The sequence below is a fragment of the Mauremys mutica genome, chromosome 1, assembly GCF_020497125.1.
Source record: "Mauremys mutica isolate MM-2020 ecotype Southern chromosome 1, ASM2049712v1, whole genome shotgun sequence".
NCBI classification, from domain to species: domain Eukaryota; kingdom Metazoa; phylum Chordata; order Testudines; family Geoemydidae; genus Mauremys; species Mauremys mutica.
In genome coordinates, this window is record NC_059072.1 from 93,817,608 (window position 1) to 94,102,815 (window position 285,208).

General features: G+C 49.1%; 7 protein-coding genes and 2 non-coding genes across 44 annotated transcripts; 3 read left to right on the forward strand and 6 right to left on the reverse strand.

The window, feature by feature from the left end:
* Positions 1–11,561: 11,561 nt before the first annotated feature.
* On the reverse strand, positions 11,562–15,138 carry ATF4 (activating transcription factor 4). Its single transcript, XM_044989961.1, has 3 exons — positions 14,951–15,138; positions 13,450–13,761; positions 11,562–12,496 (listed from the first exon to the last, which is right to left on the reverse strand). The coding sequence occupies exons 2-3, from the start codon at positions 13,664–13,666 to the stop codon at positions 11,649–11,651; spliced, it is 1,065 nt and encodes a 354-aa protein (XP_044845896.1). The 5' UTR covers positions 13,667–13,761; positions 14,951–15,138; the 3' UTR covers positions 11,562–11,648.
* A 17,432-nt stretch (positions 15,139–32,570) lies between these two features.
* On the reverse strand, positions 32,571–42,159 carry LOC123347301 (mitochondrial dynamics protein MID51). Its single transcript, XM_044984724.1, has 5 exons — positions 42,023–42,159; positions 38,267–38,415; positions 37,861–38,041; positions 36,440–36,702; positions 32,571–35,377 (listed from the first exon to the last, which is right to left on the reverse strand). Exons 2-5 carry the CDS (start codon positions 38,408–38,410, stop codon positions 34,571–34,573), a joined length of 1,395 nt encoding a protein of 464 aa, XP_044840659.1. The 5' UTR covers positions 38,411–38,415; positions 42,023–42,159; the 3' UTR covers positions 32,571–34,570.
* A 45-nt stretch (positions 42,160–42,204) lies between these two features.
* LOC123347312 (MIEF1 upstream open reading frame protein-like) lies at positions 42,205–43,224 on the reverse strand. Its single transcript, XM_044984734.1, has 2 exons — positions 42,970–43,224; positions 42,205–42,443 (listed from the first exon to the last, which is right to left on the reverse strand). The coding sequence occupies exon 2, from the start codon at positions 42,415–42,417 to the stop codon at positions 42,205–42,207; it is 213 nt and encodes a 70-aa protein (XP_044840669.1). The 5' UTR covers positions 42,418–42,443; positions 42,970–43,224.
* Positions 43,225–53,896: 10,672 nt separating this feature from the next.
* Positions 53,897–122,581, reverse strand: MGAT3 (beta-1,4-mannosyl-glycoprotein 4-beta-N-acetylglucosaminyltransferase). 31 transcript variants are annotated; one of them, XM_044984808.1, is made up of 5 exons: positions 92,679–92,863; positions 86,682–86,763; positions 62,682–62,746; positions 59,502–60,920; positions 53,897–54,209 (listed from the first exon to the last, which is right to left on the reverse strand). In XM_044984808.1, the coding sequence occupies exons 3-5, from the start codon at positions 62,720–62,722 to the stop codon at positions 54,053–54,055; spliced, it is 1,617 nt and encodes a 538-aa protein (XP_044840743.1). In that variant the 5' UTR covers positions 62,723–62,746; positions 86,682–86,763; positions 92,679–92,863; the 3' UTR covers positions 53,897–54,052. The 31 variants fall into 31 exon arrangements, with proteins under 31 accessions (XP_044840743.1, XP_044840721.1, XP_044840715.1 ...); XM_044984786.1 differs by lacking the exon at positions 92,679–92,863 and adding an exon at positions 90,831–90,846; XM_044984780.1 differs by lacking the exons at positions 86,682–86,763; positions 92,679–92,863 and adding exons at positions 72,315–72,448; positions 74,769–75,004.
* A 12,727-nt stretch (positions 122,582–135,308) lies between these two features.
* Positions 135,309–158,466, reverse strand: TAB1 (TGF-beta activated kinase 1 (MAP3K7) binding protein 1). 3 transcript variants are annotated; one of them, XM_044984903.1, is made up of 12 exons: positions 158,340–158,466; positions 149,725–149,861; positions 149,369–149,522; positions 146,973–147,059; positions 146,249–146,387; positions 145,611–145,724; positions 143,521–143,632; positions 143,252–143,396; positions 142,661–142,883; positions 142,173–142,329; positions 141,143–141,398; positions 135,309–137,836 (listed from the first exon to the last, which is right to left on the reverse strand). In XM_044984903.1, exons 1-11 carry the CDS (start codon positions 158,376–158,378, stop codon positions 141,191–141,193), a joined length of 1,515 nt encoding a protein of 504 aa, XP_044840838.1. In that variant the 5' UTR covers positions 158,379–158,466; the 3' UTR covers positions 135,309–137,836; positions 141,143–141,190. The 3 variants fall into 3 exon arrangements, with proteins under 3 accessions (XP_044840838.1, XP_044840836.1, XP_044840840.1); XM_044984901.1 differs by lacking the exon at positions 135,309–137,836 and having other exon boundaries at positions 140,748–141,398; XM_044984905.1 differs by lacking the exons at positions 135,309–137,836; positions 158,340–158,466 and adding an exon at positions 151,182–151,317 and having other exon boundaries at positions 140,748–141,398.
* Positions 158,467–158,574: 108 nt separating this feature from the next.
* Positions 158,575–198,045, reverse strand: SYNGR1 (synaptogyrin 1). Of its 3 annotated transcripts, XM_044984911.1 has the most exons (5): positions 197,721–198,045; positions 174,429–174,666; positions 171,744–171,889; positions 168,347–168,543; positions 158,575–158,700 (listed from the first exon to the last, which is right to left on the reverse strand). In XM_044984911.1, the coding sequence occupies exons 1-5, from the start codon at positions 197,817–197,819 to the stop codon at positions 158,664–158,666; spliced, it is 717 nt and encodes a 238-aa protein (XP_044840846.1). In that variant the 5' UTR covers positions 197,820–198,045; the 3' UTR covers positions 158,575–158,663. The 3 variants fall into 3 exon arrangements, with proteins under 3 accessions (XP_044840846.1, XP_044840842.1, XP_044840844.1); XM_044984907.1 differs by lacking the exon at positions 158,575–158,700 and having other exon boundaries at positions 165,758–168,543; positions 197,721–197,964; XM_044984909.1 differs by lacking the exon at positions 158,575–158,700 and having other exon boundaries at positions 168,405–169,874; positions 197,721–197,964.
* Positions 198,046–218,294: 20,249 nt separating this feature from the next.
* On the forward strand, positions 218,295–230,596 carry RPL3 (ribosomal protein L3). Of its 2 annotated transcripts, none has more exons than XM_044984917.1 (10): positions 218,295–218,433; positions 220,406–220,598; positions 221,313–221,481; positions 222,478–222,613; positions 224,039–224,225; positions 224,767–224,927; positions 227,258–227,359; positions 228,723–228,818; positions 229,424–229,543; positions 230,491–230,596. In XM_044984917.1, exons 1-10 carry the CDS (start codon positions 218,431–218,433, stop codon positions 230,533–230,535), a joined length of 1,212 nt encoding a protein of 403 aa, XP_044840852.1. In that variant the 5' UTR covers positions 218,295–218,430; the 3' UTR covers positions 230,536–230,596. The 2 variants fall into 2 exon arrangements, with proteins under 2 accessions (XP_044840852.1, XP_044840851.1); XM_044984916.1 differs by lacking the exon at positions 218,295–218,433 and adding an exon at positions 220,199–220,279.
* Positions 224,407–224,499, forward strand: LOC123362299. Its single transcript, XR_006576407.1, has one exon. It is a non-coding gene; the product is annotated as a small nucleolar RNA U83B (small nucleolar RNA).
* Positions 229,869–229,961, forward strand: LOC123362300. Its single transcript, XR_006576408.1, has one exon. It is a non-coding gene; the product is annotated as a small nucleolar RNA U83B (small nucleolar RNA).
* Positions 230,597–285,208: the final 54,612 nt, after the last annotated feature.

The following is a 285,208-nucleotide window of genomic DNA, read 5'->3' on the forward strand; positions in this document are numbered from 1 at the left end:
ACAGAATCTCACCCACCCACTCCTGTAACAAACCCCTAACCTATGTCTGAGTTAGTGAAGTCCTCAAATCATGGTTTAAAGACCTCAAGATGCAGAGAATCCTCCAGCAAGTGACCCGTGTCCCATGCTGCAGAGGAAGGTGGAAAACCTCCAGGGCCTTTGCCAATCTGCCCTGAAGGAAAATTCCTTCCCGACCCCAAATATGGCCATCAGTTAAACCCTGAGCATGTGGGCAAGACTCACCAGCCAGCAGCCAGGAAAGAATTCTCTGTAGTAACTCAGAGCCCACCCCATCTAACATCCCATCACAGACTATTGGGCATATTTACCTGCTAATAATCAAAGATCAATTAATTGCCAAAATTAGGCTATCCCATCATACCATCCCCTCCATAAACTTATCAAGTTTAGTCTTGAAGCCAGATATGTCTTTTGCCCCCACTACTCCCCTTGGAAGGCTGTTCCAGAACTTCACTCCTCTAATGGTTAGAAACCTTCGTCTAATTTCAAGTCTAAACTTCCTAGTGTCCAGTTTATATTCATTTGTTCTTGTGTCCACATTGGTACTAAGCTTAAATAATTCCTCTCCCTCCCTGATATTTATCCCTCTGATATATTTATAAAAAGCAATCATATCCCCCCTGAGCTTTCTTTTGGTTAGGCTAAAGAAGCCAAGCTCTTTGAGTCTCCTTTCATAAGACAGGTTTTCCATTCCTCGGATCATCCTAGTAGCCCTTCTCTGTACCTGTTCCAGTTTGAATTCATCCTTCTTAAACATGGGAGACAAGAACTGTACACAGTATTCCAGATGAGATCTCACCAGTGCCTTGTATAATGGTACTAACACCTCCTTATCTTTACTGGAAATACCTCGCCTGATGCATCCTAAAACTGCATTAGCTTTTTTAACGGCCATATCACATTGGCGGCTCATAGTCATCCTGTGATCAACCAATACTCCGAGGTCTTTCTCCTCCTCTGTTACTTCCAACTGATGCATCCCCAATTTATAACCAAAATTCTTGTTATTAATCCCTAAATGCATGACCTTGCTCTTTTCACCATTAAATTTCATCCTATTATTCCAGTTTACAAGGTCATCCAGATCTTCCTGTATGATATCCCAGTCCTTCTCTGTGTTAGCAATACCTCCCAGATTTGTGTTATCCGCAAACTTTATTAGCACATTCCCACTTTTTGTGCCAAGGTCAGTAATAAAAAGATTAAATAAGATTGGTCCCAAAACCGTTCCTTGAGGAATTCCACTAGTAACCTCCTTCCAGTCTGAAAGTTCACCTTTCAGTATGACCCGTTGTAGTCTCCCCTTTAACCAGTTCCTTATCCACCTTTCAATTTTCATATTGATCCCCATCTTTTCCAATTTAACTAATAATTCCCCATGTGGAACCGTATCAAATGCCTTACTGAAATCGAGGTAAATTAGATCCACTGTGTTTCCTTTGTTTAAAAAATCTGTTACCTTCTCAAAGAAGGAGATCAGGTCGGTTTGGCACGATCTACCATTTGTAAAACCATGTTGTATTTTGTCCCAATTACCATTGACCTCAATGTCCTTAACTACTTTTGCCTTCAAAAATTTTTCCAAGACCTTGCATACTACAGATGTCAAACTAACAAGCCTATAGTTACTCAGATCACTTTTTTCCCCTTTCTTAAAAATAAGAACTATGTTAGCAATTCTCCAGTCATACGGTACAACCCGAGTTTACTGATTCATTAAAAATTCTTGCTAATGGGCTTGCAATTTCATGTGCCAGTTCCTTTAATATTCTTGGATGAAGATTATCTGGGTCCTCTGATTTTGTCCCATTAAGCTGTTCAAGTTTGGCTTCTACCTCGGATGTGGTAATATCTACCTCCATATTCTCATTCCCATTTGTCATCCTACCATTATCCCTAAGCTCCTCATTAGCTTCATTAAAGACTGAGGCAAAGAATTTGTTTAGATATTGGGCCATGCCTAGATTATCCTTAACCTCCACTCCATCCTCAGTGTTTAGCGGTCCCACTTCTTTCCTTTTTTTTCTTCTTATTTATATGGCTATAGAACCTTTTACTATTGGTTTCAATTCCCTTTGCAAGATCCAACTCTACATGGCTTTTGGCCTCTCTCACTTTATCCCTACACGTTCTGACCTCAATAAGGTAGCTTTCCTTGCTAATCTCTCCCATCTTCCACTCCTTGTAGGCCTTCTGCTTTTTCTTAATCACCTCTCTGAGATGCTTGCTCATCCAGCTTGGTCTACAACTCCTGCCTATGATTTTTTTTCCCTTTCTTGGGATGCAGGCTTCTGATAGTTTCTGCAACTTTGACTTGAAGTAATTCCAGGCCTCCTCCACCTTTAGACCCACAAATTCTTCAGTCCAATCCACTTCCCTAATTTCCGTAAGTCTTTAAAGTTAGCCCTTTTGAAATAAAAAATCCTAGTCCCAGATCTATTTTTGTTTATCCTTCCATCTATTTTGAACTGAATTAGCTCATGATCACTCGAACCAAGGTTGTCCCCTACAACCATTTCTTTTATGAGGTCCTCACTACTCACCAAAACCAAATCTAAAATGTCATCCCCTCTTGTTGGATCTTCAACTACTTGGTGAAGGAATCCATCAGCTATCACATCCAGAAAAAATCTGAGCCCTATTATTATTACTAACACTTGTCCTCAAGTCTATATCTGGGAAGTTAAAGTCTCCTATGATCACACAATTCCCATTAGTGTTTACTTCATTAAAAACATTAAAGATGTCTCTATCCATATCCAAATCAGATCCCAGCAGTCTGTAGCACACCCCAAGCACTGTCTCAGGGGAGGCTCTAGTAGCTTTCTTTCCCAATGTGATTTTTGCCCAGACAGACTCTGTCTTATCTATTCCATCACTTCTTATTTCTTTATAGTTTACCTCATCACTGATATACAATGCTACTCCACCACCTTTGCCTTTATTTCTGTCTTTCCTAAATAGCACATAGCCTTCAATACCTGTCCTCTAGTCATGACTACTATTCCACCATGTTTCTGTTATCTCTATAATATCCAGTTTCACTTCCTCCACCAGTAGCTCTAGGTCCTCCATTTTGTTACCTAGGCTCCTCGCATTAGTGTACAAACATCTTAATTTTTGCTGTTTGGCTTCACTGACATTCTTTACCTGTTTAGGCACAGACATTCTACCACCAGTATCACCTATTAGACTGGTATCTACACTACCCTTCCTCCTTATGTCCATTCTCCTACCCATGGCTGTATCCTTTCTTACTTTTCTTCCCTCTCAATGTTAAATTCCGGCGTGGAGATTACCTGGATATCTCCCAACCATCTCCCCCAAATTCCTAGTTTAAAGCTCTCTTAATCAGTTGTGCCAGCCTCCATCCTATAAAAGTCTATTTCCCTCCTTACTCAGGTGAAGTCCATCCCGAGAGAACAGTCCTCTGTCCATGAATGCTTCCCAGTGGCCATACATCCCAAAGCCCTCCTTATAGCACCACTGCCTGAGCCATCTGTTGATCGCCATAATCTTGTCACACCTTTGTTGCCCTTTTCTAGGAACAGGCAGAATCCCACTGAAGATCACCTGAGCCTCCATTTCCTTAAGCGTCTTCCCCAGTCTAGCATAGTCACCCTTGATATGTTCCAGCCAGAATCTAGCCATATCATTTGTTCCCACATGAAGGACAATCAGCAAATTCTTTCCCGCTTCCATTAGGATCCTTTTCAGCCTCAGGTCCACATCCTGTATCTTAGCACCTGGCAGACAGCACACCCTTCTGTTCTCCAGATTAGCTCTAGTTACAGGCCTGTTTATTCTTCTCAGTAAGGAGTCCCCAATCACGTAGACCTGCCTTTTCCTGGTGACAGTGTGATTCTTCGGTCAATCCCCTGTTCCCTCTGGCCGCAAATCCTCTTGATTTCTATCGTTCCTTGCAATCCTCCGCAACCCATCCTGTATCCTCCTGGGGCTCATATTTGGTGTCATCTCCATTGACTCTTCCCCTCTTATAGATTCATAGTCTTAAGGTCAGAAAGGACCATTATGGTCATCTAGTCTGACCTCCTTCACAACACAGGCCATAGAATCTCACCCACCCACTCCTGTAACAAACCCCTTACCTATGTCTGAGTTATTGAAGTCCTCAAATCGTGGTTTAAAGACCTCAAGGTGCAGAGAATCCTCCAGCAAGTGACCTGTGCCCCATGCTGCAGAGGAAGGCGTAAAAACCTCCAGGGCCTCTTCCTATAGGACTAGCTGCTCTTCTCGTCTTCCTTGCCCTCTCACCTTCAGCGACCACCTGCTGTGCCCCTTCTTCATTTTCCAACTCTGCAAACCTGTTCCTGAGCTCTATTTCTCCTTCACTGGCCCATCTTTTCCTCTGCCTGGTTTTCTTAGTCACATGCTTCCACTGTCCACTTTCCTCACCCAGCAGTCTCCCCTCAGAATTCTTAGGTCCTGCTTCCATCTGCAAGTCTGAACTTTTCCCTTCAGCCTCATGTCTTTGCTCCATCATCCGCTTGAACCCCCTTCTAAACTCGACCAAAGTTTCCACCTGCCTCTCCAGTCCTTGGATCTTTTCTTTCAGCAGCTCTATCAGTCGGCACTTCACGCAGACGAAACTCTTTTCAGGTACCCCCTCCAGGATCATACACATGCCGCAGCTTCCACATCCAGTCATCCTCATTGTGTTTTTCACTGCTGCCTCTGTATTGGTCGTAGCCTTCCCACCTAAAACCTGTTAGTCCAGGAAACACAAACCGAAGCAAGCCACCACCAAGCAAAACAAACCCCCAACAGGCACCAGAACATTGGCAGACCACCACCCACTCCCTTCAGTAGCCTGTCAATTCCTCTGCCTAGGTCTCTGTCTCTGCCACAAACTCCCCTGTTTACAGCTCTGTTTGCTGGCTCCTGTGCCGCTGCAGCTGTCTATAACAATTCAATGGCTGGAAGTTGAAACTAGATGAATTCAGCCTGGAAATAAGGCATACATTTTTAACAGAGTTATTAAGGATTGGAATAATTTACTAAGGGTCATGGTAGATTCTCCATCACTGATAATTTGTAAATCAAGATTTACAAGATCTTCCCCAAAATAATTCCTAGAGAATATCTTTTAGAAGTTCTATGGCTTGTGTTATTCAAGAGATACTAGATAATATATTCCTGGGGGGAATACTGCCCCAAAAATTAAAAATTCTGCACACAATCTTTTAAAATTCTGCATGTTTTATTTGTCAGAAACACAATATAATCACAGCAGTTTCAATTATTTTGACAGATATTTTGAAATAAATTGCCAGCAAGTAGGTCTCACAATACAGCCAACAACAAAAATATCAGGAAATGTTTTTTTTTTACAAATAGATTCCTTACTAGACATATTAATACAGAACTTGATGTATCTTTGTTAACAGTTATCTTCTCTTTCAGTGAAATTAAATATTTAATTTAAACAAAGTTATTATACAAACTAACGACCTGGCCTAAGAAGGCACCAGCATCTGTAAGTACTGTTTTGTGTGTCTGTCATGTGTTGTCCAAGTTCAAGCTAGTGTGTGTACCGTAAGATTTTTGGATCATGCCACTAGCGGGAGTGGGGTTGGTGAGTTAGCGGTAGGTTAGCTGTAGGATAGTGGATGGTTAGCATGGGGGAAGGAAGACCTAGGGTAGAGTGTGTGTGTGTGGGTTGGGTCATGTACATGGTTCACCAGCCAACACCCTTTTGTCTCCAGAGGTGGTATGCACGCCCCTGTGCCAGGCGCAAATGGGAGCGCTGGGTATGTGTGCGCAAGCACGCACAGTGATAGGTGGGAGTGCTGGGGTGCATGTGCGCACGCACATGCGCAGTGATAGAAGCGCTGTGTGTGTGCACATGCGCAGTGATAGGTATGAGCACGGGGGTGCATGCACACGTGCAGAAGTAGATAGCGCTGGGGGTATGTGTGCACTGATAGATGGGAGCATGGGGTGCGTGTGTGTGCAGTGATAGGTGGGTGCGCGGGGGTGTGTGCGCACATGTGCATGCGCAGTGATAGGTGGGAGCGCTGGTGTGTGTGTGCACGCGCGCACAGTAGTAGGTGGGAGCGGAGAGGCATGGGTTCAGGCTGGCAGGGAATGTAAAGTGGGGGAGGTACCACTAGGGTCACGAGTCACAACCAGTTTAATTTAACAGTACACCATAAGGTTTTTACATTGAGCCTCACTGCTCATGCAGCAGAAGTGCTCATGTGTGTGCAAAGACACTATGTATATATGTAACTAATATTTGAAACAAGCAAAACTGGGAAAGGAAGCATTTTAGTGGAAATCTCAAAATCTGCATGATAAAATAAAATTCTGCAGGAAACATTAATTCTGCGCAAATTCTGCATTGTGCAGAGGTGCAGAATTCCAGCAGGAGTAAAAAGAGTCCCTTCTGGCCCTGGAATTTATGAAAATTACAATGGAAAAATAAGTTTCTAATCTACAGATACTGTTTAAAAGCATGACTAAATAACTAAGAATTATTTATTGAAAGTTTCATATGTAATTGAAATATGAGCCCATGAGGCAGCCATAGATGGCCTGTTTGATTGCAGCTCTGATCATCTTGTCTTCAGACACAGAAAGCATGAGGGTTCCCCCCCCCACACACACACACCTCTTTTACTTTAAGAGTAGTTTTCCTGAGGGAGGGGAGGGGAGGGGAGAGAATAGAAATTACTTTTAAAGAGTTGTGGAAGTGTTGTGCTGTTCCCTGTTTGTCTGCAGCTCTGATCTTCCTACCCCTGGATGATTGTATTTCAGTGGTAGGAGACTGGGATGTTTCTAGTCTATTTGGGTTCTTATATTACACTCATCCTTTTGTGTAAAACATCTAATTTTGCTCTACGAGAGCTGCTATGGGAAGATAGGAAGTTTATTCACTTGCCATGACAGAGTTTGACTCCCTCTCTTAGGTGGGTTTACTCTAAGGAAGATGAAACAAAAACATTTTACAGACCCACTTACCAGCTCATGTGTTTTCTGTGGCTCAGTTGAGACTGTGCAGACTCTGGATCGTCCCTTGCTCTGAGACAAGATGCTGACTAGTCAGCATCCAGGATTTTCCCACTCACTGAGGCTCCTTCTGCTTCTCCAGTTTGGGTCCTTATCTGAAGAAAACTTATTAGCCTGCTCTACCTCTCAGGAGGAGAGTCTCTCATCAAGACCTGCCAGGATGGGGATCTGTGTGGTCTCCATTGAGCCAGGGAAAGCAAATTAGAAGCGGGGAGTATGATTGGTCTTTCAGTGGCTGGGCTCTGTTTAGCTGTACACCCTATAGAAAGACACCCAAGGAAGGGAGATGAGAGAGTTGGCTGAATGAGAAGAGGGAGCCACTGGCTGATGGAGGAGGGAGAAAGAGAACCTGACCCCTTCTGAGTACAGAGCTTTTCAAATGGAAACCCTACTATAAGCAACTATACTCAAGGGCCGTGACTCTAGCCAACAGTGTCTAGTGAAAGAGTACAGGCAACACCAGGTGGCAGCTATGGACATTTCCCTGCTCTGGACTAGGAGATAACTCCAGTGTCATGGGCTCTAAGTCTCACTGGCAGGGAACTTTTGTGGCCTCATAAGCCTCCTGGTTACCAGACCTGATCCACTTGACCAGGATGTATCTGAACAGGATGAGGCCTCTTCCAGGGTTTGGGGAAAGATGGAAATAGGGGATCCATTTCACCTGAAGGCTTCTGATCTATCTAGTTACCTTGGAGGGCCATGCTGAAGCCCAAGGTGTGCCTGACATTTCCCTTCCTGGATTAGGACAAGAGATACTTAGATATATGGATCAGAGGAGAGGAGGATTGGACTTTTGGCAAAAACAGGGACACGTGCAAAGGACATCTTTGTTGTTAGGGAATATCAAATAGGGAAGACTACAGGCAGCTCTTCCATTCTGTTCTCCTCAGGGTTATTGTTACTCAGGAACTATCTTCAGGATGAGGGACTACAGAGCTATGAAGCAGAGAGGTTTGTATAACCTGAGAACAAGTATTTGACACTAGGCAACTAATTGAAGAGTAGACTTCAGTAATTATGATACCAGATAAGAGGTTCTCCTGACCCCCAAACAGACTCCTGAACACAGTGGCAAGAACCCTGAGCAAGGTCAGAGACAAGGCTTTTGATGGAAACCTTCAGGAAATGAAAGATGGCAGTCACTCTGGTCCATCTAGCTGGGGGGGCAGGGCACGCGGGGGACTCTTACCTGCATCATCTGGAACAGAACCATCCACACAATCAACTGCAAAATAAGTAATTTTTGCTGTTGGTACAGCAGTGTCTGAGCCACCCTATAAAAAAATGTACAACTCCTTTAAGAGTGTCTTATTGAAAACCAGGCCGAGAAATTTTGGTGTCAGGACCTGAATAAGTTACTGGGCCCTGCTGACAAAGGTCTTGGCATAGGAACATCAGACTGCTAATCCCTTGGAAAAGCATCAGCAGGTCCACGTAGCAAGGCTGCCAGCCTCAAGCAACTAGGATTAAGGGAGTCCCTACGACATGCAGTTTTCTTCAGAATCCTCCATGTGAGTGCTGAGAAGAGGGAAAGCACATGCCAAGACAAACATTCCAAGGAAAAGCAAACATGGACTAGTCTAGTATTGCTAGTCTGTGTACCCACTGCCAAAGAGAGAACATTTGTTGTTAAGAGGGCAGTTACTGCGATGATTCCCCATTTCTTAGAATGGGTAGATTAGTGGGGAATTTTGTAAAACACCTCACCAACCCGTGCCCAAAGGAGTGTTCCAAACTTTCTTGAGACTCTTCTAGTGGGATCTAGGGCTCAGCTCTTTAAGGGAGATTGCCTCTCCCATCTACTGAAATGCAGGCAACTGGAAAGTCACACAAACTTGAAGAATCACTAGCTAATCTGAGATCTTTTTACTAAGAAGGTTGTGCTTGGGACTTAAGTAAGTCTCTAGACCAGGATGGGCAAACTTTTTGGCCTGAGGGCCACATCTGGGAATAGAAATTGTATGGCAGGCCATGAATGCTCACAAAATTGGCGTTGGGGTCCAAGAGGGGGTGCGGGCTCTGGTTAGGGGTGCAGGCTCCAGGGTGGGGCCAAAAATGAGTTCAGGGTACAGGAGGGGGCTCCAGGCTAGCGTGTGGGAGGCTGAGGGCTTCAGCTGGGGGTGCAAATGAGAAGTTTGGGGTGTAGGAGGGTGCAACGGGCTGGGACTGAGGGCAGGAAGGGGATCAGGGCTGGGGATGAGGGGTGGCTCAGTGGTGCAGGCTCCAAGCAGCGCTTACCTCAAGCAGCTCCTGGAAGCAGTGGCATGTCTCTTCTCCAGCTCCTATGGGGAGGCATGGCCAGGCAGCTCTGTGTGCTGCCACGTCCGAGGGCATTGCCCCTGCAGCTCCCATAATTTTTGGCAGGCAGCTACCAACCTGGAATTTAGCCAGGACACTTTACTGCCATTGCTCTTGAAGAGTACCACAGGTTGTTTAAAATTAGCTCTGAGTTTAAATAAGTTTAAAAGTGTTTTAAAAAGGATCATTCAAGCTCAAAAGCTAATTCAGTATTCAAATATATCTTGATGCCAAAATTAGCAGGTAGTAAATGCCCATGACAAAAATGCTGTAAGCTAGTGGTTCCCTAATTTTTCAGTCCCATCTCTTGGCTGCCTCCCCCCCCCCCCCCGCCCAGGTGGGGCTGGACAGGGCTAAGGGGGGGCCAAGGCTGGGGACAGATCTGGGTCTGGGAGCAGAGTCACAGCTGAGCCTCGGACCAGAGCCAAGAGCAGAGCCCCAGCTATGGCTCAAGCAGAGTGGGGCTGGGTGGCACTCCCACTCTGCCCCCCATCAGGGCTGGCCCAGGCCTGAATGTTCCTCTGCTCCCCCTAGAGGGGCATGTCCCAGTTTGGGACCTCTGCTGCAGACAAGGTGTTCATCACAATAAGAAACAGGAAGTCCAACTGCCTCATGAATTAGGGAGCCAAAGCACTATCCTATTATTTTTGTTACACTCTGAAGTGGATACAACTGCTTCTATGGCCACAGTACAAAAATGGGTAAGGATCCAGGTGCCAACCTAGTAAAAGTTATACTGTAGAACCCAAGTTATGAACACCAGTTACAAACTGACCAGTTTGGAATCAGAAGTTCACAATCAGGCAGCTGCAGAGACCAAAAACATCAAATACAGTAGAATCCTGTGTTAAAAGTAAACTACTAAAAAAATTAAGGGGAAGTTTAAAAGGAAACTTTCAGTGCTTGTTTCATTTAAATTAAGATGTCTGAAAGCATTTTTCTTCTGCATAGTAAAGTTTCAAAGCTGTATTTAAGTCAATTTTCAATTGTAAACTTTTGCAAGAACCATAACATTTTGTTCAGTTACAGAGTTACAACTTCCATTCCCAAAGTATTTGTAACTGAGGTTCTACTGTACATCCAGTCAGACTCAAACCAATACTTGTTTTCCATTTTAGCCTTTCAGTCAAGTGGGACAGGATTCCTCATCTCCACACTCCTCCAAGCCTCTATCAGGTCTTGCTTTCCAGTTCAAGCAAACATCCCTCCTACCCCCAATATGTAGTTTGTATCCACAGCTATATGTCAATTTAACAGAAAAGTAGGTAACCACCATTACAGATACTGCCAACTATTAATGATCCCTCAAATGCCAGTAACAGAAAATATGCCACAGCTGTTCTGAATACAAGATTTGTGTTTTCAGTTGACTAGCATGATCAGAACAAACTGTTACATCAGTGACAGCCTGAGGACTATGTATAAATCAGCTCCCCTTCCAATCAAATTTAGCTTAAATTGGGGCTCTAGGGGTAGATTATCTAAAGCTATTCCAAGTAGTAACAGATCCCCCTAATGCCAAAAATAAACATCTATCAAGTTGTGATGCCTATTTTAAATGGCCAGCATCAACTTGGAAAATTACTTGTCTGCAAATTTTGTAGCTAGTATACCTCTAAACAGGAAGCTACTAAGTTGGGGGGAAACCGCAACATTTTGTATTTGAGTTATCTAGTCACTTTCTGTTGCTGCAAAAGCAAACATGTAAAGAAAAAGCTGCGCTAGTAGAAAGCATTTTCTTGAAACAAGTTCACATTGTTCCCTTTAAGGATCGATACCTAGTATTTTTCAGATACTTCAAGATTGCAGTTGTGTCCTAGCTCATGGGAGTCTTCCAGTAGGACTACTGTATCATGTGCACTGACTCAGGGCTGGCATAGGTCACAAGTAAATGAATCAATCAAGTAGATTAAGGGCCAACACCTGAAAACAGTGCCAAGCAGCAAGTGCATTTGGGAAGTGACAATATTCCAGGTCTTCCAAATTAGAAACCACTTGTCCTCCCCTCCAAACCCCTATCCCAGTTTGCTTGTATTCCCTGAATGCTACACCAGTAGCAGCTCTATACTGTATAGTATCTCCATTCCATTAGCTAGTGAGTCCAGGAGACTACCAAACTCTTGGTTATAAAGACAGCCAGGGACTGTAGTGAGAAAAATTGGTCTAGTCTTTCAAATGCACCCCCCCCAAAACACACAAAAGCCAACTACTATTAAATAATTTATTAGGCAGTAATACACAACTTTTAGCATCAAGCTCTTATGTACATGCACATAAAACTTCTACTGACTACCCTATTCAGGGACTTTAGCTCTTTTGCCCTTGGCCTTGCGGACCTCTTCAATCAAATCTTTCAAATACTGGATTTCTTTGCTCAGGGAATCTGCCTTCTCCTTCAGTGCCTCATTCTTCTGCTCTAGCTCTCGGCACTCCCCAGACAGTGCCTCCTGTTCTGCCCTCTTCTTCTGCCGATAACGTGTGGCAGCTGTCTTATTCTGCTCCATCTTCTTCAGTTTCTTATCAGCTCTTTTTTCTCCCTTTACCTTTGCTGACACGATCTTCTCGGCAGGATGATCATATGGTTTGGGCCGCACAGATTCACAAATGGGGTCTGTGGCAAACTGGCTGTCAGTGAGAGATTCTATAGAGGTGGTTGGACTGTGTTGGGGGGTCCCCAGATAAGACTCTGGGCTCATGCATATTCCACTATCATCTGAGTGGGCTTCCTCCTCTTTCTCCAACTTGGGGACCACCACCACAAATGTGGTGGCTTCTGGCTTTCTGTCTCCTTCCAGTACATCAACTTCACTGCCTAGCTCTAAACTAAAAGAATGGTCTGGAGTGGAAGTCAGGGACCCTGGGGAGAGGGGAAGAGACAGAAGGAGGGTGAGTGAGGCCACCTGATCTACTCCAATTGGAGATTCAGGGTGATGGATAATTGGGTCAGTTATCAGTGGAGGTTCCTTGGTGTCAATTTCCTGGGTAGGAGGGTCTAATAGATCACACGAGTCTTCCAACGTGGCCATGAGCTCGTCTGGAGAGACGGTGGCTTCCAAGTCATCCATTCCTAACAGGGCATCAAAGTCAAATTCCTTCAGATCCATCTTCTCCACCATCCAATCCATGCCTGAGAAGGCATCCTCTGCAACACAAGGAAACTTAATTACCATAAAGGTACAACAGTCTCACACACATAATCAACTCAAGCCTTCTGAAAAAACTCCAGATACAAAATGTTTTGCGTATTTTTCCCCCTCCATCCATTCCCTCATTGCTAAACTTTTTCATATGCTAATTTGACAAATCTAGTACTTGCAGCAGATTCTGCCGCCATCACTTTCACACGTTCTGCACAGAAGAGACCTGCTCAGGCCTAATTTTTAAGTCTGACCCAGACTGGACCCAAGCCTACTTAATCCTGAGAGGGTCAAATTATTTTCTAACCTAACCTCAATCCAGCACCACCACTGCTTCATGCCCAAGGGGTCAGCTCTCTTATCTGCCTCTTGTGGCATGAAGAGGCTGCATGCATCAGCAGCTTCGTGGCTCTAATCCTGCCACCCACTAGCATGTGAGAGACTCTGACATGCCACTCACTGTACTGTGGAATGAGGTTTCTGGCAGAACCAAGAAGCTGCACCAACCTGACTCCAAGAGGATTGGGTTGTTTTTCTACTTGATACTTGTCATTTGTCTGGGATGGGTTACAGGGCTCTACTACACAGGACAAAACCCTGAGAGTGACTTATGACATTCCATTTCTCTCTGGCTCCTCCAATCTCTACATTGGAATTGAAGTGTTTAAGGAGAGACTAAGAGATAAGTGAAAGCAAATGACAGCAACATTCCCACATCTTGTGGGATCCTTCCCCAAAGTATAGGTTTCTGAACCGTATGTGGAACATGGAGGAAGATGCTCTTGATTCTAAACAGACACAGCTGTTTCATCCACTTAAAGAGCTCACTGGTTAATTACAACAATGGCAGAACGTTAAGTGATATGCAAATACTTCCTGACAGGACACCTGATGTGAACACCTAATCTAAACTGATCCAAGCCAATATATTTCCTGTGTGAATAAAGTAATGCCTTACCCTGGCTGTTATCTGTGTTTTTGCCCAAACTATCCACAGCCAGCCAGTTGGAGGAGACTGCCTTAGCCTTGTCGCTGGAGAACCCATGCGAACAGAGGGGCTTGGCCACCTCCAGGTAGTCATCTAGAAGTCCTAGGCTTTCCTCAGCCACCAAAGACCACTGGTTGAAGGGGGTTAGGAAACCCCCCAACAGCATCTCGTTGTTCAAGAGGTTCATCTTGGTCAAGTTTTAACGCTTTTTTGTCAAAGAGTGTAGATGAGTAGGTGTCTTTGTCAATTACAGCAATGCTGCTGTGAGGTGCTTTGAAAAACCTGGAGCAGAGATAAAAGATCATTCATTATATAGCAGATGTAGCCATTTGTTTTTGATTTGACTTAAATACTGAATGTTCTCTACCAGTGTAAAAATGTTAATTTAAATACAAAAAAATCCACTAGCAAAACCATGTTATGGAACACTAAGCAGACTAGGGTTGTTCGCCTTTTCAGGATCTCACTTTTCCTGTCAGACACATTCTTTGCATTTTGACACCTTCCTGCCCGTCTCAGAATCCTATCCCCACAACAGTGCCACCTGGTAACTACTAAAATGGTGCTCATTAAATCTTAACAAAAGGGCCACTCAAGTTTCCTCAGGACCAAATATGGTCATCTCTACTGCTAGAGCCACACCCACCATTCCGCTGTGACTCATACATAGCAGGACTCATGCGCCTATGCCAAGCTGCAGCCATTTCATGTTCCTGCCCGCGTGCCTCTTCCCCACCCTATAAATAGGCAGCCATTTTGTGCATCCTGCCACGTTTCCACTGGGGCTACTCCCGACAGCAGCTGGCATCTAACAGATTCGAGCCTGCCCAGAATCCGCAGGGGCAGAGCGGCATTAAATAGCTTGGAGTCCCAGCCAGTGACCAGGGAAGGGGAACTCTTACTGCAAAGACACAAAGGGGACATTTAAGGATGACACGGGCTGTCGCCTGGAAACCCAGGCAGGGATAATAGTGGGGAACTTGGGTGAGAGGCTGAACGAGCCTCCTCTGCGATGGCAGCCGCAGGATTCCGCCCGAGAGCAGAGCCCTGGGGACCCGCGCGCCTCCAGGGGCTCGGGGTGGAGAGGAGGCGAGACAGAGCGCGAGGCTCCAGACTCACGTGCCGACACCCCCCTCCCCCATATCCAGGATGGACCGCTCCTGCCCTGCCTGTGAGGAATGGTTTCTCCCTGGGCTAAAAGGATCACAGGAATTCCCCTCCCCCCCCCCCCCACACACACACACGCAACTCGCTCTCCCCCCTAACAGGGGATGGAAACGCGCAACGGAACGTTCAGAACGTCTCGAGGGGACCGTACCATCCCCCCCCCCCCGCCTTCGCGAGAGGCTAACTCCCTCGCTACGGACTACACCATTCTCAGCCCCCACCCCCCGACCGGGCAGAAACCATTCGCCAACATGGGGGAGGCCTTCTCAGCTCCCTAGTCCCCTGCCCCCACCCCCGTACTCACGCCATGGTTGCAGACGCCGGGGATGGGCCGAGGACGCCGCTGCTGTTGCTGCGCCCGCTGCACTGGCCGATGCCGCTGCTGGCCCTGCCGCCCTTACGAAGCCATGGCAGCGGCGGCGGCGGCGTGGGTGGGTCCGAGCTGCGCCCACGCACACAACTTCACACAGCCCTAGACAGACAGACAATGAGAGGGCGCGGCCCGCGCTCCCCGCTTATATAGCGCCCGCCTTCTTGCGTCTAACAAAATGAGATCCGGTAACACTGTATCCTTCCGCTTGATTCACCGCGCGCTCAAAACTGCCTGTGCGACTGGAAAGGCTCTGGGCCCAGCTGACTTCCCCCGCCTGGCTAAAGACACCAAGTCTCTTGGTCTCGCACACGGCAGAGGTCGGGGCTAGCGAACACGCGGCAGAAGTAATACAGGGACTATATTATATGCCACACTGACACCATGCCGCATTGTCTCGAAGTGACGTCACGCAGAGACAGGGGCGGGGCCTCACCGCGCCTCCGACTGAGCCTGGCCAGAAACGGGCTCCGGGATCAGTACAGCACAGGGAATACCACGTGGGCTTGTAGAGCGCTGATTGGCTGATACCGCGCGTTCACGTGTGATGCGAGCTACCATTGGTTAGGGCGAGAGAAAGACGCAAATAGCGGGACCCGGAGATAGGGGAAGGAATGCGGGACTGGGCAGGGCCAGGAGGCCTGTGCGGAGAGCCGGGTGCTGCAACGTGCGCGGCCCTGCCCGCCTTGCCAGCCCCCCCACTGCCCCTCCCCCCCCAGTGCCAGCCCTGCCCCCCCACTGCCCCTCCTTCCCCTGCTGTGCCAGCCCTGCCCCCACTGCCCCTCCTTCCCCTGCTGTGCCAGCCCTGCCCCCACTGCCCCTCCTTCCCCTGCTGTGCCAGCTCTGCCCCCCCACTGCCCCTCCCCCTGCTGTGCCAGTTCTGCCCCCCACTGCCCCTCCTTCCCCTGCTGTGGCAGCCCTGCCCCCACTGCCCCTCCCCCTGCAGTGCCAGCTCTGCCCCCCCACTGCCCCTCCCCCTGCAGTGCCAGCTCTGCCCCCCCACTGCCCCTCCTTCCCCTACTGTGCCAGCCCTGCCCCCCTGCCCTTCTCCTCTGCTGTGCCAGCCCTGCCCCCACTGCCCCTCCTTCCCCTGCTGTGGCAGCCCTGCCCCCCCCACTGCCCCTCCCCCCGCAGTGCCAGCTCTGCCCCCCCACTGCCCCTCCCCCCGCAGTGCCAGCTCTGCCCCCCCCGCCCCTCCTCCTAGTGTGCCAGCCCTGCCCCCACGGCCCCTCGCCCCTGCTGTGGCAGCCCTGCCCCCCCACCCTTCTCTGCTGTGCCAGCCCTGCCCCCACTGCCCCTCCTTCCCCTGCTGTGCCAGCCCTGCCCCCCCACTGCCCCTCCTTCCCCTGCTGTGCCAGCCCTGCTGTGCCAGCCCTGCCCCCACTGCCCCTCTCCCCTGCTGTGCTAGCCCTGGCCCTCCTTCCCCTGCTGTGCCAGCCCTGCCTCCCATTGCCCCCTCCCCTGCTGTGCCAGCCCTGCCCCCACTGCCCCTCGCCCCTGCTGTGCCAGCCCCCCCATACCCCTCCCCCCGCAGTGCCAGCTCTGCCCCCCCACTGCCCCTCGCCTCTGCTGTGCCAGCCCTGCCCCCACTGCCCCTCCTTCCCCTGCTGTGCCAGCCCTGCCCCCACTGCCCCTCGACCCTGCTGTTCCAGCCCTGCCCCCACGGCCCCTCCTTCCCCTGCTGTGCCAGCCCTGCCCCCCACGGCCCCTCTCCCTGCTGTGCCAGCCCTGCCCCCCACTGCCCCTCTCCCTGCTGTGCCAGCCCTGCCCCCCACTGCCCCTCTCCCTGCTGTGCCATCAATGCCCCCTGCTCTCCTACTGTCCCTCTCCCCAGTTTCATCGCTACCCCCAGCACCCTCCACTGTGCCAGCCCAGCCCTCAGCACCACCCTACTTTCCCTTGATCCCTCTCCCTTCAATGCCAGCCCTCACTGTGCCAGCCCTGCCCCCCACCTTCCTTTGCTCCCCCTGCTGCACCAGCCTTGCCCCCGCTGCTCCTCTCTCACTTTGCCAGCCCTGCCCCCCAGTATCCTTGTTGCCCCTCTCCCCACTGTGCTGTCCTTCCCCCCCACTGCTTCTCGCTTCCCCTTCTCCTGCTGGGCCAGCCTTCCCCCCAGTGCACCCTTCCTCCCCCTGCCATGCTAGCTGTGCCCTCCTTTTGCTCCCCCATGGCCCCTTCCCCAGCTGTGGCAGCCCTGCCCCCCCTTCCCTTGCTCCCCCATGGGCCCTCTCCCCACTGTGCCAGCCCTGTCCCCCACTTTCCTTGCTGACTCAGGTGTATTCAGTTATAATAAGATGTTTTTGCATACCACCAACCTTAGAACCTCAGCCTGGGCTCTGGGAGTCAAGCTGGGTTTTTGGCTGCTCAGGCATCATCAGGATGAAAGATTTTGCAGGACAAACTTGTGCCCTCAGCCTACTTTTGGCAGCAGCTGTATTGTCTTCAAGTTATGGCCTTAGCAACACGGTGTTGAAGCCAATGGCCTTCATTGGGTTTGCACAGCTGTAACTCACTGGAACTTAGTAAACAATTTTACTGATAACCCACAAGGACAAATGCCTTAAGGCTCCCACACTCAGCCCTGCAGAGCCAGCACAAGAGCAAGCTAAGAGCAAGAAAGCAGTACAACCTTATCATCACTAAAGTCAGCATAAATTACTCTGAATGCTGAATGGAAAGGTACCATGTATACAAGGGATTTTTTTTGTCTTTTAAGAGCAAAATAACATTTTGAGTCACTGGAGGGGAGAAATGGCCTCCATCTCAGACATCACAATAGCAGTTCAGTGATCCATGACGACTGTTCTGAAAAATGCGTCAAGGACCGAACTGAGCTTCACTGCGGAGAACAGAGGGTAGGCAATGGCTTTCAAAGAAGCCAAACGGGGGATTGGATGGGTAGGTGGGTGGACATCCGTGCAGCATGGGGATTGGCTGAGGGGAAGACTTTCACATCCCCCAACCTCGACTGCCTCCCTCCCCCCTTAAGTGAAAATAAAAAGGTGATTGTAAAGCTGTCATTATAGCTAAATCAATGGAAAGTAAATACTCACCCTACCCTTCCTCTTGAAAAGATAATTATGGATTTCCATGAAAGGAGTCACTGTACATCTGAGCAAAAATCATATAAGCTGACATGAAATGTGCAACAAGGAACTTCACCCAGATTGGCCTGGTTTTTTATCTGCCTGATTTTCTTCTCTGTGCATGAAATTTGTACTGGTGAAAGGTTTCAGAGAGAAATCTTCCCTCTCTCCCCAGCAAAAAAAAAGAACAAAAACAAAAAAACCCAAACCCCAGTCCTTGGTTAACTTCAAGGTTATTTCCTAGATGACCATAATACACCATCATTTATTAGATACTTGTATAAATAAGATATCATACAGAGTTCCATGTTAATTGTTAAACCACCCATTTGCCTTTGCATAGAACTTGCTGAACATTTCTCCTTTGTGGAGATAATTCATATCAGACAAAAGATTTTTGTCCCCTTTAAATAAAAATCCTTTGGTTGTTTTTTTCATTCATGGGAGAATGAAAACAATGTTTTCTAAGCTGAGAAATGCGGGAGTCTTTTCTCACCATTAACTCAAAAACCTCAGAACAAATACTTCCTAGTAGGTATGTGGCTCGTATGCAGTGCAGTCAAGCCTGGTAAGTTTGGGAGAAATCATTTTTACGATAAGGTTTATACAATTATAAACAATTAAATAATTGATGTGCATGGTCAGTGAACACCTGCTAAAATGTAAACAGCTGGCTGCAGTGTTCTTGACTAAGGGTACCTTAGAAATGCAGAGGTAAAACATGCACCTACAATACATGAACCCCAAGAGGATTCACAAGGCCCAAGGGTCTACTCTTGTGGAATTCATTGCAGGACAGAGGCCAGGTGACCTCAGAGCAGGGAGAACTGCCCCACATTCTTTAGCAGCCTACCAGGATGAGGGGCTACTACATTCATGAGGGAAAATTGTATTGTTGAGACATGTTCACATGCACAGTCTTCCAGAAGCAAAGAAAATAAAAAACTGATGGGCACAAGAACTGCACATCCCATGATTTTAGGGTCTTTTTGCTATTTTACTAAAGCCCACAATTTTCTACAAATTCTACGTTAAAGTATTCGGTTTTTTATCTTTTCCCTATGGAAAGATTTGGGGCAGAGATTATCTTTTTGTTCTGTGTTTGCACAGCGCTCAGCACGTCCATGACTGGAGCTCCAAGATGCTACACTAATAATAATCATAATAAATAATGACAACAATGGGAAGTGATGTGCTGCCCCTTTGATAATAACACTGCAGAAAACTCTCTGGCCAAACAATAGCAGCAGCTGGGACCACCTCACTGCAAAGCCTGCAATGGCAATTTAAATAACATTACAAAAAGTGAAACAGTGATTTCTTTTTTCTTTAAACAAACACACACACAGTAAACATGCCAAACGCCATTCATGTCATTCATTTAAATATACAAACATTCAGGAAGTGAGAGTTAATGCTCCCATAGTAACCTTAACTCACACACACACAGTACAGGCTGTATATACATATAATGTCCGGGGTCTGCATGGGGTGAGGTGGTGGAAACTGGGTGTGCCACAAAGTAGAGTGGTGGGATGTACATCTTCCTTCCCCCAACCCCCAAGAAACAAAATTTATGTATCTAGCTCAAGACTTCCCTTTTCTGGAGCACTGTCCTAAGGGGCAGCTGCAGCGAGGGAGAATGGTTGGCAGTGCAGCTCTGTTGGTAGGGAGAAATGCATAGACGGGGCATGGAAGGAGGAAGTGGCAGAACCAATGTGGAGACTCAGGCCCAGATTTTCAAAGGGATTGAGACACCTACCTCTCAATTATTTCAGTGGGTGCTAGGCATCTAAATCCCTTTTAGAATTTGGGCCCCACAGCCCCCGTGCAGAGGGCTTTGTGTGACACTAAGAATCCCACAATGCCAACTGGCAAAGGGTTCACTGTCACGTAATAGCAACTGCTATCAAGCCTGATAAACGCACTACACGTAACACATTGCTGTTACAGTATTTATTGATAAAGAATGTAATGTAGGATGTCAAATGAAAGCTTATATCGGGGTGGTCATCATCAGGGCCACCCGGGGGGGGCAAGAGGGGCAATTTGCCCCAGGCCCCGCAGGGGCCCCCACGAGAGTTTTTCGGGGCCTCTGGAGCGGGGTCCTTCACTCACTCCAGGGGCCCCAGAAAACTCTCGCGGGGCCCAGGCCCCCGGAGCTTCTTCCGCTCCGGGTCTTCAGCGGCGGGAGGTCCTTCCGCCCCAGGAATTACTGCCAAAGACCTGGCACTTCGGCGGCGGGTCCCACTTCGGTGGTAATTCGGCGGCTGGGGGGCCCCGCCATGGGTCTTCTGGGCACTTCAGCGGTGGGTCCCGGAGCGGAAGGACCCCCCACCACCGAATTACTGCCAAAGCAGGGGCCCCCTGCCGCCAAAGACCCCAGGCCACCTGAATCCTCTGGGCGGCCCTGGTCATCATAAGCTTTGCAAGATGTATGTACAGGCATTATTCAAGAAGCTGTATGTATGTATTAAACTATGTAACTATGTTTAAACTGCGTAACCAGGTAGGGTAGATAAACAGGTTTTTCCCAGGACAAAGGAATGTTGATTTACCTGTCTGCCTACAGCACTGATGTAAATCCAGCATTGTGTAAATCAGCACAAAGCAAACTTCCCTTGCATACTAATTCAACAGGAAATACAAGTTAACAGGAGAATGAGAAAGACAATATGACCTCAACACACTAAAGAACAAATAGCAGGGGAGAAGAACTTCAAAGGTTGTCAAGTATCAGAGGGGTAGCCCTGTTAGTCTGGTTCTGTAGAAGCAGCAAAGAATCCTGTGGCACCTTATAGATTAACAGACGTTTTGCAGCATGAGCTTTCGTGGGTGAATACCCACTTCTTCGGATTCCGAAGAAGTGGGTATTCACCCACGAAAGCTCATGCTGCAAAACGTCTGTTAGTCTATAAGGTGCCACAGGATTCTTTGCTGCTTCAAAGGTTGTCTGGACTATAAGAAGGCGGAAAGGAAACCCCTTAGTGGTGCATCACTGAAGAAGCAAAAAGGACTGCTCTTTTCATATCCATGAAACCTGGATTCTGGCTATGTGGTTGGTGATGCTGGGAGAATGCCTTAGATGCTTTAATTTGGACACAGTTTTTAGCCTGCTAAAGTTATGTTCAGTGTCACAGAAACATGTTATACTTTTGTTTTATTTGTTACCATCTCTGTTTCTATTACCTTTACTCAGTATTCTCTATCTTTGTTCATAAACTTCTCTTTCTTTTATCGTAAGTGTGAATTAAGTAAGCTGGTGTGTACACTGTTTCTCTGGAGGCAGCTGACTTGGTAATTACTGCTAGTATCCAGTGAAAAGGGCTGGACACCATGGGCAGCCAAGCTCATCAAGGGGGCTCAGAGACCGGGGTGCACCAAGAGTTACCTGCAAGGCAAAGTAAAGGCTGGTAAATTCCTGAGAAGTTTGTCTGGGGTGGCTAACGGACTGGAGAGACAAGCTAGCCTGGGCAGAGGGGTAACAAGGTCACCCATAGTTCTGGGAGCCCCAAGAAAGTGTCATTGTGGTCTGCTGCAGATGCCCCAGTATTATTTTGGATCCATGCAGAATCTGCCATGTGTGTCTGGGGGCAGATCTGGCAGCATTTTTTGCTGGGAGAGGGCAAATCTTGCCCCCCAGGGCAAACTAGGGGGTATCCAGGAGGGGATCCCCCACCCTGAAGGAGAAAATAATGTGCTTAGCACTCCTTAGTCTAGGCCAGGGGTGGGCAAACATTTTGGCTCGAGGGCCACATTGGGGTTGCAAAACTGTATGGAGGGCCGGATAGGGAAGGCTGTGCCTCCCCAAACAGCCTGGCCCCTGCCCCCTATCCGACCCCTCCCACTTCCCACCCCCTGACTGTCCCCCTCAGAACCTCCGACCCATCCAACCTCCCCTGCTCCTTGTCCTTTAACCGCCCCCTCCCGAGACCCCCCGACCCTAACCGCCCCCCGGGACCCCACCCCCTATCCAACCCCCCTGCTCCCAGTCCCCTGACTGCTCTTACCCCTATCCACACCCCCGCCCCTTGACAGGCCCCCCGGGACTCCCCACCTATCCAACCCCCCCGTTCCCCATCCCCTGACCCTTATCCACACCCCTGCCCCCTGAAAGGCCCCCCAGGGACTCCCACGCTTATCCAACCCCCCCATCCGCCCCCCAGAACCTCTGCCCCCTCCAAGCACCCCCTGCTTCCTGTCCCCTGCCTGCCCCCCCAGGATTCCCCACCCCATCCAACCCCGACCCTGGTCCCCTTACCAAGCTACTCAGAGCAGCATGTCTGCCAGCTCTGCCACCCGGCCGGAGCCAGACACGTTCCCATGCTGCTCGGCAGGAGGTCGCAGCCCTTCCACCCAGAGTGCTGCCCATGCGGGGGCCTGGCTGTGGGGGAGGGGCCGGGAGCTAGCTTCCCCCGGCCGGGAGCTCAAGGGCCTGGCAGGATGGTCCCGCGGGCCGGATGTGGCCTGCGGGTCGTTGTTTGCCCACCTCTGGTCTAGGCAATGCCAACAGAAGTTCTGCCAGCGTAAGGCTTTGCTGAAAGGGGATCTGAAAGCACTTTTACACTGAACTTGAAGTTAGCTGGAAAACTCCTTCCCAATTTCTAGGGAAACTACCATAAAACAAAACAAGTCAAGCCAAATCCTCTTAATGCTCAGTTGTCATCAATTCCTTCTCTGACACGCAATATGAACATTCAGAGATATCAGATGTTATCTTTTTTTCTGAAATCTTAGTCAACCCTCATGGTTTGCTTTGCAGGTTCAGGACTTCTCAACTTATCATTAGATTGATTAGTAAATATATATAATTAAGGATCAAACCACATACATTATGATTTTGTCATCTACAAATAAATAAAAGTTAACCACAAGCTGCAACTATATAATTTTGGATTAATTCACCATATTTGCTATACCCACAAATTCTTTCATAAATCATCCATTGCTTAACCACCCACTCACTGCCCTACATTTCCCATTTCTGTTATGTAAATTTCATTTAAACATTAAAGTAAAAAAAGATTAAATTACATTTACAGATTAAAGTTTAATTCTTAGAAAGAGAGGGGAAATACTCCTGGTTGTCCATCTAAATTTTTCCATACTGAACTGATCTGGATTATCTGGACACGTTCATTGATAACCCACAATCTGTAAAACAGTTAGTTTTCCATATCAGCCATTTGGTAACCAACTGGCACAAGCAAAAAGTTGTGCCGGTTTCTTAGTGGGAAGGGTCTTTCAATGTTACACATCTTGCCCAAACATGAGTTTCCCTAGCAAAGCCACAGCTGGCAGCAAATAATGTTTAGCAAATGAGGGGGTTTCCCAGCCTTCAATTTCCTTTTTTTGGTGAAAACAAATGAAATGTTATTTACTTACAATGACTGAGAGGCCAAAATAACTCAAACATGTTGAGGAGGTGAAAAGGTACAACACACAAACCAACACCCTGTGAGCCTAAACAATGCAGTTCATAGATTACAAGGCCAAAAGGGACCATTGTAATCATCTTCTAGTCTGACCCCGAGTACAAAGCAGGCCATAGAACTTCCCTCAGGTAATTCCTTTTGAACTACAGCAGATCTTTTGGAACAAAATCCAATCTTTATTTTAAAATTGCCAGTGATGGAGAATCCACCATGACCCTTGGTAAATTGTTCCAGTGGTTAATTACCCTCACACCTTATTTCCAGTCGAAATATGTCTAGCTTCAACTTCCTGCCACTGGATCATACTATACCTTTGTCTGCTAGATTGAAGAGCCCACAATCAAATATTTGTTCCCCATGTGGGTTGTTACGGAGTTTGGGAGAGACAAGGCCCTGCACCCCCGGCTTTCTGCGATTTACCATGACTTTTAGCCAGCCAGTAAAACAGAGGGTTTATTTAGACGACAGGAACACAGTCCAAGACAGGTCTTGCAGGTCCAGACAACAGGACCCCCTCAGTTAGGTTCATTTGGGGGAGGGGGCAGGGAGGCCAGAGCCCCATCTGGGCTCCCCTCCATTTTCCCAGCCATCTCCAAACTGAAAAAAACCCTCCAGCCATCTCACCCAGCCTTCCCCCGGCTCCTCCCCCAGCCTTTGTCCAGTTTTCCAGACAAAGGTGTCACCTGGCTGCAACCTCCCTCCTGGCTCAGGTTACAGGCTCAGGTATTATCCCTCAAGTGAAGTCACCCAGTGCTATCCCACCCCCCAATGCAGATAGTCCCAGTAAAACTCCCCTGCAACATCCCCAGGTCAATCCTCCCCACTCCCTGCTCGGTCACATAGGTACTTACAGTCTGCAACCAAGTTACTCCTTAACCTTCTCTTTGTTAACCTAACAAGATTGAGCTCCTTGAGTCTATCACTACAAGGCATGTCTTCTAATCCTATAATCACTCTCATGGCACTTCTCTGAACTCTCTCCAATTTATCAGCATCCTTCTTGACTTGTGGGCACCAGAACTGGACACGGTATTCCCGCAGCAGTCACACCAGTGCCAAATAGAAGTGAAATAACCCCTCTGCTCCTACTCAAAATTCCCCTTTATGCATCCCAGGATCCCATTAGCCTTTTTGGCCACTGCGTCCTAGGAACTCATGTTCAGCTGATTATCCACCATGACCCCCAATTCTTTTTCAGGGTCCCACATCCCATAAGGATGGCCTACATTCTTTGTTCCTAGACGTATACATTTATATTTAGCTAAATTAAAATACATATTATTTGCTTGTGCCCAGCGATCCAGATTGCTCTGCATCAGTGACCTGTCCTCTTCTAAGTCATTGGTGAAAATATTAAATCTCTGGCTTGATGATGATTCCATTTACAATTACATTTTGCAACCTACCAGTTAGCCAGTTTTGAATCCATTTTACATGTGCTGTTAATTTTGTATCATGCTGTTTTTTTAACCAAAGTGTCATTTCGGTCCAAAAGTGTGGTTAAGCGGCATGCTGTATTGCTACAACTGCTGCTTGACTTACTGCTTTCACCTTGTCATATCACAGGGCCTCAGTTAGTCTTGATAAGGTAAACAATCAGGAGCCTAAAAAAAATAATAAATATGTAGTTCGGATAACATGAAAGTGGTTCCTGCATCTGAAGTAATAACTAGACCCTGGGTTAAATAAACTCAAGAGGTTGAAGACATTAATATAAGGCTAGGGTGCCATTACTACCAAACTGTGCTGCTTCTAATGGTCATCAGTCCCCTGTCATTTAAATGGAGTGGGGAGCAGGTGATTGAGCATTCCAAATCTTGAAGCAGTGTGCTCCTACAGAGTATCATGGGACACCCAGGGAATCAGGGTTGCTAATTTCTCATCTTTTTTCATGTGTCCTTGGTCTGTTTTTTTTTATTGTTTTTTTTAATCCACTGGAGTGGCAGTATTGCTGTTGCCAGTGTAGGTCCGGATCCTGCAAGGTGCTGAGCATCCTGGGTGTCAAGGGCACACAGCACCTTGTAGCACTGAACCCATTGCAATCAGGGGGCTAGCAGGAAGAGTACTACTCCCTAGTCACCCCTTCAGAGGGGTGAAGAATCTACCAGTGCAAGGGGATGTGAAGATTGATAGGTGGGGAATGAAGTGGCAGACAAGAGGGTAAAACTGGACTGAAGTCAACAGGGATTATGAACAAATAGCTACAGTTTTTAAAACCCATACTAATTCTGCCACTTTCAGCCCCAGCAATCTATTTATACTCTGAAGGCTGTTCATCAAGACCGTGGCTAGAATTTCTTTTTAAAAGGAAACTTAGATTAGCAATACTTCATTACGGGAGTCCGTGACATTGAACCAGTCAATCGGACTTTTGGGTTTTAGAGTCATTTTGTTAAAAAACGCCCTCTGCACTAGCATTTAGGAAGGATTAAGACACTGCTTAATTTGCGCCGGGGCTCGCCAGGGCTGAGCCCCAGCAGCGCTAGGCTTGGCAGTTCATAGCCCCAGCACCTCTGGGCTTGCCATATCAGTTATGAAAGTAAAAAAATTGCTTGAGTTCCAGCACCTGATTGCTTGAGCCCCAGCATCTCTTTTATTACAAATTAAGCACTAGATTAAGAGCATGAGAAGTTTAAATTTTCTAAACCAAGCCATTTTTTTCATTCTGGTTAGACACTTCATAAAGAAGAACCATTCCAAATGTTCACTGCCCTACAGCTCCGCTTCATCAACTTGTTTCAAATCTTTGAAATTTTTTAAAGATTATAATACTTGATGTTGTAGTATAAAGATTTTATTAGCACGGTTGGAATGTTCACCTAACTCACTTCTGGCTATGTCACTTGTGAGTAATGCAGATCATCTCAGATGAATGGCAATACAACCTTTACATCCTGCCAGCTTTGATTCCGCATATGCCATAGATGTTATAGAAAAACTATTCTAAGACAATTTAAAAACGTTGTTGGGATTGTTTCTTGTCTCCCTGTAGCTATAGAGTCAGGAGCCTTCATTATCATGAGCCCAGCTGAGCAGGGCTGAAAGACAGCTATTTCAATAAAAGTAAAACACCTCTAATATAATGTTTGGTTCCTAAAAAAGCCTTTAAGGGCCCTTTCAGAGCTACAAATGAGAGCTGGGGTCCATGGGAAAGAGCGCAAATCTTCCACCTGTAGATCTTTACAACCAGGAAATATTAGTTGTAACATCTTGACATTGTAAGATCTTGAAAATATTTTCCTGGCCCATCCTGAGATTCTTGAATCTTGCCCATCACCACAGGCCAGGATAATTTTGGGAGGGAAATTGCCCATTTGAGAGAGGAAGGATTGTTCAGCGGTTAGAGCACTGGCCTAGGATGTGGGTTCAATTCCCAGCTCTGCCATGACCTTGGGTAAGTCATTTAGCCTCTTTAGGTACATCTACTCTGCAATAAAAAAAATCTGTGGCACCGAGTCTGAGCCTGGGTTAACTGACAGGCTCGCAGGACTCAAGGCTACAGGGCTCAAAACTGCAGCATAGGCACTCAGACTGGAGCCCGGACTCTCAAACCTACCCACCTCGCGGGGTTTCAGAGACCAGGTTCCAGCCTGAGCCCGAACATCTACATTGCAATTTTTAGCCCCAGGAACCTGAGTCAGCTAACCTGCACTAGCCATGTCCGTGCTGCAGGTCTTTTATTGCAGCGTTGACATACTATCTCTGCCTCAGTTCCCCCTCTGTAGAACAGGGATAATATTTCTTCCCTGCCTCACAGGGATGTTGTGAAAATGAATACATTAAAGAGTGTGAAGCACTTTGGAATCTACTGATGAAAAACACTGTCTAAGAAATAGGTATGATTATTATTTCAGGAGGAGGAAACACTGCTCCAATGGACTGATTTTTAAAAAAGGGAGCTCCCTTGGGATTGGAGAGGTGTGAGTAAATCCTGGAGAAAGATTAGTAGGCAGAGGGCAAATGAGGTGGTCAAATGTGTACGACACAAACATTTATCACATGGCTATCATCTCCATAGGTCAGGTATGTGTCTCCTCTGGTCTAAGACTAAGCTATAGAATGGTGAAGCCAAAATTAGTAGAAATTAAAAAAATAAGCTTGGTTCCATTTCACTGTGAGGCCATGGCGATGTGCCCATCATCTACTAGAATATGGACAGTTTCTCCCAAAATGGTCATTCCCACAACTGCCCAGCTGAGGCACCTAGGTTTTTCTGATGGGAGGAACCTCTCCTCTAAGGACGAGAGAGAAGTTCAGTCTTCATTGACTATTCAGTCCTTGGTCTCTCTCCTGAGACTGTCAGCAATGTCTGTTAGTGTCAATGAAGTGGTTTTTTTTAATGTGAGCAAAGATCCCCGCAGGAATGGGATTGAGATACCCAACAATTCATTTCACATAGATGCTCAAATGTTCCGATAGTAATGATCTTCCAGCACAACGGAGCTAGACTGGAATCTAAGACCTGAAGCTGAAATACGCCGTGTCCCATTCCTCCACTCCACATATCCTCCTAATTGATTTAGGGTATGTCTACACAGGGATTACAAAAACTTGTGGCTGGCCTGGGTCAGCTGACATGGGCTTGTGGGGCTCAGGCTCCGGATTGAAAAATTGCTGTGTGGACATTTGGAGGAGGGTCCCTGAGCTCAGGCTTCAGCCTGAGCCAGAACATTTACACAGCAATTTTTAGCCCTGCAGCCTGAGTCCCATGAGCCCAAGTCAGCTGCTCCAAGCAAGCCACAGCCATGCTCCAGGTCTTTTATCCCTGTATAGATGTTGAAAGCACAGTATGTACTACTTGCGTCTCTGCAATTCAAAAGCAAAAATAAAATCATTAAACAATTAAGCCACTTACACTCTCAAGACTATACTTCAGCATGTGGAATCTTGTACAAAAAATAGCTACTCACCTTTTAAAAAAGGCAGCCCAGCATGCTGAACCTAGCTCCTTTGCTCCATATTCTGCACTAGCAGCCTGTCTATTTTGGGGTGTGATTCAAGGTATTTATTATCTACAAAACTCACAGTGGCCCCCTCACTCTATGCCCCCCTGCAGCAGCAGCTACAGCCCACCAAGAGGTTGCAGGGCTGCCCAGAGGATTCGGGGGGCCTGGGGTCTTCGGCAGCGGGGGCCCCCCACCGCTGAAGACCCGGCACTTTGTGGGTTCCTGGGGGGAAGGACCCCTCACTGCAGGTCTTCGGGGCACTTCGGTGGTGGGTCCCGGAGCAGAAGGACCCCCCCACCGCCGAATTGCCACCGAAGACCCGGAGCACAAGAAGCTCCGGGGCCCCCAGAGCAAGTGAAGGACCCCGCTCCAGGGCCCCCGAAAAACTCTCGTGGGGGCCTCTGCGGGGCCTGGGGCGAATCGCCCCAGTTGCCCCCCCCCCCCCCCGGGCAGCCCTGAGAGGTTGTCTTCAACGCTGAACTCCAGGAGGCAAGCTGCAAGCCATTTCTGATGGAAGGCCCTTGGCTTTGGAGAGAGCATTTCGCTTTGAGCAGCTCACCTTTCTGGGGGCTGACTTACTGCTTGGGAAAGTGTGGAAGGCAATGTCTAACACTGCTTATGAAGCAAGTCCAGCACAGTGATGGGGGCAGGGACACAACTGCCTTTCCTGCACTCAGCAAGGAAACTGTTGCTGGGACACTGGATTGCACGAACTGATTCCATCTCTTATCCTTGCAACAGTGCAGCTAGCACATCTACATACACTTTACAACCCCTGAACCAGTGCATTCAGAGATTCTGAAAGCAATCCTCCTCCAGTGCCCAGTCCCACAGAAGCAGGGCTTGTCGGCACTTACCCATTACAAAGCACTGCATTGTGGGATGAGTTAGGAGGAAGGGGTCAATTGCTGTAACTATGATGCTTGTGACTTCCTGTCCAGGCTGGGAAGAAATCATTGTAGACTGCACCAGCTCAGCCAGACCTGAGCTAGAGACTTTCTCCCAGATATTGCTGCCAATTATTACAAGAAATGCTGGGACAGCTGTTATGCCTGGATGCCAGGTGTTAAATTCCAAAAATGTGGCAAGCTTCAGGCTTTCAGGGCCAGTGTGCTTGAGGGTCACATCGGAAGTAGACTTCATTGGGGCAGGCTGCACAAAAACTGCTTCTATAAAGGCACCAGTCACCCCAAATAAAGGCTTGATCTTGCTCATTCTCTTTCCTTCACTGAAACCAGGCTGCCAAAAAACCCAAATTGGGAAACCTTTACAATTGCAACACCCTTTTTAATATGTTTAAAAAAAATGTACTGACCATAAAAAAACTAATATTCCTTTCCCTCAAGTAAACTAAGCACTTAATCACAGGTGCCTCTCATGTGGTGTGAAGCTTATGGAGCAGTCTCTATACCTTGGTGCAGGGTCCCAGAATCAGGTTGATGGGAGATTGGTATAATCTGTCAAAAGATGGCATCTTTTCATGTCCAACACTCCCCGCATTCCCAGCAATGAACCAATCTTCACATGGGCCAGTGGCAAGAGGTCTTCCCTACTGTGCCACTGCCAGCATGACCCTTAGCTAGCAGTTGTATCTGGCAGGGGGAAGAATATGAGATAAATGGCATGTAGAGAGAAAGAAGTCAGTGAGGAATGGTGCAGGTCAGAACTGGAAAGTGAAGATCAAAAAAGAGAAACCCCTTGAAGCACGTGAAACCACATTAAACAGAAGCAGAGGTGCCCGCGAAGGGGCATGAGCTTTCACTGCCACTCAGAGAAACTGAAGGAGACACAACTCCCTAAGGAGTCCTTCTCATGTGACTCATGTATGCAGGCTGCCAGGGGCAATGGTGTCGCAATGCATTGATCATTGCTCTCTCATGGACAATTGAACATAAGAACGGCCATACTGGGTCAGACCAAAGGTCCATCTAGCCCAGTGTCCTGTCTTCCGAAAGTGGCCAATGCCAGGTACTTCAGAGGGAATGAACAGAACAGGCAATCATCAATGATCCATCCCCTGTTGCCCATTCCCAGCTTCTGGCAAACAAAGGCTAGGGACACCATCCCTGTCCATTAGCCATTGATGGAGCTATCCTCCATGAATTTATCTAGTTCTTTTTTGAACCCTGTTATAATCTTGGCCTTCACAATATCCTCTGGCAAGGAGTTTCACAGGTTGACTGTGTGTTGTGTGAAGAAATACTTCCTTTTGTTTTAAACCTGCTGCCTATTAATTTCATTTAGTGACCCCTAGTTCTTGTGTCATGAGGTGTTCTTGTGCTTGCAGATGGTTGATCGTCCTGAGATAGAAAGGGGGGGTGTGTGGAACTGCAAATCAATGAGGGACAAGTGAGCCTTATCTTAAGCACATTAGGCCCTTCAAGACAAGTGCTAGAGAAATGCTAGATTTTATAATTATGGTGCTTCGGGCAAGTCTTCTCTTGCCCTGGCACTGGGAATGAACAGAGACAGGAGGCAAGGCACTGTCTACACATGTATCAAAGAGAGCCAACATTCTGTGGAAAGTTATTTTATTTCAGTATCCACACACTCTGTCACAGATCATGCACTAGTCCTTCCCCCTTCCAGTCCACAATATCACAGCCTGGGAGAGATGAGGGCATCTCAACTGCTCACTTCATAACATGGGCACCCGGACTCCGTGACACCAGGGGCCACACCAGCAGCTTGCCAGAAGGCAAAGGGCAGCCTTTTTACATAATTGCTTTTAATTTTAAAAATCTTCATGTGACTTAAAAGGTTAAAGATTGAACTCAGTGGCAGTAAAAACCTACAGTTGAGCTAGCTGGTCCTCACTCTGAAGTTGCAGGGAACCCAAAGACAATCTTATACGAGTTGGGTGTGATTTAAGCAATAGCAGCACACACCAAGACATTCCCGGAGCCAAGAGTGCAAAACAACAGACTTGGGGCTCTGGGCCTGTTACAATCATTTGTCTCCATGGGCTGCCCTTCCTTCCCTGAACTGGGGAAGTGGCCACGAGCTGCAATTTTCATATTTTATTCTGGGCATCCTTGCTCTATTTTAATTTCATATAGAAAGTAGCCCATGAATGGGTAAGACACAGAAGCCCTCCTGGCTATTACTCTCCTCTCAATACAACTAGACTTGTAGTGAATTTTAACACTGATAGATGCCAGCTCGACAACTCTTACAAGTGGATGCAGATTAGTGTCAACTTCCAGCGCACTGGCCTCCCCCCCGCCTTCATGCCTCAGCCCTGACCTGATCTAACCACATTCTGTGGACACATGGTCAGCTCAATCTCTGTGACCCATTATATCTTTGGCCTATGCTGAGACTGCCAACAAGGGGGTGATTGTTGTCAGTTGTGGCAGCTGCCTGCGGTATGAGAGCACCTGGTTCCCTAGGAACCAGGCTGAGACCACATCCTTGTAGTTAGCTCAGCGGGGAAAAAAGTTTTACATTTCAGAATTGAACAGATGAAGTGATGAAAGTGACTGAAGTGAAGTGGAACAAAGTCTTGCTGAGAGAGGAAAAAAAAGACAAATTCAACTTTGAAGCAACAAGAAATGGTCATAAAAACATGAATCATTAGGTTGCCAGAAAGAAACAAAGGGTTCACTTACAGTGTCTGTATAAAGATAGGGATCTGACAAGAACAGGGAAGGCTTCTGAAGCCAAACCAGACACTGGCTTCCCCCTATTCTTGTCTCACCCTTTTTGTAGGGTTTTGATAATTCCTGACCATGCTATTACTCAGTTATGTCAAGGCCATTGTATTGGAGTCGGCACCAAGTGAGGGGGGTGAGAACACTGCAGAGATGAATGCACAGAGGGAATCCATCCATCCCCTGATATTGTACTAGCTTTGTTGACCTTCAAGTAGCTAGAGGGAGGGTGAGTTTCCCAGTCCCGCAAGAGACTCAAAGTCTCGCCTGTTTGTGTTTATGGCAGGAAGACTGATACTGGAAGTAAAGCAGAGAGCAAGAAAGGAAAAGGGTTAAACTCCAGGAACATGAGTAAGGAGCAACCAACACAGCACCCAGTACTGACTGCTGCAGAAGTTAAAAAATAAAATAATACAAAGTCAATTTGTTAACCCTTCGGAGACTACAGATTTTATATAACACACAGCTTTCCAAGCTTTTGGCTGGCAGCCTAGAAAATAGCAGCAGTCTAGGGGTTAAATAATTTAAAATGTAACATTTCATTATTACTGTGTACTGAATACTGTCAGACAAACTGGTTAGACTGGACTGACTGCCTGAGAAAACCTGGCCTAGGATAAATGCACATCCCTAGGATTCATCTTATCAGCACCACCTTTAATTAGAAAATATGGCCTAAATCTCTCTGCTGGGACTCCACCCCTGAGATTTACCTCACAAGCCCCTGCACCACCTTTAAGAGGGAAATAAAATAAGGTCTCAGATCTCTTCTCCTGAGTCTCCACAATTGCAATTCATCTCCTCAGCCTTTGTGTTGCTTTTAAATAGAAAGGTTGGGTGTTAAAAATGGGAAGAGGAGAAAACTCCAAAACTGCACGTACACATAATGGTAGTACTTGTCATTCAAGACAGAGCCCCACCATTGTCAGAGGGTGGCAGCAGGAAGGAAGCTGTGTAGTCCCGAGCAGATAGGTGCTCCATGCCTGCAATGCAGGAGATACCGCTGTGTGGCTGGCCACCCCCTCAAAGCTGTATAATCATCTGGAGGCAGGCAGGGAAGTACAGCAGAGAGAGAACAGCACAAAATGGCAGTGGAAGTTGAAATACTGCAGAAATCCAACAGGACCAAACAGAGGAAATGTGAATTATGTGCCCCACTGTCCCAATGACTTTACACTGCAAACAGTGCAAGTTTAACCTGTGGGAACAGAGAAGGGAAGATCTACCTCAGCTCTTCCCTTCCTTCCCCTCCTCCCAAAACAGAGATACATACCTTTCATCTCCTCTTCCCAGTAACTCATTCCAAGGTAGCTACTAGGCACTAATACTGCACTTAGTAAGTATGGGCCGGATCCTCAGCTGGTGTAATTCAGTGTGGCTTCATCAACTTCAGTGCAGCTTCACCAATTTACACCAGGTGACAATCTGACCCATGTGTGTCTATTGCAAACCCCTCTGTTGTATAAACCTGGTTCCACCTGTTACTGAGAGTAAAAACCATAATGGCATGAGAGAGCTGCTATATGAGAAACTGAGAAAACAGCCCCTGTATTCAGCCTCTTACTCTGCACATCTGAGGTCTCACCTTGACTATTTTTGATTTCCAAGGCAATTCCACCAGCAACACCCAATGGATCTTGCCAGGCAGGACCCCACTCTCTCCTCAGCCTCATGAGAACAGGATGTACATGCAGTTTCTTCACAGGTTCAGTGGGACCAGTGGTGGTGCACCTTTGACTGATTACATATACCCAACTTACCAAGGATGACACTGCTGTTGGACTCCACACTGGCAGAAACGTCAGCCATGTGCATACTGCTTCTGCAAGCCTTACACCCCTACATACTGCCTGTACAATCATCATGCAGAGTTCACTCGGTAATACAATCACTGCTATACACAGTCCTATCAAAAAATCCTAGTTGGGCTGCTATGCACTTCTGGGTTTGAGTGGGAAAGAGAGGAAAGGAAAACAACAAGGTAGGTGAAACAGAAGGAAACACATGAGGGAGGGGAAGTCAGACAGCAGGAGAAATACTAGATGTCAACAATAAGTTTGCTCAAATTGCCATTGGATTCACTGGCCCAGTTCCACCCACTCTAACATGGAAATAAAGGGGTTCACTCCTTCATAGGGAAAAGAGGGCACAGTGTTTTGGTAGAAGGTTGGAACACCTGCAGCAGGCCTTAAGAACAAACACTGCACAATGGTGCCTCCTCCCCACCCGCCACAGTCAACAGATAACAGCTGGGACAGAGAACAGTGGAACTGGACCAGTAGCACCAAGAAATCCAGCAGGAGCACCAACTTCACAGCAGGAAGTATGGGTGGCCTAAAGAAAAAAGTTGGGGGGAGAGGGGACAACAGTTAGTAAGAGTCAAAGTCCATCTTGGCCAGACAACCCCAGCATCATTCTCCCATGTAAAGTCCCATTACGTCTGCAGCAAGACCTGTGGCTCTGAGAGGGAGCTGTAGAGAGTGTAGCCCAACTCATCCACTTCTTCAGGGGTGAGCTCTGAAAACAAGTTCACCTTGGGATTCAGAGCACTGGGTAAGACACCAGCCTCCAAGTAGCCAATCAGTCCCTTCAGTGCCTGCAGGAAGCGGTCAGCTAGCACATCTTGGGACCAGTCAGACTCCGCTTGGGCCAGGTGCAGGATGACATTGGTGAGCTGGCTGGCAGTGAGGCGGCCCAGTGCTGGGTTTGACTTGCACACAGCTTTGAGAATCTTGAGGCACAAGCAACGGCAGCCAGAATCGCCTTGGTCCAGGGCCCGCAGGCGAGCTGTCTCTGCTGGCCGCAGGCTCAGTCGCCATAGATTGTCATACTGGGCCAATCGGTGGGGTTTGGCCACCAGGATGGTGTCACCCAGTGTCAGGGATGGTAGGAAGTCAATAAGAAGGTGTCGCTCTGGCTCATACTGGACTTCCAGTGTCAGGGTCTCTGGGGGTGCTGCCGGACGGATCACGTAGTCCAGGAGGGACCCAATGGCTGGCCAATTGATGGAGCCTGCCACTACTTTCTCAAAGGTGTCTGCCACAACCTTGGGGGAGAGGTAGCCCCCCACCACACAGCGGTCCCAGTAGCTGCTCCCACGGGGGAAGTACTCTGGGTTTTCCCGACGCACCAGGCAGAATCCAGGGATGTTCATGATGGTGTCCTCACCTGGAATGCATGACCACAGGTTCTGCTCCAAGACCAGAGGCACAATGAGCTGAATGTGATCAGCTGTCACTACCTGTCAGGAGAGGGGGAAAAGGGCGAGAGTTAACAGTTGAACCTGCTGGGATAAAGCCAACACATCTTCCTTCAAATGGGAATCCAAGAGGCTCTTTCTAAGTGGGAATCTCTGCCTTCCTTTCATCAGGAAACGTGCAGAGGGATCATTCTTCATAATCCAGGGAAAAACTGCAGGGCATAATGAAATCTGGTATTTATTCAGCATTTGCCTGAAAGATCTCTATGCACCTTATGAACTCAAATGGATACACCAACTACAACACGGATTGTTTCACCTACCACTAAATTGAATCCACCTCTTGGGTATGATGTGGCAGTTGTTTCAGCATACAGCAACATTACACAGCAGTTTGGGACACGAACTGGAGAATAACTGACAAACTGCAGGGAGAGCTTAAATTGTCAAATCTGAATCATCCCACAACAGAATCTGTCACAGGTGCTACAGTCAATGCCCCATTCTCTTGAGAAAGGTGTGCTGGGATCTTTAATGACCATATGTGATTAAAACATCAGATTTAAGTTGCATCCGATACGCAGCACTCCATCCAGGAGCATCGATTCAGTGCTGCCTCAGAAGTGACTCACTCACTATAGTCTGTAGCCATTTTTGCATCAAAGTGATCTACAGCAGAGCTTGCTCTCCAGTTAACAAAAACCAAACAAAAGGAGTAGGAAAGGCTTACAGAAATATAGAAGGGTTCTGAGGGAAGCCACACATTTGGACAAGGATGTGCAAGGTAAGTGCTGTGGGGAAGGATAGAGAAAAATGGAGATGTGGCAGAGGCAGAGCAGGAAAATCCAGAGGAGACAGAGAAAGAAGGAACTGAGACAAGCAGAAGGGAAAAAACGAAGGTAGTAAAGAGCAGATGTTCTACAGACACAGCCAGAGCTGCATGTCTGTTTTGCAAAAACCTCACACAGATGTATTCCCAGGAAGTGTGGCATCGGAAGGCTTTTTAAACAGGAATGCTGAAACAGCACACCCAGCAGGGAAGCCTGAAATACCTCTACCCAGTCACCTGCAGCATAATGGATACCACACACTCCGGTGAGTTACCTGCAGATCATCATAGAGGCTGCCACTGAGGTACATGTCACGCAGGGGCATGTCTGGCAGCTTGGCACGTAGGAAGCTACGCAGTTCAGCGCAGATATCTACAGCTGCCTGCTTGGCCCGGGCCTGCTCCTCTGCTGGGATAGCCACTTTCCTCCGGTAGTAGGCAAAGAGTTTTTCTTGCAGGGACAGACGGAGGTGCGACTTCTTCAATTCTACTTGGCTCCTCTTGGCAGATGGTTTGGGCTTTGCAGGTAGGAACGCATCTGTCAGGCAAGAGAGAGAATTCCCATAATCCCCAACATTTCATTGCTAAATGTTTGAAAGAGAGAACTTGGCAGCACTGAAATGCAGCCCCCTTCAGGGTGGATTTTAGCAGTCATTTTGCAGGCTTTATTGTGAGTATCATAGTAGGAGAAAGTTGTGAATTACTTCAACAATAACTACTAAAGGAATTAGGTGGGCAGACAGTAAGTTGCCAGAGTTGAAATTTAACATGGACAATGAGACTATCTTGCAAAATGAAATTATGTTGATGACTGTAAGTGGGCAGCACCTGTTAAATTTTATCCAAAAGACAGCAACCCTTGCAGCACAAGTGCCTCTAACATGATGCAGGAACAATGAGAGGACAGAGTACCCCTTCCTGATCACCAACACCCGAGATTTTCCTAAAGGGCTCCTACAATGTACTGACAAAGCCCAATGCAGTTTAGCTTGCGAGATCTGATGTGGTTACAGTAATTTAAGGTGGTATGTCTGTCGGGGCTGTATTACCGTCATAGATCAGGAGGCAGGCCAGAACAGGTGGGTAAGCAGGAAGAGCTAAGAGACACTGCAAGTCAAGCAGTTATAGGGCTTGCGTTGTTTTGGGGGAAAGGGAGAGGATTTCTCAAGGATCTCTCTCTCAAGCCTTCCATCTGACAGCTAGACCTGAACAGATACCTTCTCAGATCTCATTGATACAACACTTCTTCATACTGCAGCACTTCTCTCTGGTTGAAATATGAAGCAGGGGAAATCAAGTACTCCTTCCTCAGGCAGTATTCAAGGAGGTCATTTTAAGAGCTGCTGAAATGCCTTTATTCAGCTCCTAGAGGACTCCCCCACCTTTAGGGGATGACAGAGCCCATTTAATTACTTCAGATGACATAATTCAGCTCTTGACTTAGATGCGCTGGTCATTAAGCTTTTTGCTGCTCCCCCAGTAGCAATGCCAAAGCCATCCTGGAGTTGGCCTGCTTGCGGAAACAGAGATTTGGACACCAGGTAAAGTTCTGTGCCAGGTTATTATTTTGCAGATTCTACATTTAAAACTGGTGATCCTTAGAGGTTGGTTAAAGATCTCAATGTTACCTGGAAAGGGGGTAACAGGATTGAAATGGCAGCTGCTATAATGCTGAAGGTGTCACACTGCTTCTTACCTGCATCTAAAGCTGAAGGGTCAGTGGGGAGGGTCTGTAGGGAACGGCTCAGACTTGTCTTCATATCTTGGTTCAGTAACCGTGATGAGGACCCCAGCCAGTTTGGCTCCTCCCAGCTTCTCTTTCCTGACTGACTCAAGCGGGTGGGGCTGCTGGGAGCACTGATTGCCCTGTCATACATCTGAAATGGCATCACAGGGACACAAGAAGTTACATTTGTTAAGTGTTCCATCCATTAGGAAACAACCAGCCCATATCCCTTCATTGGGTCCTTCCCATCCCCACATTCCTCAGTGTTCATCTCTCTACCCCTCACCTTGTTACCTTCAGTAGCTCTGTTCTAATGTTCCATGCCCCTCCTCCACACAAGCACACTTTCCTTCCCCTCAGACTTCCTCACACTTACTCGTTTGACAGCCAGTGTGGCAATGCCCAGCATGGCAGCTCCGCCCACACCCAACACGAGCCGGGCATTGGAGAGCACAAAATCGATGGCTGTGCCAATGCCGTTGTCATCCTTCTTCCCCTTGCGCTCTCCAGCACCTGCCATCTCACCTTGAGAGGAGAGAACAGTTTTGTCAAAACGTTGTACCCCACCAATCTAAACCTCCATCTCCCCAGTCTGTTTCCCACTGTTCTTTGGAAGTTAGGATTTCCCACAATTAATTAGATTAATGGTCCATCAATTTCTGTATTTTGCCTCCTGCCACACTGGCTCAGACCACGTCTAGTCAGTTTTCTTGCCTCCAACAATGGCCAATGTCAGACTCTCCAGAGAAAGGAAATAAAACCCCTTTAAATGTTCCTAATTACATGGTATTATAGTCATGGGGAAAATTTATTTAACTCCAGCTCTCAGTTTATGACCTGAAGCATGATGATTAACAGCTCCTGACATTGTACCTGACCTAGGGTCACTGCGGAGGCTTTACACATAAACGTAGTAACCCTCACTCCGGTACTAGCACCTGCAATGCAGCAGCACAGAATGGTGTCCTGGGGAGACAGCAAATGAGAAGGCAGCAAGAGCTGGGGAAGGGGCTCAGAATCCACCAGAAGGGGTAGTTGTTGGGGGGGGGGGGTGAGGAAGCTGTTAGAGAAGGAGAAGACTCTAGATGCTGAGGTAGCAAGTGAACTGGAGTCTGGGTAGGAGGTGAGGTGATAAAATAAAAGAACTGGAGAATAAAAGTAGGGGACTGGGAAGTGAGGAGGGAAATAGGAAAGGTTTCAGGTCATAAGAAGCAGGAAAAATACACAGACCTGCGTACGTGAGCAGACACTATTAGAGAAGGGAAGTAGAAGGAAATAAAGCCTACAGACTTACCAGAGAAAGTGTATCTAGGGGGAAAAAACTGAAAGGAAATATAAGTGGTGAAAAATGGAATTGATCAAAAAGTTGTTTTAGATGAAAACAGATCCTGAAAACAGTAAACAAGACACCCACCCACAAAAGACCTAAAGTACATTAACAGAGACAATGACTGTTTGAGCATCTATTGAAGGAATACAGTTGAAAGGTGCCTAATGGATAAGTGAGAGCCCTCTAGGTCAGGGGTTCTCAAACTGGGCATCGGGACCCTTCAGGGGATTGTGAGGTTATTATGTGGGGGATCACAAGCTGTCAGCCTCCACCCCAAACCCTGCTTTGCCTCCAGCATTTATAATAGTGTTAAATATATAAAAAAGTGCTTTTAATTTATAAGGGGGGTTGCACTCAGAGACTTGCTTGTGAAAGGGGTCACCAGTACAAAAGTTTGAGAATCACTGCTCTAGGTGAAGAAACCCTGCTTGTGGATAAACTCGATGGAAAGAGGCACAGCCACAGGAACAACTAATTTAAGGAGTGCTCCAATGCAAGGGGAAGCAAGAACAGGACAGCAAGGGTGGAACTGGACCTACTGCCAAGGAGAGGAAAAGTTGATTCTTCCTTGAAGTGACACAGTATACTGTTAAATAATCTCTTGTTCTTCTTAATAAAAACATATTTGGTACTAACTGCATAGAGTAAGGAAGAATAACGTGTACAAGTTCCCAAAGGTTAATAAGTTGGTAACACAGTTTGTTATTAAAATTAGTCTTTGGTAACATTGTATATTATTTATGTTCCTGGTACAATTTTGGGATTCTCCCTTATAAAATTCTAAAAATTTAAAATAATTCCTTTTGTCTTGGTTTGCCTCTGCTTCTCCTCAGTTAGCACATTCTAGCTGGATCACCACATAACTATCTAATGCTTTTTAAAAATTTCACTAACATATTTGCCTCAGTTATGTCTTGCAATAGTGATTTTTACATGTTAATTATATGTTAAACCATATTACCTTTTATGTCTTTTCCCTTTAACCAGCTGAATACTGTACTAGGGGACTGGCCTCTATGCCATTTAATCTCCTTTCCAAACTAAAGAGTCCTAGTCCCTTTCTATAGGATCACATCTACTTGCAGAAACTACAATCTAGTTGTCCATGGGGGAGGAACCAAAGCAGAATTATTCAAGTGGTGTGCAAGAGCAAAGGAACTGCTGTACTAGATCACACCCAAGGCCCATCTACTCCAGCATCCCTTCTCTGACAGATACTTCAGAGGAAAACGCAAGAAGCCCCATAATGGGCAATTATGGATTAGTCTGTTCATAGAGGAAGTTTCTTCCTAATCTCTGGGAGTTTATGCCCTAAAGCATGAGGGTTTATCATTTATACAAAGATCATATGCAATGTAACTATAGATGTTCTCATTCAGGGATACTCAAACTTCATTCAGCCTGCCCGGGCCCACTCCTCCCAGGTGCCAGGTGGGGGGCAAAGCCAAAGCCCCACCCCCACCACCCTGGACCAAAGCCTTTGGGCTTTAACCCTTGGGCTTCAGCTCTGGCCCCAGGCAGTTGGCCTCGGGCCACAGCAAGTCTAAGCCACCCCTGGTGACCCCATTAAAATGGGGTCGCGACCCACTTTGGGGTCCTGACCCACAGTTCGAGAACCACTGTTCTCATTCATATACAAGTCTAATTTTGAATCCTACTAAATTATTGGCTTCAATAGTATATAATGGCAATGAATTCCACTGCTTAATTATGTGTATAAAAAGTATTTTCTATTTCTATTTTTCAGATTCATCAAAGATGTATTTGTACTAGGAAAATTTTCAAAACTACTTTAAAGCCAGTTCTGCTATACTGACTTTAGAACTGGCTAAAGGCACACTATTCATCAAGTTTTAGGCAGTTTAGAATGGCCACACTTGTTCTTCTGAACCAGTTCCCAAAATCACTTTAAACTCCAAGAACTCAAGAAGGATGGTCACTGAGCTGAGGAGTTTGCAACTGAATTACTTTTGATCACTATACAGAAGATGTAGCAGTTGTCCACAGCGGTACCACTAAAACAGTGTTTCTCAACTAGTAAATAGTCTGGGGATGAAGGCCCTGGGGCAGAGCTGTAACTAGACATTTTAGTGCCCAGGGCAAGCAAGCATATTTGCACTCCCTACCAGAGGTGATGTGGGAGTGGACCATGTGGGATCATGTTCCCCCAACTCCCAGATTTTTTGGTTGCGCCCCTCAACACAGACAAGCTGGGTGACCTGCTGAGGTGAGTCGGGATGGAGGTGGTGCACCCTCCCCGAGATCTGCTGTGTGGGGCTGACCCGAGCTGCCCTCACAGCTTTGTGCCATTGGCAGCTACCCCGCTCTTGCTACAGCCATACCATGGGGTGGTTTTGGTCATATCCTACCCCTGGGGGAGGCTGGATCCTGCCGAGCATTTACCCCACAGTGGTGGCTGCTTCTGTGGGGGTGTCTGGGCTTGACTCTCTGTTCTGGCCGTTGCAAACTCCAGGGTTGCAGCCCTGTTCAGGTTTAGCTCCGTGACCCCAGCTGTACCAAATGTGTATGAGTTGCGTTGTGACCTGGCTCATGTGATTGCAGTACAGTTCACTCAAATTTGGCCTGACCAGACTTCCGTCATGACAGCTGGGCCAAACCTGAGTGGCACTGGAATCCGAGGTTGCAATGCCTAGAGCAGGGAGGCGAGCCCAACCAGCCCTGTGGGATGGGAGCCACAGAAGCTGCCACATGACCCTTTGAAACATTCTAGCGACCCAATTTTGGGTCCCTACTCATGGGTTGAGAAACCCTGCAATAAAACAAACAAACAAAGGGACCTACCTAAGGCTTAATGCATCTGTGAGGGGAGCACTGCCTGTATGGATGGATAGCCAGGCACTTTCTGGACTTTCTTCTTCAAGTTCGTGGTGGGCAGAAGATATTAATCATCTGTCCAGGAAGATTAATGGTTTTGCAAGGAGAAAAAAAAGGAAGCAGGGTAAGAGCAGGGGGAGGCAAAGACTCTAAACCAACCCTCCCAGTCTATTGTGCAGGAAGGCCAGTCCCTTCTCCAGTTGTCTCTCTCTGTCTTCAAGCCGTTCCAGCTGCTGGTTCTTGCGGAACTCACGCCGGATTGAGGCGAGGTAGAAATCACGGTCGGTGTAGCGTAGACCACGGCCCTGGCGCAGCAGAGCGCGATAGAGGTTCAGCACTGCCTCACGGGACCACGCTGCCATGGGGGACAGATGCAGGAGAAGGCAAACTGAAGAAAAATGGATGAGTGAAAGTCAACATTTGTTTCCCAGTTGCAGTTTTGCTATCTCCCCCCTGCCAGTCTCCCTGAGACTTTCTTCACAAGCCACTGGGAAAGGGGAACCCAAGGGAATGGATTGCCACCAGAGAAGGAGAGAGAAACTTAGTGCAGAGGAAAAGATCCCTACGGGGGGGGGGGGGGCGCAGAGAACAACCTCACCCTATCTGCCAGCAAAGCAGAAAGAGGCAATAACACAAAACAGAGACACTGTAAACCCCCCCTAAGCATGACACTAACCCCCCCCGCACGGAGACTCCCTGGATCAGCTCCGCCAGCGCCAGTCTCCGCCCGGGCTTCCCCTGCCAGGCGCTGCAGGGAGGCGGGCTGAGGAGGGGCCCCGGGGAGCAGCGCAGGGCGGGATCCCTTGGGCGGACGAATCCGCTGGAAAAGGGTTTGGGGGGAGAAGGGGGCCGGGCTCGGAATCCCCGGCGCGGGGGGGGGGCCTGTCCCGGGACCCCGCTCCCCTCACACTCACCCGGAAGCGGAGCTGTTTCTCGGTCCCTCACTGTCGCCTGGTCCCGCTTCTGGGCGCCAGCACCCTAGCACCGCTTCCCCGGGGTCACCCAGCAACATGGCCGCTTCGCTTCCGGGGCGCGACCCCGGCGGCCAACCAGCGGGAGCGAGCGGGAGCATAGATTGTACGCGCGGGGAGGGCGAACTTCCGCTGGTCGCGGCGCGAGGTAGGGACGGGCGCTCAGGGCTGCCCCCATCAGACCGGCGGTGCTGTACGGAACGCGAGCGGGGACAGTTTGGAATCCCTCCTTAGTCCTTCCCTCCGGCGGTAGAACGTGGCAGAGCCCAGACCCGTCCTGAGTGGCGTCACACGTCACTGGCGCGTGGGCGAGCCCTAGCGGGAAACGAAGAGCGCGCGCCTGCCTGCAGATCTCACTGGGCTGAGCTGGTCTGCCAGGCTCGGGTGCAGGCCTTATTGTCACTTCCTATGTATTGGTTTCGTGTTTCCTACTCTACCCTGGAAGAGCGCCAGTCCAGTTCTCTGCCTGCCTGGATCATTTTTGTGACGTGCCTTGTATAATCAAACAGGCTCATTCGTTACCCTAAGATCAAATCAGATAGTACAACAAATTGATTAGCAAATTCTTAAGATTCAGATCCTTTATCATTTGGGGTTTGTTGAGGTGTGGGTGGAGTGCTGGTGGGGTGCCATAAATTTGCATCTGGATTTAGCTGTTGATCCTCTAATGCTTTGTGGTTAGGGAAGGGAGTGTTTGTTGCTTTGGTTAAGATGGCAGCAAAAGGTCAACATACAAAAAAAGAATGTTCCGTTCTGAAATTACTCTTGGGCAAGTCCCAATGTGCGCAATATGTGCTTTCAAAACTGCAGCTGAAGGATTGCTGTTGAAGTCTTGCTCTAGCTTGTGTTGAAAAAAGTGCAGTTCGGCTCTGAAAAGTGACTTTGTACAAATTGTGTGAGAGGGCTCCATGTTTATTGTCTCTCTTTGGGTCCAACATAAATATATGCTCAGTTTATAATATTTTTAATTGCCTTTGCCTTTTTCTCTTATTTTGAATATATAAAGATATTTAACTATATATATGATTATTTGCTTCCTTTTAATTTTTTTCTTGCTTTTTTAAATATTAGAAGTATCAGTAACTAAGTCAGGGTTGGTTTGTTTGTTTTCACGGGAGAACTTCTGGGGGTTCCCAGATATGCTTATTGTGAACTTTCAAACCTTAACTGAAAGGCTAGGAGTGTTGACACTTTTACAAAATAATCCTTTCAGCCAAATGTTTGTTAGGCATTAGAGGTAAATATGTGTAATTTTAAACAGTCTGACTTTAAAACCATCCCCCCTCTCAGCCTGTTATCTTTTGTCAGAACTTCACTAGTTCTCCAGGTACCTACGGCTGTCTACACCAGGGAAATTTTGCAAGCCATTCCTAACACTGACTCAGCTCCACCGGTGTTAGCAATGTTGAGAGCCCTACTGTCCACAAGCCAGTAGCTGCCGTTAGTGTTTTAGGCACTATGTTGATTAAACCTGCTCATCAAGTGAGAGTCACAATTAACAGCTCTTTCTGTAGTTCTGTCTAGAAACATACTTCCCATTTAAACCCTCCCATTGAACAAAACACTCAATATTTTTCTGGAAATGCTTCTAGGATATTCCTATACTTTATATATACAAATGCCAATACAGAAAATATGGCTTCACGTTCAACAGCAACCCTACATTGGCTACACCAAAATGCTGCTCTAGTGTAGTTGATGCTCTAGTGTAGATGAGGCTCCAGAGTTCATGTCCCAAATGGCTTTTTGTATTCCTTTCACACACATTGCTTCTGAAAGCAGAGCACTCTCTACCTCTGTACAGTAGGAGAAGGAAAAGTTAATCAAAAAATTTAGCAATAATCTTTTCCATCTCTCTAAATGCATGCAAATACCATTGCTGGTGATAGTCTCTAAATCTCTTATTAATTTCTAGAGCCCTGCGTGGATACAAAATCTGTATCCGTGTCTGATCAGCAATCTGCGGATATCCACGGATTTGCAGGGCTCTATTAATTTCTCCCTCTCTGTTCAATATGCTGTCTTCTATGTGAATGGCCAAGGTCAACAAAAATCTAATGACTCCCTGTGACGAAGTGGGACTGTTCTTAATGTTTCCTCTGAATACTGTGTGGGTGTCTCAGTTTCAGGCCGGCACTCTGTCTCCTGGCAACTAATGGCCCGGGCCCTTCCCCCCTGCAAGGGGATCTAAAGGTGTGGGAGAACAAAGAGGTCAGGTGACCTCCTGGTCCAGGAAAGGAACTCAGCAGAGAAGGAGGGGCTGGAGGGGGTTTCAGTTTGGAGCTGGCTGGGGACAGGAAGTGAGTGCAGACAGGGTTGTCTGGCTCGCTGAGCCCCAAAATGGATCCGGCTGAGGGGTCCCGTTCTCTGTACCTACAAGCTGTGTTTTAGACCGTGTTCCTGTCATCTAATAAACCTCTGTTTTGCTGGCTAAGAGTCACGTCTGATTGCGAAGTGGGGGTGCGTGCAGGACCCTCTGGCTTCCCCAGGACCCTGCCTGGGCAGACTCGCTGTGGGAAGCACATGGAGGGGCATATGCTGAATGCTCCAAGGTCAGACCCAGGAAGGTGAAGCCATGTGAGCTTCTTGCCCTGAAAACAGTCTGCTCCAAGGGAGAGGTGGCTCCCCAAAGTCCTGACTTTGTGGGGAGCAGTTCCAAAGCATTGCCCGCGAACTCCGTGACACTCCCCACATAATCTAGTTAACTCTTTTTCTTAAAGAGGTTTAAAATTTTTTGACCATTTATAACAAAAAAATAATTCCACTTTATTAATAAACATCTTACTAAGCTGTGCCCTTGTAAAAAAGCAAGGAGGTATACATTTGAAGAACCCAGGCTAATTGATTAATCTGTCCAGCTCTTTAAATAGTAGCATAACTTTATATTTAAAGTAAATTTTTTCAACAAGTCCTAATGTTCTAGCTAATATGTATGGCCCCAAATAAACAAACCGCTTACACATGTTTTTAACTTTAAGCAGATGAGTGATCCCATTGCTGTTCAGCAAAGCACTTAAGGACACTGATGGTATTTAAGAACATGCTTAAAGTTAGGCATGTGTTTGAGTGCTAGGGATGGGATTGCTTATGTGCTTTTAAATATGTGCATAAGGCTTTGATCAGCAAAGCACAGTAAGCATTTTCTTAAGTCTCATTGACTTCAGTAGGCCTTAGGCATGCATTTAAGTACTTGGCTGAAGTGGGACCTATATGCACCACTGCCCTCTACTGAATATAGATCTGGGCAAGTAAGTGAGAGTGTTCTCTGTGTGATTTCAGGTTGTTCTTTATTGGCTGGCTCACCATGGAGATGAGTCCTGAAAAGGTCATTCATGGAAAGTCTCTTCTAGCTCACAAGGTAGAGGCCTGTGCTTTTTGGAGCAGCAGGTCTTGAGTTGTATTTTAGGGATTGTTAAAACTCTGTTCTCTAACATAATAAAAAACATATAATTAAAAAATAAAAGTCGTATATACATCCACATAACGTTCTTAAAGTAATAAAACATAAAATGGCATAGGGTTATAATAAAATACCTTATACTAGAGGTAATAAAAATATACAAGAGAACTTTTGACCCAATCAAATCTAATTCGTCAAACTGTCATGCTAAATTTCCATTAGCCTAAAAAATTATACTGTACATTTGTCTCTTTTTCTTTTCCCCTGTTAAGGTGGGAAGATTGCTGGACCTCATGGTGATTGTTTACTTTAAGTTCAATCCATATTAAGATTTATAAGTAATGAGATAGAAGATAATGTTGAAAATTTAATCAATACTGTGGTTACTCTACCTCTGAATGGAGATGGCAGGAATAGAAAGTGTTCAGATATGGACAGTGAAAATGCTCAGATATATGGAAAGACTTCCACAGGAGGAGAAATTGAAAAATTGAGACTGCTTGTAGAGAAGAGACAAATAAGAGAGGAGATGACAGAGGTATGCAGAATGATTAATGGTATAAAGAAGGTAAATTATGTGCTCATAGTAATCCTCTCTCAACAAGGAGACGTCATTGAAACTGGAAAGCAACCTGATAAAAGGGAATACAGTTTTATAAAAGGCATAATTCTCTTATTTGGTTCTATTCAATGTCTTCATAAATGATTTGAATAATGGCATTGAGAGTACACTTAAAGTTTGTGGACAATACTAAGCTGGGACGGGTTGCAAGCACTTTGGAGGACAGGATTTGAATTCAAAATGATCTTGACAAACTGGAGAAATGGTCTGGAGTAAACAGGATTAAAATCAATAAGGACAAATGCAAAATACTACACTTAAGAAGGAATACTCAGTCATAGAATCATAGAAAATCAGGGTTGGAAGGGACCTCAGGAGGTCATCTAGTCCAACCCCCTGCTCAAAGCAGGACCAATTCCCAACTAAATCATCCCAGCCAGGGCTTTGTCAAGCCTGACCTTAAAAACCTCTAAGGAAGGAGATTCCACCACCTCCCTAGGTCAGGGGTCCCCAACCTTTTCAGGACCAGGGACTGGTCATGCCTGCGGAGGGAGCGCTCGTCCCGCGGCTCGGGTAGACCTCCCGCAGGCGTGCCTGCGGGAGGTCCACCGGCTCCGGTTGAGCTGCCGCAGGCATGACTGCGGACGGTTCGCTGGTCGCGCGGCTCAGCTGGACCGCCCGCAGGCATGCCTGCGGCAGCTCAACCAGAGCCGGTGGACCTCCCGCAGGCGTGCCTGCGGGCGGTCCAGCTGAGCCGCGCGACCAGCGAACCGTCCGTAGTCATGCCTGCGGCAGCTCAACTGGAGCCCCGGGAGCAGCGGACCTCCCGCAGGCATGACTGCAGAGGGAGCGCTCGTCCTGTGGCTCGGGTAGACCTCCCGCAGGCGTGCCTGCGGGAGGTCCACTGGGTCGGTTCGCGGCCCGGTTTGTAAGAGGCCGCGGACCGGTACCGGGCCGCGGACCGGGGGTTGGGGACCCCTGCCCTAGGTAACCCATTCCAGTGCTTCACCACCCTCCTAGTGAAAAAGATTTCCTAATATCCAACCTAAACCTCCCCCACTGCAACTTAAGACCATTACTCCTTGTTCTGTCATCGGGTACCACTGAGAACAGTCTAGATCCATCCTCTTTGGAACCCCCTTTCAGGTAGTTGAAAGCAGCTATCAAATCCCCCTCATTCTTCTCTTCTGCAGACTAAACAATCCCAGTTCCCTCGGCCTCACCTCATAAGTCATATGCTCCAGCCCAGTAATCATTTTTGTTGCCCTCTGCTGGACTCTTTCCAATTTTTCCACATCCTTCTTGTAGTGTGGGGCCCAAAACTGGACATAGTACTCCAGATGAGGCCTCACCAATGTCGAATACAGGGGAATAATCACATCCCTCGATCTGCTGGCAATGCCCTTACTTATACACCCCAAAATGCCATTAGCCTTCTTGGCAACAAGGGCACACTGTTGACTCATATCCAGCTTCTCGTCCACTGTAACCCCTAGGTCCTTTTCTGCAGAACTGCTTCCTAGCCATTCGGTCCCTAGTCTGTAACAGTGAATGAGATTCTTCCATCCTAAGTGCAGGACTCTGCACTTGTCCTTGTTGAACCTCATCAGGTTTCTTTTGGCCCAATCCTCTAAATTGTCTAGGTCCTTCTGTATCCTATCCCTACGCTCCAGCGTATCTACCACTCCTTCCAGTTTAGTGTCATCTGCAAACTTGCTGAGAGTGTGGTCCATGCCATCCTCCAGATCATTAATGAGGATATTGAACAAAACTGGCCCCAGGACTGACCCTTGGGACACTCCGCTTGAAACCGGCTGCCAACTAGACATGGAGCCGTTGATCACTACCCGTTGAGCCTGACGATCTAGCCAGCTTTCTATCCACCTTATAGTCCATTCATCCAGCCCATACTTCTTTAACTTGCTGGCAAGAATACTGTGGGAACCATATCAAAAGCTTTGCTAAAGTCAAGGAATAACACATCCACTGCTTTCCCCTCATCCACAGACCCAGTTATCTCCTCATAGAAGGCAATTAGGTTAGTCAGGCATGGTTTGCCCTTGGTGAATCCATGCTGACTGTTCCTGATCACTTTCCCCTCCTCTAAGTGGAAATGACAGCCTAGGAAGGAGTGCTGCAGAAAAGGATCTGGAGGTGATAGTGGACCACAAACTAAGTATGAATCAACAGTGTAATACTGTTGCCAAAAAAAAAGCAAACATCATTTTGGGATATATTAGCAGGAGTGTTGTAAGCAAGACACAAGAAATAATTCTTCCACTCTACTCAGCACGAATGAGGCCTCAGTTGGAATACTGTGTCCAGTTCCGGGCGCCACACTTCAGGAAAGTTGTGGACAAATTGGAGAAAGTCCAGAGGAGAGCAACAGAAATTATTAAAGGCCTAGAAAATGTGATCTACAAGGAAGGATAAAAAATTGGGTTTGTTTAGTCCGGAGGAAAAAAAACACAACGGCGAGTTGATAATCTTCAAGTACATCAAAGGCTGTTATAAAAAGGAGGGTGATAAATTGTGCTCCTTATCCACCGAGGACAGGACAAGAAGCAATGGGTTTAAATTGAAGCAAAGATTATTTAAGTTAGACATTAGGACTGTAACTGTAACTGTAAGGGTAGTTGAGCACTCTGGAACTAATTACCTTGGGAGATTGTGGAATCTCTGTCAGAGGTTTTTAAGAACAGCTAAGACAAACACCTATCAGGGATAGTCTAGATAATACTTAGTCCTGCCTTAGTGCAGGGGACCTATTGAGGTCCGTTCTAGTCCTACATTTCTATGATTCTATAATTAACCTGTGAAACTCACTGCCAAAAGATATGGATATGGCCAAGGGTTTAGTAGGATTCTAATTGGGATTGGACATTGATATTGGATAATGAGAACGTCCACAGTTACATTACACATGATAAAAAAATGTTGAGGGATATAAGCCCTTATACTTCTGGGAATAAGCTAACCACTGGCTGGTTCTTGCTGACAAGCTCAGGCGCTAACTGATCACATGGGTCGAGAAACAATTTCCCCCCCTGTGGAGTGGGGCCCATTTACACCAGTGATTAATTTGGCCACTGTGTCAATAGCATGATATATATTAGTTGAGAAGCACATAATCTGTCTGTAACTGTGCATGCAAATGACCAGAGATTCAAATAAGCTAGTGAAATCTTTACTTGCTTTACCAGAGTAATCACACATGGCTCAAGTCTGCAAGGTGGCAAGCACTCTTGTCCTGATCCACCAAAGCACTTAAGTCCATGCTTAACTTCAAGCATGTGGGTGGACCCACTGATCACCTTCCACTATCAATCCTTAGAAGAACTTGCTTAGTAGAAAATAGAGAGCTCCATTTGTCCATATAATGGAATTGTCACAGGGCAGAGGAAAACCTTATGATCAAGACCTGAATTGCATCTTATAAAGCTCCCCAGAGCTTTTGATCAGAAGCAGACCCTCCTATAACCAGCTAAACTATTTACTAACTTTAAGCATAAGAAACAATTCTTTACTCTTGAGAATGTATTTAATACTTATCTACAGACCTGGAGTTGAGGGAAATTCATATCCCCAAAGAAATGTCTAAAGGACCAAGATGAGGAATAGATCAGTAATATATTTATGGTAACAATTGATCAAAAAGAGAAGGGAAGAGGCAAGAAACAAGGAATAATAAATAATACTTTGTGCCTTCATAGCACTTTTTCCATCTACAGCTACGTTTATTGGCTTTACAGAGTTGGTGGCCTTTTAGAGATTCATTAATATCTTTTGTTCATTTAGCTTGTTTAAATCAAATAAACAACTTTGAAACCTCCAGATTATACATAGGCCAATCTTGTGTTCCTGTCTGTATTATCATCCTTGTCTTCCCCTTCCGCCTCTCTGTATTGTTCTACACTCACTTATACAATTTACTCTATTCAGATTGTTAAATCTTTGAGGCAGGTCTGTTCTGGTGGAGACCTGCTGCTGATATGGGCATGGATCAGGGAGAGATTTACTTCATCTCCAACTGCTGTTTAAGGACTGTGTAGAATTTGCCAGATACCACAAGAACCACACCGCTGTCCAAGGCTCAGGCACAGGGCAAGCCCATTCCAGCGCAACCTGTCCTTCATAATGAAAAGAGAACTTGGCTCTGCACAGCTTCTCCAGGATCGCTTGGGTTACTGTACTGGGCAGGTCTCATCCCCTGCCTCAGATAATCTGGACCAGGCTCCCTTTCTAAGGACAGCAGAGGTTGTCACCTGTCCCTTTGGAATGAGGCTCACCTATCCCAGAGTCAAAACACCCTGTTCAATTGCTGGGCAACTGGAACCTTTCCCATCTTTGGCCTTTGAAGTTCTCGTTTGAATATTTGCTACTGCCGCCAAGATCTGCAGTTGCAGGGGCTCTGTCTGGGCCCACACCTTAGGCTTCTGGACCCCAGGCGGTGGCCCTTCTACTCATCCAGCCATAGCCCCTGCCTCTTTCATTGTCAGCAACGGCCAGGTATGCGCCTGACACACAGCACCATCCATTTTTAGGGCTAGCTGATTTGGATTCCAATGGATGTCTAAGAACAGTGTACTTTTATCTATATCAACCAACAACTTCTCTGGGGGCTGATAAGCGTCAGCATTGCAGTAGTGCCAGCCATGGAGGAGTTTTGTTTTTTTTTAAATCATGTGTCCAGACCCCACCCCCCAGAAATCATGATTGTTCCCAAAATCATGAGATTTTTAAACAAAGATTCTATTGTGGTTTTGTTGGTCTCTTTTTTGATTTCTGAACTCTCTCCGCCCATTGTGCACACTTATGTGTGGCCCACTCTCTCTAGTGTATTAGAAGTGACTGGCCCCTGCTGCAGGAGCTCTTGCCCCCATATCTCCTCTGCCTAGCAATTAATTCTGCTCCCAACCTCCAAATCAGTCCTGTCCCCCACAGTCCACACATCAGTTCTACCCCCTCATCAGGTTTGCCCATCCCCCCCCCACCTACCCAGCTCCTCTCCATCATTTCTACCCACCCAGCCCCTATTCCCCATCAGTTCAGCCTCCCCAGCCTCACCTCTGCTCCTCCTGGGATTCCTCACCCCTACTCTCCCCGGCCTGGGGCAGAGGCAGTCTTGTCTCCAGCCAGACTAGGGTTGGGCAGCTTCAGGGTTCTTCATCCCCTCTGCCCCCTTCTCAGCGGGGATGTTGCAGGGAGGGAGGGGTGAGGCAGAGAGAAGCAGGAAGAAGAGGGAACAGAGCCACCCCCAGTTGCTGAGCTCTTTTTGCTTCCCCTCCTTTCCTGTGAAAATTGAGTCAGGTGGCTACGGGACGTGGGAGGAAGCTGTGCCTGCAATTGGCTGCTGTACCCTAGGAGGTGGGAAGGTGGAGCAGGCAGACAATGAGAGGGGTACGCCCCCAGCATAGCTGAAACCTGTCATCTCCAGACTGGCTCCTGCCCTGGATGAAAGCCTGTTGCTCACAGCAAAAGAGAGCGAGCAACGATGCCATAGGATGGATCGGCTCGATGCTTAATAGGTTACTCCTGGGGGAGTTCTGCACCACTGTGAAATGCAGAATTTTGCAGAAATTAATGTGTGCGCAGAATTTCCTTTCCCGCCACAGAAATTGGCTGTGGAGCTGCTAGCCATCACTAGGGGGTGCTGGAGCTGGCAGAGCCCAGCTTGCACAGCCCAGCTTGCACATAGGTGATACTGCTGGGGAGGGGCGGAGAGGGAACTAGAGGGTTCCTGGCAGCTGCAGTTGCCAGCATGCCCTGAGGGAAGAAGAGGGTGGTGGCACATAGGAAACTCCATGCAAGCCTGGGACTGAGCATCAGGCTGTTTCTCGCTCTGGCTTCCTGGGCTCTGGGGGGGAAGGCAAGCGGGTATCTGGGCAAGGGGGGCCCTGCAGCTGGGCTCGGGGGGGGGGGGGAGGGAAGCGGGTAGGGAATCAGGAACTGATGGTCATAGGGGTTTCTTTAACTCTCTACTCCTGGGGGAATTTTTGTATCTGTATTGTTACAGCCATACTTGCTGACAGGTATTTTGAAATAAATTACCAAACTAATTGAAACTGGAGTGATTATATAGTGTTATTTTGACAAAAAACATCTGCAGAATTTTAAAATATTGTGCGCAAAAGTTTTATTTTTTTGGTGCAGAATTCCCCCGAGTAAGAGGTCCCTCCAGTCACTGAACTGTGTGTTGGGGCCGGCGTGTCTATGCTACGGGGATGGAGTGGCTGCCATGCGCGCGCCACGACGTCTCCTTACTGGTTGGAAGACATCAGCCCTGAGCAAGTCACACTTTCTTACAGTGTAGCAGTTCCCACAGCTGGATGAGCTAGCGAAGCCGCTCTTTCGGGTACAGGCTATCCCGGGGTGAACAGGGGTTGGGGACCCACTGCCCTGGGTGAAGGAAATATATCAGATCTACCCTTTTACAGCCTGTCTCGCAAAGGGCTGCAAGGCCTGTTTAAGGGAGGAGGGGCTTCTAGCCCTATAGCTGTTTATGGCACCTTGGGCTATCACTACATAACATTCATTGCTTAAAAGGACACTGCTAGCCAACAATATTATTACAGATGTGACAGAAATCCTGGCTCACAACTGCCAGAAAACATCCATGTGGTTACGCCTATGCTGCACTGGGCTCTGTTGGGTGAAATCCATCAGACTTGCTCAGTGGGGTGCATGAGCACCCTCTGTTGGCTGAACTAGAGCGGTTGCTCTCTGAAGTCACTGGGTAGCATATTGCTTCTGCATTCGAAGGTTCTGGTATAAAGCCCCCAAGTGGTGCAGGGTTACTCAGGAATGGAAGAGATGTGCCACAGCTGGAGGCAGCACCTTCTTTGCCTCTTTTCCATGGGTTCCTGACTATGTGGGCTGAAATAAAGACAGCCGCAGACACCATCTGGTTTCCCTTCATACATTGTAAATTTTTTATTATTATTTTTATCATCTCCTTTTTAAGTATCCCTTTAAGGGTGAAATGAAATCCAACCATTTACAGAGAAAATGATTTCAGAATGTACATTTGATTAATCCTTACAAAAATTAATTATTACTGGTGTTTATAAATTACAGGGTTGGGGTTTTTTTTGGCAAGTCCACGCATTCCTTTGCCAAAAGAGGGCGCTCTGGGCAACACCACAAGTCAGTTCCCTAGGTAGCATCAGTCCCATGAGAATGCCAGTGCATTGCTCCATGGAGGATACTGCTTGATCGTTCCTGCAGGAATGAGAATGGACAGTGGTTTGAATTCTTGGTTTGGCTTTTGGCCTTGTATTCCTCTTTTCTATACCATTGGTTGCAGCTCTGATATTCCCAGTGTATCTATATTGCATTATACTCTCCCTTTTCTTGACATTTGGGGTTAAAACCCCTCCCATTTTTTCCCACCCCACATTTATACTCCTATATTTTCACATTAAGGGTGAGCTCCTCCAACTTCTCAGAGAGATTGAAGGGTGGTGTTTGTTTGTTTTTCTGAGCTCTGAACACAAAGATGAAAGGATTTGGGGTCCCTTCCCCTTCTGCCCTCTCCCCCCCATTTTAGAGGTCTAAATCCAGGCTGACCTTTCCCTTGCCCACTGCCTCCCTAACCAGTGTTTACTAACAGGACCAGGAATGACCAGCTCCAGGGTCCTCACAGTGCAGATCTGCAGCAGCCATGAAAGTCGATGAAGAAAGGGGGTGACAAAGGGACATGAGGTGGGGTAGTTACAGGGTGTGAGAAGCAGCTATGATCTTAGGAGGATACTTTGCTTGAGGATAACTGGGAAAAATGCTGCTCTGAGCTCAACCAGTCTTGCCACATTAATGGGATGAATCAGAGCCTCTCCATTTGCCCACCTTCAGCATATAAATGATATGTTGCGCTGTTCCCCCCGGTTGGAGGCAAACAGGAGTTCTAGGGAATACCTCAGCCCCAGGGACATACTGCAAATATTGGAGGAAAGAACACTAAGTAGAGAATTGTGATGTTTTCCTTTTCATAATAAACACAGAGCCGTAAAAACAATCCCAGGTCTCTCGTTCCCCTAGGGATATCACACTCAATCTGGCTCTGAACATCACCAAGGTTTACCATCAGCTCCACTGATGGGATAGGGAGAAGCCCCTTCAAGCCAATCTGTCCAGAAAGGGGGACCCACCTGCTCCAACACCATGTCCACACCTCACTTATAAATAACCCAGAAAGAGCCCGCCTCTCAGGACTTAATGTGGGGGGATGGGGTGAGAGAGCCTTGAAAACTACAAAGGAGCAGGGGACATTAATACAACAGACTGAAACAGACAAGCAGCAGAGTGTAAGCCCCAGAAATTGCAGAGGCTGCCTCATCCATGGTTCAAATTAAGAAGGGTAGTGAGGGGTTAAAGGTGAAAAGACATGAGTGAAGCAGCAGCTGTCTAAGAAGAGTCTGTGGGCAAAGGAAGAAGTGAGCTGTACTACTCAGTCTCAGTTATGATTGCTGCAACAAATAGCATATAACAGCTGTGATACCCTGTCCCAGCCCTTCCTTCTTGTCATTAAACACATCCCAGATACAGGTTTGAGTTTTTTAAGCTTTCCCTTCTAATCTCCATTGCAGCATCTTCAGTGCCAGATCAAGACACAATCAAAGAAGCCAGGCTGCTCATATCAATGGTTTGTGGGAATGAGGGCTCTGGACCAATCCTTATCACACCCATTTCTCCCTTGCCACAGTTTGAGACCCTGCACTTTTGTGTTGCTCCTTGTTCAAGCTTAATCTGTCTCTCTCCTATAGGCACCCATCCAGCTATCTGATCAAATTACATATGTAACCTCTGCTTCCCATTCCTTCAGGGCCTGGTTAGGGCAGATTGCTGGCCCTGAGAAATCAACCAGCAAGAGCCAGTTCCCAAAAGTCCCACCCGGCTGCTTTCAAGGGATGATGGAAGTGGAAGATGTTAAATCCAAAAGAGGTCAATTTCTCTAAACCCAATCAAGAGGATTAGCCATGCAAGTTAAATACCACAAATATAAACTGTTTTGGCTTTAAACTGAACAATTACAAAAATTACTCATATGAAGAGTAAAACTGAACACATTCCTCCTGAAAGTCCCTCAACACAGAAGCCAGTTAGAAATGAAATTTGAAACAAACTAGTGAGGAGGGGGTGGGGAGAGGGACTTTGGGATGGAGAGCCCTCTCAGAGTCCCCAGAGGAGTTCAATTCTTACCCAGTTACAATGGGATCTGTTCCTCATGCCTGGGGGAGTGTGGCTGATAGTGAGAAGAGGGAACTGAAAGAGAGAGAGGGAAGAGGGCCGGTGAGTAATTAAGGGAGGGAAGAGGAACAAGCAGGCTATATCTCTGTGCTGGATCAGGCCTAGCTACTGCAGCAATGGGTGCATTAGAAATTCACAACAGGCAACTGCAAAACCCTAGGCAAGGCAAGCACACCCTGCAGTGCAATGCAAACCTCAGATAGCCCATTGAGTGGAAGAGGGGAGGAGGCAAATGGGGAAAAGGTGCTGTGCCAGGGGAGGTGGCATAGTACTTTGGTTGTATTCTGATCTGCTTGGTCCCACATCGCTTCATATCTTGGAAGATTGCTGGCGTTAACCAGATGTTCTAAATCCACCCCAGACTAGTGGCTAGGACTGTGCTGCAAGGAAGGGACTCAAGTTCTAGCTATATGGTGCCTGCCATCAAGGCAGCTGACCACCTCCCAGCACTCTAGAGTTTCCAGACAAAGATATATAGTGTGTGTCTCTCTCTCCCCGCCAGTCAGCAGGGACTGGACTTTGGTTTGTTGTTTCTGTGGAAAGGTGGAGTCAAAGCAGAAAGTCTGAGGGCAGGTTCAGGGCTCTCACTCTTTCTCCAAGAATAAAAGAAAATGAGCAATGGCTGGGTCCCTCTGTACCTCTCTGCAATATCTTGCACCGGGCCCTTGGGCTGATGCATGGTGCTCTCCCTCAGCCTCCATCTGGGATTGTAGTACTGCCCAGCTGTGCTAATCCACTGCTGCAACGTCTTCTCCACTAACATATGCCCCTCCTTTTGCAATTACCCTCCAGTTCTTGTAAGTCATGGGGGTTCCTTCACCATAGTCATGAACTCTCTGTGGCAGATTGGCCTGTAGACCCCGCTCTGTGAGGTATGACCCCTCTGTCTGAAACATGCCTCCCTCACACCCTAGCTGATGGGTCATGCAGATGAAGCTCAGCTTGGGCAGCACAGCATCAGCTTTCTCCCATAGGTGAGGGTAGAAATCTCCCCTTCTCCCATTCCGTGGGCCAGCCTTCAATGATCTCAGGGAGCTGACAGTAGTGGGTGATGGTAGCAGTTGTGAATAAAGTGAAATGATGCTTAGCCTCTTTCGAGCACCTGTCATGGGACTAGGAGTGAGATAAGATTAAACATGGCTCAGATCAGTCAAAAACCAAGGGGTTCCAATCTTGGTGCTTTATGTTGTTCTATCTCAGTTGTACTTTGGACCCACAGCTGCTGGAAAAAGGAATTCAGTTAATTCAGAGTGCCAGGGGAATAGCTACCAAGATAAGCTAAGAACCTTAGAAATACTTATAGGATCAGGAGGAAGCTTGACCTTAGAACTGAGCTATAGGACCTGTCACTTTCCCCCAGACAGATGGAGGAGGGAGCACAAAGGTGGGGGGAAAGAGAGAAGCAGAAAAGGGAATCCAGGAAAAACACAAGGGTGGTGAGTCCTGATGGTCAGGGTGATTTACGCTCCCACTGGCAAAAAAAGCCCCCGCTCTTCAGCACAGCTGGCCTGGCTGGTGGGGGATGATCGCACCTTATAGGGAACATTCCCTTTTCTCCTCCATGCTTATTCCAAACAAGAGGGTGGGGAATCATGTTTCCATCATTTCTCTCTTCAGTGTACTCTCTCAGCTGGAAGAATAACATAGCTTCACCCTGCTACATGCTACGGATTGGACTCCATACACACTACGGAGCCATTTGCTCAAACTGGGGGCGGGGGAAGGTGGCTATCACCCCAAAGAACCAAGACAGCCGAGGAAAGAAACAAGCCCTGTCATTAAAAACCCGGTGGAGGGACAACAGGGATGGAGAGTTTAGCTTCCTGCTCTGATTGGTTCAGCTCTTAAATCCAGTTCTGTCACTTCCCCTCCTCGCTGCATGACTCTCCACCCAGTCTAGACAAGGAGTCTGGATCGCACATCCTCTCAGCCACAAGGCGGCAGCATTCCAGGAGTAATTCCCCAGCAGTCTGTATCCCACTGGCCCCAACACTTGGGCTAGGCTCTAGGGGGTTGGGATTTCCCCTTCCCCTCCCTTTTACTCCAGGGAGAAGAGGATTAACCAGCACTTGTATTGTATTGTTATATTGGGGAGGGAGGCTCCCTGCCACAGACATTGCCAGCAGCGCCTCCCTAAGGTTGTCCCCATTCTTACCCCATCCAGAGCTGGTTCTGAATAGGCCCATTCATGGAGCACTGGCACACAGAGCCTCCAGCTTCCCGGCCCTGCCCCCCATACCCAGTAGGCTTGTAGAGGGTTCCCTGAATATCCTTAACCCCTAAGTAGACAGCAGAGCTTCTGAATCCTGCCATGCTCCCACCTCTCTCTCACACACATGCACTCTGCCACACACCTGCCAAATCCATGCACATTAACACTCGGGCACACACTAATCCACACACCTGTGAACACAACACACAATCAACCTAGTGAAGACCCCTTCAGCTTGCTCCCCTGATGAAAGCAGGTTTCTGGGACACAGCCTGAGCCTTTGTGGGCAGAGCTAAGGTGTGCAGCGCGACAGTGAGGTGGGGGTAGAGGAGGAGTACAAGCACTTGTGTTCCACCCCACTTCCCTTTTCTGCAAGCTCCAAGACCGGCAGCACATTAGACAAAGAGTGGAGCCCATGAGAGATGCATTGACAGGAGGTTGGTAGAGGGAGGCTGTCTTTTAAAGAATACTGAGGTAAAAAAATAAAATGTCTATAGAGATGCTTTTGCACATGTACACACAAACTCACATGAACACGCGTGACACAAACATCCACTCACATGCACATGATCATACATTCGCCCGCTCACTCACATGCTCATTGACAAGTCCAGACTCACACGTGCATGCAACCTGTTCCGCGGTGGGGGCAGCTGCTCCCTCCGCCCACCCTCGTGTAGGAAAATCTGCCCCCTAGGTAAGATCTCTCCATCCTGCAGGCAAGGTTGAGGGGATGTGCCATAGTCTTTTTGCCTTCTGCAGGGCCAATTTCCATTTCCTCCCCTTCCCTCTGGCCCTCATTAGAGTGACTGGGAATCCCACCCCAAGTCTCACTCTTGGAAAGGCAGAGAATGCAGAGAAACTACGCACCTCAGCTGGAAACAAAATGAAGAAGGAAAATGAAAGACACACCTCACTCTTTCCCTTTGCTCTAATGTTCCCATTTCCCATGCAAGTCCCGCTCCCCTCACCCAGCCCCTTCCGCCCGCCGGTAGGGATTCTCCAGCAGGTAGTGGAACCGCTGGTAGTTCTTTAGCAGGTACTTTGGGGCATACATTTGTTCCTTGGGGTCAGCAGGAGGGTACTCCTGGGTGGTGCCATCGAACCAGCCACCAGTCCGGATCAGTTCCCGGATGTAGTTGAGGTCCCGCTTGTCCTCGTAGTCACCCCAGCGGGGAAAGTCCCCATTCTGGGCTGACACCAGTTTGAAGTAGATACCCTCTGGTGTGAAGCACCAGGAGCAGTGCCAGCCAGCAAAATGGAGGGGGCTGCCCAGCGACCACTGCACTAGAATGTGGCCCGTGCTGTTCTCGTACTGCCGGAAGCCGGGCATAGTGTAGTACTCTCTGCGGCGGAGGCGGATCCCATCCGTGGCGTAGACGGCACGCAGCATCCCCACTGTGCAGCCAGAAACCACCTCTAGGGTGCCTGGCTGCTTCCAGAAGAAGCCATAGAGGGACTTGCGCATGTGGAAAGCGAAAGGCTCTGTCCAGCCATCGTAGAGCTTGAGGAACAGCACGCCGTCGCGGGCCGGGATCTCGTCCGCATCATCAATGATGAAGACGTCATCTGGGCGCAGGTTGCGTAGGCGGGAGATGCCGTCCCGCGTCAGGAAGGTGCGCAGGTAGTCATCGGCGATCCAGCCGTCCTGGCGCCCACCAGGAGGGAAGTGGTCCAGGAAGATGTAGAGCACCTTGTGGCGGATGTAGTCGAAGGAGCCATTGAGGAGCATCTCACGGAACTTTAGTGGGCGCGCCTCGCCATAGGCCGTGAAGTTCGACTCGCAGACCACGAAGGCGTCCACTACATCACCCAGTTCATGGAATCGGGCTTCAAGGAGGTCGAACTCATGGTTGATGTTGATGGCATTGATGACCCGCCGGGGTACCTCACGTGGTGTCAGCCGATCCTTGGTGGGCAGGTTTGAGTACTGGACCACAGTGGGCACCCCACAGCTAGGGCCATGCCAGCCAGGCAGGCACACGCACTCCACCCACTTGCGCCGCTTTGTGCCGCTGGTGCTCAGCGGCTTGCGAGCTGGGTGCCCCGAAGCAGCACCATCTTCTCTCTCGTCTGTCCGGCCCGCTGGTGGCTTCTCCAACATCCTGGTGCCCGGCTTGAAGCAGACGCCGCCAGCTTTGGTATAGACAAAATATTTTGATGTGTCTTCCTGCAGTACAAACTCAGCTTTGTGCAGCTCCTCGCTGGCCCTGCTGGGCGGCAGGGGCTGGAGCAGGGGTGAATGGGAGTACAGTGGCGTGCGGAGAAACTCCGGCCCTCCTGGCTCAGGGCTGACCTGTGGCGTGACAGGTGCATTGTTCCAGAAGAAGCTGTAGACAAGGTTGGGACTAAGCGAAGCCAGCTCCCGGGGGAAGGTGACGTAAGAGAGGGCCTTGAGGAAGTGCAGGACGGAGATGAGGCAGAGACCACCCATGCACAGAGTCAGAAAGAGCTTGTGGCGTCTCATCTTCATCCTGAGGAAAAGCCAAAGAGAAAAGTAGCATTCACTTATTAGTTGGCTGCAAAAGGTCCCTGGACCACTGGGGAAAAGAGTGTTGTGTGGAGCCCAGGATATAACCAGAGTGAGGTCCAAACTCAGATAGAATAGGCTCCAGCTGGAATCTTTCCCTCAAATCTTGGGGAGGCTAATCCAATCCAATTCCCTCCCTCCCATTCTCAACAGGCCTGCCACCTTTGCTAAGTTCCCTCTGGAGTTCAGCAAATCTGACCTCCCCAGGCCTGGGCGCTGTCTTTAGACCGGATACATTCTAGAACATTCCATTAGTGTCCCGGCAAGGGGATGGGAAGCAGGGAATGCTGGGCACCTCTGATCCAGTGAAGTCTCCAAGATCTGCAGATTTAATTAGAGCAGATGGAAAGGTAAGGACAAAATACAGAGAGCTCGCTCATATGGTATATCACCAAAAGGTTAGGGGGCTGCTGGAGGAGAGGGCTAGAGAGTGGTCGGGATGAGGGGCAAGGAGAATAGAAGGTTGAGGCTGAAAAGAAGACATGATTGGAATGGAGTGTAGTGTGTGGGACAGGGATAGGCAAACTTTTTGGCATGAGGGCCACATTGGGTTTTGTAAATTGTATGGAGGGCCAGTTAGGGAGGGGGTTGTGGCCCGGCCCCCATCTCCTATCTGCTCCCCCCCAGGACTCCTGCCCATCCAACCCCCCCGGGACCCCTGCCCCATCCACCCCCCCCCCGCTCCCTGTCCCCTGACCACCCCTGGACCTCCGCTGCCCCATCCAACCCCTCCTCCTTTCTGACTGCCCCCCCAGGACCCCTGCCCCCATTCAACACCCTGTTCCCCCCCGACCGCCCTGACCCCTATCCACACCCCTGCTCCCTGACCACCACCCCAAACTCCCCTGCCCTCTAGCCAACCCCCCCTGCTCTCTGCCCCCTTACCACGCTGCCTAGAGGCACTACAGCTGCGCTGCCCGGCTGGAGCTGGGCCACGCCACTGCCACACAGCACAGATCAGGCCAGGCTCTGCAGCTGCGCTGCCCCAGGAGCTCACAGCCCCAACGCACAGAGCACTGTGCCAGCAGCGGAGCAAGCGAGCTGAGGCTGCGGGGGAAGGGAAACAGCAGGGGAGGGTTGGGGGCTAGCCTCCCAGGCCAGGAGCTCGGGGGCCGGGCAGGACGGTCCCGCAGGCTGGATGTAGGGTGACCAGACAGCAAATGTGAAAAATTGGGACGGGGGTGAGGGGGTAATAGGAGCCTATATAAGAAACAGACCCAAAAATCGGGACTGTCCCTATAAAATCGGGACATCTGGTCACCGTAGCCGGATGTGGCCCGCGGGCCATAGTTTGTCCACCTCTGATGTGGGAGAAGGGGCCTTAAAAACATTTAGCTAATAATCTCAATTTCTGGGGTATGGGAGATACCTGAATCCCCAAAACCATTTGGAGGGTCATCCACAACACATGTCCTAAAGAAATCCTCTCGCTCCAGGAAAAGCTACTCAATGCTGAGCAGGGAGAGAGTCTCAAAATTAATCTGGACTCATCTTTTCTCTCCCTTCCACCTAAAGTTCATTGGACTAGTGGACTGTTACTCAACTCCTTTGCCTTCCATCCCCTATGAGTTAGGGGCTGAACATGTTGCCTCTGGAGCAAGGCAGTGTAAAAATAAAAACAGCTGTCACAGCTAGAACCATCGTATCAAGGTGATGGGTCCAAGAGACTGAAAGACAGACCACAAAGGAATCTAGAAGTGCTCACCTCCTCTCTCCAGGCATTAGAAAATATGTTGGCCATCCCATTTATCCAGATGCTAATCTCCCCGTCTAAGAGTGGGACAGGAGAGCTGTTGTCAGTGGGAAAGTAGCAAGGAGCAAAATCCAGACAAAAGATATGAGCTCCCACCTCACCTCCCTGATCCCCCACCATTCCACACAGGAAAAGGCATTCACTCTTGCTAGGTGTGGAAGAGGAAGTATCCTCTCCCAAGGGTCAGCAGGTTGGTGGGGGGGAGATGGGCCAGGAGCAGATGACCTGCCATCATGATAAAGGGACTGGACCCCTCATTACAGCATGAAACTCTATGCAAAAGCACATTCAGGGCCGTCCTTAGCCATAGGCAGAACAGGCAGCCGCCTAGGGCACCACTAGGTCTTGGGGCACCACTCTGCTGTGAGCCCGGACAGATGGGAAGCAGTGGAGCATGTAAGAGCAGGGCTGCTGAGTCCTAAAGAGAGCCGAATGCAGCACAGTCTGAGGGAGAGGATTGGTTGCTGGGGTCTCTGGGAAGGAACTCATCTGTAGGGTGACCAGATGTCCTGATTTTATAGGGACAGTCCCGATTTTTGGGTCTTTTTCTTATATAGGCTCCTATTCCCCCCCACCACCGTCCCAATTTTTCACATTTGCTGTCTGGTCACCCTAGGTGGGGATAATTGGTACCTATATAAGAAAAAGCCCCAAATATTGGGACTGGCCCTATCAAATCAGGACATCTGGATCTGGCCACCCTAGCTGGGGAGTGCGTCTCTCCCCTGGGCTGGCAGCGATCCATCTCATCCAGGGGGAGCTGCACAGGGCAGGATGCGCTGCTGTGGCTCCATTGGTGCCCCGTCCCTGAGATCAGATGCTGTGCTAACCTCACCATGGTCATTGGGCTGGCGGTGGTGCCCATTGGCGTGTGATCGGAGATGAGGGTTTGCTGCTGCTGCCGCCACTCTGCACCCCAAGAGGTGGATTTTGGGATCCTGCAGTTTTCCACCTATCTCCTCCTCTACTGTAGCTGTTGGACCAGCAGGCTGGGGGGTGAGTCAAGCATGAAAGCAGTACTGAGTTGCCATTTAGATTGTCATTTAACAAATTTGTTTGCCAAAAGAGCTTGCTAACAATCCTGAATTCAATTTCAATATTTTTTTTTAAAAAAATCAATATCTTAGCCAAAACCAGAAAATTAAGTTGTTGGCAATTATTTGTGACAAGTTTGGTATGGGGAAGGGAGTGGGCCAATTTTCACCAGAGAAACAAAAAATGTTGACTGACCTTTCTATAGCCTTGTTACTGCTAAATAGAGCCCTCCAACAACTGTAATATGCTCATCTCCTTACTAATGTATAGAGCAGGGGTCAGCAACCTACGGCCCATGTGCCAAAGGTGGCACGCAAGCTGAATTTCGATGGCGGCTCAGCCCGCCGCTGCTCTGGGGTTCTGGCTACTGCCCCATTGCCACCCAGGGTCCCGGCCGCCGGCCCCACTCAGCACCCACTGCTGGCCTGGGGACCCCCAAGGAACCCCAGGCTGGCAGCGGGCTGAGCAGGCTCGCGGCTGATACCCTGGCTGAGCCACTCAACCCGCTGTCAGCCTGGGGTTCCATCAGGGCCGGCTCCAGACCCCAGCGCGGCAAGCACGCACGTGGGGTGGCAGTTGTCCTCAGGGGCGGCAGATTGGGCGGGCGGACCTGCCGCAGTCACGCCTGCGGGAGGTCCACCGGAGCCCCAGGACGACCGGATCTGCCGCAGGCATGACTGCGGAGGGGGCGCTCCTCCCGCGGCTCCAGTGGACCTGCCGCAGGCATGACTGTGGACGGTTCGGTGGTCGTGCGGCTCGGCTGGACCTCCCGCAGGCATGCCTGTGGCAGCTCAACCAGAGCCACCGGATCAGCCAACTGTCCGCAGCTGCGGGAGGTCCAGCCGAGCCACGCGACTAGCGGACCCTCACCAGTCAAGCCAGCGGAAGGTCCGCTGCTCCCGGGGCTCCGGGGCATCTCCCGCGCATGACTGCTTGGGGCGGCCGAATATGTAGAGCCGGCCCTGGGTTCCATTCACTTAGCTGGTAGCGGGCTGAGCAGGACTAAATTCAACGAAACAGGAAAACAAGAGCAACTAATGACAAAGTGCAAGAACCTAGAGCAGTGATCCCCAACCTTTTTTGTCTGGCGAGTGCCAGACGAAGGACCATGGCAGTGGACGAGCCTCCGCCGAAATTCGGTGGCATTTCAGCGGCGACGCCTCTGGATGACGCTGCTTATCGGCGGCAATTTGGCGGCATTTCGGCGGATGCTCGTCCGCCAGCCAGTACACAGGTGCAATGAGAGGCCCCTGGGGCACCATAGCACCCACAGGCACTGCGTTGTGGACCCCTGACCTTGAGAGCCTCCTGAAGCACGGCAATCATTTTGATTTAAATGGACTTGAACTGTATGAAGAATTGAGGACACTGTCATCAATGTTGCCGCATGCAAAATCGATAATGGACATTGTAGGGTTTACTCATACCAGCAAACTTGTTGACATATCCTAATGTGTACGTTGCCACTCGTATTCTACTGACAATTCCTGTAACAGGAGCATCAGGAGAATGGAGTTTCTCCAAACTAAAGCTCATTAAAAACTATCTCCGCTCTAGGAGTCAGGAACACTTGACTGGTCTTGCTATTCTTGCAGTCAAACAAGACATCACTTTGTCTTTGTCATACAATGACACTATTACTGATTTTGCAGCCAAAAAAGCCAGAAAGATTGCTTTTAATTAAAAACTAATCCTTGTTTCAATACCTCTTCATATAAATTTCCAATAAAATGTTGACAAATTTAAAAAATTATATTATTTGCATCATTCTGTCAAATCAGAATTTTTTCTATAGTGCTACTTCTTTAGTGCTAGTCCATCAGCACTATAGTGTGCTTAATTAAGTTAAACTGGTTTTAATAACATGCATGTGGCAAGTTTTCCAATAGTGTAAGCTTATGTTTGTGTTGCTAAGAGCAAGACAGGCACAGGGGCACCAGTTTAATAATCCTGCCTAGGGCACCATAAGTCCTAAGGACGGCCCTAAGCACATTCCCCACTAGATGAACACCAGGGTGGGGCTGGGGGTGGAGGAGGGATCGCCTCTACCTCTGAAACTCAGGCTCAAAGGAGAACGAAGCCAAACCATTTACAAAAACTTCAACTCACAAAAAGACGAACAGACAAGCTGGTGCATCATTGTAAACCGCCACAAGCATGTCATAGACTCATAGACTTTAAGGTCAGAAGGGACCATTATGATCATCTAGTCTGACCTCCTGCAAAACGCAGGCCACAGAATCTCACCCACCCACTCTTGTAACAAACCCCCTAACCTATGTCTGAGTTATTGAAGTCCTCAAATTGTGGTTTGAAGACCTCAAGCTGCAGAGAATCCTCCAGCAAGTGACCCATGCCCCACGCTGCAGCAGAAGGTGAAAAACTCCCCAGAGCCTCTGCGAATCTGCCCTGGAGGAAAATTCCTTCCTGACCCCAAATATGGCGACCAGATAAACCCTGAGCATGTGGGCAAGACTCACCAGCCAGCACCCAGGAAAGAATTCTCTGTAGTAAGAGAAGCAATAAACGCAGGGCCCAGCACAGACACCTGTCTCCAGACTAGATGAGACCAGGTTTGCAGCTGCTCCCTGCTGAGTCGCCCCGGGCGAGAGTGAGAATTCGATTCACGGTCGCGCCTGACCTATGGCTTCTTTGCCAAAACGTCATCTTGCTGCTCCACCGTTTACACTGGCTCCTCCTTGGAATACTGAGTCTGATTCGATCTCTTTGTCTACGCAGTGAAAGTCCTGCCTGCCACTGCCACCTGAGAGAGCACCTCTCCCTCTGCCATAGCTACATGGCCCTGTGAGACTCAGCCAATCAGGCAGGAGACTGCCCTAGACTACAGAAGGCAAGGTGCACTGATATTACCACAGTCAGGGCCAAATGCCAAGTCCAGAGTTCCACTACTACAGCAACGAGGAACACAAAATACGTAGATGGAAGCTGACGTTGAAGGAAGAAAGGAGGGGAGGGCATGCATCATGGTTGGAATAAAAGGTTTAGGTGGCTATTTCATTGAGTGTGTTATTTTATATGCCAGTGTTTAAAGGGATCTGGACCCTTTATGGTCCCTCAGAACACACAGCTGTCTCATTCCATACATTTAGGTTGATTCCCCCCCAGCCCCTACCCCTCAGAGCCTATATCAAGCAAGCCCTATGGGGTTTTCAGGAGCCCCCAAAGACTTCAAATCCCCCATTCCTAACTGTACTGCTTCAGTCTCCAAGAATGATCCTGGGATACTCCTTGAATATTCACACCTCAAACGGTTGTGACTGGCACCATGTTCGCTACCATTCTCAAAACTCACAGAGCAGTTCAGAATTTTCACCCAACCGTCCCACGTGTGCTGGGCAAGGCAGATAAAGAGCATGGTGTGTTTATTATGGGCCTCACAAGGCTGTGAAGCTGATATGGGCAGACACTGTGTCACTGCACAATAAAACCGTGCGATTGAGCGAAGACAAAAAGAAGTGCAGTTATTTTGCCTCACAGGACAAAGAGTAAGGTGGCATCTTGAAGCAGATACTAAGTCCCAGGGCTTGTCAGGGAAAGAGGGTGGGCCTGATCCAGTTGGTTAATGTTTGTGAAGCATTCAGTTGATCATTAACTTCAAAGATCTTTGAGGCGGAATGGTTTACAGTTAGGCACAAATATTACAGACACAGGAAGCTTGAGCAGGGGGAGGGTCTGCAGGATTAAGAACACTTCAGAAGACAGAAGCATTACGACAGAAAATATCATATCATATTGCCTCTATATAAATCCATGGTACACCCACATCTTGAATACTGCGTGCAGATGTGGTTGCCCCATCTCATGTGGAATTGGAAAAGGTTCAGAAAAGGGCAATGAAAATTATTAGGGGTATGGAACGGCTTCTGTATGCGGAGAGATTAATAAAACAGACTTTTCAGCTTGGAAAAGAGACGACTAAGGGGGAATATGAGAGAGGTCTATAAAATCATGACTGGTGTGGAGAAAGTAAATAAGGAAGTGTTATTTACTCCTTCTCATAACACAAGAATTAGGGGTCACCAAATGAAATTAATAGGCAGCGGGTTTAAAACAAACAAAAGGAAGTATTTTTTCACACAATGCACAGTCAACCTATGGAACTCCTTGCCAGAGGATTTTGTGAAGGCCAAGACTATAACAGGGTTCAAAAAAGAACTAGATAAATTCATGGAGGATAGGTCCATCAATGACTATTAGCCAGGATGGGCAGGGACGACGTCCCCAGCTTCTGTTTACTAGAAGCTGGAAATGGATGACAAGGAATGGATCACTGGATGATTACCTGTTCTGTTCATTCCTTCTGGGGCACCTGCCATTGGCCACTGCCAGAAGACAGGATATTGGGCTAGATAGACCTTTGGTCTCACCCAGTATGGCCGTTATGTTCTTAAGAGTTCCCAAATCTGACAAAACTGTCCTGATTCTGCTCTCGTTTGCACTGGTTTGACACCAGTAGAATTCCATTGGGCCAAATCCTCAGCTGGTGTAAATCAGCCTAGCTCAAGGAGTTTAACCCCATTAGCACCAGTGAAATTCCTCCTGCTGTATTGTCAACGCTTGTGATTTTATTGCGATTCTCCAATATTCGGTGTATTTCTTAGAGCTCCAGCTCCTGGAGCCCTGGAACCCACAACAATCTCATTTTTTAAAAAAAATAAAAGTAAAGTTTCTAGCCCTCATGTTTTTGGGGTTTTTTTTGTTTACTTGTTTGTTTTGGAAGAAACTGGGAAACCGGAACCCTAAAAGCTCAAAACCAGAAGAAATCCTCCCACTCTCAAATTATTATTTTTAATACCTCATGATTTTCTAGGCCTGACTCATGATTTATACGGCTCCTGGCTGATATTGGTGCAATGGCTGACAGGATCCCACATGAGAGGTTAAATATGCAGGGCTTGAAAAATGTACCCAACATCCTCTAACCCAGTGGTTTTCAACCTTTTTTTGTTTGCCGACCCCTAAAACATTTCCAATAATGGCATGGAAATCTTAGACATAGTCTGCAGGCTCCCAGGGGTCCACAGACCACAGGTTGAAAACCCATGACCTGGCCCAAGGACTTAGCCTGCTCCTCAGGCTCAAATGCACTGATTTCCCAAGACACAATCCCTCCTGTCCAATCTCCTACAGGCCAGGCAACTCCCACTGCCTGGGCCCAAAGAGCCCATTCTCCTGCTGGATGAACTGTATGTCACCAATTAATGGTAACACCGCACCCCCACACACAAATAAATCAATGCTGCGCCCATATGTTAGTGCTGGGACTCCCCAGCCCTCCACTCAAAAAAAATCCATTTACACTTGCCTCATGCACAGAGCTCTCTGCTGAGGTGGGGGTGGGTTGCCAAAAACGGAGGAGCGGATTAAGGAGCAGGGCGGCCCCAGCCTGCCTGAATACCTGTGCCTGCCAACTCAGCAGAGGGCCCCTGCTCACACCAGCACACCAAGCAGAAGGCACTGTGTGGGTGAGGCACACTTCTGACCTCTGCTGAAGGGGTGCTGGTAGGAATAGGCCCTGTCCCCACACAGAGCCCTCTGCTGGGGTGGTGGACATCTCCAGGGCCTAGGGTTGCCAGGCATCCGGTTTTCGACTGGAATGACTGCTTGAAAAGGGACCCTGGCGGCTCCAGTCAGCACCGCTGACCGGACTGAGTCGTTAAAAGTCCAGCTGGCAGCGCAGCGAGGCTAAGGCAGGCTCCCTGCTTGCCCTGGCTCTGACATGTCCCTGCAGCCCCTAGGCACAGGGGCCAGGGAGGCGCTGTGTGCTGGCTCCTTCCCGAGCACTGGCTCCACCGCTCCCATTGGCTGGGAACCACAGGGGCAGCGCCTACGGGTGAAGGCAGCGTGCTGGTCGCCTCTGCACCTAGGGGACCGCAGAGACATGCTGGTTGCTTCCGGAGCTGCCTGAGGTAAGTGCCACCCGGATCCTGCACCCCAACCTCCTTCCCCAGCCCTGAGCCCCCTCCCTGAACCTGCACCCCAAACCTCCTACCACACCTCAACCCCCTGCCCCAGCCCTGAGCCCCATCCTGCACCCAAACTCCCTCCCGGAGCCCACACCCCTCACCCCCTCTTGCACTCTGAACCCCTCGGCTCCAGCCCAGAGCTCCTGCCTGTACCTCAAACCCCTCATCCCTGGCCCCACCCTAGAGCCCACACCCCCAGCTGGAGCCCTTCTCCCCCTCCTACACCCCAATCTCTTGCCCTGGCCTGGTGAAAGTGAGTGAGGGTGGGGGAGAGTGAATGATGGGGGAGGGGATGGAGAGAGCGAGAGGCGGGGCTTCAGAGAAGGGGTGGGGCAGCGGCAGGGCCTTGGGGAAGAGGCGGGACAGGAGCGGGAAAAGGGTGTTTAGTTTTGTGCAATTAGAAAGTTGACAACCCTTCCAGGGTCCCCTGCTCTAGAGAGTGGCACCCCCATCAGGCCACTCTATGGCAAACATTCTCTCTCTCCTCCCATCAGTGGAAGCACTGGAGTGGTCTTGTAGGAAGCCATTCTGCTTCGTTTACATTTGGAAGATTTCCTTTAGGGCTAGATGTTTTTAAAATAAAAACATAGGTACTACAGCAGTGGATGGGACACAGCCAAGAAAGATACCTACTTGTCCTAGATGAGTAGATTTTTCAAGCCCTATAATTATGGAGTGACATGGTGATAGGATTATGCACGGAACTGAAGAGGGTTATTCAGAGCCTTTCATCTATAAGACACCAGTTAAACTCTGGCTCTAGGTCTGCGAGAAAAGTGAGCCTTTGGCTTCTAGGTTAGTCTAGCCCCAGGTCAGTAGGACCTACAGTTAGGAAGGAACTTCCCCTGCAGGTAGGGCAAACTACATAATAATGCAGTACTAGGAATTCTTGTGCTTCCACAGAGACATCTCCTCCTGGCGAGAGTATCAAAGGCAGAATACTGGATTAGAAGATGGACCCTCGGCATAATTCCTATGTTCTTATCCAGCTGCTGTTGGTTGGTCTGTGTGATGCTTGTTAGGAATTTCATTCCAGTTCCTACTGGGTAAATACTTCTATCACAGCTGGCCTGCCTGGTGGTAGGCTGACTAAACAGATGAAGGTTTGAATAGCTCATGGAAACTAGCTGACCTTTCTAGATAGGTCAGAAATTAAAGTGTATTTTGCTCCCTAAAATTGCATACTTGAATTTCCTCTCCAGCTCTCTTATGTCTGCAAGTCTCAGCCAATGTACTCCAATTTTGATGTGTAACACACACTGCTATTCCAGTCCTGAGATCCCCCATAGCTCTGCCAGGGCACACAGCCACTGTCAGCAGCTTTGGCAGCCCAATCTTAACCTGCAGTACCCTCTTCTCTTCCAGTCCTGACATTTCCTGCAAGACAATTTTTCCTGCTCATCTTTGCCTTTTGTTGGGACCCTGGCGCTGAGAACTGTCAAACTCATTTCCTGAAACATCCCTAAAGGAGGCAAATTGAGAAGTAGGGATGTGCCAGTCTGAAAGCCCCTCCCCCAAATCAACTCCATCCTCACATACCAGGGATTCCTCCGACTGGGAGTGGAGAAGCCTCTTTGCTCTTGGCAGGGCTGCCCAGAGGATTCAGGGGGCCTGGGGTCTTTGGCGGCGGGGGGCTCCCGCTTCAGTGGTAATTTGGCGGGGGGGGGGTCCTTCTGCTCTGGGACCCGCCGCCGAAGTGCCCCGAAGACCCGCGGCGGGGGCCCCCTGCTGCCGAATTACCACTGAAGACCCGGCACTTCGTCAGCAGGTCCCACTTCGGTGGTAATTCAGCGGCGGGGGGGTCCTTCCGCCCCCGGGCGGAAGGACCCCCCGCCGCCAAAGATGCTCTGGGGGCCCAGGCCCCACGAGAGTTTTCCAGGGCCCCCGGAGCGAGTGAAGGACCCCACTCCAGGGCCCCCGAAAAACTCTTGTGGGGGCCCCTGCGGGGCCCAGGGCAAATTGCCCCACTTGCCCCCCTCTTTGGGGGGCCCTGGCTCTTGGTGGGCTGAGACCAAAAATGTCTGTGCTCTTTTCCTTTCCCTTTCCTCAGATCAGCATTAAAGTGTGAGATAAATCTCGGAATTGCAGCTAAGGCCACAGGTCATCAGGTGAGGAGGACATTTCTCCCCACTCTCCCCATTCACATTGTGTATGGTGGAAATTTGAATGGGAAATACCTAATAATCTACTAGGGACAGAGCTCAGGTTCCTGCACAGAACCCCAGCTGCTCCTCACAAAGCAATGATCAGTTACCAGGGACACTGGAACACAGAGCCTCCTCTCCCCTGACAATTTCCGGGGAAAGAGTGAACTTGATCCAGTAGGACTGGCAATGGCACCCAGCAAACAAGAACACAGCTGGTTAAACCAGGTAGAAAGGTTACATTTGTTCTGCAAGGTAGGTGGGGAGAGAGGTCCGAGTAACTACTTGAGACATCACAGCAGCATCTCTCAGCCCATCCTCCCATCCCCAGCAGCAGAACCAGAGGTTTAGTTTGTTTTAAGAGGGGGGCCTCACAGATGTTTCTATGCCTGGGGTCCCAGGAATAAGCCTGTACTTACAGCCATCCTCCTGCACAGTAACTAGCAGCTGGGAGTGTGGTGCACCTGCAACATCCCCATTCGCTTGCTACACTGTACTATGCCCTGGGAAATATCAAATGATCCGTTGATTTATGCCATCCTGGAATCACATCCTGGATCACAAAAAAGAAAAATGCACAAAGTTTATGGGCTGGCAATTCACCAGATTCTGCTCTGGAGGTCACTGGGAGGAGGAGGCAGAGCATGCAGGCAGGTGTATGATACCCCTCATCTTGGCACCAACAGCCCAGGTACACATCCACTCACCCACACACCCACCTATTCGTCCCCCAGACACTTAAAACAGCAGCTCACAAACTGGAACAAGTTCAGAGGCTTCACCCAGAGTGTATTCCATGGGGCACAGAAATCCAATTCAGTATTTTCTCCCCCCTCCTGGGCAGGCTAAATGTTGAGTCCATTCCAGGTGGACACAAATCTAGAACAGGTTCTTCTCATCTCAGGCTCTGCACCCAGAGTCCATTCAGGTGACAAAGAGAGAATAATGGCATTTGCACAAAAAAGGTCTCAAAGAACTTTCAAACCTTGAATAAATTGTGCCCCAGAAAACACCTTTTTAAGTAGGCAGGGAATATAAAAGGGATCTCTTCAGAGCAACTGAAAGCAAGCCATCACTAGGGTGGACAACTACAGTTTGATAGGCCATGGCAGCACTACACACTATCAAGTTGACATTGCAGGGGAAAACGTGTAAGGAAACTGAATGTAATTGTCCCAGTGCGAATTTATTCAGGACACTATATTCAACACTCTTGCTCTTATGGAAAATGCCATGATATCTTTAATGACTGTGTGTGGCTAGGACCATAGCAAGGACATTCTGGTGGGATCATAGTACAAGGCTGCAGGTAGATTCTGATCAGGTTCCCCTTCGTTCAGGGACTGAATTCAAAGTCCATCCATGACTCGCCTGGTGGCAATCAACAAAGAGCAACTGTTTTCCACTGCTAATGGACACTATCAAAGCCTCCTTCAAGACAACAAAGCTCATGTCATTCATCCTCCCTGCAACTTTGACACCTCTGACCTCCAAGTGCAACTGACTCACTACCAACATGACAGACCTGGAGCAGACAGTGCAGCATTCAACTATCTGATTTTCCCTAGGTACAATGAACACAATCACGAGGATGTCACAAGAAATCAGCACCAGGATGAAAAACAACAGTCTTACATTGATCATAGGCAAGCCTGAGGTGATGTTGTCTGGAAGGGGAGAAACTTCAAAAATGCTGTCCTCCCCTTCTGCATTCTGTTCGTCAAAATAGTGAGAGCGTGGGGTTCTGTTCATCACCAAGCCTAGACAACCAAGTAGCCCCAGTGGTGACAAAATGCCTTCTTCCACCTGTATCTTACTAGGAAACTCCACCCCTCCCTCCTGGACAAGGATCTGACAACAGCGACATGTGTTGGTCTCCTCCAGACTAGATTACTGTATCTTGCTGTATATAGGGACCAAGATGATGGAGTCTCTGCATTGCATCCTTGAACACAATGTGTCTGCCCACCTTCCTCAATGAGATGGGCTTCTGTGAGCACATCACCTCTGTATTCCAGCCCCTCCACTGTCTCCCAGTTGGTTTCTATTGTCTTTTTAAAAAAGTCTTGGTCATGATCTTCAAAGTCATGAATGGGTCAGGAGTCAGCTACTTTAGCAACCACCTCCCCATCCAGGATCCAGAAAGATAACTGTATTATTCTGGGACAATGCAGCTCACAACACCCAGTACAAAACACATAAGAACTGGAGATAAAGCAGTCTTGGTAGAACTGGAGGTTGAGGGGCTGTGGAATGATCTTCTAGAGGTCATCAGTCTAACCCTAAGTGTGACCAACTTCAGGGCTCATTACAAGTCCCCTTCTTTTTGATAACACATTTCTACTATAACTAGGTTAAAACTAATAATAGTGATATTAGTATTATATAATTCTCCAAGCAGATCATCTTTTAAACCAGGGGCTGCAGAAGAGCACAAAACTCAATACAGATCCATTAGGGACCTTGCTATGCAGATTTAATTTACCTGGGAAGCATTTAGACACAACAGTGATACATTGATGGGTGCTATGGAAAACCTTAAAATGGATTTTTAAGCCCCACTGGAATCAAAGTAAGGTTCTTCTCTTTATTTGTCATGTACTAAGATAAGGAAAGGTCCCCTTTTGTGTTTCAAAGTAGCACAATGCCAGTTGGCCATAACTATTTCTCAGTTTTCATGCTCCCTTACTGCCAATATGAGACCTTCCCAATCTCTCAGACAAATCTCCCATCCACAGTTGCTTTCCCCTTACAGATAGGGGAAGTGTGGATTAGACACTTGGGTCTTAATTGGCAGAGAGAAGCATATAAGACACAGGTGTAAGCAGATTCCCTGTGCTCCTGTATAACTCCTCACCTCTCCCCAAACTAACCTTAGTTTCCTTGCTTGGTTCTCTCTGATCACCCAAGGGCAAGAAGCCAGTATTCTAATTCCATCTTCCCACCTTCTACCTCTCCCTCTACCAACCCCTGAAGTCCTGGAAAAAGAGTCTGAATGACCACCTGGAATGGGCTCCCTCAACCCAAGTCACTGTCTGCTCATGACATCCAGTTCCCATGAGGATGGTTATTATGCCACAGAAGATGACGACATCACGTGGGGAAAAAGCAAAGACACCCGGCCCTGGTTTCCAATTAAAAATTATTATTATAGTTACTTATTATGTGTCTTCCACAGTGGTTAAAGTAGATCAACAAAAGGAGAAGCATGCCACTTTGTTTTTATGTTGGGACAAGTGCTGGTAGCATGTAGTGAAGTACCACTGCATCCTAATGGGTGATGAGACAAGGTACAGAAAAGAATGGGGACAACTGAATAAAGGTAGCTGGAAGGAGTCCACAGCCCCAAACGGGCCCAAGGCAGCCCAAAGTGTGTGTGTGTGCATGCAGGTGTGCTGAACTGACGTGCTCCTAACCACCCTTGGGGGATTGTGCGGGAATGGGCAGGCCCATTTTGTTTCCCCTGGATTCTGGCTAGGGAAGGGAAGCGGCAGCATCTCCTTTTCTTCTCTCCAGGGGAGGGAGGGCTGAAGGTGGCAGACTTTCCCTCCCCGCCACTCCATCTGCAGGGAACAAGGAACCAGCAAGGAGAAGGATCATCCTGTGGAGGAGGAGTGAAGCAGATTGGTGACTCACATCTTGGATGACTCCCCTCCCATTGTGTGCTGGTGCTGCTCCACCTGCTGGTGGGAGGGCTCAGAGTCCCAGGCCATAAACCCAGCACCAGCTGCTCCCACTACAGATTCTTTCACCTGATGAGTTCTCATTTCCAGGGGTGCTAAAACAATTGTATAGTGGGGGTGCTGAGAGCCACTGAACTAAACTGCAGCCCTCTATATGATGGAAACCACTTCAAGCCAGGGAGTGTGACAGCACCCCTAGTTCTAGCCCCTATGCTCATTTCCCCAGCCAGTGAAGAGACAAGAGGAGGGGGAACTCACTGACTTCCCAGGACCTGTCCCTCTGCTTTTAGCAAAGGAAGGGGAGCAGCACTTCTACACACTCCCCCTGACTTTAACACCTGGTATTCTGGGACTATACACAGTGTGCTAGGCAGTGTTCAAACACACCTCTCGGAAGACCTTACTGTTGTGTATTTGGTTGTCATGGGTTTTGTTACTATGGCAACTGAGTTAGACTATTAAGGGATAGCTCAGCCGGTTTCAACCGGCTGAGTGAGCTCTCTGTTTCTGTAAATAAAATGGAGGTTTTGGTTAGCTGTCTGCTCTCTGGCCTCAAGTGATTGCTTCCTACACCGGCTGCCCCTAGGACATAACACTGGCGACGAGGGTGGGATTCTGGTGCTGCTCCAGTAACAGAAGGAAGTAGAAGTCAAGGTAAAGACCAAACAAAGAAAAAAAGCTGCTTGTTTGCACTGACTGTGAAAGTGAAACTAAAAATCATGGCTACTCTGACCAGGCCCCTGGAGCCTTTTGATGAGAATACAGAGCAGTGGCATGTGTATACTGAGCGTTTTGAGCTTTTTGGTATTGCAAATGACATTACAGAAGCGAAGAAGGTGCCAATATTCTTAACTGTTGTAGGGGCTAAAACCTACTCTCTGCTACGCAGCTTACTACACCCTGTTAAGCCTGAGACTAAATCTTACAGTGACATTGTGGAAATCCTGGGGTCTCATTTCTCCCCAAAACCACTGGTAATTGTTGAAAGATATAGGTTCCACAAAAGAGACCAAAAGGAAGATGAAACAGTTGTACAATTTGTAGCCATTTTAAAAAAGCTAGCAGAACACTGTGAATTTAAGGAGATGTTAAATGATGCCCTGCGTGACAGGTTTCTGTGTGGCCTCTGCAGTGAAGCTATACGGAAGCGCCTACTGACAGAGGCTCAGGTTACATTACAGAAGGCTGTTGACATTGCTGTCTCCATGGAACTGGCTACAAGGGAGGCACAATACATCGGTGCACCCCCTAGGGTGCAAAAAGTGTCACAAGAACTGACCCACAAAACGGTGCAGAGTCAAGAATGTTACCGCTGTGGTAAGCTGGGTCACCAGGCATCAGAATGCTGGTGTAAGGACCTGGTGTGTCGACACTGTGGCAAAAAGGGACACATTGAGTATGCCTGTAAACAAAAGAAAAAGAGGCCTGTGGTCTGGCCGACAAAAAGAGGAACCTTGCATACCCTAGAGCAGACCCAGGATGATCAAGGTGACACCTCCTCACAAGAGGAAGTGCCACTGCATGTTTTGTCTTTGGCAGCGGGCTCACATGAATACTGGGTAACCCCCTTATTGGAGGGCAAACCTATACGCATGGAACTAGACACCGGTGCAGCTGTCTCGCTGGTTCCTGAGACTGTGTATAAGGAAAAGCTACAGCATCTTCCGCTTAAGGCAACAAAAACTGTTCTGAAGACGTATACAGGTGAAGCTGTGCCCATGTTGGGCACTATTGATGTTAAGGTGGAGCTCAATGGACAGGCGGCTAAATTGCCACTGTTTGTGGTGAGAGGTGACTACCCAGCCTTAATGGGTAGGTCTTGGCTTGGGAAGATTCAGCTGAACTGGGCAGAAGTGCACCGGATGACTAAAGAAGAAACCAGTCTAACCCCTATACTAAGGAAACATGCTGCTGTTTTTGGAGATGATTTGGGAAGTATGAAGGGAATCACTGTGACATTGAACATTAAACCTGGCAGTCCACCAAAATATCTGAAAGCCCGAACTGTGCCATATGCCATCAGGCCAAAAGTTGAAGCAGACCTGGAGCGCCTGGTCACCAATGGAGTCCTAATACCAGTTACCCATAGCTCATGGGCCACTCCTATCGTTCCAATAGTGAAGAAAGATGGCTCTCTCCGGATTTGCGGTGATTTTAAAGTCACTGTCAACCCAGTGTTGTGTGCAGAGCAATACCCGCTTCCCCGCATCGATGACCTCTTCGCAGGCCTGGCTGGGGGACAAAAGTTCAGTAAGATTGATCTGAGTCAAGCATATTTACAGATGCACGTCGATGAAAAGTCCCAAGAGCTGTTGACTATTGTGACTCATAAGGGGCTTTATCGATACTGTCGCCTACCCTTCGGAATCACATCGGCTCCCGCCCTGTTCCAGAGGGCTATGGACCAGATCTTGTGTGGCTTGTCAGGAGTTCAGTGCTATCTGGATGATATCCTGGTCACTGGAAGAAATGAAGAGGATCACTTAAAGAATTTAGAGGCTACCCTACAAAGACTGGAAGAGTATGGCCTACGAGTTCGCAAAGACAAGTGTGAATTCTTCAAGCCCTCTGTTGAATATTTGGGACACATCATCGATTCTGCAGGTCTTCATAAGGCCCCTGCAAAAGTTAAAGCTATTGTGGAGGCTCCCCCACCTCGAAATGTAAGCCAGCTACGCTCATTTCCATAATAGTTCAGTAGTCCTAGAAAGTTCATCTCACAGTTAGCCACACTGCTAAAACCACTTCATGAGCTCCTTGGGCAGAACAAGGCCTGGAAGTGGACTGAAGCCTGTGATGTTGCATTTAACAAAGCTAAGGATGCATTGTTAAATTCTGAAGTTCTAACACACTTTGATCCATCCTTACCCCTGCAATTGGCCTGCGATGCTTCCCCTTATGGAGTGGGAGCGGTCGTGTCACACATTATGCCTTCGGGAGAAGAAAGACCTATTGCTTTTGCTTCACGCACTCTAAGCAAAGCAGAAACTAACTACGCCCAAATCGAACGTGAGGCATTAGGAATTGTTTTTGGAATTAGGAAGTTTCATCAGTACCTGTTTGGGCGAAAGTTTACTCTTCTTACAGACCATCGACCTCTGACATCAATTTTTGGACCCTACACAGGCATTCCCCCATTAGCTGCTAGTCGTATGCAACGTTGGGCATTGATACTTTCAGCAAACACATATGAAATCAAATATCGGAAATCCACTCTGCATGGCAATGCAGATGGCCTCTCAAGGTTGCCTTTACCGGTCAAACATCAAGATAGTGCCCAAAAGGAAATCTTCTACTTTGAACAGGTAGAGAATACACCCATCACTGCTACTCAGATAAAGAAGGCAACCCGCGTTGACCCAGTATTATCCCAAGTTATGGACCTGGTGATGCATGGAAAATCTCGACAAACCTCTCCGGTCTCACCCGACCTTGTTCCCTACAAGTCCAGGCGGACGGAGTTATCGGTCCAATCTGGTTGTTTGTTGTGGGGGAGGCGTGTCATTATTCCACCACCCCTGAGATCACAGATGTTAGAACAGCTACATTCCGGTCACTGTGGAATAGTGCGCATGAAGGAAATTGCACAAAGCTATTTTTGGTGGCCTAGATTGGACAGTGCTATTGAAGAGAAGGCAAAAGCTTGTATGTCATGTCAGAGTGTAAGAAATGCACCCCAGTGGGCACCCCTACACCCATGGGACTGGCCTGAAAACCCGTGGCAACGTATTCACGTTGACTTTGCTGGCCCCCTTGAAGGAAGCATGTTCTTGGTGGCAGTAGATGCCCATTCTAAATGGCCAGAAGTCTCTATAATGCAGTCCACTACTGCAGAGAGTACTATCCAAAAACTACGAGGACTCTTTAGTCGTTTTGGTCTGCCAGAACAACTTGTGAGCGACAACGGACCGCAGTTCGTCTCTCAGGAGTTTCAAAATTTTATGAAGGCAAATGGGATACACCACATCACGCCAGCACCGTATCATCCGTCCACCAACGGATTAGCTGAAAGATTTGTGCAGACAATGAAAAACGCTTTGAAATCAGCAAAGGGACAACACTCCATTCAAAAGCGTCTGGATACCTTCTTACTTTCCTATAGAAACACACCTCATGCTACGACCCAGGCTTCCCCAGCCTTTCTAATGATGGGACGACAGCTGCGCACTTGCTTTGATCTGCTGAAACCTTCTGAACCCAGACAAACTGTGCAACATCAGCAGCAATATCAAGTAATCAGACGGGCACCCAGAGCAAAAGACCGAACCTTTAGCCCAGGGCAGCCAGTTTTGGCTCGGAATTATACTTCCAGAGCTAAATGGGTCCCGGCCACAGTCATCACTCAAACAGGACCTGTTTCCTATACCGTCCGGACTGCAGAGAATCTTACCTGGCGGCGACATGTAGATCAGCTGTTGCCAGGTCATGCCAGTCTTCAGGACCCATCTGCAGTTGAGGGGTCTGACTTCACCCCTCCTGGTGAGACACCGAATCATGAGTCACCTGTTCCTGACTGTTCTCCTCCATTACTGCCGCCAGCTGAGATACCCCTTTGCCCAGCACGAGCTGATACCACCTTCTCACCTATTCGTGCTGCGGACCCTGAGCCCCTAGTACTTTCGGGTGCAACAACACCAGAAATTCGCCGTAATCCACCTAGAGACAGAAGGCCTCCTCATCGGCTGGATCTTTAGTTAGGGCGAACCCACGGTTATGGGGCAAAATAATCCCCAGGGTTTAGCCGGGAATGGAGGCAGTCTACCCTCCTTCTCTAGTTTAGTGTGTGTTTTATTTAGGGGATGTTCTTATTGGGGGGGAGGAATATGTTGTGTATTTGGTTGTCATGGGTTTTGTTACTATGGCAACTGAGTTAGACTATTAAGGGATAGCTCAGCCGGTTTCAACCGGCTGAGTGAGCTCTCTGTTTCTGTAAATAAAATGGAGGTTTTGGTTAGCTGTCTGCTCTCTGGCCTCAAGTGATTGCTTCCTACACCGGCTGCCCCTAGGACATAACACTTACAGTCTGACATGGCAAGCCACATACAAAGGGTGCAGGAGCAGGGCAAAATATACAGGGAGAAGAGATACCTCGTGTCTTTAAAACAAAGACAATGTGTTCAGAAATGGCTGCTGATTTGGGGTGCTTCTGTTTTGGGATGGCCAACTTGAGATACTGTGAAGGTATCAAGGATGCCATTCCCCTGGGGTCAGAGGACTGCAGCTGACTGATTAGCCACACCCACTGCACCTGAGGGAGAGATGGAACTTAATTAGCTGACCCTTTCCTCCAGAGACCTGAGGCACCTCATGGACCATTAGGACTAGAGCTACAGCAGAGAAGGATTGCTCCAGAAATCAAACAGGCAGGAGGGAGACTGTGTGAAGTCCTTGATTGCTGAGGCTCTGAGGAAAGAGCCAGGAAATTTTGGTTACTGATGTGAGGGACAGACTTGGGGAAGGGACTACTTGGTCTGCACAGACTCAGAGAAGAGCCTGCAATATTTTGATTGTCTTATTTAGAAGGCTTAAAATAAAACAACTAACCCTGCTGGAAACCACTTCCCTGCCTTCCATGAGAAAGCTCAGAGAGAACTAACCAAAGGGGTCAGCTGACTCAGCAAGAGAAAAACCTGGGTTTTGATAGTTCCCAATTCTTTTACAGCTACCTAGGGCCTGATTTTGAGAGGTGTTGAGCACCCACAACTCCAGTTGAGGTCCACGTGAGCTACGGGTGCTCTGAAAAATCAGCCTGAGGGATCACAAGTTGGACACCCGCTAACTGAGGTACTCAAAATCAGGGGCCATTTTTAAAGATTGTGGGCTAAATAAACATCACCAATTCTCAAATGACCCTGACGTTAGCTAGCTCACTTCCTGTGGGCATCCTGGAGGAAGTGGGTCTCAAGCTGGGATATGGAAGAGAAAAGGGCAGTGGCTTTACAGAGCAGTGGATGGCATTCCAGGCAGAAGGTGCTGCATGGAAGGCAAAACATTGATTCTGAGAGAAGCAGAGAAATGGACAGTCGAGAATGGTATAGCAGGCAGAGCAAAGGGGTTATTGGATGACTCAGTGAGAAACAAGAACGGCTATGTCATAAAGACTCTCAGTGCCGTAGAGTGTCCGAAAGGTACTGGTAATAATTTGGATCTACTGTAAATCTCCGGTACTTCTGGCGGCCTAGATGGATGGCTATTTGGAAGTATTCATCCTGTAAGAGTCAAGAGCCACAAACCAGTCCTGAGCCTGAAGCAATGGAATGATGGAGGCAACCCTGCCTCTAAGCTACTCTATGTATTTGTTCAGTCTCCTCTGGTCTAGGATAGGACAAAGGCCCCATGTCTCCTTTAGGATAAGGACATATCAGGAGCAGAAACCTCTTTCTTTGTTCTCCTGAGGAACCTCTTCCATAGCTCCTACCTGGAGCAACAAGGTCATTTTGTTTTATGATGGCTCTTGTGAGAACAATCCTTGAAGAGGGACAGGGAAGCGGGGAGGGGAGGAGGTAAGGAAAGGAATTGGATAGCGTAACCATAGGTGGTGATGTCTGTTATGTTCACGGCATACACACAGAGAAGTTAGATAAAAACACAAGTACTGTTGCTGGAAGGTTGTAGTGTAACACTACTTTATTACTACTTCCATTCTATGCATCTGATGAAGTGGGCTGTAGCTCACGAAAGCTCATGCTCAAATAAATTTGTTAGTCTCTAAGGTGCCACAAGTACTCCTGTTCTTTTTTGCGGATACAGACTAACACGGCTGCTACTCTGAAACCTGTCACTACTTTATTACTTAGAATTCAGAACAACACACAAGAACCCCGCTCCCTAAAGTAGAGAGGCACAACTCACCCCACCTCACTCTTGACTGACTCTCTGCAGACCCACTCCGATTGCACGTTTCCCTATAAAGCCCCATAGCCTGCGAGCAGGACCAGGAAAATCTTTTAAAGTGACAACTTGTAATTTTTACACAGTTTTCAATACGCCAGTGTCCGGCACCCATATGTCAATGTAATCGCTGACCATGCCCAGTGGAAGGGGCAAGGTGATTCCCAAAGGTAAGCCCTGAGATGTTTTAGCATTGCTCTCAACACCCCCATTAAATCTGCTGCCTCTGAGAGGGAGCCAGGGGTGGGATGGAGGAGGAGGAGGGTGACATGTACCTCCTGGTATAACATGGCTAGTTTCTGGATGGCTAGTCCAGTTGGCAACTGTGGGAATAAGATAGTTGTCTTTTGTCTTTGCAGGGACTAGTACCAGACGTGCTTGTGGTACAGCATTGGAGTGTAGATCCTTAAGGCGTTCTGTTCCCTGTCCATTCAGCTGCTGAAGAGCTCCATGTCCTCAAAGGGTAGGTCCTCTATTGTTGCCTGTACTTCTATTAGAATCACAGATGCCTGTAATCAGGAGGACCGGTGCATTGTGACTGCCATAGTCATGGATCGAGCAGTGATATCAGACTTTTCCATTGCTACTTGTAGCCCTGTTTTCACTTTCATCTGTGCCCCCCCTCCCCGTTTGATCCCATCTCTTAGGTCCTCTCTCCAGTCCTGGAAGAATCTTATAGGAAGGGGTCACCCTCTCCCACATCAAAAAACTGTGTTCCTCAAACAGGTCCTGCTTCTATGGTGCAGAATTGGAGGGAGGCCGGTGAGTAAGACTTTGAGCCAAAAAGGTCCAATGTTTTGGGATTATCATCTTTTGGAGTCCCCTTAGTAGCCCTGGTCTTTTCCTGGGCTGCAGATACCACGAGTGACAGCAGTGTCGGGTGCACATAAAAATATTAGAAGCCCTTGGGAGGACTTGATAGCACTGTTCTACTCACTTTGAAGCAGTCAGGAATGAGGCTGGGGTGTGCCATGGTCCAATATGCCTCATTGATCAGTAGGGCAATTCTTGTTAGCACTGAGGACATTGAGCTGCTTGTGCATATTTTTCTTGGCTCACTGCTGTCTCGCTGTCCAAGGTTTCAGCTATTCTTGAAAGCAGGTCTTGGAAGGCTCTGAAGTCATCGATGGCCAGTGTTGGGGCCAAGACAATGGCCTCATCCAGAAAGGAGAAGGAGCCTGTAGGTGGGGAGGGGAATTTCTGGAGTCACCTCCACTCCCTCACAAGGGGGCTCATCTGATTCTGGTGTGGGGGGATACTAGCCATTGATGCCAATGGTAATATAAACCTCCCTCCTTTCCCTGGCACCTCCAATGGGGCTCCACTCTGAGATCTGTAGGAAGGTGAGCCCAGTAGGTCCAGTAAGTCCACAATGGTAAATTATACAGGTATTGGCTAGACTGTGGTTGGCCCATCCACTGCCAGTCACACATAGGGCCCAGTACAGGGCACCTCCAGACCTCTCCTTACGTACCACTCTGGTCTAACAGAGAGGGTTCCCTGCTTGCAGTTGGGAAGAAGGACTGGCTTGGAGATAGCGAGGAGAAGTTCATCTCCAGGAACAGGGGTACCAATAGTTGTGGGTTTGGTGATGATTCTGCCAGTGCCAGTGTTGGTTCTGGTGCCGACAAGAGGGGTGAAAGCAGCTCCTCAAAGTTGTATCTTGGTATGAGGGAGGGGTTAATGGTTGGCACTGGTACCAGGGCTGGTCTTAGTATCAACATTGGTGCTGGTCCTGTGGTCTCCCAAGTCTTTTTTGCAGCCAGTGCCTTGCTCCTGTCCTTTGGCTATGAGGATTTGGAGGACTTGCCTTTGGAGAATTGCTTCAGGTTCTCCTTGTGGGGTATGGACACTGCACACTCTGAACCGTGTTCACACACAGGGGGGGTCTGTCCCTCAGTGCTTGGAGAGGATAGTGCATGTTCCAGGTCTCCTTGCTCCAGAGTCAGGCCAATGCACTCAGCACAGAGGCTGTCAGTACCAATAGTACCAGGGTGATCACCACCCAGGATCCTGGCACCAGTACCAGCAGCATTTCTTCCTCCTGCTGGAACTAGAGGTATGGTGGCCATTTACTGGGGAACATGCTGTAAATAGCCTCCTCGACTCCAGTTTGGAGGATGTCTTTTCTAGGATCAGACACAATCTTCATGGATTATTCTGAGATGTCATTTAAGCCATATTTCTCACAGTTTTGGGGTGTGAGATGAGAAGGAGCAGCAGACAGAGCAATTACTGGGGTTATGTCCTTCTACCAGGCAGAACAGACATCTACCGTGCCCATCAATTCCAGGCATAAGACTGTCACACAATGGATGGCATTTAAACCTTGTGGGTTTAGAGTCCGCCATGCCAGTGACTAGTGTGAAGTGCCTTGACCCTGCTGCGGAGGGTGGGTGGGGGAGACATACAGGCGGTGGGGGGATAAGGGGGCTCCTCTGCTCCATCCTTTTTTTTTTTTTTTTTTGGTGGAACATCCAAGGAAAAGTAGTGAATAACTTAATAATGAGAAATTGATGAGCGATTTCTTCAGAAAAAGGTTACGTTTGAAGCTCAAGGAACAGTAGCAGGTTGGACAGTCCAGGTTGCATCTCATTGCCACGGGCGCTAAGAGGTAATTGAGGGAGGGTTGCAGCTACTATGACCTTTAGGCCCTCACATGGGAGCAAGAGTAGGCATAGGGCTCCCAATGGACACTGCCATTCAAAACAACTCCGCTCTCATGCACAGGAGGCACAGTATGGAATCCATACTGACACATACTTGAAGCAGCAGTTCAGATACCAGGGTGATGGGCATAGAATGGAAACCTAGACAGAGAGAAGCAGGATTGTCTCCAGCTGCCATGGTTTTTTGGAGGAGCTGTCAGTTGCTTTTTTCATCTATGAGATAAAGGATCTCTAAGGAGGGAGATAATAAACCTCTATGGCTTTGGCTACACTTGCATTTCAAAGCGCTGCCGCGGCAGCGCTGCCGCGGCAGCGCTTTGAAGCGCTAAGTGTAATCAAAGCACCAGCGCTGGGAGAAAATTCTCCCAGCGCTGTCCGTACTCCACTTCCCTGTGGGGAATAACGGACAGCGCTGGGAGCGCGGCTCCCAGCGCTGGGGCTTTGACTACACTGGCACTTTGTAGCGCCGCAATTTGCAGCGCTGCAGAGGGTGTGTTTTCACACCCTGCTGCAGCGCTGCAAATTTGTAAGTGTAGCCAAGCCCTAAGACAATTCAAATACATACATACCTACATACAATCAAGAGAGGCCAGGAAATAAAAAGGAATACTGGTGGGATTAGAGCAGCCAAGGAAAGGAGAGGCTGGGCCTCCATCCCCAGTCCCTGTCCATCACTGCCCCACTTGAGACTTGGCAGCATGCTCACTTTCCCACAGTAGCCAATCTATTACTGCTTGGAATAAATTTCCCAGCTGCCTCCTCCTCCTTTCTCTCTCTCTCTCTCTCAGTCCTCAGGGGTCCTGTTTGGCAGCCTACAGATCCCCCTCCTCTGCTGTGAATATCTAGCAATCAGCCAATCTGATGCAAAAAGCATTACCCCCCTATTCACGGGAAAGAGAGAAACCTGACTCCATGCTGAGACATTTCCTCTAGGGTTCTGTCAGTCTCTCTCTCAAGCCCCCCTCTGCCCCTCTCTCTTTCTTTTTTCAGAAGCTACCTCCAGCACAGGGAGTGCTATTCCTTCCAAAAAGGGTTGTGTGTGTTCATGGGAATTTTACTTGGACCAAGAACAGGCCTTATTTATTTTTCCTTTCTTCCTTTGTTCTCCATTTCCCCTTTCAGGGTTTAAGCAAAACCCTGACAATGTAATCCCAGCCCCACTATTATGTAATTTCACTTATTACTTTTGGAAAGAAATACAGTAGGAAGAGCTCCTTGGTATCTTATCTTGAAATGTCCCAGGCTGGCACTAGAATAACAAATGAAGGCTAGGTCAGAGAGTGTCATGGGCTCTGCAGATCTAGTCTAGCTCTGGTTTACAGGCATTTCTTATTGACAAGGCCCCTGCTTACCAAGCCTTTGGGTTGCAGTGCCACACCCCTAGAAATAAGGTCCATATTGAGCAGATCTCCAGTAGCTGATCCACACTGGTGATAGGCATATGATATCCTGAAAAGGGGCAGTTTTCCAGTATAAGGAGTGCCCCATAAGCACTCCTCCAAATAAGCAGGATCCTGTTTTTTAGTTAGTGAAACCCACTCACCTCTACCAAGTTGACTGGTCCCAAAATCCAGACTGGAGAGGAATTCGTGCAATTGGTGTTACAACATCATGCTCCTTTTCTCCTAAAACCAAACCCGCATGTCACTAGCACCAGTGCTCCTGGAGAGGTGAGGGACATCCTGCTAAACTCTAAAGTCTGCTGTGCCAATGCGGGGTGAGAGACCAGCTTGAGGCCCCAGGACAATGCAACCGGAGTAAAGTTGCCCCTTTGCCCCACCCAAAAGCTCTTTCAGGGGAACTGGGAGCTTTAGAAACTATCTCTTCCTGAGCCAAGCATCAAAAGCCCGCTCAGTCTCCATACAGGGCTGGGCTTCGTTTCTCTTCTCCCTAAGCCTTGCTCCGGAAAACCCCTTGCTCCCCAAGGGATTTGTATCATGGACTTTCCCTGCATGGGATGAAACTCACTCTAGTCCATAATTCTGAATTTCTATACTGAGTCCTGGACCAGTGTGAAGAGGAAGGAAAAAGAGAGGCACTGCCAGACCAAAGGACCAGCAGAGTTTGTGTGATCTCTCACAAATCACCAAAGCTACAAACTAACCCAACGCAGCTGAAGAACATAGAGGCCAGCTTTCATCCTCAGTACTACATGTGTAGCTAGCCCTGATGGACTGGAGCTATCGGACCTTTACAATTCTATATTTCTGATGACCGGCTTGGTTCCTCCTTCTCCCCCCCGTCAGCTTTTAAATGCTACAAACAAGTTCATCTCTAACTCCAGCCATTTGTGAGATCTCAGCTACCGAAGACCTGGCAGAAATGAAGTGGAGGAAGAAGAAAACCAAACCCAGGAGGGTAATGAAGTGTGTGTGCGCACGCGAGTTTGTACGACTGCTGAATAACAACTGCTTGACATCCTTGGAAACTGAAGTCCCCTCTCGGTAGAGCACAAGCAGTGCAATCTCCATTCACATTGTCTAGCTCAGGGGCGGGCAAACTTTTTGGCCTGAGGGCCGCATCGGGTTTCGGAAATTGTATGGTGGGCCGGTTAGGGGAGGAGGGCGTGGCCCGGCCCTCACCTTCTATCCACCCCCCCTCCTTCTGGCCCCCTGATGGCCCCCCTGAACTCCTGGCGCATCTAAACCCCCCTCTTCCCTGATGGCCCCCCCAGGACCCCTGCCCAATCCAACCACCCCTTCTCCCTGTCCCCTGACTGCCCCCTGCCACCCCATCCAACCCCTCCTATCATTCCTGACTGCCCCCATTCAGGGGCAGCTCTAGACATTTCGCCGCCCCAAGCACGGCGGCATGCTGCAGGGGGTGCTCTGCTGGTCGCCGGTCCCGCGGCTCCACCGAAGCCGGGGGACCGGCGGACCCTCCGCAGGCATGCCGCTGAAGGCTACCTGCCTGCCGCCTTCCCGGTGACCAGCAGAGCGCCCCCCGCGGCATGCCGCCCCAAGCACGCGCTTGGCGTGCTGGGGCCTGGAGCCGCTCCTGCCCCATTCAACCCATTCCTCACCCTCTGACCACCCCGCCCCCTATCCACAGCCCCGCCCCCTGACCACCACCCTGAACTCTCCTGCCCTCTATCCAACCCCCCTACTTGCCCCCTTACCATGCTGCTTGGCGCACCGGTGGCTGGCGGCGCTACAGCCGCGCCACCAGGCTGGAGCCAACCACGCACTGCACAGCACAGAGCACCAGGTCAGGCCGGGCTCTGCAGCTGTGCTGCTCCAGGAGCTTGCTGCCCGGCCATCCAGAGCATTACACCATCGGCATAGTGAGCTGAGGCTTTAGGGGAGGGGGAACAGTGGGGGAGAGGCCAGGGGCTAGCCTCCCAGGCCAGGAGCTCAGGGGCCAGGCAGGAGGGTCCTGCGGGCTGGATGTGACCCACAGGCCGTAGTTTGCCCACCTCTGGCCTAGCTAGTGTGCCTTGTCCTATACTGGGGTGGCCACCTGCAGGGGTAAGAAGGTAATTCTGCTGCCATGGCCCATGAGTGGGTCCCCCGCCAAGTAGCTGAAATGGTGATATTTGTGATGTGGGCTCCTGTTCACTGGGAACATGACTGATATGTCCCCAAGTCATTTCATACTGGCCACTGAGCAACCCTGAACTTTCAGACGCTACCTGTGTGGTTTGCTGTGTTGGTCCCAGAATATTAGAGACACAAAGTGAGTGAGGTCCAGTAAAAGATATTATGTGTCACCAACTTAGGCCTGGTCTACACTGGGGGGGGGGGGGGGGGGGGTGTCGAACTAAGGTACGCAACTTCAGCTACGCGAATAGCGTAGCTAAAGTCGAACTACCTTAGTTCGAACTACTTACCCGTCCTCACGGCGTGGGATCGAAGTCCGCGGCTCCCCCGTCGACTCCACCACCGCCGTTCGCGGTGGTGGAGTTCCGGAGTTGACGGGAGTGGGTTCGGAGTTCGATATATCGCGTCTAGATGAGACGCGATATATCGAACTCCGAGAAGTCGATTGCTACCCGCCGATCCGGTGGGTAGTATGGACGTACCCTTAGATTCTATGAGAGAGAGAGAGAGAGAGAGAGAGACATGAATCTAAAGTCTGCTGTATCATGAAGGTAAACTGCCTAGGGAGGTTGTGGAACCTCCATCATTGTCTAACTTGCTCTTAAAAATCTCCAAACACCTGTCAGGGATGGTCTAGATAATACTTAGTCCTGCCACGAGTGCAGGGAACTGGACTAGAAGATCTCTGAAGGTCCTTTCCAGTCCTACGATTTTATGAACTGCCAAGGCAGGAAACACTCTGGTGGGCCAACAACTGCTTTCAGGATGGTGAACTTATTCATACCCTGGCCTTGGACTAGCAATCAGAATTTTTAAGATGGTCACTCTTGCTTCCCCCCACAATTGGACCCCAAATCTGGCCTAGGGCAACCTCCCTCTGCTAAGGGTAAGAAGGAATTTAGTCTCTCTATATCCTATCCCAAGCTTCATCCTGCTCTGCTATTACATACACACTGCTCCAACAATGGGGCCTCCCACCCCATCCCTTGTCCCCAGAATGCTTTGCAGCACAGCATGCCTGAGCTAGGATAGGAGTCCTGGATGTGCTCTGCTGGAGAGTTCTTTCAATGTTTTTGCTGTTGCAGTGACAGACAGGAATACATGCACAGTCAGAGAAAAAAGCCACGCGCTTCCTCATCATTGAGCGATAATTTCCTGTGCTGGATAGAAGCTATGTCCAGCACTTACAGGAAACTAGAAGACCGTTCCACAGCACAACTGCACTACCAATTATTCAGAAGGCTGTTAAATTATGCAAAAGCAATCCCATCATTCCCCGGGCCATGCTGAATGCAGGTGCGGTCACTCATAGCTCCAGAAACTGCTGTTAGACAAGGATTCAAGACCACACTTCTGCGTATGGATAGTATGTAGCTGAGCATGCACAGACAAATCTGCAGTCATGCATGCAGCAAATAACAAGAGGATGGCAGAGGTGGCAAGCTTCTTCCCATCCCCAAAATGCTCAGAGAATCTCAATATTAATGCCTGGGGTTTAGGGAGCAGATAGCGTCTCCTTGGAGCCAGGTGTGATGGCATCTCTTTTCCTTATCTGCAAACCTGCACTAAGCAGTAGGAGAGTTAGCAGGAAGTCCCAGTTTGTTTGGCCCTGGCGCAGGGAGGAGGCAATTGGAACATGAAGGGGTCAGCTGGGCATATTCAGACTGGAGGCAATGGAGTAGGGACCCAGAAGGAAATGGGGAGGCAGAGCAGCATGCAGAGAGAGAGAGAGACTGGGGAGGACTGTCTGAAGGCAGGAGGTGTGTCTTCTACTCCCCTCCCCGTAGCAAATCCCCACCTTACACAAATGCATACATCCTGGGGAAACGGTCTCTCAAGCAATAGGGTCATTAAATAACCAAGCATGATCCATAATGTTCTCTTCAAGGCACACAGGTATCAAGGCATATCCTAAAAGGGAAGGATTAGATGCCTGACACCCTCAATGTTTTCATTCTTTCCCACTGTGAGCTCCTTGAGAGCAGGATCTGGGTCTCCTCTTACTCTATGCAGCACCAAGCATGCTGTCATTACCACAAATACTATGCTCAGCCTCCCTCCAAAGAACTGCCCTTCCTGGAACCCAAACTCCCAGAGGATCCAAGATTTCTCCACCCCAAAATACTCAGTCTCTATGAACTACTTCCTCTCACCTGCTGCCCAGCTGGATGCCTCACTGTTGGTGGTGGTGGGAGAGAAACAAAAAGCACTGCCCTAACCCTCTCTTCTGCCTCTGAACTATGCAGCATACCTTCGGCTCCTCTCTCAAAGGGACCAGCATCCAAAGAAGGGTCTCCTTTTCATTCTTCTCTCTCAGGCCTGCTGTCTCTCATTTGCAGCTCAATTCCAATATCTTTAATGCCACAACAAGATATCAGAATGTGGCTAGAGTCAGCACAAGGTTTCACAGAAGCAAGAGGGTTTCTGAAGCATGTCTAATTTGCATCTGTGCAGCTCAAGTTTTCTTGCTGAGGTTTACAAAACTGGCATTATGAAAAGAAAGTCTAATGAAAGTTACACCGCAGCCCCAAATACATTCAGGGTTCTGATTCCAACCCTAGTCCTGGCCTAGCCTGTAGGGATTTACATACTTAGAAAGTATAGCACTGATGGGGAAGCCAATATGGGGGAACAGATCTGGTGACAGGTGAGGGCAGGCCATAGGGAGGGGAGGTGTATGGAATCTTGATCTGGCAAAACAGTTCAGAATCAACACAGCAGCAAATATCCTCTGGGCCACTGATGAAACCATTCATGAGGAAGCAATCAGGACCAGTGAGTTTTATTCCTCAGTCTGCTACCAACACTATGTGTGAGAGACTTTAGGCAAGTCACTAACTCTTTGTGCCTCAGTTTCCTCTGTTGTAAAATAGGGATAACAAAACTGTCTCACAGGACTTATTTACCTTAATTAATCAGAGGCAGGTGAGTATCTTAGTTATTGAGGCTAAATTAGTTAATGCGTGTACAGCCCTTTGAGATCATGAGGTGAAACTGGCCCTAGAAGTGCAAAGTATTGTGATGATTATTACAAAGGACACCTGGGTGCTTCCCCAATCACCTTTCCCTCCCGGACAGTCACTCCTCTCCACCCCCAACCAAAGCTAGTATGACAAGCGCTGTCCTTCCAGGCTAGGGGTGGGGGCTGCTGTAGAAAGAAGTAAGGTGCTCAGATACCACAGTGATGGGTATCACAGAAGATCCTATATAGACAGATACAGGGTGGAGTACCCCTTAGTCCAGAGCCAGCCAAGTAAGAAAGCAACTGGTTAATTGGGCTCCCCATGCTGCTGATCACAGAAGGTGAGTGTCTTTGTGTGCAGAGTCAGCTCCCTCAACATGAAGGCCTGCATCAGTGGCTGATCCCACCCTGGGGTGGGGTGGCTGTTTAGTACATTACCCAGATAAAACAAACCCCTCTCCACCCTCAGGTAAACTGATTCTCCTCATGCTGATTTCCTCTGCCTGCCCAAGGCTATATACTTCAATGGGGAGACATCAAAGGAAAAGCCAGGACTAGAGTGCTGTGCCTCCTGGGGGGGGGGGACTCAATTGGGCAAGTGTCTGGGCAAAATTGTCCCCTTTGCTTCAGGGTGGTAGGGGTGGGGGTTTCAGACAAAGAGGCACCTGTTGCTCTCAGGAAAGGCTTGTGGGAAACAAAGGGTTAGCACTGCAAAGTGGTATCAGGGAGTCTGATTAAATCTGTAGAGTAAAGGTCTGGCTTCCCGAGAGCTGTGGCCAGTCCAATGGGTGGGGGTGGGGGTGGGGGTGGGGGTCAGAATCCAGTTCTATTTTCTCAGGAGTGTATCACTACACCACAATTCAAACACAAACCCATCTCCTTCTGCCATAGGGAGGGAGCCCATCACAGCTCTGTTGACCACTGCTCTTCTGGTCCTGGGCCTCTACACACTCTGCCAATGCACCACAGTCCTGGCCTGCAACACCTTCTCCTACAGGCACTCTCATGCCGCTCTCTGTCAATGCGCCACAACCCTAACCTGGAACGCTGCCCATGAGTCCAGTGCAACCCCTCCATGCTGTTCTGTCAGGGTTCCTCAGCACTGCCTGCTGGTCCCATCTGTGGGGGACTCCTTTCCCACCCCACGCTGAATAGTTCTGTCAGTACCACCAGCCTCCAAAGTGAATGCTGGATGGAAAACATTTATCACACACCTGCATAGCTAGCTGCATTGAACACACCCCCTCCCCCATATTCCCTGACTTCAGATTAACCCTCTCATTGCTAAATGCACCCTGCTGAGCCCCCAACCATTTGGAGACTGCACCCTATCAGCAGGATGAATAGCGCCAGGGATGAGCTGAGGGGCTCACCTATCCCCCTCCCTCCCCCCCCACATGCAGTGACCTCAGGAAGCTTGAAATGTAGACAGGCCCTTTGAGGCACCTGGACTGATTCAGAGAAATTACCCAGGTTCCTGGGCCAGTTGGTAATTCACTATCTTCCCCTCCCCTTCCTGCCCTGGAGTTAATGTCAGCTGTACCAGTCTTCTTCAGCACTACCTCCTCCTCCTCCTCCTCCAGCCACATCCCTTTCTGATTGGGTCACTGATTCCAACAAAGTACAAAGGGCTCATTTCAGAACAAACAACCCCATCTCCAATCTAACCAGCCTTGGTGAATGCTGGCACGAGCTCCCTTGCCCTGCCCACCACCACCACACTCCCCTTCTCCTTCCCTCCCTCTGCTCTGATGGGGGAAGGGGGGGAGAAGACAGACATCATTTGAGGAGGGGAGGAAGGAAGGTGCATTTATCTTAAAGCTGCTATTCTCAGAATAGCAAGAAATCCAGGCACAGGGTGCGGAGAAGCCTACCCCGATGCAGAGTTTATTGCCTGGCTAACAAATTAATGCAGGAGTGGGGGAGAGAGAAAGAGAGAGTTGCGTGTACCAGTGTGTGCTTCACACACTGCTTATGCACAACTACACTTTTATACACAATTGTGAACACGTGCTGTATGCTCAGCCACACGGAGACACCACGTGGGCTTGCAGACTTAAACCATACATACCCATACCCTGAACATGAAAACACACAGTAAATGCATGCATTATTGGACACTCTCAGTCTTTTCCCAGACATACCTGCCCCAGGCACACAATACACACCCAGACATGCACAAAGGCACAATGCATGCACCCACTACACAAATAGGCACAAGTGCTCACAAAGACACAATTCCACACACATACAATGAACACAAACCTCACATGTACACTGTCTGCACAAGTGACCAGTCCAGTCACACTCACCCATGCACACCTGGCTAGTGATAGGTATCCACTGACTCTGCAGCCACAGGGAAGATTCAGTTCCACAGGGATCTTCAGCAGAAGTGCTACAAAGTTGGTGTAGTTTTCACAGTCCTGTGCAGGGCACAAGGGCCTCTATTTCAAAACTCCTGGCGGACCCCGAATGACTGTGGGCCTGCCCTGAACATACGCACACCCCGCTCCCCAGTTTAGACCAACTCTTCTTGATTGCATTGCTCAGAAAGTCACTTCATACAGCACAGGGAACTACTTCTTCTTCCAACCTTACTGACATTTGCTGCGAGGAAGAGGCCGTGGCTCAGCTTTGAAACTGCAGTCAAAATGGCTCAAAGTGCTCCGGACACCAGACTTGGGCAGGCTTCAAGAGCATCATGGACCAAAGGCACTGTGTGTCTCCAGACGCACCAGAGGCATCAGCTAGGTCACCACATTAGGATCCAGCCTTCAGGCATTCGCCTGCCCCCTCCCCCTGCCCCAGGTCAGGATCTCTCATCTCTATTGGTGATGGGCATTCTGTCTCCAGCAGGGTCTCTTGTACATCCAAAGAATTAACACCCAGCTATGCAGGTACAGCAGAGCATCCTTGCAGGAGGGAATCTCACACCTGCAGCTGATTTCCTGTCACTACTGCAAAACCATCTCAGGGTGGAGAGGCAGGACCAAAGATTGGAGCAGGAACTCTGTGATGCCCAGCTGTTAGACTCAAGGTTTCATTCCCTGTCTGTTGTTTATAAGGACAGGGATTACTTCAGTGCCTAAAGGATGTTTGTAAGGATGTAAAGGAGGGGAAAATCAGGGGATCCCCAGAAACAGACCCAGAGGACTGCTTTTGTTCAATCCTGGTTTAAAAACATGTCCCCACACTCACTATTTTCTGTTTCAGGAGTGGGGACTCCGGAGGTGTGCTCTTGAGTGAGGTTTCCATTGGCTTGAGCTCCCCTCACAGGATGTGGGTCTTAGCTGTCTTGAGCTCTGATTTTGGGTCCTAGGTTGCCTTGAGCTCTGTTCTTAGAAGCTGGTAGTGACTCAGGCTCCATCCACAGGGAATTACAAGTGATTTTTCTTGAGGGATGAGAGAGGTGTTCAGAGTTGACTCAAGCACCAGTTTTGAGGGAGGGACCCAGATAACACGAACTCTTGTGGGGGGGGGGAGCGGGGGGAGAGTGGAAGTTCCAGCTAAGGTGACTTCAGCTCCATTCCTGAGGATGGGGGTTTGTGATGACTCAAGCTCTGCAGTCCAGGGTGGGAGTCTGTGATGACTGGAGATCTGCTCACAGGACTGGGCGGTTCCTGATGATTCAAGCGGTGCTCCTAGCAGCAGTAGTGGTGGGTGTTTGGGGTGATCTGAATTCACGCTCTGGTGGTGGGGTTTGCTGGTGACTGGAGTGCCATTCTCTGAAGGGGAGTCTCAGTGACCAAAGCTTTGTCCTTTTTGGGGTCAGTTTTCCTAATGACCCAAGCTCCGCTCCCAAGGGTGAGATCCTGGTAACCTGAGTTCTGCTCTGGTAGATGTGGAAGGACTTTCTGGTGACCCAAGTTCTGCTCTCGAGCATTGTCACCAGAAACCCCTTGATAAAAACACAGGCTGACAGAGCTCAGTACTGTCTCCATCCCTCCTGCTTTGCCTCTCTTTCTGTCTCTCTCTCATCTCTGTGAGCTGTCTCAGCAGGTCTGCAGCTGCAGCACACACTCTGTCCCCCATCACCTTTGTCAAGCTTGTGTGGAGAAACAGATCTCGCGATGGCAAAATTGCACGCACATACACTGCTTTAGAACAAATATAGAGATATTTATAGCTAACAAATCCCCAGGCATTACCAGCAGCCCTATAGAATTGGGGAGGGACTCAGAGCCCACGTCCCTTTGTGCTCAGCTCTTGATGGGGGATTATATCAATCTGACATGGGGACTGAGGGGAGATGTTTGATTATCTATTTTTTTTATATTCCTTCCCATCCCTCCCGCATATACTCCTTTTCCTCCCTATAGCATGCTGCAGGGCTGGCACACATGCACAGTCAGTACCCTCCTGGCACAGAGAGCACGGGCAGCAGATGGGCCTTCTGCTGCAGTGCCTAGGCTGCAGGCTCCCCTCCTCACTTGGTGTGGCTGTGTTTTGTGGGGGTGGCAGAGAGATGGCTAAGGGAGTTGTGACATATTTTTCTGTCTCCCCAGCACTGACACTTTTTTGCGTGGGATGCTGGGCTTAGCAGGTGTTTGAAGGGGAAGCATCTCTCTCACTGGCAGCCTATATAAGACATTATCACTGTACATTTCTGCAGACACAGGTTGCTTTGCTTCTATGGATGCTGGCGGGGGGGGGGCGGGGGCTGCAATTTCCTCCTTCCCCTTGCAGAAGCTACAGCTGTTCTTGGGGTAGGGGCTGTAGGACACACACATAAAGGGAAAGAAAATGAAAGACTAAAAGCAGAGCAAGAGGGATTGTAAAGCCCTCACCTCCACCCCGGGATAGGTAGTGAGGAGGGAGCAGGGATGCTGGAACTAGGAGCTTTGGACACTTTGGACCGAGACTAGGCCAGTTGTAACCTCCCAGCCCCCATGTGAACAAACAACTTCCCAGCCCCTTTCCCCCTGCTCTAAATTGCTAATTTTTCAAGATCAGCCCTTTAAACTTCCCCCCACCTCCTGCCAACACATACACACAAAGGGGGGGGGGGAAGGGGCAGATTGGGGGTGGGAGCGGGGAGAGGAGAGGTCAGGAGGAGAGAGAGAGGGTGACAGGGAAAGGGTGAAAGAAGGGGTGAGAGGAGAGGGAGCAGGGAAGAGGGTACAGGAGGGAAGGGATGACAGAAGGGGAACGGGGGGAGGCGGGATGGGGAAGGAGAGGGATGTAGGAGAAGGTGATAGGGCAGATGAGGAGAGGGAAAGAGGGAGGACGGATGCTGAGGGGAGAGGAGAGGGCAGCTAGGAGGGGGGAGGATGGTGGGCATGGGAAGGAGAGGCGGTGGGATGCAGCGGGAGGCCGGGGGAGGTTAGGAGTGTTGTGGGGGGGGGAGTCGGGGGGCGTCTCTCACTCACCCATCGCCCCCCTTTGCTGGCTCTCAGCAGCGGCGGCGGCGGCTCTTCTGCTTCCTGGGCCCCCGGCGGGGAGATGCGGGGATCCTCGGCAGCCTCTCGCCCCATCCCTGGTTCCGGCAGCCGCCCCCCGGCATGGCTCAGCCCCGGCCTCCCTCCCTCGCTGCTCCGATCGCGGCGCCCCTGCAACCCGCCACCCCCAGCGCCAGCCGCAGCCGCTTCCCTGTGCAGGGGGCAGCCCGGGAAGAGCAGGAGGACGCGCGCGGGGGGGGGGGGTGCGCTGGTTGGGGCGGGGTGAAGCTGAGCGGGGATGGGAGAGCAGAGGGAGCCAGCAGCGGCCAGCCAAGGAAATAAAATGAATAATAATAACAACACCCTCCCCCCCCGGCCCCCGAATCAGTCCTGCGGCCAAAGGGAGGGACCCGAGCCCTGGCGCGCCGCAGCGATCAGCTTGGGGAGAGCGTCTCTCCTTCCCTCTGCTGGCAACATTTGGCAGGTCTGTGCGGTCTGCAGCAAGTCATGCAAAGCCTTGCGTGTGCGTGTGTGTGTCCCCATCAGCTCAGCACCCTGCCCACAGGGCTCCCGCTCCCCAAATCTAGCACCAAAACCATCATCCAGCCCGCCTCCCCACTCCTCTTCAAAGAGAAGCCCCCCACCCCCAAAGGGTGTGAAGACCAGATCGTGGTGCTGGAATGAAGTCACCCGGGCACGATCATCACCAGCACACGCAGCCCTTGAGCTGGAGGGGGCGGGGGGGGGGGGGCTGGAGATTAAAAACTACAGGTAGTGGCAGCTCCTTGTGGGGGTGGTTTTGCGTTTGAACAAAGCCCACCCACCCCCAGCAATCGGAGAGAGCTTTGCGCTGTCTCTGCTCCCTTCTCCCTCTGCAATGGACGGGAATACAAAGGAATGCCTTGTGTTTGGCACTGAGGGGTGGGGGGGGGGAGGGGAAAGAGGAGGGAGGGGTGGAAGGAGGAGACTGATGGGTGGGCTTTGGGGAGTGCCTTAAATGAGCAGCCATTAGTACAAGCCGAAAGAATACACCAAGCACAACCCCCAAGAAAAGGGATTGGGGCGATGGTGGCAGCAGCTGTCTCAGGGCACCTGCCTGCACCTGGAATATACTATAGGGAACCATCTGGTACTGACAGGGGGCGAGGAAGGAGTATGTAATGACCTAGTAGGGCTTCACCATCTCTAAATGCAGGCAAACGCCTTACTTGTTTTGCAGTAGCACCTACAAGGCCCAGGCAAGGATCAGGGTTGCACAGTGCTGGACATTATGCATATAAACAATGAAAAGAGTTGCTGACCTAAATAGAATCCATGAAACACAGATCATGCCAATAATTTTCCATGCAGTATAATAAAACTTCCTGCTTTTAAGGCATCCTCCTTTCATAGGCCCATAATGAATTAGGTCTCTCCCCAGGCTTGTAAGGAGGTTATCATCATCATATACTGTATTATTATTTCCATTTTACAGAGGGGTGAGATGAAACACAGATACAGGAACTGATTTGGCCCACTGTAAACAAGAAGTTGATGATAAATGTAACATGCTTTACTGACTTGCAGTCTTGTGATTTAAATACAAGATTCTGCTTCCTCTACTTTTTTCTCCCTTGTCATGATGACTTTTTTTTTTTGGCAACCCCCCCAAAAAAGGCAGAAATGTAAGACTGTAATGTAATCGTGCCTCTTGCAACTGAAAAATAGTTAAAGGTCAAGTGAAAGTGAACTTGGGAGAAAACAAGGGCACATTCTTCCTCTATGGTTTTACATTACTTTAGATAAACAGTACCTGAAAAACAAAACAAGGCACTCGTATCAAACACCCTGCTTATTGTTAAAGGGGTGGGATGGGGTGGGGGGGGGAGTGTTGAAAAAAGGAGACGGAGACGGAGGGAGGAGGCTGAATTTGGTGAATTACCTGCTCCTGTTTTCTTCAGAAGTTACTAAATAGCACACTGATAAATGCACATAGATAAAAGACCCATGAGCCAGTTTTGTTCTGATGATAAATAAGAGTCTTTTTATAGAACATCCTTCATATCCAGCATCACAAAATGCTTCCCAGAGAAATGCAGTTAGGAGCCAGAGATTTAAAGGCAAGATCTAGAGAGTCTTAGATTGCAGATAGATAAATGGACAATATAAGTGAAAGGGTGACAACTCCACCCACCCAACTGTGGTGATTACAGTAAACAGATGCAAAAGAAACTTAAATTTAAAAGGTGCCTTTAAAATTTTACAAAAGAGAAAAAGAAATAAATGTTACAAAAGAGAAAGGGAGAAAGTGAGCTCCAGGAATTAGAACTGCGTTTAGGTAATATTTATGATTATATATAAAATTATTTAGGTAAGACTGTGGCAGAATACGCCATATTGACACAAATCTTCCAGAATATTAAAACTCTTCATCACAAAGTGGATGAACTGAAAAACAAGGAGCCTTTGCTTAGAGGGAATACTTGAAGTGGGAGAGGCAAAAAACAAACAAAAAAAACCAATATACCATAAAAAACCCTCCATCTGGAAATATGCTGCTTCATGTTAAGTGAATTGGTGCTGCTGAAAGGTGCTGGATTGACGGGTCTTGTGGCTGGAATCTCTAGGTGAGACCCTGAAGCGATGGTGGTAAACTGAAGTTGTTCTATTGACTGAGGATTTGATCCTTCATGCACAGTCAGATATATCATGGGTAGCAGGAGTGCAAGCTTTCTACACACATGGATTTTGAGCTAAGAGCTTCAGCCTTTGGCTTGGAGGAATCACCTCTAGGAAGGCAGAGGGGAGTCAGTTTTCATGGTCCTTTAATTTAATCCTTGATTGCTCTTTTGCCAAAAAGTGATACCAGTTAGTCCTGCTCGTGTTGGTGATTTCAGCTATGCAAATATAAATCCCAGTAGGAATGGACAGAGAGCACAAATTCATTTCACATAGACCAGTGAATGCCCATCAGATGGTGGCATTCATGAGTTACTATTAACTTGGGGATAGACTGCAACAGATGACCTGCAGGTGTAAGGCTCCATGTCCCATCCCCAATCCACAGAGCCATCCAACCTCAAACTTTTCTATGATGGATGGCTATAATTGGTGGTGGGAAAAATTGATGGATACCATCAGAAGGACATAAATTAAGTGATGCCTTGACACTCATGCTCGCATGACAGCAGCATCAGGAAATGTTTTGGAGACTGTGCGCATGCAGAACCCTATCCTCTGACTGGCTGAAGAAGATCAACAATATACAGAACAAGACTACTTTCCAGACTATATTGCCACACTACTCATGAGATTACAAACTTTTATGGACATTAAAGCCAGCCACAACATTTGAGGCAGAAATATGTCCTGTGGGTGGGGTGTGTGGTTCAGGTGTTTGTTTAAAATTTCCTGAAGGGAGAAAAGACTGAGCCAGATTCCGTTACCTTTAACTCACATTCAGCAGGACCTTATTCAGAAATTCATGTGGTCCCAGGCTCCTAGTAATCATTCCCTCATAGTCACTAGACTATCTATCTGTGGCACTTATCTGGTCCCCATTACCAGACCATCTGAGTGCCTCACAATCTGCAATGCATTTATCCTCACAATACCCCTTTGCTACTATCCCTGTTTTACATATGGGGCACTACAGGCAGCAGAGGGAATCTACATGGCTTGTTGAAGGTTGTAGTAGGAAGAGAGCCTGAGACATAAGCCACAGAGGCCTGGTATAAGGCAGGACCCACTCTCAGAATCTGGAAAGAACAGGGCTGATATTGCAGAAATACACATTTCTAAGAAGTGCTAAACCCAGAGTACTCATGCAAACACATCCCGATATCAAGTGGTACCAGAACATCCCGATATTAAGGATGGTACAGAACATTCCCCAAGGATAACAGGAACACACTGACACGTTCTAAAAGATAAGGTCAGGATGACAGTACGTAATAGAGATGTTTTGATAGACACATACAAGGTGATGGGTGATAACTAGCCACGTCAGGGCAGTAACTAACTATGTCAGAGGCAGTACATAGCTTGTTTGTATCAGGGTATAAAGAGGTATCTCAGAGGGAGTCTCTCTGGCCAGCCGAGGGGGGGAATGGAAAATCCTGCCATTCACTGAGCTGCGCCCATTGTCACTGGCATACATGTCTTAGTAACCTCGTAGAGTCTGCCAGGTGCTATTACCGTGCTTCATTGTCAATAAACCTGGCCGGGCACCTTTGCACCTTAACAAATCTTGTGGTCATTGGACAGTTTACTTGAGGTCTGCTGTGCTGGCTGGTTGTGCAGAGCTGGGACAGCACACAGAGAGAACACACACACACACACAGAGCCAAACACCTAACTACACTGGTGACTCCCAGCTACTGATCTGGTAAGCAAGCAAGCTGTCCTCCGTAGGAAATGCGATCTAACATGACAGAAAACCATGAGCTAGGGAACCCCCTTAACTCCTCCCTGCAAATCCCCACAAAAAAACAAATTGGTAAAAAAAATTAGGTTACATAGTAACTACAGATCGGGTAAACAAATTCCCTGGTAATACCAGTCAGACTTTGGGGTCAGTTTGTGACAGATTCTGTGAGCAGGTGCTGCCTCATACCAGGCCTCTGGGGCTTTTGTCCCAGGCAATCTTCCTACTACAGTCAGGAAGTCTGTAGAAGAGGAGAAAATTGCAGCCAAGTCTCAGGCTAGTAATCTAATCACTGCCCCATCCTTTCTCGCAAGATTTCCTCCTGTGCTTTACAGACCTTAGTCACAGATATGGTCTTTTCATTTTGACTGAGTGCTCCAGATCAGATGTGTCTCTTAACCCATAAGGAGGACATATTGGGTCAGACCAAAGGTCCATCTAGCCCAATATCCTGTCTTCTGACAGTGGCCAATACCAGGTGCTTCAGAGGGAATGAACAGAACAGGTAATCATCAAGTGATCCATTCCTTGTCATCCATTTCCAGCTTCTAGTAAACATATAGAGTGCAACTTCACAGTAACATGTAAGATATCTATAAAAAGCTTGTGACTTATCAGACTCGTTATCACTGTGAGATGTATGGACGGGTAATATTTAAGGAATAATGTAACTATATGGAAAGTGTCTTTGTGGACTTGGAGTAGTCACCAGGAACTAATATGTCTCGATGATGGCTCCATAGTCTAGCCTTGCTCTTTCCCAAGACTTTCAATGGAAAATCAGAGACAATTGCAAAAAAAGGAACATTAAAGCAGACAGAGAATCACCCTGCCTAGGAATAAAGACAAAAGATTGTTTCAATATAACAGAGGGAGGAAAGAATCTGGATTCAGTCACTGAGGAAATATTTTGTGGAGCAGAGAGTGCTTTTTGTGAAAGTTTGGATCCTGGTGGCTCTGAAGCCAGCCAACTCTGCAACAATCTGAACTTTAAAGGGAAAACCTACTTTATGAGCTGGTGCTGGTGTGATACTGGGAAACTGGAGTGTCTAAGGGAATTGCTTGTGTGACTTATGGTTAGCCAGTGAGGTAAAACCAAAGTCCTCTGTGTTTGGCTGGTTTGGTTTTCCTGTAACTGCTCTGCCCTAAGCAATTAGTCCTGAATTGATACTCTCTGTTGTCCCCCAGCAGAGGCAGCATCATTACACTGGGGTACACTGTTTCTTGGGTAGCAGAGACTCTGCCAGTGTCAGGGGCTGGATAGGGCAGGGGAACGATTCACAGGGACTCAGGGGCTGGGGTGCATCTAGTGTTAAACTGCAAGGTGAAGGCAGGGCTGGCATAGCCCAGATTAGAGTGCTTGCGTGGCTAATAGGCTGATTGTATTAGGGAGCTAACACCCAGTTACCAAAAGCAAGGATCCCTCATCCTGGAGGCAGGGGGTAACAAGGTGACTCACAGAGAACCGTCACACCTCCCACTCCTCAAGGGTGCTGAGTGTGGTTTTGGCACACCCAAGGAGCTGGCCCCTAGATTTTATTTGCACAAAGCTCCTGCCTGTGCAGGTCTCTTAACTTGGGAAGTGGAATAATCCACCCTTCCCTGTAAAACAGCTATTGCACCACCTAACATAATACCAGCCCCTCGAAAAGGGGTGTCTAGCCAACCCTGGGTCCCCATGAGCTAGACTCTCGAAGTGGGATAACTCATTCATTGGGGGCCTCTGAGGTCCATTAAAATCCCAAAGCTGGACTTTCACCACTGACCTTGCTATTGATGCTCACCAAAAGGTCATCAGTTTTTCTTCTGGGATTTCAGCCATTTTAATGCCCTTTTGAGAGAGAATCTTGAAACAAAGCCTCTTTGAGCTAGGATTTCAAAATCTGATGCATTTATCCACTATGAACTGCTCATTACAGTTAAGAAAACAGCAACCAACTGACATCTCTCTCACCAGACTAACACCTTATGCAAACAATATTAATTTCTTCCGCATTGGATATGAGGCCTCACAGACGAAGAAATTAAGGTCACGGGAGATCACCAGTTCTATTTATCAGAAAACTGGAAGGTAAAGAAGTGCACCACAGGCGCTGATGTTAGCATTTAATAAAAGCCTCATAGACTTTAAGGTCAGCAGGGACCATCATGATCACCTAGTGCAGGGGTCTCAAACTCCCGGCCCCTCTGCGGACCGCAAGTCTCCCCCATGTGGCTTGCGGGGCTCCAGCAGTTTTGGGGCCGGGTCTCTGCCTTGGCCCCACCTGCCGCCCCCAGGTGCTCCCCCCTCAGAGGCCCCGGCAGCACAGCAGAGCTGAGTGGTGTCTGCCTGCTTGCTCCAGTGGCTGCCAGCCCAGGGGTGGGGCAGGGCTGTGCCTTCACATGCTGCCCCCACCCCAAGTGCCCCTGCGGCCAAAGGGATGCTGCAGGGGGCAGTGCCTGGGGGCAGAAGCGCGGCCAGCTAGCAGCTTGCTGGGATGGGGATCTCCTGGACCGCTTCTCTGCTCAAGTGCTGTGTAGAAATGGAGCAGGCCACATGGAATGTGGGGTTTAGAGGTCAAGCCAACGTCTATAAACTGCCAGGTGACTTCTAGTGCAGAAGAAGACAGTTGGTATAAGGGTAGAAAAATACAGTCCTGGGGAATTATGGGAAGGCTTTGGAGGACTAGCAGCACTTGAGTTGAGTAGCCTGCAGCCACAGTCCCCAATTTTCAGAGTTAAAGCCTGAGTTAAAGCAGAACCCAAGCTCTAACTTATAGTCTTAGCTGGATCAGCTAGTCCAGGTTTAGAGCACCGCCAAACCCCAGATGAGAGGGTTGTGTGTGCGGAGGGAGGTGAGGTAGAGGTAAAACAGGGCTAGGGTCCTGGGTTAACTTTGCAGTGAAGACATACACTTATAGGGTTAAAATGATCACCACCACATTGGGGAATGGAAAGAATTTTCCCTCAGGGCACATTTTCAGGGAGGGACCTTGGGCGTTTCCCACCTTCCTCTGAACCACTGAGCACACATTGCCTGTTAGGACCATGTGGATTTATCTCAGATGATTGATTGCCTGCAATGGCATGGGAAACAGGGAGGGTGACCAGACAGCAAATGTGAAAAATCAGGACAGGGGGTGGTGGGTAATAGGAGCCTATATAAGAAAAAGACCCCAAAATCAAGACTGTCCCCATAAAATTGGGACATCTGGTCACCCTAGAAACAGGGAGCATGCTGGGGGCCCTCCATCCTTGCACTCATAGGACTGCCATCAATGGAAGAGCCTTGTTAGATTATCTAGTGATCCCCCCTCTCTGGCCATTACAAAATTGTTCCCTTACAGCATGTTTTCCAATGCTTTGGTTTACATATCTGAAACAACTTCCACCACTTCCTTTAAGGGCCTATTGCAGAGTCTAGATCCTCCAGACAGGAAGGTTGTCCTGATACACTATTCAAAATTTCCCTTCCACAATATTAACCCTTACTCCTAGCTCTAGCACCTTGATCCATCCCAAACTCCTCCTCTCTCTCCTTGGTTACACCCTGAGGATACTTGCAGACAGTTGTTTAACTAAACTGTGTATCAGCAATAGGTTGAATCCATTTGTTTATTCTTTGGCCTGGTCCCCACACAAAGTGGCACCAGTTCAACTAAAAGGTTTTGAACTGGTTTAGCTAAACAGGTACCACTTTGTGTGCAGCCACACTTAAATTGATTTTAACCTGATATCAGTCATGCTTGCACCTGCAACAAACATAAGAGTGACAGGTTTCAGAGTGGTAGCCCTGTTAGTCTGTATCAGCAAAAAGAACAAGTACTTGTGGCACCTTAGAGACTAACAAATTTATTTGGGCATAATGTTTTCGTGGGCTAAAACCCACTTCATCGGATGCAAGCAGTGGAAAATACAGTAGGAAGATATATCTATATCTATATTATATACACACATACACACACAGAGAACATGAAACAATGTGTGTTGCCATACCAACTATAACGAGACTAATCAGTTAAGGTGCACTATTATCAGCAGGAATAAAAAAAACAAAACTTAGCCCACCTTAATTGATTAGTCTTGTTATAGTTGGTATGGTAACACCCATTGTTTCATGTTCTCTGTGTGTATATATATATCTTCCTACTGTATTTTCCACTGCATGCATCCGATGAAGTGGGTTTTAGCCCATGAAAGCTTATGCCCAAATAAATGTGTTAAACATAAGAGTGTCCACACATGGGCCTGCACAGGTGTAACTAAATCAGTTTTTAAGTCAATTTAAATTAAACCAGTGCAAGTTGTGTGTGTAGACAAACCCTTTGATAGCATCCCAGGGAATGGTTCTCAGGATTGGATAAGCAATCTTAATAGCCAAGGCTCTCCTGACTGAGATTTGGAGTCAACTAGCAGCTGGCGTAAATGAAGCATGAAACATCTTGGATGTATAGGAAACTGGGAAGAAACACAGCACCTGAGGCAAGACACTGGTGAGGGTGAGTGTGGGAGACCATCACAGACCTCTCCCATAAAAAAAAATGAAAATACAACAGAGCAAAAATAGCTTATGGGCTGCTTGATTCATACAATAATGTCTGCTACAAAGAGTTGATTGACCAGCGTGTTTCCTCACCTGGGTAGAAGAGAGGATGGCTGGAGGACCAGAAGCAAGGAGGGTATCCAAAAGAGCCTATGGTCCCAGAACAGCAGGAGCTGCAAGCCGAGTGATTGAGACAAGTGCCCCCCTGTACTTCCATCCAAAAGCCTCCAGAACACAGCAGTGCAAATGCAAACAGCTGAAGAGCTGGCTGACTTGTGCAGAGATGTCAAATATAGGCCACTGAAGTTAATAGAAAACTCCCATTGATTTCACTGGGCTTTGGATCAGGCCTTGGGAGGAGATGCAGGTGTTTTGCTTGACCTTTTAATACTTTTGCAGTCCCATTGACCAGGCTTCTCTGTTTTTCATTCCACCCTCCTCCAACCATCCACCTGGGTGGCTGACCTTGAAGCTTGTTATCTGTTCATCTTTGACAGAGCCAAATACTTTGTAAACTGCAGGTTTCAGAGTAGCAGCTGTGTTAGTCTGTATCCGCATGACATGGGCTGTAGCCCACGAAAGCTTATGCTCAAATTCATTTGTTAGTCTCCAAGGTGCCACAAGTACTCCTGTTCTTTTTATAAACTGCAGGAATCTTGAAGGGACTGCATCCAAATCAACAATTCATCCCATTCCTACTACAGTAGAACCTCAGAGTTATGAACACCCCTGGAATGGAGGTTGTTTGTAACTCTGAAATATTCATAATTCTGAACAAAACTTTATGGCTGTTCTCTCCAAAGTCTACAACTGAACATTGATTTAATATAGCTTTGAAACTTTACTATCAGAAGGAAAATGCTGCTTTCCCTTTATTTTTTTAGTAGCTTACATTTAGCACAGCACTATACTGTATTTGCTTTTTTCCTTTTTTGGTCTCTGCTGCTGCCTGATTGTAAAATTCCAGTTCCAAATGCAGTGTGTGATTGACTGGTCAGTTCGTAACTCTGGTGTTCTACTGTACATTTAGCTCTTTTAATCTGCCTCTTTTATCAGCCCCTTATTCTCCCTCGGACACAGAGCTCATGGACTCTCACTGGAAACATTCATTTGTATAGGCTTGAATAAGAAGGCTGTAGTGGGGACTGGGGACTAACTCGAGGGGCATAACTAGAGGAGAATGACAAAGCAGTAATGTGTTGAGCTGGGAGGGAAGGTATCTAGAGAGGGTGCCATCGGGACTGGTGCAAGGTCCCATGGTATTTACTATGTTAATTAATAATCTGGAAGTGGGAAGAAAGAGCTCATTAACGATAGTCACAAATTGGAAACACATAGAGAAGTAATACAAAAGGGACTGAAAGCAACCAGGAAAGGGGCAGGAGATTCAATCTGGAAAAAGGGGGAAATGATTTGTGTTTCAAAAGACATACGTAGATGAATAGGTACAGTAAGAAAGACACCTACAGGCAAATATACAAGCAGGTAGAACAAAGGCATATAAGAAAATATTGCAGATGAATTAAATACATTTAACAATTGTGTGTGTATTATGGTTACAGATAGTGGGCCCAACTGGGTTCAAGGTTGCATTGTGCTTGGTGCTGTACGTAGTAAGAGACAGTCCTTACCTCAAAGAGTTTACAGTCTGAATAGGCAAAGGATGGATGAGAGGAAGGATTATGCTTTACAGATGAGGCACTGACAAATGAAGTGACTTGCCTACGATCACACAGAAGTGGGGCTGGTGTCTCATCTGGGTGCAGCGCAGAGTAACTTTACCTCAGGGCCATTCCTATTTGTCTTTGCTTCTTGCACGTTATGAAATCGATATTAGCTGGAGCTCAGTGGTCTCCGAACTGGTCTTGGAACCATCTGAGTCCAATTGGGATTTGTTCCCTTGTTCATGTTTTTTCTTTAGCACTACAATTAAACTGTGTCTCTCTTTCATGAGCCATACATAATATGCTGGTGCATTTCCTTGCAGCTGTTAATACTCGAAGTGTTATCTGCTGTTGACCTGAGGATTAAGGAGAGCGTCTCCCACAATATAACAAGGCAGGGTTTCTAGCAGAATAACAGGTTTGAGAGCTCTCAGTATGTGCTAGCGGAATGTTTGGCTCTGTGCACAGGCCCAGAAATTGAGGTGCATTTACAATAGTTACATAAAGAGGCGTTACCCCAGCAAACAAACCTGTTTGTTTTAATCACACTTTTCCCTGCCTTTTGTCTCCAATGTCCCAGTTCCAAGCTGCAGCTTAACTGAGTTCATAGACTCACGGGCGGGGGAGAAGAGGGAAGAGCGAGAAGATGGCTGTATGCCAGCTTTGTGGCTGCTTGAATTTTGGTGGGATCTGTGGGGGCGGGGGAAATCAGTCCAGTCCCCACCCTGATCTACAGTAGCCCAGAGGCTACACTAATGTCCTTTCAGCTGCAACTAGTCACAAAGCACCAGCAGCCAAAACCAGAGGGAGTACCAAGGTGCACCAGTCCCCTGTCCTTCCCCTTACTGCCCTCCTGCATCAGGGCTGCCAGGGGTGCGGCAAATCACCATTCCTCAAGCTCTGGGTATCCTGAGGACCCCTCTTCTCTATGCTAGTGAGACTCCCAGATGGCTGGTTCTAAGGCCCCTTTGGGACAGCAGAGCCAACCGAAAGGGGCTGCAGCACAACCTAGAACTGAGGCAAAGTGCTTTTGATTTCTGGCCATTCAGGCTGCACCTAGGTACAATTAAGGAAGTGGGTGTTGCTCCAGACCCAAAAGATTTTGTCATTTTAAGTGTGTAAGTAGGGCCTCATTTGCCAGCTGATTGCTGGCTCTCGCTAAGGGCATGTTTCCAACAGGTTTTGGAAGTGAGTCCTGACTCGCCAACGTCAGGGCCCTGCTTCAGTCTGTCCTGGATGAACCCCCATGTCGCAGGTGACTCTGAGCGCTATTGTGTTTGCTTATTTGAATACAGTCATTTCAGTGGCATGCACCATTGCTGCACTGGATATTATTAGCAGTTTTGGTGTTTTTTTTAAATATATAAACAGAGCACTTGACAGAACCCACAGGAAGTCATAGCCCCGCCTCAAAGAATTTCCAGACTCGGGCCTGATGCCAAAAGACTACCAGGCACCGTCCTTGCTACCATGAATGGTCCAACTGTCTTCTGTGCAATTAGTCATTGTAAGAAACACTTAGCCTGATAATAAATGTCTGCAGGACCCTAATTTTAGACATGACAAGTAAATGCAACAACCAAAAGGCAGGGGAAGAGCCGAGATAATGCATTGATGAGGACTATATGAATATGTAGCGAGACGGGGTGAAGGCGGCAAAGTGCACAAAACCAATATCCTGTATTCACCCAACCCAAGTGCAGGGATATTGTGATGGTGCCATTAAAAGTGCTCCTATCCCACTGACTCCGTTTTTGTGGACATCATGGAAGAAGTGCATATTCAGGGGGAGTGTGAAGGGGACAGTGCTCCATCATCATCATCATCTGATTGGCTCTCACATTTGTCAGGCCTCCGTATGGGTATTTGCTGACTGAGGGCTGCTGGCGGAGACTTGAAAAGCATTCCAGTGCTAATTTAAATAAATGAATGACTCAAAGGTTTGCCTCGGAAAAGGGCATTTTAGCCAGCCATTGAAGCATCAAATACCTCAGGGAGTCTTAATTTGCACAGTTATTTTTCTTTTTTTAAACCTCTTTCCTTTGATGTAGCCAAAGATGTTCACAGGTACTGTAATGCAAGGTATAGGAGGTACATTTTGTGCATTTCCTCCAGTTTGAAGAGCTCTCAGGGACATGCATTTAAAAGGGTGTTTTCCGACATCTATTGCTGCCCATTTTGCTCATCAGCATGTAAAGGGACATTATGGTGATCTGACTTTTTTTTGTTCCCATTGGGATGACAAATCCTCTCTCTCCAAAGCACGCTCCAAGTAGCCAGGTCAGACCAGATGTGCTGGAGCAGAGAGAAAGAATCCTTCTTCTACCTCAAACAGCAGCTGCAGAGTTACTCCATGGAAGCTAGCTAATGTGCATCTTGGCAGCTGGTGTCATCTCTTCAGCCCCTTATATGGCCACCAGAGGATGGAGGCTCTTGCATGTGTCCAAAATACCATAGATGCCTTAAGGACAAAAGGAGCTCAGGCCTGCAGGAACTGCTTTTAAAGTCTCAGTGATCACAGATTGTATTGGGGTGGGGGAAGAATGGATAGAGGTACCACTCCTCATCTGCAGCCCCCCCTCTCCACTTCCTGTCACCTGCCTCCCCTCACACATAGTGCCAAAAACCTCAGCCATAGTAACTACGGGGCAGCAAAGTTCAAATGTTCCAGAGGGGCAGTGCTGCCCACTCTTGTCACACTTGATGTTTTTCTTAAAGCCCCAGTGCCTGGAGTCATGTGATTCAGAGACTCAGCTTTCATTTGTTTAAAAGTAGAAGTTTTTAGCCCTCATGGTTGCAGAGAAAAAGCTTGAAAACATGACCAGCGTGTACCCCTCCCCTCCCCAAAGGCTCAGAAATAAGAAAGCAATTACAAAATTAATTGTGTTTATTTTTAAGCCCACGATTTGTATGCTAGTCTCATGATTTTTGAGGCCTGAACACTTGGAGTTGATAATAGTGCAGTGAATGCCACAGTCTCTTAAAAAACACAGGAAAGTCCCTGGACACGGGCCTAGGAATGTCTGTTTTTCTGGGAAACGCTTAATCAAGGCATCGTGACGCAGCAGGTCACAAACTCAGAGCTTTCTTGATTTGAATAGAACTCACGTTAACTCTTTCCTTGTTCTACTTCCTTCCTATGTTTAGCCTTTCTGGCTCACGGCCTAGGTTTAAAATGTGTTAATTGTCAGAGCAGGGACCATGACTACATTTTAATCTCTGTGTAATAATAGCAAAAGATATAGTGCTATATACATAGTTAATAGCAAACATCCTCTGTGAGGCAGCAGAGTATCTACACAAGGTCCTAAAGACCTGGCCCAGAATGCACTAGATTTAGTGTAAAACCTAAGATGGATTCTCTGGGAGCAGTCTCTGTGGTTGGCGTATATCTAGTGATAGTAAATGCGTCTGTAACTTTTTATAAAATGTGCTTTTACATTAAAGGGAAGAAGTCTGTAGTATAAAGGACGTGGGTAGTATCCCTTTACATAACTCTGCTAGAGGGCTCACAGCTCACTCTGTTCTGCAGTTCAGAAACCAGACAGAGTAGTGGTGTTTAGATGTTTTGTAAACATGGTTTAGATCCTAATGGGCCCTGTGGTCCCTTCCTATTTCATATATGGCCTAAAAGGCAGAAGACACAGCAGTGGCTCCAAGTTCTCAGCAGAACAGTAGGGAATGTCATGAGGACCTCGGACATGCAAGTCAGTCTCTCTCCTAGACGCTCTCTCATTTATAGCGATCTCAGCAGTTATTAGTAACAATAGAAAATAAAATGTTTTAAGAGATGGTATTGTTAAGTTGACACAATATTTTTAATTGAGGACATTGAGGGAAATTTAAATCCTAGGAAAGAACGATGTTAAAGGTACTGGGCCTTTGAGGGGATGTCTGTGGTGCAACGAAAAGCCCACGGCTGGCCTGTGCCAGCTGACTTGGTTTGCGGTGCTCGAGCTAAGGGGCTGTTTAATTGGGGTGTAGATGTTCAGGCTCGAGCTGCAGCCCGGGCTCTAGGACCCTGCGAGGTTGGAGGGTCCCAGAGCTCAAACTGCAGGCTAAACCGTATCTACATGGCAATTAAACAGACCCTTAGCCAGAACCAGCTGGCATAGGCCAACCGTGAGTGTCTAGTTGCAGTGTAGACATACCGTGAGAGAACTTAAATGATGGTATGGGAGTAGTGTGTAGGAGATATAATGATGGTATGGAAGTAGTGTGTAGGAGATATAATGATGGTATGGGAGTAATGTGTAGGAGGTATACAGATGTGGATATATGATGTTAGTTAATACAAACACTTCTATTAGCACATGTTAATATGTAACATTGTTCATAGGTTTGTAGGACCAGTAAAGTTATCATTGTGCACTACAAATGGCTTCCTTATCACAAAGCTCTTACGAGGAAACTCTGGGAGCTTTAGCCTGGTCTACACTAGGCGTTTAAATCGGTTTTAGGAGCGTAAAACCGATTTAACGCCACACCCGTCCACACTAGGAGGCACCTTATATCGATTTTAATGGCTCTTTAAATCGGTTTCTGTACTCCTCCCCGACGAGAGGAGTAGCGCTAATATCGGGATTAACATATCGGAATAGGGTTAGTGTGGCCGCAAATCGACGGTATTGGCCTCCGGGCGGTATCCCACAGTGCACCACTGTGACCGCTCTGGACAGCATTCTGAACTTTGATGCACTGGCCAGGTAGACAGGAAAAGCCCCGCGAACTTTTGAAATTCATTTCCTGCTTCCCCAGCGTGGAGAGCTCATCAGCACAGGTGACCACGCACAGCTCATCTGCACAGGTAACAATGCAGTCTCCTGAGAATCGAAAAAGAGCCCCAGCATGGACTGCACGGGAGGTACTGGATCTGATCGCTATATGGGGAGAGGATTCAGTGCTAACAGAACTGCGTTCCAAAAGACAAAATGAAAAAGTATTTGAAAGAATTTCTAAGGCTATGACGGATAAAGGCCACAGCAGGGACTCAGTCCAGTGCAGAGTGAAAGTTAAGGAGCTCAGACAAGCCTACCAGAAAACCAAAGAAGCAAACGGAAGGTCCGGGGCAGGTCGAAAAACATGCCGCTTCTATGCTGAGCTGCATGCAATTTTAGGGGGCTGCGCCACAAGTACCCCACCCCTGACCGTGGATTCCGAGGTGGGGGTTGTAATCTCTGCCATGGCTGAGGATTATGCAGACGGGGAAGATGAAGATGAAGAAGAGGAGGACGACCTAGCAGAGAGCACACAGCACTCCGTGAGCCCCAGCAGCCAGGAGCTTTTTATCACCCTAACGGAATTACCCTCCTCCCAGCCCTCCCAAGCAACTATCCCAGACAATGACGCCATGGAAGGGACCTCTGGTGAGTGTACCTTTGCAAATAGCAAACATTTTTTTTAAGCAAGCGTTTTTTAATGATTGATTTGCCCTGAGGACTTGGGATGCATTCGCAGATAGTATAGTCACTTAGAAAAGTTTGTTAACATGTCCGGGGATTGAGAGGAAATCCTCCAGGGACATCTCGATGAAGTGCTCCTGTAGGTACTCCAGAAGCCTTTGCAGAAGGTTTCTGGGCAAGGCAGCCTTGTTCCGCCCACCATGGTAGGACACTTTACCACGCCATGCATGTAGCAAGTAATCAGGTATCATTGCGTGGCAAAGCATAGCAGCGTATGGTCCCGGTGATTGCTGGCATTCAAGAAGCATCCGTTCTTTATCTCGCTGTGTTATCCTCAGCAAAGTGATATCGTTCAGGATAACCTGGTTAAAAATCAGGAATTTAAGTAAGAGGGATGGCCATTTTCCTACTGGGTTCGTGGACTGCAGCAGCTTAAAAAAAAATCCTTTCCTGCACGTAGCCAAGCGGGGGGAGGGGAGGAGTGAAATGCCGATGATCTTTTTTGTGTTTGGTCAGCGGGGCTTCCCCAAGCTACCAGCCACGCAGTGGGTGGGGGCGGGGTGGGAAGGGTGTTGATTAGCAGGAAGCTAGTATTAGCCATGCGTTGTGGGGAGGGGTAAATCACTACAGAACCCGAAAGACAGTGGCTTACCATGGCCGCATGCAAGCTGAATTCTGATGCCCGGACCTGTGTCTGTGAAATCTGTAACTCCAGAGCTGCAGGCACTCAGTATTAAGATGAAAAATGCGACCTTGTAGGGAAATCACATGTGCTATGTAAGGTGAATAGTGCTGTTCACTGTGAAAGAGTATAACCATTGTTCTGTAAAATGTATCTTCTTAAATATTTCTCTCCCTCATGCAGCTGCAAATTTTTCAAGCGTCCCTCCTCCATCCCAAAGGCTAGCACAGATAAGGCGGAGGAAAAAGAAGACGCGAGATGAAATGTTCTCGGATATTATGGAAGTTACACGCAATGAAAGAGCTCATCTGAATGAGTGGAAGGACGTGGTATCAAATTACAGGAAAGAGGCCAGTGAACGTGAGGACAGGAGGGACACCCGAGATGAGAGGTGGCGGCAGGAAGACCGGCAGGAAAATCAGCGGTGGCGGGATGCAACTCTGGGGCTGCTGCGTGATCAAAGTGACATGCTCCGGCGTCTGGTGGAGCTTCAGGAATGGCAGCAGGATCACAGAGTGCCGCTGCAGCCCCTGTATCACCACCCTCAACCCTCACCATGTTCCACATCCTCCTCACCCAGACGTGTAAGAACGCGTGAGGGGAGGCTCCGTGCACCCGCCCACTCCACCCCCGTGGACAGCCCAACCAGAAGGCTGTCATTACTGTGAAATTTTTTTAATGGCCTTCTCCATCCCTCCTATCCTCCTCCCAAACCACACCCTTACTTCTCTCCCTCTTTTTATAATGAATTAATAAAGAATATATGATTTTTAAACGAGAGTGACTTTATTTGCATAAGTAAGCTGTACTCGAAGGGGGGGGGGAGTTGCTTACAGGGAATGAGTCAATCAAGGGGGGGTGGGTGTTCATCAACAAACACAGCAGTCACACTGTACCCTGGCCATTGATGAAGCTCGTTTTCAAAGCTTCTCTGATGCGCACCGCTTCCTGGTGTGCTCTTCTAATCTCCCTGGTGTCTGGCTGCGCGTAATCAGCAGCCAGGTGATTTGCCTCAGCCTCCCACCCCGCCATAAAGGTCTCCCCCTTACTCTCACAGAGATTGTGGAGAATACAGCAAGCAGCAATAACATAGGGGACATTGGTTTGGCTGAGGTCTGAGCGAGTCAGTAACGTGCGCCAGCGCGCCTTTAAACGGCCAAATGCACATTCCACCACCATTCTGCACTTGCTCAGCCTGTAATTGAACAGATCCTGACCACTGTCCAGGCTGCCTGTGTATGGCTTCATGAGCCATGGCATCAAGGGGTAGGCTGGGTCCCCCAGGATAATGACAGGCATTTCAACATCCCCAACTGTTATTTTCTGGTCTGGGAAGTAATTCCCTTGCTGCAGCCATTTAAACAGAGTAGTGCTTCTGAATACGCGAGCGTCATGAACCCTCCCTGGCCATCCCACGTGGATGTTTGTGAAACGTCCCTTGTGATCCACCAGTGCTTGCAGCACCATTGAAAAGTACCCCTTCCGGTTTACGTACTGGGTGCCCTGGTGCTGCGGTGCCAAGATAGGGATATGGGTTCCATCTATCACCCCACCACAGTTAGGGAATCCCAGTGCAGCAAAGCCATCCACTATGGCCTGCACGTTTCCCAGAGTCACAACCTTTCGTAGCAGCAGCTTAGTGATTGCTTTGGCTACTTGCATCACAGCAGCCCCCACAGTAGATTTTCCAACTCCAAATTGATTCCCGACTGACCGGTAGCTGTCTGGCGTTGCAAGCTTCCACAGGGCTATCGCCACTCGCTTCTCTACTGTGAGGGCTGCTCTCATCTTGGTATTATGGCGTTTCAGGGCAGGGGCAAGCAAGTCACAAAGTTCCATGAAAGTGCCCTTACGCATGCGAAAGTTTCGCAGCCACTGGGAATCGTCCCACACCTGCAACACAATGCGGTCCCACCAGTCAGTGCTTGTTTCCCGGGCCCAAAATCGGCGTTCAATGGATAGAATCTGCCCCATTACCATCAGGATCTCCAAAGCGCAGGGGCCCGTGGTTTGAGAGAATTCTGTGTCTACGTCCTCATCACTGTCATCGCCGCGCTGCCGTATCCGCCTCCTCCTCGCCTCGGTGTGAAGGTCCTGGTTCACCATATACTGCACGAGAGTGCGCGAGGTGTTTAAAACATCCACGATTGCGGTATTGAGCTGAGCAGGGTCCATGCTTGCTGTGCTATGGCGTCTGCACAGTTCACCAAGCAAAAAAGGCGCGAAACGCTTATCTGCTGCTTTCAGGGAGGGAGGGGTGAGGCTGTACCCAGAACCACCCGCGACAATGATTTTTGCCCCATCAGGCACTGGGATCTCAACCCGGAAATTCCAAGGGGCGGGGGAGGCTGCGGGAACTATGGGATAGCTATGGAATAGCTACCCACAGTGCAACGCTCCAGAAGTCGATGCTAGCCTTGGACCGTGGACGCACACCACCGATTTAATGTGTTTAGTGTGGCCGCGCGCACTCGATATTATACAATCTGTTTTACAAAACCGGTTTATGCAAATTCGGAATAGTCCTGTAGTGTAGACGTACCCTTTGATTACCATTCTCCAGAATACACTGGCCACCAAACTTGCCCCTCCAAGTGCCGTGACAGCATATCCTATTCCTTTGAAGGTGCTGGACGCAGCAAGACAAGCTGTTACTCTTGCTGCTCGGTTACACTGGAAGCTCTTAAGATGCTGACCCCCAGCCCTCTAAGCAGTGCTCCAGTCCTAAAAAAAGTAGTACTGGAATGCACTGCCGGTAAGTGAAAATACCGGGAGTACTCAAATGCCAAGACAGCTTCCCCAAGACACTGCTGGAATGGGGTTTTCCAGCATTCCCACAGACTCAAGCCCCATCCATAGGTTTTTTCTTTCACTGAATAGATGTGTGTTTCAGATTATTCCCCCCTGACATTCGTTAACTTTACAAAGCTGAATTCAATTTGTGGTTTCCTACTTATCTTTAGCACATCTCTGACTCCCAACTCCTTGCAGCTGTGGGGCCTATTCTAATTTCCATTGAAGACAATGGCAAAACTCCTATAGGAGCAGCTCCTCCATAGTAAAGAACAGTCAGCAGCTCAGACAGGCACTTAAGCTGTCGTGGAGCACAGGTGATACAACTTGTGGCTTTAAAATATTTTGTCACACACTGAGCAAACAACAAGTTTGTCTGCAATTAAATCCACCAAGGTGGGCAGGGGACAGGAAACGTGGGTGGTTTGAGAGTATTTGGATCTGCAGCTCAGTTTCCAGCAGTTCTTCACTGCTCTTACTCCAAACAGAGTAACCAAAAGGTGCAGTTTTTCCCTCCATTTCAGTATCCTTGTAAGTAACAAGGAGTCACCTACTCTCACATATGTGGTCAGAAGCACACCAGTGTGCAACTCAGCCATATAAAGCACCGGAGTTTGACTATCCTAATCCCAAACTAGTGTGCAAACAGCTCAAGGGGAACGCTCTGTTGAAATTTTGAGTCAGACTTCCTCCCACTCTAAAAGTGCCACCATACCTGCAGAACCACACAGCCACTTAACACGGTAAATAAAGACACCTTGTTAATACAGAAACAGGTAAGCAGCATGCTTAGTAGTAGAAGTAACTGGAAACTGGCATTTCCATTCTGCAGGAAATCCCAACATTTTAAAATTTTGGTTTTGTTCCAAATCAGAACAAAGAGTCACCATTTTTTGCAGAACAGAAATTGTTATTTGGAAACATCTTGTTGCAATCATACTGAGAAACGAGATATTAAATATTAGTCTAATATAAAAATCAAAACAAAATGAAAAACAAGAAAGTGGGCATGTTGTGTTTCGACAATATCAAAACAATAAAACTCACAACAATTCCTTTGACACTTTGTTGAAAATTCCTTCAAAATAGACATGTTCCCACAGAGTTTTGATTTTGATGAAAGTGCATTTTCTGATGGAAAAATTGTTCTATTGGAAACTTTTTGACCAGCTCTACTTAGCATACTTGCCTTGTGCTACCTTTTGGCCACTTCTGCACCTTGCAAGATTTAGCCCTTAATTGACATGCTACTTCATCATTAGTGTAGATATCAAGACAGACTAGATTGATATTAAATTTCTCTGACACTCCATAAGCTCCCCATCCACTCAATAACATGCAACGGTGTTTTCTTATTGCTCTCTTGGGTTCTTGAGGCAGTTTTCAATCCAGGCCAACTGTAATTTTTTTAAACCAATATTTTGGAGACAATCAAACGCTTTTTAAAAATATCACATCAAAACCTCTGCACTCCTTTGTTCAATAAATATCAGACAAAAAGGGCTCAAGTTTGTCTGTTGTGATATATTCTTTATAAACTCTTTCTGCCTGGAGCCCTACTGACTTGTAGGGGTGGGTCTAGGAATGCGCTTGAGTGGATCCATTTGCAGGATCTGGCCTCAAGATTTCAATAACTTGTCAGAAAACAACTGCCCAGCATTAGCAACCATGCACATCAGCTGATCTGCTAATTATTATATTTGTTCACTTTGGACAAGGTATTTCATCTTTTTGTTTTTTAAATCAAGTGCTGACTGTGGCTCTGACCCTGCAAACACCAAGTGCTTCTGTACTGGCAAATACTCCCATTGAGTTCAATGGGGATGCTCACATGCATAAATATGCCTAAAATATTTGCAGGGTCTGCACTTCTGTGCTTAAAGCTTCACTAGTCTCAAACGAAGACATTAGAGTTCGATGTCAGGCAAAAGCTATTTTAAACCTCAGTGACATCCTAATTATCCAAACACTTCTATATTGTGTCATTAAACACGTTTTAAGAAGTATTTCAGTAGCTCAAACATTTTGGAAACACAATTAACTTCACTTACTCATTTATAAGTGGGCTGTGGGCCTATTTTCCTTCTAATTTCTCCCCCCCCCCCGATATTTGTGAAAGACCTTTGATTCCCCAGCACTATTAGCTAGCAGCAAACCGTTCTGTGGTTTTCATTATACCTTCTCTTCCCTGCAAGCTTTTATTGGTTCTGCATGTTCTTTGCTCTCCCCATCTTTTCTATTTCGTATACAAGATCTATTTATTTACCACCTTCAGCTCTCTGAGAAGCCCCTTTTGTGAAGCACTTTGGATATTGTTCTGTGGGGCAACTGAGAACCCTTGAATGAGCTGGTGATGGAAACAGTAAGGAGAAACAGACTCGGTGAACAGGACGCATGGAAATTGGCTTTTTAAAGCAATCATTTAACTACCTGGTTCAAAAAATCCTTTCCCAAAGCCTCTTGCTGCTGATATGCTTGCTCCTGGTTTTATTTATCAGCTGCACTCCTATTTTAAGGATTAGAAGTATTTCTCTTCAATGGTAGGAAAGTATTTATCATTTCACCTGCAGCCAAATAGGACCGGGAAAAGAATGCTACAGCTGATGGGCAGGTCAGCTGAAGCCAGTTCTAAACTGGTTGCTCTGCCTCAGTGCTCAGCAGAGCACTTGCTGTGTCCTTTCAGAAATGGAGATTTTGCTTCTGGGCATATGTCTGATCGGCATAGTTCACTGCATTCTAGAGCGGCATTCGGTGATCATTCAGATAGAACAGACAAGGAGGAGCTCTGCCTAAAGCGATCCATTTATACAGGCCAACAGGATTCCACTGCAAACCGGGCCTCAACTTGATCCTGTCTTTTGGTAACAGACTCATTGAATGTTAATGTTAAGCACCCCCCAACCATGGCAATATCGGCTCACTGCGTTAGTGGTTTGGATCTCCACCAGAACATTTGTTTATATGTTTTTGTTATTGGTTTTAGTATCAAAATGTGTAGCCATGGAAATTAATGATTACCAGACACTAGGGTCCCATAGGTCGTCTCTTCTGTGAGTAAAGCTTTGGAATGAGTAGGAGGGGGTCTCTTCTGCCTGCTGTCCTGGCAGTGGAAGTGGCTTATGGGCACACTACACTAACCTAGAGATTTGGTGGCCTGGGAGGTCATATTGGAAAGCTGTTCCTCACTCAACTTGCGCAAGGGGCACATTAGTCAGGGACCTGGTTCTTGGTTACTGCTCTTAAAAGGAGACCCAGAAGCTGAAGTTCCTCTACAAGTTTCCCCATTGTACAAAACCATTGTGACCCAGCTCTGTACACTGGGCTATGTAGCCAACCAGTCCCCACCTTGTTTGTGCTCGGCTGTCTCACCTGCCCATCCCACTCCTTACAAGCAAGCTGGAGAAAGACAGAGCTGCCTGCTGGACCCTGCTCTTCATGGCACCTTCCCCTTGGTCTCCTCCTGAGAAAGCAGAATTACAGGACTCTCCCTTCTAAACAGTTCCCTTCTCTCTGCATTAGCTGAGTCTAGGCTAATTTGTACAGCTAAGGGATGGGGGGGGGCGGGAGAGAAAATGAGGGAGGCCCTAGTTGAATGGAAGGACTTATTTGCTTCTAGCCTAGTTCTAGCAGAGTCAACTTGTTGATATGCTGACCATAATGCAGTGCCTATTTAGTCACACCAGTTCCAATTCTCCACTGGCTTGTGTGATATGGCAGTGTTTAAACCCACTGTGTGCTCACTGTGAGGAGGATTACACAAGAGGCAGAGCAGTGAAGAATCAGGACCTCAGCCTTTTCCAGAGTGGAGTTTTGGGTCAGTTTTTGACACAGTAACTTCAGTTTCTGCTGTTTATGTTTTTAAATTGCTCAGGCACCATGAGAAATCCATGAGGTACAGCATGGTGCAGCAGATAGGGTAAATGCCTGCAATACCCTTGGAAGACCTTGTTGTATTCAGTTTATGTATTATTGTGGGCCAGGACCTATGTAACCTCTGTAGGGGGAGATGTGACAGATGTAGGACCGGGAAATTCAAGAGACTAGACTGAAAATTGTGCCAGTCAAGTATGGACTTTCGGGACAATAACTGTGAAGTGGATTTCCTAGGGAGAAATGAGAGCAAATACCTCAACTCCAGTTATGCAAAACCCTTGCCTTTTGAAGCTATGCCCTGAGGACTGAGCCATTGGCTGCTGATTACTTGTTGCAGAAGGCCCAGATCAAAGGCCCAAGCTAATTCTGGATTGAAAGATATATATACACACACTTGTAACCACAGGGAAAACCCAGTTATGGGATTTGAACACCAAAACTCCACAGAGCCTAAGGTTGGAGCTGAGGTGACATCTAGTAAGCTTTTTAGTGCATGGAGGTTCTTTATGGTTTTCATATGTTTTCACCTTAAGAATAGATGTGCTTGCCTAGAGTTTGTGGTAACTTATAACTGCTAGTAATGCACTGGTCATAGCCCTTGGAGAGAGGGCAAAGCACAGATGCTGGCCTTTTTGGGCAGTCTGGCTTGCTGGGGATATCACAGCGTAAGCAGAGAACTATGCAGCCTTAAAATCCCTGGTCAGGCAGGAGTAAAATGTGGGTTTTCATCCAAGGGAGGTGATGCGTGGGAGCCAGAAGCCTAAAATGGGTGCCCTTGGTGGATCACTGAGGGGGAAAATACAGTGCGGTTGCCCTGAAACTGTGACACATAGAACAATGTGAGACGGCCATCCCTTCTTGTGGTTTACCACTTTGAACTTCTCTAGGTGCTGGATGAAGCTTGGAGCTTCCCGTGACAAAGGTGGATTAAGGCCATAAACAGACTGGCTGGTTTGAGCCTTACGGTTTGAGAGGACCTCCAGATTTTGGCAAATACTTGTCTTCCCTCACCCACCAGGGTGGTCCATGTCATCTGAATCCAGATCTGTTTTGAGTTATACCCTGAATGGTAGGGAATGGCCAGACCATTTAGTTACTGGGCTCATTCCCATCTGATTCTATGACAGTTTCATACACTTACTCTGAGCTCTTGCGGAGGGGGGTTAACTGTAGAAAACTCTCACCAGTTGATGCACTCCCCTGTGGCAGGGCATGATGTCGCAGGACCTTCTCATAAGTCACCTCCACTGGACAGCCACTCAGGCCTGCTGATGGTCCAGTTCTTCTTGTGATCTGGGCCTCTGGCCAGGTCACATTCAGACTCATCCGAGGTAAACCAGGAATCCAACAAAGTGATAGTCCCCTGCCCTCACACTGGACCTTCAGCATGACTCAAGAGTCAGTAGTCTTCACCCCTTGTATCAGGGGTTTTTGCACCACTTTCCTCAGGAGGCCCTAGGGCAGTGGGTCTCAACCTATTTATCATTGTGGGCTGCATATGCAGCCCACAATGTGTTATGTGGGCCACATCCAATACTACCTGTATGGCCCTGATGGCACATGAGCTGCAGCTGTGTGCTGATTGGGCCACAAGCAGCCCAGGGGCCACAGGTTGAGAACCACTGCCTTAGGGGAACCCACACTCTCCCTCTATTCCAAGGTCCAGTCCAGGGACCCTCTCGCAAGCACACTAAGCTTGTCTACTCAGACGCCTTATTTTTAATCCCTGGACCGCTTCCTCCCTGGCCCTATCTCAGGGCCTCTCTCAGAGCCCTTGCTGGACTCAGCATGTCTGTTAGTCCCTCTGTTGGCCTCTTCTCTAGGCCTATTGCAAAGAGCTTCCAACACTTAACTACCATCTCTTTTGCTCTAGGCAAATTTTTCTACTCCACCTACGGGTAGGGTTACTACTGCTGAGCCATAAGAACAGCCATTGGCTATCATCCAAACACCAACAAAAGCCAGCCACTGGCCACCTAACAAAAAGCATCCACCTATAGCTAAAGTGGATGAGGGAAACATTTTACACACACACAGATTTAAAAAAGTGCATTTTGATATTTTGTCACTTTTCTTACCTGGGTTACAGGGGTGTGAAACGTAGAGCATTCTAACATGTCCCCACTGAAAAAAAGAAACTAACAAGGAAGCTAGTTGAAAACCAGCCACATAGCAACCCTATTCATAGGTCAACTCTCTGACACTGCAGATAGCTATAACAAAGTAGAGATCCCCAGGGCACACACCCTTCTCCTAGCATTCCTTCCTGTTTATAATGACCCAGCTCCTCTGCAGCTGGGCCTAATACTAAATTGGGCCTGGCCCACCCTTCAGGAACTAACTGGACTCTTAGGCACCTGTTAACCCTTTGTTTGCAGCATGAGGTCTATACACACCATCCCAGGAACCTTCACTTTGGATTTCCAGGCTAACAGTTGTTTTTTTGAGAAATTTGCAATAGTCTCTCTTATGGGTGTTTTAAATCATGGATATTTACAATCTTCAGGCCATATTCAGTGTTTTGCCTAGCTATTTCCTGTGGTACTCTGTACCTCAAAATAGCACTCTGGAACCCCCATATTCATCACTGTCATATAAGTATATGTTTTGTGCCTTGTGAGGTATCATTTTTAAAGTCTTGATCTGTTGAATATTAATACCCTGTTGGATTGTATGTGTTACCATTGTATGGGAAGTTATGATATTTTGCTATGTGTGTGTTACTGAAATATGTTGTGAGGTTGGGAACACTCACAACCAACCTTTTGGGTACAGTGAAGCAGCCAGATGCGCGGATGGCCCATTGAAGGGAATCCACTCTCCCAACATCTCATATACAATGGAGACTGGTTGACCCACATTATAGCAAAAGATCTTTCCAGCAAGCTGGAAGAAACTATAAAGAGGGGAAGTGACATCATGACTTGGTCTCACCTTCCCACAACTCAACACCTGGAAACATGTCTAGAGGACAAAGTCTTTGAACCAGGGGAGGGTGGTCCTGGGCTGGAAGGCAGTTCTAGCCTGTGCATTGAAGTTGTGTGACCAGTTTGTACCATCTGTCAGGGTGAGACACTGCTTGACTCAAATCCTGTTTAGTTTATAGAACTCAGACTGCAAATTTATTTTTGTTTCTTAGGTAACCAATTTTGATCTCTACGCTTGCTAATTATAAACACTTAAAAATCTATCTGTAGTTAATAAATCTGTTTTATATTTTACCTAAAACAGTGTGTTTTGGTTGAAGTACTTGGGAAATCTCAGCTCAGTTTACAAAGGACAGTGTGTGTTCTCTCCACATCGAGAGAGAGGTAAACTGGGTAATGAACTTACACTGGTCAGGGTTCTGATCAGGGGAAGACAGTACAGTTCTGGGGTGCCAGGCTGGGGAGAATTGGCTGGAGCCTCTCTATTGTTGGTTCATGAGTGTCTGGGGAAAACATTCATGCAGCTCAGTTGGGTGTGTCCCTGCCTGTGGATGTCTAAGTGCTGAACCTGCCAGAGGTTTGTAGCTTGCCAATAGCATCACAGGGTGAGATAGATACTTCTGGTTGTTGGGACAGAGGGCTTAGTGGTCCCACAATCCAGGTTGCACCCCAGGGACCCCATTACATTTCCTCAGGTGTTTCTAGACAGTTTTATGCACTATTGCGATAGCTGTGTTGGTCCCAGGATATTAGAATGATAAGATGGGTGAGGTAATATTTTTTATTAGACTAACTTCTGTTGGTGAGAGAGACAAGCTTTCGAGCTTACACTGAGCTCTTCTTCAGATCTGGGAAAGGTACTCAGAGTGTCACAACTAAATACAAGATTGAACAGATAGTTTATAGCATAAGTAGTTAGCACATATTCTGAGGGACCATTCAAGGTGAAGTGGCCCATGTGTTAAATTGTCATCTGTGGCTATGTGGAAGCTAAGGTGCAGATGGCACAGCTGCTCCAACATGGGCCTTAGGAAGGATACAGTGTGGGACTGTGAACATCCTAACCTAAAGCACACCTGGCAGAGTAGCTACAACTGAGGCCTTATGGTCCCATGCCAGATCACAGCAGTTCTGCCGGACTCCATATGCGTATGCGGAACGTGTGGGCATCCTGAAATGTTTATTGCCCCACTTTACTCAGGGACAGAGTCTGCCCCTTTTACTCATGCACAGTAGCACCCCTTTGTCTTACTTTGTGAGTAGTCTCTATGAAATCAATGGGACAACGTATTAAGTATCACACTCCACAGAAGCATATTGGAATCTGACCCTAAATCAGTAGCCTACTAAGATGCTGACAAGCTCTCCTCCTGGAGAAAGCCAGCACAGCAACACAAATGTGGCATTTCTAGGTCAAGCTGTTCTTGTGCAATTGGGTGGGCTGGGGGAAGGAGTGTTAGGAACCTCTTAAAGCATCTAGCACACTTGTGCACATGATCAAAATACTACCTCTCAGGCCTGGTCTACACTAGGCGTTTAAATCGGTTTTAGGAGCCTAAAACCGATTTAACGCCACAACCGTCCACACTAGGAGGCACCTTATATCGATTTTAATGGCTCTTTAAATCGGTTTCTGTACTCCTGCCCGACGAGAGGAGTAGCGCTAATATCGGTATTAACATATCGGAATAGGGTTAGTGTGGCCGCAATCGACGGTATTGGCCTCCGGGAGCTATCCCACAGTGCACCACTGACCGCTCTGGACAGCATTCTCAACTCGGATGCACTGGCCAGGTAGACAGGAAAAGCCCCGCGAACTTTTGAAATTCATTTCCTGCTTCCCCAGCGTGGAGAGCTCATCATCACAGGTGACCACGCACAGCTCATCAGCACAGTTAACAATGCAGTCTCCTGAGAATCGAAAAAGAGCCCCAGCATGGACCGCTCGGGAGGTAATGGATCTGATCGCTATATGGGGAGAGGATTCAGTGCTAACAGAACTGCGTTCCAAAAGACGAAATGAAAAAGTATTTGAAAGAATTTCTAAGTCTATGACGGATAAAGGCCACAGCAGGGACTCCGTGCAGTGCAGAGTGAAAGTTAAGGAGCTCAGACAAGCCTACCAGAAAACCAAAGAAGCAAACGGAAGGTCCGGGGCAGGTCGAAAAACATGCCGCTTCTATGCTGAGCTGCATGCAATTTTAGGGGGCTGCGCCACAAGTACCCCACCCCTGACCGTGGATTCCGAGGTGGGGGTTGTAATCTCTGCCATGTCAGACGGGGAAGATGAAGATGAAGAAGAGGAGGAAGACCTCGCAGAGAGCACACAGCACTCCGTGACCCCCAGCAGCCAGGAGCTTTTTATCACCCTGACGGAATTACCCTGCTCCCAGCCCTCACAAGCAACTATTCCAGAGAATGACGCCATGGAAGGGAGCTCTGGTGAGTGTACCTTTGCAAATAGCAAACAGTGTTTTTTAAGCAAGCCTTTTTTAATGATTGATTTGCCCTGAGGACTTGGGACGCATTCGCAGACAGTATAGTTACTTAGAAAAGTTTGTTAACATGTCCAGGGATTGAGAGGAAATCCTCCAGGGACATCTCGATGAAGCGCTCCTGTAGGTACTCCAGAAGCCTTTGCAGAAGGTTTCTGGGCAAAGCATCCTTGTTCCGCCCACCATGGTAGGACACTTTACCATGCCATGCATGTAGCAAGTAATCAGGTATCATTGCGTGGCAAAGCATAGCGGCGTATGGTCCCGGTGACTGCTGGCATTCAAGAAGCATGCGCTCTTTATCTTGTTCTGTTATCCTCAGCAAAGTGATATCGTTCAGGATAACCTGGTTAGAAATCAGGAATTTAAGTAAGGGGGGGTGGCCATTTTTCTACTGGGTTCGTGGAATGCAGCAGCTTAAAAAAAACACTTTCCTGCACGTAGCGAAGCGGGGGGAGGGGAGGAGTGAAATGCCGATGATCTTTTCTGTTTGGTCACCGGCGAGGCGATCTTCCCCAAGCTACCGGACAAGCAGTGGGTGGGGGGGAGGGGGAAGGTTGTTGATTAGCAGGGAGCTAGCGTGGTATTAGCCATGCGTTGGGGGGGGAGGGGTAAATCACTGAGACAGTGGCTTACCATGGCCGCATGCAAGCTGAATCCTGATGCCTGGACCTGTGTCTGAGATCTGTAACCCAAGAGTTGCAAGCAGGCACTATTAAGATGAAAAATGCGACCTTGTAGGGAAATCACATGTGCTATGTAAGGTGAATAGTGCTTTTCACTGTGAAAGAGTATAACCATTGTTCTGTAAAATGTATCTTTCTAAATATTTATCTCCCTCATGCAGCTGCAAATATTTCAAGCGTCCCTCCTCCATCCCAAAGGCTAGCACAGATAAGGCGGAGGAAAAAGAAGACGCGAGATGAGATGTTCTCGGATATTATGGAAGTTACACGCAATGAAAGAGCTCATCTGAATGAGTGGAAGGACGTGGTTTCAAATTACAGGAAAGAGGCCAGTGAACGTGAGGACAGGAGGGATGAACGTGAGGACAGGAGGGACAACCGAGATGAGAGGTGGCGGCAGGAAGACCGGCAGGAAAATCAGCGGTGGCGGCAGGAAGATCAGCGGTGGCGGGATGCAACTCTGGGGCTGCTGCGTGATCAAACTGACATGCTCCGGCGTCTTGTGGAGCTTCAGGAACGGCAGCAGGATCACAGAGTGCCGCTGCAGCCCCTGTATAACCACCCTCCCCCCTCACCATGTTCCTTAGCCTCCTCACCCAGACATGTAAGAACGCGTGGGGGGAGGCTCCGTGCACCCGCCCACTCCACCCCCGTGGACAGCCCAACCAGAAGGATGTCGTTACTCTGAATTTTATTTTTTTAATGGCCTTCTCCATCCCTCCTTTCCTCCTCCCAAAGCACACCCTTACTTCTCTCCCTCTTTTTATAATGAATCAATAAAGAATTCATGCTTTTTAAATGAGTGACTTTATTTGCATAAGTAAGCTGTACTCGAAGGGGGAGGGGGAGTTGCTTACAGGGACTGAGTCAATCAAGGGGGTTGGGTGTTCATCAACAAACACAGCAGTCACACTGTACCCTGGCCATTGATGAAGCTCGTTTTCAAAGCTTCTCTGATGCGCACCGCTTCCTGGTGTGCTCTTCTAATCTCCCTGGTGTCTGGCTGCGCGTAATCAGCGGCCAGGTGATTTGCCTCAGCCTCCCACCCCGCCATAAAGGTCTCCCCCTTACTCTCACAGAGATTGTGGAGAATACAGCAAGCAGCAATAACATAGGGGACATTGGTTTGGCTGAGGTCTGAGCGAGTCAGTAATGTGCGCCAGCGCGCCTTTAAACGGCCAAATGCACATTCCACCACCATTCTGCACTTGCTCAGCCTGTAATTGAACAGATCCTGACCACTGTCCAGGCTGCCTGTGTATGGCTTCATGAGCCATGGCATCAAGGGGTAGGCTGGGTCCCCCAGGATAACGACAGGCATTTCAACATCCCCAACTGTTATTTTCTGGTCTGGGAAGTAAGTCCCTTGTTGCAGCCGTTTAAACAGAGTAGTGCTTCTGAATACGCGAGCGTCATGAACCCTCCCTGGCCATCCCGCGTGGATGTTTGTGAAACGTCCCTTGTGATCCACCAGTGCTTGCAGCACCATTGAAAAGTACCCCTTCCGGTTTACGTACTGGGTGCCCTGGTGCTGCGGTGCCAAGATAGGGATATGGGTTCCATCTATCGCCCCCCCACAGTTAGGGAATCCCATTGCAGCAAAGCCATCCACTATGGCCTGCACGTTTCCCAGAGTCACAACCTTTCGTAGCAGCAGCTTAGTGATTGCTTTGGCTACTTGCATCACAGCAGCCCCCACAGTAGATTTTCCAACTCCAAATTGATTCCCGACTGACCGGTAGCTGTCTGGCGTTGCAAGCTTCCACAGGGCTATCGCCACTCGCTTCTCTACTGTGAGGGCTGCTCTCATCTTGGTATTATGGCGTTTCAGGGCAGGGGCAAGCAAGTCACAAAGTTCCATGAAAGTGCCCTTACGCATGCGAAAGTTTCGCAGCCACTGGGAATCGTCCCACACCTGCAACACAATGCGGTCCCACCAGTCAGTGCTTGTTTCCCGGGCCCAAAATCGGCGTTCAATGGATAGAATCTGCCCCATTACCATCAGGATCTCCAAAGCGCCGGGGCCCGCGGTTTGAGATAATTCTGTGTCCACGTCCTCATCACTGTCATCGCCGCGCTGCCGTATCCGCCTCTTACTCGCCTCGGTTCGAAGGTCCTGGTTCAGCATATACTGCACGAGAGTGCGCGAGGTGTTTAAAACATCCACGATTGCGGTATGGAGCTGAGCAGGGTCCATGCTTGCTGTGCTATGGCGTCTGCACGGTTCACCAAGCAAAAAAGGCGCGAAACGGTTGTCTGCCGCTGTCAGGGAGGGAGGGAGGGGTGAGGCTGTACCCAGAACCACCCGCGAAAATGATTTTTGCCCCATCAGGCACTGGGATCTCAACCCGGAAATGCCAAGGGGCGGGGGAGGCTGCGGGAACTATGGGATAGCTACGGGATAGCTACCCACAGTGCAACGCTCCAGAAATCGACGCTAGCCTCGGACCATGGACGCACACCACCGATTTAATGTGTTTAGTGTGGCCGCGCACACTCGATTTTATAAAATCTGTTTTACAAAACCGGTTTATGCAAATTCGGAATAGTCCCGTAGTGTAGACGTACCCTCACAGAAGTCAGAACTGTCTTCCAGTAGAATTTCCCATCTAATTTGCCTCAAGTTATGGAAAACTCCCTTAGTAGAGAATCTCACACACCAATATTTGTGTGTGTGTGTTGGCAGCCTGGCTAATTTGTGTGTGTGTGTGTTTTCCCAAATGGACATTATAGTGGAAAGGGAGAGTCACCCTTGATTAAGGCGTTAGTGCTATGCCACCATAACACTGTACCTGTCATAGCTTCTCTTGTTTCAAACAGAGTGAGTCCTAATCTTTTCCCTCCCATGGTCCACTGTGCTTTAAATCCTTCATGCAGAAAATTCCTTACGCTCTTTGCTCTTATTCCTTCAGGACATCTCTCGTCTCATCAATTCTGACTGTTCAGTAGCCTGAACTCAGTTGTTCTAGTCCCTCTCTTTTCAGTTATGTTCTCAGCTTCAGAAGATAAATATTAATAGCTTCCATGTATACTGTGCTTCTTTTGCAAAGAATCTCAAAGAGTTTTATGGTTCATATGTAAATAGGGACAACTTGAGTCACCAGTGAAACATAGCCAACTCTGGGATGGAATGTGGCAGCTGTTTAGCAACATACAGCAACAATACACAATGGTTTAAGACAAGAAGCAAAGACGATTATTATATTTATTTGAAACTCCAGTGGGGAGTCCAAGTTGGCAGAATGCCATTACTTGTTTTGGATGTTAGCCAGAATACTTAGAATAACACTCCTACTTTTGCAACAAGTACCATAGGATTTTGAAATACCTAACCTTTCTATACTGGCATATTTACAATGAACACATTATACAACTAATACATATTAGGATAGGTTAATATAAGTATGTGTTAGGATTCCAAATACAACCCTATTAATATTATGGATAATTATCCAGGTCACAGGCTATAGAGCAGAGGTGGGTGGCCTGTAGAAAGCGGTGGCCAGCACGTCCCTGCTGCCTGCGCCACTTCTCGCAGCTCCCATTGGCCTGAAACAGCGAACCGCAGCTACTGGGAGCTGTGGGCGGCTGTGCCTGCGGACGGTCAATGTAAACAAACTGTATCGTGGCCCACCAGTGGATTACCCTGATGGGCTGCAGGTTGCCCACCACTGCTATAGAGGGTTGATCTTAAGTCTTTTCTTAGAACTATATATAGATATAGAAGAAAAATGTGCCCATCTACAGGTAAGGGAACATTTCTTAGGAAGATCTTTTGAACAATGGGCTGCAATTTGGCATAGAGCTGTCTCCTCCCTGATTCCCTTTTGTCATCACATCAATCACTACATTTATTTCAATGGTGTATCAATCCCACCCACCTTCTTATAACCCTCTTGCCAGCCCCCAAAAACCCAACAACAGAAAACCTTACTCCACTACTTCAGATACATGATGGAGCGTGGAGCGAGCTAGACACATGCCTACATCTACAGAGGGTACATCCCAAAACGGATAGATTTGGGGGGGAGAAAGAGACGTGATATTGAAATAAGGCGATGAAGACAAGAATCTCAAGTTCTTGGTGGTACTGGTGGGTTTGTGCAGGGAAGAGAAACATCCAATTAACAATTCCAGATTTGCCAAAAAAAGAACAGGTGTGAAGTAAGATGCAAGAACAGCTCAAGTGGCTTCATCTGGAGTAGCAGATGCTCAGCACTACCTGAAAAATGAAGCCCACAGTGATTTGTCCAAGCTCACACATGAAGTCTGGGGTGGAGCTAGGAACTAAACCCAAATCTTGAGTTCCATCAGACCATTCTTCCTCTCACTAAAGCTTGTTTGATGTAAATGGATTTATTGTGCCATTTATATAGAATTTACAGTAAGAAGTCCTATGTGATCTTTAATAACCACAGGTAGTCAGGACCTGTTTTACATCTCACCTGTGTGAGGGAAAAGGCTGTCATAGAGAAGAGCCCCCTACAGTACCAAACCTGAGTAGGTGCCCAGCCACAACATACCGAGCCAGCAACTCTTAGGGTACGTCTACACTACGGGACTATTCCGAATTTGCATAAACCGGTTTTGTAAAACAGATTTTATAAAATCGAGTGCGCGCGGCCACACTAAACACATTAAATCGGTAGTGTGCGTCCATGGTCCGAGGCTAGCGTCGATTTCTGGAGCGTTGCGCTGTGGGTAGCTATCCCGTAGCTATCCCATAGTTCCCGCAGCCTCCTCCGCCCCTTGGCATTTCCGGGTTGAGATCCCAGTGCCCGATGGGGCAAAAATCATTGTCGCGTGTGGTTCTGGGTACAGCCTCACCCCTCCCTCCCTGAGCAGCAGACAACCGTTTCGCGCCTTTTTTTGCTTGGTGAACTGTGCAGACGCCATAACACAGCAAGCATGGACCCTGCTCAGCTCCATAACGCAATCGTGGATGTTTTAAACACCTCGCGCACTCTCGTGCAGTATATGCTGAACCAGGACCTTCAATCCGAGGTGAGGAGGAGGCGGATACGGCAGCGCGGCAATGACAGTGATGAGGACATGGACACAGAATTCTCTCAAACCGCGGGCCCCTGCGCTTTGGAGATCCTGATGGTAATGGGGCAGATTCTATCCATTGAACGCCGATTTTGGGCCCGGGAAACAAGCACTGACTGGTGGGACCGCATTGTGTTGCAGGTGTGGGACGATTCCCAGTGGCTGCGAAACTTTCGCATGCGTAAGGGCACTTTCATGGAACTTTGTGACTTGCTTGCCCCTGCCCTGAAACGCCATAATACCAAGATGAGAGCAGCCCTCACAGTAGAGAAGCGAGTGGCGATAGCCCTGTGGAAGCTTGCAACGCCAGACAGCTACCGGTCAGTCGGGAATCAATTTGGAGTTGGAAAATCTACTGTGGGGGCTGCTGTGATGCAAGTAGCCAAAGCAATCACTAAGCTGCTGCTACGAAAGATTGTGACTCTGGGAAATGTGCAGGCCATAGTGAATGGCTTTGCTGCACTGGGATTCCCTAACTGTGGGGGGGGGCGATAGATGGAACCCATATCCCTATCTTGGCACCGCAGCGCCAGGGCACCCAGTACGTAAACCGCAAGGGATACTTTTCAATGGTGCTGCAAGCACTGGTAGATCACAAGGGACGTTTCACAAACATCCACGTGGGATGGCCAGGGAGGGTTCATGACGCTCGCGTATTCAGAAGCACTACTCTGTTTAAATGGCTGCAGCAAGGGGATTACTTCCCAGACCAGAAAATAACAGTTGGGGATGTTGAAATGCCTGTCGTTATCCTGGGGGACCCAGCCTACCCCTTGATGCCATGGCTCATGAAGCCATACACAGGCAGCCTGGACAGTGGTCAGGATCTGTTCAATTACAGGCTGAGCAAGTGCAGAATGGTGGTGGAATGTGCATTTGGCCGTTTAAAGGCGCGCTGGCGGACATTACTGACTCGCTCAGACCTCAGCCAAACCAATGTCCCCTATGTTATTACTGCTTGCTGTATTCTCCACAACCTCTGTGAGAGTAAGGGGGAGACCTTTATGGCGGGGTGGGAGGCTGAGGCAAATCACCTGGCCGCTGATTACGCACAGCCAGACACCAGGGAGATTAGAAGAGCACACCAGGAAGCGGTGCGCATCAGAGAAGCTTTGAAAACGAGCTTCATCAATGGCCAGGGTACAGTGTGACTGCTGTGTTTGTTGATGAACACCCACCCCGCCTTGACTGACTCATTCCCTGTTAGCAACTCACCCTCCCCCTTCGAGTACAGCTTACTTATGCAAATAAAGTCACTCTCATTTAAAAAGCATGAATTCTTTATTGATTCATTATAAAAAGAGGGAGAGAAGTAAGGGTGTGGTTTGGGAGGAGGATAGGAGGGATGGAGAAGGCCATTAAAAAAAATTCACAGTAACGACATCCTTCTGGTTGGGCTGTCCACGGGGGTGGAGTGGGCGGGTGCACGGAGCCTCCCCCCACGCGTTCTTACACGTCTGGGTGAGGAGGATATGGAACATGGTGAGGGTTGAGGGTGGTTATACAGGGGCTGCAGCGGCACTCTGTGATCCTGCTGCCGTTCCTGAAGCTCCACAAGACGCAGGAGCATGTCAGTTTGATCACACAGCAGCCCCAGAGTTGCATCCCGCCACCGCTGATCTTCCTGCCGCCACCGCTGATTTTCCTGCCGGTCTTCCTGCCGCCACCTCTCATCTCGGTTGTCCCTCCTGTCCTCACGTTCACTGGCCTCTTTCCTGTAATTTGAAACCACGTCCTTCCACTCATTCAGATGAGCTCTTTCATTGCGTGTAACTTCCATAATATCCGAGAACATCTCATCTCGCGTCTTCTTTTTCCTCCGCCTTATCTGTGCTAGCCTTTGGGATGGAGGAGGGATGGTTGAAAAATTTGCAGCTGCATGAGGGAGATAAATATTTAGAAAGATACATTTTACAGAACAATGGTTATACTATTTCACAGTGAACAGCAGTATTCACCACCTAGCACATGTGATTTCCCTACAAGGTCGCATTTTTTCATCTTAATAGTGAGTGCCTGCAGCTCTGGAGTTACAGATCTCACAGACGCAGGTCCAGGCATCATAATTCAGCTTGCATGCGGCCATGGTAAGCCACTGTCTTTCGGCTTCTGTAGTGATTTAACCCTTCCCCCCCAACAACGCATGGCTAATACCACGCTAGCTCCCTGCTAATCAACAACCTTCCCCCCCCCCACCCACTGCGTGTCTGGTGCCTTGGGGAAGATCGCCGGTGACCAAACACAGAAAAGATCATCGGCATATCACTCCTCCCCTCCCCCCGCTTCGCTACGTGCAGGAAAGTTTTTTTTTAAGCTGATGCAGTCCACGAACCCAGTAGAAAAATGGCCACCCCCCCTTACTTAAATTCCTGATTTTTAACCAGGTTATCCTGAACGATATCACTTTGCTGAGGATAACAGAACAAGATAAAGAACGGATGCTTCTTGAATGCCAGCAGTCACCGGGACCATACGCTGCTATGCTTTGCCACCCAATTATACCTGATTACTTGCTACATGCATGGCGTGGTAAAGTGTCCTACCATGGTGGGCGGAACAAGGCTGCCTTGCCCAGAAACCTTCTGCAAAGGCTTCTGGAGTACCTACAGGAGCACTTCATCGAGATGTCCCTGGAGGATTTCCTCTCAATCCCTGGACATGTTAACAAACTTTTCTAAGTAACTATACTGTCTGCGAATGCATCCCAAGACCTCAGGGCAAATCAATCATTAAAAAAGGCTTGCTTAAAAAAAAATGTTTGATATTTGCAAAGGTACACTCACCAGAGGTCCCTTCCATGGCGTCATTGTCTGGGATAGTGGCTTGTGAGGGCTGGGAGGACGGTAATTCCGTCAGGGTGATAAAAAGCTCCTGGCTGCTGGGGCTCACGGAGTGCTGTGTGCTCTCTGCTAGGTCTTCCTCCTCTTCTTCATCTTCCTCTTCCCCGTCTGCATAATCCTCAGCCATGGCAGAGATTACAACCCCCACCTCGGAATCCACGATCGGGGTGGGGTACTTGTGGCGCAGCCCCCTAAAATTGCATGCAGCTCAGCATAGAAGCGGCATGTTTTTCGACCTGCCCCTGACCTTCCGTTTGCTTCTTTGGTTTTCTGGTAGCCTTGTCTGAGCTCCTTAACTTTCACTCTGCACTGCACTGAGTCCCTGCTGTGGCCTTTATCCGTCATAGCCTTAGAAATTCTTTCAAATACTTTTTCATTTCGTCTTTTGGAACGCAGTTCTGTTAGTACTGAATCTTCTCCCCAGATAGCGATCAGATCCAGTACCTCCCGTGTAGTCCATGCTGGGGCTCTTTTACGATTCTCAGGAGACTGCATTGTTAACGCTGATGAGCTGTGCGTGGTCACCTGTGCTGATGAGATGAGATCTCCACGCTGGGGAAGCAGGAAATGAATTTCAAAAGTTCGCAGGGCTTTTCCTGTCTACCTGGCCAGTGCATCCGAGTTCAGAATGATGTCCAGAGCGGTCACTGGTGCACTGTGGGATAGCTCCCGGAGGCCAATGCCGTCGATCAGCGTCCACACTAACCCTAATCCGATATGTTAATACCGATACTAGCGTTACTCCTCTCGTTAGGGAGGAGTACAGAAACCGGTTTAAAGAGCCATTAAAATCGATATAAGGTGCCTCCTAGTGTGGACGGTTGTGGCGTTAAATCGGTTTTATGCTCCTAAAACCGATTTAAACGCCTAGTGTAGACCAGGCCTTAGGGTCATTACAGCTAAAGTAGCCCAGAACGAGACTCCCAAAAGCAGCGGCCTTCGCAGCAGCAGGATCCCAGCTAAGGCCCCCTTTTACCCAAGATGGCCTGACTGAATGTGACCCTGGTAAGTTTTAAATGTAAGATCCAATTTTTTTAATAAGACCTTCTTCCCCCACCTCATGGTATCTCTCACAGCAAGGGCCAACCCACAAAGTAGGGGCAGAAGTAGAAGGAACAGCACAAATGGAAGGACGTGGCAACCTGGGACTTGGGAGAGCCAGGTTCAATTCCCTGCCCCATTAGACACTCTGTGTGACTGTGGGAAATCAGGAAATCGCTTTGTCTGTGCCTGAGCTCCCCACATCTGTAAATCAGGGATAGTAGCTCCCTGCCTCACAGGGCTGTTGTGAAGATAACTACATCATATATGGTGAGGGCCTACAATAATGGGGGCCATATTAAGTACTGAAGGGAAATAGGAACAGGACAAATAGTCTCCCCCATTCCAGCTGTGTGTATTAGAATATTCTTTCTGCCCACACCCATTATCTTTAACTGCTGCTCAGTACAGAGATACCTTACGTTTTTCTAAGATAGATTTTTAAAAGGTGTATTGCCCCTTTCATTAACATGTTAGTCTAAATTGAAAGACTTGGAGCACACACTGGCTGCTTCTTTGCTTGTTATATGTTCCTTTATTTTATCTGTAGCTTGCCCTCTAATGTAACCTCTCATTTTGAGGCTTAGCACACTGGGGAGGACGACAAACTGGTGGTAAGGAATAGTCTGAGGGGCAGATCTGGGCAATTCTCTCCCTTATACCGAGAAGCTTGCAAACATACTCCAATAAGGGAGGAATAACCATGCAAACCAATGGAGGCTTTGAGTGGTCTGAGCAGGAAGTATTTTCTTCAGCCTTATTAGCTAGAGGGGTCAGGAAATACCTCCCCGATATGTTTAGACACCCTGTCTGGGAGCAGACAATAACCCTGGGTTCCCAGAGTAGGAGATCAGCTGAAGATAAGACTCTGCCGACGTATGAGACAAATTACATTTCGCAAAGCGAAGGCATTGTTTCCATGTTTGCTTATATATTGATTTTGGCCTTAGATGGCTCGGTGCGAGTACTCAGATAAAACACCTCGTGTCTTTTCTTCATGTTTATTTAGGATTCCAGGCTTGCTCAAACAAGTCACTGGCTGCTACATGAGACTCTGACTCATGTTGGTGCCCTTCACAAGGGGTGTGACAGGCTAGAAGACAACAGAACAGACACCTCTCATGTTATGTTTGGAGCGTTAGTTCAGAACTGACATGAGTAAACCTGCCACCGACACTACTTTGTACTCTATGCAGGCACTTCCTTGGAAGTCTACTAGAATACAGGCCAAGCCTGACCCAACTTGGTTCTCTTCCCTGCAGCAGTATTTGCCTTAGATTGCATGTTTAGGGTTCTCTTTTTCTCTGATCCTTGTAACCCCTTTTCTTGCCCTTGTGATTCTATATTGGAGACTAGGTCTACAACTCTTATTTAAAGTCAAGTTTCAGGGCTATTTGCCATTACAGACCCCATTTACATGAGATTGCTCACAGAGAAGGGTATCAGCTTTCTTCATACCAGAATTGCACAATATATTCAACATTTCATTTGCTTGAGAGAAGCTAGCAGTCTCCTGCTGGGTAGCTGCACTGTTTCTTTGCTCTCCTCCTGCGTGGGACTTTACGCTTTCAGTGATATTGAATTTCATCACATTGCATGCAGGTCTCTGTGGGTTTCTCCAGATCATGCTGTAGAGTTTGGCTCTGTCCTCCTATGTCTGCTACTCAGCTGTTTTTTGGGGGGAGGGCGGCTGAGGGGGGAGCGCAGGCAGGAGAGAAGATATCACTTGGAATTTGGTCACTGCTTACTCTGTACCTTCTTGTAACTCACTAATGAATATATTAACTTCTGAGTTCTATTGTAGTCAACGTGGTACTATTCACACATCTTCCCCTTCCTTTGGAGTCTTTTCATTACTTAGACTTCTAACCCAGGCTGTAGTAATTTTCAGGAGGGTAAGCCTTTCTCCATGTTCTTATTTTGGGGCAGGGGTTCTCTAAACACACCTTAGCGCAATCCACATACTGCACTACGGCCACTTCGTTCCTTGTATTCACTAAATCACTAATTAGGTTGCAGGATATGTTTGTTTAGCATGTCCTGTTAAGTGAGTTGGTAATTCTTGAACTTTTCTCTCAAATAGTCACATGCTGGAATATTGCCATTAGAACTGATCTCAGACTAAATTAGCCAACAGCATAGATGGGGGTGCGAAGTAGGTTAGGAAAGCCTGTTTATACAGATATCAATATACAGGGCATGGAATTGAGGATGGGATTGGAACCTTTCACCGACTCCAATTCAGCCCATGTCAGTAGAGGCAGATCATTCTTGCTGGGTAGCTGTTCCATAGCCTATGGGGGCCAAAGTGAGGATCTCAGTTCTGATTCTAGGATGACAGATATCCCAGACACCTATGAGCACTCAGACACCAAGGACTGAATAGGCTGTGATTTCTTCTAGCTTGGGGAGCACACTGTAGAGGAAGCTTGCTGTTCTGCAGATAAGGAAAGGATTTACAGAATCATAGAATATCAGGGTTAGAAGGGACCTCAGGTGGTCATCTAGTCCAACCCCCTAGTCAAAGCAGGACCAATCCCTAGACAGATTTTTGCCCCAGATCCCTAAATGGCACCTCAAGGACTGAATTCACAACCCTGGGTTTTGCAGGCCAATGCTCAAACCACTGAGCTATCCCTCCCCCCAATCTGCAGGGCTCATCAAGCCAACAACAAACTGAACATCAGAGAGGCTTTTTGACATTGCACGCTATATGATTTTATAAAAATATGCTAATGAGTGAATACAATGTAACCGGAATATGCTTCATGCAAAAGGTCCCTTGTAAGGTATCATTACAAAGTTTATAATCTACTGAGTGTTGTCATCCTATTTGTATAAATGTATCATTCTTGTATCTGAAACTAGAAATATGAAATATAACTCAGGGCCTATTGTAATTATGCAAAGTGTGGGCCATTAATGGTGGTTTGGAACCTTGATGGCTCCCATCAACTAGGACAACTGACTGTGGACGGCTCTGTTTGCAGGCAAGCCTTCCTGTGAGTCAGGCTGGGAGGAATGAAGGCTTGGGGGTCTTACAGTGACATGTGATCATGTCACCTGAACTGGAATCCATCTTTAACCTGGTGCTTTTCTACTGGGGGGGAGGGGGGGCAACCCCAGAGGGACAAAGGATTCCTCCCTTATGCAAAATATATATAAATGGGTGGAACAAATCAAAAAGTGAGGAGCCATCATGAAGAATCCCCTAGCTAGCACCTGAGCTGGAACAAGCTGTACCAGGGGAAAGAATTGTGCCCAGGCCTGGAAGGTGTCCAGTCTGAGGAAAAAACTTACTGAAGCAGCCCTTAGGGTGAGATTATCTGTATTCAGTTTGATTAGACATCGATTTGAGTGTTTTATTTTGCTTGGTGACTTACTTTGTTCTGTCTGTTACTACTTGGAACCACTTAAATCCTACTTTCTGTATTTAATAAAAATCACTTTTTACTTATTAATTAACCCAGAGTATGTGTTAATATCTGGGTGGGCAAACAGCTGTGTATCTCTCTCTATCAGTGTTATAAAGGGCAAACAATTTATAAGTTTATCCTGTATAAGCTTTATACAGGGTAAGACGGATTTATTTCGGTTTAGATCCCATTGGGAGTTGGGCATCTGAGTGTTAAAGATAAGAACGCTTCTGTTAACAGCTGTAGGCTCACCTGAAAGCAGCTAGGGAATGTGATTCAGACCTGGGTCTAGGTTTGCAGCAGGCTAGCAGGTCTGGCTCAAACCACTGAAGTCCTAGGCTGATGGGGCAGGAAAGCAGGGGCACATCAGGTGGCAGCTCCCAAGGGGGGTTCTGTGATCCAACCCATCACAGGCTCATACTGCTCTCCTGTCTTAAAAGGGATCCCCTCCCTCAACCCCACATATGCTATTTTCGTGTCAGGTTTGAATGGGTTTGACAAGAGGCCCCTCTCCAGCACAGCCAGGTATACCCAGCACCCCTAACCTTCTGAGAAGTCCAAGAAGGGCAGAGAACTGAACTTTTCTATGATATTCTGGAAAGAAAAATTAGCAGCCAGTACCCACATAGCAAGTATGAATCAAAGTTGTGTTATGCAGAGCCAACAGCATCTGTATTTGGCACATATAGGGAGCCACTCACATGTGTGTTCGGGGCATTTCTTTTGTACTTTTCAGATCAAATGCAGCTTTCATGCTAGTCTGGTCCGGCCCACATATTTCTAATAAACTCTAATCTTGCCCTGCAGCACTCCCTACTCCCCCTCCACCCCCATGTTATTCCATTCCCGGTCACCACTTATCCTTCAAAACATACACATTATTAAGTAATGACATCCTCTTGCTCTTGCCAGCTCTGACTGTCCCACCCCACAGTCCATCCCGCTGTTTGTCTGTTCTGTCTAAACTTGCATTTGTAAGATCTTCAGTGCACAACTGCTAAGATAAAGTCTGCGCAATACCTCGCACGCTTTGGGTACTGTATAAAAATAATAATAAACTTTTAGGCTACCTCTTATGTAGCTTTTTGCATCAGCACTTTACAAAGCAGGTAGGTATCACATCCCTGTTTTGCAGATGGGGAAACGGAGGAACAGAGAGGTGAAGTGACATGGCCAGACTAGGAACAGAACTCCGGTCTCCTGAGGGTTAGTCCATTGCTCTATCCACTAGGCCACAGTGTCTCTCATATTGATAAGAAGATTCCTAGGAAGCTGACAGGCTCACATGTCCCTTTACTAAGAGACCAGCATCAAGATTTCATTTTCTAATTTATTGTGCTACAATCTGCCCTCTGTAACTAGGGTTCTCTGATTCCTGGAGTCTGCCAGAGGCAGACAGAAGCGCATGTGGGGAAATAAGGGAGCTTTACGAGAGCACTCGGTGGACCAGACCTCCTCTCTGAGGATCTGAAGTTACATTTTAACTTGAAGTCCCAAGCTGTGTGACTGGATGGGGCAGGGGATTATGAATGGGATAAAGAGCCTTTCCCTTTCAGGTTACCAGTTCCTGACAAGCTCAGGCCAGTAATTACCTCCAACTGCTGGTCAGTGATCCACTGGAAGTGAACTAGAAGTCTTATTTCCTATTGGGCAAGTCTCTGCATTACAGCTAAAACTATTCAAGCCCTGACCTTAGTCACAGCAGAAAGTCCAATAACTGCGGGAGCCAAGGAGACTAAAATCCCTGCGCTCTTGCTTAAGAAGGGCCCTTCCCAAAAAGGTCCAAGACACACATGCAGAGAGAAGCTGGCATGCTACTGACTGTCTCACCTGTTCTGAAGGTTTCAGTCTCTAGAGATGTTATCTCAACACCTTCCTTTCACCAGCACTAAAATTCACTCTAAAGAAAACACAGCAAGCCACGCAGGTGACAGTAGCTATAAGTTATTTATTCTGCAAAACAGAGGTATCTTCTATGGAGTTAAACACAGGTATCACAGCATAGAGTTTCTGCACTTCAATGTACAATGACTGCGTATATATACACACAACGTACAGCCACTGTACAGACATCTGCTCTTGCCCTCACCATAACAGAGCCCTCCCTGCTGACTTTGTCCATAATACTGGTGGTGAGGGATAAGTTTGTGACCCCTTCCCATATTTATGGGGTTTCCCAGAGAAGGTGAAATGCGACGGCCACACACACACACACACGTTGTTGAGACAGTTGCACCAGCACCCAAGTCCAGGGTTCATCACAGCCTGGATCCAGGTTACAACTCATGACAGAACTTGGCCACCATCTGGAGTTATTTCATTCTCACCTCAGTGCGAGCTCCTGGTGGTTGCAAGGCACACCTCTTCTCCCTACATCAGGACACTGTCAATATTCCCTGTTCACCATGGTCCATGTTCCAAAGCCGGTAGAACTCTGCAAAGTCCACATAGGGCTCAACGCGTCCATCCTCATCTGGCTGGAGTGAGTGGGAGGGGCGGGAGCGGAAGAGGCCCCCATCTGAGCTCGAGCTGCTGCTCTGAGTATGGGTGTTTGTGGACTGGAGAGTCACTGTTGGGCTCTGACTGCAGAAAAGGGGAGGGAGAGAACAGACATGTTCATTTTAATCTGTCCATGCCTAGTGCATATCAAATGCCTCTTAACCGTATCAAATTACCCTCCCCGCAGCTAACAGACGCACATAGCTGCGGTCCCTCACTCCTCCAGGAACAACAGAGAGATGTTCAGATCCACTCTGATATTCACAGGTGATAAGCAAGCTGCCTCATCATGACAGGCCTGACGCACAGAACATCTGAGCGGGGGAGGACAAAGTAAGAGAAAACTGAGGGGAAAAAAAAAGACTTCCTTCCTTGCCCCTACAGCAGGGTCTGGCAACAAGAAGCGCTTTTCACCGTGTGAACTGCAACGTGGATGTGGCAGATCTACTCTTCCTGGAACAACTGGAAGGTGGGAACCAAAAAGTTACTGGCACAGCAGGAGCTGTACGCCCCGCTCTATGGCAAAGGTGGCGCTGAAATCAAAGCCAACCGTGATCTTGCATGGTGGAGAAATGCCCCTTCCAAAAAAAAATGACGTAAATTCAACCCTTTTCTTTTCTCCTGCGTCCAATCCACCAGCCAGCCAGGTGACCTGCACAGCCACAGCCTCTCCATGGGCCAGCTGGCTGACCTGAGGCCCTTGATGGAGTGGGCAAGCCCAGGCTCCCCTACCACTGTCCAGGCGCCGACTACTAGACCACCCAGTCCACCAAGGATCCTATTTATTCCAACACCCAAATCGCACCGAGTGAGAAGCAGGGAGGGACAATTGGTACTGAAACAGCACACGGCATTTACTTAGTGAGCGTGGGTGTGGCTTCATCCAGGGTGGAGCTGCTGTGGGCACCGTTGACCATCTGGCCTTGGGAAGGCATGACAAGGGACAGCGTTACGCTGGTCTTGCTTGTGCTCTGGGCACTGGAGTATGGCACAGAGACAGGATAGATACGGCCTCCTGAGAAGGGGGGAAAAAGGAACATAACAGCTGTCATGAGACGTGGGAGAGTGCATGGAAACCCCCGTGTCTGTAGTTCCCCATAACTGCCAGAGGGGTGTCCTGGCCTACTGAGATCCCATACATCCCCAGTTGCGCTCTCCAGTGCCCTCCAGTCTCTGAAAGGACACCTTGGACACCTGGTATTGAAGTGACAATTCCCTTAAAGCAGAGGGGAACAAAATCTTCACAGAAGGCTTCTTCCCCTGGCATCAGGTCAGTGTTGGCAGGACAGAGGGGTACTAATCTCCACTCCACCCACCCTCTTTTTCCTGTTCTCCCCCTCCCATACCTTGTGTCGGGGTCAGCATGGGCTGGCTCATCTCGCCCAGTGGGTACCCAAAGTTCCTCACCAGCAGCGTCATGTCCTCATGCCAGGGGCAGAACTTGGATCGTTCCCCACCACTGGCAAAAGTGTCACAGTGGATCCGCTTAACCCGGTCCACCACAGCCTGCGCCACTGCATCCAGTGATGTTTGCTTAGCAAACTCTGTAGCAATCATGGCTGCGATCTCCTGACCATGGAGAGAGAAAAGGACTTTAGGGGAGGATTCTGGGGGAACCCTGACCCAGCATAAAAAGGTTCTTATGGTAACTGCCCAGTCAGATAGCTGGAGAGGCTTGAATGTCCCACCTTGAATTGACCGTTGTGGTCTGGAACCATCCCACTGCCCCAATGGACTGCTCCATTCCAAGGGGGGAAAGCAGCCGGGAAAAATCACTCCGCCAGAACAGCTCACTCACCCCACTGCAGACTGGGATGATGCACCCAACCATGCTGGTGCTAACAGGACATCAGTGCAAGGCAGCTTGCGTGAGTGGAGCTGGTACCGATGGGATGATTTAACACCTTTGGGAATGCCTCCAGCCAGGAAGCTCTCACCTGATTGGCCTGTCCGGGCCCGTGAGCCGCCTCCAGAGCTTTGTAGAGCCCTTCTGACATGAGTACCAGAAAGCCAGTCACCCCATCCAATGGCTGCCCTCCATGGATTTCAGGCTCTGCTATGATGGGCTTAGATTTAGCAGCACTGAGCGGAGAAAGGTGATTTAGTATTTAATAGAGTGACACAGCCAGGTGGAAGGGGGAACCTGCCTTCAAAAGGAAGCAGGGCTGGGGATAGAACAAGACCACCAAGCTGAACTTTTTCTAACCTGAGTAGTTCAATATCAGTGTAGCCATATTTGACCTTGTAATCCCCAATGCGCCGGGTGCTCTCTTGCCCACAGATAGTTCCAACTTGCTTTATTTTCCCTGCATCCAAACCTGACAGATAAAGAAAAAAAGTTCACTGATTCTTTGATATACTTGCTGAAGTTCCTGCACTTGTATCCTGAGGAAGGAGAAAGGAAACACCCATAGTTAAAGATACCACAAAGGGTAAACTAAGGGACATGAAGAGACATCAAGAAACCTCCAGGAACTCAACAGGGAAGGGAGGAAGAGTAGCTCATCCTGTCCCAGTTTTTGCAGGAGACAGCTTTCCCTCATCAGTTGCTCCAGGAACTTGAGAAGAGCAAGAGAGCACGAGCACACGTACACGTACACACAGTGAACTGGACAGTTGGCCCTGGGACAAAAAGCCCACGTCCAGTTCCAAAGCCACCGCTAGCTGCAGTGATGGGTGTACAGGATTTCCAGAAGCACAGTGGAACTTTATGAGAAGGTTGCCTGTAGACCCTGCAAAAGGGGAGAGAAGGGTGTCTTATGTGAAATAAGATGCAAGGGTCTCTGTCCAGCTGCCTCTCCATCTGCGACTGCCACCCCAGCCCCCAACCTCTGTATGATGGCTTCAGCCCCACTGCACCATCTTTGTAATCCAGGAGTTGAGTGAGTGAGGAGAACAAGCAAATTCAATGCCACTCACAGATTAGGTGCCTACATTAGCATCAGCTGCTTCCAAGGGTAAAAAACCCACTGATCAGCAGCAAGCAGACAGTTATATGGAAAAAAAGTTAGAAGGAATAGGAATATAAACCCTTATGCTTCAGGACATAAACCAATCACTAACTAGCAACGGTTAGGAAGGAACTTCACATCTGGGCAGGTTAGTTGTCCATTCTGGGGGTTCTAACACCTTCCATTGAATCATGGGGTCGTGACTACTATTAGAGACAGAATTCTGGACTAGGCAGGACTCTAGAGTCCGATCTGCACAGGCAATTCCCATGTTCCTAATTATGACCAGAAAACAGGCACAAAATAATTTTGGAAAAAATTAGTTCTACAGGGTGACTATCACCATCCCAAGCTGAACACAGGAGTCCAGGTCAGACTCCCATCTGATTCCAATCACATTCACTACATGGACGGTCCAACATCTACTCCCAATAGCAAGGCACAGCCCTGAAATCTGCTGCAGGCTGAGACTGACTCAGTCATTTAGTGTGGCTGACTTGCTGGCTCCTGGCATGGATGATTCTTGCGATTGACAGACCAGTACAAAGAGGCTCCTGGTCTGCCAACCAGTCAGTGTGTATGCTCCAGCCTTTACATATGCCTGTCAGTCTCAAGTGTTGCATAAAGGCTGCTAGGAGTTAGATATCAATTGCCAGTAAAACCAGAAGGCACAACCAAATAAGGGAGAACATCAGGAACAATGTTAAACTTCTGATACATCCACCTCTAGTATCAGTGGGCTGTAACTGCAGACAGAATCAAGTAGGATACACTGGCTGGCTAAGGGATTGGGTGTGCAGGCAGCAGAGTGCATAGCATGGAGCCATGGGGAAAAGGAGCCTTATGTGACTGTGTAGTCCATAAGCCTGGGGCTACCACTGGTTTTTGGGGGCGCTTGGCTGCATATATCACCACCCAGAATGCCCCTCCAGCTCATAGCTACTTCCCAGGTGCTTCTGGGGAACAAGATGTAAGGTGCTGGACTGACAGCCCTTGAGCAAAATCCTCTCTATCCCCACAACAGGTACAGCACAGGCGGCAGCAGCAGTGCAAGCTCCAATTCCATATTATTCCTCATTAATGTATGTAACCTAGCCCTGGAGGGACCTACTCTAGGGTGAGAAGGGAGTTCAGTCACCATGGCTCATTCATTCCTTGGCCTCTCTGCTTGACTGCCAGCAAAAGGCCAAAACAGTACCAAATGAGAAGGGGGTTTTGTGAGGCAGACACCAGTACGGATTGGAACTGGACCTAGCTCTGACCACTCTTTCATCATCCCGCAGAGGGCTGCCTATCTCTGGATCCACTGAGCACAGCTCCCCTCTTTCTGGGACTCATCACTTACCCAGCTGGGAGAAGCGGAAGAGCTCATCCTCATTCTCTGCGGTGTGGTCCACGTTCAGCTGTGTCACCTGCAACCCGTCCACCGTAGACTTGCACAGCAGTGCGCGGTTTGTACCTGTGGTGGGAGCAGCATGTGAGGACCTGGTGACTATAAAGAGGGGGTGGAGAGGTGGAAGAGAGGGAGAAAATCCGAAGGGATGATAGGAGGAAAGGGGAACAAGGGAGGAAAAGAGGGAAGGGAATGAAGAACACACAAACCTTCACTGCAATCTCCTACAAATAGCTCCTCAATAGCACACAAAACAATCTGGACCAACCCCTAATCCAGTCCTCAACCAGTGCCTGAAAACATAGACGGTTCCTTTCTTCCCTAGGGAACTGCACTACTGTACAGAAGCCCCTTTCCCATGTGTCTTTCGTCACAAACATTAGATCAGCCAACCTTTGGAGAGGTGCAGACCCAGCAACCAGCTTCTGGGCCATTTTGATTTCACTGCCATCCCCAATTAACTCGAGTGCATTTCTCACAATGTAAGAAGCAATCCAATTGTTCCCCAAGCTCAGGTTCCCCTCACTCTGCCAGAGCTGCAGCCACGCTCAGAAATATCAAGATCGAGCGAGTGAAGAAGAGGAACACACCTACATTGGCGATGTAGAGCTTGTTGTTGAGTATGACAGCCACAACAGCCATAGCTCCTCCAGAGATCTCCCGCTCTAAGGCCTTCAATCTCTCCAGGATCTTCTGGTACTGAGAAGGCAGCTGGTGGTGGGGTACTCCCTAGAACACAAGATAAGGGGGGAGCTTAAACCTACACAACCCATGGCATCGAAATCACAACCGGACACTGTAAGCTCTTCAGGGAAGGGACCATCTTTAATTTTGTGTCTTGTGCAGAGCTGAGCACACTGAGAAATAACAGTGCCATATCTGACATACCTTGGAGACAGAAGTCCTGTTTATTGGCAGAACAGACATTTCATAGGCACAGAGGGCATGCCCACTTCCCTGCCTGTATGCCTCAGCCTCGTCTTAGAAGGAACACATCTACAATGGTGATTGCAGAGTTTAGTCTCCATGACACATTCATTTCTTGGCCTCTCTGCTGAGACTAACAGTAAGAGGTCCAAGTAGTGCCAATGGTGATGGTGGATTAATGTGATGTGGGAATGCTGGGAATTGGATTGAGATCCCTAAATCATTTCACACAAGCAAACAAATGATCACCAGAGGGTAACTATTTTCAACTATTTACAGCCTCCCATGGGCCAGACCGTGGCCAGTGACCTAGAGGCAAGAGGCTTCAAATCCCATCCAGCAATTTGGAGGGGGCAGGGATGCATCGCTTCACTAAAGTCAGATTACCTCTGGCAGCTGGGACTGAAGGCTGGCCTTCTCTGCCAAAGCATCATCAATGGACTCCAAAAAACTTCTTTCTGCCACATCAAAAGCCTATGAGGGGACAGGAAATATTAATAGGAGACAAGTTAACAGCAGCTGTTTTGCAAACATAGCAATCTGATGTCTGCTTACCTTCCATCCTAACAAAAACAACCTACTCAACAACTTTACAAACTGATGTATAGACTTGTATATACACAGGGATCACTACACCCACCAGTGAAGTGCAACCACTTTGAAGTGGAATGGTGAAACTGGGTAACAGCACGTAGGAATATTCCGCAACAGTTAAGGGCAGGAAATGAAAAATTAAACTCACAAGGAGACCAGAGAGATCTACTGCTGCTTTAGGAAATGGTTTCACAATCCCATCTCCCCACATGCTAAAGTTTTCACTTCACTCACTATCAAACAAAAAATGTCAATGGTGACCAGATACTCAAAACAATTAATATTAACAATTAATATTAAGGGAAGGAACACAAGCCAAAATATGGAAAGAAAAGGTTAAAGAATATTTAGATAAATTAAATGTATTCAAGTCGGCAGGGCCTGATTACATTCATCCTAGGGTACTTAAGGAACTAGCTACGCAATCTCAGAAGCATTAGCAATTATTTTCAAGAACTCCCAGAGGAGGGATGAAGTCCCAGAGGACTGGAGAACAGCAAACATAGTACGTATCTTTAAAAGGGGGAATGAAGAGGACCCAGGGAATTATAGACCAGTCATCCTAATTTCAATACCTGGAGAGATACTGGAACAAATTATTAAATAATCAATTTGTAAGCACCTAGAGGATAAAAGGGTTATAAAGAATAGCCAGCATGGATTTGTCAAGAACAAATCATCCTAGTCCAAACTAATTTCCTTCTTTGACAGAATTACTGGCATAGTGGAAACAGTAGACGTGAGTGATGTATCTTGATTTTAGTAAGGCTTTTGACACAGCCCCACATGACATTCTCATAAGAAAAATGCAGTCTAGATTAAATCACTATAAGGTGGGTGCCCAACTGGTTGAAAAACTGTACTCAAAAGAGTAGTTATCAATTGTTTCTATTAAACTGGGATAATGTATCTAGCAGGGTCCCGCAGAGGTCAGTCCTGGGTCTGGTACTAGTCAATATTTTCATTAATGATTTGGATAATGGAGTGGAGAGTATGCTTGTAAAATGTGTGGATGACACCAGGCTGGGAGGGATTGAAAGGACACTGGAGGACAAGATTAGAATTCAAAAAGACCGTGACAAATTAGAGAACTGGTCTGAAATCAACAAGATGAAATTAAATAAAGACAAGTGCAAAGTACTTCACTTAGGAAGGAAAAAATCAAATGCACAACCACAAAATGGGGACTAACTGGCTAGGGGGTAACACCTGAAAAGGGCCTGGGCTATAGTGGATCACAAACTGAATATGAGCCAACAATGTGATGCAGTTGCAAAAAAAGCTAATATTCTGAGGTGTTTTAACAGGAGTGTTGTATGTAAGACATGACAGGTAACTGTCCTGCTCTACTCGACATTCTTGAGGCCTCAGCTGGAGTACTGGGTCCAATTCTGGGCACCACATTTTAAGAAAGATGAGGATGAATTGGAGAGAGTCCAGAGAGCAACAAAAGTGATAAAAGGTTTAGAAAACTTGACCTATGAGGAATGATTTAAAAAAAAATGAGCCCATTTAGTCTTGAGAAAAGAAGACTGAGGCAGGGATCTGATGACAGTCTTCAAATATAATAAGGGCTGTTACAAAGGATGGTGATCAATTGTTCTCCATGTCAGCAGAAGGTAGGACAAAAAGTAATGGGGCTTAATCAGCATCAATGGAGATTTAGATTAGATATTAGGAAAAACTTTCCAGAATTTAACTACCCTCTTAGTTAGAATCGACTTCCAAGAGAAGTTGTGGAATTCCCACTGTTGGATGTTTTTAAGAAACAGGATAGACAAAGAACTGTTAGGGATGGTCTAGGTTTATTTGGTCCTGTCTCAGAACAAGGGGCTGGATTTGATGATAGTTTGAGGTCCCTTCCATCTCTACAGTCACCTTGTTTCTCCTTATAATCCCCTTCTCAAACTGACCTGTTCCTATGTCCAAGAAAGGCTGAATGCAGCTTCCTGCAGAGTTGTCAACACTGCACTAAGGGAAGCAGAGTGATAGAGGAAGGCTAGGTGAAAGTGAAATGAATACTGTTGTTCCACATTCTCAAGCCAAGTGTGCTCCCAGCTCCTGCCAGATGTCCACAATCTTCTCCCCACCCTTTAAGAGCCAAGACATTGTTTACCCTGAGGCAAAAAGGGGAGTGGGGTGTTGATGCAGGGAGAGGCATGGAGTCTCCACAGCCAGAATTCCATTACCTGCAGCAGGACCCGGCGCACATCAGCATCACTGTGATCTGCACTTAGCTGGCCCAGCAACAGCTCCGCGGAGAGCCTCTGGCCCACGAAGTTGGTGACCCGGTTGCCATCGTAGCCATTGAAGACCCCATAGAGGTAGTAGTTGTTCTCACTCCTGCCAGAGAGGGTCAGGGTGGAGGGATTAAGGGCGGGTATGAGGCACAACGACAGGGACAGATAGCACCACTGTGAGCCTCTAACAAGTCTTGTACACTCTAGTTCTGCCCCATTTCTGACCCCTACTGTAAAAAGCCACACACCACTTCTGTCCTGCCTCTCCATCTGTGAGCTTCTATCTCCACCTGCAGCCCACTTACCTGAATTTCAGCCAGTTATCCTCCCAGGGGTGGTTTTCTGTCCCCTTACCATCTGCACTGTAGGAACGGTTTGGAGCTGAGCCCACCCCAGAAAGCTGGCAGAGGGGCAAGTCATCTGTCCAGCTTGGCTGCTGCTCCTGGGGAACAAAAACAGGAAAGAGCCCATGTAGAATCCCAACTGGTTCAGAACTAGGGACACTGGGTTCTGCACAGGATGGAGCACCATCCAGTATTTCATCACAGTCCTGAATGCAGCAACCCATCTAGTGACCTCTTATTCCTTGCTGCCCCAGTGAAATCACTTACCACCACTCTCCCCCTCTGAAACTGAGCAGCCTGCAGCACAAGCTGCACCTCCAGCCCTTGCTAACAAGGAAACAGGACTGGAATGCACACTCAATATAGCAGAGCATTAACTGCCCCGGATGAACCCTGGTGTAATCTTTCATGCTGCTAGGGCAGGAGTACGGGTGAATTTGGGGAACAGACTGATCACGTTTTGCGGTGCACACATCCAACTGCAGCCATCAAAGGAACATGAAACAATCTACTGTTGTGAAGGTAAATAGTGAGGAATTCTTGGAGGCATAATCATTCCACTCTGCCCAGAGCCAACTTTCCCCCCCCAAGAAAACATTTCCTCCAGACAGCTCCACAGTCACTTCTCAAACCCATCCCTTCAAAACACAGCGCACACCTCCCCCTTCCCAAATCAGCTTTCCCACATACGTGCCTCCTATGGACATCTGCTTCCCCGAAGAGAAAGACACTGCTTCTAGGTGCGCACACACCACACATCCCTGAGCATGCAGGCACCGCCCCCCACTCACTCCACTCATATACTGGGAGGGGTCTCACACCCCTCCCTACGACCCTCACGCAGTCATCCAGTGGGGAGTATAACCCCCTTCACCCACCGCCTTCCTGTGCCCCTCAGACACCCAACGGCCACCCCCCCCCCTCCACTCCTTCCCTGTGCTCTCTCCATACACACCCCCAGCGGGGAGAGGGGGTAGCCCCCACCTCCTGTCTCTGCCCCCCGTAGACACTCCTATCCTACAGCCCTGCCTGGGCCCCCCCATTACCTCCAACCCCCTGCCTGTGCCCCCCATAGACACTCCTACCCCCACCCCTGCCAGTGCCCCCCATAACCCCCACCCCTGCCTGTGCCCCCATAGACACTCCCACCCCACAGCCCTGCCTGTGCCCCCCATAACCCCCACAGCCCTGCCTGTGCCCCCCATAGACACTCCCAGCCCTGCCTGTGCCCCCCATAGACATTCCTACCCTACAGCCCTGCCTGTGCCCCCTATTACCTCCAACCCCCTGCCTGTGCCCCCCCCAGACACTCCTACCCCACTCCCGCCTGTGCCCCCCATAGACACCCCCTCAGCAGGGGAGTCACCTCCTCCCCACAGCGCCGCGGGGGGGGGGGAAGGAGGGGGGCTCTCGCTCACACTCTGCAGCAGGCTCCTCCTTTGCGCCGCCATTTTGCAGCAGCAGCAGCGACTCGCCGGTCCCAGCCCAGCAGAGCGCGGAGGCGCCGAGAGCGGCGACCGGGCCGGGCCGGCGCGTTTGGGGAGCGCGCAGCGCCGCCTGGCGGGCGGGCGGGCAGCGGGAGCGCAGCGGTGGGGGCGGATGCTGGTGGCCCAGCCGCAGCGGGGGGTTATTCCCGGCCCGGGCACCCGCCCGCCTGGCTGCCCCCCCATGCGCAGAGGCCCCCCCCCCTAGATCCCCGTGGTGGGGAGGGGCAGGATTAGGGTGACCAGCTGTCCTGAGTTTATAGGGACAGTCCCGATATTTGTTTTTTCTTTAACATGGGCTCCTATTACCCCCCACCCCTCCCGGTTATTCACACTTGCTGGCTGGTCACCCCGCTCAGGATGGGGATGAGGGTGGCCAATTTTCTAATCTCACAAAATGGAACAGCCTAGCCCCGCCCCTTCCACAAGGCCCCGCCCCCTGCTCATCCCTCCCTGGCTGGGGCAGGGGGTTGGGGTGCAGGAGGGGGCTCCAGGCTGGGGGTGGAGCTGAGGGATTTGGAATGCAGGAGGGGGCTGTATGTTGAGGCAGGGAGTTGGGGAACAGCAGGACTTATGGGCTCTGGGTGCAGGCTCTGGGCTGGGGCTGAGTGATGAGGGGTTTAGGGTGCAGGGGGGGCTCTGGGTTTGGGGGACTCAGGGCTGCGGCAGGGGGTTGGGGCACAGGCTTATGTCTGGCAGCTCCCAATCAGCGGTGCAGCGGGGGGGACTAAGGGTATGGCTACACTTACGGTTTGCAGCACTGGTCATCCAGCTGTGTAGGAGCAGCGCTGGTGTGTGGCCACACTCACAGCTACCAGCACTGGTGTGTAGCCACATTTGCAGCGCTGTTGGGAGTGCTGCACTATGGGCAGCTATCCCAGCATTCAAGTGCACCAACGTGCTTTTCAAAAGAGGGGGGTGGAGGGTGGTGTACTGTGACAGGGAGCGGGGAAGATAGAGAGAGTGGATTTTTGGAGCCAACACTGTGTGTTAGCTTCCTGGATTGGAAAAATCACAAAATGTTCATGAGCCCTTAGTCTTAACTCTAATTGCAAACAGCCTGCCTCCAACACGGACTCCCCCCTGTTTCACTCACTCCCTGTGGTGTACTGTGACAGGGAGCGGGGAAGAGAGAGATCGGAAAAATCACAAAATGTTTGCGAACCCTAACAGCCTGCATCCAACACTGTTTCCCCTGCCTCTCATTTGATCGTTCACAGCCAGGTACAGATAACTCCTGTTTGCTGTGATCAGTGTTTGTTTTTTTAGATAAGCAGTTCAACGGAGCGATCGTCTCTGTTTCATTCACTCTCCCTGCCTGCCTCTCATTTGATCGTTCACAGCCAGGTACAGATAGCTCCTGTTTGCTGTGATCAGTGTTTGTTTTTATAGATAAGCAGTTCAAACCGAGCTCCGATCGGCTCCGTTCTGTTTCATTCACTCTCCCTGCCTGCCTCTCATTTGATTGTTTACAGCCAGGTACAGAACGGAGCTCCGATCGGAGCTCGTTCACAACAAAACAAAGAGAGGCTGCATAACAAAACAAAGAGAGTAATTTATAAAAGCATTCTGGGATACACCTTATTCCCTGGAGGCCAATCACAGCGCTGGTGTGTGGCCACACTTGATGACCAGCGCTGCAGCACCAGCGCTGGAATCCTTATTCCCCATGCCGAGTGAGGTGTACGGCCAGCGCTGCAGCCAGGGAGTTGCAGCGCTGGAAGTGCCCTGCAGGTGTGGCCACTTACTAATTGCAGCGCTGGTGGAGGCTTTCCAGCGCTGCAAATCGCCAGTGTAGCCAAAGACAGGCTTCCTGCCTGTTCTGACTCCACGCTGTGCCCCAAAAGCAGCCAGCAGATCTGGCTCCTAGGCAGGGGGACCAGGCGGCTCTGTGTGCTGCTCTCGCCTGCGCAGGCACCGCCCCTGCAGCTCCCATTGGCCGTGGTTCCCTGTTTCTGGACAATTGGAGTGCGGAGCTGGTGCTTCGGGGCAGGGGCAGCGTGCAGAGCCCCGTGCTCCCCCACACCTAGGAGCCAGACCTGCTGGCCGCTTCCAGGGCACAGCGCAGAGTCAGGACAGGTAGGGACTAGTCTGCCTTAGACCCACAGCACCACTGACCAGACTTTTAATGGCTCGGTCTGTGGTTCTGACCGGAGCCGCCAGGGTCCCTTTTCCACCAGGCATTCCAGTCAAAAACCGGCACCTGGCAACCCTATGTGGCACTTGGCTCGGGCCCTGTGGCGTGGACTCTGCCCGGCTGCCCTGGGGATCAGCTCCCTATCTGCCCATGACCCACGTCCCTGCCTCAGCCCCTGACCCAGCCCCTGCCTTTCTCCAGTGGGCCTAGACTCTCCCCCTCTGCCACACACCACCTCCTTGCCCTCTCCCACCTCCTCTCACCCCAGTGCCCACTCTTCTCCTTCCTCACACCCTGAATGCTCCCCTCACTGGAGCCAGACATGGCTACGTCTGCAGTAGCTGGGTGGGCAATTCCCAGCCTGACCAGATGCACACGTTAGCTCTCCTCGAGCCAGTGTCTAAAAACAGTGGTGTGGCCATGCTGGCACAGGTGGTGGCAGCAGTTAGGGCCTTACTACAATCCTGCTTGAATCCTTGGGCCACGTACTCCCTGAGCCACTTCCTGTGCTGAGGTCAAAATACTGGTTTTGGCGCTAGCTCGAGCTGAGCTAGTATGTGTCCATCTATCCATGCTAGAAGCACCCTCCCACCCATACCTACAGTGTGATTGCTCATACTTCCCTCTTCATGCTTCAATCACACAGGGCTGGTTAAGGCACAGGCCTCTAGCTCCTGGAGTCATGTGATTACACCAGAACCTCAGCTTTCATTTTCACTTAGCCCTCATGGTTCAGAAGAAAAGCTTGAAAATGTGACCTGAAAATCTGCCTGAGCCTGAAACAATAGATTGGAGAGGTGTGATCTGCCCCAACCATCTCAATGGACAAGCCCCACTGCTCTGGGCACCCCCACAAACACCACCCAACAGAGGTCCATTTGTGCCAGCCAGGAAAAGAGTATAGCAGTCCCACCGCCTCAAGCAGACACTCCTGTCCTGTGGGGAAGTACTGAAGGGCCTCACTGCTGACATTCTGCCTTTTCTCCAAGGGAAAGAGGGCCCATTGCTTTTACTCTTCAGAGGGGAGAAGGGGACCTTGAGGAGAGGGGAAGGTGTCCCTCTGCTACCATCATTCTAAGAGGAGGGATGGATCGGGGGAAGAACCACGGTGGGCCCATGTCATGGTGTGCCTAGGGCATCTGAAATTGCCTTTATCTGACCCTCCACTCAAAAGCTTTTCTCCTCAGCCCCAGATCACAGCTGGTGCATCTGACAGGTCTTTAAAAAGGGTCAGTTCTGATTAAGTTCAAAACCTTAGGTCTCATGTCTCAGCTGTGTTCTTAGCCCCTTTATGCCACTGGAGTAGCTAGATCTCCTCCATTTAGACTGCCCCTGGTGTAGAGGCAGCATAAAGCGCTCTGCTGTCCTCCTTTGCAGCGCCCAGCATGGGGACATGGTGGGGCTGAGCCCTGGGGCAGTAGAGGGCAAGTCAGCAGCAGAAAGGGTGTGTGGAATGTCTGAATGCATAGATGGCTGTGAGTATCCACCATAAATTAGAACCACCCCTGAGGTGGCTCTAATTTACATCAGAAGTTCATCTGGCTCCTGAACCAGTTCAGAATTCAGACACCACAAAACTACCTTTACACAACCTCTTCCCCTACTACTGGGCTGTGCTTCCTGCTCAGAATTTGTGCTATAGTTGCCGAAGTCAGTGGAGTTACTCAGGAGTCTCTCATAACTGAGATCTTAATCTGGCCCTTGGTCAGGGCTAATCCTATCAAAGGAACCCAGTGAATGAATTTAGAGCAAGACAGCATAGTTTTTAAAAATTATATAATGATATACATGCACACGTACAGATAATTGGTTTTGGTCTTTCTCAAGACACTGTCTGCACCTTTCTAGGTGAGAGTAGCCTGTTTCAGGAATGATGGGTTTTGTTTAACATCTTTACAGGAACAGGAAGGGAGATGTAAGAATAATCCCATCACTTAAATGAGGAGTCAGATGAAGAGACCTCCACTTGTGTGAATGACACATTTTTTATGTGAATGATGGATGGCAGAATGGCTGCCATAGCACTGAAGTTTTCTGGGAACAGCACATTTCTCTGTGTGAATCAGTACCCAAGGGGTGTAAAAGTGATCAGATGTGAAATTCTGCTCTTGTGTGGCAATGTCATGCTGGCTAGGGTGGGAGTTATCAAGGTTGGACACTCTGTAGTCCCATAGTATTCTTTTGTTTTGTAGAAAATATATGAGGTTCAGACACATACAATTCTACTTTAAAAATAAACACCAATGAATTAACTCAGTGATTTTGAACTATGTTTATGAAATGTTGGGGGCCTGGCCAGCAGAGTCCAACCCCTCTTTGTCCACTCTTGTCTAATGCCTGATCACATCTGTTTCTTCCAAATATGTGGAGCGTTCCGATCCTTTTCCTTCAGACACAGTACATGATCCATTGGCTGGAAGTTGAAGCTAGACAAATTCAGACTGAAAATAAGGTGTAAATTTTTTAACAGAGAGGATAATTAGCCATTGGAACAATTTACCCAGGGCTGTGGTGGAGTCTCCACCACAGGCGATTTTAAAATTAAGATTGGATGCTTTTCTAAAAGATCAGCTCCCATTCAAACAGGAATTAATTAAAGGAAGGCCTATCAGCTATGTTATATGGGAGGTCAGACTGCAAGGTCACAGTGGTCCCTTCTATCTTTATAATCTATGTAGGACACAACAATGTTCAATAATCCAAATGGAAATAGATACTGTGTTAGAATGATTTCTTAGAAAAAAGGTTAATATAGGCCAGGTAAGAGAATATGCTAAACTGAAGGTCCCAGTCCTGCAAACAGGTACACAGAGGCTTAGCTTTATGCACAAGTTTAGTCCCATTGATGTTGGTAAGACCATGTGTAAAGATAAGCACATGTGTAAGCGTTTTCAGGATCGGGGCTTGCATGTGCACAGAAATGAAACAGGGAAAATTTTTAAAATAACATTTCTCTGAAACTTCAAAAACCCATGTAGAGCAGAATGTTTCTATTGGGTTTATATATTAAAAAGATGATGGGAGATATCTATTTTAAAACACAGCTGCATTGCAGCTATCACATTTTCTGGATTGCAGCAGCAGCAGCAGCAGCTGATTTGATGATGCCTAGGGTCGCAGTCCTATAATATGATGAGCATGGGTAGCTTCCTGTGTCTGCAGAGAGCTCCACTGAAATCTTTGAGGCTGTGTATGGGCACAGGGATCTGTCCATATGCATCACATTGCGGGATTCAGGAATTAGGATCAGGGACGCTCAGAGGATTTAGAGAGCCTGGGGTCTTTGGCGGCGGGGGGTGCCCACCGCCGAATTGCCTCTGAAGACCTGGCACTTCGGCAGCAGGTCCCGGAGCGGAAGGACCCCCCTGCCGCCGAATTGCCACCGAAGACCCGGAGCAGAAGAAGCTCCGGGGGCCTGGGCCTTGCAAGAGTTTTCCGGGGCCCCCGGAGCGAGTAAAGGACCCTGCTTCAGGGGCCCTGAAAAACTCTCATCGGGGACCCCACGGGGCCTGGGGCAAATTGCCCCAATTGCCCCCACCCTGGGCAGCCCTGATTAGGATTGCATTCTGCCTTATAACATGTACATGCAGCTCCCACTCAGGTTGATAGAAATTGTGTGTATATGTTACAGCAGAATTTAATCCCGAGAGAGAGAGAGAGAGAGAGAGAGCGCACTCTCTATAGGTTAAAGCAGACCTGCTTTAGTCTATGGCCAGAAGGGACCATTAGATGAACAAGCATGACCACCTGTATATCACGGGCCATTACATTCCACCCCTTTACACCCAGGATTGAGCACAACAGCAGTGCTGCTATGTTTTACTAAAACCAGGGCCGGCTCTAGGTTTTTTGCCGCCCCAAGCAAAAAATTTTTGGCTGCCCTCAATCCCAGCCCTGGGCTCCCCCCGCACCCCCCTGCTGCCCCACCCCTGGGCTCTCCCCCACCCATCCACCCACCCACACCCCCTGCCACCCCAGCGCTGGGCTTCCCCCTTCCCCCCCCCACCAGTGCCCCCCCCACACTTCCTGCCACCCCAGGGCTCTCCCTGCCCCCCCCCCGCCCCCTCCTTCCACCGCAGCCCTGGGTCACTGGTAACTCGCTCCCAAGGCAGGTCATTCAGCAGGAATTTTAGATGTGCACAGAACACACACGGGATTGGTTCCCATGTGGTTACAGAGCTGCAGTAAAGTGGAACAATTTTCAGCTTGTGTCATTGGAGGATATCTGGATGCATATTATAAGACTGTCCTCCGTAAATGAGGAAAAGTTGAGGTGCCTTTATTATTATTTTGTTCCACTCTTTCTTTCTATGGGGAATTTGCCAATGCAATATCACTGTGTAGGGGATCCGCTGTCGGGAGAGGGGGCTCTTCGTCCTCCGGGCGCCTGGGAACCAGGACGCCTCACTACGCCGAGCAAGCAGTTCAGTCTCTAAAGCCCAGGCCCTGGGTTTAGGGCAGGGCAACAAACACAGCAGGTCAAATAGGCTCAGACCTTTAGGCAGGGCTGAGCAGTAACTGTTCTGGGCCTGGCCCTTAGGTCAGGGCAGGCAGCGAACACAAGTCAAATAGGCTCAGGCCTTTAGGCAGGGCTGAGCAAATAGTTCAGTACTTTAGCCCAGGCCCTGGGGCAGGGCGGGGCAGCAAACAATAGCTCAGGGGCTCAGACCCGCAGGCAGGGGCTGAGCAACCAGTTCAGTATATTAAGCCCAGGCTCCTAGGCCTGAGTGTCAGGGCAAGGGGGAGACTGCCACCCGTGAGTGGGGTGGCAGGGGAGACGCAGGCCCACCAACTCCTCTGCGTCCCTGCCCGGGGCCCTACCACCAGCAGACAGCCTGCTGCTGTGTCAGTGGGGATCCTGGCCGCAACACACTGACATTGGCTCTGGCAGTGTTGCAGCCAGACTGGGGTCGGCTACCCCCGGGGCTACTTCCACTCTCCCCCTCACCGAGTACCTGAGTCGTCGTGATGTCAGCGTAGGGGTCAACCACCATCGGCTCCTCAAGGTGAGTGTCCACGGGCGGGTCCAGCGGGTCCTCGGGGTAGGTGGCGAAAGGTAGGTTCGGCTCCTCGTCGGGGTAGCTGGAGTGGGGCGGTTCCGGCCAGTCCTCCTCGGGATAGTGAGCGCGGGGCAGGCTCGGCTCTTCCTCCGGGCAGCTGGAGCGGGGCAGGCTCGGCCAGTCCTCCTCCGGGATAGGGAGCGAGGGGCAGGCTCAGCCAGGCCTCCCCGGGATAGGGAGCGAGGGGAAGGCCGGGAAGGCCGCTGCTTTCTGCTGCAGTCACAGATGTCCGGTCCCCCTGACAGGGGGTGGGGTCCTAGGGGGAAGTTGGGGACAAAGAGAAGGGAGGCTTAGACAGGGGGTGGGGTCCTGGGGGGCAGTTAGGGGCAGGGGTCCTGGGAGGGGGCAATCAGGGGACAGGGAGCGGGGGGGCAGGGTTGGATGGGTTGGGGTTTCTGTGGGGGGCAGTCGGCGGGAGTGGATGGTGGCAGGGTGGGACTTCCCTCCCCATGGAGTGTCCTGTTTTTTGAATGTTAAAATATGGTCTCCCTACCACGCACAGCACGCTGCCGCATGAGGTCCCCCTCCTTCCTTTCCAGTTGGTAGTGGCCAAGGGAATGCTGGGAAATGTAGTTCTTTCCCTGCTCCATGGCTGGCTCTATAGGCAGGGAGCTAACCAAAGAACTACAGCTCCCAGAGCCCCCTGTTGGTTCTCAGCTCCCATGCTTCCCTGCCGCCCCTGCAAATGGGCTGCCCCAAGCAGGTGCTTGCTTTGCTGGTGCCTAGAGCTGCCGCTGACTAAAACACATCTTTCAGAGAGGCATTCAGTCTTGCTTTGAAGACATCAAGGGATGGAGAATCCACCTCTGCCTTTGGGAGTTTGTTAATCACCCTCACTGTTAAAAATGTTTGCTTATTTCTAATTTGAATTTATCTGGCTTCAGCTTTCAGATATCAGTTCTTGTTATACCGTTATAAAGATTAAAGTCTTTAGTCCCTGTGAAGATACTTATACAGGGGATTCTATTCTTGGCTCCGGCAGAGTCACACTGTGTGACCTTGAGCAAGTCACTTAACAGCTGTGTACATCATTTTTCCCATCTGCAAATTGTGACTAGTAAGAATTACCTCACCGGGGTGTTTGCATAACACTTGAAGCGCCTCAGCTGGAGAGTGCTACAGATGTACAAAGTAGTGCATCATGACTAATTATTTAGCTAGACTGACAGCTTTACGCATCGTGGAACGCTGCGCCACACAGCTTTTGCTGATTTTGATTAACTCTATTTCCCTTTTCCTATATTTCCCCTTATTCTCTCTTCTTAACAGCAGAAATCACTGTGCTGTATGTCATAGCTAGAACCTACCTGAGAAAATAGGATATTGGTCAGTTAAGCTCCTCTGAGCCTCAATTGATAAATAAAATGATCCAGTGAGTCAAGCTAATAGTGGCATGAAAACAATCCCTCTCTCCCCATGTGTCATACTGCAATCCTTGTATCAGTTATGGCGCTCTTATTTGTATTTTCTCCATTGTTTCGCTATCCCTGGTAGGAACCAGATGTGCATGCAGTTGTTTCGGGTGAAGACTGGCATTATTGCCTCTCTAGTTCTAAAGGTGTTTTCTCCATAACAAGGGAAGTGCAGTGACTCTGTTGGGCCAATGGGTGGGAGATGGTTTCTGCAGATAGACACACTCCTGAGGAGTGCAGTGATGGCGAGATAAACATTCACAATGCTTATGTTGTGTGTGTGATGAGTCATGAGGCTGGCTTCAAATATATAATAGAGAGAAAAGGTAGGTGAGGTAATATCTATTATTGGACCAGCTTCTGTTCCTGAAAGAGACACGCTTTTGATCTTACACAGAGCTCTTCTTCAGGTCCTGTGTTAACTTGAAAGCTTGTCGCTGTCACACACAGAAGTTGGACCAATACAAAATATTACTTTACCCACCTTGTCTCTGTAATATCCTGGGACTGACATGGCTACAGCAACACTGCAAACAATCATCTAATAGTTCCAGCCTTGCCAATCTGTAGTCACAAGCAACATTTGGGGTGGGGGGGCAGCATTCTTCTTTGCTTGCAGATCATGAAGGCTGAGGTTGGAGGAGAAAGCTACAGTTTTCTGGGAAGGCTGCAGGTTGGGTGGTGGAAGAGAAATGCTGGTCCAGCATAGCTGGGCCTGCTGCACTCATGCTACTCCTGTCTTAATGCTGCAGAGCCATTCAGAACCTGCCCATTGAAGGAGCAGGACCAAAAGGTATAATGGAGACTCTCCCCTCACCTCTCCCTTTCTCCACATCTTCAGCCTTCTTCCTGTAGGCCCAGCTGCCACACGTTTGCCGCCCCCTCCTGGCACTGACCAGCTACTGTAATAGTGGCTGCAGCACCATGTGTCTGGTCTATGAAGTGAGTAATGAAGATGCTGCTGGGTAGTGCACTGGCACCAGAGTCAGCAGACAGCAGCTGGGCCTACAGGCATCCCCTTTCCATGCAGGCGAAAAGGAGGGAAAGGGAGAAGGAGAGGGAAGAGACAGAAGTGTGAGAAAGAACTGGAGAGAGAAAAGATGACAGCTCCCTTTCCTGAACACACCCCAGGGGTTTGAAAAGGCAAAATGGAATAGCTTCCCCCAGGAGAAAGGTGGCAGGGGGGACAGACCTGCCGCCACTCCATGTCTGTGTGTGCCCAAGAGAGACCAAACAGCAACAAAGGTGATGATCCCACGAGTGTTCAGCCAATCTGGATTTTTTGAGTGGGTAGGTTTCGGTGTTGTCAGTGACTGATTTTATTGAGAGGCTCATGATATTTATTTGTATTTATTTCACAGTCTCACGATAGCTTAAAGCCCCAGCTCCTGGAGTCCTTGTGAGCTCATGAAAATTTCAGCTTTCATTTTAAAATACAAGGAAGTTTCTAGCCTTCATGGCTACAGAGCAAAGCTTAAAAATGTGGCCCCTAAAGGTTAAAAAAACAGAAGGAAATGAAAAGATGCCAAAATGTCTAATTATCTGAAATCTCATGATTTTTAGGACAAGCTCACGGGCTCAAGTGGGGGCCAGGGGCTAATTATTTTTGAATGCTTGGGGTCAGCAACACCATAGTGGCTCATGGGTTATTGGTTGACAATGAGTTTTTAATGGGCTCCAAAGGACATTTCTGCAACCTACTAACATCTCAAAAGCTAGGAGAGTAGAAAGAAGCCTTACCCCAAATGTAGCCTCCCACTTCAATGGGTGCACTGTACTAAACTTTTTGGACATGATTTTGAGTTGTAATCAAGGGGGGCACAGATGACCCACAGCAGCACCCTAAGTCTGGCCCAGCACCACAACCCTAATCCTGGCCTGGTGTGGAGGGGAGGTGCTGTGGAGGGGAACTGGAGAGCAAGCCCACCCCACACTCACTCCACAGTGATGGTGCCTGTCCCTGGGGCTAGGCCCAGCTCCCCAGTCTGGTGCACGGGGTCACAGCACTACTCAGGTTTGGCCCAGCCACCCCTCTGTCATGACAAAGGGGTGTCCGTCTGGGTCAAATTTGAATGAGTGGCATTGCAACCTGGCTTATGGGTCACAGCGCCACTCAGGTTTGGCACCCTTGGTTTCAGTTCTGCAGGTGCAAGTGAACCCAGGCTAAAGCCCCAAACAAAAATGGATCAGAAGATGGCTCTGCGTTTCCTGGCTACTCGATACTGCCCTAACTAGGAGGGTGTTGCCGGGGAAGGAGGATGTCTCAGGGGATTGGGAAATGGAGTCTTTCACCACCAGGAACCCTGTGTTGATTGACCACAAGTTGGAGAGGGGGATGGGTAGGATACATAGGAGTCAGATACCATGATGATGGGCTCATTAGTGCAAGATAGAAAGATGTGAGGAAAGTGTCATCTAAGGCTAGGCAGGGGATGGTAATTTGAGTATTATGCTTCTCACATTGTGGCTATTGGAAATGAGATAGGTGTTTGTGGGAGGGTATCTATTGCTGAAGTCTACTGTAGCAGAGCCTGGTGGGTTTTTTTAATATTGAATTATATTTTTAAAATGTGTCTCCTTCTAGAAGCTAGAACAATGGGTAAATAATCTAGAAATACATCAAAGCAATAAACTGTAGTGTAAAATAACCCCCAAATCCCCAGGATATGAAAGGGAAGAAAACCCAAGACACCTTCATTATGGTTTGTTATTTTGAACATAATAACTTTATTGATAAGAGACACCAGTAGTTACCACCTTCACTTTGTTAACCACAAATATACAGGACGTAGTAAACACAGGTGCCAAGATGGCAGGGTTTATTGGAGTTGATTTTGGAAAAACATACTAGGTGGGGGAGGGCGTGGGGGGTCACTCAGTATTGGACAGACACCCGAGGAACCTGTGTGCAGCAGGCTGTTCTTTAGTCATCATATATATGTATTGCTTTATATTATACATCTTTTTATTTATATATAATATATATATACTATACACAGGCAGTAACGCTGCAGGGGAGGGGCAGGGAAACCCAACTGGAGTTATCAATACCACAGAGACAGTGAGATCATCTGGAGAAATGGTTTGTATGTTCTGCACAAGGCGACTGAGCTAACCTCTGGGCCTCATTGTCTCCTAGTCTCTCCAGAGGCTGGAGTTAAGATTCCTAAAAGGACCCACCCATCTGTCCTGCATTTCCAGGACCTCCCACATGCTTATAAGGGTACAGGGTGCTGGCAGTGTCAGGTGCAGAGACTTATTCCTAGGGAGCTCTCAGGAACAATGGGGGGTGTGTGAAATTAGTTGGGGAATAGCATGTGTGCATGGGAGGGGAGAAACTTTGTGCCTGGGACTTGTCAGGACACTGGAGCAATAACCCCCTCCGACACCCAGGGCTGGCTCCGGGGTTTTTGCCACCTCAAGCAGTGGAAAAAAAAGTCATGATTGGTGGCAGCTCCACCGCGCCGCTTTCGTCTTCGGTGGCAATTCAGCGGCAGGTCCTTCCCTCCAAGAGGGACTCAGGGACCCGCCGCTGAATTGCCACTGAACAGCCCGACGTGCTGCCCCTTCCCCTTGGCCGCCCCAAGCACCTGCTTGCTGGGCTGGTGCCGGCCCTGCCGACACCTCCTGTTGTGAAACGGCCTCTAACTCAGGGTCCCCACATGGTCTGTGTGCATGTGGGTGGGGGGCCAGAATTGTTCCCTCACTTCCAGTAGGGAACCTGCAACCCTGTTAAACAGCCACCAACACCACAGAGGGAAATGTCCCCTAATCGTTCTACTATTCAGAGACCCTTGTCCTCCTCTCTCTGTCTCCCCCAGTCCCTCATTCATCAGGGCTGAAGATGTTACATTGAAAAGAGTTCGCTGCTCCCACCAGGTAAAAGCAAAGCCAGGAACTGAGCCACCAGAGTGGGCGAACCCTCTAGGAACCACTGCAAGCTCCTGCTTGCCATGCAGGCATCTGTCGAGGGACAGAGAACAGGAGCAGAAGGACAGAGAGGTGGGGAATAACCTGAGACAGGAGCGGACTGGTTCTTCATCTGCCTGGGAGGTGCCTGCCCTGACAGGGGAGGTAATGAGCCTGGTCGAGTTCCACCTCAGAGCAGCTAGGGGGCTCCTCGGTGTTGTGAGGGTAGCAGGGTGTAAGGGGGAAAGGTCTCTTTACTGACCAGCTCTAGATGACTTTAGGGACCCTCCCAGCTGTGATGGGAGAGGGGACATTAAAATAGTCCCATGGTACAAACCAAAATAACCCCCCACCCACCCGGGCCAAACGCGCTCTGTTGAAGTGGGGAATGGCTGCTGGGTCTCAGAGGTTCATTCCAAAAGACATGCTGGGGTTTTACCCTGAGACACCAGTTGCTTATAACTCCTCTACCTCCCCACACAACCCTCCCCCACCCGTCATTCTCTCTTTCACTCCGGGAGGGGGAGACGACTTGGAGAAAGCTCTTTCTGACACGAATTACAAAGAACCCTCTTGATAAAGTCCCCCCTCTCCCCAAACCTAAATATTAGGCTACCCCAACAGAAGAGAAGCTTGGGAGATGGGAACCTTTCCCCACCAAACCTCCTATTTACAGTATTGCTTTTGCTCGGGACCACGGAGTGAGAGACTTGCCCAGCTCCTCTTTGTGCTTCAACTGTGACAGGGCCTATCATTTCCTTCCCCTCACCTCCACTAGCTGCTAGCCATGTGCCACGTACAGCGAATCACTGGGAGAGGCGCCAGTGGAGAGGCCTGTAGACAATATACACACACAGGCACATAGATCATGCAACAGCTGGAGTTAGGGTGACCAGACGTCCCAATTTTATCGGGACTGTCCCGATATTTGCTTGTTTGTCCCGCGTCCCGACCAATGTTAGGTCGGGACACTGGACAAACAAGCAAAGGCTCCGGAGCCCGAAGGGCTCGCGCCCTCCCCTGCCCCGACTCTGCCCCCTCCTTCCCCCATTGGATCCTTCCCCAAATCCTCGCCCCCATCCCCGCCCCCTCACTGCTCCATTGTCTCCCTCCCCAAATCCCCGCCTCTTTCCAAGCATGCCATGCCCAGGAGACTCAGGGGAGTGCGGGGCCGGGGTGAGTGTGAGTCTGGCCTGGCCCCGAGCAGGCAGGACTCGGGCGCGGTACCTGGAGGGAGAGTAGGGGGGCGGCCCGTGGGGCTAGGTGGCGGCTGTTCTCCCCACCTGGGCAGGGGACTCGGGAGCAGCCGCTGCTGCAGCTCCCACTGCTGCGGGGGGAGGAAGTGGCCAAGCACGTGGCGCTCGGCGGCTGCGGCTTTGGTGCCCGGGCCCGAACCCCCCGAGCCCGGGCCTGCTGCGGGGCAGCGCGCACACTGCGCTCAGCCCCTGGCCAGTCGCGTCTGGGCTGGCTGCCCAGCTGGTGCAATCCCGTGGCGGAGGCATCGGCAGCCCAGTCCCGTTCGTTCCCCTGCAGGACCCGAGCAGGATGCGGGGGGCTGGGGCCTGCTGCCCCCACTCCGAGGCCGCCCACAGGATTGCACCAGCTGGGCAGCCAGCCCAGACGCAAGTGGCCAGGGGCTGGGTATGCGCAGCGTGCGCGCTGGGTCCCCGCAGCAGGCCCGGGCTCGGGGGGTTCGTGGGCGCCAGAGCCGCAGCTGCCGAGCTTGGCCAGCGGCCGCTTCCTCCCCCCGCGGCAGTGGGAGCTGCAGCAGCGGCTGCTCCCGAGTCCTGCTGCCCAGGTGGGGAGAACAGCCGCTGCCTGGCCCCGCAGGCCACCCCGTACTCTCCCTCCAGATACCGCGCCTGAGTCCTGCCTACTCGGGGCCAGGCTGGACTCACACTCACCCCGGCCCTGTGCTCCCCTGAGTCTCCCGGGCCTCCCTCCAGCGCTTGCGGAGGGAGGAGGAATCGGGGGTGGGGGATTTTTTTTTTTTTGCTCTGCCGCCATTTTTCCCCCCTCTGCCCCCACCCCGCCCCCCGATATTTGACCTGGGTGATCTGGTCACCCTAGCTGGAGTCTCAGTTCCCTCCCATAACAGCTTTCAGTGCCCAAAGGTAGAAGTTCCATAGGCAGGTCTGAGAAACAGCCCTTTAAAGATGGACACTGCACATAAAAACATCTGTATAATTGTATACAAAGGAGGGGATTCCTCACTAGACAGTTCCTCCCCCCATTTTGGGGCAGCGTCTCCCTATTTCTCCTACCCCCGCATTTGGGGAGAGGTGTGTGGCAGGAGAGGAAGCTTGTAACCTAGATTAGTGGTTTTCAACCTTTTTTCATTTGCAGACCCCCTAAAAAAATTTTGAATGGAGGTGCAGACTTCTCTTGAAATCTTAGACATAGTCTGTGGACCCTCAGGGGTCTACGGACAACAGGTTGAAAACCACTGACATAGATCTTTTGTCCTGCCCTCCTGGCAACCCAAGTTCAATTCCCAAGCCTGGCAGGAACTAGGAGTCCTAACAGTAAGTGCTCTGCACTGCCACCTAGCACCCCTGTGTACTATCATCCTGCCCTGGTTCTGCTCCTGATCCCTCCATCCTAGGGGCTGCGGGCTCTGCCCAGCTCAAGCGTGGTAGCCTAAGAGTTAATATTCTGCACACCCATGAGATACCTAGCTTTGGTTCCTGGCCTCATTTTCTTAGGGCTTGTCTACACAGGGAAATTGCCCAGAATAGTTATTGTGGAATAGCTCCCCACTGTGGACACTCTATTCTGGAATAAAAATCACTTGTAGTCCAGAATAATTAGTGTACTTCCAAAGCCGAGTATGGATTCTGGGATTAAAAACACCATATTTTATTCCAGAACAGAGTGTCCACACAGGGAGCTATCCTGGAATAACTATTTTCGTCGATTTCCCAGTGTAGACAAGCCAGAAGCTAGGGGCTGAGGATGGAGCACTGACATCTCTGAAGAGCTGTAAGATACACAAAGACCATGTTTCAGTGGGAAGAGAGTGCAGCACAGCCCCTCCAGATTTTGCAAGGGCAGGGGGAGATGCTCCCCATTCATTTAGCAGAGCTGCTGTTTAAAGACCCCTCTTAGGTTCCCTGATCAGTCTCAGCCAGGATAACTTTGGGGCAAACACAAGAGCCCAGCTGCTGGGGCCCTTCTCATTGGTTACACCCACTCTTAAGAATGTCTAGACACCAGCTGGTAGAAAAGCAGCAGTATTTCTTTCCAGCAGGGCGAGAAGCTCCATTGGGAGTCCTGCCCTGTTTCTCTGGCCTCCAGGGAGCGTGGCACAGATGCCCAGGATGATCAGTCTAGGAGCACAGAGAGGGTGGAATCTCTCTAACTCCACCAGGGATGTGGATTCAACAAGACTATAAAAATGAAATTCACTCGTTTGTCCCTTTCGTCCTGCACCTTTATTCTGGGCAAAGGCCACAGGGCTCCCAGAGTTGGCTGACAAAGTTCCCCTTCAGCTGGTGTGAAGCTGGCTTTTCCCCAAATCAGCCCAGTGCCTTCCTCCTCATCCCGTGCTAAGCCAGTTGTGATCCCTAAGCAGAAGGAGCAAGGGACGAAGGGAGTTCTCAGGAGTTTCTCTCAAGACATCTTCCCCACCCTGAGGGTGCAGCTTGGTTCTGGTTCTCCCTCGTGGAACACAGTGTTAACCTCAGAAGGGTGCTTACATGGGGATGGGGAAAACACCTCCAATCCAATCGCCTGGGGGAAGAGGGATTCTCACCACATAGCCCATCCAGTCCAGTCCTGATTATTCTCTTGGTTTAAAATCTACCAATGTCTTTGTAGTTTTGATGGTGCCTGCAAAACTCCTCCCCTCACCCCATTTTCTCTCAACCCCCCATCCCCCACCCTCAATACCACTCCTCCCTACACCCCTGAAGATAAAGCACCAATAACTTCCCATACAGCCTTGTACTGCCGAGGGGGCAATACCCCATGAGGCAAAAGGGTTGTGATCTGCCCCGCTGCTTGCACATCCAGCCCCCCCACCCTTGTACGCCTGCATGCTTGCTCTGACCTCTCCCTCCCTCACACACTCCTCTGCCATCTCCAACTCCCCACACCGCCCCACAGACACACAATCTGCTCCAACACTGTAGGTGCCACCTTCTCCCTCCGCCCGCCAGAGCCGCTTGAGCGGTTCCCCCGTTATCTCCACCTCTTAGGCCTTTGCTTCCTGTGCTGGTGCCCTTGTCACCCTCCCCTGCCCACCAAAAGACTGAGCTGGATTCTTGCCCAAAGCTGCTGCTCACTCCCACGTTGCCAGGGGAGCTTTTGCCGGGACAGGGACAGACTTGGGAATACACAGTTTGGGTCTGGTGGACAATTCAGAGGGAGGGAGGAGCCGTTAGGGATTTTTTTTTCTTTTAGAAAAATAAAATAAAAACAAATGGCCCAGAAGGCTGCAGCATGGCCAAGGGCCACCTGTTGCGCTGGGACACACCTGTCTGTTTTGTGCCGCGGCCTCCCGCCGGCAGAGGGAAGGGGGCGGAGGGGAGGGGCATGGGAAGGGACACCAGTGTAGCTCAGTAGTTCTGCGTTTGGTACCCTTGCGTCTCAGCGTCAAAAGCGTCTACTGGAGGGGGCTGCTGGTACGTCCCCACCGTGTCTGTGGCATCGTCCTCGTTGGTGTAGGGGGCGTAAGGCAGGCCGGAGTCCTGGCTTGGGTCCGTGTAGTCCTGGGAGAAGAGGGCCGAGTCGGCACCAATCCGGTAGCGCTGGTACGCCAGAAACGCCTGGCCCACCTTTAAGGGAGGACAAGGGGAGACGGGAAGCAGAGAGAGAAAGAGGCAGGAGAAAGGGAAGGAAACACGCCGAGGAGGAGAGACAAACAAAAGCCGAGTTAGTAGTGGTTAAGGATTAGTGCACAAAGCATGACTGGAAATCACTGGTTAAACACACCCAAGTGCAAGAAGAGTTAGTGTGCCCCATGGAGAGTGCGAGCCCAGGACAAGAGAGAGAACGTGAGTGTGCCATCTGCTGCTTGCACTTGCTTTGCCCAGGCCCACAGCAGTCACTGGGGTATGCTGGGTCCATCCTGCCCGGCGACGGGGTTCACATTGTGCAGGCGTAGACGGCCTGCAGATACACATGTATAACGTCCCCTACCCCGCCAGGTAATCTGCTTCACGTCCACCTCAGTGTTCTCGCTCCTTTGGGCTGGATCTGTGGCACATTTCACCTTAGATCCCACTGGGGCTCCAGACTGACCCGCCAGAGGGAGGGGATGGACATGAGGCAGCGGCTGTTCCCATTAACCCTTTCACTGCCAGTCATCCACTGAGCGACCCGCTACGCTGCCAAGAAAAAAAATCACAGACCTTGCTGGGGAGGGGAGGGGAGGGGAGGCAGACGCCTTCCCTCCGGGAGAGCGGTTAGAATAGAGCCAGCCTTGTTCCTGCTCCCTGCCTCTGACATTGCTTTTGGAACGCTCTTTGGTGTGACAAGGTCATTGGGGCTGGGGCTTAGGGATGGTCAGGGACCAGAGGGCTGCCTTCCCCCTGCATCCCAGACATGTTTGAATGGTCCAGCCACCCAGGGATCATCCCAGCGTAGTGAGTGAAAGGGGCAGAGGAGTGAGAGGAAGTGGAGATGGGAAGTAGGGATTGTGGTGAGGGGAGCCCTGCCCGGCTAAAATATTAAGACTGAGCAGACTCCAATAGAAAGGGATAGAGGTGTTATTCAGCGTTAGTCAGGTGTGGGGAAGTGGAGGAGGAGAGGTGGGTCACTTCCTTCCAACTCCCCAAAGGACAATTAACGTCCCATCTCATTTCCAAGGCACATCGCTTCTCTCTCTCTCCCCACCACGTCAGCTGCACTGACATGGCAACGTGCATCTGTATTCTCAGCACCTGCCTCCCACCCCAATCCTAGGAGTTGGAATCATCTGCACTCTGACCACCTCCTCCCCTATGCACACCCCTTCCCCGCCAAGGCCCAGGGAGAATGGCGCTAAGCGCTCCCCTGGGGAAAGGCCCTAGGGCAGCGGTGCGGGGGGGCTAGGGAAGAGAGTGTTGTATTCTTCCTGAAAGCTAATGTGTCTGAATCTCCGGAAAGCCAGAAATGTCAGGAGGCCCTGTGAGGAGAGAGGGGGAGGGGATAGGGAGAAGAGTCAATGAGAGAGACGACCAAACAAAGTCACGTGACTGAAATAAAACCCCCAAGAGACACCATTAGATTCCCCTTCCTCCAGCCAAATAGGGAGAGCAGCTGGACCCACGCCTTCCTCCTCAGGCCTTTCATCTCATGGTCCTCTCTTCCTGTGGCTGAGGAACCCTGGTCTGTGCGGAGAGCCCGCAGTGCCACTCATTGGGTATGTCTGCACTGGAGCTGGAGGCATCATTTCCAGCTCCAGTGGATGTACACGCACTAGCTTTGATTGAGCTTGCATGCTAAAAACAGCCGTGTAGCCGTCGTGGTGCTGGCAGTGGGATGGACTAACACTCTGAGTATGATCCTGCCCTGGATCCTAGGTACTTACTCAGGTGGCTAGCCCATCTTGCCATGGCAACACTTCTATTTTTAACACCCTAGCTTGATCAAAACTAGCATGGGTATGTCTCCCTGAGCTGGAAACTACACCTCCCACTCCAGTGCGGACACACCCAGACAAAGTTCGGGAGGACGTGGCAGGTGTTGCTCTCCTTTGCCACATCTCTCAGGGGGTGAAGATGTTGCCTTGACAGCTCTTCCAGCCCCTGATTTCCCACCCCATCTGCACTAGAACTACAGAGAAACATCGAGTGAGAAGAGCAGATTCTGGTTGAGCGGGATGGCAGCTATGCCACTGGCATGATCTTATCATCTGCGTACCACACATTTTCATTCCTAGGAGTGTGCTGGCTGCTATTTTGTGCGGCAGGGGTGACACAGTATCCGCAAAAGACAGACACACTGTGCTCTCTTGTGCAGACTTTACTTATGTTCTTTCTTGTTTTGTTCTATCTCCTAATTTCAAATAAAAGACTGAAAGTACAAGGAGGCTGTTGGGTTTTTTCCATACACAAATAGGTTACATTGAAATGGAGCCCCAAAATATGGACAAGTAGAGAAATTCCCTGGTGTGGGTTGGGGGATAAAAAGGGAAGGGAAAGGAAGCTCTGGGAAGGGTCCAAACAAATTCTACCATTTCCTTCCTACCAAATGAATAAATGAACTAGGGATGCCAGCATGGGGGCAAATCAGATACAGAGAGGGGGAAGTTTCAGAGGGGTAGCCGTGTTAGTCTGGATCTGTAAAAGCAGCAAAGAGTCCTGTGGCACCTTATAGGCTAACAGACGTATTGGAGCATGAGACGAAGTGGGTATTCACCCACGAAAGCTCATGCTCCAATACGTCTGTTAGTCTATAAGGTGCCACAGGACTCTTTGCTGCTTTTAGAGAGGGGGAAGACCATATGCTGTGCTACAGGATGTTAACAGCCATGTCCTCCCCCAACACAGCTGCTGAAGCCCCTCCCGATGTCAGTAATGCTAGCAACACATCCTGGAAAGAGAAACAGACTCTTTGTATGGTTCTTATACAGCCCCCATTGCCACAGTATCTGAGCACCTCAGAGTCTCTGTTCTATTTACCCTCACAACACCTCGGTGAGGTAGGGCAGGGCTAGTATCTCCATTTTACAGATGGGGAGCTGAGGCACAGGGAGGTTAAGTGGCTTTCCCAAAGTCACACAGAAAGTCTGTGGCAGAACAGGGACTTGAACCCAGCTCTCCTGAGTCCTAGGCTAATGCCCTACCCACTGGACCATCCTCCATTTCTTCTACTGGGCCTCTCCCAGAAGCCACTTTAGCTTCTGTTCCATTGGAAATGCAGAAGGAGTCAGCCCTAACCAGGGTACCGTCCATCCACAGAGGGCTGGGCTAACCCTGAGTGGGGTGGGAACCTCTATGCAGGGGAGCCCTGATCCCAGGACTCTAATCAGGGTCCCAGCTGCTTTACTCACCCAGGTGAAGATGGAGAAGAAAGAGAAGGTGATGGCTGCTCGGGCTGCATCTGCCCCCTCATTCAGCGGGTTGTTCTCATGCTTTGAAACTTGCCACTGGTTGGCCAGGAAGCAGAAGCCAACAAACCAGAGGAATGCCCAAAAGGCTGGGAAAGGACAGCATTAAAACAAAACAGAGGGGGGGGTAAACAGTAAATATATTAAGGTTCTTCAGCAATTTCTATCCTGAAAGACCCCCAAGTGTTTTACAGAGTAGGTCAAATTCTGATTGTGCAGTCCCACTAAACTCAGTGGAGCGGCATGGCTGTAGCTGAGGACAGAGCTGTCACGCTGGGATGTGCAGCTGCAGAGAATACATTTAAGTATGGTGTGGTACCAAGGTTTTATCAGCATGAGCTTGCAGGGTTACATGATTCACGTGAGTGAGTTCTGCAGGGCCTCCTAAATGAGGAGAGATCACTCACTTCTGAAATGCAGCCCTTCTGAACCAGTTACGCTACACAATATGGTCCTGGAAGAACAAATGAAGAGCAGTTTCTCCAGAACAAGCTGCGAAGGAATTGTAGGCAGCCAGACTGAAATTACACAGTGATTGGAATCTGGGCAGGACACCAGGACTGATGCCTTTACACTTATACAAAGTGCCACGGGATCTATAATACAGCTACACGATGACAGACAGGCCCTCCGTTTTACATCTCTTCCAAAAGATGAGCCATACACACTGGTAATACACAGAATAACAGCGTTCCTGCTCGAGGGATTGGAGAATGAGAGGAGAGAGCAAGAGAGCAGCAGCATTTTGATGGAGGAAAACACTTGGATCACAGCTCCCTTGGGGAGGGATGATAAATGAGTAGGATCAGAGTTCTAAGGAGAGGGGAAAGGAGTGTGGATAATCCAGATCAGAGCATCAGGGTGTGGGAAAGGGGCTGGCCTGGAGTCCCTGGAGGGAACAGAAATTGATGCATTTACCCCCTTTCTGAGGTATGACCAGATAACTTGGGAGAAACAGGCAGGATGTTTGTTCTGCGGTACTGCACTCAGTTTCTCTAACGCACTCCCTTCCGCTTCTCTTCATCTCACTGTTTGTTATTTATATAGCACTATCACTGTTCCCTGGCTAGACAATGCGCAACGTTTGCTAAACAAGCAAAAAGACCCCTGAAGGGCTTGCACACTTAAAGGCCAAAAGAGGTACGTACAGAAGAGTGAACAGACATTGGGCCTGATCCTCTTTGCACAACAGTTTTCCAGTGGGGTAACTCCATTGGTGTCAGTGGAGATACTCCTGACGTGAGCTGATGGGAGTTCAGAATCAGGCCTGCAGAACGGGGGTGGACATCATGTTGGGAAGGCTCTGCAGAACAAGTGATTGTGTATTTTACTTTAAGGGCAAGAGGGAACAGTCTCAGAGCACATTCTTGGGAAGCTGTTCCGGGTGTCTTGGGGCTGCGAAAGAAGGGATGAAGTTGGGAGGGAATGAGCTGGACAAAGCGAATAGTGAGGAGCGAAATGTCAGCGTGAAGGAGAGCGTGTGTGGGGACGTCGGCGGAGACAAGGACAGATGAATGAGAGAGTAGAGGACAGGAGAACTTTGAAAGACAGATGAGGGAACTTGGTGCAGAAGATGATGCAAAGCAGGACAGAGATTCAGAGACATGGTGTGAAAGAAAACTTTCCTTGTGACACCCACCACTCACTGAAGCCTCCAGCTGAAGTACCAGGCACACAGGTGCTGCTCTGCAGCTTCAACAAACTAGGGACCATGGAAAGCAGAATGTAAGTTAGAACAGCCCTGGGTGCCAGGAGCTGGACAGGGGCCTGCAATGCCTCAGAACATGCACAGTACAAAGGGAATTTATAGTCAGACTATTTAAAATTCTATGGGTTTTTTTCGGGGGGTGGGGGAGTGGGGTGGGTTCTTATTTGATTCAAACATTTGGCACTGGAAAGAAAAACCTCAGTTACAAGATGTGTCACCCTCTACTCCTTCAAATAAGGGCCTAGAAAGATCCTACCCCAGTTTTCCGGTCTTCCAAGGAGACCTCCAGCAAAAAACAGGGAAAATGAGACTTGATATTTCTAAAGGAAAAAAATAAGGGCAAAATGGGATCCTTTCAGGCTGTTTTTATGCACCATACAGAATTAAAATAAAGGGGCATAAACTAGCTGTTTCTTTCCTTTGCAGGTCATTTTTAAGGCTTGCCATTTTTAGTCACAGGAATGCAATTTGCACATATGCTCACGTCTCCCACATTGTGTGAGGAATGCTTGAGCTGCCTGTGGTGTCATTATCCCACCATCAAATCATAAGGCTGCAGCAGAGACCAGAGACAGGGCAAAGAGAGACAGGGCAAAGAGGAAAACGATAAGAGGAGGGTGGGGAAAAAAAAGATGATGAGTTAAGAGGAAGGAGAGGATAGGGGATGAGAGGAGGAAGGAGAAGGAAAGAGACAGGGAGAGGAGAAGAGGAAAAAAGAGGAGTGGGTGTAAGAAGGGGGAAGAAGGTTGGAGGACAAAGAGGAAAAGAGGACAAGGTGAGTGGGGACAAGGAAGGAGACCAGTCAAAGAGCTCCTGTTCCAGGGATGTCTGGCCAGCTGGCTTATGAAATAAGACAGCTCCTTCCCTCAGCTCAGCTCCCTGAGGAAAGGGGTTCCATGCCAACCAGCCAGAAAGCTCACCAGAGACGCCGATGTCCGAGAGCACTGCCTTCTTGCGGTCCTTGACGCTGCTGATCTGTGGGAAATAGACGTCCAGAGCCAGGTAGAGAAGGCAGCTGAGGAAGGCGAGGACGCCCACGGTGATGCCATAGTTGCAGGCGTTATGGTTGCGGTTGAAGATACAGTGCTCCTCCACCTCAGTGGGGCTGTTCAGGTAACCTTCATTCACAATGGAGCCGAAGACAACAATGGAGAACACCTGAGGAGACGGAGGCAGGAGGAAGGTGAGGACCATGCCTGCCTCCAGAACACCAGGTGACTAGTGCAGTGGAGAATAGGTCTCCCAAGACTAGCTGGCCCTCATATTCCTTCTCTGGCTGAGCTGCGAGCCTACCTTGGTAGCTTGTTTGGACTACAGCTGGAAAAAACTGAGTCACTTAGAACCATAACTGATTTTTTGGGAGGTAGGGGGGTTCCTCAACAAAACAAAAAACCGAAAACATTTTGTTGGGTCAAATGCAATTTTGAACGTCAATATGAAACAATATTTGGAAACAAAGTGTCAATTCCAAACCAAATGGTTCATTTTGACATTTTCAAAATTTTTGTTTTCAGGTTTTTTTTGTTTAAAACTATTTGTTGAATTGGACATGAACTCAAATAGTTTTGGTGCCCCCCAAAATGCATTTTTCTGTGAATTTACTATTTGCTAAAAAAGTTTTTGCCCAGCTCTAGTTTGGGCAATAGTTGAGGGGAAGTTTACCTGAAAAATGTTATTTTATTTCTAAGAATTGCCTCATAATAGGATATTCTAAACTTATATTTTTATTTTTTTATTATTATTATTTTTACAAATTTAAGCTACATTGAAATAGGTCAATCTCCATCTGAAATCAGAGTGCCCACACACAGCCTAGCACCAGACTAAGGAAAAGGGTGAACTAGGACCGGTTTCATTTCTTCGGTTTTAGTTCTTGGGTAGACAAGCTCTGAGGGTTGGTCTACACTGAAAAGTTATATTGGCATAGCTACATCTCTCACGGGTGGAAAAATCCACACCCCTGAGCAAAGTAGTTACGCCAACCTAAATCCCCATGCAGACAGCACTAGGTTGATAGAAGAATTCTCCCATCAACCTAGCTGCTGCCTCCTAGGGAGGATTTACTACAGATGGCAGTGTCTTCACTGAACCATTACAGCGGTGGAGTTGCAGCAATACAGCTGCACCACTGCAGCATTGTAAGTGCAGACAAGCCCTAAATCCTCACAATCCCTTACTCTATAGGCAGCCATTCACCCTCCCACTCCATCCTCCACCCATCAGCTCTCTCCAGACGGCTTTCCTTTCTATTCATTGTTCCCTCCCCCCGTTTATTCACTTATTTTATCTGTCCAACTTTTTCTCCGGTTCTCTCTTCCCCATTCACCCTCTCATTATCCACTACTCTGCATTCTCTACTTATCTGTTCTCCTAACAATCCTTCTATCCACACCTCTTTATCCTTTCTATCCATCTACTCTGTTCACTACATCCTTCCCTCTATCCAACACATAACACTAGCCATCTGTCTACTAATATTCTCATTCTATCCATTCAGCCACTGACTGATACACTCTTTCCTTAGCTGTGGATTTTGCAGGCATTTTCGGGCTGGAGCACCGTGGCCCATGGAGAATCACATAGCCACGAAAGCTTATGCTCAAATAAATTTGTTAGTCTCTAAGGTGCCACAAGTACTCCTGCTGCTATTCTGAAACATAGCACATGCAATACATTCACCTCTGGTACCCCCAAAAGCACAGCCCAGCCTGTTTCATGCGTATCAGATCACTAACCCAGCAGCATTCTGCCCGTGTGCTCCTTTCGTTTGTCCTCCCTTCTCTCCATCCACCCAGAAAAGGTAAGTAAACAGGTGACTGAATGGACTATCTAACCCAGTATGGCCATTCTTATGTAAGCTGATGATCACTTTCCTCTCACTTTTTACACACCAGTATAAAAAGAGTAACTTCAGCGGGTTTCCCGTGGTGTAAAGGATCAGGTCCTCTGTGCCTGTAGTGCAAGATGGGCATAAATCTGGTTTAGAGGAGTCAATTTACATCCACACAGAGGGTGAACCAAAACAGAGATTCTGCAGTCAGTAGTGACCCATATAGTGTGCAACTCACTAACTGATAAGTCAGAATTCAGGTGGCTTGTTTCTTGGTGCGGTAGCATCAGGTGTGTCCATGTGAACAGTGTCCCCATCAACCACTAGTGCAGGGAGTGGAGGAGGCACACAACTGTCCCACTGATGTGCCAGCTCACAGGCTGGAGCAGAATACACAGGGCTGCAAGAACACATGAAAGACCCAATTCTGCTCTCAGTTACAGAAGTCTATCCTCACTGGCTCTAGTTTTCAAGTGAAAACCTGACTCACTGAAGGCAGTTTTACTCCCACTTTATATGACAGCTGTGCTGTTTAAATGATAAGTATTCAGAAGGGGAAAGCAGTGATTCCCTTTGCCTTCGCATGGGTCTATCCGGGGACAGAACCTGGTGGAATGAAAGCAGTGTACGAAGGAAATCACATAGGGAAATGTAGAGGGAAAGCACACACAGCTGGCACTCGGACAAAACAAGCTCACAGCCACCCACAGACATAACAGTGCCTGTGGCACTGATGGATCCATTTTAGATTAGAAGCCAGGGGAAGCTGTCAACCTGATTGCCTGTTCCCATAAGGCCCAGCTATATTCAAATTAAACAGCTGAACCGTCCAGTCAGGGATCCTGTTCCTGACCTAGAAACTGACATGGACTTGTAACCAAGTGGGCAAACCCATTTGTGGGGTTTGAAAAGACCAACACCTACCAAAGCCCTAAGTTGGAGAGGGGTGATCCCTAGTAAGCTTTTAGCACGAGTGTAAGTCATTTTATTCTTTTTAGATGTTTTCTCTGTAAAGCGTTTGCCCTAAGAAGAAAAGCAGTTTGCGTGTAAAGGCTGGTTGGTAACTGCTGTACCCTGTTCTAGCCCCTGGAGAGAGGTTACCCACAGGGGCTGGATGGGACCCTGTCAAACCTGCTGAGAAGCAGAGGGACTGTAAACCCCTGGTCTGGAGGGAGAGAGACGGGGCCTCTGACCGCGAGAGGTGACACTGGGAGCCGGAAAGCTTAAGAGGGTGCCCTCGAGGAAGACCAGGTGGTAGGTCACAGGTGCAGTTAACCCTGAAACTGCAAGAGGCACCAGTAAAAACCTTAAGAGAGACAGAAAGCTAGAATCATTCCCCACTCCCATGACTAAAACTGAGAGCAAAGAGATGTGACTATCAAGTTTCAGACAGTGAGCAAAGATAGCCAGGGGCCCGACTAACAGGAATCATTCAACTAAAACACCATCCATTCCCCTGTGTCACTTACAGGGTATAAGCACCATTTGAATTTTTGCTATCGCAATGGACCAAGAAATCTGAGACGCTATAGCGCTAGGGTGGGAATAAATTACTGGCCAGTTATTTCCAATCTGATACATAATTAGCCATCAGCAGGGTTGGAATTTGAGATCCAGAGCACAGGCCTCTGCTCCTTGACTGGAGTACCTGACAGCAATAGTAGGTTGTCATCTGCTGCGTGGACCAGGTCCAGCACTAGAGGGAGATGAGATGCGCACTCTGCCAGTGCATTTCACAAATGTTTGCTGACAGCAGAGGAATGGTGAGACTCTGGAAATCTATGGTTCCAAGTTCTGTAATGGACTGTGCTCTAGTAGGCACAGACCCTTCTGCCCCATTCCCCCCAGACCTGACCCCCTTTGCTCATATCCCCTCCAGCCTGTCCCTGTATCAGCCCTATCTCTCTCTCCACCTTAGCCCAGGCATCTTGTCTCTTCTTAGTGTAAGGGAACAGTTGCCCCCTTACTAACATTCAGTGGGGGTGTTTGGTTGCTAGCTCCCAGCACTAAAAAGGGAGGGGTCGATGGGAAATCAGGAGCCTGAGACTGACAGTCTCCAGGAACAATGTGGAGAGGCCAATGCTCCAGATCAGCCTGACTGACAGAGCGGGCAGCCTAATCAAGGAGTCAGGAGGCCAGGGGGGTCCCGTCCTCCGTGTGAGCTGGAATTGTCTGAGTCAGATGGAGTGGGGCCGAGCTAAGGAGAGAGCAGGGGCCCAAGCTAAGCTGCTGGGAGAAGAGCTGCAGCCCAAAAAGCCAGAGCACAGCCCAGGGAGAGCAGACCTGCCCTGAGAGCAGAGCTGCAGCAACCAGAGCCAGAGGGGTCAGACAAGCAGCCCAGGAAGCAAGTGAGAGCTGAGAGCAGGGTCACAGAAGCAGCCTGCAAAGCACACCTGCCCTGGGAGCAGGGCTGTAGCAACTGGAGCCAGAGAGGGCAGAGCAGCAGCCCAGGGAGCTGAAGGCAGAGCAGCAGCCGTGCTGAGGCAATGTGGAGCTGGGGCTGGAGCAGTCCGGAGCTGGGTGCGGTGAGTAGCTGGGGAGAGCGAGGGGGACCCTGGGCAGTGGGCCCAGCACAGGGAGACGCCTCAGCCAAGAGGCCCTGCAGGCCAGACTTGGAGGGGGATCGTAACCCTGACAGGGCGGGGGTGACACTGGGGAGAAGGGTCCTGCCATTCAGAGCCTGAGAGCATGTGGGCACTGCCAGAGCAAGTGTCCAACCCGCAGCGTCCCTGCAGCACAGCCAGGGCCTGAGAAGGAGGCCTGGAACCTACAAGGAACAGACTGTGAACTGCCCTGACATCCCCATTCCCAGAGACACTGTTTGTGATGTTCCCTGCCACAGAGCAGGGTGATGTGTTTTCCTTTAACCTTTCCCGTTTTTCCTTAATCCTTTTTAAAATTAATTGTTAATTAAATAACTTGTATTTGCTTTAAATTGTATGATGTGATCAGTGGGTCAGGGAGATGCGCAGTGCAAGGAGAGTACCCCGGAGTGGGGACACCCTAGCCCCTGTCCTGGGTGACCACAGCAGGGTTGGGGGTCGAGCCCCCCAGGAATCCTGGGCCCAGCCTTGTTGGGGTTACGAGGACTCTGCCACACAGGAAAGTGAAAGGGGAGTCCTCAAGGGCAGGGAGGCCTCTGGGTAAAGGAAGTGGGAGCGAGGACTCAGATCCTTTCGCTAGCCCACTTCACCGGGGTAGTACAGAAGCCAGGAAAGTTCCCCACAATAGCGGGACCATTCCCCCGCTTACATTAGTCTCTCTTCTTTCCTGGTCCCAGGCCAGGTCATCTTGCCCAGCCAGTCCCGGCCTCTTCCCCACAGCTCCTTATCTACTCTCTGTCCTCCCCTTCCTAACACATAAGCTCCCAGACTCTCACCCATCTGCCTGCCCATGTTCCCCACCAGCTCCTACTCCCAGTCTCCTTGCCCAGCCAGTCTGAGTTTTCCCCTCACCTCTTGTCTCCATCTTCCAGTCCCAGTCTCCTGTGAAGCTCCTTTTCCTAACCTACTCCTTCCATTGGCCCCTCCCCACAGGACAGGCTCTTGTGGCTCTGTACCAGGGCCGCCCAGAGGGGTGGGCAAGTGGGGCAATTTGCCCCAGGCCCCCATGAGAGTTTTTCGGGGTCCCTGGAGTGGGGTCCTTCACTCGCTCCGGGGGCCCCGGAAAACTGTCATGGGGCCCGGGCCCTCGGAGCTTCTTCTGCTCCGGGTTTTTGGCGGCAGGGGGGGCCTTCCGCTGCTGCCGAATTACCGCCAAAGATCCGGCACTTTGGCAGCGGGTCCCACTTCGGTGGTAATTCGGCGGCAGGGGGGCCCTGCTGCGGGTCTTTGGGGCACTTCAGCGGCGGGTCTCGGAGTGGAAGGACTCCCCCACTGCTGAAGACCCCAGGCCCCCTGAATCCTCTGGGCGGCCCTGCTCTGTACTCCATTCAGGTCCCTTCTCCCTCCTCATTGCCTGGACACCAGCAGGAGCCGCATTCAGTGTACAGGAGCCAGTCTCCCTGCTCTCCCTTCCTGTACCCCAGGGGTCGGCAACCTTTCAGAAGTGCTGTGCCGAGTCTTCATTTATTCACTCTCATTTAAGGTTTCGCGTGCCGGTAATACATTTTAACGTTTTTAGAAGGTCTCTTTCTATAAGTCTATAATATATAATTAAACTATTGTTGTATGTAAAGTAAATAAGGTTTCAAAATGTTTAATTTAAACTTAAATTAAAATGCAGAGCCCACTGGACCGGTGGCCAGGACCCAGACAGCGTGAGTGCCACAGAAAATCAGCTCGTGTGCCGCCTTCAGCACCTGTGCCATAGGTTGCCTACCCCGCTGTACCCAATGCCACAGTGAGCTGTAGCAGCCAAGAGAAGCAATTTCAGGGAAAGTCCTGCTCAGTTCCTCCAGCCTTGGACTGGTGCATGTTCAGTGCAAATGGAATCTTCACAGAATGTAGCTGCCAAACTCCAACAAGCCTCTACTGAGTATGCGCAAACTAAGATTTTTCCGTGAAAAAATAAGAATTTTATAATTTGGGCAGATAGCAAAAAGCACACCCTTAACAGCACCATGACCCCCTGCCAAATTTCAAATCCCTGCTCCACAGCATGGAGTCTCTCTAGCGTCACAACAAAATAGAAGAATATTTTTTAATACAGAAAAAAATATATATTTTTCCTTAACCTTGTTCTTGGAAACAGATGAGGCCTGAGGCAGATGCCCAGCATGGAAATTTTCAGCCCAAACACAGTTAAAGTTTGGGAAAGTTATAAGCAGCTAAAAACAGGCTCTTACAATGGGAAGTGTCAAGCAACTTTAACTAACGATAGTGCTACAAGCTCTGCCTATAATTAGGGCCCTACCTATTTCACGGCTATGAAAAACTTGTCACGGACCATGAAATCTGGTCTCCCCCCGTGAAATCTGGTCTTTTGTGTGCTTTTACCCTATACTATACAGATTTCACAAGGGAGACCAGCGTTTCTCAAATTGGGGGTTCTGACCCAAAAGGGAGTTGTAGGGGGGGTCACAAAGTTATTTTAGGAGGGTCATGGTATTTCCACCCTTACTTCTGCGCTGCCTTCAGAGCTGGGCGGCCAGAGAGCAGCGGCTGTTGGCCGGGTGCCCAGCTCTGAAGGCAGCACCCTGCCAGCAGTAGCGCAGATGTAAAGGTGGCAACACCGTACCATGCCACCCCTACTTCTGCGCTGCTGCCTTCAGAACTGGGTGGCCGGAGAGTGGCAACTGCTGACTGAAGGCCCAGCTCTGCAGGCAGCAGTGCAAAAGTAAGGGTAGCAATACCGCAACGCCCCCTACAATAACCTTGAAAACCTCTCCCCCCAACTCCTTTTTGGGTCAGGATCCCTACAATTACAACACTGTGAAATTTCAGGTTTAAATAGCTGAAATCATGACATTTACCATTTAAAAAATCCTATTACTATGAAATTGACCAAAATGGACCGTGAATTTGGTAGGGCCCTACTTATAATCATTTGCAGTAATTGTTACAACCCCTACCCTGATGGAAAGCTGGCAAACTTCTCAATGTGATATAAAAGCAAGAGGATGCAACCGGAGGTGACGCTGGCATCCGAGTTGCCTGACCTCCTTGGACTAGGTGATGAAATGTGTATACCTTATTTGCCACATAATCAGACAAGAGACATTTAGAAGACCAGAAATGCCATCCAGGTAAGCATAAACTAGAGCTCATCTTGGTTTTAGAGCTGGAGATGGGTATAATTTACATTCCCCCTGTTGTGATCAGATGTTCGCTTCCTTTAGGTAGCTTTTGGGGACTTATTTTCACTCCTGGACCTATTGCAAAACCCCCCACAGAGACTAAGGATTGCTGTGGAGTTCCATTCCTCACTAATGGACTACACTGTCCAGGCATTAGCACTTTGTTGATGGCCTAGCAGGACACTATACTCATCTGTCCTTCACAATGACACAAACACCTAGACATATTCTCACCCATTGTCCTTGCAGGTCACCTTGGCTTACAGATAGCCTGTGACATCTAGTTGTATAAGGTCCAGAGAGGGGGACAGGGTTTGTCTTTGTATCTGTTCTTTCTATTAGTATAGTCCAGGGGTCGGCAACCTTTCAGAAGCGGTGTGCCGAGTCTTCATTTATTCACTCTAATTTATGGTTTTGTGTGCTGGTAATACATTTTAATGTTTTTTAGAACATCTCTCTCTATAAGTCTATATATTATATAACTAAACTAGTGTTGTACTGTAAAATAAACAAGGTTTTCAAAATGTTTTAAAAGCTTCATTTAAAATGAAATTAAAATGTTGATCTTACGCTGCCAGCCTGCTGCTGGTCTGGGGTTCTGTTCACCTAGGCTGGCAGAGGGCTGAGCGAGGCCTGTGGCCGGGACCCCGGCTGGCAAGGGTCCGTCAGCCAGAACCCAAGACCAGCAGCAGGCTGTGCGGGGCCGGGACCCAGAGGGTTGGAGGCAGAGGGCTGGAGTCAGGGCTGGGGGCTGGATATGTGGGGGGGGGTGTAGGTGTCAGGGCAGAGGGGGGGCTGGGTATGGGTGGGGGTGCCGGTGTCAGGGCTAGGGTTGGGGGGGGTGAAGGAGTCAAGCAGAGGGCTGGGTGTGTATGAGGGAGGCCAGGGCTCAGGGTAGGGGCCTGGGGTGTGTGCGGGGCTCAGGGCAGAGGGCGTGGTGTGTGTGTGGAGGTCAGGACTCGGGAGAGGGCTGGGTGACTGCCCCCTTAAGAACTCCCAACCCTGCTGCTCCTTGTCCCCTGACTACCCCGTCCTGGGACCCCTGCCCTCAACTGCCCCCCAGGACCCCACCCCCTATCTAAGCCTCCCTGTTCCTTGTCCTCGGACTGGATCCTATCCCTTACCTGTCCCCTGACTGCCCTGACCCTTATCCACACCCCTGTCCCCAGCCAGACCCCCGGGACTCCCATGCCTATCCAACCACTCCCCGCCCCCTGACAGGACCCCCAGAACTCCCGACCAATCCAACCCCTCCGACTCCTGCCTGCGCCAACCCCTCTCCACACCCCTGCCTCCTGACAGGACCCCCAGAACTCCCAACTCATACAACCCCCCCAGCTCCTTGTCCCCTGACCACTCCCTCCAGAGACCCCCCCCATCCTAACTGCCCCCCCGGACCCTCCTTGCCCCCAGTCCCCTGACTGCCCTGACCTCTATCCACCCCCTGCTCCCTCACAAACCCCAGGACTCCCATGCCCTATCCACCCCCCCTTGCTCCCTGACTGCCCCCTCCAGAGTCCCCTGCCCCTAACCCCTCCCAGGACCCCACCTCCCCATCCAACCTACCCTGCTCCCTGTCCCCTGACTGCCCCCACCCCTTATCCAACCCTTCCAGCCCTGGGCCCTTTACCTTGAGGCTCCACGCAGAGCCAGACATGCTGCCCCGCTGGAGAGCACAGCCCCGGCCCTCAGAGCGCTGCACGTGGCGGTGGCAGAGCTCCAGTTCAGCAGGGAGTGTGTCTGCCTCCCCACGGAGCTGAACGCTGCCCCGCGGGAGCGCACAGCCCCAACCCCCAGAGCGCTGCACGCGGCAGCAGGGCTCCAGGGGAGGGGAGAAGGCGGGGGAGGGGCCGGCAGCTTGCTGCGCTTGGCCGGCGGCTTGCTGTGCTGGGAGAGTGGGGCCATTTGCCCACCCTGTGCGCAAGGCTATGCTTCTGCTCCCTGCTTCCGCGGGGGGAGCAGAGGGCAGAGGAGAGCGGGCGAGGCTGGGCAGGATTTTTAATGGCATGCTGGAGTCCGGGCAGGCTCCAGTGTGCCATTAAAAATTGCAGACAGCATTGGTGGCTCTAACCATACTTTTCCATCTGCGAGTGGCCAAGAAGTTGTAGCCTTTCCTCTCTGATATGGACCTTGTAAGGGTCATCCAGCCAAAGGCATGATTTACAGCAAAGCACCCTATTGAGGGCTACTCTTGTAGATGTCTCAAAAACTTGTTATTGCAGAATGCTGCTACTCCATCTCCTGAGTGGATCGAGCCCCTGAAAACATACACCACACGTGCTCTGCACTGGCTACCCAGCTCTTCCCAGTGCATCTCTAGGTGTTGGTTTTAATCTATAAAGTCCTATGTGATCGGGGACCTGGAAACCAGAGAGGCCATCTCCTTCCTTATATACCTTCCCCACAGTTGAGATCAGCGGAAGCATTCCTGCTGACAGCCCAGAGAAGGAGTGGAGAGCTCGTGGCAGGGTGGGACACTTCTCAGCTTTGAAACTGACTCTCACTCTCAGCCCACCACCACTCTGGTAGACTGATGGTGAGAGCATAGTGCAGTGAGACTCATCTATTTCCGTAAGCATTCAACTTGATAGGGGGCCAGAATGGGGTGATTTGAATGGATGGGTACACTTGGGCTGGCAACTGTTGTTGCCTACAATAGGCACCAGCCTTGGTGTTTTTCCAGTTATGTAAATATGCCCAGAGGCTCCAGGGCTGGGCGTGTAATAAATCATCATATAAATAAATAATGGCTTAGGAGAATCCACATTTGGCAGCCTTCAGAATGGAGGGTAGGGCCCACCTAACCCCTGGCAGTTAATCCTGCACATGAACAGTGAAGGTGGCTTATCAAGCAACCCATTGGGACAGGTCCTACATTTACCTGATTTCATGGTAAAGTAATTATATAAATGTTTATTTAGATCATTAATTATATAAAACTTCCCCCTCACCCCCCCAAAAATATCCCTGCATTAACTCAGCACTCAGGTTTCACAGCTAAAATGTCAGAAATGCCAAAAAGTTACAGGGATACCAACATAAAAAATATGACACTCTGGCTGATAGTATTGGGCCTGATTCACCATGGCTGCCAGCCATGTAAATCAGGAGTTACCACCCTGAAGTCAGTGGAGTTACATTGCAGTAAGCAAGAGGAGCTCTGGGCCCTTGGTACCTGTTACTAATAATGCCTAATGTTGCTATAACAAGACGTCTAGAGAAAAAATATTACATATTTTCAGCTTGCTTGCATCGTGCACTTTGGGTATAGCCACTTTCCCTGTGTAGTAGCATTATTTATTATTGGTGAGTTTAGGGGCCCCAACAGCGATCAGGACCCCATTGCTACAGGGGTGGCGTATACACATGGTAGTAGATAGCGCCTTTCCCAAAGAGTTTACAATCTCAACAGACAAGACAAAGGAAGGATTATCCCCATTTTACAGATGGAGAACTGAAGTGGCTTGCCTGTGGCCATACAGGGAGTCTGTGACAGGCCAAGGAATTAAATCCTGATCTCCCAAGTGCCAGCCCAGCACCTTAACCACAAGGCTATCCTTCCACTCTGCGTAGTTAGTTAGGCCCAATCCTGCAAACACATGTGCCTAACTTTATGCAGATGAGCCATCTCACTGACTTCAAATTGGACCATTCACGTGAACAAAATTACACACGTTGGTGTTTGCAGGATTTGGGTCCAGCTGGTTTCCACTGGTATTTATGAGAGTTTCTCATGCTGCAATTGAGAAAGAAAAAATATTTTAAACATACAAAAATATGATTGTAAAACTTCAAAAATTGGGGGTGGGGGTCTGAGAGGCAAGGGCAGTACCTAAACCTACTTTGAAATCCTTGTTGTAAACTGACTAGATTTCAAAGCAGATAGTATCCTTTTAAGAGTCCAAGAACAACCTTCCTTTGGCCATGTTGCACATCCTGTACTGTATGTTTTATGCAATACATTTTACAGCAGAAAACATAATATACCCATTCAACTAGAAAAACAGGGTTAGCAAATTAGCATTTCCATGTGATTTGGCTGAGTTAGCACTGCTGTCGGAACCCTAACTTCTATAGTTCTTGGATTCTTGTGGTTGTGAGCATGTAACCTTAAACACTGAATTAACACAGGTTTTTGCAATTACTTTTCTATTCTTATTTTTAAGAAGCAGGAAAAAATAAATAAAACGCCAGAGCTAGTCCTTTTGTAGTGCTAACAAGCTCTGCCAGGAAAACTTGTAGGCTTCTTGCTATGCAGCTGTTTGGCTTGCAGCACTTGCAAGGTACTGAACCAAAAAGCGCTCCCTTTGGGCTGCGTGGCGCCATTTAGGCCCAGCTCTAGGCACTGTCCGAGGGAGAACACTGAAGACGTTTTCCTCAGAGAGGCAAAGTTCCTCCTGTGGCTGCCCAGCACACAGAGGAGTGCACAAGCTGCTCCAGGTGCTGCATCGTTCCCACTGGATCAGGGACGGTGAGTTATATGGGCCCGTGGTGCCCTTGCTCCAGTAAATTCAGGGCCTGGGAGCCTGGCTGCACTAATGTTCGGGGCCGGGTCTCTTCCCCGGTCCTGCCTGCTGCCCAGTGTTCCTCCCCCGGAGTGTCCCTGTCTGCGCCCTGGGCGGCTGCCCTGACGCTCTGTGCCGCGCACCCTCGCCGGCCGCTGCTGGCTACAAAAGGGAGTGGCGCCGGCGGCAGGCTGAGGCAGGAGGTGCTCACAGTGATGGCGCCCCACCCCGCGCCTACATCCCAGGAGAAGTGAGGGGGCTTCCTGGATCTGAGAGAGGCCCAGCCCCTAGGAGCATGTGCAGTGATGGTGCCGGGGGAGTGTGCTGTTGGGGGGACTGTGGAGTCCTCCTCTCTGGCCCCAGCCCCTGGGGCAGCCTGTCTACATCCCAAACTCATCTCCAGCCCTGCCTCACCCCATACCCCTCACCCCACTATACCCCAACCCTCTGCCCCAGCCCTGAGCCCCCCCCACCCCCACCCCCAGGTCCAGCCAGAGCCCTCATCCCCCACACCCCAACCCTCTGCCCTAGCCTTGAGCCCTGTCCCACACTCCAAACCCCTCATCCCCAGACCCAGTCAGAGCCCTCATCCCCACACACCCCAACCCTCTGCCCTAGCCTTGAGCTCCCTCCCACACCCCAAACCCCTCATCCCCAGCCCAGCCAGAGCCCTCATCCCCCCACACCCCAATCCTCTGCCCTAGCCTTGAGCCCTGTCCCACACCTCAAACCCCTCATCCTCAGCCACACCCCAGAGCCCCCACCCCACCCCCCACATTGTGCAATATAGGGAAATTGTTAAATGCTTACTGTTTCCAGTCCATTTTTACATTATTTTAAATATATATATCTATATCAGCTTACAAGGCAGGTGTGGGGAGGAAGCGGGACTTGGACCCATTCTGGGGACCACCAAAAACTATACAAACCTGCCGCCCCTGCACTGGATGGTGACTAACTCTGCTTGCTGGTGCTGGGATGCCACGCCACTGCTGCACCAATTCTCTGCCCCCTTACAGGCACTGTGCACTGCTGCAGGAATAGCTAGGGACTAGTCCCTGCACTCCTGGCTGGCTCTGACACACCCTGCTCCCACCCCTCACAGCATGCTTGCATAAAAACCAAGCAGAATCTAGTGCTTGTCTAGCACTTGTTCAGATAAAACCCGTGGGCCCTAATTCTCTTCTCACGTCAGGGGTTCTCAAACTGGGGGTCATGACCCCTCATGGGGTCACAAGGTTATTATTTGGGGGGGTTGTGTGCTGTCAGCCTCCACCCTAAACCCCACTTTGCATCCAGCATTTATAAGAATGTTAAATATTTAAAAAAGTGGTTTAAATTTATAAGGGGGGGGTCGCACTCATAGGCTTGCTATGTGAAAGGGGTTACCAGTACCAAAGTTTGAGAACCACTGGCATAACCCCACCGACTGCTCTGGCATGCAAGGGGGTTTTAAAACAAGCAAAGGCATTTGGCCAGCCAAACTCAGAGGTTCCGACCGTCCTCCTCACCCACCCTACAGTGGACTCGCTGCACCACCTGCAGCCAGTCCTCCTCTGAGACACCCACAAACTATTACTATGGCACCCTCCCCCCGCCCCCGTATCAGAGTGCAGTAACGAAGGAGCAACTGACAGAATGGCCAGAGGAGATCAAATGAACACTGGCGTGTTGAAGGGGGAAACCAGGGAGCTGAATCGCATGCTGTGCAGAGCATGTGTGTTGTGTGCCCGTGGCAGGGGAGAAGGGGCAGGGTCTGCCTGGGGGAAGGGAAGGCAGCTTCCTTCCTGAAAGACATTTTCCTCCTTGAATTGAAGAAGCTGATTTAAACAGCAGCAGAGGGAGGAACCACACTCTGGGAAGCAGAAATTCCCTCTGCTTGAGGCGCTGCTTTTCCCTCCGCCCCAACACTGCAGGCTGAGCCATGTAGCCGGCATAGCAGAACCTCCTGAGTGTCATGTGACGCTTCCATCATGCTGCCCATTTTCAGCAGTCCATTAGGCCCTCCTGAGCATCATATGATGCGTGCAGAACACTGCCTGCCTTCAGCAGTGCATTAGAATTTAATGACTACCCCATGAGGAATCTGTCACGCTGGCTCCACTCCAGAGATCTCCAAGATTGCCCTACTGTGGGGTTGTCTGCCATGCTTCCTGCCCTAGCTAACTCCCCACAACTGCCTGCAGTAACAAGGCTGTCACACTGCCTGCTTTCTCCCCTTCCCCTGAAGCCCTTATTTCATTATAAAAAGGAAATATTTTAGTGACATACTATTCCTCATGGGGCTTATAATCAAATCCTGCTCAGACAGAACAAAGCAAAAACCTCTCCTGCGCTTGATATTGGTAGTGACCCAAAATAAATAAATAAATCAAGCTAGGCTAGCAAAAAGAAGCAGAAGGAAGACCACTCTGCAACCTGCTAGAGATTATCCAGTTTTTATTTTCATCCAGGCACCCACAACTAGAGTTCCTGGAAGGCTTTGCAGAGTCCAGCACAGATACATTTCCTTCAGTGTCTACTTTGATTCAGGTAGTTTTGAAGAAAGCATATACTTAGTTTCTTTGGTAAATGTCTGTGACAGGTGCTGGATCGACAGGTCTGGCAGCTAAAGGCCTCTGTTTACCCACACAGCCAGGTACTGTGCAGGCAGCCAAAACTTCCTAGATGCCACCAGTGTTCCCTCTAATTTTTCCCACCCACGTGCGGAATGAATTTTGTTATGTGGGGCAGGGCTGGGTTGGGGCCAGGGGAGAGGCGCCTCTCCCCTGGCCACGGCAGGTCTGTGGCTGGGCTAGGTTGGAGCCGGGGAAAGGAATCTCTTCCCACCGCAGCCCTAAGTACCTGCACCATGCTTAATAAGCTGCTGCACGGCCCCGCAGCTTACAGGGAATTTAGGATGTCACCCTCCCAGTGTGACTGAGCCCTGACCAGGAGGGTCACCTCTGTGCAGGACAGTCATCTGCATGACCCGTTACTTATTTGGTTGCTCTGCTGAGACAGTCAGCTGGGGGTGGGGGTAGGGGGAGGGGATGTGGACAGCAATCCCAGTAGGAATTGAACAAAACCCACTAGCTCACTTCATCCTATCAGTAGCCAGATAACAGCTTTTAGTCACTGCCGATCTGGGGCTGACCTGGAGCAGGTGATATAGAGGCGGAAGGCTCTGGAATCCTAAATTCCCCCAGCTGGTTCCCACGAAAAGCTCATGCTGCAAAACGTCTGTTAGTCTATAAGGTGCCACAGGATTCCTTGCTGCTTTTGCTTCCCAGTGGTCTCTCTCCCATTTTGGATTATTTTTCCATCAGTATATTAGCCTGTATTTTTCCAAGATTAATCTAATTTTATTACTTTTTGCTTATGTTTCTAACTGCTCTTGGCTCGTGTTACTTCTCCTTCCTCACTGGGGTTCACAACTCTGCCCAATTTAGTATCATCTACAAATGTCAGTAATATGATGCTTACTGCCACTCCCAGATCATTACTGAAATGTTAAAAAGAACTCGACTTAACAACAGTCCCTGCTGTAACCCACCTGGCATCTCCCCCAGATAAATCTAGTGTTATGTATCGTTATTCTTTGGTTATTGTGGTCTGTTAGCCAGTTCTCAGTTCACTTGACAGCATCCCTGCTCAAGCCCATTTGAATTATTGTTGTGAGTAAGGCTTCATGAAATACTGCACCCACTGCTTTAATTAAATCCAAATACATTTTATATACACCGCTGAGCTCCCTTCAGCGGCCTATCTGCTGACATACTAGAAGGCAGCCAGTAAGCAGGCATGGTGGGTGCGGTGAAATCATGTGAACAAGATGAGGCAGCTACCACTCACAGCACTCAGTGCTATTTCTGGCAGAAACCGAAGGGAAGAACCAAGGCTGAGCAAATGTGGAAACTCCTGAATGCCGCTCTGCTACCAGTGTGAGACTGGGAACTCACCACAGGGAAGCAGTGTGTATAGGAGCCCAGCTTTGAATCCCCTTGTCACCCATTGGAAAGGTGAGGGGGTAAGTCCCTCTCACAAAGACTCAATAGCCTGAAGTAAGTGGAGGCACCACCAATGGAAACGTCTAGGCTGAATTCAGCAGTGACATACATGGGCTGAAAATTACAGCCAGTTTCTGACCAACATACACCTAAAGTAGTAACAGGGTCATTTGCAATGATTTAGCAGTCAGTGTGTGCAAGATGAGTGTAACTTCCACACCTAGCCCCGCGGGTGGGGTGGGGGAAGATAAAGGGAATAGCAGAGAAAGCCCCTAATAGGGTTGTAAAAGAAGGCTTGTTCTCTATTCTCACACACACCATCCTCAACACCTTCAGGGACATTCAGGTCCTAGTGGAAGTGGGTATAGTTGCCACTGACTTACAGTACCACACACCAGGGACTGGATCTGCTCCCCAAAAACCAAATCAGTGTAAATTTCACTGCTTCACTATTTACACCTATTACTTGACTAATCTGTACTCCGAGTGCAGCTTACGCCCTCATTTAAAGTCCCACTGGACTTGGCCCCAACATTTAGCAGTCCTGTAAGTGCAGGGGCTTGGCGAGAGTATGATGTAGTGCACAGGGCACTCAATTAGGCACCTGGAGATTTAGGTTCTATCCCAGCTCTACCATTGACCTGCTGTGTGACCTTGGGCAACTTATTTCCCCTCTCTGGGCTGTAGTTGCTGTGTCTGTTTTGCATATTTAGGGTATGGCTACACTTCTGCCGCAGGAGCGCTCCCGCGGCAGCGCTTTGAAGTGCGAGTGTGGTCGCGGCGCCAGCGCTAGCAGAGAGCTCTCCCGGCGCTGCAGGTACTCCACCTCCCCGTGGGGATTAGCTTACAGCGCTGGGAGCCGCGCTCCCAGCGCTGGGGCAGTGTTTACACTGGCGCTTTACAGCGCTGTAACTTGCTGCGCTCAGGGGGGTGTTTTTTCACACCCCTGAGCAAGAAAGTTGCAGCGCTGTAAAGCGCCAGTGTAGCCAAGGCCTTAGACTGTAAGCTCTTTGCCGCAGGGACTGTCTCTCACTGTGTGTTTGTCAGGGGCCTAGCAGAACAGGGCCCTGATCTCAGTTTAGACAGAACCTCTAGGAGCTTCTGTAATTAAAAGAGATAAATGATAACAGCAACATGGAGTGAAAGAGGAGAAGGGATGGTAGGGGGCTGTTTTTATTATCCTATTATTATTTATTAGCTGATTCTTGAGCTCACATATAGCTGAAGGAAACTTTGCTTTCCTAGTCATATGGCAACATTTTATTCAAAGCTTTCACTGAGCAGCTGCTGTTTGAAATGCACAGAACCAAGCCACCTAACTGAACCTATTTCTAAAACAAAGAGACACTCCCAAACTGTTTATGTTTTTTAAACTGAATGATGCTTCAATCTCTGGAATTAACAGCATCTAGCAATCAGGATACCCTGAACAATAAGCAACAAGCCTTTTCTCAATTAACACTTTATTTATTTGTGGTGTCAAAGCTAGATTTAAAAGTGGGCATGTCCAGGGTGGATTTGATTTAAATTAAATTGATTTAAATCATGAATTAAATCACTAGTCAGGAAGACTTGATTTAATCATGGATTTCTACATAAAAGTGTATTCTTGTTGGTTGTTATAACCTTAATACATATTTTTCGGAACTCGGAGATAGATGTATATTTCATTTTTAGAAGGTACACACACTACATTTTTAAGTGATTTATTTTGAAAACTTTTCAGATTAATTTTACAGCTATATCAGAAAATGAATGATTGTTTGGTTGTTTCATTTACCAGAGCTAACTGAAGCAGATATTTATGAAGTCATTGGGAGGTGAACTATCTTCAATTCAAAAGGTTAATCATTAATATTTGGAGGATTTTCTTGCCATGCTGTATTAGGAGAACATCATCAGACAGACATTTACATTGTTTTATTTAACTATTTCTCACCCCTATTTATTTATTTTAAAACATTTTTGCTGTTAACAAGCATGTTATCTCTGGAGACACAAATCCAGTTTGAGAACTGCAAAACTAAGCATCTCTGATGTTATCTTCTAGACCAGAGGTGGGCAAACTACGGCCTGCGGGCCACATCCAGACCACAGGACCATCCCACCCAGCCCTTGAGCTCCTGGCTGGGGAGACAAGCTCCTGGCCTCTCCCCTGCTGCCCTCCTCCCCCACAGCCCAGCACTCTGGGTGGCGGGGCTGCGAGCTCCTGCTGGGCAGCTCAACTGCAAGAGCCGCCGGCCTGCCCCAGTGCTCTAGACTGCACGGTGGCATGGCTGGCTCCGGACAGGTGGCGCGGCTGCCAGTCCTGGTGCTCTGAGCAGCATAGTAAGGGGGAAAGGAGCGGGGGGAAGGGGAGTTGGATGGGTCAGGGATTTTGAGGGGGGGCAGTCAGGGGGTGGGAAGTGAGAAGGGGCAGATAGGGGGTGGGGGCCAGGCTGTCTGGGGAGGCACAGCCTTCCCTACCCAGTCCTCCACAGAGTTTCGGAACCCCGATGCAGCCCTCAGGCCAAAAAGTTTGCCCACCTGTTCAGACTAAGCACTGAGTCCCATTGGGTAGCTAGAAAGATTAACCTAAATAATCTGTACAGAAGCCCCTGGAACCCCATAACATTGGGTCCCTAATCCATGAACTATTGGAACTCATTTACAAAACTTTTCTTAAACATTACATGAATATATTGTCTCATACTCTAGAATTAGAATTTATAATCCCTATTTCATGATGAGATATCTTTGAGCTATAATGTAGCTTAATTAAAACTATCTTTAGATAGTTTTTTTCCTCTAAAAGCATTTTATCAAAAAATCTGGGTCTTGGCTACACTGGCGCCTTACAGCGCTGCAAGTTTCTCGCTCAGGGGTGTGAAAAAAACACCCCCCTGAGCGCAGCAAGTTACAGCGCTGTAAAGCGCCAGTGTAAACACTGCCCCAGCGCTGGGAGCGCGGCTCCCAGCGCTGCAAGCTAATCCCCCCAGGGAGGTGGAGTACCTGCAGCGCTGGGAGAGCTCTCTCCCAGTGCTGGCACTGCGACCACACTCACACTTCAAAGTGCTGCCACGGCAGCGCTCCCGCAGCAGCACTTTGAAGTTTCGAGTGTAGCCAAGCCCCTGGATTTAAATAAAAAAAAACCATTTTTTTAAAAAATAATTGATTATTATCCACCCTGGGCATGTCACATCCTGCCTTAGAGACTTACACAGGCCCCACAACCAGCATATGTAGCTGTGTGGCAGAAGATGGGAATAGCTTCTCAGAAATGTGGACTGGGGACTGGCTTGCTCAGTGTAGTTGACAATGGTATAAAGAGGCTGTCATCTCTAGATCATGGATTTCAGTGCAAATCACAGGTCAGGGTAAGGGTGTGACTGGATGACTCAAGCCTGGTTTCTGTAAAGCTTTCCAATGCTGCTAACACTTATGGGAGCTCTAGTATAGAGCCACTGGCATTTTACCCACTGTGTCATCTAAGGCAAGGTCTATACTTGAACCGCTGCAGCAGTTTAAGAGTAGATGATACCTACATTGACAGGAGGTATTCTCCCATTGCTGTAGTTAAACCAATCTAACTCCCAGTGTAGACAGTGGATTAACTATGTCTCTCAGGGGTGTGGATTTTTCACACCTCTAAGCAACGTAGCTGCTTCGATCTAACTTTTTAGCATAGACCTGGCCTGCCTACTAAGAGCAAGTCTACGTGACATGGTGGTAAAAGCCTCATCTACACTAGGGCTCCTACTGTTGCTGCCAGAGGTGAAACTGCACAAGTACTAGCAAAAGTGGGAGATTTTTTTGAGCAAAAACCAGGGTCTGTGTGAAGGGGAGACAAAGCCTTTTACCTCTAAGGTAAAATACAAATACAACTCCTGTCAATGTGACTTAGCCCTGCCTGCTCATTGGATGATGCTGGGCAGGTTGCTTAACTTCTCTGTGCCCCAATTTCCCTATGCGTAGCATGGCTTGTGTGAACAGAGTTGGTTGTCTCAGTCTGGTTGTCAGTGGACAAGTCCCCTCATCTCCACTGGCCCACTTGTGGGGGGGTCTCCACAAGGAGGCCAGGGACTGAACAGATTATGTACAATTAACTCCTCCACGCTCCAGTAGTGCTGCTTTTTCCAAGCTGAGGCATGTTGATGGGGAGCAGTGTGGGGAAGGTTTGAGTGGTTACTGCCCTTGGTAAGCAGGTTTGGGGAAAACGTAGAGGACTCTGTTCTCCAGGACTGTTGAGCCAACACCTTTTGCCTGCACCAAATTGGTTTAATTTTTTTTGTCAGATGTAAAGAAAGAAAGAAAGAAAGAAAAATTCTGCCCATGTGCTACAAGCAGCATCCTTACGCGCGTACTGGGGAGCTGCTGCTTCCTATCACCAGCAGCAGTCTGGAAACATGAGCTCCCTCACACCAGTGTCCTGACAGTGCCCAGAGAGGCACTCTAGTGATATCAACCTCTCTACACTGGCCTAAGCCTCCTGTGTGTCAGACCCTATCACCAGGTGCTAATCTTCTTCTCAACGTTAAACAACATACGCCATCTTCTACAACCTACCTGAGTTCTTGTGCCTCATCCTTTAAAGGTGTGTACTGCACTCATCAAAATTAGATTGCATGCTCTATGGGGCAGGGGCCAGGCAGAGGTGCTGGAACAATTTTTATAGAGGGGGTGCTGAGAGCCATTGAACCAAACTGTAAACCCTGAATATGATGGAAACCACTTCAAGCCAGGGGGTGAAGTAGCACTCCCCACACCTCTAGTTCCAGCACCTATGGGGCCAGGTGTTACTCTGTGATGGTAAAGTGCCAGGCATACCTATAGTGCTTCACAATAAACACTAATAATACACAGCATATCATTACAAATGCTTTGGGTTAGCTTGTGAACTCAAGGCTCTGGCTCCACAGCACTGGGGGAGAGGTGCTAAAGAGGGGGTAAAATAGGCCAATAGGAACAGGTGAGAAGAAAATGAAGTAAGGGGAAGAAAAAGGTGCACAGCCCTTTTCTCCCCATGACTAACAAGCAGGCTGTCCTTGTTGGGATGCTGACCCCGAGGTACCGCCAATGTTCTGCAGTGGGACATTTGTTTCTATAGCTAAGTGAAGGGCTGTAATGTACCGCATAGGGTCAATCCCATTCCATCCTCTGTCAAGGTCAAGGAGACAGAGCTGGGGTTGTGGGGAAACAGCAGGGCATCTAAGGGAATGCTAAACCCAGGGTAGTCTGCCATGGCTGGGCAGTCATTATGGAACAAGTATGGGAGTTCATGGAGGAGCTGCCAGAGTACAAGATACAATGGAGCAGAATGAAGCGCACAGGAGAGACTATCCCTTGTTCTCTTTCCCACCTGGCTTTGGGAAGCCAGAACTCTGCCTGTAGTGTTAGAGTGAAGTCGTGGTATTACCAAAAAGGGAGAGGAAATTCTGTCCTAGAGATTAGGGATGGAAAAATCCTTTTAGGTCACATCATAGAATTATAGAATATTAGGGTTGGAAGGGACCTCAGGAGATCATCTAGTCCAACCCCCTGCTCAAAGCAGGACCAATCCCCAAATGGCCCCCTCAAGGATTTAACTCACAATCCTGGGTTTAGCAGGCCAATGCTCAAACCACTGAGCTCTCCCCCACCTCCCACCCACATGTCCATCATCCTTGGCTAGAACACTTTCCCCAAACCAGGTGATGGTGGGATGCATCCATCACCTCATAATGGATTTCCATAGCAGCCTTGCACCAGGAGATTTACTGAACTCCCCGTCCCTCAGTAACAACCATGCTGTACTGTACCATACATAGGCCCGGTCTGACAGACCAACTGACCATATTAATCATATCCCCAGAGATCTCAGGGTGCAGCCAGGCTTTGCAATCAGGCCGAAGGGGCATCTTCCTTGACAGAAATGGACTGTGCCACTTTGGTCACACCAGCAGACGGAGCACCTCCTTTGCACCGACACAGAGCTTGGTCTGGCTATGGGATGTTAGTGCCAGCAACAGGCTGGCCAATCCGATCAACCCGTGTCCCCCCCACCTGCCCTTTCCTTTCCATTTTTTCCATATACATTTTAAAAAACAAAAACAAACAGGGAGCTGCTTTGGGGCACCTCAGGCTCCTGCTTGTCCACCTTGGGGTGTGTGTGTGTGTGAATCTCCCTCTTCATACTCTCCTCCTCACACTGTCCCCCTCCCACCCTCTTCTTAACGCAATCTCTCTCTCCAGCTCTGTGTTTGCAGCTCGCTCCCTTAATCCCCGTGACCTTCCCGCACAGAGCTGCAGCCATGGGATCAGTGTTACAAGATGAGAGACCCTCCTCCCCCCACCGTAGCAAGGAAAAGAGGCCGAAAAGCCCCTTCCCCTCCCCGCTCTCACCCCCTCCTGCCCGGAACCACAACACACTGCGGAGTGGGAAAGAGGGCACGGGAGCCGGGCGGGCGAGAAAGGACAAAACGCTTCCCCGCCCCCGCCGCGTAATCTCGTACAGCCCCCCGCCCCCCCAGCGCTGCTCCCTGTCTCCAGCAGCAAGCAGAGCAGACACAATTAGACGGGCTGGCGAGGCAGAGAGATTGTCGTGCAGAATCATCATCTCCGCACGCCCCCCCCCCTCCCGCAGACACAGTGTTTCCAGGTCCCCCCTTGGAACAAAACAAACAAGCTCCTCCCTGAAAATGTCCCCACTACACTGACTGACCGGGGGGGGGGACACCCCACTGCACCAGATCCTACCCTGGGGAGGGGGCCCGCGCCCGGACGGGATCCCCCCGCGGGATTGTGTTTGGATCACGTCCCATTTTCCACCCTCCTCTCGGCTCCCGCCCCCACCCCGCTGCAGAAACAACCCATCTTCGGGCAGCCGCGGGGGGCGGGGGGAGACATGCGCGACCGGCACCGGAGCCGCCACCTGAGCCGGGGATCCCAGCAGGGCGGCCGCCTCTCCCTGGGCAGAGGTGACTTTGCAGCCCCGGCTCCCGCTTCGCCCCCCGCTGGGGCCGGGCCCGCCGGTGTGGGGCAGGGGGAGCGGGGCCCGGCAGGTATGTGGCGGGGGGGAGCGCCCCCCCCCCGGAGCGCAGGGCACGCGGCTCATTGCAGAGCGCCGCCGGGGAAGGGCTCCCCCCCAGCCCGGCCCGCACCCCCAGGGATCGGCCCCCGCCTCGTGCCCTTACCCAGGAGAGCACCCGCAGGACGGTGTGAGGCTGCCGGAAGAAGGTCTGGGGGTCGAAGGCGCCCCCGGCTTTGCCCGCTCCATACGCGCCCCCTTCCATCCTTGGGGCGCCCCGAGCGCGGCGCTGAGCCCCTGCGTGCGTCTGAGCCACTCGGAGCAGCTGGCCGGGGGGGCCCAGGGACGCCGCCCCGGGGGGTGAAGGGAGGCGGCTGGGCGCGCGGGCGGGGGCTAGCTGTGCATGGCCGCGCTCAGTCACCGCTGCCCGGCTGGAGAGAGACGCTCGCTCCGCTCCGGGGCAGGCGCTGGCGCAGGGGCCGCGCGCTCCCTCGCAGCAGCTGCTGAGTGGCGGGAACGCGCTCCGAGCGAGTGCGAGCCCGAGAGCGCGAGCCCCTCTGAGCGCGAGCTGTGCGGACCACAATGAAACCCCAGCTGCTACAGTGCTCACTCAGGGCAATGAAGGGTGCTGCCTGTTTTATTTTTGTAGGGCCTACCAAAAGTATCGCTCACAAGTGCCTGTGCCCACAGCCTGAGTCCTGCTCAATGGTTACCTTATCTCAGTCCAGCTGATAAACATTTCACCTTTGCCGCACTGGCGTGGGTGAGTTGGAGGGGCTGGGGGTGTCGAAACAGCCTTAGGTTGGCATGAAGGATGCTTTGAGATCCCACCAGCCTGAGCTGGCAGGCTACAGGGCTGATCGGGGCCAGGGAGTGAACCTCCCTCATTGCTTCATCTTCAGCTTGCTTGCCAGCAAACAAGACAGTCAGTAAATAACATGGTTTATAGTTATTTTATTTGACAGCACAGGAGCCCCTATGAGGTGCTTCACAGGAGACAAAGACTTAGAGTCAGCTTCTTGCCTCCATTTTATATCTATCTATCTATCTATCTATCTATCTATCTTCTCAAAGCAGGTAGAAGCCCCAGTCATGGACCAGGAGCCCTTGTGCCATTCCAGCAGTGTAAAGGAGTCAGAAAGGGGGTGGAGTGACTCCTGAGAGAATCCCAGTGTACCTGTCTCCATGCTGGGATGGGCAGTGGGCAAAGGAGGGCGATGGCTGGAGCTATCTGTGAATTTGGTAGTAGACAAAACCCCGTATCTAACACAATTTGGCAGCCAGTGTGGGTGGGAACAAGCTCTCATAGAACAGGATTCCATAATGGACTGTAGTTTGGGTTCCTACCTGGGCTAAACCGCTTTTTTTTTTTAACAGACACATCTGCACTAGGCAGTCATCATGGGTAGCTCCAGGCACCAGCACGCCAAGCACGTGCCTGTGGCGGCAAGCCACAGGGGGCGCGCTCTGCCGGTCGCCGTGAGGGCGGCAGGCAGGTTGCCTTCAGCAGCATGTCTGCGGAGGATCCGCTGGTCCCACGGCTTCGGCAGACCTCCCGCAGGCTGCCGCTGAATTTGCGGGACCGGGGACCTCCCGCAGGCAAGCCGCCGAAGGCAGCCTGCCTGCTGTGCTTGGGGCGGCAAAATACGTAGAGCCGCCCCTGGTAGCCATAGTGTGTTGGCACATGATTCAGGTGTAAGCTTGGATTGAGTAGCCTAGACATTGGTTCTTGAAATTTCATGTGTGCTCTAGTGTAGACAAGGTGCCCGTGACCACCCACATTTTGACTACCATGTTTCCTAGACCTCCTCTGAGCAGGTTCAGATGACATGGTGGATAAAGTGCCATTAGTCCAGCATTAAAAAATCACGAGTCAGGCCCCAAAATCATGAGATTGACTTAAAAATCATGATTTTTTTCAAAAAATAATACATTGGGCTTTTTATTTACTTTGTTTCTGAGCGCTTACATGCGCTCATTTCATGTTTTCAAGAATTTATCTGAAACCACAAGGGCTAAAAACATACTTTTTAAAAAACGAAAGCAGAGATTCTCATATAATCACCAGACTCCAAGAGCTGGGGCTTTAAGAAAAACACCACTTATTGAGACTTGTGGTAAAATCATGAGAGTTGGCAAAGCTGCTGGTCTGAGGTAAGATTCCTACCCTTGCTCTGCCACCAGTGGAATTGCCTCGGTGGGAAATTGTAAAGGAAAAAAATGCAGTGGAGACATAGCTCAAGTTATTGGTCTTGATTTTCCTGCTGCATATACTGCTTTTATGCCCGGACGCCATTTGCTTCAATAGAATTACTCATCTACAATGGTGAATTGAAATCAGAAGCAGGTTCACTGGGTTTTTAACGTTTGTAAAAGCCATTGTGTAGAGAAAGTCAAAGCTGTTGTGAGTATGACCACATTGTGGATTCTTCTTAGCAAAGCTCTGGTTCACTTTTCTTTTTTGCTCTCCTTTAGACACATTTTCTGGAAAATTTGAGCTTCTTATTTAATAATACCTAGTTTTTCATCAGCAGATCTCAAAGTGCTTCCCAACCTTTAACATACTCATGCTCTCAACATCCCTCTGAGGTAGGGAAGTACCATTATCCCCATTTTACAGAGGGGGAACTGAGGCACAGAGCGGCTAAGTGACTTGCTCAAGGTCATACAGGAAGTCTGTGGCAGAGCAGGAAATTGAAGTCAGGTCTCCTAAGTGCTGGGCGAGGCTAGTGCCCTAACTGCTGGACCGTCCTTCCTTCCATTTTTGTGGATTTATTCTGATGTATAGGCACGCAGCCACCTGGAGCTTTAGGTGCAACTGAATCTATTACAAAGAATTTAGGCTGAAGCAATGCCAACAAAGAAAAAAACATTGCATTCCAAGAGTAAACCCCTCTTCTCTTAACATAGTTAACCCATCCCCTCAGTAAAAGCCTGGAGAAACAGATGTTACAACATGCTCAAAGGTGAACAAACTTAGGCTTGTTTAATTTAGCATCTTTGGAGATGTGAGCTCTGCCTCTTCTAATCTGAGCAGTGCTGAGGAGGGAAACTGACATTGTAAGAGGTTTTCTTAGATCTATCAAATCTGAGGCAGGAGAGAGGAGTCACAGGTGAAAAATAAGATGGCAACTGCTTAGACTCTCTTCCTTTTTAATCAACGCCCGTGCTGCTTTACCAACGGATTCAGCCCATATTGGCCTATTGCTTGTTACAAGAATATATTCTGGACCTTTGATTGTGTATGTGACTTCTTCAAGCACGTGGATGCTGCATCCCCTTTAAAAACCATGATGTCTTCTGACATTGGGCCTGTTCCTGCATCCAAGGAAGTCCATGGCAAAGCTCCCGTTAACTTCAGTGGGAGCATCATGGAACCACAGTTGCATCCTTGATTAAGCAGCGTAAAGATACTCTACATACATATCTACATGGCAAACCACGGAAAATGTGTGCGTCTCGGTGAGAGAGTTACTGAACTTGAAGCTCAATCTGGGTTACCAGAAGCAGCCAGGCAGGGCCGGCTTTAGGCTGATTCCCCCCATTCCCCAGAATTGGGCCCCGCGCCTTAGGTGCCTTTTAAATTTTATTTACTCACCCGGCGGCGGTCCGGGTCTTCAGCGGCACTTCGGCGGCGGGGGGTCCTTCACTTGCTCTGGGTCTTTGGCGGCATTTTGGTGGCGGGGGGTCCTTCAGTGCCGCAGAAGACCTAGAGCAAGTGAAGGACCCCCTGCCGCCGAGATGCCGCCGAAGACCCAGACCGCCGCCAGGTATTTGAATCGGGACCCGCAGTTCCTAAAGCCGGCCCTGCAGCCAGGTAACCACCTGAGACAGGCACTTTCAATGACTTTAAAGGTTATGAGCACAGAGAATCAGCTGGGAGTCTGGAAGATGAGACTCGCTGAATTTACGGGTAAGGGGAGTTTATGCCAAATGGGGATTTGAAACATTATAGCATTTTGGATTAACAGCTCTGCTTGCTTTGGAATTGGTCAAATTTACACTGCAAAACCGTAGCTCCAGATCAGAGGAGAGACCAAGATTAATCCCGGTTGCATGTTGCAGAATGCAACAAGGTTCAAAAAGCAGACAAGACTGGCCGGCATTTAGTGTTACTAAGAAAATTGCAAAAGAGAGCTCTGTTGGAGCACACTTAATTCACTTACTTCTGCTAGAGTTTGGACTCATTTCTGTGGACAGGACTATGACCTGAATCATCCCCTCAAGATCTGTGTGCTTTCAGAGGTTTTCTTAGATACATGGGTCTGGAAGGGGCCCCAGCTGCTTCTGAGGCTCTCCCGCCTCTTCCTTAGGACTCCATGGAGGTTGCTCTGTGGGTCTGGGCTTGACTGGAGGATGGGTGGAAGATGGGTGGTCTGTGGCAGGAGTGAACAGACTAGTATTCGGACTCGTGATTGCATATTGCGCCTGCCAGTTCTGTAGAGCTCACCAAGGAACAGGGCCGGCTCTAGGGTTTTTGCCGCCCCAAGCAAAAAAAAAAAAAAAAAAAAAAGAATGGCTGGAATGCCACCCCTGTAATTGTGCCACCCCCAGCACGTGCTCCTTTCAAAAGTCTGACTTGTCTTGCGCACCCCCAAGTTTCACCTCACTTTAAAACTACTTACTTACAAAATCAGACATAAAATTACAAAAGTGTCACAGCCACTATTACTGAAAAATGGCTCACTTTCTCATTTTTACCATATCATTATAAAATAACTCAATTGGAATATAAATATTGTACTTACATTTCAGTGTATAGCATATAGAGCAGTATAAACAAGTCATTGTCTGTATGAAATTTTTGTCTGTACTGACTTTGCTAGTGCTTTTTATGTAGCCTGTTGTAGAACTAGGCAAATATCTAGATTAGTTGATGTACCCCCTGGAAGACCACTGGGTGGTGACAAACACTGGAATCTTGTAGTCTAGCTTCCCAATGGAAGAGAAATCAGCGTTGCAGAATCAGGTACATTCTAAGCGTAGGTTGCTTTATTTACATATGTACATCAGATCTGGTATCAGATGACCAAACAGTCCACAGGGCAAATCCAATTTCCAGGAATCTCAACCAACACAAAGGCCTGGTTCCTGGAGAGTAACTCTGCTTCAGGAATTGACTCTAAGCTGAGACCAAGGCAGACAACAAATTATCCTGCCACCAGCACAGCTCCCTTTACCTGGTAACTTGGGTAACCAAAATCTTACACAAGCATTTCTTCCAATACTCAAAGCTTGTCCGTATGCTAAGGAAAAGAATTTGGGAGACCCTGCCGTAACAATAATATATACATTGGTTATCTGTCATTTTAATCTGAGTTTATAGCAAATTTATTAACACTTTCTGCCTTTCCATACTGTTTCCCTTGCTCTTTTCTTCCTCAGTTCCCTTCTTTCACTCCACTTTTCTTCTGCTGTACAGGGCCAAATCCTGTCCTCTTCCACCTATTGTACACATGCCACTGGAAAGGCAACAGAACTGTGCCATGGGTGTGGGGTTCCATTGAGCAGGGAGGATTTGCAGGGAAGATGGGGGCATGAATCCCTGACAACACATATATGTGTGGGTCTGCTGACCAAACTCCTGTGGGTGCTACACTAGTGGTAGAATAGCTTTGTTTCTCTCTGGCTGTGGAGGGAGTGGGGGATTTGTTCTCCTTCCACTCACCCTGTTTACTCAGACTTGGTGCAGGGCAGAGGACTTACCCCATCTTAATGTATCCACTCCTTCCTTCACACTTTTCATTATCTGTTTATCTTTAGCTTAATTTTTTCTCTTTATTGAATTTTTCCATCTTTTCTTCTCCTTCCTCCCTTTCTGCTCAGAGCACATCTAAACAATACACTGTTAAAAAACACTGATGGCTGCTAAGGCCCTGTCATTGCGCCCATTGATGGGGTGGCACCAATGTTAGCAACAGTGGGAAAGTTTTGCCCCCCAAACCCTGGTGTAGACAAGGCTCTGTAGTGAGCAGTGTTTGCAGGAATCAGAGTTTGGGCACAAAAGCATTTTTTTCCCTCCTGCATTCTCAACAGAAGAACTTGTTGGTGTTCTTTCCTCACCCCTATACTAGCAGGCCAGGGAAGGGGGCTGGAGGAACATATCAGCCTGCTGATGACTCAGACACTACTGGATTGTTGGCAGAACAAGCCAGGAATTCTGATCTGCCTTCCTCTTCCTCTGCCTGGTGTGGTCTAGGATTTGGGGCCCGATTATGGCTGAGCGGGGGCCCAGCAGTGTTGCAGGTGCAAGGGCAAGGAGCCTGCACTGAAGAATTGTAGCTGCTTGGCAAGAGCTGTGTCTGAAAACAGCTACACCTCTACCCCGATATAACGCTGTTCTCGGGAGCCAAAAAATCTTACCGCGTCATAGGTGAAACCGCGTTATATCGAACTTGCTTTGATCTGCTGGAGCGCGCAGCCCTGCCCCCACGGAGCGCTGCTTTACCATGTTATATCCGAATTCGTGTTATATCGGGTCGCATTATATCGGGGTAGAGGTGTAGTTAAATGGGCACTAGCACAGTTTCAAATCTAGACAGACCTTAGAGAGCTTCGTGACTCCAGTACAATCTGATTTCCCTTTGCCAAAGGAGGAATTAATAATTTATCTCATCCTCCAGTTCCCAATTAATAACTGTTCAGGTTGCAACTCAGCCCTATGTAGCTAGCAGAATGAAGAGATGCCTTATCAGAAACCCTTGTATAAACAAGTTATGGACATGGTTTGAGTCAGCTTCTACCATCCAGCAGTATGACTTGATTTTTATTATGCTGATTTGTATACTAGAAATACCAGTAAATGAACTGAGAGTGTTTTAATATTGGTGGTATATGTATTACATTTTCTTATGAAGAGGTGATAGTCTCCATCATTAAGTTGTTGCAGACAGTTCCACGATAAGGCTTATTATTAGCTCTCCCTTCCCTGCATAATGTTAACTCCAGAGCATTGTTTTGTATTGTTTGACAGAGTAGTACCTAGAGGCCCTAACTGCATTCAGGGTGAGTTGTACCAGGCACTTAAAAATACATAAGAGTACATGCTTCCTGCCCTGAAGAGCTCACAATCAGCTTGATAACATGTCCCTGCTGTGACGGGAGATGTAAATTATCTTATATCTTTTTTTTAAATCTTGAGGTGCTCAGATGCTAAAATAATGGATTCCAATATAAGAAACTAGATCTATTTTATCTGATCAATTGTTATCTAATCTAAGGATGTTTTGTTTTTTACAGTGTCTATCTTTTTGCTGTATCTTTTTGCAAAGTATGAATAAATTAAAGGCTGTTTTTGAGTTACAAGGCATTACAAATTACCATGAACATGGAGCTGTTCAGAAGCAGCGTTAAAAGTTGCAACACTGCTCTGTGATAGGCCCTGTATTCACTTGTCTTATAACTGCAGAAGAAAAATATTTTTTGTGATTACTTAAAAATAAAACATGCTAGTGTATCCTGAAAGTGAAGGCAATTGATCAAACCTTTTAAAACTTAACTCTAACCCCATATCACTGTGCCATTTTCAGGTGTCATTAAGGTTGTTCTGGGCTATGTAATATGATGACTACATGTGTAAATTTATTTAAGAGATTGTATGTATTGCAAATATGAAGTTTGAATATCTGCCTTCCTCTAATTGTTCAACGGTCATAAGTTTAAATGTTTAGTATTTTTAAGATAATATTTCTTGGAGTGGGAGCGTAGCAGTGACCTTCATTTAAACTTCACAAAGTATTTTTTGTGTTAATTCTCTTAAGTCATATTTCAAAGACCTTACCCAAGAAAATGCTAATTGACTTTGAGATTTTTCTCATGTAAGGAATTCAGGATTTGGCCCAGTGATATCTCCTGAATAATGGAAAATGTATATTTTAAGTGTCATGCTGGAAGAAAAAACAAATAAATCTGAACTCTTACATTCAGCCAATGGACTACCAGTTAGAAGCAGCAGTTCATCAGACGAATCATCCATTGGTTGATCATGTCATGAGCACACTGCACTTTTTATAACAGCTTCTGAAAGGGTTCATCCAAAGGCAGGAGCCTTTCATTTGAGAGGGTTCCCACCACCTTTTTAAATATGCAAGACAAATTCATTTACATCACAACATCATGGGATGACATTGCATTATGGTGCCATCACAATGCAAGGCCACCGTAATTGCATCTGCCTCATCTGCCCCACTCTTAAGTAAGCCGTGGACAACTCACCAGCCAGCCGCATCAGTGAAGCTCTCACCAGTATCGAGAGTCCCTTCCCTGTTTCCAGAGATGCAGTTATTCTTCAGGCATAAACACAGTTCAACATCGGTCAAAACAGGTCCAGCTGCCTGGTTCCTCCAACCACCTCTGCCTCAGAGGGCTTCTGCTGCCTACACAGCAGGTATCCCCAGCCAGGTCTTTCACCTAGCTAGTGTGGCAAGCCCCCTTCCAGAGACAGGGTGAAGAGAAAGAAAGGTGAGAGAGAATAAGGAATATGGGGGGAGAGAATTGAAGGAGTCGTCACTGCTCAGATGCTCCTTAATTATATTATCCAAAAGGGAAGATGCCAGGAGTTGTTTGGGAGTCTTAAACAGTCCCTACCCTCCAGATATCCTTCTGCACAAACACTTCAGATATTCTAGAGGCTCCAGCTGCTCCTTACTCCTCACTCTATAAAATGGGAAATAACCTCCCCCACACAGCTTCCCTAACAGTCTGACCCCACTGGACAGCCCTCCATCAAATAATGCAGAATCGCCCCATTAGAGACGGGAAAGACCTAGAGGCAGTCAAAGATGGCCAAACTTCGCAATGCCAAGGGCCACACTGGCAACTTGCATGAAAAAAACCCTCTGGAGACAGTGTCAAACTTATATCTGTTTTAACTTGTAGCAAAAATAAATGCCATCCAATGGAAACTGGCTTGGGTACTGCATTTTTACTGAGTGTTTTTTAATAACACTGATTGGCTATTGAGACTCTTCTTGAGGGATAGCTCAGTGGTTTGAGCATTGGCCTGCTAAACCCAGGGTTGGGAGTTTAATCCTTGAGGGGGCCATTTAGGGAACTGGGGTAAAAATCTGTCTGGGGATTGGTCCTGCTTTGAGCAGGGGGTTGGACTAGATGACCTCCTGAGATCCTTTCCAACCCTGATATTCTAAGATTCTTCTCTCCTCATATGCTGCTTATTCAGACCTAATTCTTTTGACCTTTAAAGACTTTTTCTCTGCATTCATAGGGTGGGTTGGGGTTGTGATTTTTGTGATTTTGTTGTTGTTGTTCTGCTGCTGCTCTCATTCCCTGAACACTGCAGGGGCTCAATTAGTGCCAATTGTGATGGTGGCTTTTGCAGTGTGGTCCATCTCTCTGCTAGGACTGAACTGAGATACGCCCAACTCATTGCACATACTGTAGAGCATTGAACAACCTTTGCCAAAAGAACTACATGCCCATTTGGTACAGATTGCTCCCTATGCTGGTACTCTCAGGAGAGAGGCCAACGACTGGGATGGCAACAGACATTGAATTGTCCCTGCCTCATCTCTCTCTACCTCTCTGTTTTCTTCCTGTTTGTTCTCTCCTTTTGTCTCTTACCCCCTTTGTCAGTTTTCTGTATGATCTCTGTTTTCCTCAACTCTCTTCTCAGCCTGTCCCTCCCTCCATTCCTTCTTTCTCTCTCCTCACTCTCTTGCTTCCTCTTTGCTCCCTCTACTCTCGCTGTGTCCTCCTTGGTCTCTTGCCTCTCTCTGCTCCCTTTGTTCCCTCCACAGCCCCTCACCTTCTTCCTTTACTCCATCTCATCTCTCTGGCTTCCCATCATGCTATATCCCACTTCCTGCTTTCGCCTCTTAATACCTCACTCTACCTATTCTTCATTCCTTGATGGAGTTCTTATGACACATTAAGAAATATGATGAGGCCAAATTCTTATCACTTGTCATCTAAATCAGGATTTGTACCCAAATCCTCAGAGATGGTCCTCAGAGATGGACATCTTATGCTTAAACCACACTGCACCACTGGGACTCTTCCCCCTGCATTGCATACCTTGTGCTGTTGGGCCCCTCCCCTCAAAAACAGGGTTAGAGCAAGGACATCTTTCATAAATAAAATACCACAACTATATGAGCTGGTCCTTTATGTGACTCACTGGACAATGACAGAAAGTATGGAGAGGTAGAGCACAATGAAGACCACGCAGGCTATCTTCAGCTGCCTCACTGTAGTGCTTCTGGGTTGCACAGAAAATGGCTCTCTCATTCTCTTATAGCTCTGGAATCTTACATGCAGGGGAAGAGCCGTGCCCTTCAAACTATACCTACCGGCACCTATGTTCTCACTGACAACCACAAACTGAAGCATGTCAGTGGATGAGGGGAAGTCTTTGAGGACTGAGGTTGTAGGGCCCTTGAAGCGGTGACTCAAGGGAACCCGGGCAGAGGGGAGGACAGAAGTGATGGTAACTAAGCTGTTGTCCTCTGAGGCAGGGTCCCATGTGGGCTTGGCATAGCTGAAGATGTGGGTGATTCCATATCTCACTGCCAGCGCTGACATGTGGAAAACTTCTAGCACCCCATCGAGGAACCCAAAGAAGAGCGAGATGCTCACCTGCCGCATGCCTCCTCGTAGCACTATCTTACAGTTCTTGCTGTCCTCCCGGAAACAGGCAGCCAGATGAGGGTGGACCCACTGGGTACTGGATGACAAGGTAGCCCAAACCACTTGTTTCAGGTGCCACAGCAGCTGCACAGCACATCTCCTACCACAGTGCAGCAGGATGGTGATTAGGTGAAGGCAGAAGACTCTGGCTCCTGCCAGGGACTGCCATAGTGCCTTATTTGCTAGCATCTCAGCCCAGAGCTTCTTGCCCAAAATTAAGAGTAAAGCAATTGCCATCTCTAGGCTGCAGCGCCACAGGATGAAGAGCCTGATCACCTGGGCAGTGACCCATTGGGACACTAGGTCTGCTACACTGGTGAGGGGATGGAACAGTGGTTTGTAGATGTTCACAAAGATAGAATAGGTCAAGAAGTAGAGTAGCACCAGGTGGACTCGATGCAGCTCCCCGTCCATTCTGCTCTGTGTCTAGTAGTCTTCTTCACTGGCAGATGGAGATCCAACCTTTTTGGCCCTGCTCTTTGCTTTCCTAGAACTCTAACCCCTTAGCTGTGGGGTTGTGCTCATCTCGACAGTAATGTCCTGCCCTGCCATCTGTCCCCTGTATTTGGTTCTGGATAGTCCCCTCACATGACTGGGTGATGACACCACAGTCAATTGCATCAGAAAGAGAGGAGGGGTGATGGGTCATGCTAGAGTACACTAGTAGCTTGAAAACACATGATCAATTTAAAGGAAGTGGAGGCTGGTGATAGAAGAAAATAGATAGGCAAAAGTGAAGGAAAAGTGCTTGCAGAGGCTTTGGGCACTGGTGCACCTTGGTCCCTCCTATTCTTTGGTTGTGGCACACCATAGTTTAGTCTCCTAAAGGCTGTAATACTTAGGTCTAATTCTGGTTGTTGGGTTTGATGTGAGTGTGGCTGGGTGTTTGGTGGCCTGTGATGTACATGATGATCAGAGTAGATCCGTTCTGGCCTTAAACCCTAGGACTATGACTAATGCTGCAAAGATCATACTGTATCTGGCTCACAGGACAACCAATCCTGAGCAGTTGCCACTATTACTGGAATGGTTTTTACTTGGCAAGGTTCTACACCAGTTCCTGCATATATCCTGTGACTATCTATAGCAACATATAAAGCAGAGCAGAACTCTTTACAATGTTTTAACCATCAAACTTTTAAATGTTTGTAATTTGCAGTGGTGTCAAACAGGGATTTGTTTTGGTACCAACACTCTTCAGTATATTCTTCTCTCTGCTCCTTCATCATGCTTTCTCCATACAAGATCAGACGGGAAAACTCTCCAACAGTGTATGTCTAAGAGCAAAAAGCAGAGTCAAAAACCTGCTGATAAGCTAACTTATTTTCAATGATGATGCGGTGCTCATCACGCCCAGTGAGGAGGAGCTCCAGCAACTTTGCAGTAACTTTGTGCTAGGTTGTGATGAATTTGGACTAATCGTTAGTCTGAAAAAAAAACCAACACCAAAAAACCCAAAAAACAATGCTCATGGCAAAAGGTGTGTTGACTGCCCCAGAAGTTCTAATAGCTAGCATCACGCTATAAGTTGTGCAGAAGTCCTGTTATCTCGGATCAATTGTACCGGATAATGTATATCCAGCTGGTGAGTTTAATTTTCATCACAGAAAGGCAGCCACCATATTTGCCCAACTGACCAAGCACACGTGGGCTAGCCGGAAACTGACACTGCACAACAAGATAGGGGTCTACCAGACATATGTTTGGAGTATGCTGCTATATAGTGGTGACACCAGCTGCAGCACACATGAGAGCAGGCTGAACACTTTCCATACCCTCTATCTTTTCTTTATTCTGAATATCAAGTGGGATTGCAAAGTTCCTGCCACTGAAATACTTGAGGAAGTAAAATTACAAAGTCTTATCAGTATTCTCAAACACAGCCATCTGTGTTGGCTTCGTCATGGGCACCAGATGGACAAAGGATTCCAAAGTATCTCATGTATGGAGAACTTGTGGATGCTCCAAGGACACTGGGTCTACCTAGGCTCAGGTGCGTGGTCATTTGCAAAAGGGACCTGAAAACTTTTGACATCGACATAGCAAGGTGGGAAGATGCAGCTAGCAACTGACTGTGCTGGAGGGAGTCAAAGAGACTGAACAGAGGGGGTTGAGAGAGCGGAAAGTGAAAAGAGTTAAGAGGAAAGCACAGCAGACCTCAGGTGCTAGCAGTGCACTGGCTTCATCTTCTGGCCCTGCGCTTTACACCTGCATTATCTGTGGCAAGGACCGTCACTTGAGAATTAGGCTTTTAATCACTTGTGGTGCTGTAGCACAGCACATAGCATCTGATCTGCTTTGGCACTCACACCATTGTCTTTTCAGACAGATGGTTGCCATTAATTTCTGATTTTTAAGTGCACACATGAATAGCTGTGAATTACATGAAATCCAACATAGATTTTATTTATATATTTAAACCAAAAGAGAGTTCAGCTCATCTTTGAAATGATGCGAGGACGGCTCTGCTGTTCTGTCCCTGTGTTTGGCCCAGGAATAGAGGCCAAGAAGACTGTGGGAAGTCAAGAATAGTTGGAATGCCCTGCACTTCGTCCTCTCCTTAGCACACTCCTCACAGCAGGGGCCAGAAGAAGGGCTAGCAGAGAGCATTTCTAACAGCTTTCTGCAGATGGGAATCCCATTTAAGTGGGAGATCTTCCTTGTAAGCTGTTACTTTGGCAGTAAGGTAAAGGTACAGTAGTGCTCCAGATAAGCAGGTCTAAGGAGTTAATTATGCAGGAATAACCACTCCCCTCAGCTCCTGGGACAAGAGCGAGCTGGGTAAATGTATCATGGAACAGGAAAAATTCTCTTGTTGGTCCCTGTTTCTTCCATCTGCTGTTGGAACATAGATCTACAGTGCCAGCCATGTTGTTGAGGCAAAAAAATTAACAACACTGAGTGCCTGAACATTTATATGAATAAAGATAATATTCTGTTATCATAGAAGCAATCTTGGAACCACTTGCAATTATCATGGAGAACTCATGGAGTGAGTGAGGTCCTAAAAGACTGTGAAGGGCAAACATTGAACTGATCTTTAAAAATGAAGAACAAAGAGGACCCAGGGAGTTACTGACCGGTCAGTCTAACTTCGATATCAGGAAATTATTAAACAATCATTTTGTAAGCATCTGGATCAGTGGTTCATAACCTCTTTACCATTGTGGGCCACACATGCAGCTCTCTATGTGTTATGTAGGTCACATCCACACAAAATATATACTGCCTGTATGCTGAGGATGTCACATGGGCCACAGCTGCATGCTGATTGGGTTGCAAGCGGCCTGCGGGTTGAAAACCACTGATCCGGAGGATAATAGGGTTGTAAGAAATAGCCAACATGGATTTGTCAAGAACAAATCATGCCAAACCAACCTAATTTCCTTCTTTCACGGGGTTACTGGACTAATGCATGGGAGAAGCAGTAGATATATGTGTGATGCATCTTGATTTTTAGTATGGCTTTACACAGTCCCACGTGATATTCTAATCAACAAACTAGGGAAATGTGGTCTAGATGAAATTACTGTAAGGTGGGTGCACAACTGGTTAAAAGCCCATACTCAAAGAATATTTATCAACAGTTATCAAACTGGGAAAATGTATCTAGTAGTGTCCCACAAGGGTCAGTCCTGGATCTGGTACTAGTCAATAGTTTAATTAATGACTTGAATAATGGATTGGAGAGTGTGCTTATAAAATCTGCAGATGACACCAAGCTGGAAAGGGTTGCAAGCACTGTGGAGGACAGGATTAGAATTCAAAAGGACCTTGACAAATTGGAGAATTGCTCTGAATTCAACAAGATGAAAGTCAATAAAGATAAGTGCAAAAGGAAAAATCAAATGCACTACTACAAAATGGGAAATAACTGGCCTGGTGGTAGTATTGCTGAAGGATCTGGGGATTATATTGGATCACAAACTGAATATGAATCAACAGTGTGATGCATCTATGAAAAAGGCTAATATCCTGGATTTTCTTAGCAGAAGTGTTGTATGTAAGACACAGGAAGTAATTGTCTCGCTCTACTCAGCACTGATGAGGCCTCAGCAGGAATACTGTGTCCAATTCTGGGCACCACACTTTAGAAAAATTGTGGATAAAGTGGAGAGAGTCCAGAGGAGAGCAACAAAAATGATAAAAGGTTTAGAAAAATCTGACCTTTGAGGAAAGATTTTAAAAAACTGGGTATGTTTAGGCTTGAGAAAAGAAGACTAAGGGGATCTGGTAAGAAGGGCCCTACCAAATGCATCACCCGTTTTGGTAAATTTCAGTCATAGGATTTTAAAAATCTTAAATGTTATGGTTTCATATATTTAAATCTGAAATTTCACTGTGTTGTAACAGTGGGGTCCTGACCAATAAGAGGGTTGTGCAGGCCCTGGTGCCCACCTGTAAGTCCAGCCTTCACCCTCTTCCCCCATAAGTGACTACTACCCTCTCACTCATGCCACCCTCACTTCTGCGCTGTTGCCGGTAACAGTGCTGCATTCAGAGCCAGCCACCCTGTTCTGAAGGCAGCACAGAAGTAAAGGTGGCAACACCACGACCCCTCCTACAATAGCCAAATTTCATGGAGACCAGATTTCACAGTCCGTGACACATTCGTATTAATGTCTTCAAATATGTTAAGGGCTGTTGTAAAGAGGACTGTTATCGGTTGTTCTCCATGTCAGCTGAAGGTAGGACAAGCAGTCATGGGCCGAATCAACTTCAAGGGAGATTTAGGTTAGCTATTAGGAAAACCTTTCTAACTATAAGGGTAGATAAACTCTGGAACAGGCTTCCAAGAGAGATTGGGGAATCCCCATCTTTGGAGGTTTTTAAAAACAGGTTGGACAAACATCTCGCAGGGATGGTCTAGGTTTACTGGGTCCTGCTGCAGTACAGACGGCTGGACCTAATGACTTCTCGAGGTCCAGCCATACATTTCTATTAATCTATTGTCAAAGCTTACAAAGGGTATTGCAAGGGATATAAATCCTCATGCTTCAAAATGTAAATCAATCTCTAACTAGTAGAGATTAGGATTTAGACCTTAACGGGGGAAAATTACCCTACATCTGCCTTCTGTGAGGTCTCTTGCACTTTCTTCTCCATCATCTGATGCTGGCCCCTCTTGGACACAGGATACTGGACTAGATGGATCACAAGTTTAACACAGTGCTGCAATTCCTGTAGTATCTTGGGTAGTTTAAGATCCTCATTTTAGGAATCAGATTTCAGAAGTGTGTCATGTGGCACAAAATAACTCCTGCCACCCCACAACGCTGCCTGGGCACTGTGCTCTCCTTTCCTAGTTCAACATCCTCCACGCCGTGACCCAGTGTCTGCCAACCATCCAAGTCCTCCTTCAGCTCCCTGTCATGACTGAACATCCTCTTGTCATTGTCTCTGTGTTTCTTAAGGGCTGCTCACAGGGTATCGACACTGCGCGTGGGGACTACAGCATGCTGGGAGCGCCTGCTTTCTGTTCTGCTCTGGTGTAACAGGCAGAGCTGGCTTTATGAACGGTGGGGCCCGATTTGAATACCCGGCAGCGGTCCGGGTCTTTGGCAGCACTTCGGCAGCGGGGGGTCCGCTCAGGGTCTTCCGCAGCACCGAATGCCCCCTGCTGCCAAAATGCCACTGAACCCCCAGAGCGGACTCCTCACCGCCACCGAAATGCCACTGAAGCCCCGGAGCGGACCCCGCCGCCGAAAATGCCACCGAAGGCCCAGAGCGGACCCCCCACCGCCGCTGAAATGCTGCCGAAGCCCTGGGGCGGACCCCACCCCCCGCCACTGGGTGAGTAAAAAAAATAAATTTAAAAGATGCCTAAGACGCGGGGCCCTCTTAGACACGGGCGCGGGGCCCTCTTAGGAGCGGGGCCCGATTCCGGGGAATCGGGGGAATCAGCTTAAAGCTGGCCCTGGTAACAGGTATTGCCCTTTTGAGGGCAATATCAGCTCTCTGCCCTGCTCTAGGTCTGATCTCGGGCTACCGTGGTCAACTTCCTAGTAACTGGACCACCCCTGCCCCACGTCTTCCCCCCAGAGTCCCTGCCCTGACTTCACCTGAGGCCTGGCCCCTGCCCCACTTTTTCCCCCCAGACCCCACCCAGCCCCAACTCTTCCCTCGAGGCCCTGACCCCCACTCACTCCTCTCCCCCCATCAACTCCAGCATGAGCAGCCTCAAGGGAGTTTCAAACCCTAGCTCCAGGCCACCTGGGAGTGCAGGTCAGAAGAGCCCTGTGGCTGCACGGGAGCAGCCAGGCACCTCTGCTGGTGAACTAGGATGCAGCCCTCTGGCACGGCAGTCAGGGCCGGATGAAGGTTATGAGGGGCCTAAGGCTAATGGGAGGGAAGGGCCTAAGTACGAATTACATATTGCAAAAAAATTATGAAGTCATCAAACTTTTATCTACATATGTATTTACATATTATTTATTTATGTAAAATTAACAGATTTATTCTACTCTCACTACACTCAATTCTTCAAACAATTTCCCCCCCCAGCTTTAGCTGTGGCAAAGTCATGAATGATGTCATTGTAATTCAAAGACCTGATGATTTCATTCTCAATGCTCAAGGGGGATCAAAGCACTGAGATGCTCTTCAGTCATGGTGGATCGGAGGACATTTTTGACGCTTGTTGGAGAACATTCCTTCTCTCTTCTACTACTGTTAGTGATCATTAGTGACAAATTCAGCCATAATGCAGTTTCAACATTTGGGAAACATTCTATCACAGAGGTGGGCAAACTACAGCCCGTGGGCCGGATTCTGCCCAGCCTGAGTTCCTGCCCCAGGAGGTTTGCCCCCACCCCCGCAGCCTCAGCTCGCCCTGTTGCCGGTGCAACGCTCTGGGCGGCGGGGTTGTGAGCTCCTGGGGCAGCGCAGCTGCAGAGCCCAGCCTGACCCCAGTGCCCTGTGCTGCGCAGTGGCATGGATAGCGCCAGCCGGGCACCTGTCCTGGTGCTCTGGGCGGCACGGCTCTAGCGCCACCAGCCATCGGTGCTCCAGGCAGTGTGGTAAGGGGGCGGGGGGTGTGGGTGGACAGAAAGCAGGGGAGTTCGGGGTGGTGGTCAGGGGGTGGGGGGGTGGATAGAGGTAGGGGAGTTCAGAGGGCGGGGAATAGGGGGGTTGAATGGGGGCAGGGATTCCCAGGGGGGCAGTCAGAAAGGAGAGGGGGGGTTGGATGGGGTGGCGGGGGGCAGTCGGGGCAGGGGTTCCTGGGGCAGTCACGGGACAGGGAGAAGGGATGGTTGGATGGGGCAGAGGTCCCGGGCAGAGGGGCTGTCAGGAAACAGGGAGGTTGGATGGGGCAGGAGTCCTAGGGGGGGCCATCAGGGGGCAAGAAGCAGGGGGGGATAGGGGGTGGGCTGTTTGGGGAGGCACAGCCTCCCCTAATCGGCCCTCCATACAATTTCCGAAACCCGATGCGGCCCTCAGGCCAAAAAGTTTGCCCATCCCTGTTTTATCACATTGGATTCAGTGATAACTCGGTACATCCAAATAAAATTTGCTTTTGTCATCTTTTTCTCTATATATCTGAGAGTGATGTGAATTCAACAAATTGAAGAAATTCTTTAGTAAAATCTAGTGGGAGATCGTCTGGGTACTTCTGACACAGACGTTTGATACCTTCACTGACTTCGGAACTTCAAATGTTAGGCAAAAAATCTGTCAGAACACTAAAGGTTTTGTCAATATTTTTGTGAGCCTTGATCCAATGTTCTAATGAACACTTCAGTTTGTCGATGATTGTGATGAAGGTATTACCTCTGAAGGCCTCCATGTCACTGAATGAGTGGGCAGTTGCATTGTCGCATGTCTTCTGTCTTTTGTGGTGTTTGGCTGACTTATACTCATGGTTAGCAGTCCTTGCAGCCCCCTGAATTTCACACTCATCAAAACTATCCCACATTTGTGGAAGAACAGTTCCAAGACTCCTCATTAGATTTACAGCAGTGGAAAGGTCAATTTGAGCACTTTGCAAGCTTAGACTGCACCTGTGGAATGGCTGAAGTATATCATTGCAGACCACACACAAAATACCAGTTTCCAAAGTGCGCATTGCATCACTCAGGATCTTTGCATCTTTTTTTGTTGATGATTTTTGAGATTCATCATCCTTGATGCTCTCTAGCGCTTCAAGGATGGTGGGGTATCCCAGAACAACTGCATTCACAGCTTCAGCGTTGGCACTCCACCGTGTCCCTGACAGTGATTTGGGCACTGGGCATCCCTTTGGTAGTGAATCTCTAAGAATCATCCAATGACTGGTTGATGCAGAGAAAAAAATTGTAAAATGCTTGGACAAATCCAAAAAAAGAAACTGCTTCAACACAACAATCCACGGCAGACTGGCCAACAAGTTTGAGTGAGTGTGCAGCACATGGTATGTAATCAACCAAAACATTGCGCTCTTTTATCTTTGCCTGCATCCTTGAATATTTGCCACTCATATTGCTTGCATTGTCATAGATTTGGCCACAACAAAGGCTAATGTCAATCCCATTTTCGGTGAGGAAATCGAGTAGGTACGAGGCAAGTTTCTCCCCTGTGTGGCTGGTGATGTTTATGAAAGTCATGAAATGCTCAATTGGTTCTCTGCGTAGCACATAACGCAAGATGACAGTCAGTTGATCTACATGTGACACATCCGGTGTTGAGTTGACGAACCCTGAAAAAAATCCCAGCATCTAGATTCTGGCATTTCTGTGGGCCATTCTCAGTCCAATATGCAATGAAATCTTGAGAAGTCATGTCCCACTCACCTGGATCGCTGAAGAAGGATATTTTTATATTACTATCACTGGGAAAGTCTTCAGAGGAGTGAGGTGAGACTGCAGCTACAGAAGTCACAGGAGGCTGCTCCTTTTCATCAGGCACAGCAGGTTCACTTGGGCTGGTATTCGCCTGGACTTCCTCACCACCAGACTTAGGAGGAGGAAAAAACGTTAGGAGCGAAGGAGTACCTTTCAGCACTACATCTTGTCTTTGCCGCCTTTCTTTGGCCTCCTTCAATTTCTGCCATCATCCTTTCTTCGACATGGTTTCTATTGTCCAGTGTAGGCCTTCTATGTACAAAGTTCAATATCGCTTGGGCCCACAAACACTTACTTAGCCCACAAAGACAAAATCACAATCACCATAATTTGAATTCACAATCTTGATGGCTTAATTTGTACAAAGTAATATCTAATGAGACAAAACATTTCCGATGGCCCTGCTACCATCGCTCAGCTGTTACTTCAATATGGAATGGAGGGCCTAAAAATTAGGGCCTAAAGTAGGGCTTAAAAATAGGAGGGCCTAAAGCTATAACCTTATTAGCCTATGAGTTAATCCAGCCCTGACAACAGCCTCCCACCTCCCTCTGCACTGCTTGCCCAGCAGCCCCCTTCCCTGCCCACTTGAGCCCTCCGTGCCCTGGAGCTGCCTGAGCATGCAGCCAGGGGAAGCATTGGCTGGCAGGGTAGCTCGTAGGGTGACCAGATGTCCCGATTTTATAGGGACAGTCCCGATTTTTAGATCTTTTTCTTATATAGGCCCCTATTACCTCCCATCCCTGTCCTGATTTTTCACACTTGCTGGCTGGTCACCCTAGTAGCTCGTGTTCCTTCCCAACCGGGGCACGTTCCATGCCTGCTGGGAGTCCCCCATCCCCCGCCCGCAGAAACTGGACTTTTTGTGTCCGCTCAGTACATCTCACACCGAAAACCAGACCCCTGGCAACCCTATGTCCTGAGCCAGCCTGGCCTAGAGCTGCCTCAGCCAGAGGCACCATCCTCCCAGCCCGACTCAGCAGCCTCCGGTCGCCCAGCCCCACCTGCCATGGAGACCTGAGGGCAGCTGGGGGCGACGGGGGGCAGCTCTGGTCCCCTCAGGGGAGTTCAGTCAGGGCTGGTGAGCAGCCTCCACCCCCCTCACAGGAGCTGCTGTGACTTTAAGAGGTTCCCGCCCACCCTGAGCTTGGCTCCCGTGTCCCCGCGCGCCCTGAGTGCCCTTCGGTGAGCTGCACAAGATTTCGCATTCTCAAGAAGTGTGGCCCTACCCATGAGCCATAGCTCCTCGCCCACCGCAGTTCTACTGGAGGGGAAGGGCGGGGATGCCGTGCAAACGCGCATGGGCAACGGTGCTCGTACGACCTTACGTAAGGCGACGTGGAAGAGGGTATAAATAGCGCGTGCGCGGCCTACCCCTCCCTTTCTACTAGTTCGGTGCAGCTGCCAGCCGGGATGGTGAGTGGCCTTGGTGCGGGTGCCGGGCCCGCGTCTCGCCATCCGCGGGCATCGCCGCCATCCCGGCCCCGGCCGCCCCCGCACCTGACCCCGATGCCAAGGGGGCCCTGCTGGAGGCAGCGCGGGGCCCATTTCCTGGGCTGCGGGGCGGGGGAGGGGAGACGGGGCTGGGGCGCGGCCCCCTCCCGGGCCGGCGGGGCGCTCGCTGCCTGGGCGCGCAGAGCCGCGGGGCGGGGGAAGGACCATGACGGGCCTGGGCTGAGGGCGCGGGACTGCAGAGCCCCCGGGTTAGAATCGTTTGCAGGCGGCTCTCGCACGTGTTAGCTGCGGGTGGGGGAGTGACTCGGGGAGAGCCCGCCTGGCACCGTGGGGCACCCGGGCTTTACAGAGCAGTCGCCTGGAGGTCTCCTGCCCTCGCTTTACTTCCTGGGGCCTGATCTACGCCGGTAGCGGGGTGCTGCCTCTAGCGCCTGGAGATCGGGGGGTACAGACGGGCTGCAGCCCAAAGCTTATTGGTGGAGGCTTTAGCTGTAGTTGACTCACTCCCCTCACTCTTAAGTGAGGCTTTGCTCTGAAAAGGGACAGGCAGTGGCAGATCTGCCCCCTGTGTGTGCGCCCCCGTGATGCTGACTTTAGGACTAAAATGAGCTCTTGCTGACTTGAATTTTGCCACCCTGGGAAGGCGGGGCAGTTGTGTGTAAGGTGGAGTCTCGTCTAGCTTGTGTGTCACTAGTATTGCTAATGGAATTGCAGTTGCAGGGCCAGATTTTCTCAGTGTAATAATGCCTAAAGCTGTTTTGAAGTGGGGATGGGGGAGTTTGTACAGGTGTAAATGGCAGCATTTGGTCTTACAGAGCTTGTTATTGCTGGTGCTTACAGGCAATTTGCAAGAAACTGGGGACAGCTTAATGAACTTTAAAAAGAACACACTCAAAACTGATAAAAATACTTTCTGCCCAATGCGACTGCTATAGCAGCTGCCACAAGATAAACTTACAAGTTTATTAGACTTTAAGGGGGTTTGACTTCTGGAAAATGGAGGGCACTGTAGTTAAATGACATAGAACAAGTTAGCCCAGAATTGTCCATTAGCGCTTTTTGCACCTTCCTTAAGCATGTATTATTTGCCACCATTCCAGTATGGATACTGGATGGACCATTAGCCTGAATTGGTCTGACAATTCTTGGGATCTTATGTAACCCATTTTGGGATGAGTGTGCAGAGCTGGTGGTTAAGAAATTCTTGTTTTTGTGAGGTTTCAGAGTAGCAGCTGTGTTAGTCTGTATCCGCAAAAAGAACAGGAGTACTTGTGGCACCTTAGAGACTAACACATTTATTTCAGCATGAGCTCACGAAAGCTCATGCTGAAATAAATTTTAGTCTCTAAAGTGCCACAAGTACTCCTGTTCTTTTTGTTTTTGTAAGCCAATCACATTTCATCTAAAATAAGTGATTCCAATGAAGTTGGACCCCATGGAGCAAATTTTGTTATGTCACTTTTCAGAGTAGAATCACATTTTGCTATTAATTTCTGTAATCTGTAAAGATTCCCATGTGTGTCCATTCCCATGCACACGGGGTTGGGAGGAGGGTTTCTTGTGGAGAACTGCCCTGACAAAACACTTGTGGCATTTTTGCTTTCCTCTTAGTAGACATTTAACTAGAATGGCAGAACCTCATCCTTCAAAAAACCTTTATATTGTGTCTTTAAGTTTTCCTCAGTCATGTGAACAAATCTGATTGACACATGTAAGGCCCTGATGTATTCACCATTCTAAAATGGTAACACTCCAAACAGAAGAGCTGGTGGAGAGGAGAGGAACTTCTAGAAAGCAGGACATACTGGTATGCCTGTGTAATGGCCCCCTCAAAGGGAACAAGAGAGATAGCAACTAGTATAACATTAAGGGCAAATTAATCACTCAGGCAATATGAGTGTTAAAAGTATCTTTTTTTTTTTTTTTTTTTTAGTCGCACCGTAAGTTCTCAGCTCCAAGACATGGATCCCTTGGCTTTCTGCCCCGCAAACGCAGCCGTCGACATCGGGGCAAAGTGAAGAGTTTTCCCAAGGATGACCCCAGCAAACCCATCCACCTCACTGCTTTTCTTGGGTACAAGTCTGGCATGACCCACATTGTCCGGGAAGTGGACAGACCTGGATCTAGTATGTATTTCTCTGCTGCTCTTGTTATAGGAGGTCACTGTACAGCTTTTTTTCCCCTATGCTGAGGCAGTGGGAGTAGACAGTCAGGTTCACATAGGTCCCAGGGTTTGATTCCCAGTCTGATTTCCGCCAAGTCCTTGATGTTCTTTTACACTGGGTCCTCGGCTGTTGTTTCCAGTTGCTAGTTATAAAAGCAAGCTCCCAATGGCTAATGGTTATGTCCTCCTCACCAGTTCCAGACTTTGTGCCTAGCTGGTGGTTGGTGTCTTATTTTTCTGTAACTGCTGTTCTTGGGGTGTGTAGGTGACTTGCCAATGAGCTTGCTGGGCTGGTAGAACTGTATTGTAGCAGACTACTGATGATGATCCTTTCTCGACGGGCGGACATAAGGAAATCGCCTCTGGCGCTTTTTGCTGACTGTCGAGTCCTGAATGTAGTTCTGTTACCAGCTACCACCCAGCTCAGTTAGAATGGCTTCTCCATTTTACACCACAGGGCCAACCTTGGGTTTTAGAATAGCATCTAGGCACCATTATACCCTTGGGGTGCATCATAGCTCAAGTGGCTAATCAGGGTCACCTGGCCTATGGAGCCCACTGACTCTAGCTGCGTGAAGACCTTTTAGGGGTCACTGGACCCTCCTGATACTTTGGGGGTGGTGGTGTTTCTTCTGCTGTGGTGCTAACTGTCACAATGTGTTTTTGTCCTTCCTAGAGGTGAACAAGAAGGAAGTCGTAGAGGCAGTCACTGTGGTAGAGACTCCTCCCATGGTCATTGTGGGTATCGTGGGCTACGTGCAGACTCCCCGTGGCCTCCGCACCTTCAAGACCATCTTTGCTGAGCACATCAGTGATGAGTGCAAGAGACGCTTCTACAAGAACTGGTAAAACACATGGAGCGAGGGACCTCATTTAATCTAGCCTCCAGAGCCTGTTTCTTGCATTGCTGGCTTTGTTGAATGAGCGTAGTGGTATTGTAGTTTTTAGTCTGAACTGTTCACTTCAGGGCTCCGACGTCACAGCTAGTGATTGGTCCTTGGAGATCTAGGTGCTAGGCTGAAGTTTCTCATCACAGTATAAAACAGCAACTGGCTGGAATAGTGATTGCTTAATGCTTGTCAAGTGCTGTTTATAGTGGGGCTTGGGGATCAAGTTAACTGTCTGATGTCTGTGTGAATGCACTATACATGGTTTTTCTCTATGGATGGACATAAGGAAATTGCCTCTGGTGCTTGTTGCTGATTGTTGAGTCTTGAGCATAGTCCTCTTTTCTCAGGGAAGCGGTGAAGATTTTTCTTCTCATCACTCTTACGTGCATTGCTGTCATGCTTTCACATAAGGTCACTCTGACAATGAGGCTCCAGTGGGGTTGTCAGGTTCTCCTTTTCCTATGGGATTAGGAAGGATTTCTCCTAGATGCTTTTCATGAAGTTCCCACACTACCAGGATAAAGAGGTCCCCAAATAAATGCATTTGGGTATTACGGTTGATGTAAGAGGACACCAGTGCAAGTCAGGGTTGAAAGATGTAGGTCTTTGTAGACTTTGAAGCAAGGCAAGAGCATTCACAGCAGTATTTTAAGGCAACAGATAATCAGCTGATAGGCACTGTATTGTTGCAGAGCACTGCTCTGATATTTTGTGAATGTTTTATACTGTTTATTAATATGCTTTGGATGAATTCATGGCAGCTCCGCTCAGCTCTGGCAACCCAGCCTCTGTCTGATGAGCTCCAGGCTCCGCTTGCTGGTGGAAAAGATTCCTTAGAAGCTGGCAATGAGCCGAAACCAACTCGGGTGGCAGCTCCTTCCGCTCACCCCCGTTTCCTTGGGGGACTGATGAAGGGCTAAGCCTTACCCTCTCTGTACTCTGCTCCTGAAGGCACAAGTCCAAGAAGAAGGCCTTCACCAAGTATTGCAAGAAGTGGCAGGATGAGGAGGGCAAAAAGCAGCTAGAGAAGGATTTCAATAGCATGAAGAAGTACTGCCAGGTTATCCGGGTCATAGCTCACACTCAGGTGAGTGTTCTGTCTACTTCGTAAAGAGGGCTCAGACTTGGGGGTACAGAGAATCCACAAGGGCTAGGGCTGTCCTGCCATTGGCCACAAACTCACTCCATTGCTGCTCTCAGATTCCTTGTCCCCCCAAATCTGGTGCTCAGTGTTAATATCTAATATTCATAGAGGCAGTGTGATCTACTGGATCGCTCACTGGACTGGGACTCCAAAGACCTGGGTTCTATTCCCAGCTCAGTTACTGGTCTGCTGAGTGAACTTGGGCAAGTCACTTCCCCTCGATTTCACATCTGTACATGGGGCTAATGGTACTGAGTTCCATTGTAAAGCACTTTGTTTTTTACTGATTAAAAGCACAGTATAAAAGCTGGGTATAGTATTATGCTTGACTTCAAAGTCTTATGCAGACAACTAACAAATCCTTGCTGTACCCCTCAGAGGTAAGGCCCCATCGTGTGTGAGTGTGAGCTGGCATTGGAACTTGAGTTCTTGGGCTCCATCCTGTGCTTAGACCACCTCCTCTCTTTCCAATTATAGTTACAGCTAGAAATAGGATTGAATGTTTTAGCCTCCAGTCCTATGATCCTCTAGCCCCCATGGAAATCTCCTTTACTTCACTTGGTTTAAAAAATGGATGGCTGCTATAGCTTCAGACCAAGGATATGTGGGCAGTACTCTCCTGTGGAGACCATCGGTGGCTTTTATTAATCAGCCAGATTAATCAGGTCATTGCTAAGCAGCGTGAAGCTCTTCCCTCCATCTCATCCCTGCACGAGTGCCAAATACTTCCAGACTGAGGAATGTAACAGGATCTCCTGTGTGGCAATAAGTGGAGTAAGCTGCCTGGTCACAAGACTTTAATATATTAGAGATGGCATCTTGTGGCCAGCAGCAAAGGGGGAAGGTGCAGCTGCTGTCAGCATTTTAGAGTCTGTCCCCCTTTTCCCAAATATAGTATAGAACATGGGGTGTGTTATGTGACCTTACTTAAGCCTCTGGGACTGGGTAACAGCCTTATCTTCAGTCCTTTTTTAAGATCCTCAGCCTGGCGACCAGCTGTAAGGGCGGTGTGAGGCATGTGTTACTGCTGCTCCGTGTGAGCTCAAAAGCTTGTCTCTCTCTCCAACAGAAATTGCTTCAATAAAAGATACTACCTAACCCACCTTGTCTCTCTACTGCTTTTCTTCTCATTCCCTTTGGTGATCTGGCTGTCAGAAACTTAGGCCTGTCTGTGCCATTGTATAGCCTTGATAACTCTTGCCCTTAACCCCAGAGCTTCAGTATTCCAAGCATTGTGTATATTGTGACTGGGTTACAGAAGAGGTGGAAAAATCCATCAGACTCAGGATGTGAATCTCAGAGATGGCACTAGAGATCTCAGCGCTTTGTCTGGGTTATAATAGAACTAATTTTAGGTCTGTCTTCCAGATGCGTTTGCTTCCACTGCGGCAGAAGAAGTCTCACCTGATGGAGATCCAAGTGAATGGTGGCACCATCGCTGAGAAAGTGGACTGGGCCCGGGAGAAACTGGAACAGCAGGTGCCTGTGTCAACTGTCTTTGGCCAAGATGAGATGATTGACGTCATTGGAGTCACCAAGGGCAAGGGATACAAAGGTAGATGTCATGGCTGCCTCCCTCTTGTTTCTCCAAGGCTTCAGTCTGACCAGAACCCAAAGTTTAGGGAAGAGTTGTTTGTAATCTCCCCTCCTCCTCCCCCCCCCACTCTTGCCCTGGTACATAGAGCATGGGTCAGAGGGGTGGGGTATCTTCAGTTTTGCTCTCACATCAGAAATGGACTGTTCAATGATGAGGCCATGGAATACGTGCTGGGCACAGCATCCGACCTTCATGAGGAATCATTCCATGCTGCCTTCCTTCTGAGAACAGCACCCAGGGAATAGTTTGGGAGAACATGGGCAGCTGTGGGTGGGTCTTCTGCAGAGAGTCGGTATTCACAACACGCATACCTAATCGTTACACCGATCCAAATTTCTGTTGGTGTTGCACTGGATACACATTCTCCTTTTGCAACAGCCACAAACTGTGCATAGTGGTGTCCCAGGCTAATTATAAACACCTCTGTAATGAAGACATATGCCACAGCTGAGCAGTTGACAGTCCTACAATGCTGTAATGTTTTATTTTCTTGTTTCAGGTGTCACCAGCCGCTGGCATACCAAAAAGCTGCCCCGCAAGACCCACAGGGGTCTGCGGAAAGTAGCCTGCATTGGCGCTTGGCATCCTGCTCGCGTGGCTTTCTCTGTGGCCCGAGCTGGTCAGAAAGGATACCACCATCGCACAGAAATAAACAAGAAGGTAAGAGTCTGAGATGTTTATTGAAGTGTCCTGGACAAACTAGAGTCCTGGTTCCCGTCGGTGGATAGTAAAGGTCACTGCAGAATCATCAAGCAGACTGAAGGTTTCAGACTACAGGTCAGGTTTTATTTGTTTGACTAGAGTTGGCGGCCAGTAACCTTGCAAAGTAATTCAGCTTCCCCAGCTTACTATTACTTGCCAGTACTGCAACTTGTTCGCATGTATAGATGCTTAATGAAATGGCTGGATCTGCACCCCCCTCCCCTCCCCCAGTTCGGCAGGACACAAGGGCAGAAAGAGCCAGACTTACTCGTATTTGTTAAAGATGAGGGTTCTCTATAAGACTCCTGTAATCAGCCTGAGCTGAATGTACAGTGGTCTACAGCGAGCTCAGGCTGTGCCTAGGACCAGCACTTAAGCTGCTTAGTTGTATTTTATATTTAGGGCCCTACCAAATTCGTGGCTCTGAAACGTGTCTCAGACAGTGAAATCTGGTCTCCCCCATGAAATCTCGCTATTGTAGAGCGGTAGTGGTATTGCCACCCTTATTTCTGCGCTGCCTTCAGAGCTTGGTGGCCAGAGAGCAGTGATGCTCCCAGCCATCCAGCTCTGAAGACAGCGTCACCAACAGTGGCAACACAGTAAGGGTGGCATGATGGGGAGGCGGGGGGAATATCACATTTTTGCAGGGGGGCAGGGATGGCCTTATGAGTGGGTGACCTGGGTGACTGCCCAGGGCACAGTGGTCCAGGGGGTGGGGGAGGCACTGGTCACCCCACCCCCCACCTCCATATACACACACACACACACACAGGCAGCCCAAGTTCCCTTTAACCACTGAGTGCTGAGGAGAGGTAGGGTTGGGGGCACACCAACTGGGGGGCTCCTACCATGTGCTGGACTCCAGCTGCTAGTCCCGACCACGCTATGGAGGGATGGGACTTCCTCTTCTCCTGCATGGGCTGCTCCTGGGGCGCCAGGTCAGACCCACCTCCACTGCCAGCACAGAAGTATATGTGGCACTATCATACCAGGCCATTCTTACTTCTGCACTGCTGCTGGCGGTGGTGCTGCCTTCAGAGCTGGGTTCCCATCCAGCATCCACCACTCTCCAGGTGCCCAGCTCTGAAGGCAGCACTGCCACCTGCAGCAGCACAGAAGTAAGGGTGGCAGTGCTGCCTGACTAAGGCAGGCTAGTTCCTACCTGTTCTGATACTGTGCTGTGCCCTGGAAGTGGCCAGCAGCAGGTCTGGCTCCTAGGTAGGGGACTCAAGTGCTGCCTGAGCACTGGCTCCAAAGTCCCATTGGCTGGGAAATGGGGGGGAGGGCAGGGCAGAGCTGCTTGTGCGCCTCTGCCTAGGAGCCGGACCTGCTGCTGGCCCTTCTGGGGCGCAGCGTGGTCCACAGTGCCAGGACAGGCAGGAAGCCTGCCTTAGTACCCCTGCTGCACCACTGCCTGGGAGCTGCCCATGGTAAGCCCCCACCCCAATACTCTGCCCCAACCCCTTCATCCCCAGCCCCACCCCAAAGCCTGCACCCCCAACCCAAGCCCTGACCCCCTCCTGCACCCCATGCCCCAGCCCAGAGCCCCCTTCCACACCCTGAACCACTCATTCCTGGCCCCACCCCGCAACCTTCACCCCTGCACCACAACCCTCTACCCGAGCCCCTCCCACACCCCAAACCCCTCATCCCCAGCTCCAATGGATCGTGGGCATTAAACATTTTCTTCAACTGGGTCGCCAGAAAAAAAAGTTTGAAAACCACTGGTCTACACAGCAATGAAACAGCCCCACAGCCTGAGTCCACATTGGCTGGCATGGGCCAGGTTTGGGTTTTCTTTCCTGTGTAGACATACCCTTAAACTTTTTTCTTTCCCCATCCATAAAAATGGGGACAAAGCTACTTTAACCCACTCACATAAAACATGCTGTGGTACTTTCAAAACAGTAGGTATTGCTGCAGTTAGTAATGAAAAGTTGAAATCAGCATAATTGAAATTAAGGTTTTTTTTTAATGTAACGGGTAAGTGGCCAAGAACATCTGTACACACAAGTTCTCAGGAAGTTCAAATACTTTTGATTTTATTCATAGGATGCCCTGGTGACAAGTTGAAATGCAGTGACTGAGGCATTGGGTTCATGGTAGAGACAATGTTTGAGGCTCTTAATTACTGTACCTAAACACTAGCCACATTTGTTTTCTACATTTCTCTGTGCTCAGCAAACTTCGTATGGGTTTGAACTACTGTTTCTGGATTAGGTTGTCTGCCTCTGTCAAACCATTTCTCCCAGCACATGTGAAATAGCATTGTCCTTTTGTCATTGTAGGTCTACAAGATTGGCCAAGGTTACCAAGTCAAGGATGGAAAGCTGATCAAAAACAATGCATCAACTGACTACGATCTGTCGGACAAGAGCATTAACCCTCTGGTGAGTGGATTTCTGGCTGTTAAAGGTTTGGTGTGTGGGAAGGATATGGTAATTCAGTCTTGGACTGTGATCTCATAAACCAAACAGCTTATTCTAGTCTAGTCAATAAGGAAAAGCTCAGGTACTGCAGGGAATTATATTGATTCCTTAGGTTGCATTCTTCTCTATCAATATTGAACAAGTGTAGCAGTGTAGTACTGTGGATTGCTGAGCTGTGTTGGTTGCAACTTAAGAGAATGCTGTCAACTTAAAAATTACACTTCGTGTCTGAGGTTTTTTACCTATGATTGTTACTTGTAACACCTGTTGCAAAACCCACAAGGATTGGAGGGAGGACTCAAGCAGGTGTAGGACCAGAAACAACTAGTTCATTAAAATTGTCTAGGTTTCAAGTTTGTGGCCCTTTACCATGGTCCTTATCACTCTTGAGCATTAGAATCCCCAGGCAACTTTTTGCAAAAATTGGGCTCCTGTGTTTTCAACTTGGATAATTCTGTCAATCTAAAATTCTCTGCTGTTGTCAGCTGGAGAAGCTTTCAGTTTCATTTCCATGATAATGTGCTCTTGCTGTGGATCATTAAATGGTTGCCTTTCAGTAGTGTGTAACTAGAACGTCCTCATAGAGGCCTCAAACACTGAGGTTTTAGCCAAAAAATTGAAAAAAAGTTAGCCTCTTTAGACCTGGTTTTTTTCGTTTTTTGTGTGTTTTTGGTTCTCAGCTGAAGAGAGAATAAGTGCTAGCTGGGGGGTGGCATTTAGGGCGAAGTGGCTAGCCAGGTTGTAGCTCTGAAAAGTCCTTAGATAGGAGGCTGAGTGGTGAAGCATTTATAAGTCATGCTGTCCGCCTTGGGGGATGAGCCATTATGTGCCAGCTCTGTGCAGTGGAAGAGCAATATGCAGCCAGGCTGGACAGGTGGAGAGGTGGGGGTGGGAAGAGCTAACTGAAAAGTAGCTTGTGGCTTGCTGGGAAAGCATAATCCCTGTGTTAGAGCCTATGACATAGCAAGGTGAAAGGACTAAAAGCTCCAGAGGCTGCTCTAGTATATGCTGTGCTGCCACAGCTCCCTGTGGAGCCATCCAGCAGCACAAAATAACTGCAGTTCTGGCCACACCTCTTACTTACCTACTCTGGTCTGCCCTTCATGTCAGACTGCACAGGGCTGTTGTACCTGTGCTTCTAGGGACTCTCCCTTACCTTGGGGGTTTTCCTGGTAGGGAGGTCTGCTGGCCGTGAGTTCTTTACAGCCAGCACGTGTGTTGTGCAGGAACCCTGGCACCAGCAAAATCAGAGGCACTGTTTAGTTTAGGCCAGTACTTGCTAGTTCTGCATGGTACAGTGTGCTTAACTATTCTCTCTTCTCAGGGCGGTTTTGTCCACTATGGTGAAGTGACCAATGACTTTATCATGTTGAAAGGCTGTGTGGTTGGGACCAAGAAGAGAGTCCTAACTCTGCGCAAGGTGAGCAATGCAAGAATATTGGTTCTGCCAATCTGTGGAAGGGAGCCAGGATTCTGTTCTGACTTGCCTCACACTTCAAATTAGATTCCCTTTACCCCAAGAACATTGTCTTCTTTGATAAGAGGGGGTGGGGGTGTTTCCATAGCAAGCTTGAAGAGAAAGTGCTGCTCTAACACAGGAAACAGTCCTGGGCACTGGACTAGGTGGGCTATTGGTCTCTTCAGAATGCTACGTCCTGTTTGGTTGTTAATGAAGGACCCCGTTGGGTTTGAGAACTCTTGTGGCCCATGAAGCTTCTCTTGTACAATAGCTTAGCTTTTCCTTCTGCCTCTTAATGCTAATCTGTGGTGACCACTCCATCCCCCTGTGCTCCTCCCTTGGTTGGTGTGATAACTGAGTGACTTGCTGATGCTGCTGTTAGAGCAGCTGGTGTGTTACCAGGCTCTTCAGCTCCCTGCTATGATGCTGGTTTGGAATCAAGTATGTTGCCCATAGAAATTTAATTTGAAAATATCCAATTATGGCAAATTCTAGCAGGGAATGCAGGTCCTGTGCCTAAAATTGGTGACTGGGCTGCCACATTCTAACATGTCTCTTCCCCACAGTCCCTGCTTGTGCAGACAAAGCGTCGGGCCCTGGAGAAGATTGACTTGAAGTTTATTGACACAACTTCCAAATTTGGTCATGGCCGCTTCCAGACTGTGGAGGAGAAGAAGGCTTTCATGGTAAGGACATTGATATCCTGGAGCTCAGCTTTGTATTGTGTTGTCTGGCTGCACAAGCATGCATCTATGCAGACTTGGACAGAGGTGGGTGCCAATGCAGTGTGTTTCCACAGTGAAAACTGCAGTTAATAACTCAGCCACGTGTACTCATGAAGCACAGCACGGGTTTGTTCCAAGGATGTGTAATTGTCCAGATGAAGTTTGGAATTCTATGGGAGGTTCACTTTTTAAAAGACTCGTGTGATTGTGAACTCATTTAATCTACTGAGCCCTTCTTACCTGGAGCTGGGTGGGACTTGGATGCTGCCTCCACCCCAGTATATGGGCTGTTCAGTGATGAGGCCATGGAACTAGCACTGTACACAGTGTCCGACAGGCATGAGGAGACATTCCATGCTGCCTTCCTTCTGAGAACCGCTCTGGGGAACAGTGCTCAGGCAGTAGCGTGGGCTGTCTCTGCCTATGGCACATTGAGTATCTGCTGCTTCTCACCAAGGACAGATCAGATCTCTGGTCCCTTCTTGAACCTTGAAAGTTTTGAATGTGGCAAAAACTGGTTTTGCGTAAGATTTCCTCCACCATTTCACACTGCATGCTTTCAAGAGGTGGAGCTCTTTATAAGCTGTTTAGTGCTTTCTCAGAAAGAGGAGGCAGTGATGATGGCTCTAAAGTTAGCTTTGCCACTAGGTGGTGCCAGATTTTATATTTAAATTGTTAATTTGAGATGGTGCATAGCAGTGTAGCTTCACCAGCCTCCATTTCTGCTGCTTGCTTCAAGTTCAGCCACACACTTAAGCTAAGATCTGCACCACAAGTAGGCCTTTGATCATTGTTCAAAGCAAAAGTAACCTTCCACAATGAGGTATTGAGGATGGTGGGGTCTCCAACATTGGGGAGATGGTCAGTTCTGCTAGGTAACTGCTTGTTTGGGGTTGTTTTTTTTGCAGGGACCACTCAAGAAAGATCGTATCGCTAAAGAGGAGACTGCTTAACATCTGGAACAGTCCTCTGCAGCTCTGGTCTGCCTCAGACAAATAAAACTACAGATATTTTCAAAAATACCAACCCTCTTGCTTTATGAATGTCTGGGTAAAATCTGAGATCGCTTTTGCTGTGGGTCTTACCATATTTAGCTTTAGTTGGGTCACCATGGTAACTTGAGGCTTCATGTCCTGCCTTGTGCACCATACTTTCTCTGCAAGAGGGCGTCTGCAGCACCGTGAAAATTCCCTCGCCACAATGACCTCTCCCCCGCAAATCCCTTTTTGATGTAAGTCATCCTCTTAGGAGGGTGTTATTCCATGATAGCCCACTTCAGGATTTCTGCACCTGGAATTGGCCTTTGCTGGGGACAAGAAGCTGGACTAATGTTACCCTATTGTGATCTGCTATGGCAACTCTTGTAAACATAGTGCTTGGAGAAAGTACCAAGGAGACAGTCCCTGGAGTTCAGAGTCCTCTCTCCATAGAGTGCTGTGCTTCCCTCATGCCCTGCCCCCTCCACCAGGTGCCTTATGCCTGCCCTGGAAGGATCATATCTACTAAGTTTTTAGTCTCCATGGCACTTAGGCCTCTCAGACTGCTAAGAGGTGCGTAAAGCCAGGTGGAGGGCTGCCCAAAGTATTCTGATTCCCCAGCAGTAATGCGTGTGAGGGGAGAAGCAGAACAGGCTTCTCCCTACCATGGCTGTTCTCTGGAACAACCAGCTGGGGAGGGGCTGGGAATACAATCTGAGGGAACCATGCTCCCCTGCATTCTAGAACTGGAAGAGGCTGATTCCTTGCTAGGTGTGTGCACCACATGCAGTTGCCAGAGATTTTCCCCACAGTGATATCCATAGGGCTGGTCCTAGTATTCCCTGGAGCCATGCGCACATGCGCTGGTATAAGGGGTGCCGCCAGCTCCACACCCTCTCTTACCACCTGTGAAGGTTGCTTGTAACGACTGCTCTTGCAAGGCTTTCCTAACTGGTTTGGACTCTTATCCCAAAGAATCTCATCCCAGATAGCCACCTGCATCTGAGCTTGTTCCAAGCAGGCAAAGGTTCTGCCTCTGACCATGGTGACCCATGGCTGTACAAGAGCACAAGTTTCAGCTGTGTTCCTCATGCAGTTACCAATCCTGGATATTTCCAGGGTCATGACATGGTGGTCAATTTATACCTTTGTGCCCCACTATCACTCAATAGGCCTGTGACTATGCCAGTTTTGGTAGAGCTGTGTTGCAATCAGCACATCTGTGACTGAGGCCACCTCTGGGGATGCTGCTTGTCACCTAGCATGGAATGGACATGAGCAAGCACTCAAAGAAAAAGTGGTTATGGACCTTTGGTAACGGTTGCTCTTTGAGATGTGTTGCTCATATCCATTTCATGACCTGCCCTCTTACCCCTCTATCAGAGTTACCTGCAAGAAGGTTGTGGAGCCAGCAGTGCCCCTTATACTGGCACGTGTGCAAGGCTCTAGGGGATGCTAGGACCAGGCCTACAGATACCACTAGGGGAAAAAATCTCTGGCAATTGCATGTGACATGGATGCACCTACCATAGAATGGACATTAGCATCACATCTCGAAGAACAGTTACAAAGGTAAGTAACCATTTTAAAAAATTTTTTGGTAACTTCCAGGTTCAGACTCTAAAATGAGTTGGAAACCTCTCTACTTAGTGTCTGGACTGGAGTGTGCCTTGAGTTTCAATGGCAACAGCTGATGTTACTAACACCCAAGTGGTAGCAAGAATTGTCCTGCATATTCTGTTCCAATGTGATGTATGCCATGTGCTAGCAATGCCCCTCTGCCATGTACATTGGCCAAACAGAACAGTCTCCACGCAAAAGAATAAATGGACACAAATCAGATATGAAGAATTGTAACATTCAAAAACCAGTCAGAGAACACTTCAACCTCCCTGGTCACTCAATTACAGACCTAAAACTCTCAATACTCCTACAAAAAAACTTCAAAAACAGACTCCAATGAGGAACTGCAGAATTGGAATTAATCTCCAAACTTGGCACTATTAAATTAGGCTTGAATAAAGACTGGGAGTGGATGGGTCATTACACAAAGTAAAACTATTTCCTTATGTTAATTTTTCCCCCCTGCTGTTACACCTTGTCAACTGTTGGAAATGGGCCATCCTGATTATTACTAAAACATTTTTTTCTCCTGATAGCCCACTGCAACTGATTAGTCTTGCTATAGTTGGTATGACAACACCCATTTTTTTCATATTGTGTGTGTGTGTGTGTGTATCATCTATCTATAGATACATATCTTCCTACTGTATCTTCCACTGCATGCATCTAATGAAGTGGGTTTTGGCCCACGAAAGCTTATGCCCAAATAAATTGGTTAGTCTTTAAGGTGCCACAAGTACTCCTCATTCTTTTTGCTGATAGACTAACATGGCTACCACTCTGAAACCTGTTCTGAGGTGTTAATTATGGCACTGGCTGTTACCAAAGGAGCCGTAGGGAGGTTGGCATGACACATTCATATGTATGACAGTTTAATTTTCCTGAATCCTCTGACCCATCCTTGCTTAAAGGCTTTTCCTCCAGACAGCCTGATGTCACAGAAATAGCTTGAGAGAGATGTCATGTCCCTGTTAGTTTGACTTCCTGATAAATGTGTAAAGGGGGGGGGGGGGGGGAGAGGAGAGAGAGATACTGAGCTTTGGATCATTAGTCTGACCCTCTGCTATGTAAGAACCAAGTGGTATTACTGTGCCACTGAAAATAACTGTTCTGCTCTTGAATAGACAGGCTGTTCTCTTGAGTTCCAGACTGAACACCCCCACCCTGCTTTTTTTTTTTTTATTTATAAAGTCAGGTAAAAGTGCCATGACTGATTGAGGGCACTTGAAACCAATCGAGATTTGTCACCTGCTGATGGCATAAGTATGTGTATTGCACCTAAAAGAAGTAATGTGTTTATGGGCACTCTAGTGACACTGGCTAGGAAAGCACTGGAGCTTGCACTGATGGGGGCTGTACACGTGCTGAAATTATTTATTCTCATGCTTCAGAGCATAAACTGATCACTGTCAAAGGTGAGGAAGAAATTTTCCTTCCTGCCTGTAGCCCATATAGAGGAAATAATAGGTTACTACTTCCTCTGAAGCATCCAGCAGTGGCCACAACTGAAGGTATTGCTATTAGATGGAGCCACTGGCTTAATCCTATATTCAATGAAACTAATAACTGCTCTTGGTAGCCTTGATGTAGCAACTGTTCCTATTAAAATGAAAAGAGCATGAAAGGGAGAGATTTGGGACCCTGTTTGGCTAAAAACGCCATGGCTCAGGTAAGATGACCAGCAAAGGCAGAATAAAATGGGTTTTTCCTGATTTAAAAGAAAGACCTGCAAGGGTGTTACAAAATTCTATTTCAGGCCTTGGTGACTGGAGATTAAATTAAATTGATGTCACCAGGGGTCAAGCGAGAGCTGAGCAATTGAGGAAGGAAGGGCTTTTCTGTCCAAATTCTCAATTTCATTGACTAAAACAGTCTAGAAAATGTCTGTTAAAGATTCAGCACCCACATTCGTGTATATGGGGTCAGAGGCCATTATATACATTGCTACCTCGATATAATGCCACCCGATATAACACAAATTTGGATATAACATGGTAAAGCAGTGCTCCAGGGGGGTGGGGCTGCGCACTCCGGTGGATCAAAGCAAGTTCAATATAACATGGTTTCACCTATAACGCGGTAAGATTTTTTGGCTCCCAAGGACAGCATTATATCGAGGTAGAGGTGTATTTGTGAGACCTCAGTTCTAGCAAAATCAGGGAAGACCAGAGTTGACATCAAATTCCTGATATTTTTTTTCCTATGGGGGTTTTAAATATATATATTCAGGCTTTCCTCTTAACCAAAAAGCCCAAGTGCAATTTTTAAGCATGTTCCTCAAACTGCACTTTAAGGACAAAAGTGTAATGGACAGATGTGCCACAAGATGGTGCTCTTCCCTCTGGAGCCGAATACAGTAATTATGCCTATCATGATGGCACTTGTTAGAGGAATTTGACAGTAGGGGAGGCTGTGATGTGTTGAATGCTCAGTGTGGGTGCATGATTCCTTACTATAGCCTGGGGCAATGGGGAATTACAGCTGAGAAAAAGCAGGCTGAGGGTTCACTTAACCTCTGTGGCTATTTCTCCGCCTGTAAAATGGGGAGAATATTTCCCTGCCTGTCGTGCTTTAAAGCTGTTTGGGATGCTCACATGGAAGGCGCCTTAGAAGTGCAGGGTAAGCTATACAGTGAGAAGTTTGCTGAGGCAAACAAGAATGTGCTACTTGAGAATTAAGTGGGCCAGCAGGCAGTCTGCGCTCTCAGTGCTCGGGCTTGTCTAGCAGAGCGCACTCCCCAAGCTCTTCCTTGTCCTGCAGTAAAGTCTGCATCCTGTGTTTAGAACACAGTCTCCATAGCAACAAGCCACAATCAATTGAGGTCACAGATCAGGGTTTCTCTGGGCTCAGCCTGGAGGAGACTTGGCTGTGAAGACAATACATGGTTTCTAAAACCTAAAGCTTGGAGAACTGGCAAGCAGGGCAGAAACCAGATTTTGTGTGTGTGTGTTGCAATGTGCTGTTCTCATGTTAAATGTTCTGTTATGCAAGTCCCTCTTAAAAGAACTGAACACTTGGCCCTTCTGAGGCTCGCCAAGTACCTTACCCACATTGATTAAACCTCTGCCCCCCGTGAAACAGGCAGGGGTTATCTACATTTAATATAGAGGGGAACTGAGGCAGAGCTTCCCTCTATGTAAATGACTTGCAAAGGACCTGACAATCCGGTAATGCTAGGAATACAGCCTGGTCTCCTAACTACCAGCCCTTTCCGTCAGTCACTGGACAGTGCTGCCATCTGTTCTGAGGGCTGTGGGAATCCAGACCCCGGGGCGCAAGGCCTGGAATTCACGCTTCCGCTCTGAGGCTGGTGGAGCCCACAGTCCCAGGACACAAGTATTGGAATCCATGCAGCCAGCCTGCAGGCAGAGCAGGAATCGCAGTGCAGAGCATCTCAGGCTGCTCCAGGAAGGGGCTACGAGTGCATTTTTATAGTCTTGCTGAGGCACATCTGGGCAGGAGCTGCCTGTTTCCAAGCTCTTCCCCTTCTTAGAGATGAATCAAAAAGCAGCTGCAAATCTCTAAGGAAGACATTAAAAACATCTGAGGATGCCTCAGGGGCAAGAAGGGGTTCAGGTTTGAGGTCTTGGCTCCCACAATTAGCTTCACAAGTGGCCTAGCTGATGTTCTTGCATTTCACCCAGGTCTCTGCCTTTGATCACAGCGACAGGTGGAGAGCTTCAAATATGCTTAATGTGGAAGAGGAGCTTATTAATATGCCCAAGGGGAAAGGAGCTGGGTTCACGCAGCATGTGGCTGTTTTCTAGCACAAGTTTAACCCAAAATGAACATTTAACACACTACTTTTTGTAGTTTGGTTTGAAAGTGCTGCTCCTCAGTCCCCTTCACTGTTATGTATATGATGGTCACTCCTACTGAGCTTGGTCCCCATTGTATTAGGCACTGTACAAGCTGAAATAAAAGATGGGCTCTGTCTCTGAACCCAGATTTTTTAAGTCTCAGGCCAGTGACTTAACCACATTATCATTATCTGCTGTTCACCTGCTCCCTCTGTACCCCCAGTTCTCCATCATCACATTCACAGGCTTCCCATCACCCCCCCACCCCACTTGCTTTTCAGAACGGTCTGCAGACTGGCTCCACCCAGCCCTTTCTGAGTTGGTCTCCATCTGCTGTCCTCCTTCCTATTTGGATGTCATTTTTAGTTGTGCTGTCACTGTCTGGAAACTCCCTCCTGCAAAGTCATTGCTTGGTCTCTTTAAATCTCCCCTAAATTTCTCTTCAATTCATTATCATGATTTCTTTTTTTTAAATAGAAGCAAATTACTCAGTAGGGTACAAAAATAAGACTACACATGACCATCTGCAATTGTGCTAGGATAAAAGTGTCTAAGGGACATCAACCCACATGCTTGGCAATCTACTAACTACCGTCCCTGGCATGAGGAAGAAGCTTCGGGTGACCAGATGTCCCAATTTTATAGGGACAGTTCCAATATTCAGGGTTTTTTCTTATATAGGGACCTATTACCTCTCACTCCCGTCCTGATTTTTCATACTTGCTATCTGGTCACCCTAAAGCAGCTCCCACAATGAGCATAACTTAAGTGTCCTTTGTGGCAGTTTTATACCTGACCTCTGAAATGGCAACTGCTACTGGCCATTACTGGAGATGGGATACCGCTGGTTTGATCCTATATAGCAGTTACTATCAATTCTGTGACATGTTTTGGGGCTACTGTGTGCATGTGAAAATTATACACAAAGGACTGTGTGGCAAGCTCGGCTTGTTCCAGTCCTGTTCTTGTGGAAGCCTCCATCAAGCTGCGCTAATAGCTCTGTGGGATGCGGACCCTGGCACATGGTATCAATCATTCTGACAATCCCTGGGAGAGTGTTGGCACATGGACATTCTCCGGTAAGGTACGGTCACTGGGCAGGTCTTAGAGTGGAACTGAGGCACCGCCCCCCCCCCCCCACCAAGGAAGGCGCACAGGGTGAAGACTATCTGTGCTGGCCCTTGAGTTTGCTCAGTTGGAGCATGGAAAATAAAGGGGCTTTTTCCCCCGCAAGGGTATTTTCCTCAGGTATTGGTGTTTCCCACGAGCTAACACTACCTGTTCCATGTTAGACCTGGGAAATGGCCCTGAACATTTGACATGATGGTCTGACAGAAATTGTGACCTTCAGGTGGACAGGAGAAGCTGAAGGACATTCCCTGGGTTCCCAAGTCCATCTTGATCACAAGGTACGTTGCACATGTGAGTAGCTGAAACACTGTCCTTCTGAGGAACTGCCACAAAGCTTCACTGACTCAGCAACATTGGCTCCAACTTGGGCAAGAATCACCAGGAAGAAGGAAGATGCTGCTCCACTGCCTTCAGCTGGCTTGTTCTGATGCAGCAGTTGGTTGGCTTAGAGGGCAGCCTTTTCACTGGCTTAGAAGATTTCCATTCTGTTCAGATAAGGGACTATGGAGTCAAATCCACGTGGGGTGGGTGGAGGGATGTGTGATAGTAGTTTGCTAGAGCAAAATATAGGGATGGACACTGGAAATTACACATGGTGCTCTGCTAAACACACTGCTGTCCTGTCCTGCTAGTCCACTCCTACACCCGCTTTCTATAGCTATGCCAATGCACCTCACTCCAGAGCTTCAGTGTCTTATTCTGTTCTTCTCTTGGGGTCCCTACATACAGCTCTGTTTCATAGAATCATAGAAGATCAGGGTTGGAATAGATGACCTCCTGATTTAGTTGGGGTTGGTCCTGCTTTGGACTAAATCATCCCAAGCAGGGCTTTGTCAAGCCAGGCCTTAAATACCTCTAAGGATGAAGATTCCACCACCTCCCTAGGTAACCCATTCCAGTGCTTCACCACCCTCCTAGTGAAATAGTGTTTCCTACTATCCAACCTAGATCTCCGCCACTGCTACTTGAGACCATTGTTCCTTGTTCTGTCATCTGCCACCACTGAGAACAGCCGAGCTCCATCCTCTTTGGAACCCCCCTTCAGGCAGTTGAAGGCTGCTATCAAATCCCCCCTCACTCTTCTCTTCTGCAGACTAAATAAGCCCAGTTCCCTCAGCCTCTCCTCATAAGCCATGTGTCCCAGCCCCCTAACCATTTTCATTGCCCTCTGTTGGCCTCTCTCCAATTTGTCCACATCCCTTCTGTAGTGGGGGGACCAAAACTGGACACAATACTCCAGGTGCAGCCTCACCAGTGCCAAATAGAGGGGGGTTTCAGCTTGTGGGGGGTGACCTGCACTCACCTGCTATAAGCCACAATGGTTTGGGGGAGTATCTCCCTCTCCTAGGCGAAGCTCTGTCATTTGTGATGAAGGTCTACCTACCTACCACAAAGGAGGTGACTTGTGTGTGTGCTTGTGTTTGATGCCCACTGGCATGCCATTACCCACTATGGACCTTGGCTTGGTTTGGGAACCGCGTAGGTTATGGTAGTTCCCGTGACTTTGGGGAAGTCTTTCCCCTTCCCTCACTGCACTGTTGAATCATGTGTTTTTTCAGCAGTCATCAGCAAACCGCGGTGAGTGTTAAATTTAACTTGTGCTGTACTCGTAACTTCCTCGAAATGCCACAATGACGTTGCCTGCCTGAGCTGAGCTTTCGGGGCAAGCAGGGGTTTCCGCTGGCTTTGACTTGGGAGGAGAGGACATTCTAGAGATGGAAACCCCACATGTTTTCTTCCTTCTTGCCCATACCAAAGGCAGCTACAGGGCAGGACTCTAGGTGCTCTGTGGCAAGCTGGATCTCTGCTCTGTGCCAAGCCCCTGGGTTTCTGTGGTGCTGCCACCCAGTGTATCACATGTTCTGTGGCAGATTCAGCTGCGTTCTAAACCAGAGGATTTTACTCAAGTCGGTTTCGAAATGAGTAGCAGGCTCAGTGCAGCAGCCCCGTGTTATTTGCAGTGTGCTGCAATATCTTGCACCAACATGAAACTGCACTGTGCAAGATGTCCGGGGGAGGTTTTGACACCGACCTAGAAAGGTGCTGGCGGTGGTATAGGTGTTTGGCGCCTGAGAGGAAGTTGAAGCTTTTTTTGCACTAGGGTGAGGATGTATCGCCTCATTTCCTATCATGTACAGGCAGGTTCAGAAGTGACTGTACATTTTGAGGAGAGGGTTTGAACTCTTTGTTCCCCAGCAAACCCTAACAGCTATCAGCTGTCCTAATAGCCACTGCATCCAGTATGATAAGAAAATTAATTGGACGTTTATGCTTATATACCTGTTGTGAAAAAGTTAAAATATTTATATTTAAATTACAACATTCAGCTCCAGAGAAAATGCTCTGTAGCGAGAACTACTTCTCAAAGCTATTGTTTCAGGTGGTCTGCAGATTCAGGCAGCCAATACTGCATCAATTTATAGCTAGTTCTCCTTTTGAAGGATTTCTCTGCAACCATCAGTGGTAGAGCCTAAATTAAGAAAGAAGCTGAGATTCTGTGGCACGAGTCTGCAGCTGTGGAATTGCTTAAATTGCTTAACAGAAGAGTAGCTCGTTACCAAATACTGAAGAGGTAATTTTCCAAACTGTGGTCATCACAATCTCTGTGTTATCCAGCATTCTTATCTGCTCCCATATCTGAAATCTGGATCAAAACCAACGTTCTGTTTTGTCCCTGTGGCCCAAGAAGTGAGCCAGTATTCGGGGCCATGCGTGTTGCTTCCATTAAGAGGAGAAATCAGTCATATGAGTCAGATATAATCTTTGTGGTTAAGCCTGCAAAGAACACAAAGTCCTGTTTCCCTGAACACAGGAGAATCACACAACAGCAGGCAGTTTCCTTGCTCCAAAATCCCCAAACCTGCTCCGTGCCTAAGAAGCTCTGTCCCTTTGCTTCCTCCCAGCATCACAATCTCACCTGCTTCTCTGGCTTTCTACCTCCAACACACACAGACAAACAAACCTAATCTCTAAGCCCCTGCCTTTGCAATCAGGGAAACCTCTGTTAATCTGTTGCACAGGCCTTGCCATGTGACTCATAGCCTTGGGTGGTAGCTTCTACTGTTTCTGGCTATCCCACTACAAAAAGGTGCTTAATTGTGCTCTCCATATACCCTGAAAAAAGGAATGCTTAGCACACCTATTGATTTTAACCAGGTCTTGTGATCATCTCTGATGGCAGCCCTTAACAACTTGCAGCACAACAGTTGGCTTTTATGAAACTCCAGTTTGGCAATGTTTTCAGCTATGCTCCATGCCCTTCATAAAACTCGGGTCTTCCTGGGCAGCCATGCAGAACTTCAAGAGCTCTCTTTGAGTCCTGATGTCTCAACAAAACTCCTTCTATTCAATGCGCCTGACCCCAGCTGTTTCTCCCAGCAAGTGATTGTTGTGAATAGTCTCCTCCTAAAGGAGAGGTTGCTGAGCATGTTGCTTCATAGTGCTCTCAGCCCTCTCGTGCTTCTTGGCATGAAGGGCAGTTAAGTGGAACTGCTCTCTGATATAGTAGTTTAATGTAGCTTGCCAGGTGTCTCCTGCCTGAACGTGCAGCTGTAAACAGCCCAGCACCCTGACATCTGTGATGAGGCCCAGAGCATCAATATGACTTTCTAAGTTTTTTTGGGGGAGGGAGGTTGCCTCTGTCCAAGAAGGGAATTTCCCAACCTCATTCTCTACCTCTTCTAGGTTTCATTTTATAACACCAGTGGGTAAGTGGAAACACGAGGCTGATGGGAAGCGACAGAAGGAGAACACAAGAAGTCAAAAGTCATGTCCAACTTCCTCAGAAGGACTTAAATATTAAAAGTGAAGCAAAAACTCAACAGCCACCAAAACTGCCTTTCATGCTAAAACAGCCACAAAACAATTCTTTGCTTTCTTTTTAAAGGAGAGAGAGTAACCCAGTTTGGGTAGCAGGGCTGTCCTTCTTTAGGTTGTTTATCTTGGCCCGTTGTCAAAATTATAACACTTTGCATGGCCACCTGGGGCCTTCAAAGCCCTTAATACAAGTCCCAACAGCCCTGTGAGCATCATTTCACAGATGAGTAAACTGAGGCACTGAGCAGTGAAATTTCCACTGATTTTGTGGTGCTTCAATATTTGGGAGTCTGACTTGACACTCGGAGCGTGCTATTTCCGGGGTGCTAAGGACTCTGAGCTGGAGAGGTAGCTGCTCAGCAACTCTGAAATATCAGGCCTTATGTGTCTCTTATCTTTTATGTGGTAGGTAGGCTCAGACTAAGCCACTACTTGGATGGGAGAACATCAAGGAAAACCCAGGGCTGACTCCAAACAGGGGCTGCTGTTGCTTCTGAACCAATGCCCCAGTCTGGTGTGAGGAGGTGCTGGGCTGCTGGAATGCCATAAAACTCTGAGCGCTTGGCCACTCATGATGAAATCTCCCATGGCAAGATGTGGGGTTAGCACTGGCCAAATTCTGGTGCAGGGTTTTTCATGTTGCCAACCTAAAATTCCCCCTGCAGTGTCAGCTGGATACAATACTTCAAAGCTGTGCAGCATTATGGACTTGATGGATTCGTTTTAGTGGTGGGTTAGTGATCCTTGTGTTTGGCAAAGTGCTTGGAGAATCCACTGGGACGAAAAGTTTGGAAATAACTGCTCTGGTCCTCTCCCAGATGCGCTGGTGAACTGGTTTCTGAATTGGTTTGCCTCTTGCTTTACCTCCGCTGCATCCCTCCCTCCCAGCCACGCACTCTGTGAAAAGAAGGCATTGTCTCCTCACTGTTATTGTTGGCACTGCTGGGATGATGAAAAGTGATCAAAAAGAGGGAATGAGAGGCCCCAGTCCCCTCCGCTGGTCCTCTGGGAATGTGGCGTGGCCAAGCCAGGTGCTGAGTGGGTGTTGGAACCTTTCTCCCATGTTGACAGTGATTCTAGGGGGGTACCTGTCTGAACCCATTGCACCTGTCTGTGCAGTCGGGGAAGAGGTGGGAGGACCGATGGGGAGTGAGACCCTGTTGGAGGATCTGAAACAATCTTTTTTTGGCCAGTTTAAAAATGTCATCTTTGTTGTTGTTTTCAATAATCTATAATAAGTGGGCACCTGCAGTAATATCACTCCTAATACCAACCATGCTCAAACAACTCCTAGCCAACTTAAACCAGTGCCTTGTGGCCACTGGCATCCAGATGTTCACAGTGCATTTAAGAACTGAAATTTAATGTTTCCTATTCCAGATGTGCACAGAACATTCAGAAACTGCTTTTTAGGTCCTCCTATTCTAGATGTGCAGACAGCATTTGAGAACTGACCTTTAATGACGTCCGGTCCAGTTGTGCACAGCACAACTGCCCTATATTATCTCAAGAACTGCCCTATATTATCTCATGTTCCAGATGTGAACACAGCGTTCAAGGACTGTCCTGTGGTAACTCCCATTCCAGATGTGTCCAGTGCAGGTGAGCGATGCTCATTTAAGCACTCCCTGTCTGAGAAGTGAAGAGAGCATCCAAGAGAGCTCAAAGCCTGTTGAGCTTTCACCATCTGAGAACAGCCCATTCCAGATGTGCATGGAACATGAGAGAACTGCTCTTCTGACATTTCGCATTTCAGATACCACCAGTGTCTTGTTGGACTCATGGGTCTTATGTGGTTCAAGGTCCACATGACCACAGAGTATCCCTGACCTGCTCACTTAGAACCTGTCCTGCAATCCAGATGTGCAGACAGCAACCTGGTCAGATCTAAAACCTCCCTCCCCTGATCCTGCTGATCATGATGTGCCACTTGTAATGTGCTCTTTTTGGTCCTCCCAAACCAAAAAGAACCTTCTGTCCCTATTTAGCATGGTCCATTCTTTGATCTCTCCCCAGTCCTCTTCAGCACAGTTCACTCTTTAACCCCCATCACTAGCAGGAAAGGGATGTACATATCATGCTGAGGTGGCAGGTGGCTAGGAGTCCCTCCCTCTCCTCCCCCAATCATTCCCACTCCAGCCCCATTTGGCCGTTGTTCTGCTTCTGCCTTTGGGAGCTGGAATTTGGAGCAGCCCTGACGTGCATGCACTGCTGCCTGTACAGGCTTCTCCTCTGAAGCTGGGCCAGGAATTCATCACGCCTGTTCCCACCAGGCCCTGAAGGAGGGGAGGAAAGCAGGCGGGAAAGAGCAGCCTTGACCTGGGACATGGAAATAGGAACTTGCAGGAATGTGGAGGAGAGAGCACCAAACATCCAACCCCTAAGTAAAACCCTGCTGTCTGTCATCCACCCCCCAAACCCAGAAGTGGGAATTTGTAGGAAAAAGGGCCAAAACTGGCTGGAAATCCACAGTGGCATTGGGCCACAATGGTACCCTTTGGGGTGCCCACAGAGGAAGGTAGGGTACCTCCCCGTCCTGAATCCCAGATCTCAGCTGTCATTGGAAAATGACCTGGTGGAATGATTGGAAAAGGCAAACAACAAGGAGGCCTCAAGCCACCCATCTGGGGATTTTTCTCCAAATTCAATTGTCAAGAGGGGCTTTTTGTTCCCCTCAGAGATCTGTATGGTCCTAGTGAACAGTGGAGTACTGGGATGTTGCTCTGGGGTTTGGTAGGGGCTCCTTGCTGAGCTGGACGATACTGTCTGTCCTTCAGCTTCTCCAGACAGAGCCCCAGAGAATACAGGTCACAGGAATTTGCTCCCAGAGAAATTCAGCTGCTAGAACTTAGGGCATGAGGGTCAGTTTCAAGGAATCTGAGCTCTCATCCCAAGAACTGCCCTTGTCTCCTTCCATCTGATAGCAGGGGCCCTCTGCTGTGCCATAGCTCTGTTGTCACATGTAAGGAGAGAACAGAGAAAAGGGCGATACAGGTATTTTCCTCTAGCATTTTCTACCTGGGAATGGGAATCTCAATGGACTGTAAAAAAGTTAATGAATAAATCTGCACAGTACCCCCATTACCTTTACACCAATGAGAAACTGAGGCCAAGTGACATACTCAATGGCACAGAGCAAGTCTGTGAGAATGAAAACCCTGACCTCCTGGCTCCCAGTCCTGGGCTTGAACCACTAGGCCACGCTTCCTTTGTCCCTGTTCCTGTGGGGGCAGACTAGCAATTGAGAGAAGAGGTGATGAGACAACTAGCTGAAAAGAAGGCAAGAGAAAGACAAACAAGGTCAGAGACACACAAGGGGAGCAGTGTAAATATTCAGCTGGGTGTTTGACCTTCTGCAAGACAGAGGAGTGGGGAGGACAAACAGCGACGGGGGAGGGGTCTTGTGGCTGTCGGTCCTGAACAGGTCAGAGCACACAGGTGCTGGTCTTCCCCCTGCCCCTGAACTCTCTCTCATTCTCTTTCCACGCTGCAGTATGGATTGGGTGCTGATGGATGCTTTGCCCAGGAGTCCCTGTTTCCATGGGAGCCTGCTGGAGCAGATGAAGAGCCCGGTGAACACACCCCAAGCAGGAGTTGGCAGTTTCTTTTCATGTCTCCCTCTCACTCATACTCGCTCTTTCACCAGGTTGCCATGGTGTCACTGGGTAATTAACAGTGTCAGGTTTGGGGTAGCCAAGAGGGGACTTAATTTTAGAACAAGGCAGGGGACAGTGGGGTGGGGGTAGGGCCTCACTGGGTGAGAGGTCTGGGGAGAGGGGCCATGGGGAAGGAGGGACCCCACAGGGAGAGAGGCTGAGGGAACAGCTCTGGGTGGAAGAGGGATCCATGAGGATAGGAGGCGCCCAGTGAAGGAAGGGTCTGATGGGGTAGAAAGGTGAGGCAGAAAGGCCCTGAGGGCATTTTTATTACACAGTCTCACTCCAGACAAAAGTAATGTGTGTGTGCGTGCGAGGCTGTGTGTGTATGTGTGTGTGTGTTTGTGTTGGGTGTGAGATTGTGTGCGTATGTGGTTGTGGGGTGTGTGTGAGTGAGACTGTGTGTGTTTGTGGGTGTGTATGTGCAGCGTGTGTGCGTGAGGTTGTGGGGGGTGTTTGAAGTTGTGGGGTGTGTGTGTGTGATGTCGTGTGTATGTGCGTGTAGTCAGTCATGGAATGCAGGAGGACGGGACCCTCAGCAATGAGCTCTGTAGGTGCCCCCATTCTCTGAATGACGCTGTGTGTATCTCTGAGCATGCCACTGTCCTGAGAGCCAATGGTCATTCTCTCCTGCCCCCACCCAAAGCGGACCCCACAGCTCACTATGGTGCACACATAACCTGATCTCTTAGAACCCTGCATCCAATTTGGAGTGCACAGGGGAACCATGACACTAGGCAACTAATCTGGAGGGAGACTATGGCTACCACCCGCTGTGAATTTGATAGCAAAACTCCTTTAATGCTCCAAATTGCAGGGCAGGGAAGATCCCCAGCTCTGAGGCTCATCACAGAGAAGGAGGGAGGCCAGCTGGCCTCCTGGTAACACACTATGTGTGTGAGTGAGAGACACACGGGGAGGAAATCCCTCTCGCTCCCCTGCTGGCCAGTGGGCTTGTGGGCCCTGCAGAGACAATGAGGGAAATTCATCGTTGTGTGGCGCTCACTTTACAGCGGCAGCTGAAAGGGGGTCTCCCTGGCAGGCGCACGGTCAGCATAGCTGGCTTTGGGCCACCTACTTCCACAGCAGCTCCTGGCACAGCTGTGTGCTGGGGGCGAGGAGAAGGGTGTGCAGAGTGTTCCTATGCCCCAGCTGTTCTCTGCTACTGCAATAGTCCACAGGGGCTGCAGCCCGGATGCAAGATAGGGCAGTCCTGAGGGCTGCTCCAATCAATGCTCAGGGTGTGGGTTCAAGCTGCTTTCCCCCCGTCGTTATCAGTCCCTGTGCCAGGATCAGCACTTGTGCAGGGAGAAGTTCCCTTCAGTGTGCTCAGCCCTGAGCTGCATGTCTCTCACATCTCTCACGGTGCAACGTCCCCTGCTTGGCAATCTGGGAGCTCTGCTGCGCCCAGGCGGACAGAAGAGCGCTACATTGTTGGGCCTGGAGGATGTGCATGTGGGAGGTCTGAAGGGTCTGAGGAACACCTCTGGGAATGTGAAGGGCAGAAATCCTCCTCCTTTCAAAGCTCCCAATGGTGTGGGTTAAGGAGCAACTGTCATGAAGAAGAGAGGAGACATGCCCAGAAGGAGAGGACTCACATTCCTCGACAGGTCGCTGTACATTCCTCCGGATGAGTGGCAGGGGGCATAGCTAACAATAGAAGGGGAAGTTCCCTTCCTCCCTCACAGGTGTTAGTTGCCCTGGTACCCATTCACATGGATCCCATTGTAGTCTGACTCAACGTTTCCCTTCCCCCCCCATGGCTGGCTGCGGATTGTGGTTTCAGAATACACACACACACACACACACACTCTCTTTCTCTCTCTCTCTCTTTCCCCCATCCATGGAGGCTGATATGATTCAGGATTCACTAATGCCCAGATGTGTCCTTTGACTGTTCCCTCTAGCGCCTCTGGCTGGCAGAGGCTGAGAATGGAGGAGCAAGTGAGCACTCCACAGGGCTGCCCAGAGGATTCAGGGGGCCTGAGGCAAAGCAATTTGAGAGGCCCCTTCCATAAAAAAAAAGTTGCAATATTATAGACTACTATATTCTCGTGGGGGCCTGGGGCAAATTGCCCCACTTGCCCCCCCGACCTGGGCGGCCCTGGCACTCAATAGCCAGCACTCCTGCACCATTCCCCCATGTGCCCTCTGCTGGGTGAGACTGGGAATGGCAGTTCCCCATAGGCAGTGCTCCACAATCACTTCCTATCTACGTGCTGCTTCTTGAAAGGGGCAGGAGTAGCTGGTTCAAGGACTGGGGGCTGGTCTGAGACTGATGAATGTTGTGCCAGCCTGTACACCTCCCTGCTCATCTCCCTCTCTTCCCTTCATGCTCCCCACTGACAGTGTGGGACTCACTGAGTGACATCATTGCTACAGTCCAACCTACTCTGCCGCCTGCAGCTGTTCTGCATTCACACATAGAGCAGACAAGCCTGGACCCAATCCCACGCTACTAAAAATACACACACTCTCCTGGAGTGGGGCAGTCTGGGCTCCCTCCCGCACTCCTAAAAATACACACAGAGCTAAATACACAGACAGCCAAGTGGCCAAAGTGGGCTCAGTCCCGACAGGTTGACACTAAAACACCCACATGTAGGAATTTGGCCAGGCTATGGAGAATGGCACCCCTGGTCTTGTGAAAACTGCTCCGTGAGCTTCAGGGACCATAAGTGGTCATGGCCTTGGTTTTAGGTCTCATCTGTCAGCAGAACACCCTCTAGCACAGTGGTTCTCAAACTTTTGTACTGGTGACCCCTTTCACAGAGCAAACATCTGAATGCAACCCCCCCCCAATAAATTAAAAACACTGTTTAATATATTTAACACCATTATAAATGCTTGAGGCAAAGCGGGGTTGGGGTGGAGGCTGACAGCTTGCGACCCCCCATGTAATACCCTCGCGACTCCCTGAGGGGGCCAGACCCCCAGTTTGAGAACCCCTGCTCTAGCACCATGCTGGGGCCTGGGTTCAACACAGATTCCGGGGGATCGAGCGCCCCCTTCCGAATCACCAGCACCACTTCTTGCAGCCCCTGAGGTTTCCTTGGGGGTATCCATTGTAAGAACTAACTAAACCCAGCCCTGCTTAGTTTGTGAGAGCAGCCGAGGTACTGTGGCTCACTCATAAGTGTCCCTCTACTCACCCTCTGGGGAATACTGGATGTAGGGATGAGGGAATAAAACAAGCTTGGCTAAGCCACAAAAGGAAGTGAAAGAGACAGTTTATGGTTCAAAGTGTCTGTGGGAGCCTGTCTCCCTCGCTGTTGTCCAGGTGCAAGTCAGCCCAGGTAAAGGAGACCTGACTCATCTGATGGAGAAAGTGCGGTGTGTCTCAGACACTGCAGCCTGGGAGGGATCAATCAGTAAACAACACAAACACACAGCACACCTCTTGAAACAATCCAGGACAGCCTCAGTGACAAGGGCTATTGCTCCTCATGCTTCAAGGCATAATCTGATTGCCAGCTGGGGCCAGGAAGAAATACATGCACCCTAATTCACAAATGTTATAATTCTCTACAGTGAGATGGGCGGGTCTTCAGTGAGCATTCAGCACTGACTGCCTTTGGGACTCCTGAGCAGACGGCTCACGGCGCTGTTCTGATACATGAATATTTATGTTCCTCGGCAGGTGGGAAATTTTGACCCCTCCCTCCCTTTCCATGTGTAAGAGGTGGTGGGCAGAGAGTGACGGAGAATCTCTTTTTCCTTCTTTCCCCGTTCCCACAAAGAGTTAACACCTCACTGTGCTCTAGCACCTCCCCGCCCCCCTCCAGCTTCCCAGGTTAATGTTTAAACAAGCCCCATAGCTAATTCAATATTGATGACCTCAAGCAGGTTTTGTTATCACCCCTGAACACCTGATGCATGTGTCACCGGCGGGCGGGATTAGTTCTCCTCATGGGCACACCACAAATTGTCCATGGACTAGCCGTGAGGTCTCCACTGAAGGAGAAAGAACAACCACAGAAAGACAGCCAGTGATTAGTGGCAAATGGAGGCTCCAGATGGCAAAGTGTGCAGCTACTTCAACCCAAGCCTTTCCCTGCAGGGAGCAGTGTAGGGAATGGTGTTGTAGGAGCACTGACTGTGGGGAAGCTCCTGCCTGCTCCAGTCCCAGTCTTCCCTGGCAGCAAGGGGGATGGCACAGAATCGCCGACATGTAGCTACTTCAGCTCCAGCCTCACAGTAGGAGGCACCGTAGGGAAGAGTATGAGAGTTGAGAAATAGTCTGTCTCTTTAAGCATGGTGACATCACCTCATTCCTCCCATCCCATCTACAGACCAAAGCATTGATTGAACAACTTGCCCTGCCTGATCTCCTCTCTGAGGCTTGACATCTGACCTCCTACCCACAAACACGGAAGTGCCTCTTTGACACACAAGGCCAAGATCTAGAACTATCTTGAAGGTCACTTGCCAAGGGAGGTGAATCTCCCCCAGAATTGGGCTTTTCCATTCAGCTCATCACTACCTGCATCTCTGAATGCTCATTCAACTGAACTGTAGCTGCCAGTCTGCTGACCCTGCTGGCGGAGCCATGCCAGGATGCTATGCTCTGTATTTTTCAGCAGAGAAGTCCTTAGGCAGTAGCAGAAACCTAGGTGGGTTTGATGCTGCTTCAAACTTGTGATTGAAGAGAAGGAGATATTGCAGGCCAAGCTACAGGTGCATTGGCAGAGCTGTGGAGGTGGTTTAGGCTTGAGGTATGCATGCAAGCACACACCCAATGGAGAAATAAATGAACCTGGTCAGCACAGGCAAAGCAGAGGCAGTGAGGCCAGTTGCAAAGAACTGCAGCCGTAGCAGGGGCCCTGACACGACCTCCCCATCACCTCACTGTCCAGCGGCCCGAGCCTCAGTCCCATTGTTTAAATGTCAGCAGATTTTTCAATCTTTCATCCAGCCAACAATGGTGTTTTCTTGCAGACACCCTCCCTCATCCTCTCCACTCCAAAATCTGACCTACATGACCCTTAGGGGGTGCTGGCTGCCAGGGGCTCAGCAAAGCAGCTGCTGCAGAGAGACAAATTTTCCCAAAGCAGCTCTGCCAGTGAAAAGTGGGAGGGATGAAAACAGAGGCAGGAGCAAAAGAGATAAAGGGATAGAGAGGGGAAAAGCGAAAGGCAGAAAGCAGTGATTCTCAAACTTTTGTTCTGGTGACCCTTTAAAATAGCAAGCCTCCGAGTGCAACCCCCCTTATAAATTAAAAACACTTTTTTATATATTTAACACCATTATAAATGCTGGAGGCAAAGCAGGATTTGGGGTGGAGGCTGACAGCTTGCGACCCCCCATGTAATAGCCTCACAACCCCCTGAGAGGTCCCGACCCCCAGTTTGAGAACCCCTGGCAGAAAGGAAGAGAAAACTGGATGGGAGAAAGGACAGAAAAGTTCTGGTGGACTTTGTGAAGTTTGTCAGAGGTATGATGGACTTCACAAAGTTCTCCCATAGGAACGGATTAAAGAAAACTTTAACCCATACAGAATTTGAGTTAACACGCTCCTGAATCATGCCAGGTGCACTAAGGTGAGATAAACTCAAGGGCCATATATGAACCAGCAGGTATTCCCCAAGAATTTGAAAGCAACTCGGGGATTCTTGCAGAAGTTACCAACATAATGGGATTCCTGAAACATTTATAAGATGCTCAGGGACTGCTTTGATATTTCTAAGCCTGGCAGAAGGCTCAGTGCTGGTTTTCCCAGCAGAAAGTGATAGAGACTTCATTGAAATAATTTTCTTATTTAGGGTTATAAAAAGCTGTTTTAAAAAACAAAGGTAGTTCCCTAACAAAACCATTTAGGGCAGAGTTAAGGATGAAAATATATCATTTATTTACAACCAATGTATTAGAACACTGTAACTGTTACCTCCCAGTGTTGGTCAGAGATCCCACACTTCAGATAAATGCCAGAGGTCAACTTTTCCACATCCATTCTGAACCTATTGGCCAGAGACCCCCAATAACCTACACACCCTTACAAGACAGGCCTGACATCTCCCGGTATTGGCCCCAGTCCTGCAAGCTGGTCTGTAGCCGTATTCATTGGGGCTCAGGAGTCTGCCTGCACAGAGTAGCTTGCAGGACTAGGTCTACTGATTGATGATATGACCTGCACTCACTCACCCATACAGCCAAAGACCTGTGATCGGGACCCTCCCCAATTCCAGTTATGGGACAGAATTATTTCAGGGATAAGGCTGGGCTCCGTTCTGTTACCCTTCCAGGCTTTTCTCTGATAGGACCTGCTTTGTCCTGCAAATTGCAGCAGCCTCTGTTTCTTTTATGTTCCTCCACTTTCTTAAATCAAGACATTGGTCCGCTTCTCTCTCCCTGCTATTCTTTCTCAGAGGCTAGAGGTAGGTTGGATGAGCTCCATTAGGAAATCACGTGAGTGCCCTTTAAAAGTGAGGCATGATGGGGGCCAGCTCTAGGCTATAAAGTCCAATGGTACAGAGCTCACTCAGATGATGGTTTTAACAGAGAAAGGGCCTGGTGATGTACTTGGGACCCCAATTCTGCGGGTTGTGGGCTATGTTTGATTTGTTTTGATTGTTTTTTTTTTTTTAGTGTCAACAAATCAGAACTGTATAAAACTGGCTCCCCGTGGGTTAGTGTGTGACAATCCATGTCTGCTGGCACACAGAGGCATCACAATCTTAATCAAAGCTCAGCACTGGGATCTTCAGCTCCCAAAACACAGGTCTCTATTATTTGTGCCAAATGAGAACTTTTACCTGTGAAAAAGTAGTAGGCTGTTATAGTTTCTGGGGTCAGGCACTAGAAGGAGATGTAAACACACACACTAAGCCAGTGTGTGTCATATGGGCTCCTTGTTAGAGAAGCCAGACCTGAGAGTCTAAGGGCCACAGAAGTTCAAACTCCACCTGGAGTGCAACATTTTTCTGACTCTCCCTCCTGCATGTATGCTAAGGGAGGGTTATAGGTGCATTTCACGTCAGGAGTTCTGGGGATGTCACAAGATCATGTTATAGGAATTCATATGCTTAACAGGGAAGATGCAATTGTTTTCATGTGGCAGCCAGCAGTGGGTCTTCTTTTCCATGTGCTCTGGATCACTAAGACCCTATCTATCCTAGGAAATAGAGCTGTGTTTGAATGAGACAAAGTATGTTTGAGGATCATAGTTTGGTCCTGTCTGTACAAGCTGGTTTATTGACTTTTGGTGTTGGCCTGTGGTGGGGAGGAAGCCATGTTTGGAAATGTTTTTCCACTATAGCTTCATTTTCTTGTTGTGACATTCTATACCTTGCGGGAGCGTACTGTAACCCCCATATTCCTCATTTTCCTATACTTGTGATCTTATTTATAAAGCATACCTTGTAAGGTATCAGGAGAAAGGTTATGATTTGCTGAAAAAGTCATTTCTCTATCCATATATGTGTATCATTAATGCATATGAAGTTATGAGAATTGTGTTGTATGGTGGTCACTAAAACATGTTGTAAGTTGGGGAATCAGTCAGATACTTGCTCCCCAGAGGCAACAGCAAGGAAAGTAACCAGCGCCCAAGTGGGGTGTCAAACAACCCATCAACAGCCATTGTCCAGCAAAGGAGCTACACCAGGGGAATTGCTCAACCTTGCTTGGAGAGACTCAGCAATGCCCCTCAGACATTCCTGGACGTGTGCTCCCCAAGCACATGGACTGAGGGTATAAAACAGATCGAGGGGACACATACTGGGGCCTTCTCCTGCCCCCACCTTCGCTGCAAGCAACTAAGACTCTGAGAAGAAGACTCCAACAGAGGAGATTGGCCCAGGTTTAAGGAACATGCCTGTATATTAAGGACTGCAATATCCAGTGGGGTGAGAAAAACTGCTTCATCTCGATGTTGCCCAGTCTAATAGGTTTGAGAGTTTAGACTGCATGCTTATATTTTATTTTATTTTGATAACCACTCTGACTTTTTGCCTATCACTTAATATCACTTAAATCTATCTTTGCAGTTAATACGTTTGTTTGTTTATTCTACTTGAAGCAGTGCATTTGGTTTGAAGTGTGTCAAAGACTCCCCTTGGGATAACAAGCCTGGTATATATCAATTTAATTGTTAAATTGACAAACTTATATAAGCTTGCAGTGTCCAGCTGGCGTAACTGGACACTGCAAGATGGAGGTTCCTAGGGTTTTGTCTGGGACTGGAGATATTCACTAGTGTCGTTCGGCTGCACAATTCAAGGAGCAGCTAACATGCTAGAGCAGGAGTGGGCAAACTTTTTGGCCCGAGGGCTACATCTGGGTATGGAAATTGTATGGTGGGCCATGAATGCTCATGAAATTGGGGGCTGGCGTGTGGGAGGGGGTGCAATCTCTAGGGGTGGGGCCAGAAATGAGGAGTTCAGGGTGCAGGAGGGGGCTCTGGGCTGGGGCAGGGGGTTGGGGTGCGGGTGGGAGGATGAGGGCTCCAGTGTGGGGTGCAGGCTCTGGGGTGCAGGCAGAGGTGAAAGTAACTTAAAGGACTTACCGGTAGGCTGGAGTCCTTAGCAGGGGGGCGGGGCCTCAACTGGAAGAGGAGGGGCCTTTAAATCCCTGGGCCTGCCCATGGCTCTGGCTGCAGTAGTGGCGGCTGGGAGTCCTGGGCCATTTAAATCGCTGCCGGAGCCCCAAGGTAGCATTAGGTGTGGAGGCGGCCAGGAGCCCCGAGGCTTGGGCAGCTATTTAAAGGGCCCAAGGTTCCTGGACACCGCCACTACCCCAGGGATCCAGCAGTGGGGCTCTGACAGAGATTTAAAGGGCCCAGGGCTCTGCTGTAGTGGTGGCCAGGAGCCTTGGGCCCTTTAAATCACTGCCGGAACCCCAGGCCACCGCCGCTACCCCAGGGCTCCAGCAGCGGGGCTCTGGTGGCAATTTAAAGGGCCCAGGGCTCCAGCCACTGCCCGGCCTGGGGAAGCTCTTGCTGGTACACCGAACCATACTGTACCAACTTACTTTCACCTCTGGGTGCAGGTGGGTGGGACTAAGGGGTTCAGAGGGAAGGACGGAGATCAGGGAGGGCAGGAGGGGGATCAGGGCTGGGGCAAGGGGTGCAGGCTCCGGGCGGTGCTTTCCTCAAGCAGCTCCTGGAAGCAGCAGCATGTCCCTCCTCTGGCTCCTATGCGAAGGCATGGCCAGACGGCTCTGTGTGCTGCCCTTTCCGCAGGCGCCACCCCTGCAGCTCCCATTGGCCACATTTGCTGGCCAATGGGAGCTGCGGTGGCAGCTTGGGGGCAGGGGCAGTGTGGATAGCCCCCCGGCAGTTCCTAAGTGTAGGAGCTGGAGGGCGGATGTGCTGCTGCTTCCAGGAGCCGTGCAGAGCAAGCCTCTGACCCCGCTCCCGGGCAGGAGCTTGACAGCCATATTAAAACATCTGAAGGGTTGGATGCGGCCCCTGGGCTGTAGTTTTCTCACCCCTGTGCTAGAGGCTGTACAGGAACAACCTGGGAGTGGGGGTTCTCACAGCAGAGCAAGGTAAGGCTGGCTCCCAGAGTTGAGGATTGGAGTGACCTAGCAGATCACTGGTCCAGATAACACCAGGGGAACGTTACACTAGTGTAGCCAGGGCTTAAGGAATACATTTATGTGCAGATAGCATCTGCGTCTCTTGAGAATTCAGCTACTCATTCTCTTGCCTGAAATTCTCACCTTCTGAATGTGCCATCCTTACTGACTGGCTGACATGGAGATAATTGGGATGTCAGCGATAATGGTGATCTTGGGCAGGGAAATTAACAGCTGGTAAATTCTCAAGAAACTCAGATCCTGTTTTTGTGCTAATATTGCCTGAGTTCTAAGAATAAGAGAGAGAGAGAGAAACATAGGAAATTGCAGCGACAGAAGCAGAGTCGCCTCCCAAACAGAATGAAAAGCTGCTGACGCCTGTCTGAGAAACAAAGAAAGAGATTCAGAAAGGCCACTTTCATGGACTGGAACTACAGACAGCTCTGCCAATGCATCGCACACCCTGGAAATCTAGTCTTGGGTTCCCCACATATACAGCTCTACCTGTGCACTTTTGTCCTGACCTGTAGCGCCCCTGCTATTCCAGGCCAGGGCTCCCCATGCACAGTCTTTGAACTCAGGGGGGTGAAATCATGGCCCTACTGAAGTGAATGGGAGTTTTGCCACTGACTTCAATGGGCCCGGATTTCACCCAGAGTACCTAGAGGCACAGTTTCAGTACCACCGTGGATCTATTCTCTGTATCCCGAAGACAGAGAGGAGAACTTGGAGACTTCATAAGAACCCAACAATTTCTTGGGGGTGGGAAAGAAAGGGAATAATGCTGACATTTTTGGAATGGACTCAGCTCTGGACAGGACACGAGGGAGGGGGAAAGCCCTGGGACTTCCTTCTAACCTGGATCCAGCTGCTCTGAAAGCTTTGGCTGGCATGTCAAAGGGGGTGGGGAGTGTGATTACAGTAATGTGTCTTTGCGGCGTGGGCGCAGGTCTCTCTGCCATTTCAGACGGTTCACTTTCCACTCCAAAATGCCAGGGCAGCTGTCTCTCTGCTTCTCACACACAACGGACTCTCTGTCTCTAATGCGCAGAAGGAAATTTTAAGCAAAAAGGCCCCAAGGCCCGTCTGACTTTTTCACACAAAATCCAGAGGAAAACGTCAGCACGTCATTCTGTGGGTCCGTCTCTTTCAGAGCTACAGACACCCCTAGTCAGAGACCGTTTGATGGAGGGGGTGGGGCGGGGGAGGATGACGACAATGTAGCCCCCTCTAAATCTGATCACCCTGCCAGTCCTTGGCACCTTCCACTGACAGATTACACAGAACAGCACTTCCTGCCACCAGTGATGTTACTTCCTGTATGCCAGTTACTCTTTTTTTACCCTTCTCTCCTCCACCTCCTCACAGATTCTGTGGGTGTGGCTCAGTGCAGGGAAACCACTTTGCAGACCCAATGTCTAAACATCCCTAGCCACGTGGCATCTTGGCATCCCCAATAAATCTTGAGCAGAGGGTCTGGGGAAGAGCTGCACTGACTAGTCAAGTCCGGTTCTGACATCTGAGTGCCGGATTTAACAATGACCAGCGTCAAACCCCTCCCCAATCAAAACCACCCCTGCACCAAGCAAGTTCCAAGAAACCAGCCTTGGTGTCCAAAATTCCAAGAATCTGGCAATCAAAAACAGCTGCCTGCCAGGATGGTGGGAACTGTTCTGACCTCTCAACACCTTCCAAATGAAAGGGGATAATGGTAAAGTCTTAGGGCTAGATTATTCTCTGGCCTCAGGGGTGCCCTAAACTGCAACAAAGGCCAAACCTGCACCCACAGCCTCAGAACTAGGAAGGCACATGCCCCTGTCCCTCAGGCCAGGCACTGTCCCAAGTGCTGGCAGACTGATTAGGGTTGCCACCTTTCTAATTGCTGGTAACCAGGCCCCGAGGCTCCGCCCACAGCTCTGACTCTCCCCCCCAGATCCTGCCCCTGTTCTGCCTCTTCCCCCAAGGTTCCACTCCCGTTGCTCACTCATCTCCCTCCCTCTTCTCTCCCCATTGTTCACTTGCTGGATCATCGCAAGGAGCCTGCCTGCAGGTCGGAGGTAGCCCTGGCTGAGCAAAGGGCTGGGCCAGGTTACACCTCCCCCTGTTCCCCAATAACTGGACTTTGGGTTCGGGTGTCATTTAGGGTTGCCAGGACTGAACTTTCCAGTCAAAAACTGGGCACCTGGCAACCCTAAATGGCACAGAAGCCCAAAACCGGACTGTTCAGGTAAAACCCATACGGGTGGCAACCCTAACATTGATGAATTTACCATGGACATGGGAGGACGAATGCCAGATGGGCACTGGCTTGGGCACCGCTGAACTCCTGCCTGGCATTATGCTGAGGAAGCTCACATTGTGGAAGGCCTGAGAGAGCACAAGTGTTAGGAAGCTCACGGTGCCTGCCCCCTGGCTGGCACTGACAGGGCACCACGGTGAGGAAGCTCACGGAGCCTGTACCCCAGCTGGCACTATGTGCCAGGGCTCACTCACACTCAAGAGCACCCCCCTTGTGTCAGTACAGCACGTTGCCACTATCTTTGGCTCCAGCATCTCCTGCTGGCTGCCTGCCTCTGGTCCCAGGTCCTCTGTGGCTCAGCCCTCTATCCAAGTCCCCTAAGTTCAGACCCCTTCGAGGGTATCAGAAACAAGTCCACACAAAAGTCCAGCAAGACTGAATAATTCTCCGACCCTCTTGGGCTACCGAAGTCTTTTCCTCTCCACTTACAAGGTGTATTTCTCAGGGCTTCCCTTGCAGGAGCCTGCACTGCCCCCTGCACTGTCTCTGTCTGTGTTACCGTAACCTTGGGCTTCTCAGCCAGACTAACCTGTCTTCTCAGCTGTCTCCCCGTCAGTGGAGCTCCTTCAGACTACTTATGGCTTAGCTCCACCCACGCTGGCCAGGAGCCAATTAGCTTCTCCCCTCTCCAGGTGCAAAGCATGAGTAATTGGGTGCCTTCGCTAGCCTTGCGGGTGATGGAGGGTAAGCCCTATTTCACCCACCCCGCCCCCAAGGTAGTACTCATTAGGGCACTCTCTCCCCTTCCCTGTACGCAGCCCTGTAGTCACTCCAGCTCTTCCTCTATGTCATGAACTTGGGTAGCAGACAAGTGATTTTTATCATCTGACACGTCTTCATAACTTCCAGTGTTCTCCATCTCGGACATGTATCTGCAGGGCCTCCTCAGCAGCAAATTGCTCTGGAAGTTCCCGGACCAGTGTACTCTCCATGGACGATCTGGCTTCCTGTGGTTGCCCTTGGGGTGGTGGGTCAGGGTCCACAATCAAGGCGGCTTCTCCCATCTCCTCATACAGGACTTCCATTCCCCACGAACTCACCGAATCCATTTCCCTGTCTGCAGGCATCTATTCTTGGCTTCTAGGGGCTGGGGCACCTTGTCACATGTTTCCCTGGTTCAAAGTGCAGCCAGCTCCCATTCGAGTTGCTGCTGACAATTTTTTTCATACACCAGGTCTAGTCTTATCCAAAGCAGTTCTTGCTGTTGTTTTGTGGCCTCCTCTATTATTTTCTGTTGTGCGACTTTCACCTCCTCCAGCTCTTGGTTTGCCTTGTGTAACTGTAGGGCCTGTAGTTGACTTGGCATCTGTTGTTGGGCTCTCTCAACTAACTTCCCCCGCTCCATTGAGTCCCCGCACCTCATCCCCAACTCTGGGCTGCCCGGCCTAACAGCCCATGTCCAGGTGATGGTCACCTTACAGATAACTCGTTTACATGGTCCTCTTTCCTGTAACAGGACTGGGAAATCAGGCCAGTCTCTGCCCAAAATTACTGGCCAGGGAAAATCTCTGACTATATCAACCCTCAGCTTGTTCCTCTTACCTTGCATTTCTCTCTTCACCTCCACTGTGTGTGTGCATGGAAAGACACAAGTCTACCCAAGATGTGCACCAGCAGATGCTGATCTATTTTCACAGTCGGAAGACTACTCCCTTAAACCAGTACCTGCACCTGGAATCAATTAGTTCTCTCATTACATGTTCAGCCACATTAACAGTTATCTGTAGTATGCCCCCTGTGACGGGTACGATCACAGAAACCCCCTTGGGACTGTCACCTGATGTGCTGAGACTATCTTTGAGCCTGTTTTCTCTGCCAGTTTGGGCCTCCAGAACCCAGCCTTGTTGAGCCAGACATGCCAGTCTGCTCCAACATAGACCCAGGGTCTGAACCACATGCCCCAAAGCTGCAGACTTAACTGAAAACAGCTTAAGAAGTGCTCCTGTCTCCAGCACCCAGACACCAGCTCCCAACGGCATCCAGACCCCAAATGAATCCGTTTTACTCTGTATAAAGCTTATACAGGGTAAACTCATAAATTGTCCACCCTCTATAACCCTGATAGAGAGATATGCACAGCTGTTTGCTCCCCCAGGTATTAATTACTTACTCTGGGTTAATTAATAAGCAAAAGTGATTTTATTAAGTATAAAAAGTAGGATTTAAGTGGTTCCAAGTAATAACAGACAGAACAAAGTAAGTTACCAAGCAAAATGAAACAAAACACGCAAGTCTAAACCTAATACTGATTACAGATAAAATCTCACCCTCAGAGATGTTCCAATAAGCTTCTTTCACAGACTGGACTCCTTCCTAGGCTGGGCCCAATCCTTTCCCCTGGTACAGTCTTTGTTAGCTCCAGCTCAGGTGGTAACTAGGGGATTTCTCATGACTGGAACCTTCTTTGTTCTGTTCCACCCCCTTTTATAGCTTTGGTACAAAGTGGGAATCTTTTGTCTCTCTGCCCCCTCTCCCCCCAATGGAAAAGCACCAGGTTTAAGATGGATTCCACTACCAGGTGACATGGTCACATGTCCTGTGGGCCCCCAAGCCTTCATTCTTCCTGGCCTGACTCACAGGAAGACTTGCAAGTAAACAGAGCCATTTACAGCCAATTGTCCTAGTTAATGGGAGCCATCAAGATTCCAAACCACCATTAGTGGCTCACACTTTGCACAATTACAATAGGACCTCAGAGTTGTATTTCATATTTCTAGTTTCAGATACAAGAATGATACATTTATACAAATAGGATGACCACACTCAATATTATCTGCTTCCCTGTAGGCCTCTGCTCTCTCCACAGCCTCATCAGTACGTGTCAGACAGAATTGCCGGCCCAACTCTGGGCTCCGGCAGGCAAGCCTCTAGGAGTTGTTCTAATATTACAAGGTCCACCAGCTTGTCTAAGGAGATCATGTTGGGCTGTAGCCATTGTGTGGCTAGGTCCTGTAAATGGTGAGCTGCCACTCTAGGGCGCAGCCCTGGGGGAAAGGCTCTGTCCTAAACTGGTGTCGGGGTACTTCCAGGATCAGCCACAGCCTATCCAGAATGGCTTTTTCTACGCTTGTGCAGGACCACGCCTGCTCATCGGACTAAGCTCGATAGGCCGTTTCAGTTTCTCCCGAGAGGAACAGGGCCACTCAAGTTGCCCAACAGGATTTTGCCCACCCTACTGAGGTTGCTACTCTTTCAAAAAAATACACAGGAATGCCCCATGGTCATCAGTCGAGCCCAATTTTGCCAAGCCAGGTACTGGACTGGCAAGATCTTCTTCTCCAGAAACTACTCAGGGCCCTGGGATCCATGGCTCTAGGCACTGCAGGAAATGTTCTTGCTGTTGTTGCTGCCCTTGTTACAGATTCAACAAAAGAGCAAGCGCCTGCTCCTGCTGGGCTGCCGGCATGCAGACTCTATGTGTCGGTGTGGGATGTTGCCACTGTCTTCAGCATCTCCTGAAGGCCACCTGCCTCTGACCCCATAGACCTTTTGTGGCTCAGCTCTCTGGCCTAATCCCCTAAGTTCAGACCCTTTCTGGGGTATCAAAAACAAGTACAGTGAGACTGAATAATTCTCTGATCCTCTTGGGCTACTGAAATCTTTTCCTGTCTACTTAAGAACTGTATCTCAGGGCTTCCCTATACTGCTGCCCCTCTAGTGCACTGCTCCCATTGCCTCTGCCTGTGTATCCCAACCCTGAGACACTTGTCTCCTCTACCAGCTCTCACCCAGCTGAGCTCCTTCAGCTTACTTATTACCACTTAGGTCTGCCCCCTCTGGCCAGGAGCCAATTAGCTCTCCAGGCTAAAAGCTGGACTAATTGGGAGCCTTCGCTAGCCTTGCAGGTGATAGGGGTTAAGCCCCATCATGCACCGACCAGGCACTGCTGTGAAGAAGCTCGTGGTTCCTGCATCTCAGCTAGCACTGACAGGGCACTGCTGTGGGGAAGCTCCTGGGAAGTTTTGATTGAATTAGTTCTCGGTGTCTCTTTGTCTGTGAATATGTCCGTAGCAGAACATTGGTATGAAAATATCCGAGTCCTGTTAATACCAATTCAGCCTCTAAAAATAGACACAGCACAGCAAAGAAGCATATAAAGACATTTGTGTTTCAGAGTTTGGTCTGAAACACAAAACAGAGTTGACGCTGGATCAGTCAGCGCTGAAGTTGATACTGGGAAAGATTCTCATTGTGGCTCTGTAATGAGATTCTGCTCTATTATTGTTTGCATTTACACTCCGAAACCACAGTGGTGACTTTACTGCCCACGAGACCAATGTACAAGCAGAAGCTGTGACACCCTCCCATGGACACGCAGCAGGGTTCTGCCAGTGCATCTCATTCCAGCGCTGTAGCAACATCTGATATTCCTGTCTTTGGGCCCTAGACACAGCCCTGCCACAGTGAGTTGCTGCACTCCTACCGCAAGCCCTGCTTCTTAGATCTGCACCTCAGCTCAGCAGCACACAGTTCAGCCTCTGCACCTACATGCTGATCTACAGAGCCGCCTCCGGCTCCAGCGCTCGCGGGGAAGTGTGAAAATGGGCATTCAGAAACAGTGAGTCATTGTCCAGATGTAATGAACAATGTGGGCAGACCTGTTTGTCACTGTATGCCACTTTCTCCCTCTCCCAAAAAGGAGTGATCAGTGGAGGAGGAAGATGGGGGCAGGAAAGCCCTTGTTTGTCCGTTCCCAGGAAAGAGCAGGAATTACCATATGAGGAATCACCTGGCCTCAAGAACAGCTCCGGATGCTCTACACTGACCTAACCTTGTCCCACTCCGTTAGAAAATTCTCTCTTGGCCGATGGGATGCTCCACTTCCTTCAAGAAATCTCTTCTCCTGCACTGCCTCTTACTCCAGGCTAGCAGTTAGCAGCAGCTGGTTTCCTCTAGGCTGCGATCCACTTCCTGCTCCTTAAACTCCAGCTTTTCTGCACCTGCTGCTGCTCCTGGAGCTCGCATTCTCCCCCACCTTATAGAGAGCTAGAATAGCTACTCTCTTGCAGAGCCACGTGGTCGAGTGGTTTGATCCTGGCCTATGGAAGTAGGAAATTCTGAGTTCTAATCCCATCTCTGACACGCACACTCTCTATGACCTTGGACAAGGACCTTTAGTGCCATGTTCCTCAGCTCCTCGTCTGTGAAGATAGTAATGCAGTGTCTATCTCACAGGGCATTCTGGGGTTTAATTCACTGATGTTTGAGAAGTTCTATGCATTATTATTGGGACCAAACTCTGAAACACAAATGTCTTTATATGCTTCTTTATTGCCCTGCTCCCACGGAGAGCTAGGCCAAGATAGAGCTACAGAATCTGAGAGGCAGCTGGGATGCCCGAGGAGTGAGTGTTGGGATAAATGGGGAATGAAGCTAAGAAGAAGATCAGGGTTGCACTGTGTAGAAAGTGGAGCCAGCAGTGAGGATGTTCATACAGAACAGCATTCACTAAGAGATAGAGAGTGGGACTGGGGTGTCCATGGGAAATGAGAGAGGAGAGTCATTGGGAATGGGAGCGCGGATCAGGCTGGGTGTACATAGGAATAGGAGTGGTGTTGTGATTCTCCTGAGCTCAGATTCAGGACTTGGAACAGAGGAAGAGTGAGACTTAGCTGAGGAACAGGACTCCGGAGGCTGGGATTCCCTTGAAACTGGACAAAGGAGTGGGGCCGGGAGGCACTGGAAATTGGGACCTGGAATGAGAAGCTCCAGGGATGGACGTCAGGGACTGAGTGCACTAGCTGGAAATTGGAGCCAGGACATACATGGGGAATGGGAGAAGGAAGGTGAGATTTTTTTCAGGAACGGTGCTGGGATACTGAGAACTGGAACAGGAGTTGGGTCGTACCAGAAACAGGAACTTGGAGCAAGGGAGGGAGCGCTGAGTGGAAACTGAAATGGGAAGTGGGGATGTACCCGAAGAAGGGAAATGTGGGATGGAATGCACTGGCAAGCTGAACCAGGAGTGCAGCAGGGATACAGCAAGAGTAGGGAATGGTGTGTGGTGAGATGCTGATCTTAGAGCCACTACAGCTGTGATACTTTGTCAACTGCTCTGCTAGGGGGTGTTTGTATTTTGTATTGCGGTAGCCGTAGAGACTCTAGTCAGGATTGGGGCTCTGTTACAGTAGGTACAGTATAAAAGCATATGAAAAGACACCATCCCGAAGGGGACATAATTCAAACCAGAGAGCCCTACAAGAGAATAACCTCATGAATGGGAAGGATCAGCTGAAGTAACAGGTTATTTCTAGAGTAGGAAATGAACGAAGTGGCCTGATGGCCCAGAGGGAGCCTGGGGAGGTCTGAGATCATCAAGCTCATGAAGCCATTGAGAGAGGTTATATCATCACGCACATTCCAGAGGATAGGAACTGGGGGAGGAGGAAGGGGGGACCGGATGCCAGGCCGGAATGCTTAAAGAAGTGATGTTAAGGATATCCCCTCTCCTCCTCCTCCTGAGCCAAGATGTAAGGATTCCTCCCTGGGCCCCCGGAGCAGCAGGGGAAGTCACAGCAGGTGTTCCAAGGAGGGGGAGCCATGAATTCCTCCCCACCTCACACATCACTCCACTAGCTCCCACTGCTTCTCCCAGGTGCCATCTCTTCACTTGGCTTTGCATTTTTTTTCTGGTTCACATTTATAAATGGAAAATAGAGACAGAAAACATATGAACCCACCCAAAGCAAACGGGGCCCTGCTGTTAGGTCAGGACCGAGGGGCTGGCAAGTTGTGGCAAGACTGTTGCAGCAGGAGATGCTGCAGGGCAGCCTGGCATGCATGGGCAGAGGGACAGAACGAGAGCAGAAAGGTGCCGCAGGACAGGGTGGAGGAGCCTTGGCAAAGCTGTGTTGGGGCCAGGGCTGGAATAGCTGGGGATACAATAGGTCAGTATTAATAAATGTCATAGATCATTATTTATTTGTATTATTGCAGTCCCCAGGAGCCCTCCTCCTGGGCCAGGACCTCCTGGTGCTTGGTGCTGTACAAACACAGAACAGAGACAGTCCACACCCCCAAAGAGCTGACAGCTTATAAGACAAGAGACAGCAGATGCATACAGATAGATGGGGGAGTATAAGGAAACAATGAGACAATACTGGTCAGCTCATCTTCAAAGGACTTTATAAACATTAACCAAACAATTCCCTCTCTGTCCCTGTATGAGAGGTGAGCATCATTATTCCACGGGGGAAACAGGTTAAATGACTTGCCCAAGGTGATCGAGTGAGTCGCTGTCACAGTCACAGGTAGCACTCTAGAGCGCCTGGGCCCAGGCTCAGATCACTGGACCCTGCTGTTTTCTCTCAGGCGTGGCACAGCTCAAGGCTGAAGTATATTGGCCAAGCTGTGCAGGGGAAGCTGGCTTAGCCGCTATCTGGCTCTTCATGCCTCCGTTTCAAATGCTGAAATCCCACGCCAAGCCGTATGTGCATCTCAAAGGCATCTGGATGTGTGTTTGCAGCAGGGGCCTCCACAGGGCTGATGCAAGGATATTTTGTGCCCTAGGCAAAACTTCCACCTTGTGCCCCCGTCCCCGTGCCCCTCCCCTCCCGCTGGAGCATCGCTTATTATAAACTTTCAAAAATGAATAGTGCATAATATGGCATTGTTCATTAGAATTAATACACGTTATTGGACCCCATATCTACTCTGGTGACACCATCAGACGACCCAACCACATCAGACACACCATCAAGGGCTCATTCACCTGCACGTCTACTAATGTGATATATGCCATCATGTGCCAGCAATGCCCCTCTGCCACGTACATCGGCCAAACCGGACAGTCCCTACGTAAAAGAATAAATGGACACAAATCGGACATCAGGAATGGTAACATACAAAAGCCAGCAGGAGAACACTTCAATCTCCCTGGACATTCTATAATAGATTTAAAAGTCACTATTCTTGAACAAAAAGACTTCAGAAACAGACTTCAAAGAGAAACAGCAGAACTAAAATTCATTTGCAAATGTAACACCATTAATTTGGGCTTGAATAGGGACTGGGAGTGGCTGGCTCACTACAGAAGTAGCTTTGACTCTCCCGGAATTGACACCTCCTCATCTATTATTGGGAGTGGACCACATCCACCCTGATCGAATTGGCCCTGTCAACACTGGTTCTCCACTTGTGAGGTAACTCCCTTCTCTTCCTGTGTCATTATATAATGCCTGCAGCTGTAACTTTCACTGCATGCATCTGAAGAAATGAGGTTTTTTTACCCATGAAAGCTTATGCCTAAATAAATCTGTTAGTCTTTAAGGTGCCGCCGGACTCCTTGTTGTTTTTATAAAATTAGAATGACGGATACGCCATCATACTGGGGGATCGGGTTTGGTGGGGAAGGGAAGCAGACTGGGTTCGGTCAGTGGGGGTTCGGGTTTGGCTGGGGATTGCAAGGGGAACAGACCAGGTTCAGTCACTGAGAGGATCAGGTTTGGCTGGGGAGGGGAAGGGAAGCAGACCGGATTGAGTCAGTGGGGTATCGGCTTAGGTGGGGAAGGGAAGCAGACTGGGTTCGATCAGAGAGGGAATTGGGTTTGGTGGGGAAGGGAAGCAGAGTGGATTCAGTCAGTGGGGGTTCGGGTTTGGCTGGGGAGTGCAAGGGGAGCAGACCGGGTCTGGGTGTGGACGGGGAGAGGGCGCAATCTGGGGTTGGCCGGGGGGCGGCAGGCGGGGTAGATTCAAAGAGCTGCAAGGTGAAATGGGCGCTCTCCTCTCCAGTCCCTGGCATGCAGCCGGGGGCCAAGTGCAATTGCAACAGGGCAATGGGAGCGTGTCGCCTGCTTTGCCTTCACGAGTCTGTCCTGTGCTCTCGCTCCGGCAGGGGGGCATGGGGCAGGCAGGACGGTGAGGCAGAGAGTGTGCGGTCCTCACGCCAAAGCAGGGTCGGGAGGGTAGAAAGCTGAGGCGCAGGGAGGTGGGTTAAAACAGCTTAGCCACCCCTCCACGCGAGAGAGCCCGCAGAGCTGCCAGCCGCGGCGTCCCTCCCTTCTCTCCCCAAGGAGCAGAGCCTCTGCCTGGAAATCCTGCAGCCCGCTCTCCGAGCATGCCACATGCAAGCTGGCCCCAGCCAGCACCGCACTGACAGCACAGCTCAGCCCCAGCGGGGGTCTTACACCTCCCGCCGCAAGCTGCTCCACTCTTCTTCTGGCTGCTGCTGTGCAATCTACAAGACAGAAGAGCTAGTACTGTAATGTACCTATCAACACAGCAATATCTGTACAATTATTGATTCACAGTCAAGGACTTCACTGGCTTTCTAAATGGCAGGAGCGTGGTTCTTATCATATACGTCCTCCCTACGGTCTGCGATCTGAAGCCAGCGTCTTGATTGGCAGTGGCGCCCCCAAATCTTGGCGCCCTAGGCAGTCACCTAGTTTGCCTAGTGGCTGCACCGGCCCTGGGCCTCCAGGGGAAAATGGGGACTTGCATCAGCAATCCCAGACCAGGAGGGAGAGATGAGAGGCATGCTGGCTGGTCACCCACCCCCGGGGCACATCAGTGGAAAAGGGACAGCAATTTGCCACGTATTTACACAGGACATGTGGCAAGTCTTGAATCATGCCCCTAAGGAAACCTGTGACTCCAACATGAGCCCTTGTTATATGACTTCCCAGCTCTTCTCACCCCGTCTCTCTCTTTACATAGCTCTACCTGTCAGGACCTGCGTGGGACACAGATAAAATTATACAGCTGTAACAGATGTGTCAAGTCTCCCCAGCCATCTCCCTGCCTCCAGTGCCTGATCACTGCTCACCCTCCTCCCAGCTCCATCCAGAGCTGGGAACACAGCCCCAGGGCCGGCTTTTCAGAGCTGCTGATTGCCCGCCGTGCAATGTCATTTGGAGTTGTGGATGTTCAGCACTTTTGAAAACGAGGCCCATGGGGTCCCTTAGACTGTGAGAGAGGTGTTTAATGGTGGAGATCTCCACAACTCAGCTTGGGGTGGAGGGTTGCTCTTGTCTCGCTAAGGGGGATGGATGAGTTCATTCCTGAGTGTCTTACCCTCCAAATTATTCTCGGCTCCTACTGGAGAAGGCCAGAGGCCAGATAGGGTTGAGTAACAGTGATGGTTTTACAGAAATGCAGGGGAGACGTGAGCACAGATGAGACACCAGCATCGTTCTCTCTCTCCCAATCTCCCCTTCATTCAACCCAATGCTCACCTCATAACCTGGCACCAGGCCACTCTTACCCAGTCCCTCTTCACTGAACCCAACTCTCACCTCTGACCCTACCTGCCACCTCTAGAGCCTCACGGGCACAGTTACCAGGCTAAATGCTTCTCCCACCCATCCTGCTCTCTTGGCATGCACCTCCCTCCGGCCTTGGGCCTGAGCACATGACCTCTCTCTCCAGCTGCAAACCCACGATTCTCCCACTCTCAGACCAGGCCCTGGCTGCAGTGCCCTGTGATCAGCCCTGATAACCTCGGCAGGCTGAAGTATCTTCAGTGCCTGCTGTTCTGTCCCTTCTGTGACCAGTGACGGTGCTATCCAGTCACCAAGCACACTTCCTAAAGCAGAGTGTTATTTATTTAGAAGCAAAGCTTTTAAGACAAAACAGATCTTAAAACAATAAACCAGTCTCTACACACGCCAGCTTCTCCCTAAGGCTCACCATTTCCAGGGTCTGGGGAAGATCCAACTTCTTCAGCCTCCCTCCGCAGATCCTCTCTCTGTGTCAGCCTGTCCCTCAGACATCCCCTGCTAATTCCCCTCTTCCCCTCTTGAGACTGCTTTTTAACTATTTAGGCCTGATCTACGCAACACAGTTAGGTCGATGTAAGATGTCTTGAGCTGATCTAGCTTTGCATGTGTCAACACTTCAATTTGTCGCCCACTGACACAAGTGCCCCACTACCATGATGCAGGGACACCACCTCCCAAGCAGTGTTGGGCCATGGTTGATGTACAGAGATCGACGCAGTGCAAGTGTAGACTCGGCATTACTGAACAGTTCTTCAGCTGCTGTCCCACAACGCCTGGCAGTGATCATTCTCACCACAATTGTGAACTTCACTGCCCAGGGATCATGGAGACAGCAATCCCATCCCTTTAAAGCCCCGCAAATTTTTGAAATGCCTTGTCCTGATTGCCCAGCTTGGCAAGCACACCTAGCAGCTCTCCACTGCTGCGTGCAACTGCCCAGCTCACTATGCCAGTTACATGCTCCAGATGTGCTCTGGCTTGGAGTAGATGATAGGAGATAATGGATCTCCTGAGCCTTCGGGGAGAAGAGGCTGTGCAAGCACAGCTATGGACCAGCTGGAGAAACATGGACATCTACAAGCAGATTGTTTGGGGGATGCAGAAGAAGGGACCAGCAGCAGTGCCATGTGAAAGTGAAGGGACTGTGGCAAGCATACCAGAAGGCCAGGGGGGCCAACAGTCAATCCAATGCCGAGCCAGCCACTTTTACAAAATGCTGCTTGCCATGCTTGGCAGAGACCCCATTACAACTCCACAGACCAGCATGGATACCTCCAAGGAGCCAGATCTCGATTAAACTTCCATGGAGCTACTCTGCAATCCTCTCCCAAAGGTTTCTAGGGATGGCAACCTTATTTCTCCCTCCACGGCAGGACACTTTCCCACACCACTCAGCGATAACTTTGGCAGGCACCATTGCATTACACAGCCTAGCAGCATATGGGCCAGAGACGATTTGGGATACCAGTAGCAGCTGTTCTCGCTCTGCCTTTTGTTCCCCTCAGGGGTGAGATATCAGCTAAAATCACCACCACTTGTGGAAAATGATGCCAGTATTCAGTGCCAGGGCTCTATACTCTTAGTTTCATGCAATGAAGCAATTCCCTCCTCATTTCCCACACTCCTGGCAGGCCATATTCACCATGACCAGTGCTGTGAGTGGTGCTGTGCACAAGCGCTCCCAGCCTTAAGTGTCAATAACGATGTTTTGTTTGAAATTTTAGGGGCGCAAGAGAAGGGAGTTCTGAATCTTAACTTTCACTTTCCATTGTGACTATACTGACAATGGTATCTCTGTGTGTCATCTGCAGGTGCTGCCATTGCAGCCTTTCCCTCCTCCACACCCATGGAATGCCTGAGTTAAGTAAGGAGGAAAAAGAAGAGGACTCAGGATGCAGGGCCGGCTCTAGGTTTTTTGCTGCCCCAAGCAAAAAAAATTTTGGCTCCCCCCCCCGCTGCTCCACCCCTGGGCTCTCCCCCACCCACCCTGCCGCCCCAGCGCTGGGCTTCCCCCTTTCCCCCCCACCAGTGCCCCTCCCACACACTTTCTGCCACCCCAGCCCTGGGCTCTCCCCGCCCCCCCACCTGCACCCTCCTTCCGCCGCAGCCCTGGGTCACTGGTAACGCTCCCAGGGCAGGTCATTCAGCAGGAATTTTAGATGTGCACAGAACACACACAGGATTGGTTCCCATATGGTTATAGAGCTGCAGTAAAGTGGAACAATTTTCAGCTTTTGTGATTGGAGGATATCTGGATGCATATTATAAGACTGTCCTCCATAAATGAGGAAAAGTTGAGGTGCCTTTATTATTATTTTGTTCCACTCTTTCTTTCTATGGGGAATTTGCCAATGCAATATCACTGTCTTCCTTTTAAACAAACAAACAAACAAAAAAGGCAATGGCTGTTGAAAATAGCAATTCCAATCCTAATAACCACTGGGAAGCATTTCTTGCTCAATTTTATCCTACTTTTTCTACAGCAAGTTACAGTGGATCAGTATATTTGATTTGGGAGAAATGAAGTAACAGCTGCCCAAACTGAGCTTGAGCACTCCTGAATTTTGAGGTGTTCAAATCTGGAAGGCAGGTGCTGGGTGTGTGTGTGGGAGTGGGGGACTGTGGGCTCCATGGGGGAGCACGGCAGTATGTATGCAGCAGCGTGTCTGGCGCTGTGCGGAGCCAGACATGCTGGTCTGAGTGGCACGGTAAGGGGGCTGGGGGGTTGGAGAAGGGGTAAGGGGTTCCGGGGGGCAGTCTAGGGACAGGGAGCTGGGGGGGTGGATGGGTCAGGGGTTCGGGGGGGCAGTCAGGGGACAGGCAGCGGTTGGATAGGCATGGGAGTCCCAGGGGTTTGTCAGGGGACAGGTAGGGGGTGGGGTCCTAGGGGAAAGTTGGGGGGGTCTCAGGAGGGGGCAGTTGGGGACAAAGAGAAGGGAGGCTTAGACAGGGGGTGGGATCCTGGGGGGCAGTTAGGGGCAGGGGTCCCGGGAGGGGGCAATCAGGGGACAGGGAGTGGGGGGGCAGTGTTGGATGGGTTGGGGTTTCTGTGGGGGGCAGTCGGTGGGAGTGGATGATGGCAGGGTGGGGCTTCCCTCCCTATGGAGTGTCCTGTTTTTTGAATGTTAAAATATGGTCTCCCTACCACTCACAGCACGCTGCCGCATGAGGTCCCCCTCCTTCCTTTCCAGTTGGTAGTGGCCAAGGGAATGCTGGGAAATGTAGTTCTTTCCCTGCTCCAGGGCTAGCTCTATAGGCAGGGAGCTAACCAAAGAACTACAGCTCCCAGAGCCCCCTGTTGGTTCTCAGCTCCCGTGCTTCCCTGCCGCCCCTGCAAATGGGCTGCCCCAAGCAGGTGCTTGCTTTGCTGGTGCCTCGAGCCGCCCCTGACAGGATGACATGTTCACTGAGATCCTGCAAGCCAGTGCTGCATCAGGCCATCAGCAAAGGGCCTGGAGGGTGAACATTGCAGACAACCTGGAGAAGGAAAGAGCACACAGGAGAAAGGCCCAGGGGTCCCAGCAGGAAGAGGAGAGGGAGATGCACTGTTAGAAGGCTTTCCCTCAACCCTCCCTCTTCCCTGATTCTTGTCACGCAGACAGCAAGCAGCAAAAGACCAGAAGTCCGAAGTGCAGACAATGCAATGTTTATTGGGGGTTAATTTCCAAGCAAACATATTCCAAAGTCCTTCACACCAGTCGGACATATCTCTATACGCCGATAGAGGCTGTTCCCCAGTGTTCCCTTCCCAGCTCTGATGCCGCAGAGCCTTGCCTGTGTCCCTGTTCCTCATTCCCTATTCCTGTCTCCCCACCTTAGCAAGGATGATTCCAATTGCCCCTTCCACTTCCTGTTTGACCCCAGTTTATATAGTAATATTCTCAACTACACCTTAACCAATCATTTTACTGAAATTTAACCAACCAATCCTAACATATTGTAACATAATTCTCTAACGAATTATATCCCACTACCCTAATTAACTTACACCTAGCAAAATTAACTATACAGCAGACAGAAACAATTAGAGAACCAGACAGATTAACAATAGAAAAGTGGGGGCCATAAAGATAAAACACTACAGAAATGAGGATTTCACAACTACACCCACTGATAAGTGATGTCTTGCCAGACAGGATGCTATCAAACTAAGTTTTCTTTAACCATCTTAAGATCTGTTTCTTTATCTGGTGGTGATGGGCACTATCAGGACAGGATTGTATTCCTAACAGTCCAATACCACCTTATTTCAATGTGACTTCTCACTGTTTAAGTGCTCTTTCAAAGCCTCCCTGGGCCACCGAGCTCTTCTAATAGCCCCTGTGGCTATTCAAACTCAGCAGACAGATGCTCCACCTCCACATCAGCGGCAACTCTTCCCCCTTTGATTCACAGATATTATGTAGGATACAGCAGCAGTGCCGTAACAAGGGCAAGGCGAGTGAGGCACTTGCCTTGGGCGCGGAAGGTGAGGGGCTGAGGGACTGAGGGACCTGCTGTCAAATTGCCACTGGTCATCAGCAAGGGAGAGGGGCTGCACATCCGGCTCTTTGGCAGAAATTCGGCAGCTGGTCCCCTAGTCCCTCTCGGAGGGAAGGACCTGCCGCCAAATTGCCGCTGAAGAATGGTGGCAATTTGGCGGCAGGTCTTTCCCTCCGAGAGGAACCCGTCGCCCAAGAGTCAAATGTGCTGCCTCGTCCCTTGCCTCAGGCGCAAAAATCCCTAGATACGGCTCTGCACAGCAGGCAGCTATAGCCATTGGGATTTTTTTCACTGAGATCCAATCTTGTGAGTAAACAACACCAGCATCCCTTCAATCTACCAAAAGCATGTTCAACTGTTGTTCTGCACCTGCTGAGCTGGTAGTTGAATCTTTCATTGATGCTGTCAAGGTGGTTGATGTACAGTTTCATGAACCAGGAGAGCAAGGGATCAGCTGGATCCCCCAGGATCACTACTGGGATATCAACATCACCAATGGTAATCCATTAGTTGGGAAAGAAACTCCCTGCTTGTCACTTTCTGAACAGTCCTGTGTTCTTAAAGATGTGAGTGTCATGCCCTTTCCCTGACCAGCCAACGCTGATGTCAGTGAAGCATCTCCAGTGATCCACCAGTGCTCACATGTACTTTGTGGCAAGGTGGCCTGGTGCCAAAATAGGGATACGAATGCCATCTATTGCTCCACCATAGGCACTGACTCTGTGGGTGCTTCAGGGCTGGAGCACCCATGGAAAAAAATTAGTGGATGCTGAGAACCCACCGTAAGCCAGTAGCCTCCCATCTGCCAGCAGCCTTGACGATCAACTTCTCCCTCTCCCTCCCAGCACCTTTTGCCCGCTGCAATCAGATGTTTCACAATGTGCACACTTACATGACAATGGCCCCCACAGAGGATTTCCCAAGTCCAAAATGACTTCCCACTGACGCGACAGCGGATTGCTACCGAAGTTTCCACAGTGCAATCACCACTCACTTCTCCACTGTCAGTGCAGCTCTTGCTTTGGTGCTCCAGTGCTGGAGGGCTGGGGCGAGTTCTGCACACAGATCCAGGAATGTGGCCTTGTGCATCCGAAAGTCCTGCAGCCACGATTCATCATCCCAATCCTGCATTACGATGCAATCCCACCAGTCAGTGCTTGGTTCTCGGACCCAGATGCGGTGCTTCACAATGTGCAGCTCCTCTGTGAACACCACCAACAACTTTGAATTGGTTCTTGCTATGTGCCACAGCCATCTATCCCCCAAGAAACTGTCATGTTCCACCAGGGCAGTGCTGGGGGAAGCTTGCAGGAGTGATAGCCACCCCCAAATTTGCCTTGGCCGCCCCCATAGCCACCCCATAGCAGCAGCTGCTCTCCAGCTGCCTAGCTCTGAAGGCAGAGTGGAAAGAGTGGTGGCTGCTGGCTGGGCACCCAGGTCCAGCAGAGAAGTAAGCCCAGGCAGGGGGTCGGGGTGCCTGAGAGCAGCCCCTGGCCCATGTCCCCGCCAGGGTGCACCGCCCAGGGCAGGTGCAGGGTCTGGGGCTCCCCACAGTGGCCCAAACTGACCCACTCCAGCCCAGGCTCTTGGACCCTTCCCCCCATGGTCACTGCTCCCTGAAGCCCCTACTGACCCCAGAGCCAGGTACCCCCACCTGGGCAACTCTTACCGGCTGCATAAGCAGCCAGAGCCTCTCACTGCCCAGCTCCAGCTTCCAACATGGCCAGAGGTTGGGGCCTCAGGGGGGACAGAAGAGGAGCAGAGGGCAGGGCCATGAAGGGGGTGGGTCCTCGTGGTGAGAGAGAGGGGCTACGGCTCCCCTCAGCCCCCCCTCCCCCACTAGGAAGAGGCTGGCGCCACCTCTGTGTTACACGCTGACTGTGTTCTTCTTGCAGTTCTTCAAACAGCAGAGGATCACACGTGCCCTGGGCTTGTAGTGCTTACAATAATAGTGCAAAGCTGTGCAGGCTCCACACTTCTGTCAGAGATGGCAGACAGCAAGTAGGGCCACAAGGGTTTGTTGGATTTGGGAAAAAAGCATGAAAATTATGGGATATAGATTACATTATGGGATGGAGACCATTGCACGCTTTTGATGTTGACTCCTTGCTCCCAGTCACCCTGGCATGACGCATTTCTGCCCCACTATGTATTGCCAAAACTTCCCAAAAGACAGTGAGCTGAATGGTGATAGGTTGCACATTGGGATACCTACCCATGGTGCACCACCCTGTGCATTGATACAAGCACTCCTTGGTGAATACGCGCAGCGCAGACGCAAGGAGCCAAGTATGAACATGCACAAGTGATGTAATAACTGCAGCAGCTTTATGCTGACATAACTTGCGTTGATCAAAGTTTGTAGTGCAGACATGGCCTAAGTGCTCAGCCTGGCAAAACAAGGCTTGTATCTTCGTTGGAGACAGGATATTTTGTTGGAGACAGGAGACAGGATCCTTGAAGCTAATAGCTTTTCCCATTGTCTTTCAAGTGTGTGCTTAGATATTCTCATCTGGGGAGACATTGTGTTGCTTTCCTGCTTGTTGTTCTTCTAACAGCCCCCGTTGAATTCAAGTATAATGAACATTCCACTAACTCTAATCTAGTTATACAGTCTGTCTCAGTAACAAGATCATATTCAATATTCATAACATTATTGCATAGCAGCTCCACATCTGCCACAACCACCACACCCAATTCCCCAATCTTCCACCGGCATTGTGCCAGCTTCCCCTCAAACCTCCTCAGCTTTTGCTCTATTGATTCCTGTTCTCTTGTCCTTTTCTGCATCCTCTCCCTCCTTCTCTCCCCCCATCTACTCCCATTTCTGTCTTCCTGCCCTCTCTCTGCTTTCCTCAATTTCTCTCTCCACCTTTCCTCCCTTCTCTACCTTCTTCTCTAGTCATTCAGTCCTGCTTCTCTCTGGTTGCTGACATTTCTGTTGCTCATGCGTGGATGTAGCTCACAGGGTGGGAACAATGGCAGGAATACCAGTGTAGGCAGTGTACTGGTATTGTGCCATCTAACTCTGCTTTCAGCAGGTGTAGATAACCCAGTAGTAGAGAGCACCTGTGGCTGGTCTACCCTAGAGCCACCACCTTTGGTAGCACCACTGGAGCTGCACTAGCATTAGAGGAACAGCTGGAGAATTTCAGTAAATCCTCAGTAGAGACAAGTCCTCTGAATCTGTCCTCCCTCCCTGTCTATGAGCTCACTCAAAGGCATTTTCTTGATTACATTCCCAAATGTACAGGCACACAATAAGGCAAGGAAACCCTTGTTATTCTGAAGTTCCAGCCCTACTCCCCTGGGTTTATTTACCCTTCCTATCGCTTTCCTGCCACTCCAGAGCTGCTCAGATGTCCCTCAGCTAGAACAGCCACCTGGGCTCTAGGACTGAATCATCCCCTCTTCCTCCCAGATCCCCCATGTCAACTGGAGTTGCAACAAACAACAAAAAATGAATCACACACTTACGGAAATCAAAGCGACCTTGGCTAAAAGACAGGACCCTTCTAGCCCATCTAAGGTCTAGATGGGTTGGCATGTATATTCCAGTGTCACCACCACTCACAGCTGTTTGAGCCTGGCTTCCCGTACTAAACACTATACACACATCCGACGAAGTGGGTATTCACCCATGAAAGCTTATGCTCCAATACGTGTTAGTCTATAAGGTGCCCCAGGACTCTTTGCTGCTTATACACACTTGAGTTCACTCAGGGTGGAAACAAATCTAGTTCAGGTACTCCTTTTCCCAGGGTCTGTACCAGGGCACACAGAAATCCACTTCTAGTAATAGTTCTCCTATCACAGCTGGCGCTCAAAGTCCTTTCCAAGAACAGGGCTCCAGTTCAGGTCTTCCCTACCTCCAAAGAGCTGTGCCCAGAACCCATTCCTGGCAGAACAGAACTCCAGTTCAGTTCTCCCCATCTCTAGAGGGCTACACCCAGAGCCTACTACTGCAGTTAGAGTCAGAACACCAACTCCATTTTTTGGTCTTATTTCATCTGCTAACACAGGGGTCAGGGGCGGCTCTAGGCATTTTGCCGCCCCAAGCACGGCAGGCAGGCTGCCTTCGGCAGCTTGCCTGCGGGAGGTCCCCGGTCCCGCGAATTCAGCGGCAGCCTGCGGGAGGTCCGCTGAAGCCGTGGGACCAGCGGACCCTCCGCAGGCATGGCACTGAAGGCAGCCTGCCTGCCGCTCTCACAGCGACCAGCAGAGTGCCCCCAGTGGCTTGCCGCCCCAAGCACCCGCTTGGCGTGCTGGTGCCTGGAGCCGCCCCTGACAGGGGTGGCCAACCTGAGCCTGAGAAGGAGCCAGAATTTACCAATGTACATTGTCAAAGAGCCACAGTAATACGTCAGCAGCCCCCCATCAGCTCCCCCCTGCAGGGCTGGCTTTAAGCCGATTTGCCCGATTCCCCGGAATCAGGCCCCGCGCCTAAGAGGGCCCCGGGCCTTAGGCACCTATTTAATTTCTTTTTACTCACCCCGGCGGCAGTCTGCTCCGCTGGGGTCTTCGGCAGCCCCGCTCCCCTGGCCAGAGCGCTGGCCGGAATGCGGCAAGCCCTGCGGCCCTGCCCTCCCAGCTGGAGCTTCGGCCGGAGCGCAGCAGCCCCACAGCCCCGCGACCCCGGCTGGAGCTTCGGCCGGAGCGCGGCAGCCCCACAGCCCCGCAACCCCGGCTGGAGCTTCGGCCGGAGCGCGGCAGCCCCACGGCCCCGCGACCCCGGCTGGAGCTTCGGCCGGAGCGCGGCAGCCCCACGGCCCCGCGATCCCGGCTGGAGCTTCGGCCGGAGCGCGGCAGCCCCACGGCCCCGCGACCCCGGCTGGAGCTTCAGCCGGAGCGCGGCAGCCCCACGGCCCCGCGACCCCGGCTGGAGCTTCGGCCGGAGCGCGGCAGCCCCACGGCCCCGCGACCCCAGCTGGAGCTTCGGCCGGAGCGCGGCAGCCCCACGGCCCCGTGACCCTGGCTGGAGCTTCGGCCGGAGCGCGTCAGCCCTGCAACCTCGCTCTCCCGGCTGGAGCGCAGCAGCCCCACAGCCTCGTGATCCCGGCCAGAGCGCGGTAAGCCCCGCAGCCCTGCTCTCCCGGCCGGCAATCCAAAGTGCTGCTGAAGATTGGGAGCACCGCCCGGTGAGTACAAGGGCCCCGCCCCCTCCCCCCCCAGGAATCGAGCCCCGTGCTTGCTAAAGCTGGCCCTGCCCCCCTGCTCCCAGCGCCTCCCACTCACCAGCAGCCCTGCCAATCAGCGCCTCCTCTTTCCTCCCCATCAGCTGTTTCGCGGCATGCAGGAAGCCCCGGGGGTGAGAGGAGGAGCGAGGGCATGGCAGGCTCAGGGGAGGGGGCAGGAAGGGGTGGAGTGGGAGCAGAGCCTGTGGCAGAGCCAGGGATTGAGCAGTGAGCACCCCCCAGCACATTGGAAAGTTGGCACCTGTAGCTCCAGCCCCAGAGTCAGTATCTATACAAAGAGCCGCATATTGACTTCTGAAAAGCCGCATGTGGCTCCGGAGCCACAGGTTGGCCACCCCTGTGCTATCAGTTTTTTCACTTGAAGCAATCACAAGTAAATCCTGGTCTGGATTTCTTTGCCCACCTAAAGAGATTTCATATCACTCCTCAGAGCTGGCAAAGGAAATGACCACTCTTAGGGCTTGTCTACACTACAGGACTATTTCGAATCTACTTAAGTCGAATTTGTGGATTCGACCTTATGAAGTCGAATTTGTGTATCCATACTAAATACACAAATTCGAACTTCTGAGTCCACATTCACGGGGCCAGCTTCGACTTTGGAAGCGGTGCACTGTGGGAAGCTATCCCACAGTTCCCGCACTCCCCGCTGCCCATTGGAATTGTGGGATTTCCCCCCAATGCATGCTGGGGGAAAAAATGTGTCGTCATTGAACCGTCAATCCCGCCCTCCCTGTCTTCCTAGAAAGCGCCGGCGGGAAATCTGTTCGCGCCCTTGTCTGGTCGGTTACAGCGCGGACGCCACAGCACTGCGAGCATGGAGCCCGCTGCGATCATCGCTGCACTTATGGCCGTTGTCAACTCCTCGCACGTTATCGTCCACCTCTTCCACAGTCAGATGCTGAGAAACCGGGCGAGGAGGCTCCGGCAGCACGGTGAGGAGAGTGGCGCAGACCTCTCAGAAAGCAGGGTACGCCGGGCAGTGGAGATCATGGTGGCAATGGGTCAAGTTCATGGTGTGGAACGGCGATTCTGGGCCCGGGAAACAAGCACAGACTGGTGGGACCGCATAGTGCTGCAGGTCTGGGATGACACAGAGTGGCTGCGAAACTTCAGGATGCGTAAGGGCACTTTCCTTGAACTGTGTGACTTGCTGTCCCCTGCCCTGAAGCGCCAGGACACAAGGATGCGAGCAGCCCTGAGTGTGCAGAAGCGAGTGGCCATAGCCCTCTGGAAACTTGCCACGCCAGACAGCTACCGGTCAGTAGCGAACCACTTTGGCGTGGGCAAATCTACCGTGGGGATTGCTGTCATTCAAGTAGCCCACGCAATCGTTGAGCAACTGTTCTCAAAGGTAGTGACTCTCGGAAATGTCCAGGTCATCGTAGATGGCTTCGCCGCGATGGGATTCCCAAACTGCGGTGGGGCTATAGATGGGACTCACATCCCTATCCTGGCACCAGCCCACCAGGCCAGCGAGTACATTAACCGAAAGGGCTACTTTTCAATGGTGCTGCAAGCTGTGGTGGACCATAGGGGACGTTTTACCAACATCAACGTCGGGTGGGCGGGCAAGGTTCATGACGCGCGTGTGTTCAGGAACTCTGGTCTGTTTAGACGCCTCCAGGCAGGCACTTTCTTCCCGGACCACAAAATAACGGTTGGGGATGTGCAGATGCCTACAGTGATCCTCGGGGACCCGGCCTACCCGCTAATGCCCTGGCTCATGAAGCCCTATACAGGCGCCTTGGACAGAGACAAGGAACTCTTCAACTACCGGCTGAGCAAGTGCAGAATGGTGGTGGAGTGTGCTTTCGGACGTCTCAAGGGGAGATGGCGGACCTTACTGACTCGCTCGGACATCAGCGAAAAGAATATCCCCGTAGTGATTGCTGCTTGCTGTGTGCTCCACAATCTCTGTGAGAGCAAGGGCGAGACCTTTTTGGCCGCTTGGGAGGTTGAGGCAAATCGCCTGGCTGCTGTTTACGATCAGCCAGACACCCGTGCTGAGAGAATATCCCAGCGGGAAGCGATATGCATCAGGGAGGCTTTGAAAGCGAGTTTCCTCGCAGAGCAGGGTAACCTGTGACTGTCCACTTGATTTTAAGAGAGCCTGATCATAAACCAAGTTTCCCCCAGTTCCGAAGGACGTTTTAAAACTAAGGACATGTTTTAGTAATTAATAATAAATCTTTCGTTGACTTTGCATTTCTCTTTCTTCGTTGAAACATGGAAGCACTCTGTGCTGGTTAAGGTGTGCACTGATGGGTGGGTTTGCAGGAAGGGGCGAGGGGTGCCGTCTTTGGATAGGGGTTAACATGACGGCTGTGGGTTTGGGCGTTGGAAGGGGTGAGGGGTGTGGGGGAAGGGTGAGTATCTGCCCCTGGATGAGGTCTCTTTTTGGGGCTCAGGGCACCGGGGAGGATCGTGACTACGGTCCAAGTGCATGTGAAGGGAAGCCTGCCTTTACATTCTGGGATGTCAGGCACCAGGACCCTGCACAAGCATACACATCAAGGAAAGACCCGGGGCAGCATACACCACACAGACTGTCCCTGGTGCCTAGTGACTGCAGTCTGTGTGTGCCCTGCAGTTGACCCTGCAGCCAAGTCTGTAGCATGGCACTGTGGGCTATGCAGTGAAATTACAACCCCCCCCCCCCCTACAGAACAACAGAAAGTCTTCTGACACCAGAAACATGACGGAAACAGTCAGTAACACAAAACCGCTTTTAATAATGTAGTACACAGTGGGGGGTTTAAACTTGGAGTTGGGACTGGTTGATGCTTTAAGGAAAGAGCTTGTACAAATTTACAGCGCGACAGTTGTCTCGAACATTATCGGTGTGCTGCGGTGCAGGGACAGTTCTCACGGCCCCTACCGCCCCTCCGTCTTGTCACTTTGGGTGAGGGGGGGACAGGACTTCTTGGCGTTGGAGGGCGGTTGCAGATGCACTGCAGGGGGGCTCTCTCCTCCTGACTGCGGTCTTGCAGAACATCTACAAGGCGCCGGAGCGTGTCCGTTTGCTCCCTCATTAGACCAAGCAGCGTTTGAGTCGCCTGCTGGTCTTCCTGCCGCCACCTATCCTCCCGTTCCATGTGTGTGCGATGCTGCTGACACAGGCTCTCCCTCGACTGTCTCTGCTCTGCCGCCTCCGCTCTGGAGCTGGCCATCAGTTCCTGGAACATGTCGTCCCTTGTCTTTTTCTTTCGGCGTCTAATCTGAGCCAGCCTCTGCGAGGGGGATGGCGGGGCAGTCCGGGAAGGACCCGAAGCTGTGTGATGCGAAAAAGTAGGTGATTTCCTTGAACAAATACATGTTTTCCAACAGTAAACACAGTCTAGTCAGTTTCAGTTAAGAAGACCAAACAGGGAACCAAGTCTCAGGAGATCTCGGAACTAGTCCGAGATTTCGGAATACGCTCTCATTGGCGGCGCGATTGCACTGGATAGTGCACAAGCGAGGAGAGACAGCTGCATCCCTCTTGCACAAAGTCCTGGTAAGCCTTACAGTACAGAGTGCTTATCAGTTACTGCTTAGCTGTGCTCTCCTGCTGGAGGCAATGTGCAAAGCAGAAAAGATGAGCGTTATGCGGCACCTCCCGCCAGTGAACGGGAAAGACCCCTGTATGCGTTTCCTCTGTGGCCTGCAACACGTGGCTGTTAAGCGAGGGTCATTCTTATGCAAAGTAAAACTCTGTTAAGCGAGGGTCATTCTTATGCAAAGTAAAAGTCTACCATGCACAATAGTAACAGTACACTAATTCCACTAATTAGATGCAGCACTTCCACAACGACATCACCCTGAGGCGTGTCAGGCGCACACAGAGAGAGCGGATGCTAACAGAAGCCCTGCACAGACCAGGACCATACGCTGCCATGCTCGTCGAGGCGATGGTCCCCCTGTACCTGAGGATGGCCTGGCGCGGAAGAGTGTGCTTCAACGGAGCACCCAATAAAGCACCTCTCCCAAGAAACCTCTTGCTGAGGCTTTTCCAGCTGCTCTCTGAGAGCTTTTTTGAAATATCCCCAGAGGACTATTGCTCCATTGCTGTTTGTGTAGACCTGCTGTTTGTCTAGTTTCATATTTAAAAATTGTTATATAGTATTTCTATTTTTTATATATATCCCTGTTTCTTAAAAAAATAAATGTATCCCTGTTTGTAGCACTTACCGCCTGATCCTTCCCCTGATTCCGAGTCCGGGTTAACGGGCGGGGACGGTTGGTAGGGGATCTCTGTGAGGGTGATGAAGAGATCCTGGCTGTCAGGGAAAGCGGGAGTGGGTTCGATGTCGCCTGCGCCGTCCTCAACAGACCCTTCCTCATCTTCCCCATCGGCGAACAGGGAGGGGGAACTGTCCCGGTACACTATTCCGTCCTCGGAGTCCACCGTCACTGGTGGGGCACTGGTGGCAGACCCACCTAGAATGGCATGCAGTGCCTCGTAGAAGCGGCATGTCTGGGGCTGGGCTCCGGAGCGTCCGTTTGCCGCTCTGACTTTTTGATACCCTTGTCTTAGGTCCTTCACTTTCACGCGGCACTGCATCGCATCCCGGCTGTATCCTTTGTCTTTCATGGCTTTGGAGACCTTCTCGAAGGTCTTCGCATTCCGCTTGTTGGAGCGCAGCTCCGAGAGCACAGACTCCTCGCCCCACACAGCGATCAGATCCTGGACTTCCCGGTCAGTCCATGCTGGGGACCTCTTTCTATTCTGGGATTGCCCGGACTCCTCTGCTGGAGAGCTCTGCATCGTTGCAGGTGCTGCGGAGCTCGCCCCGATGTGCAACCAGAACGTCAGATTCAAACCGCCCAGACAGGAAAATGAATTCAAATTTTCGCGGGTCATTTCCTGTGTGGCTGGCCAGAGAATCCAAGCTCGGAATGCTGTCCAGAGCGTCAACAGAGTGGTGAACTGTGGGATAGCTCCCGGAGCTGCTAAGTTCGATTAGCATCCACACCAAGCCTAATTCGAGCTAGCAAGTGCGAATTTAGCGTTACTCCACCTGCCGGGGTGGAGTACCAAATTCGAACTAAAGAGCCCTCTAGTTCGAATTAAATGGCTTCCTGGTGTGGACGGTTGAGCGGTTAGTTCGAATTAACGCTGATAAATTCGAATTAAAGTCCTAGTGTAGACCAGGGCTAAGAATTCCAAATTGGGTCTGAACAGCCCCAGTCTGGAGAGGAGCTATTTTCCTGTCTGCTGTACAGCAGGGTAGGACGCAATTCAAATTCACGCTCCTGTTTGTTGGTCACATCTGCTGAGGAGTCCATCAGCAAGGATGCATTAACTAGCTCAACCACAAGATAAGAGCTTGATGCAAGAATTACTGGGCGAAATTCTCTGGCCTGTGTTATGTGGGAGATTCTGACTAGGTGATCGCAATAGTTCCTTCTGGTCTTAAATCTAGAAAAGGCATGCTGGGAATCACCTCCCTATTCCTGAGGTAAATCTGACGGCCTCAGAACTGTCTTGTGATTTTGGTAGGTTTTTCTCCAGGCTTTTCTTTCCAGTCTTCTACCCCTTCAAAAACCCCACCTATGGAAGCAGGAGATATATTTATAATTTGGCACCTAGTGGGAAAGGCCCAGGCCTACCCCACTATGAGCCCATCCTCATTAGGCAGAAACCACTCACCTTTCAGAAGTGTGTGCAGGCCGCTCTAGTCAGCAGCAGCAGCACACCCACCACACAGTGCGGGCGTGTCACTGTGGAGACACAAATCTGGCCACACTGCAGTGCCCCCTCTGGCTGGTTTTGAGAGTGGTGATGGCAAGGTCGGAAGGGAGAGGCATGTCGGCAGAAAGACAGTCACTGTGATGTGCATATGGGACCTTCCTAAGGAGCCCTAGATTCTGAGGCCAGAAAGAACCATTCTAATCTAGACCCACCTCCTGCACAACACAGGCCATAGGACGTTAGAGAGTAGTTCAGATGTATCCATCCCCGTGCCCCCTTTCCCCCGCCAGGGGTGGTGATGAAATGCTATACAAATGTTCTCTCATCTTTATCAGTCTTGGCTTTAACATCCTCCTCATTTCATTACCTGAAATCTTGTTTCTCTTTTCCGAAACGCCCCTCGAGTTACACAGCCTCTTACAATAATCAGACAGGCATCATGCAGGGAACAAGGGGACATGGGGAGGGGGTTCTTGCCAGAACTCCCTCAAGACCCCATCAGTGCTATTCCCTGGTTGGCAGAAGAGAGAGTGAGGGGGAAGAAACAATCACAGCTGCTCTGTCACTTGTTGGCAGCTCTGGAAGCAGGTAGATTGTGTGAGGCCTGCAGTTATCTCTGGCGAAAGACAAACAGAAAGGGGAAAGTGAGAAGAAATTCCTGATCCAAAGGGCCCTTATCTCCCTTCCGTTTCCCTTGCCCCAGAGAGATATGGCGGACTCAATGCACTGTTGTTTCTTAGAGGGCCCTCCCTCCTCCCTTCTCTCCCTGTCACCTGCAAGCGACTCTGGCTATGTGGTATTCGGTTCTGACCCACAGCACACACAGCTCCTCTGTTCCACACAACACACCATGCACACACAGAGACACTGCCAATGTACCTCTGTCCTGTCTTGCAGCACACACCACAATCCCAGCATTGGGGGACCCTCCTCCCTTAAGGCTTGCTGCCCACCCCAAAATTCACAGGACACAACTGAATTTCCCAGCTCTGTCCTGAAAGATGACCATTTGCAGGGACACAAAAGGTTGTTGTATTTATTTCAGATGTCATGGTACAATGTTATCATCACACGAGTTTCTAAACGTTGTGATGTAGCATCATGGCCTGGCAACATGAGCCTTGTGTTTGACAGGCCAAGTGTGCGGAAAGGTAGCAAACTCTACAGTTTTTCTGTGTTAGGTTCTTAGGATCTATGATGGGATCATGACAGGTCAAGAGGCAAATCTCTCTTTATCCAGTGACTGAGGATCAAATGTGGGGCTCTAGCACTTTACAATAGGTAGGAAATTACAAAAATCAGAGCTTTGTGGGGAGGAGAGAGGAGGAGGAAGGGGGCATGTGAAATTTATTACTGGATACCAAAGCGAGGCCAAAGCACCCCTTTCTGAACAAATGGCCTAGTCTCAACTCTTCACTCCTTGTTCATTTCAATATATGCACCAATTAGAGCACAGCCCTGTAACAGTAGCCAATAGAGTCAGTGCATATTGACCCCTGCCATGTGACAATGACCCTTTGTAATCTTGACCCATGCCATGTGACTAGGGCCAAGATATAAAGATCAGTCTCTTATCAGTACTTCTGCCAGTCACCACTTGATTACAAGTTAACAGAAGTAAACGAAATCTTTCTGGGAAATTCAGCAAATAAACTCCCAGGCAGAGAACTGGAGGAAGCTGTTGCAGCGATATAGATATTCTCCTGGAGACAGGTGCTATTGAAAAGCAATCAGAGAAGGTGAAATTGTCTACACTGCTACATGCGGCAGACCCAGAGACACTGGGGATCTACAGTACATTCCAACAGGAGCAAGAAAGGGACTGCAAACAGCAAGACAAAGTCATTGCAAAATTTCAAGGTGACTTTGATCGATGTAAGAACAGTATTTGGGAAAGACATTTTCTTTATTAAATATCAGCTGCCAGACAGCTAAGGCTATGAATTAAAAAGCAAGATGAATCTGAACAGTTAATGAAAGGCTGGTCCGAGTAGAGACAAAATTTTACATGGTATAACTGATAACCAGATCAAAGCAACATTATCGCAAGAAAACGATTTGATTTGGCAAAGTCCAGTGGGAATTAGCAAGGCTAGTGAGAACTGTCCTAATTCTGAACAACTGCACAATCTACTGTGAGAGGGCGTCTCATTTTGGCAGCTGGTGTGGGTGGAGTTTATTTTGTGGGTGGAATTTGGCAGGGTAGCTCTGCACTTCTCCCTGCCTCCCGCCCAGTTTAAATTCTGCTTATGTTGGAGACTGTTCAGGGACAAAGAAATTTGACCAGTCTGAAGAAAGGTAGAGACAATAGTACAAATGGAAAGATCCCCAAACAAGGTGGCCTTATGCAGATGCATAGACATGTTAACCTAGCTAAAAAAATGCATCCCTAATTTGTCACAATTAAATTGTCCAATCAGAATGCGTCTTGCAGCCAGTACAGAATGGCACTGGGATGACTGGCATGAGGAAATCTTTTGGAAATTGAAAATACTTGTTATAGAAGCACCAATACTGAAATATGGAGATTAACAAAAAGTCTAAAATCTCATCGGATGCAAATTTGCAGAGATTAGCAGCTGTCTAAATGCAAGGTGATCACACAGGGGCATATGCATCCAGAGCACTGACTAAAACACAACAGAACCATGATAAGATTGGGAAAAAATGCTGGCAATTGTTTTAGTTTATGAGTGGTTTCATGGATATATTTATGGGCAGAAATTAGTGGAGGTAGAAGTGGACTATGAGCTGTTGGAAGACATATTACACAAAATATTGTACAAAACATGGCCTAGACCTCAGAAAATGATCATGAAACTGCAAAACTATTTGTTAAATATGAAATTCAGGCCCAGTAAACAGCCTCTTATAGGAGGCATGCTTTCAAGAGCAACTCCAGACAACAAAAGGAAGGAGATGCAGGAAGTGGAGTTTGATGTAAATATGACTCAGACATGACCTCTTTCTGAAGCAAAATGTGACGAGTTCAGATGCAGAACACAAAATGACTCAACCTTAAGAAACTGAGGATAGTCATTCTAGATGGACGTTCAACATAAATATCCCAGACATTTCTAAGCATAAACCCTTACTGGGACTAGACAGATTAAATTGTCGCATAGGACAGGGTTCTGTGCAAAGGGCATTCTATCATAACACCACCCAGCATGAGGTCAGAAATACCGAGCATAAATCACAGTGCTCACCTGGGTATAGAGAAATATAAGAACT

Bases quoted from the DNA above. Each gene is read 5' to 3' on its own strand.
- ATF4 (XM_044989961.1), bottom strand. From the start codon at position 13,666: ATGAACCTCTTGAACAACGAGATGCTGTTGGGGGGTTTCCTAACCCCC. The intron at 12,497-13,449 runs GTAAGGCATTAC...CTTGTGTTGCAG, and splicing joins AAACACAGATAACAGCCAGG to AGGATGCCTTCTCAGGCATG.
- LOC123347301 (XM_044984724.1), bottom strand. From the start codon at position 38,410: ATGGCAGGTGCTGGAGAGCGCAAGGGGAAGAAGGATGACAACGGCATT. The intron at 38,042-38,266 runs GTAAGTGTGAGG...ATGCCATTTCAG, and splicing joins CCACACTGGCTGTCAAACGA to ATGTATGACAGGGCAATCAG. The intron at 36,703-37,860 runs GTAAGAAGCAGT...CTTGCCTGACAG, and splicing joins CCCTTCAGCTTTAGATGCAG to ATGCGTTCCTACCTGCAAAG.
- LOC123347312 (XM_044984734.1), bottom strand. From the start codon at position 42,417: ATGGCAGCGTGGTCCCGTGAGGCAGTGCTGAACCTCTATCGCGCTCTG.
- MGAT3 (XM_044984760.1), bottom strand. From the start codon at position 62,722: ATGGGATGGCCAACATATTTTCTAATGCCTGGAGAGAGGAG. The intron at 60,921-62,681 runs GTGAGCACTTCT...GCTTTTCCTCAG, and splicing joins CTAATGCCTGGAGAGAGGAG to GATGAAGATGAGACGCCACA. The intron at 54,210-59,501 runs GTATGCCCCAAA...TCATTCCTGCAG, and splicing joins GCTGACCCCAAGGAACAAAT to GAACGATCAAGCAGTATCCT.
- TAB1 (XM_044984903.1), bottom strand. From the start codon at position 158,378: ATGGTGGTTGACCCCTACGCTGACATCACGACGACTCAG. The intron at 147,060-149,368 runs GTAATGGAATTC...GTCCCCTCATAG, and splicing joins TGCGCCGGGTCCTGCTGCAG to GCTTTTGATGTGGCAGAAAG. The intron at 142,330-142,660 runs GTATGGGAGGGG...CCCCCTTCTCAG, and splicing joins CATGCTGACCCCGACACAAG to GAGGCCGTATCTATCCTGTC.
- SYNGR1 (XM_044984911.1), bottom strand. From the start codon at position 197,819: ATGGAAGGGGGCGCGTATGGAGCGGGCAAAGCCGGGGGCGCCTTCGAC. The intron at 168,544-171,743 runs GTGAGTAAAGCA...CCTCCCTTAAAG, and splicing joins TCTTCTCCATCTTCACCTGG to GTGGGCCAGGCGTTTCTGGC. The intron at 158,701-168,346 runs GTACCAAACGCA...ACTTCCCCCTAG, and splicing joins TTTGACGCTGAGACGCAAGG to GACCCCACCCCCTGTCAGGG.
- RPL3 (XM_044984916.1), top strand. From the start codon at position 220,214: ATGGTAACACTCCAAACAGAAGAGCTGGTGGAGAGGAGAGGAACTTCT. The intron at 221,482-222,477 runs GTAAAACACATG...CTGCTCCTGAAG, and splicing joins AGACGCTTCTACAAGAACTG to GCACAAGTCCAAGAAGAAGG. The intron at 222,614-224,038 runs GTGAGTGTTCTG...TCTGTCTTCCAG, and splicing joins GGGTCATAGCTCACACTCAG to ATGCGTTTGCTTCCACTGCG.